At 45.4% G+C, this 288358-nt stretch overlaps 3 protein-coding genes and 1 non-coding gene across 7 annotated transcripts; 2 read left to right on the top strand and 2 right to left on the bottom strand.

The window, feature by feature from the left end:
• Positions 1-9872: 9872 nt before the first annotated feature.
• On the top strand, positions 9873-20745 carry ENPP5 (ectonucleotide pyrophosphatase/phosphodiesterase family member 5). Its single transcript, XM_026507322.4, has 4 exons — positions 9873-10357; positions 12674-13537; positions 15017-15193; positions 18374-20745. Exons 2-4 carry the CDS (start codon positions 12709-12711, stop codon positions 18799-18801), a joined length of 1434 nt encoding a protein of 477 aa, XP_026363107.2. The 5' UTR covers positions 9873-10357; positions 12674-12708; the 3' UTR covers positions 18802-20745.
• A 6737-nt stretch (positions 20746-27482) lies between these two features.
• ENPP4 (ectonucleotide pyrophosphatase/phosphodiesterase 4) lies at positions 27483-42424 on the bottom strand. Its single transcript, XM_026507323.4, has 4 exons — positions 42181-42424; positions 33642-34500; positions 32832-33002; positions 27483-30920 (listed from the first exon to the last, which is right to left on the bottom strand). The coding sequence occupies exons 2-4, from the start codon at positions 34465-34467 to the stop codon at positions 30556-30558; spliced, it is 1362 nt and encodes a 453-aa protein (XP_026363108.2). The 5' UTR covers positions 34468-34500; positions 42181-42424; the 3' UTR covers positions 27483-30555.
• Positions 42425-74824: 32400 nt separating this feature from the next.
• CLIC5 (chloride intracellular channel 5) lies at positions 74825-228388 on the top strand. 4 transcript variants are annotated; one of them, XM_026507325.4, is made up of 6 exons: positions 74825-75399; positions 179823-179932; positions 183221-183346; positions 191305-191411; positions 216676-216860; positions 223689-228388. In XM_026507325.4, exons 1-6 carry the CDS (start codon positions 74869-74871, stop codon positions 223854-223856), a joined length of 1227 nt encoding a protein of 408 aa, XP_026363110.4. In that variant the 5' UTR covers positions 74825-74868; the 3' UTR covers positions 223857-228388. The 4 variants fall into 4 exon arrangements, with proteins under 4 accessions (XP_026363110.4, XP_048075596.1, XP_026363111.1 ...); XM_048219639.2 differs by lacking the exon at positions 74825-75399 and adding an exon at positions 121791-121927; XM_026507326.4 differs by lacking the exon at positions 74825-75399 and adding an exon at positions 123992-124425.
• Positions 121121-121223, bottom strand: LOC113261383 (U6 spliceosomal RNA). Its single transcript, XR_003318366.2, has one exon. It is a non-coding gene; the product is annotated as a U6 spliceosomal RNA (small nuclear RNA).
• Positions 228389-288358: the final 59970 nt, after the last annotated feature.

Below are 288358 nucleotides of genomic sequence, written 5' to 3'. Positions count from 1 at the left end.
AATGGTAGCCAACAGGGTTTACGAGGCTATGGGGTAGCCACGGGTAGCAGTCAATATGATTTGCAGAAGGAAGTAAGAATGTAGGCCAGTCTGGTGAGTCAGTTAGGTGTAAATGGGTGAAAGAGTTTCTGCCGCCTTAGTTTTATAGCCCTGGCAAGTCACTTAGGCTCTCTACACCTCAGTTTGCTCATTTTGAAACTTGGGGGTATTTACTACCTTCATAGGGTAGAATACTTAATATTGTTAAGTTAAATTTTCTCTCTAAATTACCTATAGATTTGATGTAATCTTAATTACAATCTAGGCCAGCATTTCTGTAGAAATAGACAAGCTGCTCTTAAACTTCATACGAAACTCAAAGGAACTAGAAGAGCCAAAACAATCTTGAAAAAGAAGAACAATGTTTGAGGACTCATACTTCCTACATCAGGATTTATTAGAAAGCTCTGGTAGCCAAGTCAGTGTTGTATTGGCATAAGGATAGACAGATAGATCAATGGACCAGAATACAGCGTCGAGAAATAAGTATGTATATGGTAAATTGTTTTTGACAAAGGAACCAAAGAACTTCAAAGGCAAAGGGAATACTTTTCAACAAATGGTAGTGGAAGAAGTGGCTATCCACATGAAAAGAAAAGAAATACCAACTGGGATCCCTATTTTATATCATGCACCAAAATTAATTCTGGATGGTAGAAAGATCTGGAAATAGAAATTTGAGAACCTTGAAGTAGAGTTTAAAAGGAGAAAGCATCTGTCCTCGGGCTTGGATTCTCTCTGATTCTTAAACACATCAGGATTGATGTAGATTAGATTAGAGCCTGGCCTTTAGTTCTTCCCCATTCCTTATTGGCATACAGAGAAACCTAAATTTGAAGTCCAAAATTATCATGTGTCTAAGGAATACAATTGCTTCAAACTCCAAAAAGGACAGAAATCTTTAAGAGGTTCCATCTGAAGCAAAAATATTGATGAGGTGGGTCAAGAATTTTATGTAAACATGATGTGCTGTATGGTGACTAACATATCATAATAAAAAATAAAAAAAAGAATTTTGTGTAAACATGATAAATATTCTTAAAGAAATAAAACAATAATTTAGCAATATAAAAATAAGAATTCATTAAAAATGGAAATGTGTAAAGTATAATAGCTAAAAAAATTACACAAAAAATGGGACAAAGAACAGGATAGATACAGCTACAGGATGAATTAGTGAACTGGAAAATCAGACATGAAGGAAATCTCTCAGTAAGAAGAAGCATTAAATAATAGAAAACTGAAGAGCTAAACATACTCCACTCTGTCCCTATTATATGGTATCAAATCTCCCCCCTCAAGATAATCAGGGTCACTTATTCCCCTATTAATGTAACTCCCTTCTGATCCACTGGTATGAGAAGCCCAAAGTGGCCAGATGGTGACATAGCTTCAAATTTAGTAGAACCCTCAATTTGTCTGCTAGTCTAGACATATCCCCTCCTGGGAACTAAGACCTTTAACCTAGCAGCTCCTGAAGTTATGAAAATAGGAAGAACAAATTCCACAAATGGGTCACTGGCATCAAAGGCATAGGGACCACTCCTACTTCCACACCTTGGTTCCCAGACCTGTGAACCCTGTTGAGGATATAGCACCATGTATTGCCCTTATTTTAGGACGTAGACGCCGAAACAGAGGACTGAACTCTAACCCTCAAGGTGTGTTCCCTGAGAGGCCACTGTGCTGTTCAGCTGGGCCAGTCGCTTCTGGCTGATGGGATATATGGTGAAACCAGTGAATCCTGGGACCCCTGCTGCACCCCCTTTGCAGTAAAATTGGTCCCTCATCTGAGGAAAAGTTGCAGGATACCATGTTGATAGATGAGACATTCAGATGCCTTTCGATGGAGATATTGATCCGTAACTAGTGTAGATATAAAATCTGGTAAAGAGAAACTGCCGCTGTTTTCCTCATTTGAGGGCTCAGCACTGGTCTCTGGTATCGATGTTCACCAGTGGCTGGATAAATCTCGATGAGCCGAGGCCCATTTGATTAGACATCAAGGTTTTCAAACTCCTAATCTACCTTTTATTTCAATATGAAGTGACCATCTTTAACCCAATGTCATTTCAGTTTTAAAGATGGCTCCTCTCTGGTGACTACTCCAGTCCCCCTTGCTTACTGTCTTACACAGTGTCTGTGTGCTGGCTGTTGAAGAAGAGATTGTGAGAGCTCCCTGTCTCCATATCACCTGATAAGGGAGCTGAATTATTCAACTGGCCTGCAAAATACCAAATCCTCCTTTCATAGATGTAGACCTGGGCCCTGACACTCCTCCACTGTGCTCTACTTGCTTCAGATGCATACCATTGAAGACCTCCAGGCCGGGGAAGAAATCCAGAATCCCCAGCTCTGATGTGAAGACCACAGACCCCTTGTCAGCAAACACATGGGTGTGGTTCTTACAGAGCTAAGGTCTTGTCAGTGTGAAGACCAAGTCTGTCCCCAAAATATCTCTCTCATGTCCACACTTTGGCGTCTTACTGAGCTGAATTAATAGCCTGGTTCTGCCACTTACTAGTTGTGTGGCCTTAAATGTTACTCAGCATCCCCAAGATCCCCTCTCCTGAGCTGGCATTTGCCTTTCACAAGGCTGTGGTGTTATTTGACACAGTGCCTGGTATCTGGTTCCCACTAAATGACACATATTGTTATTATAATTTTAGTGATATTGTTATTTACCTCGTTTCATGCCCACTTGCCCTCCTGTGCAGGTGACAACTATTCCAGCTTTAGAACTATCCCACCATCCCCGTTTCTTCTATGCTCCTCCTGGTCCTGCATACAACTGCCTGGTGGACTTTGCTGTTTTTTTCCAAAAGGCTATAATACCCATTCTGGCAACTTTTAAAATGCCCCTCCTACTTTTCTCCGCCTCATACGCCATCTCCTTTTCTATTGACTTTATGATTAATAAAAATGTGCAAACAAACTTACAGCATATGACAATGAAGTCACTTCCACAAACGACCGGAAAGCATACATCCATTTCCGCTGACATGCTTATTTCTTCTGACTCACAAGGCTGTGATTTAATGACAGGTTCATATCCTAAAACTGGGGTGGCACTGAAAGAACATGACATGACAGCCTGTGCCACACAGTACGCTAGGAATAGGCCAATAGATGTCATCAAGAAAAAGCAAGAAATGGGGCGCCTGGGTGGCACAGCGGTTAAGCGTCTGCCTTCGGCTCAGGGCGTGATCCCGGCGTTCTGGGATCGAGCCCCACATCAGGCTCCTCTGCTATGAGCCTGCTTCTTTGTCTCCCACTCCCCCTGCTTGTGTTCCCTCTCTCGCTGGCTGTCTCTATCTCTGTCGAATAAATAAATAAAATCTTTTTAAAAAAAAAAAAGAAAAAGCAAGAAAAGTATATTGATCCTCAATGCATACTCAACAAAAAGCCAAAGTACTTTACATTTTTCAGTAGAAGAGTCCAAAGAATGGGTTAGCCTGAGCCATAGCGGGAGAACTGGCAATTCCTGCCAAATGAATGCATTAAAGAAGCAATGCTCATTTCAGTGTCAATTAAACCTTGACATTAGTTCAATGTCAGCGTGCTGGGCCCCTGGGCCACTTAGCATCACTGGTGATTCAAACATGATTTTCACTGCTTTGGTCATAACATGCCCTTCCGCAGAAACCTTCAACTGCCCCCCCCCCGTCCACAAGGACAACTCCAAACTCCTAGTTCAGTTTCCAAGGCCTTTTAGTATGGAGGTCTCTATTTGCTACCCCCGAATATACCTTGGACTTTCTCACCTCATGAGTTTGCTTACAGTCTTCCCTATTCCATCTATTCTGTTGAAATCCCGCCCATCTTTCAAGACCTCACTTGAATACTAGCTTCTCCACATCTACAACTGCCATGAAATCCCAATGACTTCTTCAGTCAGAGCTAATTTCTCAGTCCTATGTATTCCTGTATCACTTCTGTTTGTTCCTGTCTGGTAGAAATTATTATATTTTGCCCTGTGTTCAAATGTTTAAATATGTAGTTTTGGTTAAGTCACTCATTCCCACCGAACACAGAGAGTGGCCCTGAGAAGCAAACTCAGCAACGCTGGCAAAGGTGTTCAAAACATACATCAAAAATTATCAAGCACTGTACAAAGGTAAAAGAGTCTCATCATTCTATTCATGTCCTGTGAAGGAATATTTGGTTAATTCCATAGAATGATCATTCTTAGTGACATCACTTGGTTAAAGTTGGCCAAGGAGACCTTCTAGGACGGTTAACATTGAATTTTATACTGTACATGGGTGAATTTCATGTTATGTGGATTATAGCTCAATAAAGCTGTTATTTAGAAAATAATAGGTTAAATCCCTGTATAGATGGGTCAGCAAGTTTACTGTGCCCTGCTACCGTGAGCAGCAGAGCTCACTCTGACCAGCAAATCCAGACATGCACACATCTTTTGTTCTAAGCAAGAATAGATAAGTAAATCAACAAAAATCCATTCACGCTGGATGGATTCTCCAATGAAACGGGGTCCCCATTAGAGAGCAGAGAAGGAACGAGGCCAGCAGGTGGCTTATACCCAGGTGAGGTAGGGATGGAATCCTTTGCGAAATTAGTCAACAGATGACAACAGGTGTAAATGAATAAACATGAAAGTGACTTGAAGAGTAGCAAAGCTCTCAAGGATTTTATATGAGGATATTCATGAGATGTTGAGTTTTCTGATGAATCTCAACATTTACGATGAACTTTCTAGACCATAGGCTATTCCAAAAAGTGAGGCAAAAACATGAAGCACCTCCAGGAGCCAAATGTTCTCTTTTTCACCTATGACTTTATACCTTCTTTCCGTGGTCTGCTGCTTCCTGATGGCCAAAGAGCAGAGCTTGCCTTAAGCAAGTTATGAGAGATGTCAGCTTTGGAGCAGCTCCCCTTACTTTCTTTTTCTGTTTTTACCTTCCTCTAGGTGCTGGTCTATGTACTCATCTCTTAAAAGAAAACGCCCAACCTATGGATCCATTCCTCTCGGCCTTTCTCTCCAGCAAAATATGCTACTTTGAGTGGTTCAGAGAGACTTAGTCACACACATGTGGAAGTAAATGGCTAATAGAGGTGGATCTGACAGGTTCCCGGGAGAAAAGCCATAAGGCAAAGAGATGAATTTCCCATTATGACATTGGAGCCATGCAGGAAAGGGACAGGGAGAAGCCTCCCCTGATTTTCCCCACCTTGCACTCCAAGAAAAGCCATAGAGCTATGAAGCAATTGCTACCAGCTTTGCCTCTTGGTAAGTGTAATACTTGGGGCTCCCAGGGGGCTCAGTTGGTTAAGCACCTGCCTTCCGCTCAGGTCATGATCCCAGGGTCCTGGGATCCAGCCCATCCAGCTCCTGGCTCAGCGGGTAGTCTGCTCCTCCCTCACCCTCTGCCCTCCCCCTGCTTGTGTGCTCTCTCTCTCTCTCAAATAAATAAATAAAATCGTTTTTAAAAAAGTGTAATACTTATCAAAGTCCCAGTGTACCCTCAAGCATCATCATAGTTGCAAAGGATGTCTACATTTATATTTTAAATGTAATGATATGAAGCGTGGAAAAAAATGTCTTTTTGATCTGGGAGGAGGACAATATATTTTAGTCCCCCCCCCCCCGACACTCACAGTAAATTGGCACAGTTACAACACCCATGAGAAGTCAGTACTTTTCCAAGTAGATGGTGAGGTTACGCTTAGCGCTCTGAGGCTCCCTCTGGCTGTGCTGTTCATGAGGAACGGAGGGCGTGGCTGTGACGAAGCGTGCTCGGCCCACGCGCCACGAATACAGGTGCCGTTTGGTACTGAGAATGTGTCTTTCAAAATAGGCCTCCAACCAGAGACCAAAAGACAAGTGTCCCTCTGCCTGCACGAGTATATCCAAGACTGATGGAGTCATGGTATTCAGTCCTAGCCTAGAAAATAATCATTCTTTCTTTGCTGAGTAATTTCCAGACGTCACTCCATACGGTGAAAGGACGTGAAAACCAGCAGACCCAGGGCCCCAGGGGAGCCCTACACTTGCAAGTTCTGCTCTCCTGCAGACTGAGCTAATCGGCTCTGGGACGCACCAAAAAGTGACCAAGAGAAAGCAAACACCACTAGGGCTGATTCAGGAACTTTGGGGCAGGTGATCACAGATGAGGGCTTATTTTTTGCTGCTATTGTTTCTTGAGGTATAATTTACATATGGTAGAATGAAATATTTTCAGGTGTATCGTTCTCTGAATTTTGACAAACTTAGACGATCAGATAGCCACCATCACAATCAAAATTCCCTTATATCAGAAAGTTGCCTCGTATCCCCTTGTAGCCAATGCCCTCCCATCACCACCAACCTGATTGCTGTCCTTATCCTTTTGCCTTTTCTAGAATGTCATATAAATGCAATCAAACAGGAAATAGCCCGTTTGTATCTGGCTTCTTTGCCTTAACAAAATGCTTTGAGACTCATGCGTGTAATTCTGTGTAGTACTACATTCCTTCTTAGCGATGAACGAATTAATCTTATCGCATTATTCCACTTACGGATAGAGCACAATTTGTTTATTCACAGTTCAGGGACATTTGGGCTGTTTCTGGTTTTTAATGATTATGAATTAAGCTGCTACTAAAATTTCCTTATAAGTTTTGAGATGTCATCTTCTTCATTTCTCTTGTCTAAATGCCCACGAGTGGGATTCCTGGCTTACGGGATACATGAATACTTAACTTTATAAGACACTTCCAAACCGTTTTCCAAAGGGCCATATCATTCCCACCAGCAACATAGGATAGCTGCAATTCCTCGGCCTCATCGTCGTCAGCACGAGATATTGTCAATTTCCTTGATCTGCGCCACTTTCATAACTATTCATGAACTTTTGATCTAGGCTGAGCTATAAAATTAAACATTCTGAAAAAAAATTTAATTAAACATTCTGCTAGCTGCATGTACTGGGTCGAATATGTCTCCCCCAAATTTGCATTCACCGGGAACCTCAGAATGTGAATGTATTGGGAAACAGGCTCTTTGCAGATGCAATTCCATTTGTTTAGATGAGGTCCTCCTGGATTAAAGTGGGCCTTAATTCCGATGGCTGGTGTCATTATATGAGGCCATCTGGAGACACAGAGACCCACAGAGGAGACAACCACGTGGCCGTGGAGGCAGCAGATGGAGCTAACTGCAACAAGCCGAGGAACATCAGAAACCACGAGAAGCTGGAAGAGACAGGAAAGATTCTTGGAGCCTCTGGAGGGAGCGTGGCCTGGCCAACATCTTGACGTCAGACTTCTAGTCTCCGAAACCGTGAGAGAACGCAGTTCTGTCGTTGTCAGGCACCTAGTCTGTCACAGTTTGTTACAATCGCCCTACGAACATGATACACTATAGACACAGTTTATGAAATATAAGAATACAAAGAACTTTAGAAGGTTATATTTGGCATACATAAAGCTTTCTGAGGATAAAAATAAAGTAATTGTGTGAAAAAATAGTTTTAATAGGTACAAACATAGCATTAGCAGCCTAAATTACTAACAGCTATATACTACTTGGGCTAAGTCTTGAATAATCTATAATTCAACTTTTTACTCATCAGGCTGAACTTCTGTTAGTAAATCCAAATTAGTGAAGACCTACTTTTTATCAAGAATCAAGGTCAGTCCAGAACTGGAGTCCCAATGGTTCCTAACCTCTGGCTATTGAATATGCGAGACCCACATTTTGCAGACCGTTCTGTAAAGGATCGTGCGAGAGACTGTTTTAGTTTGGTATTTTTTGTGGTCTATTGTATTGCAACCTTACAGGCTTTTTTCTAATTGTAACATAATTTGTTCATTTCCCCTGCCACGGGACAGAGACGAGTTTTGAAAACAAAACTTCTGCAGCAGGACCAGTCTTGGCTATTTCATGAAGTACACGTCACATTTCAGTTTTCACACAAGCCTTTTCCAGCTCTCAAGGAAGAAAATAATCCAGCCCTCAAACGCCTATCAGACTCTCTTAGGTAGGCAGAGGGACCCCATTCCCACTCCAAAACCCATGAAAAAAGTTGATTCCCCCTGTACTCTGTTACTCAGAAACATATCACTAGCTCAATGATGATTCTATGAATACACTAACATAAAATAAAGGAATAGTCCGTCAATAAAAGTCAGTAACGGGTTGTGGTTTATGCCACCATAATTTGCTGAGTAGCTGTTACAATAGGACAGAAGTTGAGGCAACAGGGCAGGAGACCTGGTACAGATGTGTAAGCAGGAATTCAATGTTCTTACAATCAGTCCTCTATTTATACTATGAAAGCCTGATTTTTTTTCCGCATGAGTGACCTGAGATATACAACAAGCCTATCAGTCAAACACTACATGTCATTATAGGGAGATCTGGGAAAAGTCTCTGGCATTTGCTGAGCCCCTCCTGAGTCATTTTCCGTATCGTGTGCTGTGGGGGACAGTTGTATCAAGCTAACTTCACTGGGATAGCTGGGGAACACAGTCACGCATTCCATAAACAGTTTGCAGAGTAAGGCCGAGTGTCATCACCTGAACAGAGTCCAAAATTGTTCAGTGACCCAAATAAAAGTCTGGTTTTCACTCCCCCCTGCTCGCTAGTCAGCATGCACTGTTCTTGGAGTGTCTGGGAGAACACAGGGTTGGCCTATGGCGGGGGGGGGGGGGGGGGGCAAGGACTTATAATATTGGACCACCCCGTTCCAAGCTTGGGCAACTTCAAAGGACAGGGCTTAAGGAACTTGGAACAACCTGTCCAACTTCACTGTCACTGGGTCTGGCTAAACCCAGAAACCAGCCTCCCTAATCCCCACCCCACGTGGAGAGAACATAAACTCAAGTTACTACAAATAAAAGGCCACGGAAGAGTGCCCAGATGCCCTTTGGGATGGTACAAGGCAATCAGAAGGGAACCATTGGGGTAGGGGCTGTCCTTCCATAAGAAGTTGAGAGAAAGAGAAAAAACCATGACCAAAATGTTTGCCTTGTTTAAATTATCAGCAAGAATGTCTATTCATTTTACAGTTCCAATATATTAGGAGCTGGAGAGCAGTAGCTCCAGAGAGGAGCCAAAGCCACTCTGTTTTATGGGCTAATTAGATGTTGAAACTTAAATTGTGACAGCCAAGCACATATTTTTTTCCCTGGCAGGGTGGTCAGCATTAGGCCCGGGGACATGTAGATGGACACACCCTTCCAGGGAGCTCAAGGTCATTGTTACAATTTATGGTAAATATAGTTGAGATCTAATTGACAAACCGTGCACTTGCCCACACACAAACAGGGCCGCTAACAAAGCAGGTTTCCTGAGAGAGAAATGAGACCTGATGTTTGTAGCCTGACTGCATATTTAGAAGCAAAGCTAGAACCAAGTCTGCAGTCCAGATAGAAACCGTCAGAGTAGCTGGTCAGCCTCTACCCCCCGGGGGCAAATTAACCTACTCCTGAAACTGGCTTGGTTGATTTCGAGCAGTTTCAGGTAAACAGAGACATCCTCCTGCAAAAACCTGGCGCTTATGTTGCAAAAACCTGCAACACTGGGGCTGCAGAACTGACTGAATTAAACCCTTATTCTAAATGAGATTTTTTCTGAGGTAAAGCAGGTCACACCAGCTAATAAAGAGTTAAAACGCCATTGTCCCATCGACTTTCTGGGGTGTTCAAGTGTTCCTCAGAGCAAAGTCCAGGGTATGAAGTCACCAGTTTTTGATAAGAAAAAACAGAATAACAAAAAAACCTTGAGAGATCAGATAAAATAAAAGTACTTTTAACCAAAACAATGAGTGTTGACAAACCACGGGGGTAGCGCTTTATAATCTTCCTGCATCACCGACTACAACACAACCGGCCGGCAAGAAAACGCCACACCGCAGGAGGGTACGTGACCAGGCAGAGAGGGGGCCCCAGCGAGGACCCAGCAGCGGGCGTGTTCGCCTCCCCGACCCCTGGTGCCTCCCCGCGACCCTCCACTCCCGCAGGCTGCGCCCCCTCCACCCTCCAGACGCAGGCAACGCCCGCCCCCCGCGCCCGCTGATTGGCAGGCGGTGCAGCGACTCCTAGAGCCCGGCCTCGGTTTGGCAGGCCCAGCAGAGGGAACCGACCTACCCTAGCCAATAGGAGGCAAGAGGCGGGACCTGCGGCCGGGAGGCGGTGCTGGTCAGGTGCTCTGCGCCGAGGCTGCGTGCAGGTGAGCCGCTGCAAGTTCAAGGGGCGCTCCCCGCTTCTGCCACCTCCCGGCTTTTGCCCCCGGGTCTGCGTGAGGGAGCCCCTTCCTGACCCTCCGTCCTCTCGTCCCAAGCTCATGCGGACCGTCCGGATCGCTGCGAGGGTAAGAGTCCAGGGGAATGGGCTGCTTTGGTCCTGTGGTCCCCTCAGACCACCCCCCCCTTTCCTCCGCACACGCGCACAGCCCACGTGGGGGGCACCTGCCGGCCTCGGTGGGCGGGAGGTCTGCGAATTGCGAACGTGTTGAATGTCCCGACCCTTCCTAGTGACTAGGTTGGAATCCCAGGGGGGAAAGATGGGGCACTACGTCGTTCTCTCGACGTCTAGTCCCTCTAAACACACCGACTCCTTCACTTTGCATCTTCTCCGCGCTTCTTGGCTCCCCTTGCCTCTATTTCCAAGGCTGCCTGTGGGGAAGGATTGGAGGGGAGGAGAAACTGGAAAGCAGCCCGGTGAAATCTGGACCCAGAACTAGGGATTCCACTGCACTGTGCAGCAGTTTGTGCGTGGAAAAGAACGAAATCTGAGATTTCTTTCATCCCCACCCCCACCTCTCTGTTTATTCCTTTATGTCATCGATGTGATAATGTTCATTCTTCTTACAAACATTCCTGAGCTGTAGACAACACTTAGCCTTTGTTTATTTTCTTTTGTTCAGGAAAGCAGTTCTTTCCTGCTTACCACAGTTGCTGAATTAATTTACTTAGAGGAAAATCAAGTGTTTCATGTAGTTGATCTTTTTTAGCCTTAAATTATATTTGCTTCATAACAGCTTTCCTTGTGTTAGGAAGGTGAAGGAGGAGGGGAGAAGGGAGGGGAAACAGCATCCTCAGCCAGATGTTAGTAAATACAGTTGGAGTTCCTTATTGGAAATGATTTTTAAATGTTCCTTCCAGAATTGGAAACATTATTGCCATTTGAGAAATCGTTTTTAAATTTAATTTTTGAACTATTGTCTGGAGACCAATACCTAATGCAATTTCAGTTTACGGAATGTTCTAGGTATGGTGAAATCATAGTTAAAAATTACTGTATCTGAAAGCAAAGCAGGCGCGTCAAGCAGTTTTTATTTACCTATACCTGTAATATAGGAAGCGAGGCAAGACAGGATCTGTTTTTCAGGTTTAAAATATCTTCAGCATATTCAAATTAGCAAGGTGTCAAAAACCTGAATTGAGATTTCTTGGCACAAACGTGTGGATAGATCCAAGTTTTGGTGGGCTTACAAATACCTTCATGCAAGAATGGGTAGGAAAAGGAGAGAACCACAAGTCCTTGCTTGATTTGCAAGCCCAGGGAGAGCTCACAAAATTTACATATGGGTTGTTTATCCATATCGCCTTTTGTTAGCTTTTTGAATAGAATAAAAGCTTTTTAGACTTAAATGCAGATTTTAAAACAACCAACAACCTTGATCCAAAGGGAGTCTTTAATCCTGGCAAAGCGCCTTTTCCACACACACATCACTAAGATTAAATATTGACGACTTTTAGCTTTCAGAAAGTCAACACCAAATTTCAGAATTATGTTTCTGTTCATACAGAAACTGTTTTAGTTTAAAGAAGGCTCTGCTTTAATTATGAAATAAATGAATGCAGATTACATTTCACAAGTATATTTGAGTATCACAAATTTTATGTCACTTCAGAAAATCAAGTTCAGGGGCGCCTGGGTGGCTCAGTCCTTAAGTGTCTGCCTTTGGCTCGGGGCGTGATTCTGCCCTTCTGGGATCGAGCCCCACGTCAGGCTCCTCCGCTGGGAGCCTGCTTCTTCCTCTCCCACTCCCCCTGCTTGTGTTCCCTCTGTCGCTGCCTGTCTCTATCTCTGTCAAATAAATAAACAAAATCTTTAAAAAAAGAAAATCAAGTTCATCTATTTTCTCTTTTCTTGAGTGACATCCCTAAATTGTGATGAACAAAACATGAGGCCTTGGCTTTGAAAAACAGAAGTATATATGTGTTTTTTTCTAAAGCGTTGTTACTGGATTTGCTAATGGTACTTCCTTGTTTCTAGCTTCCTGTAGTTGGTCTAATCATAAGAAATACATTCATAGATACTAATTTGACTATATAAAGTTTACTGATCAGAAGTCAAAAGTCTGAGTCCCCTGCAGAAGTTTCTGAAAGTGTTTGTTTTTCTCAAAAGTAAATTATATCATATTTTAAAATGATACTTGGGGAGTGTACTTAATTACTTTGGGAAATGTTTTGATAAATTCTCGGAAAGTAACAGTTTCTAAAATGCAGCAGAACTTCTTAGCTTTATTACGCAGGTAGCCCCAGGTCTAGATGAAGCAACATGATTTTCCCAGGCTGTGATTCATGATATAACTGGGATTACTAAGTACTGTCACTGTCAGTTTTGGGTAAAGTATACCAAAAAAAATACTGCCATTAACTCGTGTGTGTTTTTTATACAGATTATTTTACACTGAACTGATCAAATACTTTGAAAATGACTTCAAAGCTCCTCTGGGTATCCTTCATACTCGCTGCATTAATACTCTCAATTACATTTTCTCTCCAGCCAGACCAGCAAAAGGTTCTACTAGTTTCATTTGATGGATTTCGTTGGGATTACTTATATAGAGTTCCAACACCCCATTTTCATTATGTTATGAAGTATGGTGTTCATGTGAAGCAAGTCACTAACGTTTTTATTACAAAGACCTACCCTAACCATTATACTTTGGTAACTGGCCTCTTCGCAGAGAATCATGGGATTGTTGCAAATGACATGTTTGATCCTATTCTGAATAAATCTTTCTCCTTGGATAACATGACTATTTATGATTCTGAGTTTTGGGAAGAAGCGACACCAATATGGATCACAAATCAGAGGGCTGAACATTCTAGTGGTGCGGCCATGTGGCCTGGAGCAGACGTAAGAATACATAATACCTTTCCTACTCACTACATGCCTTACAATGAGTCTGTTTCGTTTGAAGAGAGAGTGGCCAAAATTATTGAGTGGTTTACATCAAAAGACCCCATAAATCTCGGTCTTCTTTACTGGGAAGACCCTGATGATATGGGCCACCATTTGGGACCTGAGAGTCCGCTCATGGGGCCTGTCATTTCGGATGTTGACAACAAGTTGGGATATCTCATACAAATGCTGAAAAAGGCCAAGTTGTGGAACATTCTGAACCTCATCATCACAAGTGATCACGGAATGACCCAGTGTTCTGAGGAAAGGATAATAGAACTTGATCAGTATCTGGATAAAGACCACTATATCCTCATTGACCAGTCTCCAGTAGCGGCCATCTTGCCAAAAGAAGGTAAGTCTGACTGAGTGGTGACCTGGGGCTGGGGCTCGATGTGCCCAGTGTACGTGGGGAATTTTTGTTTCTGTGTCTTCAAAGTATGCTTGCCTGTGTCATGGTAATTTTCTAGGGTTTAATCCTTAGACTCCAAAAAAGGCAAAATCTCTTTTCTCAGCATGTAGTTTTTCACTTTTCCTGAGGATTTTGAAATTGATGTTCTCTCTATATTCATGGCAGATGGGTTTAACCATCTTGGAACCACCAAATATGATGAAAGCTACAGCCTCCTTTCTCAGAAAAATTGAGATGGAAAGAGACCTACAGAATTAGCATGCAACGACAGTGACTTTATGGAAGCCCTAAATTTAGCCTTCTGTGGATTCTTTTATAGGGCCTGCTTAATAGGGAAGCAGTGCAGTATAGGAAGGAGAAAGCATCCGTCAAGCTGAGGATTTATTTTTCCTGTCTGTAAATCGAGGAAGTCACAATACATTGATCTTCTTACGAACCTTTCCTCTCAGCCTCATACCAACCTTGTCACCTAAATGCTACTTCTGTTTTAGAGACAGGTGTTAGCCTCGCTCAGGGTTAGCCTCCCCAGGTCACAAAGGAAGTACGGAGCAAGACTCGGACTTAGGACTTCTATCTTATCACCCACTAGAGTTAATCTAGGTATCAAAGGAGAGAACAGATTTTGAAAAGCTGGATACCTCACACACGAGCCTTACAGCCCTCACAAGGGAATCAAGAGGATCCTACGAAACAGCGAATGTTAAAATACACGTGTGCACCTGCACACAAACGCTTTAACAAATTCAGTATCAACTAACAAGTCTTTTGTGGTTTGAGAAAATCCCAGTAACGCTTCAATTTTCCCTATAAAATTGGAATGTGTCCTGTGTTGGGGTGTTGGGAGGCAGGGAGGAAGCCCCAACAAATGGATTTGAAACACAAGAAAAGGATTAAAGACACTGCCCTTGAAGTTACAGGGCGTACTTTTGCCATACCTCCAGGGTATTCAAGAACTTTCTGTTGCACTAGCTGCCTTCCACCACCGGTCTGCCCTTTCTCAAGGGCTGCCTCGCCCTGTAGTCACGAGATCTCTGTGCTTGAAACTATCAGAACTTCGTTCTTTTTGTTTGGGTGGCCATTTTACTTAGTGCCCCCAGTCGGGAGGGGGTGTGTGTGTAGTTAAGTCTTTCCATTAGGGTAGAGATTTCTAGTTCTATGTAATGTGCTCTTAAATTCTGTAAAGTGAATTTACATGCAGCTGAAGATTAGTCATTTCTGTGTCCCCATCAAGATTGTTTTCCTCAAGGGGATGAGTCTTCAGGTAACTTCAAGTCTCCCTGTATTCTGTCCACTGGTGGTTTACCTCAGTCGGGGGTCAGCAAGGAAGAAGTAGTCATTGGCCTCTGTTGCCTGGGTGCTTTCCTTGATTGTGAACAGTGAGTGCCTGGTACTGAGTGCCTCTCCGTATCCTTCCTCTTTGAGGTAAATTTGATGAAGTCTATGAAGCCCTAGCTCATGCCCATCCTAATCTTACTGTTTACGAAAGAGAAGAGGTTCCAGAAAGATGGCATTACAAGTACAACCATCGCATCCAACCCATCATAGCCGTGGCTGACGAAGGGTGGCATATTGTACAGAACAAGTCGGATAACTTTCTGTGTGAGTATGCACCGGCCTTCCCGTTCTGTATCGTTGCTCGTTGGAGTGGAGGCTGTGGGTAACACGGCAGTGTATTTACCAGTCAGATAACCAGCTGGCGTCCTACATTAGTAGCAAATCCGAGATCCTTGGGACTTTAAAAAGAGGTAAGCCCCTAAACATTCCTTGCTCTGGAAGTCATCAGACCAAAGATAGGCAGAGTGACCCAGACTGCTAATGACAGCCATCATGTTCCTGGAGAAGAACCTAATTGGAAATTTACAAATTGAATGATTTTCTGCATAAGTTTTGTGTTCCGATTTCATAATAATGTAATCTCCCTTTTTATTTGCAGTTGTTAGCTTTCTAGTTTCCTTTGCCCTCTTGGCTCTACCAAATATAGGCCACCTTTGTTTTATACCTTGGAAACATTTCGGAAAAGAAGTGCATATGGCATGAAGGATCATATATCAAAATGTGTTTTTCTAATAGCTAGTGATACAATTGTGGAGATATTGCCACCGAATTAATCTTAAATGTACTGGAAATCCCATTTGAAATTCAGACATGCAAAATAAGGGGCTTTCTGTTACCCTTACTGTGTAATTTCCTCTTATATAGCTTCTAGCAGATTATTCAAATGGAAAAGCCATCCACAGGGTTTTACTCCTCTTCAGTGGGCCCGTCACGTGCATCTTTGCCCTTCAACTCCCCGCCCTCTCCCTGCTCTGCTTCGTGTTGCCAGGGACTGCCTGCTACTGACTAAATTTCCCAGGCTCCTTTGCCAACTGGTTTCTGCGTAGGTGTGGTCAGAATAATAGGAGACACTTGGAGGACTTTGGGAGGCAGGAGTTGGGAAGAAGCCAGGATATTGGTCCCGCACATTCTCTATCTTAGGCTGTGTGTCTAATGGTGACCTCATTTCCTCTGTGATCCCAGCTCCCTCCGGACAACTTCTCTCTCTACAGCCTCAGTGCCTACTGGGTAGCTCTGGCTTTTGAGCTCTGCTAACCACGTCTTCCCTTCTGTCCCTCTAGCCATCAGGGGCCAAGGGGCCATAGGAGGTTCCCACTGTTGCTACTGACTGGGTAACTTTGCCACCCCACAGGTGCTTCTCAGCTCTTAGCACTTTCATAGCAAGTCCCCCTATGAACGTCCCTCTGGTGGATGACCTTGCATGGGCTCTGCTTTCCTGGTGGACATAGATATTAACAGGACTACTGATCAGTTCCCGGGGAGTTGTTTCTCCTCTGTTACTTGGGTAGTGAAGGAACCACATTGTATCACAAGTACCCAGAAGGCTTTTTTCAGCCTTGATCCTTGATACAGTATCTAAGAGATGTACAGAAATGTCTCTGCAGGTAGGATTGGGTTCCTATCCTATTTATTGACGAAAGAGAAGCAGTTGCCTGACCATGGCATTTGTAGTACATATGGAGTCACAGCGGCAGATTTTGTAAAAAGGTGCGTTGTTTCTGGTTCTTAAAACAGGTTTTACACGCAGTAATGATCTGTAAGGCGATATTTACTCACACCAGGGGAGCTGTTTTAAGAAAGCTTTTAAAAATAATTTCTTTGGGGGCACCTGGGTGGCTCAGTCAGTTAAGCATCTGCCTTCGGCCCAGGTCATGATCCTGGGGTCCTGGGACCAAGTCCTGCTTGTCCCTCTGCCTCTGCCCCTCCCCGCACTGGTGTGTATGCACGTGTGGTCGCTCGCTCTCAGATAAATCTTAAAAATAATTTCTTTCAAAAAAATGTCTTTGGCCATGAGAACAATTGCTGCTTTTAGATGTTCAGATTCTTGTGTATCGTGCAGATAGCTCTTAGGGTAGAAGGGTTGCTCCAGAAAGGACTGCTGTCTCTGAGGACAGTTAAACGTACAGTTAACGTACATCGAAGGTGCTCTCCTGAAATTTTGGTGTGGTGAACTGCACTTTACCCAGGAGATCACTCACACCTGTTGTTGACAGCAAACCTTAACAAGGCTCCTGTTTATGTTATGTTATGTTCAACATGATTATTCAACAAATAGATATATGAAATAATGATTTCTTCAACAAATAATTATGGGCCCAGTACATTCTTTCTCAGCCTGAGTTCCACAAGAATGAAGTCCTAATGTCCAAAAGCAGTGGTTCTCAAAATATGTTCCCTGTAGGGCGCCTGGGCGGCTCAGTTGAGCGCCCAACTCGTTATCTCAGCTCAGGTCTTAATCGCAGGGTCGTGAGTTCGAGCCCCACATTGGGCTCCACACTCCACACATTTTTAAGCCTTCTTAAAAAATTACAATAATAAAGTAAAATGCAGTTTTTATTCCAAAGGAGTTTTCATGCTTGTTTTGTATCTCCTGATACATCAGAAGACTTCTAAAGCGTTCCCTGTATTTGTTTTTTTTGTTTTTTTTTAAGATTTTATTTATTTATTTGACAGAGAGAGACAGCCAGCGAGAGAGAACACAAGCAGGGGGAGTGGGAGAGGAAGAAGCAGGCTTCTAGCGGAGGAGCCTGATGTGGGGCTCGATCCCGGAACGCTGGGATCACGCCCTGAGCCAAAGGCAGATGCCTAACGACTGAGCCACCCAGGCGCCCCTGTTCCCTGTATTTGTAGCCACACAAGCACACAGTGCTAAATTCCATTTTGATCTGAACCACCAGTATCAAGATTTCACCCAAAAGTCCTGACCTGTATTTGTCGGTAGTGGTTTGTAGCTGCCCTTAGGGGTGTGATTTTTGTGGTGTCTTTTGTTTTCTTTATTAATTATGTTTCCCCTTTTGTTGGTAATGATGAGTTAATGTCTTTATGACTAAGAGCACCTCTATCCCTTTATTTTTACGACATAATTGGAACAAAATAGGTACCTAACAAGTACTTAACTGCATATTAGTTTACCGGCCACCAAAAAAAAAAAAAAATCACTTTCATTTTCCCCTGACTTTGGCTCAGCTTTGCTCCTTACCCTCCTCCTCTGCTGTTTCAGGTCGTTTCCGCCTGCAAGAAAGATTTGTCATCAATTTGACTTTCCATTTTCTAAAGCGAACGGTGCCGTTGACAACAGCAGAGATTGTTCCTAAAAGATTATTTTCTTCTAAAAGATCAGTTAGTTAACCTTTGCATTTAAGTTCAGAATTGGACGATACAACAGTTATTTTCATTTTAATGCCCTCCAGCGGGCTAACTTATTCCTTCCTGTGATCTTTCCAGTAGGCAACCACGGTTACGATAATGCGTTAGCAGACATGCATCCGATATTTTTAGCCCACGGTCCTGCCTTCAGAAGGAATTTCACGAAAGAAGCCATGAACTCCACAGATCTGTACCCACTGCTCTGCCACCTCCTCAACGTTACGGGCCTGCCACACAACGGATCGTTCAGGAACGTCCAGGATCTGCTCCGCCCGGCAACCCCAGGAGCTCTTCCTCCCACGCCGAGCCCTACGCTCCTGCACGGGAGCGTCCCGCCCGGAGAAGACGCGCGCGAGGAGTCCTATGCTTATTTCCTGGGGGTGGCTCTCGGCAGCATCTTGGTGATTGTCTTTTCTGTAATTTTCATCAAACATTTAATTCGCAGTCAGATACCTGCCTTACCAGCGATGCAGGCTGAAATCGCTCAGCCGTTATTACAAGCCTAATGCGACTTCGGAGCGGAGATGGGGTACTTATTTCAGTGTTGAAAGGTTTCAAGTTCTAGGAAACCCGTTTCAGACATGTGCACAGCTCATTAGGCAGTTACATACATAGACAGGCACACGTGCACACACACACAACACACGCATACCTACAAAGGACTGAAGTGGGGAAGTCTGATTCTGTTACTCTCCGGCTTAGGGGTAGATAAAATCCTGCTTTCTGTGGACCTGGCACATACAATGTCTATGTTTGGCAGCTTTGCGCTATGTAGAGCAACTTACCTATTGCACTTGAAATGACTCTCCTGATGGGTGCTTTTATACGAAATGCACTTTACTGATGATTATGTCTTATAATTTGGTTGAAAAAGATAATTTTTTTTTCTGCCCACATCATAGAATACTTGCTGTTCGAACTGAATGAAATTTCTAGTAATTCCTGAAAAATGTCAAAATCTTGACTCCTTAAACCAGGAGTGCAAAAAGAAAGTCAAAACTATTGGAAATGAAATAGAATTTTGGAGAGATGCATTCCCAACAGCAGGATGCGTCTGTGGGCATTCCTTCTCACACTTCTTTCTGAAAGACATGGGTTTTCATTTTACTTTTCTTAAAAAAAAAAGGTTCAAGTACTCAGATTCATTCTAAACATACCGTATGTGTCATGAAATTCATGATTGCTGTTTTCTGAGGAGTCCTTTTGCTCTGATTCTGTAATGATGAAGACAGCATGATATCTGCGTCCTTCCTATATAGTCCGGCACTGGCCTGCTGTGACCAGAAGCCATTGGAGACCATCCCAGCAATAAGCTTTTCTTCTTGTTCTCTAGTTATTTGCTTCTTTGAAAACTGAATCGCTACTAATCACATTAAAAATCACATAAGAGACGACAATGTTTTCTTTTTGGTAACAAGTAGTAAGAGAGAGCACGAGCCTCTGCAGATCCAGAGTTGTAAGAGAGCCCAAGCCGTGTTAGGTGAAACGTAGGCCGCTCGATCCGTGAGAAGGGCTCTGCAGAGCTAGGGAAGGAAAACGAGGTGGGACTGCGTCTGAGATGTTCTCACTGTCCCCAGAGCAGTGCTGACAGGTGCCTCGTGGCAGAAACCTGTGAAATAGCTCGTAGCAGGGACAGGTATTGAAAGGGGGAGCCGAGATCATAGCCTCGGTTCATGAAGTAGGGGGACACGCACCCACCAGGTGCTCGGGGTCAAAGATGAAGTCAGGTTCACAGACATCTGCCTGGTCACTCAGCTCCTCTCATGTCAACCACCGAAGCTGTGCTTCAACTCTGTGAAATAGGTTGGGGGGACTGATGGTCTACCTGTCGTTTCTTAGAGGAAAGAGAAAACCCTGGAAAGAACAGTCTTCCTTGAAAAACCAGTTTATAGACAGATGGCCCATAGATGATACTGTGATTTTGTGTATATTAATGCACAAACTGGCTAATGAATGGGCTAAATGGCACCGGTATCTAGAAAGAAAGGATAAAGCCGCTGTAAAGAACAAACGTAGTTTTACCTTCAAAAATATAGCTGAGCCCTAAAAGTGAACGGGTTATTTTCTAAATGATGATACTAGTAAAGGTTAGAACTTAAATCTCATTACAAAGCCTTTTAATCAAATAGAATGGAATTCCTGGACGTGGACTGACATGAAAAAGCTGAGAAGTTAGATGGTAGATGGCAAACTTGAGAAGTCTGAGCTCTGAATGAGACATTTTAGACTCCCGTTGGCTGGCTGTGTAGCTGTGAACTTAACCCGCATTATTGAGATGCTAGTATAATGACCGAAAGATGAAATTGGTTGATTTAAACGCATTACTGTTCGAATGCTGTCTGTACATTTAAGAATTGTTGCATTAAATTCATTTTAGAATTGCCTTAGTGGTAAGAGGAAAGCAAATGCTATAGCATCGGTGAAATCATTAAAATTCTGATCTGAATATTGGATTGCTGCATGGTTTCTTTTATTTACGTGTACTTTGTTTCCTGTAACATATCAGCAGGAGAGTTGACCTGAAGGAAAGTCGTCTTAAACTTTGCTGGGCCATCTCGTCGCTCACGATACCTTGAGAGCTTTTTGGCGTTTTATCTGCATGTGTGCACGGAACACAAATTAGCACAGAAATGAATTTTAGGCTAGCTAATCTTACTAATTGTGAGAATTTTTTTTAAGGTCAGAAGAATGGAGTCCCTCCCTCCCACCTGCCATTTTTGCTGAACGTCACCCATCAGCTGTTTTGTACAATCTGTTAATTGATTTGTCTTCACTGTACGTTTTGTGGAATTTCTTCTCCCTTTGCCACCCGACATTTAAATTTATACCTGCTTTCAAAATGCTCTCTGACGTCTTCAGGTAAAACTAGAATCCTGTTAACGTCAGTTTCCTTACAAGAGCCTATTATCCCTAGAAAATCTAATGGAGATACTAGCTCTTCGAGTTGGTAAGTTTCTGCAGCTGTTCATTAACTGAGGGGGACGGACTCGAGAATCCCCAGAGCCGGGAAGGATTTTAGGGACCGTTCAACCCCCTGAATTAACAAGGTCCCTTGACAGCTGTGGAACGACATGGGTGCCCATAGGAGTGCCAGCTGAAAGCAGGAGCCAGGGTCCCATCTGATGCTCACTGGGGACAGGGCTTCAACAGAATGAATGTTGAGGGGACACAACTCAGTCCTTGACAGGCAGGGGATGCAAAATAAAAACAAACTCCTGGAAAAGTGAGAAGCTGTACAAGAAAATGTATTCCTACTTGATAGCATTCCGCTGCCTGCCTTTAGGGTTGCTATGAAGAAGTCTTAAGCCAATTTATGTTCTCTCCCTCCCTTCCGCTCCTTCCTGCCCTCCTCCCCACCCCGCTCCGCTTTCATAACATTTGTTTTGAAGCCCTCAGTTCCCTGAAATTTTACAGTTGTTAAGATACTCCCCTTGTCACTCGAAGGCTTTTTTATTTGAAAGGCTCCTATCTCTTTCTCATTAAAGCCAATTTCCGTAGTGCGTCTTAGTTCATAATTTCCTCTCGTCCCATGTCTGTTTCCCCGTTTGGGCACTCGTGTGAGCTGGGCGTTGAGCCTCTGACTTGGTCGCTCGTTTATAATCTTTCCCCACCTTGCTGTTACACCCCTTGAGACACTTCATCTTCCAAGCCGTAGCCCTTTTGTTTTTTTTTTACACATTCAAAGTATTTTTTAGTTTTCCCAAGTTCTTGCTTGTTCTGCTTCTTCGTAATAATATATTATTTTAACTTCCTTGAGGTAAAATATACTCAAAAGTGGACAAAGAGTAAATGAGGCCAATTATTAGAAAGTGAATAAATCCATGTAACTGTCACTTTAGAGGAGAGAGAGAAAATACGACATGACCAGTACTCCAGAAAGATCCTCAGTTCTCTTCCCAATCACTCCCTCCTCCCTCCGGCTAAAGGGGACCCTGTCCCGACTTGGAACGCAATAGAATAGCTTCCCCTATTTTAAATGTTACTAATGATCAATATGACATACTTTTTTTTTTAAGGATTTCATTTATTTGTGAGAGAGCGCGCAAGAGTGCTGGGAAGGGGCAGAGGGAAAGGGAGAAGCAGACCCCCCCCTCCCCCGGAGAGGGGGCTCGATCCCAGGACCCTGAGATCATGACCCGAGCCCAAGGCAGACGATTAACCAACTGAGCCACCCAGGTGCCCCATGTTGGTCTTTCTCAATCCCACTCGATGCTATAATTTCCTGTGCAAAATTCTGCAGATATTTTGTTAGACTTATCCCGAGATATTTCACGCTTGTTGATCCCAGTATATATGATACAAGTTTTTTAAATTTTCATTTTCTGATGATATATAGAAATACACTTGATTTTTCTATATTGACCGTATATCTAGCAATTTCGGCAAGCTTCTAGTTTGTCTGAGTCCTTGGATTTTGTGTGTATGTAATCATGTCATGTGTGGATATGACGGTTGTATTATTTTTTTAATCTTCTATGATTCCTTTTTCGTGTGTTACCAAGTTGCTCGCACCTCCAGGGCAATGTTAAAGTGATGACAGTGGACAGCCTTGCCTCCTTCCCGATTTTAGAGAAAAACATGGCGCATTTCACCACTCAAGAGTATCAGCTGTAGCTTTACTCTATTATGATATCATGATCAGTATGATATTAGCGGTAGGCTTGTGGCACATGTATCAGCTTGAGGTTCTCTTCCAGATTTGGTGAGTTGGTGGTGGTTGTTTTTTAATAATAAATAGGTGTTGCATCTTGGCAAATGCTTTTTTTTTTTTTTAAGATTTTATTTATTTATTTGACACACAGAGAGAGAGGCAGCGAGAGAGGGAACACAAGCAAGGGCAGAGGGAGAGGGAGAAGCAGGCTTCCCGCTGAGCAGGGAGCCCGATGCGGGGCTGGATCCCAGAACGCTGGGATCATGACCTGAGCCCAAGGCAGACGCTTAACGACTGAGCCACCCGGGTGCCCTTGGCAAATGCTTTCTCCACATTTATTGACATGATCTTGTTTTCCTTATTGATATAGAGGATAACACTGATTTTCAAATATCAAACTAACGCTGCACTTCCGGGATAAATCCCACTTATGCGAATTATCCTTCTAAAATACTGCTAAACTCAATTACGTGTTTTGTTAAAGAATTTCTTTTCATAGAGATATCGTTCTGTGGTTTTCTTTAAACATCTTTGTCAGAGTTTGGTACCGCTGTCATACTGGCATCATACACCAGGTTGGACATTATGTTATTTTCTTCTCTATTTTCTGTAAGAGTTTGGCTGAAATCATTTCCTCCTTGAATGTGTGACATAACTAATCAGTGAAACCACCTGGACTTGCGAGCTTTCCCTGTGGGGACATTTCTGATGACAAATTAGTTTTTGTGATAGACATAAATAAGGCTATTAAGATTTTCTATTTGATTTTGTATCCATTTTGGTTAAGTTGTATTTTTCAAGGAATTTCATTTTACCTAAATTGTCAAACTTATTGGCATAATATTCTCTTGATGTCCTCTTGGTAAGTGTAGAATCTGTAATTGATGGCCCCTCTTTTATTACTGATCTTGCTAAATTTGTGTTATCTCCCTTTTTCTTTTCTTGATCTTGTTAGGGGTTTATCAATTTTATTAACACTTAACAATACCAAAATTTGGCTTTATTAATTTTTGTCTTTTTTATTTCATTGATTCTGATTTTATTTTTATTATTTCCTTTCTTTCACTCACTTTGGGTTATTTCCTTCATTTTACTAGCTTTCTAAAGTGGGAGCTTAAATCATTGATATTGAATCTTTCTTTCTCTCCAAGACAAGCATTCGAGGTTATAAATTTCCATCTAAACACTGCGTTAGCTGCATTCTACAGAATTTGGTCTGCCATTTAGAAGTGTATTGTTTAGGGGCGCCTGGGTGGCGCAGTTGTTAAGCGTCTGCCTTTGGCTCAGGGCGTGATCCCACTGGGATCCAGCCCCACCTCAGGCTTGTCCACTGAGAGCCTGTTTCTTCCTGTCCCACTCCCCCTGCTTGTGTTCCCTCTCTCGCTGGCTGTCTCTCTCTCTGTCAAATAAATAAATAAAATCTTAAAAAAAAAAAAGAGAAGTGTATTGTTTAATAGAGATATATCTGAGGCTTCTCTGGATCTTATTGTTATTGAATCTATTTTAATTCCATTGTGATCAGAAAACATACTTTGTAAGACTGCTATCTTTGGAGATTATTTATGAAACTTGTTTTATTGTCTTGCATACGATCTATCTTGGTGATAATTGTGTGTGTGCTCTTGCAAAGAATATGTCTTCTGAGGTGGGGTCTGTAATCTCCACACATCCTGTAAGTGAACGTGGTTGATATCACACTCGGGTCTTCCACGTCCTTAACTGATTTTTTTCTTGGTCTAGTTGTTGTATCAATTACTTACGAGAGGAGCGCTGAACTTGCCAATTATGTTGATAGAGTCTTTCTTGAGTTCTGTTACTTTTTGATTCATGAACTTTAAGCTCTGCTTTTAGGTATGAACACTTAGAGTTGTTGCCTTCTTGATACATTGGTCCTTTTATCATTGTGCAATGTCCTTCTCTCTCTCTGGAAATTCTTGTCTTGAAGACAGCTTTACTCCAGCCTTCTCAAGGTTAGTTTGCAAGGTATATCATTTTCCATTCTTTTACTTTCAATCTGCCTTTGTGTTTAAAGAATAAACTACCATCAGCTGGCTCTTGTTTTTTCATCCAATATGACAATCTCTGCCATTTAATCTGAACGTTATTTATACATTTAGTTATTGATATGGTTGATTTTCCATTTTGCTTCCCCCCCCTTATGCTATATTGGTCTACAGTTTCATTTTTGGGGTCTTTTATCAGGTTTGATATCCATGGTGTTGTCACCTCAAAAACCCACGTATTTTTTTCTAAAACATGTTTTATGAGGCAAAATGGAACATTGATAATCAAACCTAATGAAGAGGCACTAAAAAAGATTATTGGCTTTTGGCGTGTGGACCCTTGTACAATAGTTTATAATTTGCCCAATCTCTAATTCAGAAATTAGCCTTAGTTTCCTTTCTCTACTGAAATAAATTTTGTTCATTTTTTCCCTAGGAAATTATCCATTTCATCTGTATTTTCAAACTTATTTGTGCCAAACAGTAGAAAATAGGCTATTCAGATTTTTAAATATTTTCTTTTTTTACATTCCTGTTTTCTCTCCTTCCACACCTCCACCCCTTTTTTGATTATGTTGGCTTCCGGAATTTACGGATGCCATCAGGGGCTCCCTTTTGTACGCTTCCCCCTTCTGAATCGTGGTCTCTTGATCCCTCACTTTTGTGGTAATTTCTCAATGCCTTAGCACGGGTCTTTTATACTTTGTCCAGATTTTCTAGTCCTCAGCAAGAGGGTTGGTTTGAGTTCATGTGCCACCACTTTACTGAAAACAGAACATTTACTATTAAAAAAAAAAAAAGGCTTCACAAAAATTTTATGTAAGTATCTCCTCAGTGGAAAATTTGAACGATGTGTAAGTCAGTAGTACTGGGTCTGGGTCTGCGCAATAGGAACCATTTTCTAGATGTCTGTATAGTGGGGTTGTCTGGATTTGCTTTGGGGTTAAGTTCTTCTTTTTCTTTTTTTTTTTTAAAGATTTTATTTATTTATTCGACAGAGATAGAGACAGCCAGCGAGAGAGGGAACACAAGCAGGGGGAGTGGGAGAGGAAGAAGCAGGCTCACAGCAGAGGAGCCTGATGTGGGGCTCGATCCCATAACGCCGGGATCACGCCCTGAGCCGAAGGCAGACGCTTAACCGCTGTGTCACCCAGGCGCGCCTGCTTTGGGGTTAAGTTCTATTGATCCTTTCCACACCCCCGCCCCGTGAAAGTGAAGTAGGCAAGGTCCTGAGAAAAGCATGCGGATCGGGTCCCTGGCGATTCAGATCTTCACCACAGGAGGGCAGTGTGAACTGGAGACATCTATAAACCATCATTCTAGCACATCAATGGGGGAGCTCACTAGGTAGTTTATGGACAGGTTTCTGCAGTCAAGGAGGTAGAAGATACGTGGAAAAATAGAAGGCCTGCCTGGCAGTTTCATTCGATTTTTGGGTAAGACTCTGCCTTTGCCAGGTCACGTGGCCATGAGACATGAGTCACAGAACCGAGCAGTTTCAACACCAGCCACTACCTGCACACACACATCCATGAGGACATGGAACTAGATACACACGTATTATGACCAGCGTGTTTGTGGGGGATTTTTTGCCTTAATATCTATTTTTCTTGAAAAATATGAACTAAACCATTCAAGTAAAGGAGAAAATGTTTACAGAACAATGAAAAATGAAAATCCGAAGGGTTTATGCCAAAAAGGAAACCACTCCTCTGCAGCCTAACTCAACAGGACCCAACAGGCTCATTTGGATTCTCACAGGTTCTCTGAGGCAGAGAGAGAGAGAGAGAGAGAGAGACAGAGAGAGAGAGAGAGAGAGAGAGAGCGCACGCGCGTACTGGGGGAAGGGGGTCGGATTGTAAGGATACCCAAGTACGGGTACCAAGGAAGTGGGAGGTTGGGGCTAGAGGTGAAGCTAGCATCCAAACTTCAGAAGCAGTTGGCCTGGAAAAGGGCTCTGTATCCAAAGATCTCAGCAGCAAGAGTCAAACCATGAGCAGACGTAAGTAATTTGTTGGTATCAAGTTTTACCACTTCGGAGATGTTACAGAGCTCTCTTCAGAGTAAAGGAAGTACCTTTTGTTTTCTCCCATAGTTCCTAGCAGTGTTCACGGAGTATGAATACAGGAAATGCGTTGATCACACTGCTCTATTTTGTCGAATCTCTACTCGATTAGCACGGCTACTTACGAAACAGTTTAAATGCTATAATCCTCCCTCACCTCTAGAGTTTTGTAACCTGCTTTTTCAAACTTCTTCCCTTCTACTGTACACCAATGATAGTTCTGGAAGCTCTGCAAAATTTATCTTGGTCTTCTTTGTAATGATGTCCTCATGTTAAACTCTGTATTTATACAGTCTTAAAAAATTGGTTGTTTTATACTTGATACTGGTTTTTAAAAAATCTGTAATGAACGCCTACATGGATTTTTGCAGTATTATTGGGTCATGTCAACATCTATCACAGTAAGTATTTTTCAGGGTGACAAAAAAAAATAACATTACATTCTATATTTAATAATTACAGTAAAAGTGTTTTGGCAGATTTTATTCACATAAAATGTTTTAATCATAAGCAAAATCATTAACTCTGAATTCAGACAATATAGTCAAAATATATTTTAGTTCAACTTAAGGCACTACATACAGATTTCTTTAAAGCATACTCATGTGATTTTATTTACACACTATTTTAAGAAGTGACAATAAAATACATACTTTCCATCTTTGTCCTTCATTTATAACTTTGTGTATTCACAATGAAATAAACCCCTCCAAATAAAAGGAATTAAATGCCATCATCCTTAAAGCTTACCAGATACGGACAAGAAAGGGAGACACCCAAGAACAAGGCAAAGGCATTTTTAATCTTTTAATGTTCCGAGAATTTATCTTTAAATTCTTATACCAAGCTTAGTGACACAATAACACAAAACCTATACAGTACACAGCATTGAAATAATTTATATTAGAATTCTATTGCTATTTACCAGAAGAACTTGCACATTAATAACAGAACTGTCCTTTATAACTAAATGCACTTACTCTGAATTCACTCACTGAATTAACAAAAAACACTCAATAAGTTTTCCTATTACCTTTGACTATTGTTGTCATAAACTCAAATGTTTCCTGGAGCCAAATACTTTCTATCACCCAGAAAACATGTCAGGATATTAGCCAATTATTCAACAAAATACACACCAAAACCTTAAAGTGAAAGGCTGGCTTCACTAAAAGATTTTCTCAGTGTACTAGAGGAGTCGTTGGCTTTAACAGTGATAATTTTTTAAAAATACAAATGAATTAACATAAAATTCAAAATAATAACATATAAACATCTCTTTGATTAAATAAATACTGTTTTGTCCCATCAGCATATATACAAAAAAAATTTACAATTTTAATTAAAGTTAATATTTTGAGAATGGAATGAAAGACAAGACAAATAGGTAAATGTCTTGTTCAAAAGGTTAAGACATTGATGGGACATCCCTTCCTTTTCCATCCCATATGAAATCCACTCACAGGCTAGACGCTACGGATTTCTGAAACTCACAACCACCAAGCAAACCAATGCAATCACCAAAACAGCAAAACAGCACTGCAAGCACCGAGCTCTACTGAACCAGTATAAAATACCCTGCTACTATTTTAGGTACTTCAAAAAGTGTCCACTGTGTTATATGTGACTGTCCTTTTTTTTTTTTTTTAAATGGAAATTGAAACAGAAAGACATTTTTCTATTGTTTTGTTCAGAAAAACTATTAATCTCTAGGGTAACTTTTATGTGAGGAAAAAAGTGAAATATAATTTGTCAAAAAGCAAAACTAACCCTATTGGTTTTATCTCATTTATTTACTATGTTGTTATTAATACAGTCAACTTATGACCGATAGCATGAACTATTTATGCAGGCTGTAGAAATGCTTCTCAAGAACCCCCCAAAAAATAGGTACTGAATCCCCGGATCGCAAAATTAGCAGTGACTAAACAGGATGAATTATATGTTTGATGACTGGCACCGTTTTCTTTACCATCACAGATAATCAACATTTCACTGGGTTGCATATTTATTGTAGATAATTTTTTTTATCTGTAAAACAGTTACCTAGTTTATTTTATATTGTCAAAACCTCAAATATCACACTATTAATTGCTTGCCTCAGGTCTTGATGGATGGTTCCTGAACCCCATTTTTCCTTTAACAGATACAATCTAGTGTGTCACACCTCAGTTGCTGCATGTTACTTTTGATTACTAGAAAGTACCACCTGGCAAAGGTCAGATGGCACTTCTTCACAGCAAATCCTTAGCTCTGAACATGTATGTTTAAAAAAATCAGAGCACAGTAATTATTTCTGTGAACCAAACATTGGAGAAAAAGCAGAGGCAGCACTCAGGCTACGGAATGTTAACAGCACTTATATTCTGCCACTTAACATATGAAGAGTGGGAAAGATCAAAAGATATCAAATTCCATTTTAAATTTAACTACTCTATTGCCTAAAAAGTAAGGCATAATGTCCCAAAGGTAGATCTCAAAATCTCTCTTCCTCATTCTGACCCAATTGAAGCCAGATTCCTATTTGGGTCATAAATTTTTTTTATAGCACTTGGATACCTCTGGCTACAATAAACAACATGAGAAAGTAAAACACAGTAACAAAAACTAAGGAACTTTCTTCAGTTATGACTTTGAGTCATAAGAAAGTAAACAAATATGAAGTGCAAATATACCCTTTGGTGAGAGCCACGTTCCGTGGGAATGTGGAAGTCAGCCCACAGACCAGCCGCCTCTGACCTCCTCGGTCAGTCACAGGAAGTCTGCACACTCATATGCACAAACACACTCACACACACGAATAATTTACACATCGGCATTAAGCACAGATACAGAAAAGCAATTCTTTCCATTTTCTTAATTTCTTATTAGCAACAATCTTCAAAAGATATCTTTCCTGGCTTCAACAGTTTAGGAATCTTAACAAAGACACAATGGTGAAGACTCAAGCTTTGTATCACACAGTCTTTGTTGTATTTTTTATAATAGCTTTTCTTAAAATAATTTCTTCATATGCTAGCTCTGTTCTGCCTGGTTAACCGATTTTATTAACCATCACCTACGTCACAGGTTTACTTGGGATATAAACTCTAATAAAGTTATTAAATATAAAAATATAGAAAACTTTTCCTTCCTGTTACACAAAATCCACTAATTGCATAAAGATTTCTGTTGTTTCAGATATAAATATAAACATTTATTAGAAAAGCATGCCTACTAAATTTTGATATATTTTTATTTAAAAATGTGTCAATCTTCATTGGGAAAAAAAAAGGCAGAGGCAATATTTTTCTTAAAAAAAGTTTCTAGTTAGAGAAATAGTTGGTGTTCACTAATGATTGATTAGCAATTTTTACTACGGTCAGGGCTTTTTGTATTAGCTGATGCACCAAGACAAAGCACAAGGAAAACAAAGTAATTCTAGCATGCTTGGTCTAAGCTCTTTGTCTTTCAAGGTTTATTTTTTCATCGTTTATACACATTTCTTGAGGGTATCCTTGGTATCGTGACTAATCAGATGCTGTGTCAACTCCAGCACATGTTACTCAATTAAAGGATCGTCATCGTCTTCTTGCAGCTGGAGTCGGGAAAACGGACGGGGTACAGACAGTCTATTCTGCATGATTATAATGAGGCATGTTAGCGTGGTTAAGACCAAGAGCGCACCGATAACAATTCCAATGGCTTCCGGGAGATTAATGCACCACTGGTCAACTAACAAACACTTAGTATGCCCAAAGGTTCCATTGTTGGGATGTGGTTGTAATCCCAGGATGTGGCACATCATTGGATAAATATCCACACTGTTGATTGTGCTGTGTTTGTAGCCTTTGTGAAACGCTGGGCCGTGGGCAGCTAGAAACGGATGCATACTAGACAAAGAGTTATCATAACCATGGTCACCTACTGAAAAAAGAACAAAATTATGTTAGTTCCTAAAAGAACACTGATCTTTCTATTACAAAATAACTTGATTCTAGAGTAAATATACTGATTCTTGCCAGTGTAATTCCCATCCATTAAAATTCTGCATCAGTTGGACCAGACGGGGGCCAGAAAGAAAACTTTGTTTTTTCCAACTCAGCCATGTCCCCTATTTCACACATACACCCCTTTCCCAAGTGGTCATGACCCGAGGCTTTGAAACTATTTCTCAACCTGATGCACCTATCTTTCAGGGCCAGCCCCACTCATTTCACCCGTCAATTTCCAGCACTGTGCGCACGCAAACAGCACTAGTGCCTGGAGGAGAGCGGCCGGTCTGAGGGACCTGAATACCTGGGGAGAGCAAAGCTGAGTAAAACCAGCGAAAGGGTTGAAGAAGCGCATCTGCAGCCTTACCTGCATCACCTGCTCCTGTGATAAGAAGTAAGATTACGTATTATAGTCCTGGTTTATTGACAGTGAACGGACGCCTCGACCTCTGGAGGGCCAAGTGAGAATGTTACAGAAGGGCTTCCTGTATTCAATGTGAAGTCTAACCAGTTCACGAACCTCTGAAACTCCAAACTGAACTCACAGAAAAACATGACAGTCCCGGACAGAGCCCCAATACCAGATTCTCGGTTTTTAGCTCTATTTTGGCAAATATTCCCTTTTAGTGTATGCCTGTTGCACTGATAAGCTCCTGTTTTCATATGCAGTACAAGTGCCGAGTGGTGAGTATATCAGTTTGTGTTATATTATTCTTTAATTTCATGTCCGGAAATTCATAATAGAAATAATGAATGTGATCAACATAATAACAATTAATACTTTATATAGACTTTACGATTTCAATAATGTAAAAATACATGTATATGTACTAGAAAAAAGTTTAGAAGGGGGAAACTCCATACCTCTGTATTGGTATTTTCTCTTTTCTAAATTTTTCTGTTTTCTCAGTTTTCAACAGTGAGTATAAAAGTATGAAACATACAAATTCCATTAACCTTTAGTCTTATCCTTGTCTGAAGCCTCTGATTTGCTATATTGATCAGGGATCTGCACACTATAGCCCCTGGCCAAATTCAGCCCTCCACCTGTTTTTGTAAACAAAGTTTCATTTCAACAGCCTGCATCACTTTGTTTACATAATGTCCACTGCTGCTTTTCCACTACACAGGCAGAATTCAGTGATACAGAAACCAGCTGGCCAATAAAGCCTAACATATTTACTATCTGGCCTTTTACAGAAAAAGTGTTCTGACTCCTGCTACAGACTACAAAACCAGTTTTGTTTTGTTTTTTTAAAGTACTCAAATTGAATTTAACATATGGAGAAATAAGCTTCGGTTCAGGGGAGACCTGTAACTCCCCCCTCTATATCTCCTTGGCTTTAGGAGAGGTTTTGATACACCTCTTCTGCTTCTTGCCCAGTGTTCCAAACAGCTATTAACACTCAGGTAAATGATTTCATCACAGGGGAAAGACTCTGGGTTACTTAGACAATGTTTTTTAATACATAACATTTAAAAAACATTTGAACTATCAAATCTTTCCCCCTGTACTTTGTTTCTTTACTTCTCATTTTCTACAAATCAAGAGAACTTGAAAGTTACTGAAAGTTGAAAGTTACTTGAAAGTTACTGACAGTAACTGCAGTGTGAGTAAGAAAGTAAAACTACACCTTTGCCCTTAAGGTCACCCACCCTCCTCATCTACAGGTAAAACTGTGGTTATAAATTGCTACTGAATGAAAACCTGAGAATTATCCAGTCAAAAAGTGAACTGATTACACAGTGTTAATATCTCTAAATCAAAGTACCCTGTTAACAGAACAATGGCACAATGTATGATTTATCCCCAGAATACAACAGAAATATCCTAAATACTTACATTTTGGTAATGATTTATTTAAAACAATTGTCCACCCTTCATCAGCAACCAAAATAATAGGCTGAATTCGATCATTATGTTGGTAATGAAATCTGGCAGGAATATCTTCTTTGAGATAAACATTCACGTGAGGGTTACAGACTTTCAGTTTGTTATAAACCTCTGTTGTATCTGGAAGAAAAAGGAAATGGTAAAGGAAAAAAGTAATGACCGGCTGATAAAGAAAAAAAAATACTTCTAACTAGAATAACTGGAAATAAATCCTGAACAATGTCATCTATTAAATCACTTTTAATTCTTAAAAAACAAAGCGATAATTCTGTGACCTTATTGGACACACACACACACACACACACACACACACCCATCTTTCCAAGCATTCACATATCTCTTTTTTCATTTTGTGATTCTCTCTGGTGGACTTTTATACAAAAGGGGACATTTTCACATATAGCTTCCTAAGTAAATATAAACTAATTACATATTGCTGCTAATTATTAATTCTAAGATCAACAGATAAACAGTACATCTCACACAAAAATCCAAGATATTTTTTAAGGATAAAAATTTCCTGTTTCCATTAGTGTGAATTAAGAAATGTATCAAAAAGCAACGAAGTAATCTCATTGAACACGAACCTAAGGATAACTGCTTAAAGACTTGTCAATTAAGGGGAAAAACATATAATCCCGCTCCGAGTAAGAATATATGGCGCGGCACTACAAAAGGCAGGGCTGCATTCTTTTACAAAACCCTCCCTCCTCATTCAATTGCTCCCTTCAAATGTCCCTCAGCTAAAAGGTTACTTACTTATTTTGGGAAGTATAGCAGCAACTGGAGTCAAATCTATAAGAGTGTAGCTTGAACGATCAATGCAGAGATCCAAGTTTATCAGTCTGTCCTTAGAGCACTGGGTCATCCCATGATCACTTGTAATGATCACATTGAGATTTTCCCACAATCCTAGCACCTTGAGTTTGTGGACTAGCTCACCAATAAGGTTATCTACCTCTTTCAACACTCTGTACATGTTTTCTTTATCTTCGGGTCCATATTTGTGGCCACTTGCATCTGGTTCTTCCCAGTAGAGTGTTGCAAAGGTAACTGGTGGGTTCGAATTCATCAGCCACATGGTAATATTATTTAGTCTCTCCTCAAATGACACTGAAGAGCTATAATTCATAAAATAGGAAGGTGTGGTATTGTGAATGGGTACGTCAGTACCAGGCCACATAGCAGCGGCACTCGATCTGTTCTCCTGAAGCTGATTGGTCACCCAAATAGGTACTGCCTCATTCCACCAAAAAGGATCCTTGTCATCAAAGTCAGAAAAATGTTTCTTTGTGATTACATCATACATGGAATTAGCCACGATGCCATGGCTTTCTTCATACAAGCCTGTCACAATACTGTAGTGGTTTGGAAATGTTTTTGTGATAAAAACATTTTTAACATGCTCTACCAGGACTCCTTCTTTGATAAAATTCTGAAGATGAGGAAACTCATAGTTCTGTAGATAGTCAGCTCTGAAACCATCAAAGGACACCAGAAGTAACTTGGGTGGCAGGCTATGGGAAGAGTTACCTCTACAACCAGTTGTAAGTCCAGAAAATAAAAGTATTACTAATAACTTCATAATGAATGTGTTGAAGGAGAGCAATCAGGGTTCCTAAAATATAAAAACACAGTTCATAAGTGGTAGATTTGGATTAAGTTTCAGAAGTTTAGCCATTGGGAGAAAAGAAGCAAAATTTATCAACTTTTTATATACCAGTTTTATATCAACTTAGAATTAAGTAACATCATTTACTGAAAGATAACTGAATAAAGCTAAAATTGGGAAAAAAAAAAACCCGTCTTTACTTGTCCAATTTCCTATTTATACACATCCTGCCCATCCTTCATGCTCTGAAGGGGGTATGGGCCATTCTTATACTCCCCAGATATACTCCTGTTTGGTTGCCTGCTTTTCTGCAGTAGCAGAAATTACTCTAAAGACTTAATAAGAAGAGGGGTGCCTGGCTGGCTCTGTCAGTGTAGCAAGCAACTCTTGATCTCAGGGTGTAAGTTCGTGCCCACGTTGGGTATAGAGATTACTTAAAAATAAAATCTTTAAAAAAAACTTAATAAGAACAGATGAAGAAAGAAAAATGATCTTTTTGCACAAAAGAGAAATAATACCAAGCCTTCAGAGGCTCCAGAAAGGGAGATTATTTTTCTAGTTTAATGACTGGTAACTATGTTCCTTTCAAGCCACAGAAATAGGTGGTGGAAATTCTAGCATGCTGACTCACCACCAGCTCCTATTGAAGATACTGGCATGAAAAAGGGGAGTAAGAAATAAATACTACCTGAGAAAAAGAACCCACCTCAATCTATACATTCCCCGAATTTATAGGAGGTTGACAGAGCCAATAGGGACCTGGCTGCCACAGTGACTTCTGAAGAAATCCAACAGCTGTTGAAATGAACTTCACCATATCCTTTAAACTTCCTCTTTACTACCAAGGACATAATTATTCTACTTAATACCCCCGGCTCAGAGCTCTCTCTGATCATTCATTATGTATGTATGTATGTATGTATGTATTTATTTATTTTTGACAATCCACTAACAACAAAAACAGCTTTCCCATAATAAATCTCCCTGCCTTCAGTCTCTATCATCTTTGGTCCTGCAGAAAACAGGATAGGTGATTTAGGCAGCATGACTCCCTTCAGTTGGACAGGATATCTCTTCCAGTCTAACAGGAGAGAAGGAGCTAAAGCTAGGTAAGCTAACGGGTCTGAGAGCTGGAGATAAAGGGTTGCATTCTCTGTGCTGCAAAAGGTAGAGGCAATTACTGAGAGGGAGTGGGATGGTAAAAGGTTCGAGGGCTTGAGAAACGTAGAGAATGTCTGACATGGCCAACATGGAGAATGGGAGAGAGTGCAGGGCAACAGTAGGACGGGTGGTCCGAGCTGACAGCAGGTGTCATGAATTTTCAGTGACACTGTTGACTGGTTTTCTCTGCATTTCAGAGGCCCTGGCACGGGTCTGAACAGAATAAGCAGCTGATGGTGCCTGCACTCGAGACTGTGAGAAACTCAAGTGCAAGGAAGGAAGTTAAAGATCCCGACTGGGGAGTGGCTAAATCTGAACTGCAGCACCCGAGCTCACACTGATAAAGAGAGTGAGGCAGAGAAGCCTCTGGACTAGAGGTTCTGAGGGAAGCTGCAAGGATGTGAGGCTGCAGTCGGAGTGAGGTGAGGGAGCTCATTAGGTGAGCGCAGGAAGACCCCAGGTACGACCGCGGGGGCTGCACCTCGAGGTCCCAGGCCCAAGCAGCAGCGAGCTAACTGACGTGACGATTACGTTCGTGAGCCATTTACCGCGCGTTCTTTTCTTCTAACTGAATTACCTGAAGGCAGAGACTTTCCTTCCTTCAAACCCACCAGCTAGATGGTCTGTGTGCGCGTCATTCAACCACCTGCTGACTGAAGCTGGGACCGGCTCAGAACCAGGAATTTCAAAATGGGAAGACCAAGGGCACAGCATCTGGTCTGGGAGGGTCTCTGGGTCTGAGCAGTCTACCGTCTCAAGCTGCGACGGGCTGCCTTCGGGGTGGCCGCACGCCCCAGCCGTCGCCGAGGCCGTCCATGAGGCCCAAACGGGACGCAGCGACACCACCGCGTGAGCTCTCCACCGGGGAGAGGCGCGGGCTGTGCGGTACAGAGACACACGGTTCGGACGGCCTGGCCACGGCTCCGCAACGGCAGCTCTCGAGCATCGAGGCGGCGGCGGCCTCTGCTCGCTCGGTACCTGCCGCCCTCCTCCCTCAGTGGGTCACGCGACAACCGTACGCCGGCCGGCTCCAGCAGCCGAGAACGTGCGCGGGGCCATGTCTGCAGGAACGCCGGGACGGCGCGGCCGCGCTGTCGCTCTCACTACAGCCGACTTCCGGTGCACAAGTACCTGCTTCCGGCACGAGTGGCTGAGACGGCAAAGAGGGGGCACCGCAGCTAAAAGATATCACCGACCTAGTTTTTAAAAACTGTCTCTAGGTACTGCCCTGGCTCTTTCCCTCAGGAACCCGTCTACACTCCCACCAATTCCACTGCACAAACTATTCCGCGGGCAAGTCAAGGCGCATGTATGTCAAACTGAGCGCATTCTCCGCACCTCCACATCCTCCTCCTTTGCTTAGTTCCCCAGCCTGCGGAACAGCTTCCCGTTCTCACACCAGCGCTGCCCGGAGGAGCCCGTCCGTGCCAGCCTCGTCGACCCCACTTGCATAGCATCTACTACAGCACAGTAGGCAGAAAAATCGCCGACGGGAGCCTGTCGCACGTGCAGCGGCCCAGTCCCTACCCCTAGGAAACTCTGGCTCAGTCAGGCTGGAGTAGAAGCCAGAACGTGCATTTGGAACAGCTCCCCATTCTTTCCGTCTCTACTGCTGCCATACTTCTAAAAGCCCTTCAACAGGAGGCTTCTGTCTCTTAACTGACCGTCCCACCTCATTCACCTTCTCACCTAATACCTGCTCCCAACTTCACCTTCCTGGGTGTCGCTCTGTTCACAACACTCCTCTAAAAAACAATGCTCGAGGAGTCCCCCTGCCTATACAAACACTTCAGCCCGGCAGTCAGGCCCCTGCAGTATCCAGGCCCAACCCACAGGCACGTGACCGTGAAATAGTTACAGAAATCATTGCCAACCGGACTTTCCTTTTACCATATTTCACCATCACCGTCTGCCCAAATGTATTTCAAAGACGTGTAAGAGATAACAGGCATTTATCTGGGTGACCTATAGGTGACCTATAACAGCTCTTTAGTAATAGTCTGCACTCCCAAACATCCTGAAGTTACCTCCTGACATGAAGTCTCGCCCAAACACTCTTTTAAGTTATTATTTTTTTAATCACTCAATACATATCTAATATAACTAAGATAATACCACAAAAATGTATATATGTGCCATGTATCAGGGGATGAGGGCTTTACACTTTCCAAATCTGTCGTACTCACAATAGGGGCATAAATAATCAAAGCAATGAATCAGGCTGTCATCCTGAAAGAACAAAGACAAGGGTGAATGAACTCTGTTCTATAAAACCAAAACTCCTTTGTAATGCTGTGCTTGAGAGCCATACACCGTAAAGCCTTGTTTTTAACACTAAGCCCTTTGAGGAATTACTACAAATGGAATATCATAGTATGTCCAAACCTTTTTCAACAGAGTTATCTCTAAGAACAGCAGGGTGCCAAACCAATTCAACAAATGGCACCTGGACAGCTGGATATCCACACGCCAGAGAATGAATTTGGACCCCGAATCTCATACCATATACCAAAATTCACTACAAATGGCTCACGGACCAAAATTTAGAACTGAAACTAAAACTCTTAGAAGAAAATATAGGAGGAAATCTTCATGACCTTGAATTAGGCAAAGGCTTCTTAGGTACGGCACCAAAAGCACAAGTGACAAATAAATAGGACTTCATTGAGACTAAAAACTTTTGTGTTTTAAAGGATACCATGAAGAAAGAGAAAAGACAACCCACAGAATGCGAGAAAATATTTGCAAATCGTCTGATAAGTGATTCATAATTAGAATGTATAAAAACTTGTAAGAACGTAAAAAGTCAAACAATCCAATTAAAAAATGAGCAAAGGATCTGAAAAGACATTTCTCCAAAGATGTACAGGTGGCAAATAAGCACACGAAAAGATGTTCAACATCCTTAGGGAAATGCAAATCAAAACCACAATGAAATACCACTTCAGACCCACTAGGATGGAGAGAATCAAAAAGACTGACAACAGCAAGAGTAAGTAAGGATGTAAGGAAACTGGAACGTTTATACAGTGCTGGTGAGAATGTAAAATAGGAGAGCCACCTGGAAAACATTCTGGCAGTTCTTTAAAACTTTAAACACAGCCACCATATTATCAAGAAATTCAACTGCTAGGTGTATGTCCAAGAGAAATTAAAACAGATGCTCACACTACATAAAACCTGTACACAAATGTTCCCAGCAGCATTATTTTTAAGGGCCAAGAAGTGGAAATAACTCAAATGCCCATCCAGTGATGAAAAATGGACAAATATAATGTGGTCTATCCATACCATGGAATATTATTGGACAATAAAAAGGAATGAAGTGCTAACAGACACTACAAGTGGATAACCTTGACACATTATGCTAAGTGGAAGAAGACAATCACTGAAGATCTCTTACCGTATGACTCATTAGATGAAATGCCTAAGACAGGCAAGTCTATTAGAGACGGAAGTATACTGGTAGTGCTCGGGGAAAGGTTGGGGAGAAATGGGGAGTAAATTCCAATGGTATGAGATCTGTTTCCAAAGGTGATGAAAATGTTCTCATATTGACTGTGGTGATGGTTTCAGGGCTCCACAAAACTGTACACTTTAAATGAATGAACTGGATAGAGTGTGAATTATATCTCAATAAAACCATTATATTAACAACAACAAAAGAGGCATGAAACTGTAATCTTAAAAGCATCTGAAATGCCCTGCCAAAAAAACAGGAAACATCTTTGGTGTCTCATTTTATGCCCCAAAATTATGTGAAATTTGTACTCCATAATAGACTTGGGTATCTTTTTTTTTTTTTTAAGATTTTATTTATTTATTTGACAGAGATAGAGACAGCCAGCGAGAGAGGGAACACAAGCAGGGAGAGCGGGAGAGGAAGAAGCAGGCTCATAGCGGAGGAGCCTGATGTGGGGCTCGATCATAGAACGCTGGGATCACGCCCTGAGCCGAAGGCAGACGCTTAACCGCTGTGCCACCCAGGTGCCCCTAGACTTGGGTATCTTAACATGAAAATGTTATACCTTCCAAATGCAAAAGCAATAGCAAAACAAAAACCTGTGTCTGACCCTCTTGCAAAATACACTTAAATCAAAATCTCGCTTCCCTAAATCTTGAATGAAGACGATGCTCAAATACATGTGCTATTTATCCTGGGGTTCAGGAATGCGTTAGCACTCTTAGGATCCTTGTCCCCAGGCTTAGAAGCACAGACAGAGCAGAAAGATCACAGGCATTGATATCAGAATGATCCCAGAACTTAAACTCACATTCAGTCACTGGGCAATTGTGAGCAGATCTTACTTTTCCCAGACTTAGGTTTGGTGTTTGTGAAATGGGGATGCATACAGTCTTACAGAACAGGCCCTCAAATTTAGTCTCCTTTTATCCATTCTAGTTACAAAGCTGTTACGTTAGCAAAAAGTCTGTACTATGACAGGCAGAATACTACTATTGTGCAACCCTAAAATAATGAGAAATAATTTAGTCCAACCCCTTTTTACATATGCTAGAGCTGAAGTCCAGTGACTGGCCAAGCTTAGAAAGCAATTTAGTAGCTTTACTATGCACTTACTAATTCATGCCCCCAACAAGTTTACAAGTCTAGTAACAGCAAGTTAACAAGACTAGTAATAAACTCCAAATGATTACCAAAACTTTTCCTGCCAGATCATGTTCATTAGCAGTGCCTATATCTATGCCTACTGCATTCTGTTTCATTCTAACAGGGGGTGTTAATCAATAAACAAAATACCAGTGAAAAGTTCTCAAGTAGTTTTCAAGGAAGCAAAATCATAACTGTTACATGACCAAACTTTGAAAAAAATTCTGTAATTTTTCAAACAAACAAACAAAAAATAGCGGAGGGAAGAAGAAGAAGAAGAAGAAAAAAAAGCAGACTCATCTGGACTACACCCAAATATCCCAACAGCAACCAGAAGTAGTAGGTAGTCATCTTCAATTCAGGGGACAAAACATGCTCTACCTCGTCTGGGATGACTTTTTTACCTGGATGGAATGCATGTCAGGCAATTCCCACAGGCATTCTCAGCCCAAGTGAAGCTGGGAGCGAGCAGCAGTTACAGGAAATGGTGAAAGATATTTGTCACCATTAGCTCGCCATCTGCTTGGTAATACAAAAGCCCTCGTCTAAAGACTTCACAAATATTTATAATGAAACTTTTATACAGGGGCGCCTGGGTAGCACAGTCCTTTAAGCGTCTGCCTTCGGCTCAGGGCGTGATCCCAGCGTTCTGGGATCGAGCCCCACATCAGGCTCCTCCGCTATGAGCCTGCTTCTTCCTCTCCCACTCCCCCCGCTTGTGTTCCCTCTCTCGCTGGCTGTCTCTATCTCTGTCAAATAAATAAATAAAATCTTTAAAAAAAAATAAACTTTTATACAGCTTTAAAATAAAATAGCATTGTCTGTGGACATGGGAAACTGGTGATTTCCTCTAGATTACTATTTTCTTATTGTTCTAAGGGGGAAAAAAAACCTACTCTCTAGAAGACTTTCTCAGTCCTAAAAATTCTGGCATTCTAAATAATTCTCCCATTTTCGAGTGCACACAAAATTTTCTAGTATCTTCAAAACAGCTACACTATCTTACTTTCTACATAGTAAAATAACCCCTCACATACTTCTGGTGTTTTCATCAAAACTTCTCCCAAATTACATTTTGTAGCTAATCTAAAATACATAAAATATCTCCTCTTTGCTTTCAAATGAGCTTAATTTCCTTAAAACAGCCTGGAGGAAAAAAAGGAAGAAAGAGAAGAAAACCATGACATTAAAACGAGCAGCTGGCTTCTTACGACACTGAGCAAGTTTTCAGGCTTAGGTCCAGCAGATCACCTGGTGGTTAGGCAAAACCGCTCTGGAGTCAGACCTGGTATAAACCTGAATTTGCCTGTCACCAGCTGTACAATGTGGAACTCTCTTCACTTCTCAGAGCCTGAATTTCCTCATCTGTATAATGGGACGCTATTCTCTCACAGGGTTGCTATGCCTAGAAAAGGAAGCGTTGTTTGTCGAGGGCTTAACACGGTGTCCAGCCTATAAAAAGCACTTAAATGTTATCTTCGCTGTTTGGTTTTCTAGGAAATTAGTTCTTAAATTTGATTATGTAATTGTCATGAACTCTGATCTAATATTCAGACAGACGCAAACGCCCACCCCGCCGCCCGCCTCCCCTCGCTGTCTCCCCTGCCCACCTTCGCCCCTCCGCTGCTGTCAGCCCACCGGCCTTCCCACCCTTCGCAGCACGCCCCCCATCCCCAACCACCTGCCAACTGCTCTTCCCGCCCCCCCAACACCGCCCTCCGCCTCGCCCAGCCCAGCTCTCTCCCGGCGCCTCCGGGGCCCTTCGCGGACGACCCGCCAGCGCCCTAGGGGCTGGGGGAAGGGTGTGTGCGTGGGGGGGGGGTGTTTGTCACCACCTCTAGTGTCAAGGCCCCAGGCCACCGAGGAGGGGGTGGCATCTCCCTCCGGAAGGCCGGCACCGCGAGACTCACACTCACCCGCTGGCGCCGGCGCGCGGAACTCAGCACTGGCGGAACCCGGAGCTCGTGGGCCCTGGGGCGAGGCCGACCCTAAGGGACACGCGCGAGGCAGAGACCTTCCTGAGGCGCCTGCGCAACAGCGGGCGCCCCCGCCGCGGGTAACAGCCCCAACCTCCCCGCGAACCGTTTTGTCGGGGGCACTCTGGAGTGTGCGCAGCCGCCCGGCGCGCGACTGCGGAACCTGCCGCCAGCCGGCTGGGACCCGGCGGGCGGCGGAGGCTGAGACGTGTGCTCGGATTGGCTGCCGGAGCCGCGTTAAATGTAATTCCCTTTGCGATTGGTTAGAGTCAGGTACTACCGGGAGACAGCTGCTTCGGTGGGGTCGCATTGGACCTCGAGGAGGTCGGTTCCTATCTTCCACCACGCCCCTTTTCTGTCATCCTCGGGCTGGGTGCCCTTCACGGGTTCTGAAACCCAGCGAGTCCCAGAAAGGCCCCGGGCTATCACGAAGCCCAGTTCGCCCCCAGTTAATAGGCACCTGGCGACTTTGGTTATCCTTAGGAAAAACGACTTTGGCAGCACCAGGGCCCAGCACAGGTCTAGAGCGGCTTCTTCAGCTAGTTCCAGTGAATGGAGATAAATGCGATGTGATTCTGCCCAAAGTACATGTTTTACTGGAAAAGTGATCACCTTTACACCCAAAGCTGATTAGTAAGCAGTTTACAGGTAAAGTCACAAGAAACACAGAAACAATCCTTGCAGTAGAAAACCAGCTGGGAAATGGGCACGTCTTTTGACAGAGGCAGATGGGATTGTGCTCCTGCCTTTAATTGGAAGCTTAATGGAACAGAAGAATGTAACTCTAAACTTACTAGTAGAAAGAGAAATTAGCAAATGAAGTAGATTTATTTCTTAACGCTTGGGTGATTCAGGCATACTTGGTAAAAGTGGATGGTATCTTTTTTCTCTTTGTATTTGCAGTGCCAAATACAGAACCTGGAGTCGAAAAGGAACTTACTAAATGTTTATTGAATTTAATGGAACTTTTAAGGTGCTCTGGATTCATGCCTCCCCTCACTTTAAAATGCAAGCTCCAAGAGGATATTTTCTTTCATATTAAATACTAATAGCTCCAGCAGTTGCTTAAAAACATGCGACTAAATGAATTAAGAATATTAGTCATATTTTAATATTTTCAGGGGTTGAGGATTTACTGGATGTAAACCAGTACCAGGATTAGTAACCTGCAATAGTGGAGCTTGGAAAATCAAGTTCTATGGGGCACCTGGCTGGCTCAGTCGGTGGAGTGTGTGACTCTTGATCTTGCAGTTGTGTGTTTGAGCCCCACGTTGGGTAAAGAGATTACTTAAAAATTAAATCTTAAGAAAGAAAGAAAGAAAGAAAGAAAGAAAGAGAAAGAAAGAAAGAAATCAAGGTCTAAGGTCTGCATCTTGGGGGTGAGCTTAGAAGTATAGGCATGGCTGGGACTCCAGAGTCTGCAAGCAGCTGCAGAGACCGTTTGGGCCGGGTGTATTCTGTTGGTGATTAGTTTGTACCTTCACAAGTTAATCCAGTGGCAAACCTCAAGGATGGCCTGTGCATTGCTGAATGGGGCATCTCAGGTCTGTGGGTTGTCAGAGCCAGAAGGAGTGGCAGAGGCCATGTTATTCAGTCCCTAGAATCTGCCAGGCCTGAGTTTTAATACTCATTCCGTCCCTCGGTAGCACAGCGATCTGGGGCCAGTGTCTCTTACTTAGTTGAGCCTCCAATTCCTCATCTGCAAAACCAGCCCTCCTACAGTAGCAGCCTCTTCGGGTTATTGTCAAATAAATGAGACAAAGCAAGTCAAGTACTCAGTGCAATGTCTGACACATGGTAGGTGTCAGCGATCATTATCACTATGACCAGAAAAACGTTTCCCAACCTGAACGATGGTCAGCAGAAGTCGGAGTTCTGGGAGAATTTACGTAAGGTCCAATTTAGTGGAACTTAAATTTTCGGGGCTTTGAGGCACATGATTATGCATATCCTGTTCGTTCATTCATGAAGCGCTTGATTGCTTAAAGAGTAGACAAAAATCCACAAAGGTCAGATGTGGAGTGGAGACAGCAGCTGGATGGGCATAGGGGAGAAGGGCTCTCTTCATCCATGGCCACTGCCCATGTGGCTGGGTCAGATCAGGGAGTTCTATGCAGTCAAGTTTCCTTCTTATAAATAATGTGGTTGAGAATAGGGGGACAAAATGATTCATGAGGCTCTTTTAGCACCAACCTTCTGTTATCCTTCAAATATTTACCATTTCAACCACAACTGAAAACTTGTTTCAGATGGGCATAAATAATAAGGATATTTAAAATCTCATGAAATAGGAAGACCACAGGTAGGATAGGCTTTGGGACTGGTTGAATTAGCAGGTCAACAATGTCTCCATGTTGGGTTCTTTCTAACTCTCCGCTGGGCTATTAACAGACTTGGCTTCTAGTCGCTCTAGTGGTAAACATAACAATAGCAACAGGAACCATATGATTCATTTTTCACTTCCACTGAGCAACAGAAGTGACTTCTAGGTTTCTCTCTGTCTCAGAAGTCTCCAGCAACCTTCACTTACTTTGACTAGAATTGTGTCGTATGCCCAAATCTAAGCCAGCAAAGAATGTGGAATTACCAGGGGATCAGTTGGGTCCAGACCTTGAGCTGAGATCTTTCCCAAACTCTGCTTCTTTTCTCAGTGGGAATGAAGGGCGAATTAAGTGCAGGTAACTCCACCACAAAGCATGCTATAGAGTCATTGGAGGAATTTAACGATAATAAAACAAAACGTAACAGAATCATAAAGTCTTCCTCTCCATAGTGATTTTTAGACATGAATATTGTTTCATTTAGCTGGCAAAATGATAAAATTTATAATGTTCTTTCAGCTCAGCTTTTGAAAAAGAAATTTTATATAAATCTTAGAAATATGGAGAAAGTTTAAACCCATTTTGTGTTAGACTGAAATGAGCTAGGACCAATACTCTAAACTCATCGTTTACAAATGAATGTTGCACCTCAGAGAGAACTGACTTGGCTAAATTCACAAAAACTAATTACAAGTACAGTCTTTGCCCCCATAGCCAATGTCAGTTTTGGAAGCACTAAGTTTGAGGCAGTTTCTTCTCCCCCGGCCCCAATTTACTAGACTCAAGATTCTGCATTAGCATACAATACTTTAAAATTTTTATCCTGTTCTCTGGATCAAAGACATAGCTCTTTGTGTAGCTATTTCTTTTTTAAATTCCTAATAGGGATGCATAACTCATTGCTGAAAGGGATGGGTCAGACGTTAGAAGTTACAGAAAAAGAGTTTCAGAGGAAAAGCCACACCCTGCCCAAAGAAAAACAGTTCTTATCCACTGCTCAGTCTGATTAAATAACAAAACCGAAACTAGTGAATAGAATTTCAGATCACTAGAAGGGTATTTTAAGTTTCACTTTTTAATATATATTAGATGTTAATGTAAACACAGTACCAGTTTTATCTTTAATATAAGGGGAGTGGAAAGGACAGTGTGTGTGGGGGGGGAATCATCGTATTTCAGTGATTTGCAAAGTTTAACTAAAACTCTCCACCCACCCCATTTTCTGCAAGATTACATTTTAATAATCTCAATCAAGTAAGATTGTAAGCTATTTTTAAAAGCTCTTGTTAAACGTGATCCTGTACTATCCATAATGTACTGGTGTCAGACATGCCTCTCTCACTCTAAAGGAATTGTTTCAAGCATTTCATAAAGTGGTGCAAGAAACAGTATAAATTCTTTTGAGGCTTTCCTAGGTAGAAAGCAACATACTCAATTTTTTGAAAGATACAAAAATGAATAAGATTCAGTCCCTGCCTTCAAGGTAACTCTAATCTAGAAAGGTGGATGGAGAAGACATCTCTCTGTCGCTTTTGCCCACCCAGCATCCATTTCCTCTTCTTCTGGTGGTTTCTCCAGGAAACCAATTCCTTTTCAATTTTAATCTGTAGGAGTCATTTGGGGCTGACCACATCATGGAGGCCCAGGGTAACCAACTATCCCAGTTTGCCTTAAATTGAGGCATTTCCTGGGGTCGTGGGACTTCTAATGCTGAAACCAGAAGAGTCCCAGGCAAACTGGGATGAGTTTTACTCTGACCAAAGCCTGGCCTGTGAGAGCCAATTTCACTCCCTTGACCACAGGAATTGGTTTGGTGATGGGGACATGCCCCAGACGAGACCCAAGAGACTCAGTCCTGAAACTTTTGCTGAAACAATTGAGAAAGTGTCAGTCTTTCAGCCCCCGCTGCTAAATAGGTAAACTATAAGCCTGCCCCAGCTGCTGGTGATCGTTGTTGTTACTGCAGATGGAAAGTCTGTCTACCTGGGAATAAAGCCAACACAGAGAATGCAGAGTCAAGAGATGGAGCGTGATACGTGATGACTTTGGGCGCTCGGATCCAAGATTACCTGAAGCTCCATGGCTGGGCTTTTCCAGTCACGTGATTCAATACCTTTGCTTACGCCAGTTTTAATTGGGTTTCTATCGCTTACATCTGAAGGGGGGAGGGATAAGAGAAGCAAATATTTGCTTACATTACTGTCGGGTAAAGTAAATGTTATAAGGGAAGCCCAAAGAGGGAGAGGTGAAATCATGCAGAGCTTACATTCAGCTGCAGGAATCTGGACGTGGACGCTGGATGAGCTGGGTTTTGGTTGGTTCTCACAGGTTAGAGAACTCTCTCTCCTATGGCTACTGTAATGAATTACTACAAGTGTTTTATCTTATGGTTCTGGAAGTCAGAAGTCTAGAATAGGTTGGCAGGGCTTCGATCCTTCTGGAAACTCTTAGGGAGAATCCATTTCCTTGCCTTGTCCAGCTTCTCAAGGCCAAGTATATTCCTTGACTTGTGGCCCCATTCTATCTCTTCACAGCCAACAGTGTAGCATCTTCTGATCTGTCTCTCTGACTCTGACTCTTCTGTCCATTTTTTCCCTCGTAAGGAACCTTCTGATTACCATTAAGTTAGGCCCACCCAGGTAATCCAGGACAGTATCTCCCCATCTCAAGATCCTTACCTTAATCACACCTGCAAGGTTCCTTTTCCTATGAGGGTTAGGATGTTGACATCTTCAGGAAATTGTTAACATCTGGCTTTCGCTTTCCAAAATGTCCTGGTTTGGATGATGAAGGGTATGGTCACCCTACTTAAGTGCCATCATCCTCAATATCTATGGAATATTGCCAGGTAGGAGCTCTGTGTTAGGCCCTGGGAAAAACAACAGTGTTGGGTATCATCTAGTTCTAGAGTCCAAAGATGTTTGTAAAGTGATAAGGTAGCACAGAAACTAATTGGTCAAGCAGGCAGCAACAAAAATGCTAAGCAAGAGAAACAGAAGAAAATAAATGTTCTTCAGATAGTAAGAGCTATAGGAAGAGAGAGAACTCTGCAGCCTAGGTAAGCAGGTGGGATAGGCTGGTTGGCTGCTGGTCCTTCAGGTGCGGCCAGGCTTTTGGAGGTAGACAGGCAAGAGAGTACACTGAACCTAGACCACTTGTGTGTCAGTAGGGATGGAGGAAAATGTCATCGTCTGGTGCTTCATTTCCGTATTTCATTGCATACAAAAGACTGTGTTAAGAAGCCCTATAATTTGATGACAAATTGTAGCCAATCAGCTGTAAGGTACATTTTGATTTCAGAGGTGTTAAAATGTAGGGGGAAATGTATATATTTAAATCACTAAGATAATATCTCTTCTCAAATGTGAAGACTTTTGCTAAAGTGGTAATATCTCTGGACTTACATAAGTTTAATTACTGTACATCCTTTTATCGCTTGGTGTTTCTAGGCATTCGATCACTTTACAGCTTTTCTTCCAAGGATATTCAGATCTCTCTTGAACTATGGAACTACAAAACAATGTATATAGAATTTAATAAACATTCCTCTTAACAGTGTGATTTAAAGAATTCTCTTTACTCATACATAAATCCTCTCTAGGGCTCTGCTTGAAATTTCTAGAATTAGTATAACTCCTTAAGGATATTTAAGAAGCTGAATATTTTAGGGGCACCTGGGTGGCTCAGTTGTTGAGCGTCTGCCTTCAGCTCAGGGCGTGATCCCGGGGTCCTGGGATCAAGCCCCACATCAGGCTCCTCTGCTGGGAGCCTGCTTCTTCCTCTCCCACTCCCCCTGCCTATGTTCCCTCTCTCGCTGGCTGTCTCTCTCTCTGTCAAATAAATAAATAAAATCTTAAAAAAAAAAAAGAAGCTGAATATTTTAATTGGGTTAAGTCCAGATAGAGTAATATATTAGTTAACTAACACATTTGCATTTGTTAGTTTACCGTTTCCCAGTCTTGCCAAATCACAAAATCACCTGTGACTTTTGTTAAAAATGTCCTAAGTCCCTCCCCTGAAGACTTGGACCCAGTCAATCTTGTGTGGCATCTGAGAATTCTATTTTTCATAAATACTGGATGTCTCATGATGAGACATGTTTGGAAAATATTGGGTTAGGTAGTAGTTAGTAACCTGGTATCCTGCTGTGTTACACAGTGGAGTGCAGCTAACAGGACACCAAGGGGACCCTTGGATCTAGGAATAGGTTATTATGTGATACGTGGGGGCTTTCTGCACTAAATATAGAATAACTCAAATTGGCAAGGAGCAGTTTGAGGTCACTAAATGCTTATGGTGGGGGACGGAGGTCTAGGATAATAATTGAACTGGATGGTTTGGTGCTTCACAGCCTACAAAGTGCTTTTACATGAGGGTCTTATTTGGCTTTCACATCTAGCTAGTAAGCAAGCATGCCTTTTATACCCATGTTGTTTGTCAATCACAGAGGTTAAGGTGCTTGTCTGAGATTCTACGGGAATGTCAAAGCTAAGCTCTAATCCCTGATCTGACCCGGCCACGTGGGCAGTGGCCATGGATGAAGGGAGCCCTTCTCCCCTATGCCCATCCAGCTGCTGTCTCCACTCCACATCTGCCTTTGTGGATTTTTGTCTGCTCTTTAAGCAATCACGCACCTCATGAATGAACGAACAGAATATGCATAATCATGTGCCCCGAAGGCCAGAAAATTTAAGTTCCACTAAATTGGACCTTACATAAATTCCACCCAAACTCTGACTTCTGTTGACCATTGTTCAGGTTGGGGAACATTTTTCTGGTCACAGTGACAATAATCGTTAACACCTATCATGTGTCAGACATTGCACTGAGTACTTGACTTGCTTTGTCTCATTTATTTGACAATAGGCTGGTCCCCCAGGAGGGCTGGTTTTGCAGATGAGGAATTGGAGGTTCAACCAGATGAGAGACACTGGCCCCGGATCGCTGGGCTACTTCCTGAGTAGCAGAGTGAGTATTCAAACGCAAGTCTGGGGGCAACCTGGGTGGCTGAGTCGGTTAAGCATCTGCCTTTCACTCAGGTCATGATCCTGGGATCCTGGGATGCAGCCCTGCATTGGGATCCCTACTTAGTGGGGAGTTTGTTTCTCCCTCTCCCTCTGTTCCCCCATCCCACTCCTGTGTGTGTGCGTGCGCTCTCTCTCTCAAATAAATAAAGTCTTAAAAAAATAAAATAAAAACAAAACAAAACACAGGCCTGGCAGATTCTAGGGACTGAATTACATGGCTTCTGTCACTCCTTCCAGCTCAGACCACCCACAGATCTAGGATGCCCAATTCACCAATGCACAGGCCAGCCCCAAGGTTTGCAACTGGAATTAACTCATGAAGGTACAAACTAATCACCAACAGAATACACCCGGCCCAAACTGTCTCTGCAGCTGCTTGTAGACTCTGGGGTTTTGGTAGTGGCTTTACTCTAAAGCTCAGACCAACAGGGTCAGGGACCAGTTCTCTTAAATGCTGAGGCACACACTCTCATAAAACAATACAAGTATATCATAGAAGAAGATGAAAAAAAATAGCATGACTTTTTATAATTGTATCCAAGACTTCCAAGTTAATTTTAGATTTGCTTTGAACTGCGTTGGATTGTTTTAGGCTAATATCCATTCCCGAAGATACCTGCTCCCGTCTTCTTTGCCATGAGCAAAACTGGCTGGGCCTTTTCCCACTTCTGACCTGTCATGAATGCAATCTGGCTTACTTAACCTAAGGCATCTATCTGGGTCAGTTATGTAACTGGTTTTGTTAGACATATGTAAATATCTTTGCTCAGGGTACAGGAGCCCTGGGTATTGTGATGCTTTCTGACATCCATTAAAATTAAAAGAGATACTTGTGTCACTGGCATATTTTTCAGAGAGAAGCAGAAGGTTGCTTCTGTCTCCTAGAAGTCCCTTTTCCAGAAGGAGTGCAAAATTGGTTAATGTTGATTTAATTGTGTTAGCACTTCACGAAGGTAAAGTCATATGGACAAAATGGAAACTTAATAAATGTAATTCTTTACAGTAAAACTTGAAAGTTAAAAAAAAATGATCATTACAAAATTATAGGGCTAGATGGAAGCACCAGGTTTGGAGCGGCTCAGCTAGCCTGCCTGCCCAGCCTAGGCCAGGTCCTAACAGATCCTGCAGACACAGAAACAGATTAGGAAGCAGAAAATTGAGTAAAGCCAAATATTTGGTAAGAAGAGAAAGTCAGCTTCTGCACTCGGGTACCGCCTCAGTGAGTACTTCTGGCCCCTTCTCCAGGACCTGGTGGAGTCCTGACCTCTCATGGCTGTTTTAGATGATAGTGGTATCATTTCTGACTCCACCCAAAACACCCAGGCTGACCTCCCCAAGTGACACTCTGGGCTGGTTTCCAGCTGCCCTCCCAAGCTTCTCACCCACAGTCACGGATGCCCTCCAGGGTCAGCTGCTGTGGACCAGCCTCTAGGGATTCAGTGGAGTCACCAAGCTGCTCACTTGCCCAAGGCCCCTATCGGCTCATTTCCCCTCATAACTCATCCGCAGCACCCTGTTACTCTTGTGCCAATGAACTGTTCAGCTATCATCTAGATTGGCCAGGGCCACTTGGTAATTTCCAGAAAACTCCCCCAAAACTCATGAACCTCATATTACTGCCTCAGTGTCTCCCCTGGATGCAGCAGCTTCCCTCAGCTACTTACACGTAGTGCTTGGACCGTGCAGGACCTCCCAGAGATTATGGAAGTTGTCCCCCTGGATGAGTTTGCATGGGCCGCCATAACAGAGTGCTGCAGACTGGGTGGCTTAAACAACAGAAATGCATATGCTCACAATTCTGAAGCCTAAAGGTCCAAGATCAAGATGTCAGCTAGACTGGTTTTATCTGCGGGCCTCTGTCTTTGGTTTGTAGATGGCCATCTTCCCCCCCGCCCATGCATGTCTGCATCCCAATCTCTTTTTATCAGGACACAGTCAGCTTGGATTAGGGCCCAACCATATGACGTCATTTTACCTTAGTAACCTCTTTAAAGGCCCTCTCTCCAAAGGCAATCACATTCTGAGGTACTGGGAGTTAGGACTTCAACATAGGAACAGGGAGGCAGGGAGCCCAGTTCAGCCATAATACCACTTACTTAAAGATGGCGGGTCTACTTGCAGTTTGATTCACCTCCTTGCAGGGGTGCCCTGCCTGCTGGCCAGTGTCCTACAACTGCTTGCTCACATCACCCACCTTCCTGCTGACAGAAACCACCTAGCTGTCTGGGTAACTAGCCTTTGTGCTAAAGGAACCCCGGGTCTCCTAACACCACAACCTGACTCCCGACATCCCCTGCTGCCAAGTTGCCCCACCACTTGGTTCTTATCCCCTTCAGCAATACCTCAGGCCACCTCCTCCTCTCGCCGGGACCCTGCTACACCCACCTCCAGAACTCCCTGCTTCTTTCCCTGCCCTCTACACTCTGGTCCTCACTCAGCAGCCCGATGAAACTTTTTCAGTTAGAAAATCACTGCCCGTGGCTCGCCTGCCCACACAGCACAAATGGTCTCTCATCATATTCAGAGGTAATCCAGGCTCCCTACTGTTGCTGGTCAGGTCCCATGTCACCTGACCCCTGAATAGTTTCTGGACCTCAGTTCCCTCTAAGTCACTGCGTCATACACCTCATTCTTGACAAACTGGCCTCTCCACTTCTCAGAGACCTGGAGCTCCTGCGTGCCTTGGAACCCGTGCCCCGCTCCCACTGCTCCGGTCACCCTCCACACCAGCTTCCCACGGCCCCCTCCCAGGATTGGCTGCATCTCTGCTTCAACTGAAATTCTCTTGCTTAATATCATTTCTACGATGGTCAGTAATTTCAAATGTTTTGAAAACTGCAGTTTTGTAAAAACGTCAAGTGAGAGGGATAAAATGTATACTAATTAATGTTCTTTTCAGGAAGAACTATATTTAAGGTCCCCTAGGTTGGCAGGGTGGTTTCTTTTGTTTGTTTGTTTGTTTGTTTGTTTTTGTTTTTGTTTTTCTTTTTCCTCAAAGTCCCACAGGAAAGGGAATTATATACAATTTTTCAAAACCTGTGCTTTTGTTGAAAGATCTTAATTATGAGTTCTGTCAAAACTAGTTATGTGGCCACGGGCATGTTACTTAATCTTTTCAAGTCCCTTCTTAAAAGGGACTAAAAGGAACGTTTTCTATTTGCCATCCTCAAAAAGCTGTGTGATAGTCATATGGGACATGCTCAAATGAGAGAATACTTTGAGAAAGTATTGGGCAAGTCAAGGAGGAGAGACATTTTTTTCCCTCCTTGGTATATTTCCTGTGCTCTATGAACACGTGTCTCTCCACAAGGGGAGATATAGAACATTATTACTGATCCTTCACCTGGTATTCTTTGTTGGAGTTCGTCCCAACCCAGCCTTGTTTCTCCCTCCTTTGATTTTTACCTGTAGTTTATATCATGCCACCTTAAGTCCTTTCCAGAACAAGGTGACGTTACATATAAATACATTTTTTAAAAGCATGCATCCTTTGTATACTCGACTCATGCTTTACAAATTTCACTTAAAAATTCAACTGCACTTTGAGCTCTGTGATGTGTCTTTTATTAGTCCTTTCTTTTCAACCTGTAATTTGAAAATGGCTGCAGTCATTTTCAAAGAAGGATGCAGAAAATGTTAAAATGACCTGGGACGTGAGCTTCTCCTTCTATTACCTCACCCTTCACCCCCTGCGCACGCATTTTTTTTTCTTTTTGATTTCTCATTATGTGCAGAATGCACCTGCAATGCACCTAAAAATATTTCTTTCCTAAGAATATTTCTTCCCTAATGTAAGAGTGGCATATCATGGATGAAATGGTTATTTCTACGGTATTTAAGTTTATGAATGATCAAAGAAAGCCAAAAAAACCCTCAGAGATTTTTGAATTCGAACCTGCATTGTACATGTAAGAAGAAGATTTAATTACCTGTTTAGTTCTAAATAACAAATTTGAAACGCCTATTCCTTCCCTGAGGACATCATAAGGTGGTCGGGTTATACTGTGCTGCTTTGAACAGTCTTCGGAGGCACATTTGTACGTGCCTCTTGCGTATGTTAGAAACTATCCAAGTGGTGGAGCTGCCTTGTGAACTGAGTATTTCCATCTGAACAGATTCATGTGTCTGGATTTGTTCAGTTAGCAGGTTTGTACAGGACGCATGTCAAGCCAGGTTCGATTAGAGGAGCACGGAGATTTTTCCCTTTTACAAGATGCATTTCCACCCCCAAGTGTTTCTCTGGGACATTCTTTGTTCCCTGGTGGATTCGGTGGGAAAGGTTGGATGTCTCGATCCAAATCTTTTCATTCGATACATTATTGAGGGTCTCCTGTGTGCCTAAGTCTGTGCTAACCCAGGAAAGAAGAATAGTCAAGAGTCTGCTTCTGCAAGGCCCTTGTAACCTAGCTCTCCAGCACCCAGCCAACGCCTGAATGCTGGTGGTCAAATGCATCATCTTGATTCAGCATTTAAATAGGCTGTTTCCTGGTCTTAATGACCTGGTAGAGTGGCTTGGGTAAGAACGAAACTAAGTGGTTTCTCGTGTTTCAGTAATGGAGAAAAACGCAGACTCATCAAATGTGAACGCCGGAAAGTACCTTAGAAAGTATGTGAGTCCATCCCACCAGCTGTCAGGTGGGGAGGCTGAGGGCTGGAGCGGGCACGTTCAAGACCACAGCTGGCTACTGTCAGACCCGGGACGTCCGCCTGGGCTCCCATTGCACGTCCGGAGTCCTCCTCTCTTCCCTTCCTCATAAGTCCCTCTGCCTTTAGGCAATAGCTCAGTGCTCTGGGGCCATGGTGAAGTCCAGAGGGTGGTTGCTTGGGAGATTCCCGCCAATGTTAAGGCAGCCCGGGAAAGCATCGGGCAGATTTCCTTGTTTATTCACTGTCAGGGTTGTGTTCTTCAGCGTAAGGCAGAGTTCAGAGCGGCAGCGCTCTGCAGCTGCTCCTAGGCTGATAGCTCGCAGGGTCCTAGCGCATCACTCAGCGCGCATGGGAGGCGGGGCCAGGCGGGGCCAGGTAGGGAGAGACAGGTAAGGGGCTACGGGATCAGGCTCACAGAAATCCCAGACGTGCTGGGGTGTAACAAAACCAGGCCACCCTGCCCTGGGTGTCAGGGCTGGGGGTCTTTTTATGGCAGTCACCTTGTGACCAACAAAGAATAACCAGACCCCAAAGAAGAAGTAAGCCATTAAAGATGTGATCACGGGACGCCTGGGTGGCTCAGTGGGTTAAGCGTCTGCCTTTGGCTCGGGTCAATTCTTCGACTCCATGAGACAAGAACCTTGCTTTCCTGCTTCACGTGGACCACAGGATTCAGATGGATGGAGAAGAAGAATATGCCCAGCGACACTGGCGGTCAGCTGGCACTTTCTATGTGGCTGGGGCCCAGTGGTTATAGAGTGTGTGCACAGAAATATCTGGGAGGCTGCCAGCGACCTAAACTCCTTCCCCAGCTCTCACACAAGTGTTCTGGACTGGGCATCTCTGCCAGGCCTACCTAAGATGTCAACTGATGTGGCCAAGGTAGCTGGCGGCACCAACTTCTCTCCTGTTTTTATGACTTGCCATGTCTTCGGACGTAACTAGTTAACCGGACCCATTCACAATGGGAAGGGAGGTGCTAGAGAGATGAGTAGGGTTGCGCATGCAGGAGGAAGTTCATTCTTGCACACAGAGTGCTGTATCGGGGAGGTCTACTGTATACTCCCAGGCTCTACTCTTGGACTGGGATTCAAGCGAGACATGTTGAGAGCAAGGACAGGCCACCAGATTAAGAGGATCTGACTTGTGGGGCATGGTACCAAGAAAGTGACATATCATGGATCCACTGATCAGATCTAGGGTATAAAATAGGATTGGGCCCTAGAGACGCACTGTAAAAGCCAGGAACAAGGTTTGACTGAGAAGAAAAGCAAAGCTGATCTGATGCTGAGCGTTGGAGTGCTGGGGATGAGCTTATGACAACTCTCTCCATTAAGGCCAGCTTTGGTTCTAGAGATGAGAAAGGAGTTGTTCAAGGTCCATCTGTGGGAAAGGAAGGGATGAGAGATGGAAGACGAAGCAGGCCATGAGGTGATCGTAGACATCCTGTGCTTGAATGAAGTCTGTTCACACTTGTGCCCTCTGGCCTATTTCCATGGCCACCACTCTTGGCCAAACCCACATTGCTATCCCTCTACCTGGAATTGTCATCCTTATGGAAATTGTCATCCTTACAGGCCATCCTGACGGCCTAGCTTATGCCCTCGTATTTCTATAACATTCAACTGGAAAGAACTAGGAGTACAGGAGGCATATAGCCATCACTAGTCCATTGCAACCATTTTGACAATTGTTTTACTGGACAAGACGTACCAGGGATCTTGGTGGTCACCTCTGGCGAGGTGAGACTGAGAGTATGTGTCTTGAGGCAGGAGGTAGGGGAGCACAGAGAGATGCTTAAGAAGAATTTTCACATTACTCAACCATTAAAAAGAATGAACTCTTGCCATTTGCAATGACGTGGACAAAACTAGAGTGTATTATGCTAAGTGGAAGAAAAATACCATATGATTTCACTCATATGTAGAATTTAAGAAACAAAATATATGAACATAGGGAGAGAGAAGGAAAAATAAGATAAAAACAGAAAGGGAGGCAAACATAACAGACTCTTAACTCTAAGGAACAAACTGAGGGTTGCTGGAGGGGAGGGGTAGGGGAGGGGATAATTGGGTGATGAGAATGAAGGAGGGCACATGATGGAGTGAGCACTGGGTATTATATGCACCTGATGAATCACTGAACTGTACCCTGAAACTAATAATACACTATATGTCAACTGACTTGAATTTAAATTAAAAAGCAAAAATAAAGTATCAACTCTTAAATAATTTTCACTTTTTATTTTATATTCTTTTATGTTATTTGAATTTCTTATATTGTTTCTGTATTCGCGCATGTCTTATATAATTTAAAATAGAAAGTATATAAAATGACTTTTAAAAATTAGAATAAAATGGAGTTCATGAAGGGTACCAGTCTACTCGGGCCCCAATAAATGGATGCCAGTTAGCGACGTGGGCTGGAATACTGAGGAGGGGCTGGTCAGAGGAGAGGGCAGGTGTAAATCGATAGCGTGGGTGGGTAGAGTGGCTGCTGCAGCCCGAGTCAATGCCGATGGCATCACGGGCCAGCTCTGTCACCACCACGGTGCGAGCGGCCCTGGAGCAAAGTTGGGGAGCTGTATGACTTGGAGACAATCCCAGAACGTTTCCAAGTCTGTCGCTTCATCTTTAAAATGAGAGTCGGGGCAGTGATACCAGTCCCAGCTAACTCACGGGATTTGGGTTTGGTTTGGTGTTTTTCCTTGGTTTTGCTTCCCCCCGGCTACTTGATATTGCCACATATTGTAGCTGTGATCCAGTGACCAGATATTGAAACATGGCGAAGGGTCGAAGGCAGACGACATGACTGGATCCAGACTGGGATGAGTTAATAGATGGATACACGTTGTAATGATCTCCTTTTCTGACATCTCCGGAGAGCCAAAAACAGGACCTGGATACCCTCATTTGCAAGAAAAGAAAGCAAGTGACATTTTGTCAGAGGGGCAGAAGAGCGGTCTTGCCCTGTTTTTGATGGTCTTATGAATTTTAAATTCCCACAGGAAAGCACTGGAGACTTTTCCAGAGATGTAAATCTCTCCCTCTAGCCTCTCAGAAGTCTCCATGAGAATAATCTCCAAATGATCACTGCTCTGCTCACCATGTTAATGAGGAAATGTGCGTTGTAACCTTTCCCCCACCCTCTCCTCAGAGAGCTGGGGCACAGAGAAAGCCAGCCCAAAGGCCCATGTGGCCACACATCCGTTCAAAATTAAACACACAGGCAAGAGCACCCATCTGCCATTTTAAGCTGATTTTCCTGTAGAGCTAGTTTCATACTTTTCCCAAGTTTTGGACATGCATGGTCTTTGTGCAAATGCACACGTGGGTACCTACATAAAATAAGTAAGGTGGTCTAGAAATGTAGAAAAAAAAGAAAAATTCTTCCACAGCCCTACTGCTCACAGTTAATTGTTCATGACAGTTTCGTGTGTATGTACTTTTGAAAAGTCTATTTTCTTTTGCACTCATTTACATTATTTTCCGAATAGATACATCAGAAAGACCCGTAGCAAAACTATAGCTGTAGAGTTTTTACCCTCTCAGTGGACAGTGATAATGTCATAAAATCGTTATGTTCCCCTTTCCAGAACGCCCTGCTTCCCAGGGAAGCTGCCTTACCGGAACCTTTCTCTTATTCACAATCTGGGGACTGCCCTGCAGCTGAAAGGATTATTCTGCAGTGTCCCTGACAACTCGGTCTGGTCATTTTTCTGTCCTTCCTGTTTGCTGCAGGTCATACAACCTGAAGGTCAACAAGAGTTTTGACATTTGGGCAAGACTCCTCTCGGGAAGCATCTCACACGTTTGTGGTCCAGGGGGATACATTCCCCACCTTCCTGGAATTTACTGTGTCGATGTGATTGCTGCTGGCCTGAGGGTTTGTTTTTTTTTTAAGTCATTTTCTGTCCTTTTCTTAAATAAGAGAAACTCTGAAACCTGTAAGTTCTGCGAAATTTCTAATCCATCAGTTATGTACCTGCTGTGTGCCCCACTACTGCCACTACCACCCCCCTGGGCAGGCAGTCAGTGCTGGTTCCCCACACCTGGTCATCAGGCTCTGGAAACTTCTCGGGGCCAGCTCCCCGTGCTGGCACCAGGCCCTGCTCAGCAAACAAGGAACAATTAACACATTGTTCTCAATCTAGTTCACAGTGTAAAACCCTCTGGGCCAGGCACAAGCTCCCTCCACTCTCCTCGGGTACTTTGACTTTCTAATTGACTGGTGCTGACACCTGGCAGGGAAGAGAGGGAGGAGAGAAGGCGGGGCAGGAAGCTCTGGCTGTGCCTTGGTTCAGAAGCACCTTCCACGCCCCAACCAGGCAGGGAGCACCTTCCATGGCGGTCATCCTTGCAAAGGCCACCGTCCTTCCCCACATCCCATAGATAGAATAAGAGTGAGGAATGCCAATATCATTCTAATTTCTTCTTAAAAACAACAATGACTCCTTCGACGGTACCTTTAAATATTAGATATCTAATTTTTCCCCCAAACAAATGTTCTGTTGCGTGCCCAAATCACATGCTCAGCTTGCCTATAAGGTAATCCAGTTATGCCGACAGGACTGACACACATAAGAATTTGGGAAACTAGTACCATTTTCATAGATATCAGTTTCAATAATATTAAAACAATTCCACCTACGAGATTTTATTATTCCTGGGAATCCAAAACTGAAGTTTGTTCTATTTTAATGTGAACTCATTGACCTATCACACTTTGATACGTATCTCTAAGAGCTGGAAGCAAAAGACGCCCATAAAACTTAAGAACCTTTATTGTGAACAGCAGTGTTTCTGAGTAGAATTATATTTTCTTTGCAGTCCCTTTGAAGATTTTTTTAACTTAAAAAATTGAAGGTCTAGGTATGTGATAAAATATTAAAATAACCAGGAGAGCATTTAAAAAGTATAGATGCCCAGGCTTCCCTCCTCCCCACCCTCCTGTGTTGATTCAACTGTCCTACGGTGGCCCAGCATTGGGCTGTAAAAGCTTTAAAAGGTCCTCAGATGACTCTAATGTGAAGCCAGTTTGGGGAACAGTGTTCCACCCAGAAGCAGACGTGCCTACACCCCGTCGGACGGTTCAGCACTACTTAATACAATGACTGACTCATCCTTGGTTTCTGCCTGAAACCAATGAACAAATACAGCATTTTGGTTTCACCCCGCAGAACAAAACATGGATTAAATATAACAACACGTGCTGAAGTCTTAGATGTGCGCGTGGAATGGCGCGTAGAATTCTGTTGAATTTTCACCGTTGAGACATTCCACTCAGGTTCTCGAGAATCACGTAGAGCCTGGAGCGATGAAGCTCAGCTCTCCAGCTAGCTCTCCCGCTCTAATTGCCACACCAGGACACCTCACCTTGAGACATTTCAGCATATCATTACAGTTCAGAATTGGCTTAGGCTTCGTTTTCTTTTTAAAAACCATTTACAAACACTGCAATGTACGAATCTTAGGCATCCTGAGTTCTGACAAATGCATACACCTGTGTAACTCAAAATTCTACAACGTTCTACTCCTCCCTCCCAGAAAGTTCCCTAATAACCCTTCCTGCCTTACCCCTGTTCCCAGGCAACCAAAGTTCTGACTTGCTTTTTTTTAAAATTATGGATCTGTTTTGCTTTCTACAACTTTCTATAAAATGAAGAAGATCATAGGTAAGTAGTCTTTGGGTCTGGTTGTTTCACTCAATATAATGCATTTGAGATTCACCCCTATTTTCGTGTATCAGCTCATACCTTTTCATTAGGAGTCTCTGGCCCAACTTTGAACAAGAAAGCCTCACGGCAGGTGTGGCAGCAGCACGGAGCCAGGCTGGGCCACAACAGGTCTCTCTCTCGGATGAGTCACATGATTGAAGTCAGTGGCCCTGTCACGAAGTCACTCTGGCAGCTCAATGAGAGGACCATGTGACAAGGAATGGAGGCCTTATGCCAACAGCCATATAAGTGTGCCATCTTGAAAGCAGTTTCCGCAGCCCCAGGCAAGCCTTCAGATGATTGCAACCTCACGACAGAAGCTGAGCCAGTATCCCATGGCGTGGAAATCAGTGTCAGCTTTGCACAGTAGAGACATACCATAGTTTATTTACCCAGTTACCAGTGAATGGACACTTGGGGTATTTTGGGGTTTGGCTATTCTGAATAAAGCTCTTTTGAACATTCTCATACAGGTCTTTTTGTGGACATGTAAATATTTAGGAGAGGAGCTGCTAGATTATGGGGTAAGCTTATGTTAATTTTGTTAAAAAAAGAAAAAGGCGGGGCGCCTGGGTGGCACAGCGGTTAAGCGTCTGCCTTCGGCTCAGGGCATGATCCCGGCGTTACGGGATTGAGCCCCACATCAGGCTCCTCTGATGTGAGCCTGCTTCTTCCTCTCCCACTCCCCCTGCTTGTGTTCCCTCTCTCGCTGGCTGTCTCTATCTCATAAATAAATTTAAAAAATCTTAAAAAAAAAAAAAAGGCAGCCAGATCTTTCTCCAAGAAAGAAATAGTAGGTGTACTATTTCACATCCTCACACACATGATGGGGCTACTCGGACAGCCTCACCAACATCTGGCTTTGTCACATTGGTACAGCGTTACCTCATTATATTTGCATTTTGCACTTGCTTTTGACTTTTAATTTTCTACCAGGTGTGAGTTAGCACCTGTTGTGTGCAAAATATTACTCAAGGGGTAATAATGCTTTGTTACTCAAAGAGTACTGGTCCACCAACCGGTACTATTCATATTCTCTGGGAACTTGTTAGAAATGTAGAGTTTCAGGCCTATCCCGAAGTCTGCATTTTAACAAGACCCCAGATGGTTCTTATGCACATTCAAGTTTAAGAAGCACTGTTTTAGGGGATATGAAGAGCCATGAGATAAGGTTATTGTCTTCAAGAAATGGGGTAGGAGACAAAAGTTGGCAGGGAGGGACCCCATGGAAGGAAGGCTATTACAATGGTTAGAACGTGATGCTTGCACCAACAGACATGAAAACAAAGTCTGGAGAGATGGAAGAGGGTCTCGTCACTTATCTGGTCAGGAGTAATAGGATGGGAGGAGGACAATTTATGTGTTCTTTGCTGCATTGTGGGACACTTAACTTGGCAAAAAGCAGGCGTTAGATTGAGAGACATGGCAGGAGAAAGAGAGAACAGTTTTTGGACTAGAGTGATAGTCCAAATAAGAAAGAAAGATGGGAACCACGGGGACCTCATCATCCCCTATAACTGTGCATGTATAAGATTATATCTATCTATCTATCTACCTATCTATCTCTCTATATGGGCATATACAGATATGTTCATTCATTCATGGAGAGGTCTTATTTTAGTCTGAGACCTCAGGACATTAAACAAATAGGACAGAACTGTGTGCCAGGCTTATTAGCAGTGACAGCAGGTTTTCTGTAGTGATAGTACAGAAACCGCAAACATCAAGACACAGGACGCCAACAGTGCCACAAAATATTGGTATGGACATTGAGTACAAATACAATTTGATGGGGTCCTGGCTGGCTCAGTCAGAAGAGCATGAGGCTCTTGATCTTGGGATTGTGAGTTCAAGCCCCACATTGGGGGTAGAGATTACTTCAATAAATAAATAATCTAAATAAACCTCAAATATAATTTTATGTGTTTACATACAAACGTGTATACACATACACAAAACGGAACAATTCCCATTTTAGTACTTAGATAGATGCCACTCCATATTTTCTGCTTGGTTTGAACATTACGAGTGCTAGGAGCTAAGACTTGGAGTGAAGTTTTATAGGTAGTTAGTGACTTAGGTAATAAGATAAACCAGGGCAGGAATATAACACATTCAAAGCTAGTTCGTAGATTAACTCCAGGAAAAAAAAATTAAAGAGAAAAAAATTTGTAAAAGACTGAGAAGGATTTTTGTGATTGGAATTCTTAAAACTTGCTGTCCCCTTTGTTACTGTCTGTCTAACAAGTCTAAGAAGACATCATTTGAATTTAATAACAGTTTCCTCTGGGAAATAGAGTTACTATAAAGTAGAGTGTAGTGAAAAGAATTTGGGCTGGGATTCTAAGGGACTTGCATTGGGGTCTGGCTTCTCCGCTTACTGTCCGCCTCACCTTGGGCAAATTACTTTCTCTGAAATTCAGTTCCCTCGGGTGCAAAATAAAAAACCCAAATTGTCCTATAGGGTTGTCGTGAAGAGCAAATGTTCCTCAAAAACCCTTCCCCCCCTTTATTTAAAAATGTAAGACTCATTAAATGAACTGTTAAGAAATTTCTAAAAGGGGGCGGGAGTATTGACCCCTAACCTGACACATACAGACACAATATTTTAAAGATATGTTGAATAGGAGGCACCTTATTCTCAAAGCAAAATAACTGGGAAACGGGGAAAGCCATCAGACCCGGGATCTGTAAACAACTGTCACCAAGCTTTTCAGCCTGGAAGGAAACCGCCGGAAGGCGGCTCGGAGTCGGAGCTAAAGGCAGGGAACAGTGCCCCCTGGTGGACTACAAATGCAGAAAACAGACTTTCAAATCCTGCTGGTAATTTCTGAACTCGATCCTTTCTTGCATATTGTGTTCGCCCTTGGTAAAAATACGTTCTTTTTTATTGCATTATCTATCATTTTGGTTCAATTATAGCCATCTCATATTTTCCCTGATTTTGTAGACCTGCTTTTACAGGGCATAAATTTTAAACGTTTCATCATCACAGCAATTTTTAGCTCTGGAAGCTCAGTGCCACCTGTTAGGGGACCCTAAGTTTCTGAGCCCTAATCTCAGGGATATAGACACTCAGGGATATAGAAAACAGCCTGAGCCACAGATCTCATATCTGTAAAATGGATTTGATACTCCCCTGTCTTACGGTGTTGTTGGGCAAATCACGCAAAATAGTATCTGTAAATGTATTTTGAAGTTTGCAATTACTGAGAAATTCAAAATGTAATTATCACGATTTAAATCGGGGTTACTAAAAGAAATTAACTTCAAAAATTCATAGTAATAAATGCAACGTGGAGTAGAACTCAGTTGCATGAAGATACTAGCATGTCTTCATTACATATGTGACTCGTACATACTTTTTTTCCATCCAGGATGTCTTCATTCTGAGCTCTCAAACCGATGCGCCTTGGTGGTGGGAGAAGGATTGAAAACTAACACCGAACACACCTATATTATCTGCCATGCTCTGAGGTTTCACACATACTTTTTTATTTAAACTTTCCATCAAAGCATGGAGGAAGGTGTTGCTTCCACTTTCACAAACAAGGAAACCAGGGCTCAGAAAAGCTGAGTGGCAGAGTCAGCAATTGAACTCGAGTCTGTTTGGCACAGAAGATTCCTGTTCCCCGTGTTGTGTGTCGTTGAAACAACATGCAGTTCGTTCTGCCTTCATCTTCATGATTTTTCTTACGCAAGAAACCCCTCGGTAAACCTCAAGGTGTTCTTGTAGCTGTCTTCATCCCACAATTCCATAATTTCTCTTCTCTGATCTCCAGGTCTGCCCGCTCTGCACCCAAATGTAAGCCAAAATCAAACCAGAATTTCCATATGTGTGGATACATTGAGTATACTATCTGCAGATTGGGAAACATCGAGGGGAATCGTAGGCAGTCGTAAAACCCTTGCGGAACATTCAGTGAGCCCTGCCCTGCTGTGGGCATTACCTACTGTTGGCTGCAGGGACACAGGGTCCCAGCTTGAGAAGGGCACAGAGGCAAGAACAGGGAGAGTTTTCCATTTTATTGTCTGGGTGGTTGGGCCAATCACTCATTTAAACAAAACCCCTCCTTTGGCCTTTTAAAAAGTCATTTGGCTCAAAGATATCTTTGAATCTTTTAAAATCACAGGTTATATCAGTTAATATTTGAGTTTACTGTTTGAAAAATACTTTGCTGGTCATATATAAATATGCCTCCATTTCGTGTATATACACAATATAACATCGAATTTTAAGAAAGCAGAATACAAAGACAAACGTGATTCCAATGAAAACTATATACCAATGGGCAGAAAAGGAGTAAGAAACGTTAACGTGGTTATCTTTGGGTAGTGCAATTACAGATGATTTTTATTATCTTTTTTGATAATGAACATGAACTATATCTGTAATCCGAAAGAAATCTTCTTAATATAAAAATAAGTATATATTTGATGTCATAGCAGGGACCCAAGGAGCTTAAAATGACAGCGGTGTTTATATTTCAAGGTTAGTGTGTTTCTTGTGAAATAACTTGAGGACAATGACCTTGGGCAACCCTGTTTAGAAAATGCAAAACTCAAATATGAAAGGACAGCTTACCTGGGGCGTGTGTCCCCCACCCAGTGGAATTACAGGAGTCAAGTTGCATTTTCAAAACCCACAGCCCTTTCTCCATCTTTCGTGGATGGTTCAGGTAACAATTGGCGTTATGTTTGTTATACAGGGAAGTATATAATATGTAGAGGGCTTACTCAGAAGATTCCTGAGATGGATCACTTGGTTTTATAACACAGAACCAAACTTCCCAGATATGTTTGGAGAAAAAAAAAAATCCCTAAACACTAACACCCTGAAAAATTTCAGATCACAAAATAAAATCCCCAGAGATGGAAATAAATACTGGAGTAAGAAACGGGGTGAGAGGGCTCAATGGGGTCAAGCTGACCATGGCAGAAGGAAAGCACGTTCTCTTTGGGCAGGACCCAGGAACACTCTATTAAACTACTAAGTAAACTTAGTATTTCTGCAAGCTCCTTCAACACTCATGCAGTGTGATATTACCCTTGTCTGCAGAAGCTTGGCTAAGAGGATGCCCACCTCTCTTTCCCCTCTTTGAAGTCAGCTATCTAGGCACTTCAGTCTTTGAGCATCTGTGAGTTAACCTGCAGTGAGTTGCATTTCCCCCATATTGGAGGTTCCAGAGAAGTGACAGAGAGCTACTAAAGGGTCAGACAAGGAGGCTTTGTTCATGTTGGAAACAACAGAGGGAGGAAACTACGCACACTCTGAATAAGGAAGAAGGACAAAGGGACTGCTGGAGGGCATCCCAGAGTGTGGGGCTCTGGGCTTGGGTGTGAGTCCGGCCTGGGTAAGATGGCGGCGTCAGGGGCAGGGAGAGCATGAAGCAAGGATTGCCCTGCCTGAGGCATATAGTTTGAGGGCATATAGGTCATCTGCTTTCAAAAAAGGATGTTGTTTTTGGTACTCAGTTTCTTTATTAAATTATTTAAATAACTTCTTGTCCCTTCCCATTCATGTTAGATTATTTGAGTGAGGAAGATCCCATCTGTCTCACCCCCCCCAATATTTAATAGTCCTCTTTTTCCTATTTTCTTTACTCATATCCTCTAAGTAATGAAACATCATAAATGACTTCTACTGGGCTCTTCCGGATTGTATACTCTAAAGTAGCACTGAGGTGAGCAAAATGTAGTGATGAGTCAAGGTATGGATGACTGTTTACAACCTGGAAGGTAAGAAAGTTGGGGTTCATATGCAAGAAAGTGTGAAGAGGAAACTCTGGTGGGGTCTATGCCAGAATCACAACCATGAGGCACGAAATTCAGCGGGTTGGAACCTAGATGAAGGCTATGCATTCATCACTGGTTGGAAATGGCGTTTGGTGGAGCACCAAGGAGGAGAGAGTGCCAGGAGAGAGGCATATTACACTGACAGCAATGACTCAGCAGAACCACCAGAAGTTCTCAGGTGGCTTAGAAACGATAGCCTCCCTGTGCCCATATTGCAATGTGAATGTCATGCTGTGATGTGCCAGTAGACCGAGCTGCTCCGATAAACAATACCAGCTACTGAAAGTAGTTTTCGCCAAGCACCTGTCTCTGTCTTGAGCCTAGCTGGAGTTTAAATGGTTCTGGAATTGAACTTCTTTCTACATTACGTGTCTGCTCATCCCCAATATCATCCTATGGCATAAAATTCAGATTTCTGAGCCTGCCATTCCAGGGTGTCCACAGTCTAATCCAGTGCTGCCCATCGTCTCCAGTGTTTTTATAGTCTGCATGCTCCATCCAATCTGATTTATTCTGTATCATTGTGAATTCTCAACTCTGCAGCAACACCTCGTACCTTCCCCTCCCTTCTCCACTCCACGTATCCAAGTCTCATCTACCACCCAAGATACTCACTTTCCTGGGACTCTCACTCCCAGCCCAGGGTGACCTCACCCTCTTCTGAAATTCTACAGTCCCAGAGATCAGTCTCACTTACTTGTTACTACACATAATACCTCCTGTTGCCAGTTCACTCTTTCGCCGGTGCATTATATCTTACACCCAATTAGATTTTAAACTCTTAGGGCCATAGACTATATTTTGCAGCCCTTTGTAGTCTCAGATTTCCTGTCTTTAGATGGAGCCCCAATGTTTGCATATTCCTCTAAAAAAGACAAAAGAATTCATATTGTTATCCAAGGAATAAAGCTTAACAGTAGAAACAGTAGTAGTAGTAATCGTGCCAATTAAGAGCCACTCAGGCATTTCAATAAGCTTCTTACTGACATTATTTAAGTAAATCCTTCAATAACACATACTATTACTCACATTTTATATATGGGACAGCTGAGAATTAGTAGAGAAGACAAGAAGTGAGAAACAGATCTTTCCTAAAGAGTGAGAGTTAGATATTTACCATTAGCCATTCATTCCTTTGGCTTAGACTTTGTATTTTTTTGACATGAAAAAATTACTGAGAAGGTAAGCCCTGTAAGGCTTGTTGAAGAGTATGTGGCTCCTCGGAGGGCAAAAGCAGTGATGAGGGGATGGGTACAGTGAAGAGAAGAAGGCAGAAAAACAAGTGGCAGTAGTGGCATTTGAGATAAACATGCCCTTCTTAAAATAACTCATTTGCCTTTCCCTCTTTTCTTTCCTGCTCATCTGAGGTCAACCATTTGTGCTGACTTTCCTGAAACCCACCTGCTCACTCAGCTACTTCAGGCTAGAGGGTCATGTTTTTTTTTTTTTTTTTAAGATTTTATTTATTTATTTGACAGAGATAGGGACAGCCAGCGAGAGAGGGAACACAAGCAGGGGGAGTGGGAGAGGAAGAAGCAGGCTCATAGCGGAGGAGCCTGATGTGGGGCTCGATCCCACAATGCAGGGATCATGCCCTGAGCCGAAGGCAGATGCTTAACCGCTGTGCCACCCAGGCGCCCCTAGAGGGTTATGTTTTAAGTCACAGGTTTACTACATGCAGCAGGGCCCAATCAGTCATTCCAGGACCTGTTGTAGGATCTGACCTCAGTATCTCTTCCTATTTTAGGAGACTATGGTTTGATAGTTTTCAGAATTGGCTGGAACAAACTGCTATTAAACTCAACTGAGTACCGCTAGTGAACATCAAATATTGAGCTCTGCAGGAAATGTATACCTAGAAACTGTCCTCATCCCCTTCACTTCGACATGTTGAGCAGATTCCAAGCCCTTTTCAAACAGCCATTTCTGACATATCCTCATTTCCTCTTCCCCATCATCTGCAAACCACTGATAAGAACAACAGTGAGGAGGGAGAGCAAGGCAGGACAGCGCTCAAGGTTTGCTCGCCCAGCCTGCCGTGCCCTGGCCATGCCCACTTTCTCCGGGACCTGAGCCATTTCCATGCTGTAAAGATCAAACAATTCAGAGCTATAGCTTCTGTTTGGAGCCATGGCCACTGGCTCTTCAGCGTCCCCAAACATCTCATCAGGAAATTGCCACATCTGAACATGAATGCAACCAGGTGGAGAGTCTCATATCCATGAGGATTCTCTTCAGAGAGGGTACTGAAGACAGGAGGGTCTGAAAACATTCTTTAAAAGCCTATTTGAGAAGGAAGGTGAAGAGACCCGTCCCCCAAACCAAATGTAAGTGGAGTTAGTCTGAAAGATAATCTGTGGGAGAAGCTGGAAGAACTGATGGTCCATCTGAGAGTGGAGGAACGGAGAAAAGTGGGGGCGGGGTGGGGTAGGGGGTGGGTCAGTGAAATGCTGCCCCCTGACGTGACTGCTCACGTGACCCTAGAATCTCCATGAAATTTTTGGGTGTGAGTAAATTTTTTTTTTTATAGAAACTGATGGAAAGATGGCATTTTGCAACTGAGTAATACATAGATGGGCCTAGATTCAGAGAAAAGGATGAGGAAGGAAACTACGAATGTGGGAATTGAAGACCTATTTCCTCAAGTGTGTAAGGATTGGGGCATTCTTAGCTGATGCCTGGGTTATATAAACAGGTTTAACATACCCTGGAAGTTTTGTAATAACGCTGTTGATGGTTTCCTAGCAGCACTGCTGGTCAGGATGTTTCTGGCACGTTGGGCTTCATGCAAATTCCTTTGCTTGGCTTGTTCAGCCTGACAGTTGTATTCCAGGGAGGGAGTGATTTTAACTCTCATTACTTCATAACAGTAACCCGAGAAATTCCACTCCCAGAGGAGGAAATCGAAGACAGTTGTTAACCTGGGGCATTTCTTATCCTTCAGTTATGGAAGTGAGCCTTAAAATCTGTTGCTCAAATACCCATTAAAAGAACAATTAGAAATCCAGTAATCCTTTGTATGTTTTTAAGTTGACATAATCATATGGAAACATTTGGTATACTCTTTTATGCTGGCCTTTTTCACTCAACATACTGTCTCTGAGATACATCCATTTTGTTGTCTGTATCAGTGATTCATGTCTTTGGTATTGTTGAATTATATTCATTACATAAATACACCTCAGCTTGTCCATTCTCCTCTTTCTAGAAGTTTCCAGTGTTTTGGATTATGAATCCAATTTCTCTAAGCATTCTCCTACAAGCCTGTTATGATGATTTTCACATTAATTTTTTTTCTTGGATACATTTCTAAGACTTGCTGGAATTTTTAAGTCATAGGGCATGTGTATACATGTATATTTAATTTTATAATAAACTGCCAAACAATTTTACAAAGTAGTTGTACCGTTTTATGCTCTTACGATCAGTGTATGAGAATTCTGGTTGGTTCACATCCTCACTGCCACTGGGTATTGTTAGTCTTTTTAATTTTAGCTGTTCTCGTGGTATGAAGTGATCTTATTTAAGTGCATTTCCCTCATAGCTGATAGAGTTGATTTCTCTTTAATGACCTTATGTGACATTTGTGTGTTACTTTCTGGTGAAATTTCTATTCAAGTTTTTGATCATTTTTAGAGATAGAAATTGTGAGATAATATATTCAGTCTAAATGCATTGCAATTGCATTAAATGTCTAGAGACTACTCAAATTAAAGTTAAAGATTATCAGACTGAATAAAAATATAACTACCTAATGCTTATATATAAGGACACAAAAAAGTTGAAAATATAAGCTTGAGAAAATATATCCATAAATACGAACCAAAAGAAAACGGATATCAGAAAAAGATAAAAAAATATTACTAGAGATAAAGAGTGGCATTTTCTTTTTTTTTTCTTAAAGATTTTTATTTATTTATTTGACAGAGATAGAGACAGTCAGCGAGAGAGGGAACACAAGCAGGGGGAGTGGGAGAGGAAGAAGCAGGCTCATAGCGGAGGAGCCTGATGTGGGGCTCGATCCCAGAACGCTGGGATCACGCCCTGAGCCGAAGGCAGACGCTTAACCGCTGTGCCACCCAGGCGCCCCAAGAGTGGCATTTTCTATTGCAGAAACAGTCCATGTACCAAGATGACATAACATTTCTGAATCCTTGTGCACATAAAAGATAGCCTTAAAAACGTAAAACAAAAACCAAGAGAACCAAAATAAAAATTAAATTCTTTTGAACTGGATGATCATAAAACAAAACATATAAAATCTTGTGGGATGTAAAAAAGGCTGTATTTAGAGGAAAATTAATGGTCTTAAATGCACATATTAGGAAAGAAGAAAAGCTGAGCACCAATTTATCCATCACAATTGTCTTGGGGGTAAAAACAGCAAAGTAAAACCAAAAAGAGGGAAAGAAAGAAAATAACAGAGATAGAAGCAGAAATCAATGAAATTGCAAAGAAATGCACAATAGAGACTACTAATAAAGCCAAATGTTTTCTAAAAAAATAATGTTAGGAAGTTCTTAATGAGAACTGATCAATATAAAAAGAAAAGGCACAATTCACTGATATTGGGCTTAGAAGGGTGGGTATTTTATTGTCTCAGATCATGTAAACATCACATGAACATAATATGAGGATGTTATCTTAACTGATTCCTTATGTAGACTTTGCTAGTGTGAAGAGATGATGCTTCTTTTCTTAAGGAGGTATTCAAGCCAATTTGGCAAATTTTTTGTAGTAAAATAATACATTGGCATTTTAGTTGCTAATCTGATTTTTTTCTTTTTCAGTTTAGTTTGGAAATGTTTGAAAAACCCTTGTTTGAAAAACCCTTGGCAAACCAACCAAGTTGAGTCTTTGCACACGCAAAGCAGAAGACCAGACATTGGCCCCAAATTATTCCAGACAATGGGCAGGCCTGCCGTAGGCCCAGTTGGATCCTTTCTCTTGAATTTTAATGTGTAAATTTCCTCAGTCATATGTGCCTGTAAGATCATGTCTCATGTAGATTTAGGTCCAACACATAGCAGAATGAGTAGAATTGTGCCCGGTGGAAGCAACACAGGTGCAGAAGTGCAGGGGCAGGAAAGAGCACAGTGTGTTCCGGGAAGAGCAGCTTATGCAGCTGCAGAATAAAACATTTGGGGGAGGGGTGCGTGGGTGGCTCAGTCAGTTAAGCATCTGCCTTCAGCTCAGGTCATGATCTGGGGGTCCTGAGATTGAGTCCCGTGTCAGGCTCCCTGCTCAGCCAGGAGTCTTCTTCTCCCTTTCCTGCTCCCCCTGGCTGTGTTCTCTCTATCTCAAGTAAATAAATAAAATCTTAAAAAAAAAAAACAAAAAAACCATTTGGGGGAGTTCTGAGGGGAGAAGCTGGCAGGACAGATGGACTTGGTTCTGGCTGTGAAAGATCTTGAAAGAGACATTTTCCTGTAAATGCTTGGGACCCACTCAAGATTTCCAAACACGGGAGTGACGTAGGCAAACTTGTAGTTCAGAAAGGATGCAAGCTCATTCTTAGGACTTCTCGAACAAATGAATATTATGTGTCACATTTCCTTTCCTAGGTTTAAGTAACATATATATGAAGCCCTCAAAATATTTTTGACTGATTAACAGACCGACAGACTCTCTTTCATAAGTAAACAAGCCAACTTGCTGATACAAAGTGCTGTGGCAGGCCCAGGTCTTAGTTCTCTTCCTGCAGGAGTTTAAAAACAGTGAGGAGATAGTATTTATACACCTAATACAGAAACAAAAATGGACCAAGAGTAGAAGGACATGAATTCTAGAGACATCGCCTCCATTTTAGTTGTTTATAAAACAAATATTTAGGGGCACCTGGGTGGCTCAGTCGGTTCAGCCTCTGCCTTCAGCTCAGGTCACGATCCCAGGTCCTGGGATGGAGCTCGGGGTTGGGGGTCCATGATCAGCGGGGAGACTGCTTCTCCTTTTCCCTCTGCCTGCTGCTCCCCCTGCTTGTGCTCGCTCTCTCTCTCTGTCAAATAAATAAATAAATAAATAAATAAAATCTTAGAAAAACCCAAATATTTAATAAGCATCAATGATGTGTCAGATATCGGCTAAGTTTTAGGTATATACTGATCAGCTAAATAGTTATGGGCTTTGTTCTCATGGAACTTCTGTGTTCAGTGGAGGGTAAAATATCAAGCAATCACCACAATTTATTCAACAACCATGTACTGAGTATCTTATATATACCAGCCAGTGTTCTAGGTGCTTGAGGTGATGACGAAGAACCAGACGGAGATCTGTGCCCACGCAGGGTTTACATTCTAGTGCGAGAAGACAGAAAATAAACTCTCGACAAACGTAAGTAATGTATCACGTCTTACTAGGTGATAGGTATTATGGAAAAAGGAATTAAAAGTCAGGTAAAGGTTTTTAGTAATGAAGAGGGGCTGCAGATACGAGCTGGAATGGGTTGACATTTGAAACAGGACAGAGCGACCTCATTGGCAAGGGGACGTATAAGCAAAGACTTAGAAGAGTTTGGGAAATCGACTGTGTAGATGACACTCGGGGGAAGTGTATTTCAGGCGGAAGAAACAGCCAATGTAAAGATCCTAATACAAAGAGCATTCTGGAATGTTCCTGGCATAGCAATGGAGCCAGATCATTTGAAACACAGTAAGCTGAGGTGGGGGCGGGAGGGTGGTGGGGGTGGAAAGCAGGTGCAGGAGAGGTGGTGCAGATTTGGTAGGATCTTGTGAGTCATTGTAAAGACTTTGACTTTTATTGAGAGCAACGGGGAGCCATTACAGGAGCTTGAGCGGAGCGGACTGACATTTTAATAGGATGACGGGCTTCATATTACAACCTGTAACCAAAACATGATAGGTGTGCCCTGAGGTGGGAAATAGGGGGATCAGATTTATAAAAGATCTGTGTGGTATTAACCTAAGCTTAACCAGCTTCCACTGCCTGGCTGGGTCATGGTGGTGAGGACCCAGGAGCGTGCTGCGTACATATGCCCACGATGTAGATTGTTATTCCTCGGTAATAATGCAGAACGGTATGTAATCCAGTGCCAGATTATGAGTTACACCCCAGAAATGCTTCAGCAGTAAAAGCATGCATCCTCAAAAGAAGCAAGTCCTCCCCTAAAGGGGTGAACATGGGTCCTTAGGGGACCGAAAGCTTTTTCTTTTCCTACACGTAAAGCACAGATATACATACAGTACACAAAAGGATATGTAGTTTATCAGCAGTATTTTCATTTCATGGCAGAAAATATCTGAAAAGGATTCCTTGGGGGTGGGGTGAGAGGGGAGGCTTGTGTGATCAAGAATATAGGTTGGAAAACACTGACTTCAGGAGGGAGCCAGTAGCTGAGATCCCCGAGCTCGAGGTTAGGAAATCACCACTGATATCAGCTCTATCATTAACTCTGTGTGTGAACTCGGACCACTCACCTCCCCTAGAAAGGTTTCACGCTTGTTCCCAAAGTAAAATGAATGTTAGACTAAATGATGCTTTTAGGTTTTCTCTAGCGCTTAAATTATGAGGGGGATTTGAGCTGGGGCTCCACTGAGTTATACACGCCTATGGTGATGCATCAGGGATTTGGACCCATCAAACCTCACTTTTCAATGAAAGATAAAGGGCTAACATCAAGAGCCTTTAAAGTCTATCTCTAGCATCTTTGCACTTACCTATTCTTTGAGCCATCCCCGAAGCCAGAATTCTAGAAATTCTGCTCTAGTTTGCTCCAGGAGATTCCTGGATACAATGTTGGAGCTAAGGGGTCAAGGGAGTGTCGTTAATAAGACGTTCATCGAATGTTTTGTCCAGAGTTGCTTTGCTTCTTAAATTTTCACATGACTTCCAGACATTAAAGTCCCTTCATAATCTATCTGGGTTCTCAGTCAGAGATCCAGGCGCATGGTGTGAGGAAGGGAAACAAGACTTAGCAGAACAGAGCACTCGATTAAAAACAAAGAGCCTGTCTATTTGCGGCATCTGTAGGTGACATCAAACAGGTGGCCCCATGTATTCATGTAGCTCCTTCCTGCTTATCCCAGTTGCCCTGAGGGCCAATTGCACTAAGAAGACCTTTGAATAGTTTATTCTGTGCCCATTAGGGTTTAGTTTTTCTTCCTAGCCTTCCAAATACGGTTAGAAGTCTCTTGACAGCAGAGAATGTATCTTCTCACACATATGACTAGTGCTCAGTGTGGTGTCCTGTCCATAACAGAACCTTGGTGACGGTTTGCTGACTGTAATGATCACATGGATTAAAAGGGAAAATAAAACTCGGGGCGCCTGGGTGGCTCAGTTGGTTAAGCGTCTGCCTTTAGCTCAGGTCATGATCCCAGGGTCCTGGGATCAAGTCCCGCATCAGGCTCCTCCCTCTGCTCTTCTCCCTGCTTATATTCTCTCTGTCAAATAAATAAACTAAATCTTAAAAAGAAAATTCAAAGCCATAAATCTTTGAGTTCTTTCTTTTGGGTCGTCTGTACTGATGTGACTATAGACCAATGCATTTATCTCCTTTTCCTTCTGCCGTTTAATCACCTAGTGGTATTGCCAGATAAGAAATGCAAATGGAATTTATTACCTAACTGGAGCATGTACAACTCATATATCATAGGGTATTGATACTTGCAGAATTGTTTTAGGTAATGAATTCAGCTAGTCATAGATGAGTTACCATTGTGCAGAACAGTTCTCTCCCGAACTGCAGAGAATTCTTGAATGCTGTCAACCTCTTTGGAGGCAATTGGAAGAGGGAGCCCTCTTTAGTGACAAATGGCTAAATATTCAGAATTTCAATGTGTACCAGGAAGATAATTCAACCCCTTGCTAAATCAAAGAGTCTCAGAATTCCTGGCAATGAGGAAAACCCCAGCATTTGCTTGAAACTATGCTTAGGAGTGAAGGAGTTAACTGAGTGTGTAAGCTTTATCTTGTGTCCAATGGACTTGTGGTTTGCTGATGAAAGTCTCTGGTAAATGATTGTTAGAGACCTCTCATTGGTAGCTGTTGCTAGTCACTGTGTTTCAAAAGCTTGTTGATTGCTCTGCAAGGCGGTGCGGCATCCTTTATCCCTTTCTCAATTTCTGATTCATTCAGGTCCTCCTGCGAAAGATCTATCCAATCGATGAACATGAATGACGAAGAAAATAGCACCATCTATGACACAGTCCAGAAGGAACGGATGTATGAGCTTCCAGACCAGCCAGAAGAGGATGAAGGTCCTCTCTATGATAACATCCATGAAGGCCTGCGGGAAAACCATGTCTATGCCACTGAACTGGAAACCCATGACTATGACTCTGTGTCAGTGTATGTGGCTGGGGGTGAGGAGGAGAACTTGACCTCTTCCCAGCCAGAAGCAGCAGACTACCTCCTGCCTGATGAGGTATGCCCTGAGTCCCAGGATCTTCAACCAGCTGAGCGGCAGGAGGACAGGGACATCTCAGTGGAAGAGTTACACTCACCAACCCCGGACCGGAAGCCTGGCCCAGAGGAACCCCAGGAGGATGGAGGCATGATGGGGGAAGACCTGCTTTCCCCCCGAAACTTCACCATCCAGCAGAGCAGGACCTTCTTCACCAGCAATTCTGCTGCTAATGGTTTGGAAGAAAACGAACGAACTTCCACGGATCCTGAGATCAGCCTGTTTGTGAAGGTAAGGGCTGTCTCTGAAAGACACCCCTGCATGGGTGGACGGCCTAATTGGGGTCTTCTTTCGCTCTGCGTGTCCAGGGAAAGATGCAGGATGTCACGGTCCTTGGATCTCAAGACATATTCAAGAGTAGGGCTGGTTAATGAGTTAATGAGTATGAGGTTCACCTCATACTAAATGAGTTAAATGAGTCCGTTCCAGAGTTCCCTCAGAACTGCTCCAAGTATGAGAATTGGAAAGTGTATTTTAATTGTGTGTCTAATCATTGACTTTTATATACCATGGGCAAAGCATGTTTTTTTAGTTCACGTACAAGTGAGCAGAAAATGTGGCTCAAATCCTTACCTTTGTGACAGACATTGAGTATGTTTTCCTGTCTGGTTAGATTTCTTTTGTCAACTTGATTTTCAAAAATGAAACCGAGTCTTGAGAGAGGAAGTCAAGTCAGCAGTCAGCCAGGCACTGGGGGTTTCTTCTTAGCATTTCTAAGGTCACAGATACTTCAGATATAGGGTCAATAAACGTTACCTCTGTCACTGGGCCTGCCCTTTTAGTACCAATATAACTAAAATATCTGATGAAGTGAAGTGATTTCAGTGGTAGTAGTATTAGGACAATAATAGCCAATGTTAATGTTTAATAATTATGATATATAAACTCAGAACTTTGGTAATCTTTGTTTTAGACTGATATTGTGGTAAAGACTATTTATTACAATATTACCCAAACATAAAAAAGCATTTCAGGGTTAGACAAATCATTTTTATGAATCGAGAAGGAAGAACATTTTCCCCCAATATCCACTCCCTGACAATATTCAAATTTACACTTTTCTTAGTATGAAGGCGGAGTATTAGTAAATGCTGCTATTTCTTGCTAATAAAAATGAATCCTCAAAACCCTCAGTTCATGCTTGTTTCTCCCCTTTGTGGTTTCTAATAACTCCAGTAAAATAGACTTTATTTGCTCGTTTAATATATTATTACTTTTTTACTTTTCCCTAGTTGTTCCGTGTGTAAATTGCGTCTCCTCCATTCTACCACAAGGTCTGTAAAAAGCGCCTAGCTGGAGTGTCCGACTCATACTTAGGTACCCGTCAAAACTTGCATGGTATTATGTTGAGATGCTCTGGGGGGGAAAGGGGTATGGAAGACGGGGAGGGAACTTACTGTCAAGAAATGAGCAATGTGGTGCAAGAAACAGACTTGCACGTGGTTAATTTCGGGGAACTAGAGGCTCCAGCTGAGTGCTGTGGATATTCCCGGGGGGAGTGCTCAAGTGTGCAAGAAGGAATCAGGACAGGCTCCACTGAGGAGGTGACTAACGTTCGGACAGGTGCATTCAAGGAGCCTTCCAGCTTCTAAATCCACATCACTGTTATGTTAGTTTAAAAGAAACCAAAAAAACCAAAAATAAACCCCCCCCCAAGAAAACCCCCCACCTAGTGAGAACTTGTAGGTGTATTTTTCTCAGGACAGAACCATCCGTGCCACTGTTTACAACAGACAAGGTGGACCGCTGTCATTATGATCATCGTCGTCATTACGGACACATCAAGACGTTTGTAAATTTGGCAAAGTGTTGATTTCACCAAAAATTAGCCTGCCACTGGTGTTGAACCAAAGAGAAGTAGGAGGAAACAGAAGAATTGGCATCTCCCGCTGGTATTAGCAACAGGAAAAGCTGCTTGATAGGAATGTGCGGCTCTACGTTATTCAAGATCTGTGGTTCCTGAAAGCAAATACTGGCGTTAATGAACTCTTTAGGTTTACATTCTTTTTCATATAATTAACCAAGAGACCTCAGCTCCTGTGTGTGAACTCATTTTAAAGATATTCAGCAGCACTGAATATCTAAGAAGAGTGGTGCTCACAATCCCTGCATCCCAATCACCCACCATCCCCACTGTACTTCTTTACTCTTTGTTGAATGGAAATTATACGCGAAGGCGGGGGTGCGGGGGCTTGTCTGCTTGCATGGGGGTGGAAGGTCTGAGGGTCACCTGCTCAGGCTCCTTCCTCCCCCAGCGCTGGGGTGGGGGGATGGCAGAAGGCTGCAAGCCCTGCATTGGATGGGGCTCAGGTGTGCTTTAGGGCTCATCATCTCCCTAGCAGGGCTTGTTGCCATGGAGTCCTGGGGTGATTGTTCCCCTGAGCTGTTTCGGTGTAGACCACTTGGGATTCGTGGTAACCCATACTCCCTTATGCGCATTTTCAGCTGTTCTAGACAAGCCAGGAAAAATGTCACACAGGTTTGTCACTGTGTGTTCAACCAACATTTTACTGAGGCTCAAGCCATTTCAGGGTGTTGGGCGATTGCTTAATTACGATATATCATTTATTTATTCTTTCAACAGATCATTATTGTGCCAGGCCCTGGGTTTATAACAAAGTTCCGGGTCTCCCGACTTTGCACTGTAGTGGGAAAAGCAACTGACGGACAGATAAGTAAATACAAAATATGCCTGGGGGTGATGACGCCTTCAAGAAACATGAAACTGAGTGATGGGTGTGAACGTGTCCTGTTGCTGCCATAACAGATGACCACACACCTTAGTGCCTTGAAACAGCACAGATCTATTCCCTTGTAGTTCTGGGGATCAGAAATCTGAACTAAGTCTTATGGAGTTAAAACAAGGTGTGGACAAGGCTGTGTTCTTGCTGGAGGCTTGGGGGACGACCTGTTTCCTTGCCTCTTCCAGTTTCTAGAGGCTGTCCTCATTCCTGGCTCCTGGCCCACATCCTATCACCGTGGCTCTGCTGGCTTCTCTCCTCACCCTGCTTTCTTCTGATCCGACTCCTGTTGCGTCCTTCTGATAAGAAGACGTGATGAATTTGGGTCCACCGGGATAATACAGGATAATCTCCATTTTATGATCCTTAATTCAATCACATCTGCTAAGTCTCTGTTGCCACAGAAAGCAACATTCATGGGTTCTGGGAATCAAGACATGGACATACTTGGGAGCTCCCCGCACTGGGACAGAGTGACAGTGAGGAGGGGAGCGAGGAGGCAGCGTGGCTGGAGTGGGGGGAGCAGGGGAGGTAAGGTGGCAGCATGTGAGGCCAGAGAGGTAGAGGCGGGCACAGAGCATGTGGAGGAAGCTCTTTCACTTTTACTCGCAGTGATAAAGGGAGTCATCAAAGCTGGCTGCCATTTTTTTTTTTTAAGATTCAGTTATTTATTTTAGAGGGAGAGCGGTAGAGCATTGGGGGAAGGGGCAGAGGGAGAGAGAGAATCTCGAGCCAACTCTGCACTGAGCGCAAAGCCTCACTCAGGGCTTGATCCCCCAACCCTGAGACCATGACCTGAGCTGAAATCAAGAGTAGGCCGCTCAACTGACTGAGCCAGTCGGCGCCCCCTGGCTGCCTTTATGATGGCCGACTGCAGCAGAGAGCGAGTAGAAGCAGAGAGGACAGCTGGAGGCAGTTGAAAACCTAGGCAAGGTAAGGGTGGATGGGCCAGTGGTGACCACAGTGGAGGTGGTGAGGAATAGGACTGCAATGGCTTTGAGGAGCAAGCCGAAAGGTTCTCCTGATGTGATTTGTAAAGAAAGAGAAGAGCCAGGGTTGACTCTAGGGGTTTTGACCAGAGCTACTGAGTGAATGGTGATGTTATTCCCATTTCACCTCTGGACCTCTTCTCCAGGAATACATGAGCAAGAAAATGTGCTCACGCTCATACACTGTCTTTCCTCCCTCCTCCCTCCCTCTTCCCTTCCTTTCTTCCTTCCTTCTGGCCTTCCATCCATCCATCCATCCATCCATCCATCCACCCATCCATCCCTGCAACATTTACAACATGCTTACTACATGCCAGGTACCTCGTAAGAGAAGAACACCCACATCTTAACTCCAACTGTCTTGTAGGAGAGACAGAGAAGCACAATTCTTGAAGATAATAAAAGGGGAGAAATAACTGCTTCCAGGTAACTCACTGACAGCCAGTGAAAAAAAGGTACCAAGCGAGAGTTCCATATTATAGGAAGCCAAGAGGGGTGGTTGGTTCAGAATTTGCCACATAGGATTGTGAGAATTGTCTATATTTTCTGCTAAAACGGAGGGACCTGTACACATAATTGTGTTTGCATGTGCGCGTATAAGAGAGAGAGAGAGTGAGGGAGAGAGGGAGAGAGGAAAGCAGAAAGAGAGAGAATGAGAGAGACAGAGACAAAGTGGGGGAAAGAGAAAGGAAGAAAGAGAGAGATGTCTGTTATTTTGTTTAATGCAAAGAAAAAAAGGTATTCTGATGATGGTTATTACAAAGAAAAATGGGACAAACGAACACCACTGTCCTGCAGGTAATCTATGCCGCTGATGCTGGAGGCAGGAGATGTCGTGGAGCAGGTTTTGAAGTTGCATAGTTTGAAACCTGGCTTAACCAGTTACTTTCTGTTCAATTGTTTAGCTTCTCTGAGCCTCAGTTTCCTCATTGGTAAAATGGATTTTATAATAGTATGCTCCTCGTAGGATTGTTATGAAGATTAAGTAAGATAAGCCACTTAATTGCTTGGCATAGTATCTGACATATAATAAGCACTCAATATTTATGAGCTTAAATTATTATTTATTGTGATGAATCTGAATCACCCATAAAATAATAATTTTTATTTTAAGCACTGTGCCCTATAGTTAGTGGACATTTAAGGAATGTACCATTAGCTGATTCTAACAGGAACAGCGTGGAGAGACGGTATGCACAGGTTTAGAGAAGGTGATGACCTTGGAGACCTAGGAATGCAGTTTGCACAGCAAACTGGGGGTCTTAGATTTTATCCTGAAGGCAACTGAGAGTGACGTCAGGAGCAAAGCAATGTTTACGGTGATGGATAAGCAAATTAAATAGCGTTTCCATGCACTATGTGCAGACACGTAGCAAACTTCATTTCTTTTTGTTGGTTTGTTTTCTGTTTTGTTTTTGCAAGCTTCATTTCTAAAATTAGTTCAAGCATTTAGATGTAAATTCGTTGTGTAAAATGACTACCTATATATTTTTTGGTAATTTATTCAGTCGACGAACTATCTGGCTATGTCCAGGTATTTGGATTCTTGGCTACATACAGACAAATTTCAGGAGAAAGCTGGGCAGTGTGAAGCTGATTCGTATCTTAGCTGTATGTGCATCTAGTTTTGTTACATTTGGGCTGGACAGTATGCAGATTCAGCACAAAGTTTTTATTGATATTGTTTCAGCATAGTTTCCAGTTTAAAAAAATGTGTTTGTGTGTTCTGTCTCAGCTTGGCTGGACTACTTAAAGATTGTAGCTAGCCCTTAGATGTCTAGAAATGGCTGGAGCCCTGAGAGGTTCTTCCTAGTCCACGATCCCTGGTGTCACTAATAAGGCATGTCAAGTGTGTCCTTGGAAACACTGTGAGAAGAGACAAGTCTGAGCCCGTTGCATGTGTCCAATCGTGCTTTCATGGAACAAATGAAGTTTATACAAAAATGGAGCAATGAGCAGGAGTGAACAAAGATTTCTATTCTTCTCATAATTTCTTCCTAATGAGGGTGCTGGGAACATAATCAAATCCCAATTTTATTCAAAATCATTTTCTGGAGCTTATATGAATTAGTTGGCTTTGTGAGCCAATGCCATCGATCAAAGAGGTCACAGAATTCTAGTGCTATGACATGAAAATTAAAAACCAGAGAACTTCACAAACTTGCCCATGGCTGCCTGCAAATTAGTAGCAGGCTGGGACTTTGGCCTCTAAATCCAGGGTACTTTCCTTTATATTGGCATTCCTAGCCTGGGATGCTGGATGTTCATGGATACGCTTTGGGAGGTTCTGGAACATTCTAAAGGTCTATGCAAATTTTTTCTGTGGAAGATAATCTCAGAAGAGTTCACGAACCCTTAATGTTATTTATCATTGTGATGCGTTCCACTTGCCCTACCTATATCTTTTATGTCCATGTAGGGGGAGTAGAATGTGCTATGAATGGCCCAATTTATTCCTTTTCCTTCCTATGGAGCCGGTTGCTTGGTCTAAGCCTTTTCGTATCTCAAGAAACCTTGTGATGAGGGGCGCCTGGGTGGCACAGCAGTTAAGCGTCTGCCTTCTTCGGCTCAGGGCGTGATCCCGGCGTTATGGGATCGAGCCCTGCATCAGGCTCCTCCGCTATGAGCCTGCTTCTTCCTCTCCCACTCCCTCTGCTTGTGTTCCCTTTCTCACTGGCTATCTCTATCTCTGTCGAATAAATAAATTAAAAAAAAAAAAAGAAAGAAACCTTGTGATGAAACCCTCCCGAAAGAGTAACGAAGGAGCAGTACGTGAATCATTATGGGGATTATGTCAGCTCTGAAAATGAAGGCGATGTGATATTCTGACATAAATACCCATACTAGGATCCACCTGTTTTCTAGGGAAAATTTTGGACATTTTCCCCCAAGGACTGCAAGCTTCATGTCAATGTAGCCACAGCTACCTTGGTGGGCAGTATCACCACTTATACAAACTAAAACTTTTGAGTAACATAGGTTTCTACTTCTTCACTTCCCAATGGTCTAGTCAATTTCGCCTCCTGAATATTCTCTCCATCTTGGCCACCACTGGCCATTGTCATCTTGGCCACAGTTATTCAACTGGTCACTCTGCCTCTAGGCTAATCTCTCTCCCAGGAAACCCCCACATAGTCACCAGCATGGTCCATATAAAGAGCGCATCTGACCATGCCCTGTTTCTAGCCATGCAGTGCTCCCCACTGTCTCCAGGGAAAAGGCCAGAAGGAAGAGAATATATATGAAGGTCCTCGTGCTCCATCAGGCTTTCAGCCAAGACCTACCTTGTCAGCTGCTACTCCCCATTCACTCTTTGCCCCGAAAAGTGTTGACTTGTATTTTACTGCACTCTTCATGCCATTTAAAGACTGGGCTTTTGCTCAAACTTTCGCTCTTAATACTATCCCTTCTGGAGACAACTCACTGTCCTAGAGGTCATCTCTTGTAGTGGCGTCACCTGGCTCCTCCAGGCAGGGCTGGATGGAATCTCCCCTATTGCTGTTCATTGCTCTTACTTCAATGTATCAGTTTTCTAGAGTTCCCATAGCAAAGTACCTCAGACTGCATGGCCTAAACAACAGAAATGTATTTTCTCAACTAAGGTGTCGGCAGAGTTGATTTCTTCCAAGGCCTCTCTCCCTGGTTTATAGATGGTCATTTTCCTCCAGTGTCTTCACATGGTCCTTTCTCTGTGTGTGTCTGTGTCCTAATTTCCTCTTCTTATAAGGACAACCAGTCACATTGGACCAGGGCCCACCTAATGATCTAATTTTAACTTCATTACCTCATTAAGGACCTTATCTCCAAAGACAGTCACATTCTGAGGTACTAGGGATTAGGATTAAACAGATACATTTTGGGAGAACACAATTCAGCCCATAACACTGAATGTTACAATTACCTCTTTATGTCTGTATCTCTCTCTCTCTAGTGTGAACTCTTGCCTTTTATCTATTCTCATATACCCAATCCATGGCTACTTAAATAATGATTGAACGAAGGAAGGGAGGGAGGGAGGAGGGAATGAGCCACCGCCAGGGCTGCTCAGGGCAAGGCAACAGGAGGAAGACTGGTCCCGTGGCTTGCAACAGGGGGGCTTCAAGCCACCATATTAGTTTCATAGAGTCGCTGTGACAAATGACCATAAACTAGGGAGCTTAAAACAGTAGGAATTTATCCTCTTGCAACACTAGAGGCCAGAAGTCTGCAGTCAAGTGCTGGCGGAGTGACACTCCTTCTGCCAGCTCGAGGGGAGAGCTGTTCCTTGCTTGTCCCAGCCTCTGGTGGCTCAAGGCTTGTGCCTCCATCACTCCTGCCTCTGCGCCATCATCACATGGCCTTCTCTCCTGTGTCTACCTCTGTTTTCTCCTCTAAAGATTTTATTTATTTATTTATTTGAGAGAGAGAGCATGAGCGTGGGGAGGGGCAAAGGGAAGCCGACTCCGTGCTGAGCAGGGAGCCCACGTTGGGGAAGGTGCTAGATCCCAGGACCCTGAGACCATGACCTGAGCCAAAGGCAGACGCTTAACCGCCCCAGCCACCCAGGCGCCCCTCTCCTCTTCACTTGTAAAGACTTGTCAATGGATTTAGGACCCTTCCTAATCCAGGATGATCTCATCTCAGGATCCTTAATTTAATTAAAGCCATGAAGACTCTTTTTTCCAAATAATTTACAGGTTCTGGGAGGATCTATCTTTGGGGAGGGAGGCACTCTTCAACTCACGACAGCCCTGCAGGTAGCGATTAGTCGAGTCGAGGCATGGGAACATGGACAGCCGCTCCTGGGGTCCGTAGTTCCACCAAATGCAAGGGGTTCTGTGAGAAGTCTGTGGACTGTTTGTGCCCTCATCTCATTAGATCCCAGACATTGATGAGAATGCCTGGCACGTTCTTAACATCATTCTGAAGCTGGGCAGAAAGCCAATATTCTGAGTGCTTAATTTGATTTGTTGAGCTCTGAAGGAACATTAGAATCGAAGGACTTGAGGAGTCCCACAGCTGTCAGTGTTAAACAGTACAAGGAGCAGCCTGTGGTAACAATGTCACCACAGCTAATGCAATGTGTCCTTGCTCCTGGGCCTGCCTTTGTGTTTCTGCATCCATATAATTGACCAAACACTGCCTGTCAATAGACATAGAAGCCAAACCAAGCACATTAACCAGGAGAAGGTGAGTAGTGTCAACACTGGGGGAGAGAACACCAACTGACCGGGTGGGGGCTGCCGATCAGAATATTGGGGGAGGGGCACAGTGTTGGACTAGCAGACGACAGATCCTTTTCTGGGCTCTGATTTTTTAAAGATTTTATTTATTTATTTGAGAGAGAGAGAGAGAGAGAGAGACAGAGACAGAGCATGAGCTGGAGGAGGAGGAAGAGGGAGAGGGAGAAGCAGACTCCCCGCTGAGGAGAGAGCCCAGCTCTGGGCTCCACCATGACTCTGAGATCATGACCTGAACTGAAGGCAGACGCTTAACCGACTGAGCCACCCAGGTGCTCCTGGGCCCCCATTTTCTAAAGAGTAGCTCACCAGACTGTTAGATCCTTGAGGAAGGGACCACATTTTACTTACCTCTGCAGCACAGTGTCCCGTGGGCTGCTGGACTTGTCACAGGGGCTCCGTAAGTGTTGCTCAGAGTCCAGTGAACCCTCAGGTATCCTTCAGCCACCTAATGGAGTAAGGACCATCCCCTGGAACAAATTGGCCTATTGGATACTTAACTTCTCTGCTTTAAGCCCTGCCCCTTGTCAATGTGATCAAGTCCACCCTTGAGCATAACCAAGATCTTAGCCCTGCCCCAACAACCTAACGGCCTCTCTGGTCCCATCTCCCTCCACATCGTGCCTCATTCATTACGCCCCCAGATTGCCAAGCTCCCTGCAGAGTGGACGCTGCTCTGCCCCTCCTAGCTTGGCCCACGCTGACTCCTCTGTCTCTAGCATTTCCTCTCCTCTGTCAGCTGACCAACTTCTCCTCATCTTTCTGGACTCATTTCACCTGCGAAGCCATTTCTAAACCCCCAGGTGGTTCTATGCGAGATGCCCTTAGTGCTTACCTCCTTCTTAGCATGTGTCACCTAACATTTCAGTCATCCAAGTACGGCTGTTCCTCCCTGGTCTGAAAGCACCGCGGGGAAAGCATTCTGGCCACATCTTACTCCCCTGTGTAGGTATACCCGCTGTTAGCACGGAGCCCGGGCTCATAAATTTTGGTCAAATTGACTGAAACTGAGCACTTATGGGAAAAGCAGTTAAGTTCTTTTTTTTTGGAGAGAACACTTAGTTGTGTATTCTGAGAAATGTGGTCAGCATTAAAGCAAAGGCCCTTACGTCCCCGCATCCACTGATATTTGACTTTGAGGTGGGGGTGGGTGGCTGGTGAGTCCTGATGAGACGCCAGCTGATATAGGGGGAAGAAGCAATGGGGAAATTCATATTTACCGAATGTTTACTTTGAACCGGGCTCCGTGCTAAGTCAGCCTGCTCTCCTGGTATTATCTCCGTAATAAGGCTTAAGAGCTGGGTCCCCATCTGGATTCTGACACTGACTGTGCAATGTTAGGGAAGTCACATGTACTCTCTGGGGCTTAGATGTCTCACCTATAAAACAGATAGTTGTAGGAGGTAAGCCTGAGAACCCCCACTGGCTTCTAACCTGCTGTGCCTGGAACTTCATTCTACCCTGCAGGAAAACGACCTCCACCCCACAGGGACCCTCTCTTAGTCACAGTGTAAGTTTATATTATTGCTATGCTCTGAAGTAAATATTGAACATACTCTCAGGCAGCCCCGTGATTTTTAAAATAGGGGAAGGAGGAAATGATGAGTAACGAAGAGAGATGTTCACACATAGAAAGAGGATTTTGACTCAAATCATACCAAATAATAGCAGGTTTTGGAACTTTACTGACTTTTCTCCCCCTTTACATAGGCTTATTATTTGCATGGTTCAAAATTTGAAAGCTACAAAAGAGAGAGTCTCTCCTCCGTCATAACCCCTCAGATACCCCGTTTCCATTATGAAGCAGTTCATTCTCAAAATTTCACATATATGCTTGCTTCCTGAGATATTTTGCGACATTCCAGCGTATATATGTGTGTTCAATATTTAAAATTCTCTCCTTTTTTCCCCTCTTATTTAATACCTAACAATATTACCATATACCCTATTATGTATCATGCTTCTTTGGGGCAAATTTTATTGGGATATAATTTGCATACATCTAGCCATTTGAAACGTACCCTTCAGTCAGTTTTGACAAGCGTGTTCAATTGTGTAACAACCGCCACGATCGTGATGTAAGACATTTCCATCACCTCAAACAGTTCGGTCCTGTTCATTTGTCATCAGTCTCCTCCCAGCCACGCTCCGACTCCTGGAAACCACTGCTCCTCTTTCTAACACTATAGTTTTGCCTTTTAGAAAGTACGTACATGGAGTTAAACTCTGTAATCTTTTGTGTGCGGTTTCTTTCACTTAGCATTAAGCTTTCTAATTCATCCATGTTGGCATATCGACCAGCTGTTTGTTCCTTTTTATTACTAAGTAGTGTTCCGTGGTGTGAGGATACCACAACTTGTGCGTGCATTCGCCAGTTGATGGACACTTGGGTTCTGTCTCTGTTTGGGGCTATTATAACAAAGTGGCTATAAACACGCACATGTAAGCGTCTGCATTGATTATGTTTTCCTTTCTCTTGGGCAAATACTTAGGAGTGGAATTACTGGATCGTATGGTCAGTGGGTATTTCATCTTATCAAAAACTTTCAAATTATTTTCCAAGTGACTGCCAGAATTTGTATGAGACTTCTACTTGCTTTCTTTCCAGTACTTGGTATTTTCAATCTTTTCAGTTTTAGGCACACCGGGAAATGTATAACGGTGTTTCCTTGCAGCTTTAATTCACATTTAAAAAAACTTTAATCCGGGGCGCCTGGGTGGCACAGCGGTTAAGCGTCTGCCTTTGGCTCAGGGCGTGATCCCGGCGTCATGGGATCGAGCCCCACATCAGGCTCCTCGGCTATGAGCCTGCTTCTTCCTCTCCCACTCCCCCTGCTTGTGTTCCCTCTCTCGCTGGCTGTCTCTCTCTCTGTCAAATAAAAAAAAAATTTTTAATCCTAGTATAGTTAACATACAGTGTTATATTAGTGTCAAGGGTACAATATAGTGATTCAACACTTCCATACAGAAACCAGTGCTCATCACAACAAGTCCCCTGCTTAGTCCCCATCTCCTATTTCACCCATCCCCCACCCACCTCCCCTCTGGTAACTATCAGTTTGTTCTCCATCTATTACTTGGTTTGTTTCTCTCTCTCTTTTTTTTATCCTGTGTTTGTTTGTTTGTTTCTTACTTTCCACATATGTGTGGCTTATATCACTCAGCATTATACTCTCAGTCTTCACCCATCTTGGTGCAAATGGCAAGATCTCGTTTCTTGTTTATGACTGAGTAATATTCCATCATCTATATCCACCACCTCTTCTTCATCCATATTCATCAATCGATGGACCCTTCGGCTGCTTCCACAATTTGGCTATTGTAAATAATGCCACTCTAAACCTAAGAGTGCATGTATCCCTTTGAATTAGTGGTTTTGTATTTTTGGGGTAAATATCCAGTTGTGCAATTACTGGATTGCAAGCAGTTCTATTTTGAACTCTTTGAGGAACCTCCATACTGTGTTCCACAGTGACGGCATCAGTTTTCATTCTCACCAACAGTGCAAACTATTCCTTTTCTCCACATCTTCACCAACACCTGTTGTTTCTTGTGTTTTTGATTTTAGCTATTCTGACAGGTATGAGGTGATATCTCATTGTGGTTTTGATTGGCGTTTCCCTGATGATGAGTGATGTTGCGTTTTTATTATTTTAGTATCATGTCTTTTTATATTGAATTTTAAGAGTTCTTTAGATATTCACAATACAATTTCTTTATTAGATACAGTGTTTTACAAATAGTTTACAAGTCTGTGGCTTGACTTTTCATTTCCAGAATAGTGTCTTTTGAACACAGAAGTTTTTGATCTTGAAAAGTCCATTTTTCAATTTTTTTCTTCTATGATTTGTGCTTTTTGTGTCCTTTCTAAGACATGATTGTCTAACCCAAGGTCACAAAGATTTTCTCCTATATTCTCACGTCATCTGTAAAAAAGGACATCTTTATTTCTTCCTTTCCAGTCCATATTCTTTCTTTTACTCCTTCCTTCCTTGCTTTGTTCCCAGTCTGAGAAGGAAAACATTCAATCTTTCATCATTAAGGATGATGTTAACTGTATGCCTTTCACAGATGTCTTTATTTTTAAGATTTTATTTATTTATTTTAAAGATTTTATTTATTTATTTGAGAGAGAGAGCAGAAGGGGAGAGGGGCAGAGGGAGATGGAAAAACAGACTCCCCTGCTGATCAGGGAGCCTGACATGAGGCTTAATCCCAGGACCCTGAGATCATGACCTGAGCCAAAGGCAGATACTTAACCAACAGAGCCACCCAGGTACCCCTCACAGATGTCTGAAGTTCCCTTCTATTCCTAGTTCTTTAAAGAGTTTTTAAAGCATGACTGTGTATTGAATTTTGCCAAATGTGAGGTTATCATGTGGTTTTTCTTTTTTAAAAGATTTTATTTATTTTAGAGAGAGAGTGAGCGAGTGCATGTGAGTGAGAGCGTGCGAGTAGGGGGAAGCCAGAGGGAGAGGGAAAATCTCAATATGACTCCCTGCTGGGCACAAAGCCTGACACATCGTGGGGTTAGATCTCACAACCTGGAGACCATAACCCAAGCCAAAATCAAGAGTGGGTCGCCTAACCTACTGAGCCACCCAGGCACCTCTCATGTGATTCTTCTGTAATGTGAAATAAATTCATTGATTTTCAGGCATTAAACCAACCTTACATTTCTGGAATCAACCTCACTTCATGATTTATTATTATTGTTATAGATAGCTAGATTTGATTTAGTACAATTTTGTTAATTTTTTTGCCTCTGTGTTCATGAGAAATATTAGTCTGTAGTTTTCTTTCAATTTCTTTTTCTGGTTTTGTTATCAAGATAATGCAGGCCTTATAGAGTGAGTTGAGAATGTGTTTCCTCCTCTTCTGTTTTTGAGAGAGCTTTTGTAGAATTGGTACGATTTTTTTCCTTAATAGTTTTGTAGAATTTGCCAGTGGAGGCATCTTCACTAGAAGTTTCTTGGTAGGAAGGTTTTCCCCTCCCTTAAAATTCAGTGTATTTAATAGATATAGGGATATCCAGGGATAGCTTTCTTTGTGGACGAATTTGGTAATTCTCATCCCTCAAGTTATTTGTTGATTTAATCTAAGTGTTGAATTTTTTGCCAATTCTCTCCTTATCATATTCGTGTTTTCTTCTACCTTCTTAAACATATGGAGTCTACTCTTAATGACCTTTTAATGTCCTATAGTGACTTTTATGTTGTTTGATACTGGACTTTGTTGTGTTTCTTTAAAGCGTTGGGCCTCATTCTGAGTTGCAGTTAAGTTACTTGGAATGAGTTTGATCCTTCTGAAGCTTACTTGTAATCTTTGTGAGGGTGAGTCCAGAAAATCCCATCCTCAAAATGGTTTAGCTCCACTCCTGAAGCAACATCCTTCTGAGGACTCCATCTAATGTGTACAAGGAGGTCTTTCCACTCTGACTGCTGTGAACCAAACTACTACCCTTTCCTGTGTGAGATCCTGGGACTTTCTCCTATTCATTTCCAGTTCTTTCCGCACACTTGGTAGTTTCTCCCTCCCTCTCTCTTGCTCTGTCTTTCTCTCTACAGCTCCATCCCCTCTGGTATTTAGATCTGTGAATTCTAGTTGCACTCATGTTTCCATACCCCAAACTCTGTTGTCCCCTCAACGGAGAGACACCATCCAGCTCTATTTGGATTCGGTGCTGCCTCTCCCCAATGTCCAAAAATGTCTATCACTTTATAGAGTTGGTCTGCTTTACTAGTCATTTAAAGTAATGATCTGGTTGTTAAGTGTAAAGCTGGGTCCCTTTCCTCCTTTCTGGCCAGAAGTGGAGACTGTCCTAACTGACTTTAAGATTCCCACTTCTTTTGAGTTGCTTCTCCTTTCTTTCCAAACATTGGCCCCTTGAATTCAAGTTTGAATCACAGTTTGGAATGTAGTCATGAAGTCCAACCGGACTAAAATCTAATGATAATGACACTAAAGCGATTTTGTGGGAGACAACCATGGCAAATATTTTGGCCTCAGACAAGGGTTGTTTGCTGACCTTCCTCCTTTCCATTCTTTTTTAAAAGAGTACGTTGTCACTTGCAACATTTTGTACCTTTGAAGAGACAAGAAAATAGATGTCCCAGCTAATCATTTACTAGCACAAGCTGGAAGGCAGCGCCATCTTTTAGCCTCTTCCCATTCAAACTCTGGCGATTCCATGAGTTCCTCTGGAAAATCTTAGGAGTGGGCTCTACTACTCCTATGAGGGAATCCTATTTTCAAGCTACCTCCCAGTACCCAAGCCCCAAGTGTTGAGGATGAATTTGTGTGTGAACCATATTGTCTACATGGGAGAATGGGCTAACTGGCAGCTCTGCTCTCGGATGACACTCCCTCAAAAATATGAGATGGCCTCCCATGTGAATGAGGCCTGAAACCAAGTGTTCTGTGCAAGACAAAGATCTTGTGAGGACAAAGATTAGAAATCCGGGCTTTAAGCCATGCCTCACTTTTATGCTTGATAGCAGAGCCTTCCACATCCCTTCATGAGTCTGTGGGTCGACAGAAGTGGCCAGGCCTGTCACAAGCCATCGGCCTCCCATTATTGCCATGGCTTGGCACACAGCGGTAACATGGCAACAGCCAAAATAAATAAGAGAATGCATTGTTAAGGAAACCACTAACGTTCCGAGGTTTCGGTGATAACAATTGCATAGCAAATATGTGGGGTGGTGATGGGTAACTGACATAAGTGCCTCGTGTTGACTGCACTGAAGCCGTGTGTGTTTTCCCTCTGCAGAAGGAGTCTAGTCCTGTTCTGTGGTGGCAGGAAAGGAAGGTGCTGCGTAGATCGGCTTCTTCTATTTGCAGTAGCAACCCCCCATGAACTGGCTTGGCTGTTCTAGAACTGTGCTATTTGAAACAATGGTCATTAGCCACTTATGGCTATTTAAATTTAAATTAATTTACATGAAAAAATATCGGAGATTCAGTTCCTCAGTCATATAGCCACATTTCAAGGGCTCAACAGCCACTTGGGGCTAATGGCTACTGTATTGGAAAGTGCAGATATGGAATATTGTTACTACTGCAGAATGTTCTATAGGACGATTCTATCCTAGGGTGAGCTGGGTTCAGATCTGGCATGAACGTCAATCAGCTGTGTGGTCACAGGCCCTTCTCTGAACCTTTATTCCTTCCTCTGAAAAATAGCAGGGTGGGTGGCTGGCTTTAGTGAGACCGAAGAGTGGTCCTGCCCACAAAATAAAGAAATCACCGATGAAAATTATTCATATTAATAAATAGTACCTGTGCTACAAGTTCAGAGGAATCAATTGGTTTAAACCGGCAACTGTTTAGGCAAAGCCCTTCAGCTAATAATCAGCTCTTGTGAATCTCAGTAAAGCTGTCAGTATCCATCAGCCGAGCCCAGGTTCCCTGAGCGTCTCTCTGTGCAAATGCTATCCATCCAAGCGGCAGTAACTTTGAGGATCGAAGAAGCGGCCCCTTCAAACACCAGGGCCGAATGGAGCATTAATCCTGAAACCCAGACTCACAGATCAGGGTCCTTCTCCTTATTCAAACTAACCTGGCTGGTGACTAACATAATAAAAAAACATTAAAAAAGAAAAAAAAAAGATGTCGCTAATTGTACACTCATTGTAATTAAATGTAAATCTATATTTACATTAAAAATGTATTACATACTTGATTAAAAACAAACAAACAAACAAAGTAACCTGGGAAGTCGAAGCAGGGAAGGTTACCTGGGGTGGGGGGAGGGGTTTGTTTACTGAGAAAATGTGAGGGTGAAGGTTGAACAATTCCCTTTTGAGTGTGATATGTTCTTATTCTATGATAAAAGTTTAATAGCTGCAAGAAGGAACACAAGTCAATTGCCTACACCGTTCTATGCATCTCTTTCATCCCTTTCAAATCAAAGGTCAATTAATCTTTATTGAGCCTGCACTCTGTCCTTCACGTGCCGATACTGTGAGAGATAGAAAAGCCGTCTAAGATGGGCTTCTTTCTGTGAGACTGTGACCAGCTGGCTCAGGGAGAAGGATGAACACTCTGAAGCATTTAGAAGTTAATACAAGAGTTTCTAGAACATACGATGCACAGTACCAAATAAGCACTAAAGGCATTCAGAGATGAAAGAGGAGGGGCGCCTGGGTGGCTCAATTGGTTAAGCGTCTGCCTTCAGCTCAGGTCAGGATCCCGGGGTCCTGGGACTGAGTCCTGCATCAGGCTCCTGGCTCGGCGGGGAACCTGCTTTTCTCTCTCCCCCCATTTGTGCTTTCTCTCTCTCTCTCAAATAAATAAATCTTTAAAGGCGGGAAAAAAAAAACAGGGATAAAAGAGGATTGGATTGATCTGGGAAGGCTTCATGGAGGAAGCAGGTCTTAAACTTTGAAAGAAATGTGGGCACTGGGGTAGCAGGTAGGAATCAGTGTCTCTTCTGTTCCTGGCTTAGTGCCAGATGTTGGGGATTCAGTGGTGCATACCACAGGTACAGTCCCTGCTGCCATAGCATTAAAAAGACCAGTCTATCATTTTTCTCATTCTCCTCAGAGAACAAGACCTTAGGAAATGCAGAGGAACCTTGGGGAGACTTGCCCCATCCTTACCATCTCAGGACACAGCTCCTTTGGCAAAGCAGAATAATGACTGATCACATTTGAACAGCTACGAAACTCTGATACAATAAGGACGATGGCAGCCAGTAGACCAGTTAGCTGGTTAAGATGAACAGTCAACATTACATCACAGGTGAGAGGCCATGAGAGTCTGGACTAATACAAAGAACGATGAAAAACATGCAGTCAGTGAAAATTACTTAGGGGAGTAGAACATCTGAGACCGCGTACCTCCTTGGATGTAGAAGACCATGGGAAATGTGACACTACAGATTAAGGAGGAGGAAGTTTGGGTAAAGGGAGGTGTGTTCAACACTTTAATGTGTCCTGGCCTATATAGGTTGATGTGCCCCATAGGCATGCAGACATACGGGTGTAAAAGTAGAAAGAGGGACAAGATCAGCTGTTGAGATCTCACTGGCATGGAGAAATAACAGCTGTAGTAATTGGTGTAAAGAAGTTCGTACCAAGGGAGTAAAGACCCTAATAAAGTCAGTTTGCACATTGAGCACAGTAAACGATTAGCAACAGCTTCTCTGGGGGGAAAAGTCTCAATTTTTAGTATTTGCTGGTTTCTATAGTGCAAATATTCCCACCAAAGCCAATTTCAAGCTGCCAGTGTGGCATCACTGAACAGCGAGTTGGGAAGGGATGTGCACGGTTGGCTCTCGTAAGCTGGGACAACCCATTCCACACACAACTCACTGTCTAGGTTGTACCACACGCAAGGGTGCTTGGCTAAGGGAGGTAGGGCTGGCATCCAACCAAGTCTCCCCCGGAAACCAGGTGTCCGTAAGACTGCTTCTGCAGAAAGGGGGCACGCTGTTCTACTTCGTCTGCCTCGAGAGGCCATCTCTTTCTAACTCTGAACCCAGAATCCAAGAAAGCTAAGGCTAGAGGGTTGAGGAACACCAGTATTTTTGCAAAGGGGAAAGAAGATGCACCAAAATGAAACAACACAAGAAGAGTGGGCAGAGAAGGCTCAAATCCAAGCCTTTCTTCTTTCTAGCTGGATGGCCTCGGGCAAGTTACTTTCGACTCAGTTTCGCCATTTTTAAAAAATTGTGGGAAAAGGCACCTAACATAAAATTTAACTTCTTAACCATTTTTTAAGTGTATTGTTCAGTGGCATTAGCCACTGGTGGCTATAGCACCAACACCATATACCCACAGAATTCTTATCATCTTGCAAAACAGACACTCTATACCTGTTAAATAGTAACTCTCCATTCCCCTTTCCCCTAGCCCTTGTCAAGCACCATTCTGCTTCTCGACTCGATGAGTTAGGCTATTCGAGAGACCTCGTATAAGTAAAATTATACAGTAAGGTTCACCCTTTTTAAAATGAGAATAACAATATCTTCCTTGTGACGTGATTGTGAAGATTCCAACTAAACACAGAAAGCATTTCACGCACACCCAGAGAAGGCACTCATAGAGGATAGCTCTATTTTTTTTTTTCATGTTAAAGATGCTGGTTGGATTGTTATGGGCAACACACAGATTAGTAATATCAAGGACTTCAAGAACTTTCAACTCAGTAGGAAAGATTTCATGTTTACGAGTAACTTTATTCAGTCAGAAAGTGAAAAAAATCCTTCACAGAATAGGAAGAATTTCTTTGAAGGACTTAGTCCAGTGGAAATAGTGAAAGGGAGAGTCTGTGAAGAGGGACTGTACAAGCAAGGGTATTGTATCAGTCAGCTCGGGCTGCGTAACAAAATACCACAGACTGGGAGGTTTTACAACAGCCATTTATGTTCTCATAGTCCCGGAGCCTAGAAATCTAAGGACCAGGTGCAAGCATGGTAGGTCTGATGATAGCTTTCTTCATGGCTTATGCATGGCAGCCTTTTCTCTGTGTCCTCACAGAGAGAAGAGTGAGCTCTCTGGTATCTTTTCTTTTTTTTTTTTTTAAGATTTTATTTATTTATTCGAGAGGATAGAGACAGCCAGCGAGAGAGGGAACACAAGCAGGGGGAGTGGGAGAGGAAGAAGCAGGCTCATAGCAGAAGAGCCTGATGTGGGGCTCGATCCCATAACGCCAGGATCACGCCCTGAGCCGAAGGCAGACGCTTAACCGCTGTGCCACCCAGGCGCCCCTCTGGTATCTTTTCTTATAATGTAAGGACACTAGTCTTACTGGTGCAGGGTCGCACCTTATGACCTCCTTTAACCTCAACTGTTTCCTTATAGGCCCCATCTCTAAATATAACGACATTGGGACACAGGGCTTCAACAGATGAATTCTGAGAGGACACAAACATTCAGTCCATAACAGGCATGGAGGTGGGAAACTACCTTTATAGGGCACATTCTATGACAAAGTTTGGATGGAGCATCAGGGGGCTGAAGGTCAAGACATGGAGAAACAAAATGACACCTGGGGGAATGTGCTGGACTGCAAGAAGGCCTGGAATCGCAGTTAAGATTTATAAAGCTATTTTGTTTGCAGCAGGGAGTTTCCGAGGGTTTTGAACTAGGAAGTTGCAAGGTCAGAACTGTGTTTTGGGAAGATGATTTTGGCAGTGGGGAGTTTTAGGGCCGCTCCTGCCCCTATTATCTGGGAGCAGGGAAGGAAGTGTCAGCACTCGCAGATTAAATACCTAGCTCAGAATCTCCCAACCAGACCTTTCCAGTGGCTTTCCTGAATGCCAGTCTGTGTCCTGTTTGACTGGCAAGGAAGGAACATGTGGTTTGGGGCACAGGCCCTGGGTGACCCTTGTGAAAAATCAGCATGAGGCGTATCCTCCCTGGACCTCCCCCACCCAAGACTTTGCAAGCCTCAATCAACCCCAGCAAAACAGTCCCCCTTATCTCAGTGGAAGGTTTTGAATGGCCACTCTAGATCTCCTGACCAAAATAACTTGGCCCTTTTCTTGCTGACTGCTAAGTACACAGCACGGCTACCTGATCTCACCTTTCACGAAGGAGGGCTCTCGTTCTCGGAGTTGCCAATTGTCAAATCTCAATTAGACAGCCCTTCGGGGCAAGATTACAGAATGGAATGCCTCTCCCCCAGGGGAAAGTTCTCGTCAGCCTCTTGAGGCAATAGGTCCCGTCAACCACTGCGGACAAGCAACTAAAAATAGCCACAGTATAAAACCCCAGTCCCAGGAGCGTTGGAGGAAACAGTTGGCTGAGAAGAGAAGCAGAGGCTGCGCTCGAGCTTAGCCTGGTGTTTCTCAGCACTTCATCAGACATGATGTGTGCCCTCAACTCACTAATGCCGACCTCAGCAATTAAAGTGCGTTGACTGCGTGGGATCGAAGGCCCTTTTCTAATGATGCCAGGCTCGGAGATTATCTAGAGGAACTCCTCAGGTTATGAGTGAGAACAGTGAGCTCGTCCCCCACTCAGCGCCCCATCACTCTTCCAACTGCGTACTTTCCTCCTCTGATTTTTCACACACGTGGATGAACATGGCTCAGTTTCTCACCTGACTCCGTGCCAGCTGTCACCTCTTCACCATCCCAGCCAGCAGCACCCCCTGTTGCTCTGTTCCCTTATCCTCCTGTTTCCCTTGTACCCCTGGCCTTGCCCTTGACTGCTTTCCACAGCGCCACTAGCATGGCGGCCAGCTCCAGGGCCCGGGACTCTGCCTGTCTGGGGGCTGGCCCACGACGTGTGGGACTGAGTGTGGCAGGGTATCGGGCATGGCCCTGCTCTCTGTATCCTCTGACCTTTCTTTCCGTAACCCCAGTTCATTGGATAGTGTCACTTCTGGGTTTGGCCTCTGCCTGTTGTTATTTCTCTTGTATTATCTGTCTCTCTTTGTTTTTCTCTCTGTTCTGAAATATACTCTTTATTCTCCAGCTCTTCGATGACATTTTTCATTTTGGGCAGGTACATTCTTTCATCCTAATAACTCTCGTCTTATTTTCTAACTGTTCCTTTTCCAAAGCTTCCCACGCCACCTGATGAAGGTAGAGAGACAGAGGAGTTCAAATCCACCACCCTCACTTCAGGGTAAGAAAGAAGGGAGTCGATCTCCAAATGTTGGAGTGAGCAAGGCTTTACCCTGGTGCCGCCACACCCCCACCGGAAGCATGACCTCTCCTGCAGCTCCTCAGATGGCTTCCTGAGGAGAAGAACCTTCACTGAGAGCCTGGAGGTAAATGTCACCTCCAGCTGGGAGTGGCAATCGGCTGCCATCTTGTAGAGCTGTTCCAAGTGAGTCACTCCACTTGAACCCCACATTTTGCCTCCCACCCACTGGCCAAGTCCAAGCCCACAGCTTCTCCGGGGTCCTGGAAGGGAAGGAACATGGCCCCCACCTTCTCTGCAGTTACCTTGGAATTTACTCTGGGTCATAGCTTTCTCTGTCCTCTCTCATCAGTCAGTATGCTCCTAGCTGCCTTCCCTCCTCCAGAAATTTGTTTAAATCCCTTGTCTGTTGGTGACCCTGTCTCATTCTCTTATTCTTGGGAGATTATTCTTTTTCATGCTCCTGTATTGCTTTTCAGCAGGATCTCAAGAGGGCTTGTGGGCAGAAATCTGTCAATAATACTTCATGCACAAAGGGTTCTAAATATAAATATAATATAATTGATTTGACTGCAAGATTTTCTTTTTCTCAGGGAAATCTCATGATGCTAGTGTTTAATGAAGTACATTGTGGAAAATACTGGACTAATTTTCTGGTATCATGCTAGTCCTGGGACCTAAATGCGTGAGACGTTAGCAATGTGTGCTGAATATAAGAGTCCTCAAAGCCACCCCCACCCCACTCAGGGGACAGGCTTACTTCCTGGCCATGGTGCCGAGGCTCAGACAGTGAGGACAGCGGAGAGGACACGCAGGCTGAATTCATAGCTCCTGGGTGCCGTTAGGCAAATTCATGTATCTGAGTCCCAATTTCCAGATCTGTGACATAGAAATAATATCTACTCTTTCTACTTGGTAAGGCACTCACGAGTACCAAAAGAAAATATATGAAGCAACATTGTATAAAGTGTAAAACACTAAATAAATACAAAGAATTATTGTGGTGAAATTCAGTTACCATGTCACATGACTTGAGCATGAAAGGGAGAGACATCTGAGCGTTCTCTAAACATATCGGATGGCTGGTTACCTTGTCATCCTGCATTTATGGATGACTCCTGCCCCAGGGGGAGGAGCACTTAGAAAAAAAGGACAGTCACACTAACCCCTTAAGGGACTGGTTCCTAGAGCTAAATTAAGACTTTATCCCTACTTTGCAAGTGAAGAATCAGAGACTCAGAGACCTATAGGTCCCACAGGATCATGGAAGTCGTTCGATCCAACTTGCTTGTTTTAGAAACATAGGAACTATGACCCAGAGAGCTTAAATAATTCGCCCCCAATCATATTGATATAATGGCAGATCCAGAGCTAGCAAGCAGGTCTCTAAGGTCAACATAACTCAACCCAACAAACACTGACTGAGCCTCTAGCTTGGGTTTGCCGCTGCCCCTGAGGAAGCTCACGAGTGCTCCGAGGGGAGAGTAACAGCAAACACTAACTTGTGGAGAGTTAATAATTACAGAGTAACGTTGTTCGGGTAAGTGTTCTAGGAGTTCAGAGAAAGTCATTGTTGATCACTGACATAGAAACATTTTTGGTAGTTGGTACCTGCCGTTGTCCGAAATTCTACCCCTTCACCTCAAAGATTCCTTAGTGAGATTATAGATATTAATACACCCACACATATAGATATATATAATACATACACTTTTATTTTATATACATATATAAAATATATATACTTTTTCTTTTTATATACACATATAATATGTATGATTTGGGGAGGCTGTCACTTATTTCTTCTTTTTGGTTAGCTCTGGAATACTTTGAGCTATATAAGACGCATGTGGAAGAATCGTTGCCCGTGTCAAGGGCAGTTTCTTGACCTTAACAACTACGAGAGAAAAGGGGACCTACTAGCAGAGTGCTTTCTGCCTGAAAGATATTTGCTGCCACCGAAGCCAAAGTGTCTCAGAGCCCATCTTCCTTTCACGGCAAGGAAGTAGAAAACACCCATTTTGAAAACAGCCATTTTGGAAACACCCATTTTCCTGGCAACGATGTTTATTTACTATTGAAATATTATCCCTGTGTTTGGAAGGCTGATGCATCTATTAGTATTTTAATTTCTAAAGTTTACAGAGCAGCAAATTGGTTTGGCAACTGTGAGAAACCCTGTCCTCAGATGGAATGATTCAATCTTGGCAATTAGTGGGCACTGTCTCCCATTAGCAGGAGTAAGAAAACAATGTGGTGGAATAACTCAGGATGCCAAGTTTATTTTGTGTTTGGACAAATGGCATTTTGTCTTGGTTTCTATTTCTTAGAAGATCGGTTTTGTTTTGTTTTGTTTTAAGACAAGGAGGGGATGCCGGAGGGGCAGAGGGCTAGAGAGAATCTTAAGCAGGTTCCATGCCCAGCGCAGAGCCCGATGTGGGGCTGGATCCCAGGACCCTGAGGTCATGACCTGAGCCAAAACCAAGAGTTGGACGCTCAACCGACTGACCCACCCTGGTGCCCCAGAAGATCTTTTTAAAAAGTCTTACCTTTTTTATTTCGGTAGGAAAATTCGATGTAACCAGAACCAGGTCATGAGGCATTCAACTGTGTGAAGGCTGGGCAGACCTCTCTGGAGGACTCCATCCACAATGTGAGGACAGTTGTTTTCAGTTGAGCCGATTACCTTTGGTAGGTCTGCACAGGGCTGTGATCCCAGGGACTCAGGGACATCCTAGAGAGGCATCAAATCAAAAGGCAACTAAGTAGCTATTAGCTTGCTGACATCTTGTGGCTCAGAAATGGTTTGCGGTCGAGGCTCTGCATAGACGCTAGCCGTGGTAGGATCTCCCAAGACTGGGGGTTATTTCCAAAGCTTTATCCCGTAAAACACTGGTCCCTTGACACACTCCACAAAAACTGGATCGTACAGCTAAAGAAATTTGAGAAACATTACCTGCTACTTCCTCCTCTTACAGAACTGCGTGCACATTGGCCTCTGAAAGGAGCAGAGAAATCAGTCAAGAAAACTTGAACTTGTTTAAACCAGCATTTGCCAACATTTGGGAATAGTAACTATCACCTTCCACTCCGTGGAACCGATGTATCCTAAGCTTTCTGACTGAGGCTATTCACACGACACATCAAAAGCTAATTTGACAACAAAGAAGAGACAATTTTAGTCCATGTGGAATCGACAGTTTCGCCCCTGAGATGACTTAGCCAACCCAGTGTTTGTCAGTGGTTGAAGTTAGAGCTCCTGTTTCTTTCTTTCTTTTTTTTTTTTTTTAATTTTTATTTATTTGACAGAGAGAGAGACAGCCAGCGAGAGAGGGAACACAAGCAGGGGGAGTGGGAGAGGAAGAAGCAGGCTCATAGCCGAGGAGCCTGATGTGGGGCTCGATCCCATGACGCCGGGATCACGCCCTGAGCCGAAGGCAGACGCTTAACGACTGTACCACCCAGGCGCCCCAGAGCTCCTGTTTCTGTAACCAGCTTGATGGGTCTTGGCTGGGCCTGAAGGTTGTGTTGAAACCAGGACTCATACCTGTACCTGTTGGTTAAAGACCCAGAGATCTTTAACTGTGTGTTATTCTGCTTGATACGTAAGTGCATTTAAACTCCTCTTTAGGGCCGCCTGGGTGGCTCAGTAAGTTAAGCGTCTGACTTCGGCTCAGGTCATGATCTCAGGGTCCTGGGATCCAGCCCCTTGTAGTCAGGCTTCCTGCTCAGCGGGGTATCTGCTTCTTCCTCTCCTTCTGCCCCTTCCTCCCCGCCCTGCCCTTCCCCCGCCCCCCGCCCCCCGCTCATGCTCTCACTTGCTCTCTGTCAAATAAATACATTAAAATCTTTTAATAAATAAATAAATAAATTAATTAAACTCCTTTGAAGATAATTCAATAGTTGTGGGCTTTCATTGTCTCCTACACTACCCAACACCCCCTTTCTAGAAATGCAAAAAGAAAAGAGAGAGAAGGAGGAAGGAAGGGAAGGAGGGAGGCAGGGAAGAAGGGAGGAGTTAGTTCTTATAGAAGCATAAGTAAGATTTAGCCACAGGAATACTTTTGAGCATTTGTAATATTTGTTTCCTTATCGTTGTCTCAACTCCCTGGGAGAGGTTACCCTTGGACAGAGGTTTAAGACATCATTATTTCAAGGATGAGAAACGTGTATCTTCCCAGACTGGGGAAAGGATGGCAAGGTGACCGTGAATGAGGTGGTCCAGGGTTAGTCTCCAAAGATCACCCAGTGGAGTAGCCTGTAAGCTGCTCTTCTCAGCTGGCATTTGCAAAGCAAACTAGCATGAGGGTAACTGGCTTATCTTTACGGAATCTATCTTACCCTAGGGTTTCAGGGGTATTACTACAGGAGGCCTTAGGAAAGCCCGTTGGAACAGCAAGCTCCTTTGTTTTCCTCCCTTGCCTCTGAGCACTCTGGTTTTTAAATTCTCAAATTCGAATTCTCAGATTATGTATGCCCTTCACCAACTGAGAAGAGCTCATTTTCCCTGCTGTTGCCACGGTCTGGAGCACGAATTCCGATGGCTAGGCCACCGTGCTGGGACTGACTGCGCATTTCAGGCACTCTGCCCATTCTTCCCCCACCAGGCAAAGAACACCTGAGCAAGGAATTGGCTAAACTCTCCAGAGCTATCCCCACTGCCAGCCTGAACTCCTCTCCCAAGCAAGGCGGAAAGCCAGGGCGCTGACCTGCACTTGAGTTCTGGGAGATGGACGGGAAAACAGAGCTGGGGATGAGAATAGGTTGAGGCTGTACTGGGGGGGCCACAGCAGGTGGCAGCAAAGGTGGGATCGAGAAGGAGGAGGCAAAGAGTCTGGGAAGGAGATGGAAGCTGGATAGGGGGCCACGGAGTCCGCAGAGGGGCCATTTGAACTTGGGAGGATGGAGAGCAGGCAGAATATAAAAGTACTCTCAGGCCAAGGGTTAGGCGAGGAGCAGGGGCAGCTCTAGGTTTCTTGGGGCTGGAAGCTTATGCAATCAAGGAGCACTTGTTATATTCATAACAAAGTTATGAATTTAAAGTTAGACATGGAAGTGAGTATTCATCTGCAATCAAATCACCATCTGAAAAAAAGCTGTCAAATCCCACAAACATCAAAAACCCAGAAAACGAACTCACTGTTTTATTCATTAAGTGCCTACCACACATCTCCAATACTTTTTCTCCCTGCATTTTTGGGACTATGTACACTTTGATCGGTTCTCCATTTTATAACAATTTTATAATGTCCCCTTTTATAGGAGAGGAGAAAGATAATTCCTCCACTAAGACAACTGATCAACATTTGGTTTTTAGGGTTGATAGTTAATAGTTGATAGTGCAAAATGCAATTATTTATAGAACTACTATGGGTTGATGTATCACAAATACAAGGCCGATTTGGGATACTTGCCCTTAAAAATGGACAGTGTGTTTATTACTATATATGCTGCATTATTGAGTATATCCCTGCCAGAAGAGAACTTTTGGTTTGACTAAGCCTTGGTAAGAACTAAACCTACCGCTTGCGATTTTCCGTATCTGATAACTGGGAGAACTCTCTGCAGACCAGCTCCTGGCTCAATATATTTCAAACCTTGACTCTCCACCTTTACGTGCGTACATCCGGTGCACACATTTATAGTGCACTCTGACCTCTGACCCTGCGCCTTTAGGTCATGACCTGGGTAAGTCAGCACCATGGATGGCGAGAGTATTACCAGAAACCAGTCCTTCTTAAGGACGTCTAACGTAACATAACTATTACCATAACTATGACCAGAACCACACAAATATACCCCACTAAACCCAAACTAAAGAGATTCTTCAATTTCACTTCCACTTCGTGATGTCCCCAAAATCCTCATGGCCACTCCAACATAATACTAAAGAAAAGAGAACGGAGGCCAAGTTGCAATGGAAAGAGACACTGGTCTCAACCAATGGCTCCTTGAGTATTGTTCATGCAAAGCTTACAAAACCAAATGATTATGCGAATGCTATCATAGGTTCGTTTCTGAGCCCTGGAAGGAACCCATGCAAGGGAGGGGATCAAGGATTTTGAATCTTATTCATGTCACAATCAATCCTGCTTGGGTTAGTTCAGAGGGTTCCAAGCATCTTCCTATAGCCAACTGGGTATTTAGACACAGACGGGTCAGTCCTGATCTTTCAACAATCTTGCGCATGAAGACTGAGCCATCCTGGACTCCACACGTCCTCTGGGCGTGTGGTAAGAATAGCGCCAGGCCGTGCGATATCTCTCAGGAAAAAAACGCCTCTTGTGGGTCAGACTTCACTGCCACATGCCTCCATTTAAGGAAACCCCTGTTCACAGGTGGACATTGTAACTACTCTAAATGGACTCTGTTTCAGATGGCCTTTGTCAAAAGTCATCACGGGGTATACACCCAACTGGAAGTAAAGTTCAGTTTTCAGATGAGATGTGAGGTCTCTGAGGACCACACTGGTGGCCATACAGTCCTAAGTAAGGTGCCTACTTCCAGAACAGGAATACCAGGTATAATTTAAGTTTTGGAAGATATGAAAAATAAAAAAAACCTGCTTTAAAGAACACAGATAGAAAGGAGATATAACAAATTATTAACAAGGGTCACATTTGCATAGTCGTAAGTGTGTGCCATTTTTTTCTTCTGCAAATCTATTTTTATACTAGTTTCAATTCGTAGATACTAAATTTTTAAAAATTGGGTAGTTTTTTTTTTTTTTTTAAGGTTTTATTTATTTATTTGACAGAGAGAGAGACAGCCAGCAAGAGGGAACAAAGCAGGGGGAGAGGGAGAGGAAGAAGCAGGCTCCCAGCAGAGCAGGAAGCCGATGCGGGGCTTGATCCCAGGACCCTGGGATCACGCCCTGGGCCTAAGGCAGACGCTTAACGACTGAGCCACCCAGGTGCCCCGAGATACAGTTTTTTGTTTTGTTTTTTTTTTTTAAAGAAAATCACCTTGACTTTGAATAATAATTAAATACATGTTTATCTGGCTTACTGCTTGGATTCAGGTGGATTCAGGTGTCTGGTTTTAGAAACAGGGAACCATAGACCCAAGGGCGGTAAATAAGTTGAAGTGGACCATCTTGTTGCCCAGAGAGCCAGTGTTTTCTTGATGCCCAGTGTCGTGAAGGCTGAGCCCCTGGGTCCCCGACTCTGCGAGTGTTTCATGAAGTCATACTTGCTGTGAGTCAGTCCAGGGTGAGTCATGCTTCCCACATCTGCAGCGGAAGGAAGGGAAGGAAGCAAGAAAAATAATAATAACTTGGTTGTTATTGTATTAAATAAAGTGAATTTCAGTGTGTCAGGCCAGATACAAAATTATAGAAACCAATCTTTGTGAAAATGTAAAATACAGTATGTTGGATCAAGTGTTCTGTTTTCTTCATTTTTAAAAAACTGTCATTTTTTGACCAAAAAGAAAAAAGTTTATTCTCTGACCTCTTGGAACTGCCTATGAAAAAGGGGCAGCTAATTCCTCTGGCAAACGTTTTGGAAACTTGACACGGAGTCTTGGGAGTTGCATTAAAAATGCAAGAGGGCATTTTACTCTCAGAGGAGCGCGGGGGTGGAGGGGGCTGCGCCGTCAGTGCTCCAGGTCAGCAAATTAAGAATTATTTATTTATGGAAAGTGGGCTAGGTGTCAGCAGGGTTCTGGGGAAGCAGCGTGCCCAAGGATGAAGTGCTCAAAACCAGCAGATGAATCTCCCCAACCCTGATGATTTATGAGAGAGTTTTTGAATTCGGTTTTCATTGTCAGTGATTTTTCATGTTATTATTTGTTTATTTAAGAGCGCGAGAGAGGGAGAACACAAAAGCAGGGGGAGACAGAGAGGGAGAAGCAGGGTCCCCACCAAGCAGGGAGCCTGACATGGGACTTGATCCCAGGACCCCGGGATCATAACCTGAGCTGAAGGCAGACGCTCAACCGACAGAGCCACCCAGGCGCCTCTCGAGTTATATATTTTGAATTCAAGCTGCTGATCTCCCACTTTCTTTGGCTTCAAGAGGATAAAGTTTAGGTGGTACTTTCATTAATTGCACCGTAATCCTAGGAATCACTGGATATGCGTGTTTACACCTTTAGTAACTTTCTGGCCCCCCAAAGACAAACCATATAAGAAAAATAGTTAACATTTAATGAAAGAATCAAGTTCCCCAAAACACTCTCATTCAGGCTCACCCAAAGAAATCTAGACCCCTGACACTGACAAGGAGGTCTGTTCCCCCTACATGACGCAAAGGATCGATCACCAAGGCTCCATTTACGTTGTACCTGTGCCATGAAAGTTCATCATGATAAAGAAAGCAGAAGAATTCAGAACCACAGCATAAAATTTCCAAATTTATGTAAATTTCCGGGGAAGCTTCCTCTTGAACCCAGTGATAATGCAGGTAAAACTGTCTTCTAGAAGCCGCAGTTTCCCTGTACCTGCTTCCTGTCTCCCCTCTCTTGCCTTCTCTTCGCACTTTCTTCGAGCATTACTCTTGAAAAAGGGTCTGGCAAGTACAGTCGTGCCGAGGCATAAATATGGCTCGTGGTGGTGATTTTTATCGGGATATTTGCTATTTTTTAATTGGTCAAAAAGACTTCAACCAAAGCAAGGAATTCCTTTGGCATTTTGCAAGGAAAGACGCCCTAAGTGGTATTCCAGTGATGACAATTTACTGTACTCATGCCTGCTGTTGCATTTTGGCAACAAGCAATATAGACATCAAGCACGAATTCGTCCCCAGTATTTTAGTCGGGGATGCCTTTTCTCGCAGCTCTAACACAGGCAGGTCAAAACAGACAATGTGTCTTATTTAGCGTTGCCCACCCCCCTGCACCCAACAGAGGACAGTGCACACAGGAGCTGAGCCATCGCCCCATGAGGCTAGGCACTGAAGGATGGGCTGCCACTCCCTCCAGGCATGCAGTGACCGTTACGATGCCCTACGCAAGTTCTATACAGAGAGCTTCTCTGCCTTACCTTGGTGCCACGTGCCAACGGGTGAGGGAAGTGTCCTCAGGAGGTAAATGAAACACAGGGAAAGGGTATTTCTCTCTTCCCTCTCCATGGTTCAGGTATTATTCTTCTGACATTTCCTCGTTATGGATCCTAATCTCAGCCTCTTCCAAGGGCTGCCTCCAACTTAGAAGCACCTCTCCCATCTTGTCTTCCTAACTAGAACATGACGCTAAGACATTAGGAGTTTGCCTTATTTGATTGGGCAGCACAAAAGATAGAAAATTAGTCTGCCATTCCTCCACTACCACGTCTTTCTCTCTTTTAATTCATCTTGACCTCATTTTCTATAGTCACCAGTATTGGAGAACATGGCAGATAAGCAAATGAAGACCTTGGTCTATTTTTAGGGCCTAATTCCCTGCCTGCTCCATATGTGATCCTGGGCTATCTACTGAACACGCCTAATTCTCACTTTTCTCATGGTACATGCCTTACGAATGAGCCAAGGTCTATAAAGCACCTCGCACAGTACCTGGAATAGAGAAAGTACTTAAGACATGTAAGCCGTCATCATCGTCATCAATAATATCATCACCATCACATCCAGTAGCGACAACCAACTCTCTTGGTGCTAATAAGGCAGCTATCTGGTGTGGTTTATGGGTGGGCTGGTAGAGAGAGTCACAGGCCAGCAAATCCCTGTGAACCATACACTTCTCCATATGTCCTTCTGTGTTTTCCCTGATGAAAGAGCAGGTGGTAGAACAAAGCAGGTCTGGGTCTAAGGTCTGGACTCTAGCTTTGTCTGCCACCGATGAGTGATGGAGTGACCTTGACTAAGCTCCTTATCCCACCGGGCTTCTGCCTCCTCACCTGGCAAACAGGAACTTAGGCTTGATACCCTTATTCCCCTCAGGCCTGGACAGTTTGTGTTTCATTTACGATGTATTGACTTCACTTTTTTTCTTTCCATTTTCCCATTGAGAGGCCAAGGCAAAAGTGATAAGAAGCAAGAAAACAGCGCCCTCTAGGGTTTTCCAGAGGTGTGCCAGGGTTGATGATGTGAGCGGAAGAAAAACACCAGGGTGAGCATCTGGGGGCTCTGAATTTCCTGAGGCCTACAGTTACCTGCCCCACTTCTTAAGAGGACCTCACAACGTTGCTTCTATCTTGATGGGTTGAAATAACTTTGTTTTGAAAAATTACAAAACCCCAAAGGAAGAAAACCAGCAAAAACAAAGATAAAAACCCTTGAGAACACTTGAAGGTACAGAAACCCAAGTCAAGTAAGAAGCACTGAGAAAAGAATTAAGTCCAACTCAGAGAGATCAGCCATTATTTATTTCAAATGTAAGTTAAACGTATTTAATGAAGAAATATAACCTTTTGATGCTTGCATCGAGAGAGTTAAGACAGTGTTCGGAATATTTCAGCAAGGTAACCATTAGTATTTTATTAACGTAGCATTTAAAAACTGTAAAAATAAAGTTTGGGAGGGAAGTCCCTTTAAGTTTATATTTTTTGAGTTTATTATTATTCCTCCTAAAATGAGGCAAAAAACCAAAAAAAAAGGAACGTTGTGGTCCCCCAGACAACAGAGTCGCAGAATGTCACAAATCACCTGGTCTAAGGCTCCACTGTAGAGATGAAGAAGCTGATAACTCGATGCTTTCGTATTTAATTCAGAGCTCTTGATACTTTCTGGAAGGATACATAGAATAGTAAGAGCAATGCCAATATTCAAATAACAATAAACATGAACTCACTATGTACCACGCATCCCGCCATGTTTCACATGGAGCATCTCATTTAACCCTTGCGATAGCTCAAGGAGTTCATTACTATGGTGTTTTTCCCTTTTGCAGACAGAGAAACGGAAGCACAGAGGACTCACGCGATCGCCCTAAAATTTACAGCTTATCCATACTTGTGGACTTTTTATGTACAATCGCAAATCTATCCCACATTCAAATGCACTGATATATTCTCAGATAGATGGCACTAGGCTTTTCATGACCGCTGCGTTGAGTTTGGAACAAAAATTATTCTGGTTTTGAAAGCTCTTCCTTGACCATTGTGAGGACAAAATGAGTCACAGGGAGTTGGGAAGAGCACTCAGAGACGGGTGGTAAATGGGCCCCAAGGAAGGGATGGGAGGCAGCTTGCCTGGGAATTGGTCAGTTAGGTGCCAGCTCTTTGAAGTGAGGGATAGCTTGAGGTTCCAACATTAACTTTCATAGATGAAGGGTCCATTGAGCAAGTATACATGAAAGGAAGAAGCTGAATTCACACTGAGCCTTTACAGAACTTTATGCACATGGGCTTATATTTTCTTCTATTCTTTGGTAAAAGCACACGAATGCACACTTGACTACCCAAACACATAGTTTTGTGTTGTTCTAACACAATATTTTTCATATGCATTTTTCATATGCATAATGTTTCACTTTAAATAGTTACATGATATCATTCCATCATATTGACGTATCATGATTCACTTAGTCATTTCCCTATTGTTGAGGCTTTGGATTGTTCCCCGTTATAAATAGCATTGCTATACCATTTCCAGACCGTTTTTAATTTGGGGGATTTTTTTCTGATGTAAATCCCCAAGGGTTTAATTTCTGGGTCAAAGCGCATACTATATTGGATCTTGCTATACATTGCTAGTTTGCATTCCAGGAAAGCTAAAAAATAAATTACAAGTCCAACAGCATTGAATTTTTAGCATTCGGTTTTTCTGATTTATCCACCAAGAAATGTATTTATCATTTCAAGTTGTTTTGATCACACCACAACCATCACCCCTATCCTGACATCATGACCACTCCCAACATCATCACCTTTGCCAAGACAGCTAAAAGCAACACAATTACTATCATCAACTACCTTGACCATCAATACTCCCACCACCAACATCACCCACCCCCACTGTCACCATCATCTTCAAAATGTCACAACACTGTCACCAACATCACAATCACTTTCATCAACCAAACCACCACCCCATCTCTGTCATTTATTACCGTCACCGTCATCAAAGCCTCTAACTCAGAGGCTTATGGTCACTGGCTTAATCTTCTCAGTACAATTTGTCTTCTACCCACTAGTGATCTGCCTTTTGGTGAATTTGTAAACAAATACCAGCCCTTCCTGTGATTCTCCAGTTGGACGTTCCCTGTGCTTTCAGCCACGCAGCGATGGCCACGTTCCTAGTACACGGCCAGGATGGGCAAGAATTGTTCAGCAAAGCCAGGAAGCCCCTGATGTCTGCAAATGATCCATTCACTTATTTATTCATCCCTTTGTGCTTTCATCGATCTCTTACCGAACACAGTCCACGTGCCCACGCTCACACCTTTTTGCCCAATAACACAACTGAAGCAATCTTTTCTTTCAAGCTTGCCAACGATGTCATTCAGGGGATAAACTGTGACCAAAAGATTGTGTTTTTGATTTTTGAACCAAATCAAGTTTTCGATATCCATTTGCAAAAGAATTCCTTAACACTGTTGTGAATAGAGGAGGAAATAATTAATAGTTGCCAACCAGAACAAGTCATGACTTTCTTATGGAGGAATTTCTTGACTATTCATGAGGGAAGCAAAAGAGATAAAATGTAGCACCTGCAAAAAAGTATTAAGACCTTTGTAAGACATGCAAATATCAAATCATTATACTGTATACCTGAAACTAACGTAATGTTATATGTCAATTATATCTCAATCAAAAAAATTTTTTTAGGGGCGCCTGGGTGGCTCAGTCATTAAGTGTCTGCCTTCAGCTCAGGTCATGATCCCAGGGTCCTGGGATCGAGCCCCGCATTGGGCTCCCTGCTCAGTGGGATCCTGTTTCTTCGTCTCCCACTCCCCCAGCTTGTGTTCCCTCTCTCGCTGTCTCTCTCTCTCCGTCAAATAAATAAACAAAATCTTTAAAAAAAAATTTTTTTTAATGTTAAGAACTGAGGTTAAATAAGAGTTGATAAACTACGAATGGAAAATAATTCTTTTTTTTTTTTTGCATTTTTCCCCTGCTTGTTCTGGAGGGATCTTAAAATCAGTTTTTTCAGCTTTTACAGAATATACTATGGAGACCTCAATTATTGTCTTATGTGTAATTTGGTAGTAAGGAGATGGACAGAGAATTTGGAAGGCAGGAACTCCCAAGACTAAGACTTCCCGTGTTATTTTCAAAATAAGCTATCTCAACTGTTATACTACCAAACACATAAGGTTTATAAACCCTGGACCCTTGGGAATCCACTAATAAAATACTTGATATTCTTCAAAGCCACTGAATTTGTTCAACACCCATTTATTTGTACAACAAATGCTTCCTGAGAACGATTCTAGCACTGCGTGTGCTCCGGGAGTAAATGAAAAAAGTATAAAACGTTGTCCCTAACCTCAAAGATATGGCAGTGTGGTTGGGGAGACAAGATTTACAGATTGAAAGGAAAACTAATAATAGAGCACAGCTTAAGATGAAACAACAAGGATAAAAATAAATAAATTGCCAAAAGATAAATAAGTGCCAAATGAAACAATAAAAGTGACCCGGAGTTTCAAAAGGAATAAATCACTGTCGGCTGAAAGGGTCAGGACAGACTCTTGGCAAGGTAGGAGGACTTCAGCGTTGGAACACAAGGAGGACATGGGCGAGGCCACGAGTGGGGACGCGTTATTGCGGACCGACTCTGGCTATGACACAGCCACTGGGTGAGCCGGGGTCCCAGTCAAACAAAAGACTCTCAGAGGGACCCGACTAAGTATGCAAAATGACCAGTGACTTCTGCCCAAATGGCCGAAGCGAGAGGCTGGGGTGGATGGACACGGCGCGCAGGCCTGACGCAAGTCTCTCCTGGAGTTTTCAAAACACAATTCTGAGAGATTCAATATCCAGAGGCAAACAAACCCAAAGGATGGGAGAGCTGGAGGCATTGATAGGGGAGCTGAGGCAGTTCGGTCATGGAAGAGGAACGGAAGCATGGGACAATCGCCAGGTAGCTGTTAAATAACACACTCGTGTAAACAATACGTTCTGAAACCCATGGCTATACTTGTCCTTAGTCGAAGTGCCTTTTGCTTGAAGGAGAACATTTTCTGCTTCATTAGCTCTTTTTTCTTCTTCTAATATTAGTCAAAGACTTGGAAATTTCTGCTGTCTTTTGAGGCAAAGGTCGCAGCACAAAATAAAATAAGGAAAAGGAACTGGCTATTAGGAGCCAAGACACCTGAGTTCCTGGCCGGCGTTTGCCATTGATACTATTTGAAACTTGAGACTTGCCACTTACACTTTCTAGATCTGCATTTTTCCCCACAAGATGAAGGTAATATCGTCTACCTTATTTACTTTACGGGGTTATTTGGGATGGAGTACGATGACATGGGGGAAAATTAACATGTTGAACACCTGTTTTGAATCAAGTCCTTTCACATTCTTATGTATTGAATGCTGAAGACGATAGCTCACATTAAGTGCTAGTAGTTTGCTCAACACCACACAGCGATGGCGATCCCGTTCTCCAAAATTTAGTAGCCACTCTTGTCCTTTAACGCCCACAGGTCAGGTTGAGCCCATGGCCTCATGGCCTCCATCAGCTTGGGGCTCCTTTTGCTCTGAGAAGGTCTGAGACAGAAAGTTGGGAGTGCGGTCCTTGGGGTGGGATGTCAACCTGTGCCAAGCTCAGGGGTGTTGTCTAGTGAAGGCAGAAAACAGGGGTGGGTTTTGGAGGTGGGATGCATTGGGGAAAGCTGGGCAGCCATCACCCTTACACACTTAGACAGTGAGTTCCGGGTCTCAGCCAGAAGCGCCTGAGTCGGGATTACTCCCCAGCTCAGCGCTTTCTGGAGGGTAGGTCTGGCCTTCCATGGGGGGAAATAAGAAGACTCTCTAATGAGCAACACTCTCGGTTTGGGGGGCTCCTTAGAATCAGCCGAGCAGTTTACAAATAATGCCAGCGCCCAGGCTGTAGCCCAGACCAGCGATGGCAGAATCTTTGGTGGTGGCAGATGAGAATAACATTCTGATAGCCCCCAAATGCAGCCAAGTTTGAAAACCATTGATCCCACAGAATAGAGGAAGGGTCTCCCTAAGGGCAAATTTGAGCTTCTAGTATTTTAAGATCCAGACTCTTCTAGTAACGGGGAGAAGCTACTCCGGCATTATCTCAAATGGCATCTTTGGTTGGTTGGTGGATTTCTGTTCTAATAGCAAGTGGTGAGTAGGCGTCCTAGGATCCTGCCCTAGGTCTTCTGCAAACATGGCAATGTCGCCCTTAAAAAACTCATAACCCCTTGTATTGACATAGCATTTTATGGCCGTGTATTCTGCTTATTCTTCAAACTGCCTCTTCAGATGGCATTTAAGGACCAAACGATGTTTTTTTTTTTAAACCTTCAGTCTTATTAAATAGCTATCCTGGCCGTGATCAGTCTACCGGTTACAGTGACGGTCAGCACAGGAAGGGCAAAGTAGGAAAGACTCTTCCCAGATGGAGGTAAATCTATAGAGAAATGCGTCTACGGGTAGAAATTTCATTTGACGAAGTTGCTAGTCTCCTGCCTTTGGTATCTCTTCCTCCTCCTCTATTTGGGGTCTTTGTAGTGCTTTCAGAATCCAGACTTGAGTTTCCTGAGCTGATACTGTCAAGGACAACCAGGTGGGTCTTCCTGTGTGTGCAGAATAAAGGTAGGAAGGCTGCGGAGAGCCGCGAGAAAGTGTCCGGCCCCCAGACTCTCCTCTCTTCTTGCCCTGGGCGCCCATGGCGCTGAAGCTCCAGTGGCATAAGGATCCCGAAGGAGCTTATCAAAACTGTAGCTTTCCTGGCCCCGCCCTCGGATTCAGTGTTTGTGGGAAGGGCCCAGAGAGATGCCTTTTTAGAAGCTCCCCCTGATTCTGGTTCAGACTGTTCTAGGAAACTCCTGGGGGCGGGGGCCAGATGCTTTGGGAATGCGGGCCTTTGTGTTCCCAATTGCCTTCTCCTGTGATGCCCTTTTAAAATGCAGATATGACCCCAGCCTGAGTCACTATGTTCCTCTCTCTGGACAGATGGGAGGACAACAGCAGGAGGAGGGTCTCAGTATGTGTTTATTGAAGGGACAAGGGGAAAGTAAGATCTCCTAGTGTGAGAGTTTGGGTAATGGATGAGGATTTTGAATCCAGGGACACCGCTGAAGAGGAGGGAATTGGCTTCGCAAAGACAAACATGGCTGACTTCACAGAGGCCCAGGGAGCTCTAAGAGGGCTGCACACGGTCTAGCTGACTTGCCTGGGCCTTTCCCTACAACGGAATTAGAAAAGACGCTTCTTGTTTAAAAAAGAAAAATCGGACAATGTATAAAATAAAAGTTGTAAAAAGTAAAAATTGAAATGTTCTTCCTCCTAATCCCACTATTCTGAAATAACCATTATCTGTACTTTGTGCGTAACCTTCTAGACAACATATAATATAAAAATCATATCTATTTTACAAGAAATGACATAAGCTCATGCACTTTTCCATAATTGATTTTCTTTTTCAGTTAACAGTATATCCTGACATCTTTCCATGTCATTCCATATATGTTCTTTTTGTGATATCCTTCATTATATGGATGCGCCAAATGTACCCAATCAGTCTTCGGATGGACATTTCGTGCTCTTCTAGTTTTTTATTTCAAACAATGATGCAATAAACACCTTTGAACATACACCCTTTGTTTCCTTAAGAGTTTCCTATCAACGGGCCTGTTGAGTCTTCATAGACCCATCCATGTCCTCTAATTTGATAGATAACTGACCTCTGAAAGGTTGTACCAACGTACACTCCCTGCTAGTATTGTGTATTTACTCACAATTGTTTTCATGGGTCTTTACACATTTTTACCAGTTAAATAAGTGAGAAATCTTCCATTGGCGCAATTTGTTTTGTAGCTAAGTGGTATGCTTTTTCATGTTTTATTCATCCCTGTGATGCTGCAATGTAACTGTTTATACCTGTTACCTAGGAGTCAAGGCTCACTTCTGTGTATTCATGCAAATACTGTGTTTTCTTGTTTTCGCGATGGCCTCTGTTGATAAACAGCAAGTAGTCATGGGCTGCAGAGAGCAAATCCTGCGGAGAGGGGGAGGGGCAAGGGAGTAATCTTCCACTTAATCAAGATATCAGAAGCAGCAACTTATTAAAAAGCACTCCTGTCTATCCCATTCTCATAGTCCATAGTCTCTCATGTTTCATTCCTGATGGGTAGTAAGGAGGGCACGTATTGCATGGTGCACTGGGCGTTATACGCAACTAATGAATCATCGAACTTTACATTGGAAACCGGGGATGTACTGTATGGTGACTAACATAATATAATAAAAAATCATTTAAAAAAAAAGCACTCCTTACGTTATTTAGTGTGTAAACTTTAAGAATTGGAGCAATGGGTTCTATTATGCAAAGTACAGTGACGGGAATAAAACAAAATCTTAGTAAGTTATTTACCAAACGAATGAGCGAATGCAGGCAGATAGACAGATCTAGATACATACTACAGGCCTGGCTGTGTGCTGGGCACAAGGAAACACACATAAGAAACACCAGTCCTGCTTTCAAAAAGCTAGAAGATTTGTTGGGGTTGTGGGTGTGTAAAGTGATGATTACGATGCAAGAAGTGATTAATGGAGGGATAAGGAGATTGTCTTCTGTCCTTGAAGGTCTTAGTTCTAGGAGGCAACGGATTCATAAACAAATAATTTCGATGTGATAGCACAAGACTTTGCACAGGTGTTATGGAAGTGAGAGGGTTTTGTTTGTTTTTTGGAGGGGTTTTTTTGAGAGGGGAGGTGGTGGAAAGGGGGCAGAAGAGAATCTTAAGCAGGCTTCACGCCCAGTACCAAACCTGAGGGCTCAAACTCACAACCTTGAGATCATGACCTGAGAAGAAATCAAAAGTTGGAGGCTAAACCGAGAGCCACCCAGGTGGCCCAGGATGCAGCCTCCTTTTCTAAAGTGCATCACTGTGCTGTTGACCCATGGCCACCTTACAATGGCCCTGAGATCTTTTTTGGTCATATGGCCCATCTCTTGCCCATAACATTCTTTATTCTGTGCAGGTTCAAACGGTTGTGGATACAAATCTCCTGTTGCAAACATTAAAAAATCTAACTCGAGACAGTTTGAGCCAAAAAGGGCTTTTACTGACTATCGGGACAGGAAACTCTAGGGGTATCAATTTTTAGGTACCAAGAGATCTAGTCATTCAAACAATACATCAGAACTTGGGCTTCCTTTCTCTGTCTCTTAGCCCTTGTTTTCTCTCTGTTGGCTTTACTCTCAATTATACTCTGTCTCAGCGGTGGCAAGACAGTGCAAGCAGCTCCAGGACCATATTGTCGTTTCTCTGCAAACCCAGCAGAAGGAAAAATTATCTCTTGAGCACATTTCTGACAAAAACCCAAATCTGAGCAAAGTCTGATCTCTTTATCACATAATTTTGAGGATTCGTATTATATCTTCTATGAGTTACAAAGAAACAGCCTTAACTAACATTGCCACCTGGAGAAGATAATTACAGTTTTAAAAAATGATTCTCTGCCAACTAGATTGTAAATGAGAACGTCATGAACTCAGCACTAAGCAGCTCGCTCTGCAAGTCTATGACTTTTTTTGTTTAAAAAATGGAACATTGGGGGCGCCTGGGTGGCTCAGTCCTTAAGCATCTGTCTGCCTTCGGCTCAGGGCATGATCCCGGCATTCTGGGATCGAGCCCCACATCAGGCTTCTCCGCTGGGAGCCTGCTTCTTCCTCTCCCACTCCCCCTGCTTGTGTTCCCTCTCTCGCTGGCTGTCTCTCTCTCTGTCGAATAAATAAATAAAATCTTTTTTTTTAAAAAAAAGGGGGACATTGGCTCCAAGTTGATCATGTGTCCATTTTGAACAATCGCTGGGCTCAGAGGGATTCCCTGCTCCTGCCAGTCACCTGCCCACCCCTGAAGCTCGGCTGGAACCTAATGGAACAGGTGTAGATTCCAAGGAGAATTCAGGGGTCCTTTAACAAAAGGGCTAGTGGATTCTGGTTGTCAGTCATAACAACTCTTCTCTTTTCCTTTCAAAATTCTAATCTGTTTGGTCATGGGCATTTGCCCACTTTCTTCAACTCATTCTGTATTCTTGTCCCACCCATGGACAAGCTGACTCCCCCTCCCCAACATTCCTTATCTTGCTTCTCCCCCAGCCTGGGGTCCTCTTTAATACCATGCCTTTTTTTGAGTTATTAAAGGCTATCTCTGGTCAACTGGCAAGATGGGCCTGTTGTCCAAAAGAGAATTAGATGTGTGCATAAAAGTAGTATGGGTCAACAGTTTTGTTTTGTTTTTTGGAATTTTGTTACACATGTATTTATCTTGGATCCTGTCCCAGGCTTTTAAAAATATATTTGTGTAATAGTTGTATTTTAATGTGATCTTGCTGTGACTAAAGTATGAACTTTGCCGTTAAGTGAGACAATTACCAGAACAGTAAATCCTGCCAAAAATTCATGGTGCTGCAACTGAACATGACCTCAGATCACTTTTCTCTGGCCTCTTGTCTCCCATGGTTTTCCTTTCTGTAGGGGCTAGGTATTTGTTTATTTTTCCTGTGCCACATTTTGGTGCCTGTTTCTTTTTTCAGCTCTGTCTCTGATGTCTCTGAGGTTAAGCAGAGTGAAGGAGGATTCCAGAATCCCCAGATCCAGCCATTCCATATCTAAGATCAGTCATTCACTGACTCCAATTCAAGAAGCAATTGCTTCTATCATCATCCCAGCCTCCTCCTCCGAATGCGTTCTGCTTCTCACACCCCAGAAAGCAAGGAAGTTAATAAGACAGGCTTTCGCGGTGCAGAGACCTGGGTCAGAACACCAGCTACGTTGTTTATAATGATCTGTGTGATCTTGGCCAAGTTCCTTAACCTTCTTAAGTCTTTGCTTCCTCATTTGTGAAATGGGACTGATAGCACCTGTCGTTCGGGCTATTATAGAGATGAAGCAAGCTTAGACGCGATTCAGAGCTGCCGGCACATGGTGGGCTCTTGGTAAATGTTAACTCTTCTCATTCTTACATAACTCTTTCCCATGGTTTACTTCAAAATTAGAATCTTTATAAAAACCCCATACTGTAATGTCCATTTCACTGATGTCAGCCTTTGAGTAAAGTAAGGGCAGAATCCTTAGTTGGGGAGGACTCTGTGAGTAAAAGAACTGCCTGATACTCATTAATTCATTCCACTATCATTTTTTTCCAAAATGTACACTGTACTTGGATTATTAACAGTTTGTTTACAAGTGGTTTTTTTGGATGTTGTTGTTACAAGTCTATAGCAGGGAACCGTTGTGTTCTGAGGGCCATGCAAAAGAGACACGGAACTGGATTCCTGTCCTCAAGAAGCTTTTACTTTTGTGGAAAAGGCATAGGGCAATCCATGAAGTCATAATGCAGGAGCAAAGATTGCTCATCAGCAGGAGGCAAGAGGCACCATGTCTGTTCTCGGAAGGTTCTCGAATGAGCATGAGCAGTATGCCCCCAAAACACCGGTGGAGAGAATGTGTAATGAGTGAATCAGTGGATGAGTGACGGTTGTTGACAAGGACACTTGGCTTTAGTCCCATGTGCTCCCAGGCCCCTCCCTGGGAGACTGTAGGCAGACTGCTGTGGGAACCAAGATTACTTGTCATGTTCGGCATGTCCAAGGGCACTTTGGTTAATAAAGGAATAGACAGAGCTAGCAGCCCACACTAATCCTCCTCACGCCCAACCTGTGACTTCATGTGGGTGTAATCACTCCAGGACTCACCTCCCCTTGTCTACACCCACCCGGCCCTCCCACGGAGACACTGGTGTTTCTGCAGCTGTCATCAAACCCTGCTGGTCCCTTTAGCTTGAACCTCAAGCCCTTGGGATTTTCCGAGAGATCCTTTGTAAAGAATGTCAGAGAGGGACAATCTAATTCTCTTAGAAATAGCCGCTACCCTGGGCGGAGTGAGTGGGTTCAACTAAATATCATTAGGCACATAAAAGTGTGAGCTTGTAGCTAATGACGTGCTTAAACTCTGGTGCCGGGCAAGACATTTCTAAAAAAATAATCTTCCTAAAAGGATCATCGTCATTTGATAATAAATGTCCTTTTATCACATACACGCACACTCTCTCAGTCTAAATATGCTTATTTTGTTGTTTTATTTTTTTATTTCAGTGAAGGTTTGTTCTACTTTATTGATTGACTATAATTAGGAACACTAGGTCTCATGGAACAGAGACTTGTTTTATATATCTGAAGTCAATGGGAAGATGAGATCTGATACTAAGGATTTGAAACAAAGAATGTGTGGGAAGGGCATATAAAAATAAAATCCAGTGGCTTTACATTTTTTGGTTTAAGAATCTTGATCATTTGAAAAATTTGTATACAGAAAATTCTCATTTTGCATATAGGGTTCTGTATGTTTTCATGCATGCAGAAACCTCTATACCCACCACCACAAACAGGACACAGAAGAGTTCAATCACCTGAAAAAATTCCCTTCTGCTACACCTTTGTAGGTCCCCCCTCTCCCCGCCAGTCCCAACACCTGTCGGCCACTGATGTGCTCTCCGTCGCTGTAATTTTGCCTTCGCAGAATGTCACAGAAATGGAACCATTCCGTAGGCAATCTTTTGAGACTGGCTCCTTTCACTTAGAATAGTGCAGCTAAGATTCATCCTTGTTTGGTACGTGTTCATTCTTTTTTATCGCCAAGTGCTATATTGTTGTATGGATGGACCTCAATTCTCTTATTCCTTTAGCTAGTGAGGGACATTTCGGCTTCTAGTTTGTGTCAATGATGAATTATGCTGCTATGAACATCCATGTACAGGTTGTTGTGAGAACCCAAGTTTGCATTGCTCTAGGATAACTCCCGGAAGATGACAAGTGTGTCTTATGGTTAGTTTATATTGGACTTTATATGGAATTACCAAACTGTTTTGTCAGAATGACTGTATCGTCCTGCATTCTCACTGACCGTGTTCGGGAGTTCCAGCTGCTCTGCAGTCTTGCTACCACATGGGCTTATCGTGTGTGTATTATTCTCACCATTCTAATAGGTATATTGTGGTATCGTTTTATTTGTATTTCTCTCCTCAATGACGGTGTTGATCGTGTTTTCATGTGCTGATCTACTCCTGGCATGTCTCCTTTGGTGAAATGTCTGTTCAGATTCTTCTTGCTAATTTTTAATTGGATTGTTTGTTTTCTTATTTTTGAGCTGTGAAACTTCTTTACAAACTCTGGATACAAGTTCTTTATTTCCTCCTCTTCTTATTTCTGGAAGAGATTGTATAGAATTGGTAATATTTCTTTCTTAAAGGTTTGGTTGAATCTATTAAGGAAGACATCTAGGCTTGGGAGGGTTTTTTTTGGTGAGAGGAGGATTTCCAACTATGAATTCAATATCTTTAGTGGATGTGGGACTGTTCAAGTTATCTCTTCCTTCTTGAATGAGTTTTGTTAGTTTGTGTCTTTGAAGATTGGGTTAAGTCTCCAATGTGTATGCAGAGAGTTGCCTGTATCCTTTCTTTGTTAATCTTTTATGACTGTGAAGTTTATAGTGTTATCCCATCTTTCATATCTGATACTGATAATATACAGCTTCTCTCTTTTTTCTCTTCGCAAATCTAGCTAGAAGTTTATCAATTTTATTGATCTTTTACGAGAATTAGCTTTCAGTTTCATTGATTTTCGCCATTGTTTTATCTTGTTTCAGCTTCATTTTTTTTGTATTTATTATTTTATTCCTTCTTGCTTTAGGTTTTGCTGGTTTCTTAAGGTACAAGCTTAGATTTGAGACCTTGATTTCTTTTTAAACAGAACATTTCAAACATAAATTTCTTTCTACGACGACTTTGGCTGCATCCCACAAATTTTGATACATTGTATGCTCATTTACATTCAGGGTGGGAGATAGGCTAGCCCAGTGATGGGTATTAAGGAGGGCACGTATTGCATGGAGCACAGGGTGTTATACGCAAACAATGAATCATGAAACACTACATCAAAAACTAAGGTTGTACTGTATGGTGACTAACATAACATAATAAAAAATTTTAAAAATTTTCTAATTATCCTTGAGACTTCTTTATTGACCAATGAATTTCTTAAAGTGAATTGCTTAATTTCCAAATATTTAGAGGTTTTCCAGAAACATTCTTTATTGATGTAATTGATTCTATTATTGTCAGAGAACATATTTTGTATTGTTTCATTCTTTTTTTTTAATTTTTAAAAAGATTTTATTTATTTATTTGTCAGAGAGAGAGCAAGAGCAGGAGCAGGGGGAGCGGCAGGCAGAGGGAGAAGCAGACCCCCCGCTGAGCAAGGAGCCTGATGCTGGGCTTGATCCCAGGACCCTGAGATCATGACCTGAGCTGCAGGCGGATACTTATCCAACTGAGCCACCCAGGCATCCCTGTTTCATTCTTTTAAATATAGTGTTTGCTTTGTGACCCAGAGTATGGTTTATTTTGGTGAATATTCCATATGTACTTAAAAATAGTGTGTACTCTATTGTTATTTAGATGGGATATTCTATACAAGCTCATTAGGCCAAACTGGTTGATAGTTATTGTTTAGATCTTCTATATTCAGGGGCGCCTGGGTGGCACAGTGGTTGGGCGTCTGCCTTTGGCTCAGGGCGTGATCCCGGCGTTGTGGGATCGAGCCCCGCACCGGGCTCCTCTGCTGTGAGCCTGCTTCTTCCTCTCCCACTCCCCCTGCTTGTGTTCCCTCTCTCGCTAGCTGTCTCTATCTCTGTCAAATAAATAAATAAAATCTTAAAAAAAAAAAAAAAGATCTTCTATATTCATACTGATTTTTTGTTGTTGTCTGTTTGTGCTATCAATTACCAAGAGAAAAGTGTTGTAGTCTCCAACTACAATTGTGACTTGTCTCTTTCTACTTTCAGTTCTATCAGCTTTGCTTCATGTATTTTGAAGCTCTGGCATTAGGTATGTACACATTTAGAGTTGTCATATCTTTTTTTTTTTTTTAAGATTTTGTTTATTGATTTATTTTAGGAAGAGAGAGTGAGCCCAAGCAGGGAGAAGGCCAGAGAGGAAAATGTGCCATTTTATAATAAGTTTTGTGTTTACTCTCTTTTTTTCCTCTGTCAAATCCATTAGATTATTTGAAGATTTCTTCCCATTACATTTTAATTTGTCTATTGGCTTTTTACTGTATCTCTTTGTATGACTTTTCTAGTTGTTGCTTTCAGAGCGGTTACAACATACATATCTAACTTTTCTTAATCTGCTTAGAGTTCATAGTTTGCCATTTCAAGTGAAGTATAGAAAACTTACCACTATATAAATCCCTTGACCATCACCCTTTATGTCTTATCATTCAATCCGAATATATTGAAAACCCCATAAGACATGTTATAAGTTTGCTTTCAACAATCATACAAAAGTATGGCTGTTACACAGATTTGCATGTCTTTCACTGGAACCATGCCAATCTTCTCTGTATTGTTTCAATTTTAGTATATGTGCAGCCAAGGTGAGCACTGAAGATGTTTTTGAAGTCCTTTGCTGGTAAATATTTATCCAAAACTTGCACCAACTTTGTGAAACTATGATTATTAGAAGTACAGTCTGTGATCAAGGAGGTGTTTTTCTCTGGACAAAGCTGTAACTGACTGCGACCAATTATGATTTGACATTAAAGGGTACAAAATGAAAGCTTTTTATCCTGAACTAAAGCAGAATGTGGAATTAAAAACTAGAAATTATGCACAAAAATATTTTATCACCAAAGCTGACTTACTTTTGTTTGTTTTGCAACATGAATGTTTAGAATATCAAAACTACCAGTCGTCTGGAGGGGTGTTCAAAGGGAAGGTATTAGCTAGAAATTAAAAGAGAACTGGTCCATTTTCCAATAAGCAGTAGATCTTTGGAGAAGATGAAACAGAAGCCAACCTGGCGAGGTGTGGAATTAAGGAGAGTGGAGGTCATAGCGGACATTGTTTAGATCTTAGTCCAGAAAATGATCACACATGTAAAGCATCTTTCATCTAAAAATAAATAGCCCTCAGAGGCATAAGCATATAATTTTATTTACCTCTGCCACATTTGCTATTGCAAACACTGTCCAGAGTCCAGAGCAGGAAAGTGATGAGTCTGTGTGGCACGCGGTGAAGGTATCAGTCCCCCTCTGCGCCCTTGGCCTTCGCAGAGTATGCAGTCATTGGCTCAGAAGGTACCGTTGGGTAGGTGACTGTTTCTCTAAAGGCTTTGGTGATGTAAGCCCGAAACCAAGGAGGAAGAGAGGGCATTGAAACCTCCCCTTGGTTGAGCTGTGGTATACTGTGAGGGTTGCAAACTTGGGCCTGGTGACTGTTTCTTCAGTGAGAAGGAAGCATTTGTACTTGGACTTTATGGGGAAACAGCCTGCCATAAAGGGTGGTCAGGATACCTTGCCGTCTTCTCCACCTGACCAGTCAGGAAGGTTCAGCCGAAGTGCCTTCTGCTTCATGAGGCCTTTCCCTCTACCCGCTCTGCCTGTGGTGAATAATCTATCTACATGCTGATTGATAGAGCTCTTGTATCCGCCCCATTCATGTGACAGGCTTGTCTTCCTTCCATGGGACTGTTACCCGGAAATGGATCTTACTCTCCATCCAGACCAGGACGGTGTCTTTGTTTCTTCAAAGCGACTTACCCAGTGTACGCTAAGTTGGAGAGAGGCAGTTCGTAGAGTCGTTGAGAGCACAGGCTCAGTCTTTCTGTGTTCAAATCCCCCATTTTCTAGCTGGTTGTCTAGGGACAAGCTCCTTAAATACTTTGAACCTCTGTTTCCCCACCTTGAACACCGGGATAATAACACTATTTGTAAAGACTCAACAAGTGAAGATATACAGTGCTGAGCGGTTTTGTCTGGCATATAGTAAGTACTGTTCCCTATTTTTATTATTAAGTGATTACTTTTTTTCTTAACGCAGCAGTGACATACACACATATTCGTGAGCAAGGCCAACCAGAACGCAAACAGGGCTAGCAAAGGGAAGGCAGAGAAAACAAACAAAAATTGACCAGATTTCAGATGCAAAAGATTTAGTACCTATTTTTAAAAGAAATGAAAGGTGGGAATGCAAATTGGTACCACCACTCTGGAAAACCATCTGGCAGTGTTTATCCAAGAAGAACATTCTCATACTCTATGACTTCTAAATTCCACTTGTAAGTATATACCCAACAGAAAAGTGTCCATGCATCACCAAAGGATGCTTGATAGAATGCTCATAGCGGCAGTATCCATGGTAGTCGATAACTAAAAACTATGCACATGTCCATCAACTGAAAAATAGATACATAAACTGTGGCCATGAAAATGGATGATTTACCAACTACACAGAACGGAAGGGATCAATCTCACAAATGTCGGAGTAAGCAAACGAGCCAGACATCAAGGAGTGTCTATGCCGCCTCTACTGTAAGATTCCAGGCAAAACTAACCCGTGTTGTTACAAGTCAGGATAATGGTTACTCTGGGGGAAGAGGGGGTGGAAGGCGAGGGAAGGGAAGAGAGGAGAGACCAGGAAGTGCTTCCTAGCTAACATTGTATTTCTTCATCTGGTGCTCCAACTGGACTCTTAGGCGCATTTTCCCACACGTGTATCATACTTCACTGCAAAATAGAGAACGGAAATAAGAATAGGAAAGCAAGGAAAGGAAAGAAGAGAACAGAGAAAGAAAGGGAAGGAAAAGCAAGCCCAGAAGATGAGAAAGACAGGGGTCCTCAGCTCTGGCTGCACCTGACCAGGTTGGCTCACTCCTCTACCTTACACACCAGCCCTGCCCACCCCTATCCTGTGCCCTCCTCCATTTGCCCAGCAGGAGGATGGCTTGTACTGGGGGGAAGGGGGGGTCCTCTCCTTCTCTGCACCCCCCCAGCTCCTCCCCACTCTGAGCACTGCTAAGGCAGGGAAGGGGCTTTTGTGGTGCGTAATGCTGGTGGTGGAGTAACTTGGAAGAGCTAAAGCATCATTAATGAAACCTAAGACTTAAACCCATCTTTCCTCTCCTCTCCTCTCTTCCTCTTCTCCTGGACTCCCTCTCCCTCCCTTTACCTCTCCCATAAGGTCCCCCGGCCCCGGTGGCGGGGCCAGCCAGGCTCTGGCCCTCCTGGGCTCCGGGCGGGGCTGGGGCGGCGGCGCGGAGCGGGGACCGGGGCCAGGGCAGGGGCCGGCTCGCGGTGTGCCCCTCCCGCCCCGCCCCGCCCGGGCTGACCCCGCCCCGCGGCCTCGGGCTATTTTGGGCGCGTTGGCGGCGACGCGGGGATCGCTGACAAGCGCGGATCCTGTGACACCTCCCTGCAGCCAAGCACTTGTTGCTTGCTCCCAGGACCTGCTGCCATCCCTGAACCCACCTTTCCCCCTTGCCCCCTGTCCCCTCTGGCTTCCCTCCTTTGCATGTGATCTCTCCGGACACTGATCTCTCAGACACTGCCGTTCCTGGCTTGGGAAATAGATTAGAAAATAATAATAATAATAATAATAATAATAATAATAATAATAATAGTAGTAGTAAGCGCAGCTCTCAAGAAGGGCCCCGCAGAGCAGGAGCAGGAGCGCAGAGCGCTGGCCCGGGCGCCCCAGAGGTGGCACCTCCCCGGCCCGGGACCCTGGCCCCGGGCGCCGACGGCATGACGGACTCGGCGACAGCTAACGGGGACGACAGGGACCCCGAGATCGAACTCTTCGTGAAGGTAGGTCGGCGTCCGGGCGCCCGCCGCACCTGTCGCGCCTGCAGTCGGGCTCCCTGCGGCGCGAGCTCACGTGCCCGCGCGGACCGAGCTGGGACGCTGGACCCTCCCCAGGGAGGACAGTTCGGCCCTAGCGCTCCCTTGGGTGGCCTTTCTGCAAGCCAGACAACCTCGCTTGGAGTCAGGTGGAGTCAGGTGCAATGTGGGAGGTGGCCGTCTTCTTGGAGAGTTGGTAAACCAGCTACGGAACAGGCGGATCCGTCCAGAGCCGTGCCCGTGCGATTTTGGCTAGTCCTTAAGGGCATCTGGAGGTAGAAAGAGATGGCAGCAACGTGGCTGGACCCGTGGACCTTTCTTCTAGAACTGGGGGGCGGGGTGGGGGAAGCAAGAGACGGAAGGGAAGAAAAGGAAACCTTACCGATACAATTCTCTTTGGCAAAATAAAAATAGCATTTCTTCAAACGTCCTTTCTCTGGTTTGCTCAGAGCTACTTCAAAGAAAAGCAGAAAGAAACAAAGGTGTTTCTTGCTTTGTGACCCGCAAAGCAGAAAGCAAACCCTCCTTTAGCCCACATTACTGTTACTGTCATAATCATGATTCCACAGGGTAGTACTAGGAAATGCTAAAGGTTTGGCAATAGGGAAAACCCCGGTCAGCCTGGGGCAGAATGGGATGAAGGAGCACAGCGAACAAACTGAATGAAGCCGCCTTGCTCCCTGGGCAAAAGGATCTACCATCAAAACTGTTGCACTTTATTGCAACCTGTAGGAGGGAAAAGGATGGAGGCGGCAGGGGGGTGGGGAGGCGGCGTTTCCCGGTCCGCCGGTGGTGGGGTGTAAGAAAGAAACATTTGATCAGTCCTCGCCTCGCCTCGGCAGACTCACCGCAGAAGCCGGGAAACCTGAGGCGGCAGGAGAGTCGCCTCCTGGGCAGTGCAGAAAGCGTCGCCAGCACTTGGGGGAGGGGAGTCCGCCGGCTGCCGGAGCGCCAGGACTTTTCACAAATGAGGAAAATACCCTTCCAGGGCAGTTTCCCTGAAATGCACATGTCCTTGGTACCTTTCAGAGGTCTCCCGGTGGCATTTGAAAGGCATTGTGTATTCCCCGCCATGGGAACGATGTTATTTGGGGCAAATTACCCTGATTTCCAAGCTAATGAAACAGAGAGATTGTCACAAAAAAGTGTAAGATCTACATAAACCTTGATAACCACCTTTTGGTCTTTGGTATCTTTCAGATGCCTTAAGAAAAAAAAAAAAGCAAACCCATCAGGTTGTGACTTCCTTTACACTGGGTAAGTGGTCTGTCCCAGTTGACCCCGCCTACCACAAAGGTCTGTTACATTTTCTTCGCTAGGTGTTACCTTCCTTAGGTTTATTTTTCAAAATTATCCATAGAAATTACACCTGTCATTTAATGACATTTGCTTTGCTAAGCCTATTTCTCTCCCTTCAAAGGTGACCTCTGTTTCATTTGGTTTTTGGGACCCCTCTGGGCAAGATTGCCAGGTCCTTTGGCAGACCCAGGTAATGACAGAGGTCATGTCCTCCTCAAAGTTTGACAGCGTTGGACCAAGGGCCAGGAATGGGTGCCCTGAACCTTGGCGTCCAGGTCTGTAGCCTAGGGAATCAGCAGGGAGAGCTTTAACAAAGCAATGAGTCTCTCTGCTCTCCTTGAAGAAAGCTGTTCTAGGACTTTCTCAGATTTCCTGGGGGCAGGTAGTTTCATAGTGTCAAGTTCCTGAAAGCTATTTGAAACACAAATTGACTCTTTAGAGCCAAAGGGCCCTTTGCCCCACTACTAGGCACAGAGACCAATTCTGCCGGCACCTTTGGAACCTCATGTCCGCAGCTTGGAAGGTTTTCTCCATTTATGTAAAAAGCTCACTGCACAGCTCTCAGGGCCCCCAAAAGAATTCTAAAATGCCTGTGCTGTGATTTGTTCTGTCCCTAAAGGAAAGTGATCCATGAAAACCAGGCAGGCCTTCATGATTAGCTCAAAAACCAGATTGATGGTGGGACAAAAAATCAGATAGGAAAGCTCTTTTTTTTCTGTTTTTTGTTTTAGATTTTATTTATTTATTTATTTGTCAGAGAGAGAGAGAGAGAGAGAGCGAGCACAAGCAGGGGGAGCAGCCCGCAGAGCAGGCAGAGGGAGAAGCAGGCTCCCCACTGAGCAAGGAGCCTGATGTGGGACTGGATCCTCAGACCCTGGGATCATGACCTGAGCCAAAGGCAGATGCTTAACAGACTGAGCCATGCAGGCATCCCAGATAGGAAAGCTCTTGGTTTTTCCCCCCCTCTTTTATGAAATTCTGGGTTGTGGCTATCATTCATAGGGGCCAGCAAAGGCTGAAAATGATTGTGAAGTAAAGATCCTGCCCAGGTTATGCATGGGTTTATTTTAGGGAAACCAGGTCCTGATCTACAGAATCAGGGATTCCCAAAGGACATTTCTCTTGGCTACGTGATTCCCACGAGAAAGGCCTTCCTGTTGAAGGTGGCTGGGGCCTGAGGTGCCCCTTCTGCAGGGCAGGGTGGATTGGTTTCTAGGAAGCCTCTGGGGCAGGCGGGACCCCACCCAGAGTCCGATAGGTCATCTTCAACACTTCCTTGAAGGGATATCCTTTCCGCCCAGCCTGTATGCTGGGTGTGTCATTCAAAGCCTGGGGTCACCCACAGAGTTTCCAGGATGCACGGTTCTATCCTACATCAACTGATCATCATTATCTGTTAACTACTGCTGTTGCTGTTGGTAATAATAATAATAATAATAATAGGCAGCATTTTAGGATTTCTGGAACACATTCAAATACCTTACCTCGTTGGATGCCCTGCATCCCTGTTTATGAGCCTCGGTTCATTCATGTGAACAATGAAGGAAACAAATAAATGTGAGTCACAGGCAGCTTGTGAGAGTTCCTGCTGTGAGAACGTTCAGTGAGCCACAGTTTGCTCTCTGTGTCACAACCTAGGGAGGTAAGAAGGATGATTCCACCTGTTCCATGGTTGAACAATGCCTGTGCTCAGAAGCACACTGTAAATAACATTCAGATCCACTTCTCAGATGTTGCAGTTTGGACTCTGAATTTCTTTTTTTTTTTTTTTTAAGATTTTATTTATTTATTCGACAGAGATAGAGACAGCCAGCGAGAGAGGGAACACAAGCAGGGGGAGTGGGAGAGGAAGAAGCAGGCTCATAGCGGAGGAGCCTGATGTGGGGCTTGATCCCAGCCGGGATCACGCCCTGAGCCGAAGGCAGACGCTTAACCGCTGTGCCACCCAGGTGCCCCTGGACTCTGAATTTCTTACTCTTTCTTTTCCAAATACCATTTGTCAGGGCTTATACCTTCTTTGGCTGAGTTAGGCTCTCGAGTACCAGCCGAGGTGGCGATTCATTGATACCTCACCCATCCATTCTAATGTCATAGAATGCTGTCAAAGAGCCCTCTCTGCTCTGCACTCCTTCCAGGGGAACATTCTAGTAGTGACTTTTAGGAGATCTTCTCCCCCACGTTTTTAGTTTCTTCATCACCAGTACGAAAAGCTTGAGTAAGTCAGTAAGTCTGATCTAATGTTTCATAGATGTGCCATAGATGGGCAGAGGTTTAGAGACACGGGACATGAGTTCGAGTTTTGTCCCTGCTTCTGATTAGCTCATAACTGAAGAAATTACTTAACTTCTATGAGCTTCAATGGCCGCCTCTTGAAAACAAGAGGATGGTTATATGGTTATAAATAACCACAATTATATGATGGTGATCATATAATTTATGGCTCAGACCAAGACATTTGGTTGGAGAGTGAAAGCTATGAATAATTAGGCTGAGACACCAGAACTGTTCCGAGGCAAATCAGGATGTGTGGCCACCCCGCTTACGAGAATACTGTCACCACAGACTTGCTGTGACGATTCCACAGGATCAAACAAGGGAACGTACTTTGTAAATGAAAATTGGTATAAACACATAAGAGTAAAATAATGACATGAATTCCATGGCAGATTAATCTTTTCTGATCTGCAGGCCCCTGATTTGCCTTAGGGAACAAAAGCCTGGCTCCTTCCTCACTAGCAGGGCTATTTCAGAATAAATGAGATCATACACAGCTTGTACTTTGATCGTAAGGGGAAGACAACAGGTTAGAGAGTTGACGGTGGCAGCCGGTGTGGTTTACAGAAAGAAGAGTGAGGAAGTAAAAGCAAAACAGAAAGTGATTTGGAAAAACAAATACAGGATGTGCTGAGTAGGTTAGATCGAGACATTCCTCCCGTCGGTACTGACTCCTGGACGCCCAGCCCCATCCTTCGACCCAAGAAGTAGAACACCACCAAAATGGTTAGATCAGTTTGTTACAAATGTCTCTTGGTGCCAGGGGTGTGAATTTCAGTAGAAACCAGTGGTTCTGGACTTTGGCTACATATTCAAGTTGTTTGGGGGAGGTTTAAGAGCTCCTGATGGCTGCTACTCCCTGGTCAATTACAAGGAAATCTCTGCCGGGGGGAGGGAGAGGAACCCAGAATCTGTCTTCTCACCCCCACCTCCAGGTGACTCCAGGGTGCAGCTCTGGAAGAGAGCCACTGAGTCATGATCAGAGACAAGTCTGACTGCAGGCAGCTTCTGCCACGGCTGAAATAGGTAGCCTTACTAGAGGGGATTAATGTCGAGAATTTCTAACAGCTTCAGGGCATCACGATCAGGAGTGTTGTTGATTGGAGAGCTTGCACTCAATCTGTGCTCAGTTAACAGATGCTGACAGACTATAAAGCCCTATCCACAGGACTCCAGAACAATCCATGCATGGGGTCGGTCTAGTCAAATAACCATTAATTCAGCGTGGGGGAAATAAAACAGGAGTCCTGCTGATTGTCGATGGAAATGACTAGTTGTTTTGTTCATTGAGTGATCTGGAAGGCCCTGACAGGGGTGCAGAGCACAAGTCAAGTCATGGTGACCCATAGTATAGTCATCTGACTTCCAGAACAGACAAGATCAAATCTTGTGGCATTCCCTCTCAGATCCCTGCTGTCTGCTGGCTGCCTGGTCCCCTTGGACACCTCGCCTAAGCTCGGGAGCCCTAGGTTTTGCTGTTCCCTTCAGCACATTAAGCAACTGTTTTTCCCTTCCACTAGTCCAGGTTTGGGTCTGTGGGCAGGAACCAATACCCAAGTTCACCTGCCCTGCTCTGTCTGTGAGTGTGTCTTTTCCTGTTTGCCTCAGGTCCCGTGGCAGATGGTGGGAGTGAGTGCGGTGGGTCTGCAGATACTGAAGCCCGTTGTTAGTGCGCTCAGCTCCTGTCTCCCTGCCCGCTGATGTTGCTTCCCCCAGCCTGCCTTTCTCTACTTAGGGCCAAGACTCCATCCATTTAGACAGTCAGGTAAACATCTTTTCGTCTGGATTCCTTTTGCGTTGCCAGGCGCTGGGTCCCTATTAGTGGCGGCAGGAGGCGCAGCAGAGGAGTGCTGGCTTTGGGCACCGGGCTGTGGGTGTCCGGCTGGGTGGGCTAGAACAGGCTGCTCTGGCTCTCTGTGCCACCGTTTTCTTACCAGTGCTGGGCTGATGATGGTAGGACACATTTCGTGGCGTTGGTGTGAGCACTGAATAAGTTCTGTATGAATCTGGGGCAAAAATGTAGCTTCTACTGCAAACCTATTGCAGCCTAGTTAGTGAGAAGCCAAGCCCGTGACCTCCCCTGCCTTGGCGTGTCCAAGAAGTCAGACTCAGGCCTGTCTGCACCTGCCTTGTCGCTGGGGCAGGACACAGACCCCGGGAGCGGGAGCAGCGTGTAAATATCACTGGCTCTGATTGCCTGTGCCCGGTTGCTGCTTGGGAGCTGGAGGCCCCCAGAGGCCACTGTCTGGAGTGATGTGGTGGGCCTGGCCGCAGGGGGTGTGCAGATCCCTGACCAGTGTTCGGGCTCCTCTAGCTCCAGGGAGGTTGATTCCTCCTGTCAGTTGAGCTCTCACATAGCTTTGGGGACTGGACCAGGATGCATCAAACCACTGGGGGGCTGCACTGGCCCTGACCTTGCACCCCATGGAGATGTTGTTTCAGGGGCTTCATTCCCTTTCCTGTCACTGGGCTCTGGGCAGGGTTTCGCAAGCTCACCTGGAAGATGCCTATCACTTTAACCTGTAGATGAGAAAGAAAGCTCTAGAGTCTATGCCCTTTGATTCCAGGAGGACCCCTCCCTCCCAGCGACCTTCTAGCTCTGCCTAGCCATAGTTGCTCTTATAGAAAATATCATACACATGTGTTTACATGTATTGTCTAGCTGGTCTACGCAAATAACATAATAGACTCTCGATAGCTGGTATTTTTAAAAACTGTTGTCCAGGAGACATCCTCTTGGTCTTTGTCATCAGAGCTGGAGGGCTAGAAATAGTGAAGGAGCAAAGTGGGTAAGCACGGCTTTCCGGAAGATGTGGGTCAGTGATAAGAAGGTTCTCTCTACCCAGGGCATCCTAGCTCTGACTCTGCTTGTGTTCTGAGGGGTCAGCTCCAACTACTGGGGCCATTTGTCTGCCAGCTCCCCGATAAGAATCTACTTTGGAAACACATCGTAGTCAAGGGGTCTCTTAGTTCTGAGAGGTGAAATTCTTTGAGGATAAATAAGCCAGAGAGCCTGTCATCAGAAATTAAATGAATCCTTCCTAGGAAAAAGAAATGAAGTTTTAACTTCTAGAAGCACCCTGTAAAGCTCTGCTAGTGTGGGAAGATTCTTTGAATTACATTTGTTGTGGCAGTCGTGGGCAACAGTGGCTAGGCCAATGGTGCTCCTCTTCAGGGTGTGAAAAAGTCACAGGAAAAAACTTCTTTACATGGGCTTGTTTAGGCCCTTTCTCCAGATATTCATGTTTAGGAGGCTTTGGGGAAGGTCCGGGCATCTGTATCCTTATGAAGCTACCCTGGGTGATTCTGGGATTCATCAAAGACTGAGAACCACCAGCCCTGAGCGTGGGTAAATAGAGCTACCCAAATAGTGGGGCATCCAAAGGGCGCCATGAAGTTCAGCCCCTCCTAGAAGCATGCATTTCCTAGGGCGGATGAGGCTGAGGCAAGAAAGTTCTTAGCATGAATCATCCCGAACTGACCACAGGTAAACCAGAAAGGGGAGGAAAGGAATGCATTGGACCTTTCTTTCATAACTTGCTTTATTCCTTTGTGATATTGCACTGGGACATTGGAGTGACAAGTAATTTTAGAAGCTAGGCATGAAGGAGGTATTAGTAAGATAAAGAACTTTGAGCGTGAAGGGATTGAAAACAGTCAGTCAGTCAGTCAACCAAGCAACCAATTACCAACTATGTTTGTGAAGCCACCTGCTCTGTGCCGGGCTCTGCGGAAACTGAGGAGGGGGCCTGGAGAGCAAGGAGGGTAGGCTGCCCGCAGTCCATGAGCTTGCCACTAAGGGGTAAAACTTCAACCAAGCGTCAGTGCCTCATTGGTGACAGGAAATGAAATGAGGGGTGTAAGTGTGGGGACCAGTACGGCCTGAATGAGGTTTCCAAGCGTAGTCTGAAGGGAGGTAGGACCCGAGTTGTGGTTGGAAAAAATGATTAGGATTCAGAGAATGGCAACCATGTCAGTTTCAGCAACAGTATGAGGTGAGGCTGTTCAGGGCCCAGGGGGTATGCAAGGTTGGCTGGAGAGAATGGCATATGGAGGGTGCAGTTGGAAAGAAGATAGAGAAAAGAAAAAACAATAATGGAAAGGGTTGTGAATGGCAGGTAAGTGGTTTTTGCTCCCTCATAAGTACATGGGAAGCAACCAGGAGTTTCTACACAGGGTAGGGCCTTGACTTGGTCCCTGGTGGAAAGGCTCATATGCTTATTGCATGATGTGGTGGCAGATTCATGAACTCAGGGTAAGAAGCCCTGTACTCCAAGTCCAGCACTGCCTCATAATTGGGTGTGTGGCTGTCTTTAAGGCCAAATTTCCTTTTCCATAAAATGGAGTTAAAAAAAAATCATAACATGGTAGAATTCCTGCCTTGGAGAAAGCTCTTAGAAGTCATTTAGTCTCACCTCATCTTAGCAGATAAAATTCACAGTCGAACATTTTAGGATACATGCTGTATGGCTTTCAGGAAGAGAAGTTAGTTAAAACGTGAGCTGCTCTGTGTTTGCTGTTGCTCTCAGGCCTGTATTCGCCATGACCATGTCAGAAGGAGTCTTGAGGCAGACGCCATGACGAGGATTCTCCGGTGTTCCTTGTGAGGCGGCCATCATGGGCTCAAAGTAGGGCTGAAAGGAGGGGTATGCCGTGGAAGAGTGCAAAATAGGGCATAGGCCTTGAAAGAAAAGTGTGCAAATACGTGAGGGGCACCGAAGCTCAAGATTCAGTGGTATCGTGGTAAATTCAGCTCCCAAGAGACTGGTTTCCATCTTTGGGATGGTGACGCCATGGATGGGCTTGATCGTGATTGTCTAAGATGTTGTGAATGGACTGAGTGCAGACAAACTAATTGGGCTTGAGCTTTACAGCTCCGTTTAACCTGAAACCCTATGAATCTATGACAGAGCAGCGAGGACAGGAGCAGTTATTAATAAAAATAATCTTCTGGTGTTACAAGTGTTTTGTTTGAGGTGATGGCAGGTAAGTCAAGTGCCAATGTCCCCCAGAGTGCTGGAAAACCCACAGTCAGAATGACAGGAAGGCCGGGGCGCGGGGTGTGGGTTTGAAGTTCTGCTCAGAGCTGCAGGTGAAGGAATAAGTTCCAGGAGGAGGAGGGTCCCAGCCTGAAGGAGTAAGGAGATAAGGACTGTGCTCAGGAAATGCCCATTGGGGGGGGAGGAATGAGGCACAAGAGATTCTGGCAAAGCTGATGAAGAAGCAGAGACTGAGGGAAATAAATAGAATGCCCTGGATGAAGGGAACTGTGGGAACGATGGCTCAGAGGCAGGAGATAGCAGCGTGGCCCGGAAGGACTGAGTTCTGTGTGGCCGTGGCGAAGAAAGCGTGAAGAGAAGCGGGAAGGTGACAGGAATATGAGTTAGGGTAGGACCAGGAAGCCCTTCTGAGGGTAGGTTGAGAGACGTGGACGTGTATTTACAATGTTGAGGGTGCATATGGTACCACTGCTTCCAGGGCAAGTATATTTTAAGAGAGAGGCACACGCGTCATTATCTGAAGCTGGTGGGCTTGGCCCTGTCGCATCTGAGGAGATTTGAAACGGGAGGTCTTCTCAGTGTGTCTCGGGCCACCCGCGGGCTGTGTGTGTAGAAGTTCGGTGCTGGTTACTCTCCCCGCCGTATCAACCTCTACGGACCTGAAGACGGTGTGTTCCACTTCTGTTTATCATTATTCTCTGGCAAGGAGGAAAGCAGCAAGTATCAGGATGGAGAAACGACACAATAGATGAAGGAAGGATGTACAGTGAATGGCATCCAACGGGGAACCCATTACCTAGAATGAAGAGGAAGTGAAAACCATGTCCCAGTTACTATCTCTTAAAAATCCAGTTGGGGAGGTTGTCATGGCAACAGGTATAGTTTTCTTGATTCAGCTCAAGGCTCCTCTCTCCTCAATGCACGCCTCTGCTACGCATGCTGACAAGGAGCAGAGGCCCAGGGAGTACATACAGCACGTGGGCAGGGGAGGGGGGCTGCAGCCTCACCTGCTTTTTCTTCATTTTCTCATTTGGGTGCTGTAAGCATTTTGTAGTCACTTCATAAAATCTAGGATCCACAGTGTCATTTGCCTTAGAAACTGAAGGAGCCATTTGTCTGTGGTCATTGATCACAGATGCCTCAGATTTTCCCTTTGGGGATAGAGCTCTGGGCAGGGCCTGACCCCAGGACTCCGGGAGAGGGGAGCCATGCCGGCAGAGTTATGTGACCTCTCCTCAGTTGGGTACTTAAGGAGCGTCACAGAGATCTGATCTGTGTGGCAGGATATTGTAAGGGACAAATAAGATCAGAAACCCGAATCTCTTTTGTAAGCCAGATTTTTCGCTGTGGCATTTTGTTGGTCAGCGTGTGGCCACTGCGGAAACCACGGCCCATCAGCTTGTTCACCAACTAGCTCAGCGCAGGGTTGGGTGAATGGTTTTCTCTGCTCAGGCTTCTTCTGCTCTAGTCCTGCGCCCCCTAGGGCTGCCAGCTCCTCTGTGGGACTTGGGGTTTGCCCGCACATGGGGAGATGGAAGGTGGAGAATTATCTGGAAGGTTTGCGTGGTCTCTGATGGGAAGTGGCCAAATCATTGTCTCCTGCTTTCCATAGTCCAGAACTCAAGTATCACCTAGCTGTGTTCCCAGGAAGAGGGGAGCAGGCTGGTGAACGATGAATCATTCTCTACCATAGAAATGATTTATTTCCTTGTTTTTTACTGCCACGTCACCTCATCACCCCCTGTCATGGCATCCTGCCTGCAGCCTCTCTCTCCTCCTGTCCACCAGGTTTGATGCCATTAGCTTAATATTCCTCGAATACTTTATCACACTCTCTCCTCTACCTGCTAGGTCGAGTTCAATTGCTTTAGCCTGAAAGTGAAACACTCCAACCAGGCCAGCGTTCCCTTTCCTGACCTTTCCCCTGCACCCCAAAAATGGTTCCTTATGTGTCCTTACAGTTTCTGATGCATTGTTGAGTCTCTTCCTGATTTTATTCTCACTCTCAGCCCCTTGGAGGAAGAAAAAGATTTCATCTTTGTCACAGACAAGGTGCTTGCTGGGCTCTGTGTACTGTGCTGTTCGGCATAAGCAGAAGGAGAAACCTGGAGATCCTGACTGCAGAGCTGGGACGTCTCCACCAGAACAGGGTTCCTCAGCCCTTCATGGTCCTAAGAACTGCTGGGGACACGTTCCAGACTCCAGCACAAACTCATGAGTCGGAGTCTTCAGGGGATGGGGTCCCAGGCATCTGTAATTCACCAGTGCCCTGTGATCCAGGTGCATAGCCCGTTATGGGAACATCGCCCATAACATCACAAGGTCCCATGGGAATAGCCAGAACCCAGACGGTGGTGGGAATTTAAGGCCTCGTGACATGCAAACATGGGAGAGAAATTTGAGGGGGCAGTGAGCCTTCCAGCTGCTCTCAGGTCACCCCAATGATCATAGTATCTCAGTCACCTTAAATATTGGCCCATGCCTTTAGAATCCACTCCGTACCCTATGGCGTTACAAAAGCAGTCATCGACATGTTTCTGGTTTTTGGTTTTTTTCCCAGCTGCTGATCCCCATCCCCAGATCATAAGGTGCTTGAAATAGAAGATGTTGGGGAAGAGATTGGGAGGATGGCAGGGGTCCAAAGAGTGGGGGAGACAGAGGGAAACAGACTTGACTTTGAGGTCGAGAACCTCGCCCTCACCCTCCAGTCGTCTTGGGTGTACTGGCTCTCTCTGCATTTTTGGAAATCAGACAGTCAGTTTGGAAGGTGAGTCATAATAGCCGTGGCTGTGTGCTGGTCTGAATACCTTGCTTACCTTGGCTCCGTCCTGTTATTACTCCCAGTTTGCAGATAAGGAAGCTGCAACTCAGAGAAAGTGTGTCCCCTGCCCAAGGCCGCAGAGCTAGGACATGGTGGGACCGGCTGCAAACCCCACCCCTGGGCGTCAGGATCCATGCTCTCTCTATTGCCTCATTTCCCCCACCACCTTCCAGCTGTGTGAGGACAAAGTGTACTAAACCTAGAGTAGGATATGTAAGGCTTTGTTTTTCCTAAATTCTCTGTGGGTCACATGAACAATCCAAGATCAAGTCAGATCTCTACACTTAGGCGATTACCAGGTAAGGGCATTAGAGCCACCTAAAGACCCACCTGTTCTCAAGTGTCCTCTCTACTTCTCTGCCACGGTAGCATTGACCCCTTGGCTTAAGGCACGGCACCCAAAGGCCCTTTATCAAATATAGGTGTCACCCTGAATGGGCTACACATGCACGCTGGGTCACCAGATGCCACATTAGCTGGGATTACATTATCAGGTTAGGTGGCAGGAAGAAGAGGATGAGAAGGAAGGGCAGAGGGAAACCAGGAGTCTCTCTGTGTGCCCCGGACATCATGTGCTAGGTGTCTGTCAGGGCAAGGAGGGAATGGTGCCTGCTGTGTGATGCGGGGGTGGCTACCAGAGGCAGACTTTGTCCCCTTGCCAGTTCGTCCAAGATTTGGGCACCGGCCAAAGTGCCTTAGGATTCTAGGGTACGCTTTGAAACTCATCTTTGTAAGGCTGAAGCCCTTGACTTAAAAGAAACCTCGAGTGTATTCCAGTCAGCCTTTACTCCACTACTAAGAACCAGACTCATTTGCAGATAGATGGTAGAGTCCTACAATTAAAAAAAAAATTACAATATTCCAGGACACTATGAAGATAAAAAAATCATTAATCAAAAGAAAATGAACCATGTTATTTGTGGAATTCAGTGAATTTCCTGGAGTCTTTATGGGATTCCAGCAGCTTCCAAGCAGCGTACTATGGGAGATTGAGGCTCAGAGAGGTTAGGCTTTTATAATGCCACACAGCAGACTCAAGTCAGGGTGGAGAATAGAACTATTGGCTGCGGTTCATCACATGACAGCCCAGCCCCACTGATGTTAGGGCCTTTCTGAATCATCCTGAGACACACGACAGGGTCGAAGATGGCAAAGAGCAAAATTAAGAGGTACTATGAGTACCTCTTAATTCAGTATCCCTGCTGCCACAGTGTCATGGGGTAGGGAAATCTGGGGCTTGAAGGGTTCACTTTTTACTTGGGGTCCCACGGAAAGTGGTAGAGCTGGGACTCCAACCACATCTTTCAATGTGCATTAATAATTAAAAATAACAAAATTAAAGTCAAAGTTGCTTGAAATACCCTTTTCCATGTGGGAGCTGTGTATCAAGGTCGACCAGATGCCAGGCCATGGCTCTGCTAGGGAATGAGCTGCACAAGGCAGGCATAGTTAGGCCCGGCAGACCTTGCAGCCTGGGGATGGATGGGGCAGGGCACACTGCGCACGCAGGAGGACTGTGACCCAAGGGCAGGTACAAGACTATGGCAGCTCCAAGCAAGGGGGCCGGGTATCAGGAAGACACTAAGCAGCCTTTTACAACACATGCAGGGAAGGACTTGGGACTCAGTTCAGGGGTGGGACATGAGAGGAGAGTCCCAGCTAAGCTGAGACAGAGAAGGGAGAGGATGCTATTTACCTCTTCCCCTGACGGGCCTGCTGCTGGGGCAGCAGAAGGAAGGAGCAAGAGGTGAAGGGACCCCAGGTGCTCCACCCCGATCAAGACTGCAGGAGCTTCTCTTGACACCAGTGAGAACAATCTTGGAGGATCCCTTCTGGCCCGTCTCCCACTTTAGGTCACCTAAAAGGGCTATTTGAAGCTTATCTCAGCCTGATGCTCTTCAGAAAACATTTTTCTACCTGGGTGCCAAGAATTACACTATCAAGGGCGAGGCACCTTTCATTCCAGAGTAGGAGATAAATGGCCCTCGGTGGAAATGCCTGGCTGGCTAGCACTTTGGAGTGAAGGAGTACCTCCCAATGTGTAACCAGACATCTGTCAAGGAGGGGAAAAGAGGGGTTATTAGGTGCACCCAGTTGTGACGCAGGGAAAGGAGAGTCTGCAGGAGCTGCGGAAAGAGGCCATGGGATGGAAGATAAATGTCACTCTTGCCATGGCTCTGCTCTCTGGGCTTGGTGCTGATTTCCTTTAGTTGAAGCAAATAGGAACAGTAACCAACTGACAATGGTTACCTTGAAGTCACGGATGAGACAGTTCCTCTCCTCATGGCTGGCTGTTTCCTACAAGGGAGTTTGTGTGCCATCATCCTACTGCTAGGTCTAAAGACCACGTGTATTATGCATACTACATAGTATAAACATATGTTAAGTATATAGCGTTTGGCACACACTGTAGGCTCAAGTAATGCCATTGGTAAATAATACATACGTATCTGCATTGTTTCCATAGTCGCCAAATATTGGTTGAGTAACAGCAATACAGTGGCATTCAGGGAACTTGGTTTTTGCTTCTGCTTCCCAGCAGTCTCTTATTTTGAACTGGTTGTTTGGGTTTCTTCATCTTTAAACATGGGGATTGGATGAAATGCGAGCCGAGGTCCCTGTCGGCTTTGAAATGGGTTCTTTGATTTTACTGTGTACTGAGCACTGCGTGAGGCGCCGAGGGAGATTCCAGAAGGACTCGGTTCTCAAGCAGGTTACCGTCTACTTGGTCCAGGATCGTGGAGCTCCCATAACCTAGGTGGGGGCCAGCATACTGCTTCTGTTAAGGGTGACGCAGTGTTTTCGGCTTTGTGGTCCACACAGCGTCTGTCACAGTGACCCGGCCCCGCCGTTGTAGCATGAAGGCAGACGATGTGTAAAGGCGTGCTTTTTCTCACTTCCTCCATACTCGGGGAGGGGATCTGTCAAACAGTGCCCTTGATGTTTTTGCCTGGCCTGGCTCCTGCCATGCCACGCGCTGCTAACTCACCCTTGCTGCGTCTCCGGGCGGGGCTCAGACATCTGTGCGGGGACGTGGCCACCTGGCGGTATGGACGTACAACAGGGTCTCTGCCTAGGGATGTCACCACGTGAAAATGAGATGATGACCTCATCGCCAAGCCAGTTTTGCACACTGGAGGGAGAGAGGTAAGCGGTTCCAACGGGCAAGCCAGTCTGGGAGGCCTCAGACCGCTGCTCCAGAAGGTTGATTTCCTGAGAAAGGAGAATGTTGTCTTCTGGGGCAAACATTCCTAACAGTAAACACTTGGGGCACTTTATGCCCTTCACTCCCTTGTGCCCTTGACTGAGACACTTGGCCTCTCTGGGGAATTTTTCAACTATGACACAGATGGGACTGCATTCCTAGGCCTGCTGGATCCTGGCCTCAACTCAGATTGTGTAAATTCATGGAATCCACTTATTTCTGGCCATTGTTTACTTATTTGGATCAACGTTCACTAGCCAGTTGCATCGTGCCTGCGCGTCTGTGTGTGTGCATGCGTGCGTGTGTGGGTGTGTGCCTGAGTGTGAGCGTGTGTGCACCTCATTTCCTCATATTCAGGACTTCTTTCTCAGCAGTCTCAGATACTGCGATCTGGCAGAAAATTGGTTCTGTCCTATGCCAACGAGTCTTGATAAAGGGCACTTGGACTCATTATTCGTATGTTCACGTCTCGGAGAACACTTTCAGCTGATTTCAATGCCGACACGCAGAGCGAACATTTGTCCTTCTCCACTGTGGCCCTGCACGGTTCGAACACGCTCCTCGTGGGCCCTGCTTCTTCACAGCAGAGTCAGAAACGGGCTTTCTGGACCAATTCCTGTTCTGCTTTAATTAGCTAGCGTGTATTCTGTGGTTTGCAACAAAAAAATCCTTATCAGTATTTCCTCAGAAAAAATTGTACAATAGAATCTTCTCTGAAGTCTTACAGATCCTAGGACATCAATGATAAACGCTTAGAATGTCCTATTAGGATATTTAACACCGACTATTGATTTTATAACTCCAGCAAATTCTTTGGGGGTGATTCTAATAAAGGTTATTCCAAACGTAGATCCAGGGACGTGGAATTATCTGACTCACCGGGCCAGCCTGGGGGAGGCTGGGGTAAAGCCAATCACACGGATTTTGTTCTCCACCCTCCTCATCCCCTTGAGTGTCCCCAAAGTGCAGCCTTTTCACTGAGGGAAAACAAGTTGCAATAATCAAGGGCTTCCTTTGAGACCAAAGTGTGATAGTAATATTAACCAACATTTATTAAGTGTTTACTACGTGCTTTCTAATTGCTTTACGTTGCATAATAATACTATCACTAGTAGCCCTGTTGTGTAGACGAGGAAACTGAGGCAGCAGCGGTTAAGTGGCTTATCGAAGTCCCATAGCTCCTAAGTGTTCCTAACTTACCGACTCCCTGGAGCAGTGACCAGAGGCCAAGGCAGGCTGCGTCGTGTTTGGGGGTGAGGGACAGTGTTTCCTGACCACCTTCGGGCCTTTCTACGACCTCCTGCCTTCCCCTTCCTGCACTGGATGTCGTTCGGACTTGGGGCTGCTCACTACCCATATTCCAAGTTCATACAAACCGCTTAAAAAGGAAAGTGGCTGGACTCAGTGCACCTTTTCGGCCTGTGTGAGTGGACGGATGCATGTCAAGAGCAGACATGGCCGTGGCTGAGGGTCACGGGTAACCAGCAGCACCCTCAGGGAGGTGTGGGGTACTTCCTGCGGCTCCCAACATGGCCGCCTTCTTTCACTTGCCCAGATTCATCTGCTTCACTAGACATGGAGTTGGGGGATACAGGCCCAATGAGATACGAGTCACGCCACTCAGTAACAGGGACAGCATGTAAAACAGTCCCCCAATAGCCTTACCCTCAGCCTAGCGATTCCCCCCTCAGCCTGTCCTGAAGATGGGACCCCGGTGAGGACGTCTGCTGAGCATGAGCCCTGCTATCAGTCAGTCATGTGGAGAAGGAAGTAGACTTCCTGGGTCAATCCCGAGGGTGAGTGCTGAGGGCTGATTTTAAATTTTAAGTAGGAAAGGGGCTGATTTTAATTGAACAGACTGAAGAACTTCCTTGCACAGAGAGTTGTCAGACAGAGCAATGGATACCTTGAGAGAGGGGTGAACTACCCATGAAGGATGTATTTATTTATTTTAAGATTTATTTATTTATTAGAGGGAGGGAGAGAGAAAGAGTGTGAGCGCATGTGCATGAGTAGGGGGGAGGGGCAGAGGGAGAGAATATTCAAGGAGACTCTGCTGAGCACGGAGCCTGATGCAGGGATGGATCCCGGGACCCACAAGATCATGACCTGTGCTGAAACCGAGTCTGGCACTTAACCCCAGGCGCCCCTGAGGAATGTATTTAAACAGAGGCTGGATGACTCCCACAGGGCTTGGTGTAGAAAGAATCCGTGTATTTGGACATAACATGTAGCCTTGGGCACATAGTAGGTGTTCATTAAATAGTAGCAGTTGTTAGCAAATCTGTTCCCCCTCTAGTAGCCTGTTATTTTAATCTTCTTGTGGAAAGATTATTTCATGGCAAGCATGAAAGTGGTCAGTACCTATTACGTGAAGGGTGTCTTATGGTTAGAAATGGGTTAAAATGATGCTGTGCTTTTGAAGAGCTGGGGTTACTCAGAGGAGCAAGGGAGGGGCTACCTCTCCCCTGTCCTGGGGTTGCTGCGGCTCACACAGGAGTTGATGCGCTCAGACATTCTATCTGGTTTAAGTTACAACAAAACTGGGCTGTAAGGCATTTGAAGGCAGTTGTGCTAACCTTTACTTCCACATCCCCTGCGAGTCTTTGCAAGAGCTAACCACGGGTCACATCCTCGGGGAGTTTCTCAGAGATTGATCGTTTGTTTAATACGATCTTGCCAATCCTGGTGACCAGGTCTAGAAAGGGTTCAATACGCTGCTGGTTCTCTTTTGTCCCAAATGTGTTCTGTTCACTTACCTTGAAAGAGATCCGTGAACTTAAGAGTTTACAATGGCAGTGTAGAAATTAGATTTCAGGAAATTTCCTTTTATATACAATGAGATATTTTCTGCTCATGTGGCTTTTTGAAATCTCTCCCAACTCTGAAAATTGGGAAAGGAGGTCGTGCCCCGCGAGCTTAGACTGGCTAGAGTGCCCCAGCTTTCTAACCACCGGCGGCTATTTCCTGCAAGGATCACTGGGCCAGAGCTGCTCTCCTGGTTGGCCGTGACGGATGGCGAGCCTCTCCTGTGGGAGCTCAGAAAGCTCGGTCGGTCTCTTTCCCAGGAGCCAGTGGGCTCGCGTGGTGTGTTTGTGGGCGTGCACTCATGGGGGGGGGGGTGTGCGTGCATGTGCACGCGTGTGCACAGATACACGGAGAGATCATGCACTCTCCAGAGGAACGCCGTCTCCCCAAGGGGGTGAAATTGGCTCTTATGGGGTGAAAAAAATCTTACTGTTTTTTATAGAGAAAACACAAATACACGTATAGTGTATCTGTGGTATTCGATTTTCATGGGGGCGATGAGAGAACAAATGTCTGAAAAGGCTTCCTGGGGAGAAGATAATGAGAAGAGTTGAAAAACGCTGATACAGATTTAGGGCAGATACACTGACATACAAAAGCACCCATGCATTTGTGTCCCCGCACGTACACCACACACACATGCACGTGTCTCTATTGGACACACACACACACACACACACACATATGTAATGAACACTATGGTAGATTCGCCCCAGATTTGAATTGGTGACAGGGACAGGACTGAATTCCGTGTTCTTTGTGAAACTTTCTTTTCCTTTTTTTTTTTTTTAAAGATTTTATTTATTTATTTGATATATAGAGAGAGACAGCGAGAGAGGGAACACAAGCAGGGGGAGTGGGAGAGGAAGAAGCAGGCTCCCAGCGGAAGAGCCTGGTGTGGGGCTCGATCCCAGAACGCCGGGATGACGCCCTGAGCCGAAGGCAGACGCTTAATGACCGAGCCACCCAGGCGCCCCGAAACTTTCCTTTTTTAAAAAGATTTTATTATTTATTTGAGAAAGAGTGAACGGGAGAGAGCATAAGTGCACAGAGGGAGAGGGAGAACCAGACTCCCCAGTGAGCAGGGAGCCCGACGTGCGGCTTGACCCCAGAACCCTGGGATCATGACCTGAGCTGAAGGCAGACACTTAGTGGACTGAGCCCCCCAGATCCCCCTTTGTGAAAGGTTCTCCAACTAAAAGTCTCCCAGTGAAGGATTTACTTTCACTGTCATGGCCCTCATCAAAGATCTGATTTTCCATGAACTGCCCTTCTATTCTCTCTCTCTTTCTGTCTCTCTCTTTTCTTTTTAGAGAGAGAGAAAGAATGACGAGAGAGTGTGCACGTGCACAGGGGGCAGGGAGGGGAAGAGGGAGAGAGAGGGAGAATCTTAAGCGGGCTCCACGCTGAGCTCGGAGCCTGACACGGGGCTCGATCTCACGATCCTGAGATCATGACCTGAGCTGAAACCAAGAGTTGGATGCTTAACTGACTACGCTCCCCAGGTGCCCCTGCCATTCTCATTTTAACTTACAGACCCTTCAGTTTGCATTGTGCACAGATAATCCACGTTCGCAGTCGTTCTGTGGAAAGGCTGCCTGTTAGAAGTGAGCTGGATCCCAGATGCACTCCCCCAGACATCTGCCGAGGCCCTCCCCGTTGCGTGGCGTTGTAGGGTACCCCATGGGGGATGCATAGGTGGAGCGCTAGGCCCCTGGGTCTGGGGGCCCCAAGGCAGAGTCAGGGTTAGGGATGGAACTTAGAGGCATGAGCACCCCTCATGCCACTGAAGGATGGGAGGTGACCGAAATAGGACAGACAGGGGCGGGGCCTTGCCTCACATCCTTCGGAACTCCTGATCCAATTTTCTCCTCTCTCACTACCCTTTATCAACCTCAGCCTGATCTCCATCTTTCCTCTTGTTAATTATTTGTGCTGTGATCAGACCATGTTTTGGTTTAGAGTGCCTTGCAAACCTTTTTGGAAGTAGGTGGTATATATAAAATCCGTAACATAAAATTAAAGTCTAATTTTAAGAAGAAGTCTTGTTACGCATCTGTACAGCTAATACCTGTATTCGACCAGGCTGTCAAGAATCAGTGTTGAATTCCCTGCACTCCATCTCAGTGATCTCCTTTGCCATTATACCGACCCTCTGCTCACACTCACTCTTCTGGTTACTTCCATGATAGATTCCCGACCCTCCTCAGAAAGCACCCGGGGAGTTTCAAGAAATGCTAATGCCTGGTCCTCTGGACCAATTCAATCAGAGTCCCTGGGAGTGGGACCCAAATATCTGCGTGTCTTAAAACTCCCCTCGTGATTCTAATTGTAGCCGAACTGGGCATTACTTGTTTAATCCATTAGGTTCCCCCAAAGACTGCACATTAGAACCTTCCAGGGAACTTCTGAAAAAGACAAGCCCCTAGCCTCTACCAGGGAACTCAGGTGTGGAAAGAGAAATCTATATTTACTGTTGCCTTAATACCAGAATTTCACGTTGCAGCTTTTGGCTTCTGGACTTACCATTTTCTTTACTTGAAAAGTTCTCTCTTTCCTTTTCCTTTTCCCTTTTTAGAAACCAGCCCAGCATTTTGTTATTTTAAAGAAACCCCTTTCTGATTGACATGCACCCTCTCCTGCATCCCCGGGGGTCTTGAGCCCTCTGTCTCAGTACATAGAATACGGATTTGAAATATCGGTTTTGCGTATGATTAAAGTAAGTGTGATTTGGGCGCCTGGGCGGCTCAGTGGCATAAGTGACCGCCTTTGGCTCAGGTCATGATTCCAGGGTCCTGTGATCAATCCCTGCATCGGGATCCCTGCTCAGGGGAAAGCCTGCTTCTCTCTCTCCTGCTCCTGCTCCCTCTGCTTGTGCTCTCTCTATCTCTGTCAAATAAATAAATAAAATCTTAAAAAAAAAATAGGTGTGATTTTAGGCACACAAAGAAAAGCTCCCAAGTTTTTCCAAATAGTGCAGCTACCCCTTGGAAACTGAAATGGTTAATTCTGCTTTTGTGTGAGTGAACCGTCCAAGGTCAGATATGGGGTGGGATGGTAAGGGGGACAGGACTGGGGAAGGTGGGGTGAGGAGCGCACACACAGTGGTAAAACTGAATGTCCGTGAGCCCTCCCTGTCTGGTGAGCAACTACCTTGCGTCAGGCACAGGACGGGGAACGAAGGACATGTTCCCAGCCCACAGTGAGCTTGCTCCCTGTGAGGTGTATAGACCGTCAGCAATTTCTACACCTCCCTCACGGGCTCGTTGGGAGGATTGCATGACTTAATGTCTGCAAAGTGCTGACAATAGAGCCTGGCACGTAGTAAGTGCTCCGTAAACGTTTATTATTGTTTTTTTTTTAAAGATTTTATTTATGTATTTGACAGAGAGAGCGAGAGAGCACAAGCAGGGGGAACAGCAGAGGGAGAGGGAGAAGCAGACTCCCTGCTGAGCAGGGAGCCCAACTCGGGGCTCCATCCCAGGACCCCGGGATCGTGACCTGAGCCCAAGGCAGGTGCCTAACTGACTGAGCCACCCAGGTGCCCCAGATGTTGACTATTATTATTTGGCTTTGCACATGGCTGTGCTGCTCTCCTCACGTTCTCTGGCATTGGAAATTGTTTTCTTATTGAGTTATAATTGACACACAACATTCTGTTAGTTTCAAGTGTACGACATAATGATTCGATATTTGCATATATTGTGAATTGTTCACCACAATAAGTCTAGGTAACACCCATCACCATACATTGTTAGACTTTTTTTTTTCTTGTGATGAGAACTTTTACGACTTACTCTCTTGGCATTTCTCATTTAAAGCTTCTAGCCTTTATTCCTTCGACAAACACTTACCTTGGTATTTCATCTTATATCAACAAAGGTTCACGGAATGCTGTTAAGTATTCCATGTGGTGGCCGGGCTGGGCTCAGAAATGACAAGAATGAGTCAGGGTGTCTGCCTTTGATCGGACTGGAGGGGAAGGTACCACTTCCACGCATGCCCATCAGCTGGCCAGGAGCTGGAGCCGGGAGGAAGGCCCCCCGAGCCACTGCAAGGATTCAGAGGGGGAGCTGCCATTTCAAGCTGAGGGGTGGAGGAAGCCTACATAGATGCTGGGCATTTGAGGAGAAGCCTGGAAAGAGCAGGACTGGGAATGCAAATGGGCCACACTTTCTCTCTTTGCACCTAGCCCTGGACTTGGGCATCCCCTGTGCTGCCATTTCCTCCTTACCCCGTGAAGTAGGTCCTCTTAGAATTCCCACTTTAAGGATGGGACCACTGAGGCTTAGAAAGGTGGTCTCCAACTCCCAATATGTGAGTGAGAGGGGATATAGTGGGACAGAGAGCAATGGGGAGTGGCGAAGACATCCCAGGTGGAGGCAGCAGTGGAAAGTAAGACAGAGCATGAGAACTTAGGGTGTGGAGTGAGGGTGAGGAGTCTAGTGACAAACCCACTTTGGCCATGCCCAGAGGAGGACTAAGAATTAGACTGGGGAGGTTGGCTGTCCAGATGATAACCACATGACCTAACGTTTGGCACCCACTGTGGTGCTGGGGCAAGGTCTGGAGGCCCCCACCGAGCCTGCCATCAATCCATGAATGCTGGATGCTCGGGGAAATCCAGAAGGTCCCAGGAGGGGCGGCCAGGGTGGTGACGAGGTGCAAGAATTATTAATTAGTTGTTAAACTAAATGAGTTGAGTTATGATTATTGTTAATTATTATTGTTATGATCATAGCTGGTTTTGATTTTGAAACTTTTTGGGGGGAGCCGGTGGAATAGATGAAATCAAGAATATGAAATTAAAGATGAATTTTTAAAAAATTCCTTGAAAAACGTATAGCTTCTGTCTATATTTAGCTTTGAGCTACAGAGACCTAGGAACCAGTGCACCTGATACTCTCCTACGTGTGAGAGCGCTTGCTGCTTCCAGATGGGATTTGAAGCCTACCTTGAAGGGGCCAGAGATTGCCCCCTCACCCCCCCTTCAGTAGAAGAGCCACTGACGTTCTCTTTGATTTTAACTTTTAAAAAGCCTGTTTCCATGGTGATTACTTTGTTATTCTCACAACATCTTTCTGAGCTGAGGAAAACTCATATAATTATACCTTTTTTGCAGTTGTGGAAACTAAGACCCCTCCCCCCGCACACAGATGAAAATAAGAGATTAGCCCAACTTTACAGAGCGCTCAGCAAGCCAGAGCCCCAGAGCAGGTGGCCCTCGTGCAGCCTCACGGAGACCTGGCTGTGACCAGCGTGGCGAGGCTCAGGGGAGGGTCCAGCGCACTCCATGAGAGGTCTTCCCGGGCGCTGCTCAGAACAAGGACCAGATGTGTCTAGGGAAGCTTCTTTGTCTTTCCCTCCTTCCTACACCCACGAGTTCAACAGACGGGATAGAGGTAGACCCTGTCTTCCCTCCGTCCATCCCTATCTGTAGGAAATGACTTCCAGAAGCAGCGGTGTATTTGCTTCCCATCACTCTGTACGCTTGCTACGAATGTAATGGTTCAAAACCAGTGCATTTATTACCGCAGAGTTTCTATGGGTCCGGAGTCTGACATCAGTGTAGATGGGTTCTCTGTTCAGCATCCCCTCCGGAGCTCAGCGTCCTTTCCAAGCCCTCGTGGTTGTTGGCAGAAGTGGGACTGAGGCCCTGAGTCTGTGACGCCCTCACAGTTGCCAGCCTCAGGGCCCTCGACACGAGTACGTCACATCATAGCAGCTTGTGGCTGCTGCTTTTTTTTTCTTTTTTTAAAGATTTTATTTAATTGTTTGTCAGAGAGAGAGAGAGCACAGGCAGGGGGAGCAGCAGGCAGAGGGAAGGAATTGATACGGGCCCATTTCACGGTAAGGGAAGCTGAGGTTTGAGACCCAGTCCCTTTCTCAGGTTCCCACAGCTAGTAGGGGCAGAACTTGGTCTTGAATTCAGGTGTGTCTGATATCAAACCAGTCAACCCAAAGTCTATGTGCCGCTTCAGTGAGTTCGTGGACAGTTTTAAGTCCTCTGAGGACACCATTATATTGGGAACTCAAGTTTTACTCTGACCTTCCTGGATGCTTACCCATTTTCTATTTCTTCCCAAGCTTAGATCAAGAGCACATCTATGACCTTGGACTTGGCATCATTGGGTTTTCTGAGGGAGGAAGAACACTGCCACTACGTAATAGGGGTTTTTGCGTATACTCCCTTATAAGCCTTGAGCCGTGTGAATGTCATTATCCAAACTCTTGCTACGAGGAGACTCGGCGGCAGGCTCAGGGAGGGATATGTGACATTGTACTTGCTACACTTGTCGGGAGTCAGATGTTAAACCCACCGTCTTTCTATCACACTTCATTCCATCGGGCACCCGTGGGCCGAGCCAAATCATTTCCTAAGACAAAAAGGAAACAAAAATAAAAGTCAAGATGGTGGGTTTTTCGTTCCTTTGTTTGCTTTAGGCAAGGACTTGTTTCGCTGCCTCTTTAACGCACTGACCTGTTGCTGGAATGGAAACTAGTGACTTAAACATGAATGGAAACCACTTTAAAAAATAATAGGGCAAGGCTGGTTCCGTCTACAGGGAGACAGAGGATGAGGCTTTCTGGTTCCGTCTACAGGGAGACAGAGGATGAGGCTTTCAGAGGAGCGCAGAGAATCTATCTTGTTTGGCTTGATCTTTATAATACCTTCCCTTTGTCAAAACACACTGCGGGCTAAAGCGTATTTGTATAATTACATAGTCACATCGTCCTAACAACTCCGTTCGCGTGTCCCTACTTTACAGACAACGGAAAGTTTCAGGGAGAGACTCGGTGCCTTGCCCAAGGTCACACAGCGCATACGAGGAAGAACTGGGTCTGCCGCACAGGCTTTCGCACCACGCTCTCCATCTGTCCTCCCCTCTCATGAGCAAAGGTGGACGTATGCACGGGCATGTCACCGAGGCAAGCTTATGGATGAGAGATCACTCTGATCTTGGACCCACAGAGGTGACCCCTGAATTTAGTCATCCGTAGCTGTTGGTGAAACTCCTCAAACCACTAGCTCAGGGCTGGATCTTTACTGTCGTCTCCCAGCCTGGAGGGCGATGTGACTTGCCCTGCATGCTGCCCCTTGGGGGATTTTGGTACCTTTAATGGGATGCCTAGCTTTTTCGAACTCGTTTTTGGTGTACTTAAGTATTATGAAACAGAGCCAGGCAGAGAATGCTTGTAAAGACCGGGCTGGGCCTTTCCTATTTTCCCATTTAGATTACACTGTCCTGCCTGGTTGACATGTTTTCATGCTACCCGAGGCCATGAAAGCAGCCCCCAAGATCACGGGCACACAGTGATATTCGGCCCAGAAAGGTGGTGAATCTAGAGAACTACTTCTGTCGATCTTAATTTTAGTCTGGGGCTTTTCCTCAATGGTTTTTCCAAAATTTCAAAGCAGCCCTGACTCTTGCCGGCTAAAACGATTTCCTTTTTACAGAGGTAGTATCGGGAATTAGGATATTTACAGAACAATACCACCTTCAGTGGGATGCTGGGGCTACTTGCAGGAGAAGTTGGACGGGGGCTCTGAGGTCCCAGTGATGACAATCAGGAAAGGGGACATCGCTCATATGGAATGGCACCTGGAAACTGTCCCTAGGGACCGTGAGAATCTTCAGTTAGAGCAGATCATGCCATGTGTTCTGTCCTCCCCTCAACATTTTGACCAGAGTGAAACAAGATGCGAACGGACAGCAAGTACAGCCTGGAAGGGCAGACCAAGTCCCACAGGTCAGCTCCTCCAGGCTCCAGAGCAGTTCAGCCCATGTGGGCAAGAGATTCACGCTGCTGCCTGGGACGGGGAGAGCCTCGGCCCTCAGTACGGACCCACTGTACTCATAACCAGGGTCCCTTAGACTGAGATTAGCTTTCAGTTTTCTTTCCAGGACATTGCCCCCCTACCAGAGACTTTAGGAGCTCACCACATGTTCCTTTCTCCAGCGGAGACCACAGTTTGGCAGAAGAGAGAAAGCGTGGATGTCCACACTGACAAGTGTCTAACTCCAAAGGTCAGAAAAAGATGGTGCTGAATGTTGAGTTTGGAAAAAGAGCCACAACTGCTGGCCAGGGAGTTATCAAGAAAGACCTGGTAGAGTGAGACATGATGTGAATACATGTCTGGAGGAAGCAAACACTTGCAGAGCTTCCCACATACCGGCTGAGTTAATGGGGTCAGAGGCTTGGGTTCAGTCCACAGTACCACTCATGTTGCTATTCTCAGCATCTTCCGCTGGCTGCCGATGGAAGGGTATCAGGTCTCCGTTCCATGAGCAGCACGGGGGCCACACTGATTTCCAAGTGAGACACACCACCACTGATACAGAGGAATAGTTCATGGAAGATGACTCAGGTAAATGCTGTTCCGGAAACATGCACAAGAAATATGGCTCCAGGTCGTCTGTCCCTGAACAAGCCCTTTTATGGTGGGCGAGTCACAATTACTGTCTTGTTGTAATCTCAGCATTTCTGATGCTGTGAATGCTTAGGCTCCTGGCCGCCATACTTGTGGATTGTAGTGGAGATCGCATCCTTACCAGGTTCTCTACCCCATGAATGGGCAGATGGGAGATCTCAGCTCTAAAAATCAGGAAAGACCTCACGCTTCATCGAGCTCAATAATTTCTAAGTCTTTCCAAGGAATTTTTGTCATTTTTGTTAAACTAAATCATATATAGAATCTTACTATATGAGGAAAGATAGAAGAGGGGCTACTCTGGTCCACCTCCCTTACCCTAAGGTGGCCCTGAGGCACCTCTGAAGAACAATGGAGCTCCAGGGACCATGGTCCCCAAACCTCAGATCATGCCTGCCACTGCCCTGTAGTCTTGGGCAACGAAGTCCTCTCACCCAAATTAATGCCCAGAAGGGTTTTTACTTGCCGGAGGTCACATAGATGGGACTGGAACCTGGGTTTTCTCACTCCAGCCAGTGCTCCTTACCCTCTGGGTGGCAGTAAGTACCCTGACTTTCTGTTCCTTCAGACCTCCTGTCTTCCTCTGCTGCCTCACTGGTCAGCCGCATGCTCAGCAGCCAGAGGGCAAGGAACCCCGGAGAGTTTCCCCCGTGTCAGCCTCCCAGGGCGCGGGCTGGGTGGAACAGGTGGAGAGGGGCTCTGGAGGGACACACAGAAATGTCCAACGTAGCTGGTTAGGAAGTTCACTTCACTGTTTCACTTCCTGGTCAAACATTGTTTTGAGATGAGCTTGCTTTACAGAAAGGTACCTGGGAGGAAGTTTGGCAGGAGGTGAAACCTGCATATTTCCTGTTCTTCTGTACGACAACGGTACGGTGACTTTGAGATTCTCTGCTTCAGATTAATATGCGACACGAAGTCCTCGTGTTTCTGCTCTAGGTAGAATGGATGCTTTAGGATCTGCTTCCTGGGTGTCTCACTGGATCCAGCTCTCACCATGCCCTGCCCAAGTGACAGCCATACTGAACAAACCACTCAAGGTTCCCAGAGGGGCCAGACTCTCCGGGCTCCCAGTCCCTGCACATGCTTCTCTCTCTACCTTGGGGGTTCCTTTTCATCCTTTTTGCCTGGACTTAGCCCTTGGAAGCCTTTCCAGCCTCTTCCTCCCACCCGTTTTAGTTTAAGCCTCTTGGGTGTCCCTCCAACACGGTATGCATGGCTTTGTCACTGCTCCCATCCCATTGCCTTCTCAGAGCGTGTTGAATGTTCCGTGTCTGCCCTTGAGGCAGTCACAGGGTCAAGGATGGCGATTGTTGACCTTACCTCCCTGGTATGGAGCCCCTCCATGGATGCTTGTGGAGGGAAACAAGGATTTCCTGCCCATGGTCTGCTTGTCTTCGTAAACAAAGTATCATGGAAAACTCAATGAATTCTTGATGAGTGATTTTGATCAATAGCTGGGGCACTCACCTCATGATTTCTATTTTTCCTCTAAAGTCCATTCCTAGAACTTCATTTTGTGAGTAACCAGTTCCGGTGAAAGCAGCAAGCCCATGAAGGCCTGCCCCTGCCGTGAGTCACAGGAGGAGGCCTCCTGGGGACAGCCAAATAGCAGACGTCTGCCTGCGGTTTCACAGTTTACAGAGTCCATGTACTACATTTTCAGCTTGGACCTCAAAACAAAGCTGTGGACATGGGCACCGTTAGTGCAAATGTCATTATCCCCATTTCACTGACAGAAGAAACTCATGGCTCCCAAAGTCACATGTCTTGTCCCAAAGTCACGTGACTTGTCTCAAAGTCACACAGCCACTTACACTTACACATCAGTATGGGGCTGGGCCTTCCACTCTAGCACACCGAGTCTCAGAACAGCATGGGTAACACGAAAGAGCATTGGCATGGTCTAGCTGAAGACAGTAGATCACAGACCAGGTGGCCTGGAAAGTACTTAAGAATTAATACCGCTAACCCTCTCATCCGAACACAGGGAGCCAGTACACTGGTGGTTCCTCTGATGTTTTGTTTTTTGATGCCAAGTATCTTGTTAAATGTTAGGGGATGGGCAATTCAATCTTTGCCCTGGTTTCGCCTTTCCTTTACGGTCCCAGTCGGTGCTTTTCCACACTCTCTTAGAATATCTTCTCCAAGGACCCAGGTTCTATTCATCTCTGTGAGTTATTCATTCAAAAAACCAGTGTTTTGAGGGCCTATTATGTGCCAGGCATTATTCTAGGTGCTGGAGTGCAGCAGTGGAAAAAGTAGACATGATCCCTGCCTTCATGAGGCTTATATTCCAATGGATGAGATAGATAGGACGTAAATAAGTAATGTAATTTCAGATTATACATAGTGTTATTAAGGAAATAAGTAAGGGGCTATTTAGATAGAAGAGGGGAGTAAAAGACCTATCTTTCTGAGAAAAGCAGTGATTTTAGCCCCTAAGTAGGTACTAGGGAAATATTTGGTGGAAGAGTGTACATGTGCATAAGTTAAAATGAATGAGTGAATGAATGAATGGTTGTTTTTACTCTTTTTTTAAACCAGACATCCCCTCCCCCTGCCGCCACAATCTGCCCTGACCTACCTGTTGCTCCCTTGTACCGGCTGGTCCATACCTAACTCCATGTGACTCTTCATCACCCCTCCTCCCGATACACCTGGTACTCCCTGAGGTGGCCTGGTGTAGGGGAGCAGTATAGGCTGGAGCCGAGCTCTGCAGAATGCCACATTCACTGTTCCAGCAGGCGGTGATGACACCTGCCCATGACAGCGTGTGGTGTCAAGCCCTCCTCTTCCTGTGTTGATTTCACTTACCCAACCACAAGCCCCACTCAGGAGTGCAGGGACATTACTTTCAATGGCACTTTGCTGGCTCTGTGTGCATGACCGAACACACCTCTTCCCAGAGGGTGTGGACTTGTAGAGCTTTCCAGGAAGACGACTAACAAAGCCCTACCGAGCCATCCACCCCCACCCTTCTCTTCCTGCTCTGCCGCATGAACTTCTGATCTGGTGGGATCAGCCTGTGAAGAAGCAGCCCCTGGGTGGACGTCTGAGAACCTAATGGATTTATGGGGGAATTACCAGCTCTGAGTATATGCCATAGGGGTGCGCAGTTCCCATTTTATGACTGTTTCGTCTCCTTCCGTTTCCCTGAACATGCATGCTTTTCCCTGAACAGCCCATAAAATTAGGCAGCTAGCCTCAGTGGCTCATCTTGCCCTTGAATCATTTGTCACCTTTGACCAGGGCTTAGTCTGGGTCTGGATCTATGCTTGTCCTTTTCCGTTCTCCCAAACTCCAATTGCATGCCATTTAGATGGTCTCCCAGGGCGGAGATAAATGTCAGTCAGTACTAAAAGCTAATCATTGACTTCTTAAATGTCTCTTATTAAAACCACTCATCTCTGCAGTCGTGCAACCTGAGACGAGCAGAGTGGTCACCTTTATCTCTGTGTGCGAAATCTCTCGTGAGTTGCAGAGCTTTTATGTAGAGAGAGAGTCATGGGCTCATCCACCGAAAGAACTGGAAGAGCCTTACGGATGTACTAGCTCCACTCACGAGGAAGCTGAGCCTCAGGGAGAGGAAGGGGGGCGCTTACCCCAAGTCACCCCAACCGATAGGGCGGGCTGGGGCCAGCACAAAAGCCCCTACATGGTTTGTGGTCCAGGGGTTCCTTCACTGCTGGTTCCACAGCCACCTCTCTTGACATCAAAACTTTCTCCTTAAAGTCGGATCCTCTCTTGTTTCTCATTTCTCACGTCCGCTTTGCCTTTCCCAGTGTCCTGAGATCATAGCTTTGGAAGTATCCTGGGCTGCCCCCCATGTTCCATCAGATACCGTGTCTTCCTGCAGAGTGGTCTCCCCGGCAGATGCCCACCGAGGCTGAACAGAGATGGGGAAGGTGCAGGGTGGAGCTCCCACCCTGGTCCGACACCTGCAGGGACCGCAGCCGGGGGAAGCCCTCGCTGATGGAGCCTGCATCTTGACCGCTCACCCAGAAGGAGCACTGTGTACGTCGTGGTCTTTGGCAAACGGCGAATCAGATTTGCCCACTGCTTCAACTTCTCCCTGGTTATGAATCGTAAACCTTTGAGAAACAATGTCTGTTTTCCAGGTGTTTAGAGACGGCATTATTTAATTTGTCACATTAAATGTTTAACTTACCTGTGGGCTCCTAACAAGTTTCTAAAAAGGTCAGAGTGTGTAGAAATTTCAGAAATTACTTAGCACACGGAGTTTCTACTTGTATAAGAAGTAAAAGCACGTGATAGGAATTGCGATAAAATACAAAATGAAAGTAAGGACTCTGAACCCGTGATGAGAGTCAACAAGCAATTGCGAGTGTGCCTCAGATAGGATTTTGAGATTCTTGGAAGGCCAGGGGAGAAAGAGAAAACACAGTTAGTTCTAGAATACTCTTTGTGAGAGTGGAAGAAGCCATCTAATTTTGGAGAGGAAATAAAATTCCCCACCACTGAATTGCTTTGAAAAATAATGTTATTTGTTTTCTATTTATAAAAGTAATTCATGCTCTTTGTAGAAAATTGGGCACAGATGAGTCTAAGGATTGCTCCCATGATCCACCTCCCAAAGATAACTTCTGGTAGCATTTTGGTATCTTTCTTTCCAGTCTTTTGTCTGTTTTGTAATATTGGGATCATATAGCCTATGCATTTTGCAGTGTGTTCTATTCATAACAAGTTATCACTAGCATTTACTCTTTTTTTAATATGAGAGAGAGAGAGAGGGAGCGAGCACAAGCCAGGGAAGGGCAGAGGGAGAGGGAGAAGCAGACTGCCCTCTGAGCGTGGAGCCCGACATGGGGCTCGATCCCGGGACCCTGGGATCAAGACCTGAGCTGAAGTCAGATGCTTAACTGACTGAGCCACCTGGGTGTCCCTGACTAACATTTCCTCTTAAGGTTACGTAATCCTTTCACATGCGTCACTGGATTCTAAGATCATTTCTCACATGGTGCTTTGTGCGGAGCGTATAAGGGACACAGAGAAATATAAGGAACAATGTCTTCAACTTTTTTTTTTTAATAGCAAATGCAGTAGAAAACTTTGTATGATGATTTATTCTAGTGATCGTTGGTGAATGCTGAGGCCAGGACACTAAAAACTAATTCCGTGAGGTGATTCTCACAGATGCTAATCTTCAGCGGTAGGAGTGTTTCACTGGTGGCAGCCCAGCCTGATTCAAGACAAAGCAAAAGGTCAGAGGGTAGGTAGAGTGCCGGTAGCCCTTATCTGAACCTCCCTCATGTAGCTTTCCAGAGACACGCGCTGGATTCAAAGCTGCTTTCAGGTTTTGAGGAATTTATTTAGGTACTTGGGTCTTTAGGATAATAAATAATACCTCAGTGAGCTGGGAAAGAAAGCAATTTGTTCAGAAGGTCTCCCTTCCATTCAAAGGGTCACTTTGGACTGGAGAAAGGGAGGGTGTGTCCCTTCCCCTGACTCTCAAGTTTGGTTTCCAGTCAGTACATATAATACTTTACCTTTGTCCCTGGTCCATACAGCACTGTGAGGTATGAAGGGAAGGTTCTATCCTAATTTTATGAATAAGGAGACCAAGGCTCAGAGGAAGTGAATGACTCATCCAAGGTCATATTCCAGCGAAGGATGGAACCAGGGCTAGAATTTGGGTGGTCTAACCAGACCCAAGGTTCATCCCACTCTGCTGTGTGCTTTCTTCAGACCCCAGTGCTAGGCTCTTTGGGAAGGCCGACCCACACCCCTGTCATAATTCTCCTCTATCCCAGGCACCCGGTACAGAGGTTCTTAAAGTGTGGCTGCTAGACCAGAATCATCACCTACAAACTTGTTAGAAATACAAGTTCTTGGGCTCCATGTAGACCTGCCATGTTTGAACAAGTCTTCCAGATGGCTCCGAGGCATGCTAAAGTTTGAGAACCACCGTTGTAGACGTTTTCCATAGATACTGTTGAATGAATATGTCCTAGAATTCCCACAGACTTCCATGAACATATTTGAAATGTCGAAGAACTCCCATTTATGTTTTTATTTGAAACATTCCAGTGACTTCTCAGGAACCACTCCTTATTAACCAATTCCCAGTCAGAAGGGAGGATTTTATCACACCGTGACGAGGAGGCCCGACATGGCATTCCTGAACGTGGAAAGCATAGAGAGGAAAGAAGGCACCAGGGGGTGGAAACAGCAGCCCAGACGTAAGATCATAATATAAGGACTGTTAACTGAGCTGTCAGTTTGCACCCTTAAGTACTTTACAGGCACTATCTTATTAAAGCCTCACCACAACTAGAGGAGGTATGTACCACACTGCGTCCCCACTTTACAGATGAGCACAGCAAGGCCAGGAAACTTGCCCAGGATTACAAAGCTAGTAAGTGCGACAGCCTGGTAAGATCCCAAAGCCCAGGGGCTTACCTGCTCCTGTATTTTGCCTCTCATGCTCTGCGTCTTCCAGAGGCAAGCATGAGCACCGAGCAAGCTACAGGGAAAATGTTGAGTGGAGACTCAGTGGGTGTCCCTTGCCCCTAGAATAGCGCTTAGCGCATTGTTGATGCCTGATATTGGCGTAGAGAATGATGACGGGAACTATCTGCATGATAATTCTAATAGGAGTGGGTGGAAAATGCTTGCCAGGGAGGGTGGGATCTGAGTTGGCATTGGAAAACAGAGATGTAGGGAAAAGGCATTCCAGAAGAGACGAAGGGCGCAAAGGATAAGTGCAGCAAACGGAGCTTCAACAGATGTGGTGGGCTGGCCGTTGCCTCGGGGGCGTGGGGAGGGCGAGGAAGGGGTCCTGACAGGGAACTGTTGATAAAGCTGGAAAGAGAGGGTGGGAGCTTTGAGGGCAGCCCGAGGAGGTTGAAGTTTATTCTGTTACCGGTGAAAGGTTGTTGGAGGGTGGTCAGGATGGGCTCCAAAAGGCCAAAGAAATAGTTGAGGGTGTTCTAGCATATCTGTTTATTATTTTTAATTTTACATACGACAGAGGGAAGTTGGCTGGACTAGAGATCTGGAGGAGTTTACTGGGAGGGCAACAAGAAAATCATCTTTCCCTATTTTGATTCATAACTATTTGCATGCAGTCATTGTAACTGCAATATGCCTGTCACTAAAGCCTGCAGAGGCATTTGATAAGAATGAGGTTATATCGTTTACTGTAAGAAGCCTGATGTACTGTCCTAGCAAAGAGGGAGGCAAAATCCAAAAGACCATGGAGCCAAAAATGAAGACTGGAGAAGTTGCTGTGATCTCTCTTATTCCAGGGTAGAATGAAAGCAATTACCCAATCCATTTATTTAAAATAAATATTTATCACAAAAATTTATTATAGGTCCTCATAGAGCTTCAACAGGGCTTCTTTGCAAAAGACAAAGCCCTAAAAGGAAGTGATTTCCTCTTTTGATATGTGGGCAGTTTTGTTCGAACTACACTGCCATTCAGCAGTGAAAATCAGGCAAAAACGGCAAAAACAATAAGCACCTTGCAGGCCCACAGCACACATGAGACCCACCCCTAGAGAGAATGTTCAACAATACCCCTTTGTTATTGTTGTTATTTTCCTGACTAGCTGCCTGTTACCTGTTCTGGTTATTTTAGGAAAACACATAGGTCTGAGCCATTACGATGTCCATCCCCCATTTCAACAGAGTCTGGAGTGATTATTAATACTGAAAACCACTGGATTCGATCCAATGAAGGATACATTGTAGTGTTTTTAAATAGAAAAGGGATCACCCACTCCCTCCAGAATAATACATAAGAATCCAACGACTCATTCTTTTAAAATAGCTGTATACTATTCCATAATCTGGCCCCAGGGTTCTGTAATCAACCAGTTGGCTATTGGTGGACATATGTTTACAGTATTCTGCTTTTGAGTATCAAATATTAGTGATTATGAAAGGACACCTTATTTATAGAGTTTAGCTGACTTTATGTATGTTGGCATGTTGGTTGGCAAAGAAACCTTTTCTCTGCATTATATAGGCAGAAGCCGTGAGGCAGATAATGTTTCTGTTTATTTTTATTTTTTTTAAGAGTTAGCCGCAACATACTGGCTTTCTTATATTTTTGCAACTTTTTTTTTTAAAGATTAATTTACTTAAGATAGAAAGAGAGCAGGGGGGTGGGAAGGGACAGAGGGAGAGAGAGAAACTCAAGCAAACTCTGCACTAAGCCAGAGCCCAATGCAAGCCTCGATCGCATCACCCATAGATCAGACCTGAGCCAAAACGAAGAGCCGGAAGTTTTAACCGATGGCACCACCCAGGCCTCCGTATTTTTGCAACTTTCTATGCAAGTTTTCTATGCACTGGGGCTTGCAGGCCTGTAGCCAGCCAAGCCAGTGCATTGTACCATGATGGGCGCTGGAAGCGCGCAGTGTGGAGCCTTCAGGAAGCTCCATTCATTGACCACAACATGTCAGTTTCAGTAACTTAACCTCTCAGGCGAGGGTCCAACAGCTGACCGGTTCCACAGGTAGAGGCAGGTGACTTCAGGCCCCTTCAGGATGGGGACTGCACAGGGTGACTCCGTTCGATGCTTCTAGGCTCTGTGGGCTCCTCACGGACAAGCCACATCATGGAATTTCAATAAATAATGTAACCCCGGCTCCGGTTTCAGCCTCGGTGTTCACTTTCAGCACCAGGCTGCCATTGTTATTTGCAAGCAGGCCCCTCCTCTGCACGAGGTATGGAAATTTGGCTGAGATTCACTGACATTTTGAGAACATGGGAGGGCCAGATTACTGTGTGCAGGAGTAGAGATTTTTTTTTTTTTCTAAATAGGAGCAATGTGAAATCCAGATGTGCAAGGATGTACTTTTTAAAATAAAAAAGAAAACCTGGTTATCACTGACCTAACATGTTCGCCTTGTTGCCCTATGAGGCCCTTGTCTTCCAAAGGTGCTGAATACCAGCCTTCTCAAATACCAATAGGGGCAAATCACCTAGAGATCTTGTTAAAAATGCAGACCGTGATTCAGTAGGTCTGGGGTAGGGCCTGAGAATCTCTATTTCTACCAAGAATCTACATTCCCAAGGAATGCTGACATTGCTGGGCTGTGGACCTACATTGAGTAGCAAGGCTACAGACAACCTAGAATTTGCTCCTATCAAGAAAAGTTGTTTCCCTTAGGGCCACTGCTGGGAATTCTCAGGGAGAGATAAAACACTCTTTTTTTTTTTTTTAATTTTAATGTTTTTTTTTTTATCATATTATGTTAGTCACCATATAGTACATCCCTGGTTTCCGATGTAAAGTTTGATGATTCATTAGTTGCGTATAACACCCAGTGCACCATGCAATATGTGCCCTCCTTACTACCCATCACCAGTCTATCCCATTCCCCCACCCCCTCCCCTCTGAAGCCCTCAGTTTGTTTCTCAGAGTCCACAGTCTCTCATGCTTCATTCCCCCTTCTGATTACCCCCCTTTCTTTATCCCTTTCTTCCCCTACCGACCTTCCTAGTTCTTATGTTCCATAGATGAGAGAAATCATATGATAATTGTCTTTCTCTGCTTGACTTATTTCACTTAGCATTATCTCCTCCAGTGCCATCCATGTTGCAGCAAATGTTGAGAACTGGTAATATTCCATTGTATATATGGACCACAACTTCTTAATCCAGTCATCTGTTGAAGGGCATCTCGGTCCTTTAGCTGTTGTGGACAATGCTGCTATGAACATTGGGGTGCATATGGCCCTTCTCTTCACTACGTCTGTCTCTTTGGGGTAAATACCCAGTAGTGCAATGGCTGGGTCATAGGGTAGCTCAATTTTTAACTTTTTAAGGGAACTCCACACTGTTTTCCAGAGTGGCTGTACCAACTTGCATTCCCACCAACAATGTAGGAGGGATCCCCTTTCTCCACATCCTCTCCAGCGATTGTTGTTTCCTGCCTTGTCAATTTTTGCATTCTAACTGGCATAAGGTGGTATCTTAGTGTGGTTTTGATTTGAATTTCCCTGATGGCTAATGATTTTGAACATTTTTTCATGTGTCTGTTAGCCATTTGTATGTCATCATTGGAAAAGTGTCTGTTCATATCTTCTGCCCATTTTATGATTTGATTATTTGTTTCTCACGTATTGAGTTTGAGAAGTTCTTTGTAGATCTTGGATACCAGTCCTTTATCTGTAGTGTCATTTGCAAATATATTCTCCCATTCCGTGGGCTGCCTCTTAGTTCTTTTGACTGTTTCCTTGGCTGTGCAGAAGCTTTTTATCTTGATGAAGTCCCACAAGTTCATTTTATCTTTTGTTTCTCTTGCCTTTGGAGATGTGTCATGAAAAAGGTTGCTTTGGCCGATGTCGTGAGATGAAACTCTCTTATTTTATTTTATTTTTTAAGATTTATTTATTAGGGGGAGGGGCAGGAGGAGAGAGAGAATCTCAGGCCAACTCCGCACCGAGCATGGAGCCCCACGCTGGGCTCAGTCTTACGACCCTGCGGTCATGACCTGAGCAGAAACCGAGAGTCAGACGCTCAACGAACTGAGCCACCCAGGCGCCCTGGAGTGGGAAAGCACTCTTGATGGGACTTGGTTGAGGAATGGGTTTATGTTCGTTTCCTAAGACGTGGTGTGCTAGCTCTGATGTCAATCTACTGGCAAAGAAAGAAGGGACGTGGGCTGGCGGTGCTCCTGTTGGGCCACAGCCTTCCAGCGCGCGGACACGTGCGTTACCCCCATTTGAGCCTCACCGAGAATTTGGGAAGCACCTGGGCAGCTGTTGTCATTCCCAGTTACAGATGAGGGACAGAGCTTTGAGGCCAACGCAAGCATCTCTCTCTCCTCCACTGTCCCCCCTCCATGGGAGACAGGATTGAGAGAAGAAACGCCTCGCTTACAGTTAGTTACGTACTGCAGACCGAAGTCCCAGATGCTCAAATTTGTTTCGAAGGCCTCGTTTCTCTTCAACCCCAAGGTCTTTCCCTGAGGTGGTGGTATTTGCATGCAAACTACATTTTGAACAATTAGAATGAATATGTCTGGCCCTGAACTTATCACAAGACCCAGAAGAGAACAATAGGACAGGGTCTGTTTTATGACTTAGTAGAAAGAATCCCATTAAAAAAAGATCTGATAAGAGCTATTTGGGAGAACACAGGAGGAAATTAAGCTGCTCATTTTAGCTGTGTCCTCTTGCTTCTGCCTCTTCTGCGGTCTTCTGCTCTCTGTGGACAAGTGTCTGCAGAGTCCCATCTAAGGTTGGCATTATAGATAAGACATGTGATCCCCAAACGATGCTGATATTCCATCCCACTGATCTTAGTTGAGGCCTCAGAATTGTCTACATTATGCTTCTGGCATCCTCTTCAATACTTGAGAGATGAAATGCAAGTTGAATCGCCTTTGCCGTTCCTGAGCCTCCATCAAAAGATAATTTGAAGGGGACTCCTCCTAAACATTTGATAGAATTCGGAAATCCATCTGCTATTTTTGAAGGCCAATGCTTGGCATCACCCATTCTAAACATAGTCCAACCATAGTGGGATTTCTTCCTTACGTAGAGCTCGCAAGTGAAGCTATTGTGACTGGCTCATTGAGCTTAAAATGGTAGGCATGGTTGAGGGTTGGTCTAGAGGTCAGGACCATAGTAGGATTTTTTTTTAAAAGATTTTATGTACAAGAGCACAAGCAGAAGGAGCAGCAGGTAGAGGGAAAGGGAGAAGCAGTCTCCCTGCTGAGCAGAGAGCCCGATGTGGGGCTCAATCCCAGGACCCTGAGATCATGACCAGAGCCAAAGGCAGATGCTTAACCGGCTGAGCCACCCAGGCGCCCCCACAGTGCGATTTTTAACAACCACATGCAGCTACTTTATTTGGTGACTTCAAACTAACGGAGATACAAATGATATGCTTTGGTGACTGTTGGCATCATCTTACGTTACGTAAGTTTCTACTCCAAGTCTATGGATGGGGCAATTTCTGTTAGAGCTGGAAACACACTTTCATATCACGTGATATACCAAGTGGCTGATTTTGAGGGGTCCTTTCTGTGGATCCCAGTAATAGAATGCGGGAGCAAAAACAGGGTTTTTTGGTGCTTGTGAATTTCAGTAATCCAAGAGCCTCATGCTAAATTCTGAGACTGGCAGAAAGGACCCAGGGGGGGAGAAAAATTCTTGCACCTCACTTGTTTTGGAATCATTCGGGGGGAGTTTTGTATCCTTATAAAGGCCAATTTCAGTTTTTCCTCCGAGGCATGAAATGGAGAATTTATATGACCGTTCTTCATAAGCAAGGGCCATTTCCAACTTTTTTTGAGCCCAAGTAAGATTGCTGAGTGAGTGAGCCAAAGCAGAACTGGACATTATGCAGTCATCCCTTCACTTCGCAGGCGAGGAGGCAGAAGGCCACACTGAGGCGGTCACTTGCTCCAGGACACATTTATCTTGCAGGACATCCGGGGCCAGCACACACGTCTCCCAACTGCCGCTGGCCAGACAGAAAGCAGGGTGGGCGATCTGTCTTTTGTAACGGTAGAACTTGTGAAAGAAAATATTGTAGGTCTTGGAAAAATTCCCTCTCTGCATGGAAACACAAGACTTCATCTCTCAGGTTGGGGCTTCCTGGGTGATGGCCTGGACTGTTGTGTGTGGTATAATTACTGGGGTGAATTTATTTATTTTTTTTATGGGAGTACAATAAATAGAACATTTCCTGCCTTGGTCTGCCATTTGGAAAAGCTTTTCATTTCCCCTCTGGGCTTCGGGGATTACAAAAGACAGACTTCTTTTCAATTAGAGCTCAGGCTGAGCCTGAACGTAGGTAGGTACGACTCAGCCAGGAGCGAGCTCAGAGTGATTTCTTTTTCAAGGCAGAGAAGATGAAATGGGGTCTCCTTGACACCAAACCTGGCTCAGCTTCTGTGTCTGTAGCCGTGAGGTTGTTTTGAAAAAGCGGAAGATAACAATCATCCAGGACTCCAGTCTTCACGGGACATTCTGTAGGATCTGGAAAGGAATTCGCTGGGTGGTCTTGTGGATAGGAGGCACCGGCTGATGGGAACCTTTCTTTTCTTTTTTTTTTTTTAATTAAAGATTTTATTTATTTATTTGACAGAGATAGAGACAGCCAGCGAGAGAGGGAACACAAGCAGGGGGAGTGGGAGAGGAAGAAGCAGGCTCATAGCGGAGGAGCCTGATGTGGGACTCGATCCCATAACGCCGGGATCATGCCCTGAGCCGAAGGCAGACGCTTAACCGCTGTGCCACCCAGGCGCCCCTGATGGGAACCTTTCTGTATTGCTCGGTGGCACGGAAGACTTTTTCCAGACTGTGTCTTTTAGTGTAGTGGTGGGGGGCAGTGTGCGGGAGGAAGGAGGGACAGGCCCAGAGGGCAGAGTCACAGCGAAGTCAACTGATGTGTTGAAGGCTTGCTCTCCGCCAGGCTCTGGGCTCCCATGACACCAGTGTGATCTCTCTGGATCCTTCTAGTCATCCCCTGAGGGAGAAGCAGCGTGTGGAAGTGGGGTTTAGCCATACAGCTTCTCCCCTACACTCCCCCTGCGGGCTCAGGCCCTTCGTCAGGAGTCTGGCTTCTTGTCTTTACCCTGAGTGAATCCCGCACATTAAAGTGGAATAAACCTTAGTTAGATTCTGTATCCTACAATAATCAGAATTTTCCCTCCTCCAACTTCAGTATTTTACTCTTTTAAGAGAGTCAAATGACAGGTAAGCCAGGGCTAGCAGGAACCCCCTCTAGAGATGGATTTTTGGCAGGATTCAGTGCTCCCAGCTCCTGTGATTATGTCTGAAGTACTTACGCTGATGATTTTGACTGAGATTTCAACAGTCTCCACTCTCCTGCTAACTCCACCCCACAGGTGACAAGTCACGCGCGCTTTCTAGACCTCGGTCGGCCTCATCTGAGAAACGAAGGTGTTGGACGTGGCTTGAGGGATCTGGGTTGGATTGAGGGTGGGGCAGCCTTCCAACAGGAAAGCGTCTGCAATGGCTTTCTGAGCTATCTTGCTGAGAACACTCTGGAAAGGTGTTAAAGGAAAATCCTGGGAAGGCAAACCCTTGAAGGAGCCTGTAAAGGCTGCGGCCCCAGAGTGAAACCTGCCTGCCTTTCAGGGTGGAGGGCCAGCCCGCAAGCTCCGTCCCCTCAGCGAACGTTCACGGAGCCCGAGTCAGGAGCCAGCGTGGTTCTGGGATCTGGGGGTCGTGCTGGCTCACAGGATCTCTATTCAGCCAGTAGAATTCTGAGCTGCAGGGAGAAGATTCACTGATATGTGCTTTTTCCGAGCCACATTTTGGCCCTATTTTAGAGTGTCTTTCAAGATCATCTTTTTTAATTTATACACTTTATAAATAATAAAACTAAGGCTCAGGGAAGGGGGGGAAATTACTTACACAAGATCACACAGTTATTTGAGCCCGAAGTAGGTCTGGAACACAGGACTTCTAATCCTCTGCTTTCTATTACACTCCCCTCTTTTGATTAAAGGGCTACCCAGGGAACTCAGTTCGCCCAGACATCCTCCATACACTCTGGCTAGGGGCTTGCCGCAAGCTACTAGTCCACATTCATAGCACTCGTATCAAAGGCAAAGTTAAACATTCCTGTAGTCTCCCACCCCCAGATTAATTAAAAAGGAATGTGTTTTGTTTTTAAGTCTTGCCTTTCCCCACTAGCCTTGAAGTAATTTTAAATAGAGTATTTTAAATGGAAATTAAAGCAGCCCTGTGACAAGAAGTGCTTCCTTTGGACCGGGCACCCATTATAGAACCCTTGTAAGTTGCAGAGGTTAAGAATTGACTGGACCTCACATAGGATTTAATATGGAAAAGCCCATGTGTCTGGTTTCCAGACTCCTGTTGGAAGTTGGGAGGCTACTGTGACCATTCTTCCTTCTCTCCCCGTTCCTCAGTCCCCCGGCAGATGCCTGAAACCCTACCACTAAAGCTCTATCCCTTCTGCTTATACCTGGTCCACAATCAATGCCAAACAATTAAGCAGAATTCATCCCTAAATTCGAATGCTTTCAGAGTTGGCTTTGAGAAATGGAAGTGGGGAAGACGCCATGTTGGCCAAGGGGGGCCAAAGGGGTCAGGGACCAGTGAAGGCAGGAAAAGCAGACCCAGGGGACATAGGGACTCCCAGAGGACAGGCTTCTTGACTGCTTTGTAGCCTTGCCTGTGATTGAGCCAGCTCAATCCTAGACTGGAGGAAGAAAGGAAGCCCTGGTGGTTTTCCCTGATACAGCACGAAGGACAAGACTACCTGCTTACGGTGCCCTACACACCCCACACTGTGTAATCAAGCCTCCAGACCTGTGCCTCTGTAGTCACTTCTGCTCCCATGTCCTCACCCACCGTTATGCTTGAATGAATCCTCTTGCCTTTAGACTCATATCATGAGTCTACCCCGAAGACCTTCCCTGAGCTCTTCGTGTCCCCACTCTACCCATGCTCTGTCATTACTCCACCTCACTTAGGACCTGGACATCATCTCCTTGTCTTTTGGTGCCTCTGTGTGGGCCAGCTTTTCAAGGAGAGGGACTGGTTCTCATTTGTCTGCGAACCCACAGGCTCTGCACTGAGCAGGCGATCAGCGAAGATGCTTGTCCGGCTGCGTGGACCCACCTTGCACAAGGTGACCGCATATGGTTCAGGATGGGGCTAAAGCCTCCTAGAGCTCCACACAGCCAGGAAAGCTGAACTAGGACTTGATGGGGTCCCTCCTGTAGAAGAGGCGGAATGTCTAGCCATTGCTGGCTAGAGGACAGGGCCTGGGAAGAGAAAATATGGTTGAGCGTGTAGGACCATGTGACAGAGCTTGGGCCTGGTCCCAGTGCTGTCTGTCACCCTCAGGGAGGACCCACCTGCAGAGGTCATGAGCAATCTTATGTGGAAGTGCAACCACGGACATGAGTTGGCAAGTGAGGCTCCTGGCATTGTGGCTACATTGACTTGACTTCTCCAGACATCTTCCATCCAGAATATGCTGTCCATTCCTGGAACAGCTCGAAATGGTGCCGTTCTTTCAGAGCCTATGCAAGGACTCATGGCGGGGGGCACTGATAGAAGTGGGATGGGAGAAGGCAGGCTGTGATCTGAAGGCGTCTCCAGGACAGGAGTACCAGGAAGTAGGGAACAAAACAAGTAAGGAGTGCACCTGAGATTTCCCCGAGACTCTGATTCTGTGTGTTTGGGGTGGGCCTGGGGACCTCTTTTGTCAGTTTTCTTGCTTAATACATCCCTTAGGTGATTCTATTTTATATCCCTAACCGTGAGCACCTCTCGGTCGGAGGTGGCCAGGCCGGGTCGAACGTTGGACACCATTTGAAAATTTTGAGGGGGAAAAAAAAAGAGGTCTGAATCCTACCCCAGATTAATTAAATCAGAATATCTGAGAGCAGGCCCTGGGCATGGCATTTTTAGATGAGTATTAGACTTCTCAAGTTCTATAAACCCACTTTGCCGACATATTATAAAATCTTAATTTTGAAAAAAAATTTTCCCGAGGGTTCCAGATTGAAGTGAACTTATGTAATAAATCTCATGACTCAGATTTGATGTTAGTGGCATAAGCTTTTCATCTATCCTATTTGGGAGTTTGGGGTAGATGAGAGTGACTGAGCCCAACTGAGAGGCAGGATGGCAGATTTCATGATTTCTCCAAAGTCTTTCCAGACCAGCTGGTGGCGTTACGAGGCTGTGTTCCAAACTGCACATTCAGACAAAGAAAGGGGAAGGCGGGACGGGTAGTAATCAAGGGATCTCTGCTATCACAGGATCCCAAACGCCAGCGTTTGTGGCAGAAGCAGAGCTCAATGTCAAGATACCCGTGTCTGATACGAAGATCATAGGAGTTGCAGCTTCATTCCGTGAATGGAGGGGAAATGGATTCACGGGCAAAAGCTGGAACTAGTTTCTCTAGGATCTCGAATAAAAAGAAAAAAGAGTTCAGGGAAGGAAAGCACCACTTTTGACAGTGGCTTACTTAAGTGGAAAACATGTTTCCTCCATTAGGATTGGTATTCTCTGGGGCAGGCTTAAGTGAGACCCATGTGGGAAGGAGTTCTGTTTATTTGAGGCTGTACATGTGTGTTGCTCTTTGGTTTCCTAGGCCTGGTATATTTCTTTGCTTTTCTTTTTTTTAAAGATTTTATTTATTTATTCGACAGAGAGAGAGACAGCCAGCGATAGAGGGAACACAAGCAGGGGGAGTGGGAGAGGAAGAAGCAGGCTCACCGCGGAGGAGCCTGATGTGGGGCTCGATCCCAGAACGCCGGGATCACGCCCTGAGCCGAAGGCAGACGCCCAACCGCTGTGCTACCCAGGCGCCCCAGGCCTGGTATATTTCTGATGTGGGAGAATTCCAGCTTTTAGCCTTCCTCATTCAAGCACTGAGAGCCATGGTCAAGTCCAAAAGAACAGCATGATGATCCCATAAATATTTGTAGCAGAGGTTCCCGGATAATGAGAAGACACACAGGCTTCCACTGGGCTTCAGTAGAAGATCAGCAGGAACCTGCCACAACCTGACCCTCACCTTCCTCCATCTACCTTCCTTGAGTTCTTGTCTTTGGCAACTGAACCACTTGAAAACAGTGCTTGAAGAACGTAGCTCGGCACAGAAACTCCATGACCTTATAGAGAGCAGACATGCTTACGCCTCTGATTGTACCCACAGCTCACCCAACACGCATCCCTTTCCCTGTCTCCCCCGTGGTCAGTGTGACACTGCCCTCATTTAGGGACACTTTTCTAGGCAGCAGGCAGCGACCGTCGTTCCCCCTGTGTTTGCTTTCTCTACCGAATGGATTGCTTCGCACACAAGGTATCGTGGCATTTTTGTGCCGTCAAAGAGAGGCCTGCTGACTCTTTAGCGAGGCGTAGCATTTCACAAACAGGGATGTTTAGTTAGCTCTTCCGAGATGTTTGTCTTCAACGGTCATAAGGACTACAGCTGTAAGTTTATAAAGTGAACGTCTTGGGTTTCATACCTAGTACCATTCAGTTGTAGATCAGCCCCGTGAGGTAAATATTTCTGCCCCCAATTCGCAGGTAAAGAACGTGAGGTTAAGCGTGTGTGTGTGTGTTACCTGCTGGGTAACGAACGTGGTGGCTTTCAATGACGAAGACATTGAAACTGCAGTTTGGCCAGGGCTTCGTGGGGATGACTCATCTGACTTCACTAGGCGTCATTTGGGGCAGCTCGAAGGCGGGGGCCGGCATCGTCCGAACTGGCACTCGTTCCCGTGTCTGGTGGGTGATGCCACCTGTCCGCCGAGCACTCAGCTAGAACCGTCGGCTGAAGCACCGCACAAAGCCTCTTGCCGTGCTGTGAGGTCCTCATGACAGGTATCCCAGAGGAAGACAGAGCGTGCGGGCCCAGTCTCTATCACTTGTTATGACCTGGTCTCAGAAGGCACACCTTCGACATTCTACTGCTCACCTACGCAGCCATAAAGGCCCAGCCGATTTCAAGAGGAAGGCAGCTATGGACTCCGCCTCTGGAGCGTGTGTGGACCTGGAAATGGTCCTGGAGCCACTTTGGGAGATAAAACCTGCCACCTACAGCAGCTCGACTTCAGGGCTGGAATCTGAACCCACGTCTGCCTGACTCTGCACCGTGCCCTTTATACGGTACTGCAGGGCTCTGGGAAGTCAAGGACACAAGCCTGTCTCTAGTGCAATGGGATTTAGTTGTTAAATATTATACTTGGGGCCAGCCGATCAGGAAGAGCCTAAGAGGTTTGGGTGTTGGGGCCTCCCGGGGCTTGGCGCAGGTGGGTGAGAGGAGAGTCACCCTGCCTCCCGAAGCACCGTGGAGGAACGTGAAGGACGGTACCAGGACCGTCAGACTTCTATTTCTTGAATGTCTCTTGCGTTCCTGGGGTTTCATAAAATAAAATACATACATATATAAATAAAACAAATCACCAAGACGCACTCAGGCTAATGGAAGACTTCCTAACTATCTTATTAGAAAGGGAGATTGTTTGGAGTTAAAAATATTAATGACAAAGAATACTCTCTGACTTCTACTAATAAGGAAATCGCAGGTGTGTAAGAACTGGCAAACTATTCGATTGAAATGAGGCAAAGTCTAGAATGAGGTAGAAGGGAATAAGAGCGCCTGGGAGATGGAACTCACCCGGAAACATGGAGACAAGCAAGTCCTGTAGCGTTTCCACATGTTCTCTTTTCTTCTTTCTTCCTCTTTCCTTTTCCTTCTTCTCCTGTTTTAAGCTCAGGGCCTGAATAGCATGTTCTCGATCTAAGAGCCAGCATTACTGCTGACTTAGGGAGGAGAATCACGTTCTTGGGAGTAGAGGAGTGCTCCTGAGGGTATCAAGCACGGAGGGGGAGAGCGGCTCGCTGAGGGGGCAAAGGTCAGAAAGAGGAGGCTGTCGGCCAGAGAACATGAGGGTCAAATGTGGGGCCAACAGCAACAGCAGAGCATTAAGCCAAGTGTGGGCCCTTCTGAGCCCCTGGGCCTTGTGGATCCACATAGATGATGGGCCCGTGAAACCAGCCCAGCAGAGAGGAGGCACCCAGGGACAGGGAGGCTGCAGAAACCCGAGTTTTAAGAAGAAAGGATAATCGAAAGTTCTCACTACAAGAGAAAAGTCAAGTAGGAGTGAGTTACAAAGAAAGGAAAAAAAAAGAGAAGAATTGCTTAGGCCCAGAAAGTGATTGAAAGAGAATCGTTTTAAAAGAGGGCGTGAAATAGAAGTGTTCCTGGCAAGAGGTTTAAAAGAGACCCATTCATTTATTCAAACAGTGTGGGTACGCAAGAAGAGAAATAAGCCATGTAGGAGTGGAAAGAAGGGCTGGGAGAAGAGGCATTGGTGTGGGGTGGGAAAGGGCAGCTCTTCCTGAGAGTGTGTGGAGGAACAGGAGGAGAATACAGACTCGGTGTGGATTGACATAAAGCGCAGGGGAGGCTGAAGGACGCTCCCCAGAGGCCTCAAGCACAGCCATATATATTATGCAACACAGCAAACTGCAGGTGTCCTTGGGCCCCAAGCCACTATCAGTCCAGAGCAGTAACTCCTCAGGGTCGGAGGCACCCCTGGACCCTGCTCTCTTAGTCAGACACTGAACAGAGCAGCCTTCTGGGCATGGCACCCACAGGTGCCTTTGGGAGGGGATGTTTACATAACTATACGGAGCTGTTTATAAAACCATCTCGTGAGCTAAGGTGTTGATGACAGACACTGCATTGGTGGGTTACCTGGCTCAGCTAACACTTTTACGTTTACCTAGCATGATGTTTAATTTTTTGTGTCAACTTGGCTGGGCTGCGGTGCTCAGATATTTAGTCAAACATTGTTCTAGATAGTTCTGTGCTACAGGTATTTTTTTGGATGAGACTAACATTTATTTATTTTTTTTTAAAGATTTTTTTAAAAAAATTATTTATTTGACAGAGAGAGACAGCCAGCGAGAGAGGGAACACAAGCAGGGGGAGTGGGAGAGGAAGAAGCAGGCTCCCAGCAGAACCGGGAGCCTGATGAGGGGCTCGATCCCAGAATGCCGGGATCACGCCCTGAGCCGAAGGCAGGCGCTTAACGACTGAGCCACCCAGGCGCCCCTGGATGAGACTAACATTTAAGTTAGTTGAGTAAAGCAGATTACCTTCTGTAATGTGTGTGGGCCTCATTCAATTTGTTGAATGCCATACTAGAAAGACTGACTTCCCTGTGAAGAAGAGGGAATTCTACCAGCAGACTGCCTTTGGACTTGACCTGCAGCTTTTCCCTGGGTCTCCAACCTGATGACCTATGCCATCAGGTTATGGACTTGCCAAGCCTCTACAGTCATGTGAGCCAATACCCTAAAATAATTATCTCTCTCTATCTATCCACATACCCCCCTCCCCACACACACATCCTATTGGTTCTTTTTTTTTTTTAATTTATTAGAGAGAGAGAGTGAATGAGAGAGCATGAGTGGGGGGAGAGGTAGAGAGAGAGGAGGAAGCAGACTCCCCGCTGAGCCAGGAGCCTAATGCGGGGCTTGATCCCAGCACCCTGGGATCATGACCTAAACCGAAGGCAGATGCTTAACTGACTGAGCCACCTAGACAAACCACCAAGTCCTATCCCTGCTAACAGAAGGCTTACCAACCAAATTGTTACAGACCGTTTAGTATTTAAAAAATAGTCATAATAAGGAATACTCACAAGGAAAAAAATGGGCAGCTCCATCCAAATATTGTCATTATAAAGAAAAATTCTTTTTCGTGTAATGGGAATCAGTTTCGTGCTCTATAGATGAGTCATTTTATATCCAAAGAAAGTTCTCTTCATGGCCTTTGTCACCTTCACTCTTTCCCAGAAGATAACAAGCAGCCTAGCATGGCAGAAAGCTACAAATCCGAAATCAGCAATTCTACCCCTGATTCTGTCATGTGACCAGGCTGTGCAGCCATAAACAAGTTGTTTAACTTTTCTGGGCTTGTTTTCTGACCAATAAAATGAAACAGCTAGACCATATCTTCCCCTGAGTTCAGTCCTAGCTCCATTATTACAGAATTTTTATTTCTAAACTCTAAAAAAAATTGCCTAATCACTTGAGTCTTTGGGAATAAAAACTTTGGGGATAGGCCAAAGCAACAAAAAGTTGAATGTGTCATAAATGAACTTTCTAGAGAGAATTAGAATTGGAATTTCTGTCTTCTAGTACTTCACCTAGAACTTATCCTTGCTAGGTTGTTCAATGAATCAAACAGGGACACCTGGGTGGCTCAGTTGGTTAAGTGTGTGCCTTCGGCTCAGATCATGATCTCAGGGTCCTGGGATTGAGTCCCACATTGGGCTCCTTGCTCAGCAGGGAGCCTGCTTCTGTGTGTGTGTGCGTGTGTGTGTGTGTGTCTGTCTGTCTGTCTGTCAAATAAATGAATAAAATCTTAAAAAAAATAAATGAATCAAATAAAAAGCCTAAAGATCTTGCATTTTGAAATATCAGACATTTAAACATCTGTAGTACTCTGGGCCCAATCCAGAGAGAGAAACCACACAGTGAAACAAGGGAAGTTTAACATAAAGTATTAACCACGATAGAAGAGTAACCATAACATATATGAGAATTCTGGAGCTGTAGGAGAGTGGCTAATGAAGGGGTTCAACTCTCATTGGAGAAGTTATGGCCCCCCCCAGCAAAAAAACAGAGAAGCTCACTGGTTTGGCCAGGCCCGAGCTGGTCTGGTGTTGTTTGGGCAAGCCATAGGCTACTGTCCAGAGCTCAGGTGGGGCACAGGCGGTCAGCAATGGTGTCATAGCCATAAGTGGGAACCAGGTGTTAGCGGGAGCTGAAGGCCTTCAGGCCCCATGAAGCTTGCAAAGTAAGCATCACATATATGACATCCCGATCAGAGACATGCTGTGTGCAGGCTACATGGGAGCTTTGGCTGCGTGTCAAGAGGGCTACAGAATGGTTATCACCAGCCTCTGGCTGCAAGGTGCCAGAGGGATCACCTTCTGGGCTGTGGCTGGGGCAGTCTCTGCTGGATGTCTTCACACCTACAGGGCTGACCCTCCACCCACACCAGAGACAGCAGAAGAGCCTCTTCCTCCTGCAGGCTCCTTCTAGTGCTCTCTCCTGAGAAAGACACCTCGCTCACTGTAGAAATGCTGAAAGGAGTTTCCCCCGCTGTTCTCACAGAACGTTTCCTACAGCATGCGTTCGGAGCTGAGGGACATTGATAAATGACACATATCTGTCATCTGACCATTTCCCGCTATTCCTTCTTGGTTCCTCTCTGAAAAATTCTTCCCTCTTCCAGACCTTGGTCCCCGCAAATGACATTTGGACAATGAATCAGCTTCTTCTTGTCTGGAGGCAAAGCTCTATGTACCTGGTCCTTTCGTGGAGTGTCTTAAACCAGCAGTTCTCAAATGTCGTTCATGACCTCTTGGGGTCTCCAAGACCCTTTCTGGGATTCTGGGAGGTCACAACTATTTTCGAAAGAATATAATTTCTTCCTGGGGTTGAAATTTCATGAGTAAGGCTTCTGGTGTTTTAGCACAAATCCAGGCAGTGGTACAAACAGGACCAGGAGTCGCGTGCGTGCAGAAAAAAAAAGAAGCCAGTCTCGCTGATGAATGTCCTTGATGAAACAGTAAAAAGTATATAATGGAATAAAATCTCAACCCTTGGGTACATGTCTTTTAAACATTCTGGCTGATGAAATGCGAAATGCATGTAAAGCTGCTGGGCTGCATTCCGAAGTGCAGCGGTGGTCGGTGGTAGGAGGAAGAGCTCTTGCTGGCTTGAGTGGTGATCCGAGCCAGCCGCTTCTCTCACGGAGCGGGGTTTTTACTTGAAAGAGCAAGTGGCAGACAAACTATGGCTTTTCAGGCTTGGTATTTGCCGGGCATTTTCTGGAAAATCCATGCAATGAGCTTGTCATCTCAAAGCTAACAACGGACAGTATTTATTGTCTATGATCAAATACAAGCTTTCAAGAGAAAATTAGAATATTGGGAAACAGATACCTGCCCCCATGCACTTGACAGCGTCTCTTTGACTTCTCTGATGAGCTTAGTGGTGATATTACTGAATGAAATATTTTGACATTGTAGACATGTATCAGCATTTGGGAGATCAGCATAACTCAGTGAAATGCTGTTTTCCAAATGACGAATTTGTGATGTTAAAAAATCCTTCCTGGGTGGATGATCCATTCATAGTGTGAGATAGATGAATGGGTTTTAGTGGAACAGAAGAACTTGGCTGATAGGGTTTCAAATTCCACCTACCAACTAGGTTTTAAGAAACTACCACTTGAGTTTCGGTATGGTATTAAAGAAAAATGCCCACGATTATCTGAAAAAGCTATTAAATTACTCCTCCCTTTTCCAACTACGTATCTGAGTGAGGCCGGATTTTCTTTTTATACTTCAACCAAAAAGCAAAAGATTGAATGCAGAAAGAAGGCAGCTTTTATTAAGTCAGACATTAAAGATTTCGCAAAAATACAAAACAATGCCACTCTTCTCACTCAATTTTTTTAAAGAATGTACTTCCTTTATATTAGAGTATTATTTTTGTTAACATACAATATGTTTATCATCGCTATTGTTATATTTAAATGAATACGTAAATAAAGATTTAAAATATTTGTTAGCTTTCATTTATAATACAGTAAATACAAAAAGCTCTTTGGGATTCTCAACGATCTTTAAAAAAGTACATAGAATTCTGAGACCAAAATATTTGAGGATTGCTGTCTTAAGTAAATCGCCATTAGTCTCTTGAATTCACAAAATTGTAGGAATTTATAAGCGCAGTGGTGGAGGCCAAGAGAGAAAGGTGACTTCATTTCTCAAGGTCACACAGTGAATTGGAGGCAGAGATGGGTCGAGACCCATGAACTGCAGCTATCGTGTGTTATACAACCCAAACTTCTTCCCCGGGACACTCTTCAGAGTGCCAACGTCATGGTTTTGAGATACTCAAGCCATAGATAGGGAGCGATATCATTCTCCCCTCACCACGCATCCGCTCAAACAGCAACGGGTACCAACTAAGATTCAGGCCCCTGTGCTTGGTGCTGCTGAGGGCAAAGTACGTAACACATGGCCCGTGTGTGTGTGTGTGTGGGGGGGGGGGTAACCAAGCTCACCATTTAGAGGGAGAGACTACATGAAAGGCAATATCTCATAGCATACGATACGACTATCATGTAATGTATATTCATACAACCTATATAATTCTAGTATGCTATTACTATCATATGCAATATTATATATTATATAAGCTTTATTATGTCTATAGCATACAATACGGTAGAGTACAAGTTCTAGTGAGAACATTTACTATATCTAGGAAAGGGGAAGTACTTTGGGGTCACAGTTGGCTGGCAATTTTGTCCATGGGCGTTAAGGCCCGTGGCAAAGCAGAACGGTGAACTTGGGAAGTCTGCCAATCAACTGTATACTGTGCTCCTTCTGACACTTCCTGGCTTGTGTTTGTTTCCGAGGGCTGTCATAGCAAATCACCATAAACTTGGGTGGTTTTTCACACACACAGAAGTTTATTCTGGAAGCGAGAATTTGGACACTAAGGTGTCAGCAAGGCCATGCTCTCTCCAGAGGCTCTAGGGAAGGCTTCTCTTCCTCATCTCTTCTAGTTTCTGGTGTTTCTGGCGATCCTTGGTGTTCCTTGCCTTGTAGATACAGGACTCCAATTTCTACCTCTGTCTTCACACGAGCTTCTCTCTTGCAGGTCTGTGTCCAAATTGTTCTCTTCTTATGAGGACATCAGTCATATTTAGGGCCTACCCTAATCCAATATGACCTCATCTTAACTTGATTACATCTGCAGAGACCCAAATAAGGTCACACTTACGGGTTCTGGAAAGACATGAATTCATGTGTGTGGGAGGCATTATTTAACCTGGAACACTGCTTGTGTGCCTACCCTCAGCCCTCATTGTCCACAGCCTCTTCTCCATCCCTCACATTTTCCCTCACACTTTTCAGGGCCTGAGGTCCCGTTGAGCCTCACCTGGCCATTCTCTGTTGGTGTTCTGAGGGGTTGCCACAAGCTCCCTTCATTTGACCCATGAGTTTAACTAAGGGCTTCTCTGGGCCACATAACTGGTGAGTTGTGAAGGAGAAAAGAAAGAAGCTGAACAACTCAACAGTAAAAAAACCCAACAAAACGAATACCTCATTAAAAAATGGGCTAAGGACTTGAATAGACATTTCTCCAAAGGAGACGTAAGTAGCCAACAGGTATATGAAAGAATCTCAGTGTCACTCATCAGGGAAGTGCAGATCAAAACCACAACGAGGGGCACCTGGGTAGTGCAGTCGTTAAGCGTCTGCCTTCCGCTCAGGGCGTGATCTCAGCGTTCTGGGATCGAGCCCCACATCCGGCTCCTCCGCTATGAGCCTGCTTCTTCCTCTCCCACTCCCCCTGCTTGTGTTCCCTCTCTCGCTGGCTGTCTCTGTCAAATAAATAAAAATAAAATCTTAAAAAAAAAAAAAACTACAACGAGATGTCACCTCACACCTGTCAGGATGGCCGTCATCAAAAACCCCATGTCAAAGCATTGCTGGGGGTGCGGAGAAGTCGGGACCTGTGTGCCCTGTTGGTGGGAACGCAATCAGAGTAGCTACTGTGGAGAACAGTATGGAGCTTCCACGAAAACCTAAAGACAGAACCTACCCTGTGATCCAGCAATCTCACTTCTGGGTATTTACCCCAAATAACTGAAATCAGGATCTTGAAGAGATATTGACACTTCCCCCTTCAGTGCAGCTCTGTTCGCAACAGCCAAGAGGTGGGAGAAGCCACAGTGTCCACGGACAGATGAATGGAGAAGGGGACTCACTGTGGTGTCTACGCACAGTGGAGTACTCCTCAGCCTTAACATGGAAGGAAATCCTGAAGATGCCCGCCATGGAAGACCCTCGAGGACATGATGCTAGATGAGTTCTGTCAATCACAGGAGGACAGTGCACGATTTCATTCATATGAGGTCACTCACATTGTCAGCCTCACAGAATCGAAGAGTGGAACAGTGGTGGTCGGGGCTGGGGGGGTGGGGGAGCGAGGAGCTGCTCTTCAGTGGGAATAATATTTCAAGTAAACCAGGTGAATCAGCTCCAGGGCTCTGCGGCCCCACGCCCTGCCTGTAGTCAACAGTAATGTATTGTCCACTCAGGATGTCTTTGGGGGGCGATCTCATGTGACATGTTCCTACCACAAGAAAGGAGAAGAAAAGGGAAAAGAGGGGAAAGAAAAGAGAAAAGAGGGGGGAAAAAAGAAGGAAAAAGAAAGAGGAAGCTGAGAATCTTTACATGTTATTTCTACGGGTCCTTGGGCAATGTTTGTTTTTACTGGGTAGCGTCATAATTTGCGACAGAGCATAGTTTCCTGGGCCTAGCATGGTTTACGGCAACAGGGAACGTGTGGGGAGCCGTGAAAGCCAGCATCCTCTGCACCTCTCGCACAGCTGGCTGCACAGGACGGAAGGGCGGGATATGTGCCTACAGTCCCAGCACTGTCACCTTCGGTTCTGCCACCCGGGGCCACCAGGTTGCCTGTGTGGGCCTTTAGGTCAGACTCCAGCTGTGGCAGCAGGAGCACTCCATCGGGAGTCAGATCACCTGGGTTCAATCCAGGGACCCTTAGGCCACTTATCTCCTCTCTCTCTGCCTCGGTTTCTGCATCTTGCAACAGGGTGATAATATCTCACTACATAGGCTTCTCGAGAGGAGTAAATGAGTTAATATATGTGAAGCATTTTGAACAGTGCCTGACAATGTAGACATTAATTGTTATTATTATATGAATTTTCTTTTTCTTTTTTTCCGAAGATTTGATTATTCATTTGACAGAGATAGAGACAGCCAGCGAGAGAGGGAACACAAGCAGGGGGAGTGGGAGAGGAAGAAGCAGGCTTCCAGCAGAGGAGCCTGATGTGGGGCTCGATCCCATAACGCCGGGATCACGCCCTGAGCCGAAGGCGGACGCTTAACGACTGAGCCACCCAGGCGCCCCTATTATATGAATTTTCTGTCCAGCTAATATGAATTCCAATATTTTACTAGTTCCTCCTTCAATTCCCTTATCATTGCCCCCCGCTACCCCACCAGAGATAAAATCCGTGACAGTATGTGGCTGTGGCTTTTGGTTCTGTTTTTTTATTCTTTCCTTGTCACTTTTAATGGACCCTGGGGAACGGTTCCTTTGTCAGGATGTCTTAAAGGACCAGGAACCAGGTGCCTGTGGAGCGAGTGCTTCTTGGAAAGGTCTTAGGGAGCTGACATCATAAACTCCAGCGAGCACCAAGCTATTATTAAATTAATCGTCGCCTGTCTGAGTGCGGCTTTATCGGTAACTTTAGCTCTGTGGGTAGGTGTGACGCCCACAATGCGGCCTCCCACCTTTCAGCTTTTGTATAACCAGGCCCAGGGTGTCCCAGCTACTCAGGAGTGGGTCTGTTTCCAGCACCGAGGAAAAGCGAGACCTGAATAAGGATGGGGCTTTTGGCGTAGCTAAGAGAGAGGTAAAATAACTGTAATTTCATAGCAATTACCTACAACCAACACCCGCCGAAGGCGCCAGTTTTCCGTGATAAACCTGAGCCTCTGCTGGGAGCAATTTGCAAGGTAGAAATAAGCACGCGATTAGGCTCTCCCGTATGAAAGCAGCCATCGGCCCGCCCCATCCAAATGCCGCAGCAGAGCAAACCTCAAGGGGAAAATACCGTGCTGGGTTTTGGGAGTGCATTTTTTTTCCTCCTTCTTTAAAAAAAAATGGTAATAAGCTTCCATTCCAGGATGTCGTTTGGGTTGTTCGCAGCTTTGCCAAGAAGCCCGGGGGCCTTCACCCCCCTGGCCCTCCCTGTCCGCTGGAGGAATTTACTCCAGCCACCTGATGGGGCCCCAGTTTCCAGGGGAGCCACCAGCAAACTAGGCTGAATGTGTGATTTCTCCCTCTAAGTAGCATGTCGGGGGCCCACACGCCACTCCGTGGAAATGAATGGTACACAGATCAGTTTCCCAACCCTTTTGTTGGTTCATGTGTTTGCTGAAAATGAGTTCCTTATAAAATTCATGTCTCTGCAGCCCACTTAGAAGTAAAGCCAGACTTGCCCTTCAGATAATTAAAACACACACACACACACACACAAGAACAAACACAAAAAGCCATGCTATTCTGAGACTGGTCCTGAGAAAGGGAAATCTAGTGAGAAGTATGCAAGCACTCAATAAGGCTATCTGTTATTGTCATATACGCGTTCCTGCCTTACCCGCCAGCCACCCCCACAGAAGGCCACAAGCTTCTTGACTAAATGCATTTTGGAATCCCCTGTGTAATTTTCTCTAGTGCCTTGTACATAATTGAGAGTGAATTTGCATTTATCGAGTCAAAGGATAGTTTAACAAATGATGGCTTATTGACACTGAGGTCAAGTACCTGTCAGAATTAAGGGGGCTACTGATTAAAATCTTGAGTCCGCCGTCTAGATATAGAGAGATGTTGTCGAAGTCTGAGGTATTCGTACTCATGATACATCATGGAGCAAGGACCAAAGGGTAGAATAGAGTAACTAGAGAGGAACATAGTTTGGCTAGGCATAGCCAAAGAAAAGCATTTCTAATTGTTAGAACTACCCTCAGAATGGACTGCTTCAAGACATGTAAATTACTGGTGCCTGGAGATATTTAAGCATAAACTAAAGGATTACTTGGGGGTAAGGAAGTTGGTGGTCCGGCATCATTTATGTTAGACTGTGTGATGGCGATGGTCTCCCTTTACCCCGAGATTCGAGGGTCCTATGGTTTCGGAAGGTTATGACTACGTAATCGCCATGCTGGGAACTCAAATTCAGTCCAGCACCTGTGTATGGAGTGCATACCGTGTGCCAGGCATTGCCCTGCATAGACATAAGGAAGACGACAAAAAGACAGGGCAAGTGCCTTTGAAGTTAGTCTGGGTCGTGACTTTAGTCAGTCCTCCGTTGGGCATGTGTTCCTTCTTGACAATATGCAAATGCTGATGTAGGACACCGCTTCTCTTCCTTCTAGGCTGGAATCGATGGGGAAAGCATTGGCAACTGTCCCTTCTCTCAGCGTCTCTTTATGATCCTCTGGCTGAAAGGCGTTGTGTTCAATGTCACCACTGTGGATCTGAAAAGGTAAATAAACGATGCTGTACTAAGGAGGGATGTATTTGGCTGCACGGACAGAGAACTTTCTATGAGGGAGGGCGAAAGCCTGCCCACGGCTTCCAGCAACCTCCTGCTCTCACCTCATGGCCAGACTGTGTCCCAGAGCCCATCCCCGCTTAAAAGAGAGGCACCTGGGACTGAGCATTTCTCCACCCAGATTAACGAGGTCTGATTAGCAAGAAAGAGGGAAGGAGTGGCTATTGGATATGCAACTGAGAGCGGCCCAGAGGTGGACATACATGTCTTCAAATCCAGGAGTCAGCCGTTCTGGAGGTACTAGCGCCCCATCCTGGGGGACCCTAGCAGGACTTCAGGTGTAGGGGCTGAATTTCCAGGGCGTTGGCATCCAACCATTTCCCCTGCGTTGCTCTCATTTTTAGAATTCCTTCTAGATTAGAGGCTGGGATGGAGAGTTGTTCCTGTGGTTTTAATGGTTGTTAAAAATACCAGCCATCATTCGCTATCAAGAGCCACTCATTTCAGGCTCCTATCCTGCTTCCTGTCTCCAGCCTGTCCTTTCAATGCTAGCTCAAGGCTCGCTCCCTGAGCCCCTATCATCTGCCTGTAGCTTCTTCCCTGGTGAGTTTAGCATATTCTCCATGTTGCCTTTATGTAAATTATTCTATGCCCAGGACCCTACCGTCTAGAAATCTCTAGAGAGATTTCCACTTGGGTATTCTATTATCACTTTAAATTCCAGACATCAAAAGTCCTATCTGTCGTTTCTCCTTTGAGTTGGGCTCCCCTCCTGAATTCCTGGGTTCTTCCATTTTCTAAGCACTGGAGAATTTCTAAGCACTCCCTTCTCTTGCCACCTCCCTTGTCAACCAGTCGCCAAAGGCAGGGCACTGCCCCGCTGTGCTGTGGCCCACCTCTGAGCCCTCTCACCTGTTCCCAAAGCCCACACCGGGTTCGGGTCCCACTGAGGCCAGCTGACTATCTCTTCGTTCGTCTAGCTGGACGTCTTCCTCCCGGGTCCTCTCTCTCCCTGATCTAGCCTTTATACTATCCTAAGTTTATTCTTCCTAGAATGGTCCTTTAATCCTGTGGCTCCTGCACTCAGAAAACCTTCTGATATTTCCCATTGCCTGTGGACTAAACCTATCTGTAGCTCTTTGTCGGATCTTCAGCTTTCCCAGCATTGTCTCCCAACACTTCTCGCCCTGACCTGGCCACCTCTGTCAGGCTGGACTACCTCTCACCGCACCCCGTTTTCCTGCCGGCACCTGGCTAGGAGGCTTCCTCTGCCTCACAGACGCGCTCTGGCCTTCCAGAATGGACAGACCCTGCCCAGCCCCCAGGCGCAGCTTCAGCCGCCCACGGCTGGATTGTCACCTGCAGGAGTGCACTTGTATGTTTGGCTGGGGATCAGGATGGGGAAGGAAGCCACCTCAGCATTCCTCAGATGCTTATATTGCTCTTTTGTACCTGTTATCCTACCCTCCCGACGCCCGCTGAGGCAGGCCAGCCAATATCCCAACTGCAGTTCAATAGATAAGGTAACTTTCTTACTGCAATCAATCAAATCAATCAATCAATCAATCAGTCATTTCAAAAAAGGATAGAAAAGGAAAAGAAAGAAAACATATCTATAATAAAGAGTTAAGGACTTTCTAAAATGTATGATACTGTGACGTTTAGCAATTTCTAAGAATATTCATTTCTTATCCTGGCACCACCATGTGTCGGCTGAGTGACCTTGAACGAGGTCTTTCGTTTTTCTGAGCCTCTGTTTCCTCGTCTGCACGATGGGGAGACAAGCAGGGCCTAGTTTGCAGAGGAACTGTGAGGATGTCGTGAGGCAGGCCATTTACATTCGGGGCTGTGCCTGGCTCACAGCAGGCACATCACACGCTGACTATTGTTAGCATCGTCCCTTCCCTCATGGAGCTGGCGATGCAGTCCGGGAAAGAGGACTGCTAGAGATGACATAGTCCATAAATTAGACCTGGCTGTATGGATTTAAATATGAACTGCATGATTTCAACCATAAATGCTGGAGAGGGTCCACAGAGAGGTCCGCAGCTGACCAGCATCCCACTGGCCAAGTCCACTGGGGCAGCAACCACGGTAAGCAGTAACCCCCCCTAGCCCCCCACCCCAGCCATGCCAGACTCCAGAGACCATTGTTCTCTTGAGTCACGGGGAAAAAAATAACTTCTGTGTCTTTAAGCCACAGAGAGGTAATGGCTGAAAAATAAAATGAGTATAGATTTCCCCGCCCAGCTGAGAATGCAAGCATTTCTGCCTTGTGTCAGCTCTGAAAAACAGGAGGAGAAGGTAAAGAATGTCCTCTTATTGTCCAAAGGAGGGACACACACCAAGTAAACAAAGGGACCCAGTAGATGAGATCTTAAAACGACTCTCAGTCCCGGCTGTCTCAGGAGTTTTAAGTACCACACGTGTGTTTGGGGAGCGATCTGGGAGTAGCACCGTAATTGAAATTCTTCCCTTCTCCTCCCCAGCTGATGATGCCAGGAATTTGTTTCATTACAGACTCCTCTTCCCCTTGTTTACTTTTCTTCGGTTGCTCCATCCAGTGTTTCCCGCTCCCGACTCCCACAAGTGTTGCGTTGTCTGCAAGAGCATTTGGGGTGAATCTGATGTTCCAGCCGGGAGCCGGGATGTGTGCTTTGCTGTTCCTCCTCTTCCTTACTGTTTCCTTTGGCACTGGCACTGCCTCTGCCCTGCCCCCCATCCACCAGCTTTCCCTCTCTCACTGGGCTCCGCCTCTGCTTTTACATTTCCATCGGCTGGTGGAAACTGGGAAGCACGCTCCTGGGCCTGACTGGGACTGTGGCGACCACGAGGCCACTCTCTCTTCTCTTGTGAATACTCTTCGTAAAAATGTATGATTGAATTCATTGATTTTTAAAGTTTGGCATCCTGGCGAGTGCATTTTTGTTAAGCTAAGTGGTGAAGAACCTTTTGAAAGCAAAGCCCAACCTCTGCCCTGGGTATGAAGATCTCGGTGCTCATTTAGACAGCCACCTGCCATCGCTCTGCTCTTTCACTAGGACTCAACGCCTTCATCTTGACTTATTCTAATGACTTCCATAGGACAGACTTCCTGGGTCACACCACATCCCTTGAGAACTTTTTCCAACCTCCCATGCTCTACGCGCCCCCACCATAAGTCCGTTTTGTGCACAGGCATGCTGGACAGCCCAGGGAGTCTCATTTACAAGCTGCGGGGTCCCCCGAAGTTGAGGTGCCCTGGGGTAATCCACCTCCTGAATCTTGATCTCTCTACAGAAAGCCGGCCGACCTGCACAACCTTGCCCCTGGCACCCACCCACCCTTCCTGACCTTCAACGGAGATGTGAAGACGGACGTCAATAAGATCGAAGAATTCCTGGAGGAGACTTTGGCTCCTGAGAAGTAATGAGCGGCTTATTTCTGAAGCTAATGGCGGGGGTGGGTCTGTGTTGGAATTAGAGAAGCACAGTGTTAGCTTCCAGGAGCTATTATCAGTCCAGAGCGTAGGACCCTCTTCTCAAGCCCAGAGACCTGCCAATCTCGAAACTGTCCCACCAAGTCCAACCCCAAGAGTGGATACCCCTATGAATAGAATATGCCTCCGCAGCAGAATGCCGGGAAGGGTGCCACCCCTCCATCCCCCTATATGAGTCCTCCCCAGTTCACTCGCCTGAAAGACCCCTAAATGAGGGCAAAGGCTTCTCCATTTTAGAACGAGAGCTGGAAAGCTGACAAAATGAGAGTAAGCCAGGAGAGAGGTAACCCCATGACTTAAAACCACACCCAAGTATAAACAGGAGTCGCAAATCTGACCAGGTCTGGTCGAAGCACATGATTAAAGATGAAAAGACTGACTCCTCTTCTAAAGTGGACCCTGGAGGGTTTAGGGGTGGGGAAGAGACCAGAGGGCTGTAGGCTCTTGGGTAGACCAACTGCTCCTGATGGAAAACGGGAGTAAAGGGAAGGAAGGTGAATTCTGAAAGTTACTGGAAACTAGACTTGTTCCTTATACTCTACTGTAATCAGGGATGAAAACAACGCACTGTTTCATCTTAACTCGAAAAAGATTTCATACAGGTAAGGCTCACACAGACTCCTTCCTGTAGGACAGCCACTGGAAAGTTTGAAGCAAAATTGTTCAGAGCCAGTTTTCGGGCTTACTTCGGGGGGTGGGAAGATGAGGAGCGCAGAGGATGGAAAAGCTGGAGGTAGAGAAATCAATTAGCAGGAGCCACCTGGTGACGGTCCACAGAAGACAGGCCAGGTGGCTGAGCTAAGGCAGTGACAGTGAACTGGGGGCAGACAGGTAAGAAGAACTCAGTATCTACTTAGCATGTAAAATCAGTGGGATTGGACCCCTGGAAACCATGATCTTGCAGTTATTTTGAAGTTGTGTTTATTTATCAATACGTCTATAGCCCTCACCAAGTGCCCTAGGAGATCGATGTTACCTAGCCTCATTTTACAGCTGGGGAAATTGAGGCGTCAAGAGGTTGAGTCACTTGCTCAAGGTGACACATCTAACAAGTAACTATTAAATTAAAACTCCCAGTCATGTTCTTTTTTTTTTTTAAATGTAGCATTTTTTTTTAAGATTTTATTTATTTATTTGACAGAGATAGAGACAGCCAGAGAGAGAGGGAACACAAGCAGGGGGAGTGGGAGACGAAGAAGCAGGCTCATAGCGGAGGAGCCTGATGTGGGGCTCGATCTCATAACACCGGGATCACGCCCTGAGCCGAAGGCAGACGCTTAACCGCTGTGCCACCCAGGCGCCCCTCCCAGTCATGTTCTGATTAAACTTTAACATTTATACATTCCTCCCAAAAAGTATTCTCTGTCATCTACCATAGGACAGTTTATTTTCACACTGAGAGTGGAAAGCTGCCTCGAGCCCATTGGTAGCAGCTGGGTGTAGACTTTAAATGAGTGTGTTGATTAAATCAGCCGTAACTTCCACCTCAGGCACCACCAGAAGCCACAGCATCTCCAAACAGGACACCAGCCAGCCACTTTGCTGAAAGGTCCTGAGAGGGCTCCAGGGCCATCCACTGTCCTGGGACTCAGCCTCGTTGCTCGTGCTGTTTTGAAATCCCACACTAGAAAATAAATGCTTTTGCAATAACTGAACAGTTTAGACCGTGCATGGGGGCCCCAGAAGGGAATGTCCAGGGCGAAGCTACTTTCCTTTGAGAAGTAATACTCATGCTCAGGAGTGACCACTTCTGTCTAGGCCAGTGGGGAATGCGACACGGGAGCAGTGGGGAGCAGGTTGTCCCACCGGGTCCTTTGCCAGGCCAGTAGATGGAGATTTGCCAGGCTGGGCTGAGCCCCCCGGCCTGAGGCCTGCTCTCCTGGTTCTGCCAGCAGTGTGCTGTGACCCCTCCAATGTTCCTTCTCTGCTCTCAGCCTCCATCCCCCCCCCCCTGTGTAAAAGGATGACCGAGAGCCCCTGCTATTCTTCATGCCCACTTTAGCCAGGCTCCCTTCTCCTGGACCGGCTGTGCTTTTCTCAGATTGTTTCTCTTCTTCAGGGTCTCCAGTCCTATATCCACAGTGGGACCAAGGGGGCTCGTGAGACCCCCAGAGTTATGTGCACCCAGTGCACGTGTACATTCTTTCGGTGGAGGACCTTCATCAGATTCATCACCATTTCCTCAGATTTCAAAACATTGCCATGATCCAAGTAGAGCTACCCAATGTCGGACACGGACACGGACACGCCCTCCTCTCTTCCCCGTCCCCGCGCGTGTGCACATTACCTGTCCTGGGTTCTGCTTCCTCGGGTCCACGTCCTTTTCTGGACTGCAGTTGTGTGAGGGTGGTTTTCCTCCATGCATTCCTAACGTGGCAGTGATGCAAGAATCCACCACACCCAAGTAACAGAACCTCAAACCTGTTCAAGTGCATGTCTCGAGAAGGCCACCAAGATGGCGGCCCCAGTGATGAGACCGGCAACCCTCCCGAGCACCCAGGAGTGCCCTTTAGATGACTTTGTATGGGTCATACTGGGGCAGAGGCCACAGTTACCTTCCAGTAAATGCCCCCAAGCCAGTGCCTCAGTCCCACAAAGGGAGACCTGCTGTTCTGCCCACAACAAGCCACCAGCCCCGGCAGGCTGCCCAGTGATTCGAGCAGCGAGGCCCCTGGGGCCCGAAGCGGAGGCCCCTGGAGGAGTGCAGCTTGACCTTCTGATTCTCTAGGGGGCAGCAAAACCCCCAGAACTGTTCCCTGAATGCTGTTCTGCCATGTGTTTCTCATCACACCACTGTTTGTAAAAGCTGCCAGAAAGCCAAGAAATTGTGGTAGTCTTTTTCCCCTTAGCTTTATTTTTTAAAGGAAAAAACCACATGTAAACACTCCAACCTTTTTTTTTTTTTTTTTTTTGAATCACATTTGGTCCCACGAAGCATTTGGTGTCAAAAGAAATTCAGGAAGTCTCAAGCAGTTTCTTAATGAGACTAACTTCCATTTCTTTCCTAAGACTGGCCCCGGTAACACTCAGCAGGGAAGCAGTGGGATCAGCATTGAGATTACTGTCGAGGCATGCTGGGCCTCACCCTTCACCTCCACAGAGTGGCCAGAGTTCAGAGGATCCAGAGCTGAGAGGCAGGAGACCAAACTCTAGCCACCTCCCCATCGTGTTTGCTGGATGGCCTTGGCCAGCCTCTCTCCCATTTCCTCATGAGGGCGTGGAACTGTGTAGTCCCATAGACGCCTTTCTGCAGAAGCTCTATGATCCCATGAAGGTCTCAAAGCACTTTTCTTTCCAGAGCTGGTTATTATTTAAAATACCCCTCGTGCATAGATGCTGCGAGAAGAAGTCAGGAGGTCAAACTGCTACTATATCACGGCTCGGCAAGTAGTCAGTCAACTCACAAGTCCGAACTGAGTACAAACGGGGTCCAGAACGTTGCCAGAGTCGGAAGACACCTTGAATTCATTATTTTGAGAAGTGTTTATAAATATCTCACAATAGAAAAAAACAAGAATGCTTCTTCTCACCCTCCGGGAAGTAGAGAAGCAGCCTTGGTACCAAGGAAAGGATTGCATGGTGGCTGAGAAGATGGCCTTTGGGGTCAGAATGGCTTGGGTTCTAATCCATACCATGAGGCTGTGCGACACAAATTCGGCACAGAATCTCAGAAGCTTAACAGAATACAGTTTATTCCTCACTCTGGTAAAATCTAAGTGGGCAGTATAGCCCTCTTCCCTATTGTAGTCTTTGGAATATGTGACAATCCTCCCCCCCCCCCACACCCCCAAGGCTCCTTCAGCACAGAAAAAGTAAGAAGGTTCATGCCAAATGTTTTTAAGGGCCAGGGCTTTGAGTGCTTACATCATGTCCCCTCTCATCCTATTGGCCAGAATCCAGTCACATGACCCCAGTGTAACTGAGAGACAGAAGCTGGGAAATGCAGAGAAGCCCACGGCTATTTAATCTTGAATTCTCACATCTGTAACATAATGAGAGTAATGTCGATCCCGTGGGACCGCCATAGAAGGTAATACTACCTAGCCTGGGGCCGGACATCGAGTAAAAGCTCGTGAAGCGGCATCTTGGAGCATTAGAAAGAGAAGTCACTGCCTTCTTTGTGACTGTCTTCCAGACGCAATCATAAGGCCCTTCGCCTTAAAACCGCAGACCCCAAGGGATGTCTCTTAATGACTGAGCCAGACCCTGTCTACCTCCAAGGATCGTCTGCTTCATTAGCAGAGGCAAGACAAGCAAGCACATAGCCAAGGATCAGAAGAGTCGGAAGCATTAACCTGCTTTTCAAGTGAGGGTTTGGTGAGATGAGGGAGAGAATAAAGGAATAAAGGGAGAGAACTTTCCAGCGCGTTAGAACAAGGAGGGTCAACACTCAAGCTCCTAGGGGAGCCCCTAGCATCGGCAAAGGCCCCTCCATCAGGGCAGGAGAATTGTCTCTCTTTCTCCAGTGTATCCTCAACCCCAGGAACAGGACCTGGCCGTGGTGGATGCTTAATGCACGCTGGTTTTATTGTAGGGGCCCCTTTCGTTCAGTGGCATGGTGGCCTGTGGCTAGTTAGTGAGAAGTCGTGGGGGCCCTAAGCCAGTCAGAGCACTTCCATCTGCACACACACACACACACACACATATACACATATATAATATATATAATAATATACATACACATAATAATACACATATATTTATATATAATAATATGATTGTTATATAATGATTAACAATACGTCTATATCTATATAACATATAGATTTATTTCTCCTATTTACAAAAAAAATTTTTTTTATGAGGGGCCAACTGTTTTGCATCCCAGAATGAAGCTTAAGTGCATGTCTAAGATGAATGCATTTGAAATAGGATATCTTAAAAATAGAACGGTGAGAAATTGTCATCAGAGCAGGAGTCAGCAAACTTCTCTGTAAGGGGCTAGATAGTAAGTCTTTTTGGCTTTGGGGGCCATAGAGCCTGTGTCACAAGTCTGCCGCCGTAGAGCAGAACAGCCGTATGCAACACGCAAAGGAATGGAAGTGGCTGTGCTCTAACGCCATGACTGAATACTGAAATCGGAAATTCACATTATTTTCACAGGTCACAAAATACTACCCTCCTTTTGATTTTTTTTCCAGTCATTTAAAAACGTTAAAAAACTATTCTTAGCTCATGAGAGGTGTAGAAACAGATATTGAGCTGAACTTGGCCCATGGGCTGTAGTTCACTAACTCCTGAGTTAGAAAAATTCACCATCTCTTTGATTGTCATAAGACCACATCACAGTCTCAGTTCAAAGATGTTTCCATGAATGAAACACTATTTCTTAGCTTTCTAGAGAAACAGAATGTACTCTGTAGCCCACTTATTTGCATATACAAAATCTGGTGTATATATGGAGCGAACACTAGTGCCCTTAACATCTCAGTATAGTAGCCTCTTCAAGTCTAGTTACTGAAATCCGTGAGTTTAATATTTGGATACACATTTCCCACAATGACAAATTTCAAATGGAACATTAAGCTGTACAATAAAGTCTCAGGAAATCATAGTGCTTAGAAAACAGGCCAGCACTAGCCTGTGGTTTCCCTGAACACATGGTCCTTTGCTGTCCATCTTAGATTTGCTTCTGTCTCCTCATGTTGGGCCCACACTGATGGTGAAGGAACGGTCAGATTATTGCAAGTCTGGTCAAATGATGGCATAAAGCAAAACAAAACAACAAACCCAAACAAGTAGTCTACTGAAAATGCATTTCCTAAGCCCTTCTCTTTTTACCTTATCAAGCAAAAACAAAGAGCACTTGGTATTTATTACAAATAATTAAAGGCAATCAGTTCTGAGAGCCTGCCACACTATGTGCGAAGGCCAAAATAGGGAAGGATGATCTTAAATTGCCAGGGTCTTGGATTACCTAGTATCTTGCAGGAAACTTGCCTGGTGCCCCCAAGGACAGACAGATCAATCTGGTAATTCCCAGTATACACAGGAAGACCTGTGTGCCGAGCCTGTGAGCGCGCCCTCTGCAGGCGGATGGAGAGAGTGCATTCATGGTGCTCCTCTGTGTGGAGGGAGAGTTTTGGGGCTTTAAAGGTAAAAAGCAGAGTCCAGGAGAGGCCACAGGACACTGAACTGGAGAGCTGGGCTTCCAGAGTGAAGCTGCCTGGGTTGGAGTCCTGGCTTTGCCACCTAGCCATGTGACCTTAGGCAAATTGCTTAACTTCTCTGGGCCTCCTTTTTCTCACGTGGGAAATGAGCCTGGTCACAGTACCAATAGAATTGTGAAGAATAAATGATGGATACACGTAAAGGGGCTAGAACAGTGCCTGGCACATAACAGGCACTCAATACAAGTTAGCTTTTGCAGATATCAGAGAGATGGTGTGATGGAACAGGAAGAATGCTGCTCTAGGGGACTGGCCGTGTTCTCAGGGTCCCCCAACGATTTATTATCCGTGGGTCCATGAGGAGCCATTTTATCCCTCTGGCCTCTAGCTGTCTTCCCTGTAAAGCGAGGACCAGAATGCCTTCTGTATCTGCCTATTGGCAGAGGGCTGGACCCCATGACTTTCTGAGGACGCTTCTGATGGCAATATCTAAAATTAAACGGTCACCTAGCATGGCCCAAGAGTGGACAGTCCTAGCTAGCTAATGGGCCAATTGAAGAGCAGCGAGAGAGAGAGAGAGAGAGAGAGAGAGAGAGGAGGGAGGGAGGGGAGAGGAAGGGAGGGAGGGAGGAAGGAAGGAAAGAAGGAAGGAAGGGGAAGGGGGAAAGAGAAAGGGAGAAGGGGGAAGGGGAAGTGGGGAAAGGGAAGGAAAGGAAAGGAAAGGAAAGAAAGAATACAACAAATAATTTTTAAAGAATTTTTGGTTCACGTTATTTGCAACATTAAAGGAAGTTTTAAAATTATTTTGCTTTTTAACACAAAGCATTCAAACAGTAGGCAGTAGAAAACTATTCACCCAGAGATCACAAAGGTCCACATACTTGATAATGATGACAAATAAGCAACTGTCCCTCATCTCATTCCACGCCTACCTGGCCACGCCCATAAAATGTTCGTGAAATAACATTTCTAGAAAATTTGATGATGCTAAGGGAATTCCCACACAAGCAACCTTACCTCGCTCAGTTTTAGAGACAATAGAAACTAGTCCTAACTTTGGTCTGCCTCTTAGATTCTTCTGGCTTCAAATGAAAGACTGTGCCAAGGCGAGAGGCTGGATCATTGCAAATCTAGCTCCATGCCTGGAAATAAAGTAATCAGACACACTCGTCCTGCTGGTAGAGCCTGGTAGATTCCACTCTTACTGCACACAAATAAGGGGTGTGTGTGTGAAGAATATTTCAGAAGAGGACCCACAGGTACCCTTTCTTTTGAGAAATGGCTTTAAAGCCTCGGTGGCAAGGTGCCTACTATCTCCTGGCTTCCAGAATTAGCTCTGTACAGTTAGGATTATCATCACAGGCCTGGCCCTGGATAGTTATTTTAATATGGGTTGGGGAAATGTCAGGGACCCCACCCGATGTAGAGGCAAGCTCCTCCGGAATTTTGATTAGCCCTCTCTTTGGTGCAGCACTGTTCGGTGATCTCAGACGCGACTCAGGCCCTCTGAGGGGGTCTCCCAGTTCCCTGCCCACAGTTTGTACCCCCCGCCCCCACGCAGCTCTCTTCACCTCACTGACCTCTGTTTCCTCTGTCAGTGAACTGGGACAGAGAGTGCCCACCCTCCCTATAGGTTGGGTGTAAGATCCCCCCCCACCAAAGATTTATAGATCAAACTCGAAAGGGGCATGTTGTTCCTTGTGTTGGGCATACACTCTCCCTTAAAGGAGCTCCAAGTTCTCACTGATTCTAGAACACCGTGCCTTCCATTTCAGGTACCCCAAATTGGCTGCGAAACACCGGGAATCCAACACGGCAGGCATCGACATCTTCTCCAAGTTCTCCGCCTATATCAAAAACACAAAGCAGCAGAACAATGCCGGTGAGTGGCCCCCTTCCACCCAGAGCTCTTGGCAGTAGTGCCTGCTCCCAGGACATCTCAGGTACTCGGGTCCTGGAAGCGCCTGGAACCAGCGCTGTTCACTGTTCGCCCACACCCGTGCTTCCCATGACACGGGGAAGGGGGTGTGAGAGAAAAGGCCAGTGGGCCTTTGTGCTGACTTTGGAGGGAGGGAGGCACTTTGTGTTCTGAGCCTGCCTTACCGCACAGTGTAATGGTCTGCACAGAAGTTTCCTGCCTCCGCCATACCGCTGGCCATTTGTCCCAAATTCACAACCCTGCCTGGGTTCTCGGGCGGCCCTGACCGGAACCACATATTCCAGTTTCCTTCCGGTCCCTGCGTGCCTTCTCAAGGGGTCATACAGAGGTCAAGGTGGGACAGCACGAGCCTGGTCACCCCCCTGGTGAATGCTGCAGGCGGAGCCCGGCCCTCTGCTTCCTCCCCCTACTGCAAATGCAGAGGATACTGAAGAAGCCACGTCTCCAAACCTGGCTCATCCTCCATCTGGCCTTGGCTACAGAGCCCAAGACCAGTTCTCCCGTGAGGCCATCTTGGAGTGGTCTTGGCGCCTCATTTAAGCTCCTAGCACTTTAAGTACCTCATTTGGTCTTTCCTTTAAGAATCAGACAAAGCAATTTGAATAGAACCATCAAATTGAATAAGTGTAATACTTGAAGAACTGTGTTAGGCCCTGGGAGGAAAATGAAGAAGGATGAGCAAGTTTGCTTGCCTCCCAGTGGGAGAAAGAGACAGCCTTGCAGGCAGGAGCCTGGAGCCCAGCACAGAGCTAACCAGAGCAAGGGTGTCGCGAATCTGTGAATAAATGTGCGAATGAATGACCAACAGGTGAATACACAATGGACCCACACACGGTGGGATAGGCGCTCTAGGAGCTCAGAGGAGAAAGGCATATTTTTGGACAAGGTGACCAGGAAGGGCAGCCATCATGAAGCCAAAGGGACGACATTTTGGCAGGACCGGGGTTGGTGCCTTGGAAAGTAAGTATTTTGGTAACAGTTACTGGGAAGCTGGATTGTAACAGGCACAGAGTAGATTCTGCAATAACCAGAAAAAGACCCTTCCCCACTCTTGAAGACCCAGCCAGTACAGGAGAGGAAAGGCTTAAATTGGCAAAAAGGCGATTAGCAAGAAAAGAGATCAATGATGGCTTCACCAAGGGCGTCTGAGGAGCTGATTAGCTGTCTTGTGAAAGGGGTAGCGATATCCGCCAGAGGTGTTCAGAGCAGGAAGCGTTTACTTCAGGGCCTTTGAGAAAGCTGGGGTTTCAACTGGGTCATGAAGGTTAAGGGGGAGTCAGTTGGCTTCGAATAAAGGGAGGAGGTCGTTGCGGGGGGGTTCGAGTGGCAGAGACTGAGGAGAGTGCCCAGAGCCTGTGCGCAAGCCTGGCAGGCTGGGTTTTATCCTGTGGGCCGTGGCAGCCATTAGAGGTGTGTGAGGAGGCACCAGAAGGAGACTGGCCTTCAGGGACAAGAAGAAGAAGGGATGTGGAGAGATTTTAAATGGGTTCAGTGCTCCTGCTTCGTTGCTGTCTGGACCTTGGTGGGTGGAGGAGGGTCCCCCACAAAGCCATGTCCCCCTGGGACTTGAGAGTGAGGCCTTATCTGGAAATAGGGTCTTTGCAGGTGTAATTAATTAAGGGTCTCGGGATGAGATCATCCTGGATTTAGTGTGGTCCCTAAATCCCCCCACTGGTGTCCTTGTAAGAGGCGAGAGGGCACATGGAGACCGCGGGAGAGGTTCATGTGAGGGTGGGACAGAGATTGGGGTGCGATGACCAGATTGGAGGGCCGCCAGAAGCCGAAAGGGGCAAGGAAGGGCTCCCCCGTAGAGCCTCAGGAGGGAGCGTGGCCCTGCTGACACCTTGATTTTGGCCTTCTGGCCTCTAAAACCGGGAGAACAGAAATCTGTTCTCTGCGAGCCACGCAGTTTGTGGTGCTGTGTGGCGGTGGGGCTGGGACACTGAGGCAGCCCCTCATGGCCGCGTGCCCAAAGGCGTTCAGCTCTGGTTTGTGGATCCCACATCCAAGGCCCTTTCCTCTCAGCCACAAATACCTTCCTTCAGACTTGTCAAAGCACCCTCAGAAGGATTATCTCATCGGAGCCTTCCAGGGTTTTCAAGTTACAAATGGTATTTACGTCGTATCCATATTTACAGTTCTCCTATCCCCAACCCCAAAGCAGCAGTTTCCACTGAACGTCCCATATCGGTTTCTTATAAACTCAGTGCTCTCCAGTTTCCATTGTTTCCACTTCTTCTCTTTCCCCCTGTTTCTCTCTGGGATGGGTTCTGCCCTTGTGACTCCTTCTCCCCTGAACTCATCTGAGCCCCGGCCTTTCTGCTGTCCCAGAGAGCCTATCCCCATCACGGTCCTTGGCCCGGCTGTTCTTGTGTCCTGCCTTTAACTGGACTCCGTGCATTTGTTCCTTCCCTGTAACCATAGGCTGCCCCCCCCCCCCCGCCACAGCCCTCCTCCTTCACCATTCCATCCCCCCACTCTTACCCCCCAGTTCTGGTTGCTAAGTCCAGAAGTTCTTAGGCTCTGCGAGCCAGAAACCAAGACAGAGAGTGGCACCGTGGCCCACCCCACGCGGCCGCTTGCCCCCGGGACGGTCCACACCCTGCTATGCTCCGTGCCAGCTCTGTAGCAGGCAGCCCCTCCTGACAGCGGCAGCAAGAGACCCCAGGCTTCCTTTGACACCCCTTCTTACACTACTTTCCCGTTTCTCTCTCTGGATCTTCAGCTCTACATCTATTTCTTCAGTGTCCCTTCTTCAGATTGTCCCTTTTGCGTCTTCAGCTTTCTTTTCTCCTGAAAAGAGCCCTCCCTCTCTCCCACCTTGCCACCTAATGCCTCCCAGACCCCATATACACACCGGCCATGGCGGTGTGTGCCTTTCCTGCCCTCTTGACATCAAAGTGTGAAAAAAACCAACGCGGTGACATGGTCCTGCCTGGGGGGTCGTCTCTCCACTCCCGTGGCGGATACAGGGGCTGCCATTCCAAATGTCCCTGTTTCACAAAACCTCAGAAGTCCCAGCTACTGAGGCCCAGCCCCCATCCAGGGGAGCCATCCACAGCCGGCACACAAGAGAACTGTCCGTGAGTTTGTACAGTCGGCCGTTCGTTTATTCATTCAGCAAGCACAGGTTGCACGGAGTGGCTGCAAGTCTAAGCTAATGTTTAAAGGGCATTTCTTGGGTACCAGGCTCTGTGCTAGATTCCAGAGTGGTCAAGACAAATGAGACCAAGTCGTTGCCCTCAATGAGCTGACTGGGGGGCTGAAAAACACATAAACAGGTGATTACTGGCCTGGGCTGGAACTCCACAGCTGCTATGTCTAGCGCACAGCTTTACTGGAGAGACTTCTCTGAGCCTCTGTTTCTGCATCTGTAAAACATACTTGGTAAGACTTTCAATTTCTTCATCTGCCAAAGAAGGCAATTAATAGCAGAGCCAGGCTCGTAATGCGGATTCACTGACTATAAGTCAGTGCCTACAAATCCTGACATGTGGGAAATGTTCATTTACTGTTAACTCTGATTATAGTTGTGACTGACAAAATGAGACAAGCATGAATATTGGAATCAGAAACTACCGCTTTAGCTCCAGCCAGCACTTCCAAATCTCCCACTCCTGTCTTCTCACTTCTACCTGGTTGACTCTGTTTCCCATTTTCTTGGTGCCTTTTTCTCCTCTCCAGAGGATACAGGGGAGAGGGTCCGTGGCCTGGCCCTGCCTGTCACACCTTCAGGATTGTTGCATGCGACCCTGAAGTCAGGGTTTTGTGCTCTGGTTTGGTGTCTATCCCTGTACCGCCTCCTCCCCCTGTAACGGCCCCATCCGGGTCCCCTCGGTCTGCTGAGAGTGGATCCCACCTCCATGCCCCGCCACACCCCCTCCTCAAACTTGCTCTTCACTTCACTTAAAGATAGCATGGACTTGCTCATGAGATTCTCTCTCTCCCTCCCCCTGCTCACACGCTCTCTAAATAAATAAATAAATAAATAAATAAATAAATAAATAAGTAAATGTCTCAAAACCCCATATTTAATAAGATGCTATCAGTAAGACGTGACACGGGCTACTTTCTTGTTACTTGGGATCCCCCACTACCACCCTGGCTCGCGGGCGACACAAGGACTTTGTTTCTGGACGGGCTGCATTCCGCATAGCTCAGAGACTGGCAAGTGTGTGGTGGTTCGACTTGCAGACTCTGAAATCCACTGCCTGGGTTCAGACCCCAGCTTCCCTCTCTTCTTGCTGGCCTTGGGACACCGGGCAAGTTACATCAACTCTCAGTGTGCCTCCATTTCTTCATCTGTGAAGTGGGGGCAGTAACTGTCCATACCTCATAGGTGTGCCGGGAACAGTGCCACCGCGGGGTTCAACTGTCAGCTGTTGTCCTGTGCTGTTACCCAGGGGCAAACAGGTACACCTCTGCGGAGAGGTCTGCGACAAAAGTGTAGTTTGAGGGGGTATATATATATATATGATACAGTCCGTGAGTGAGAAGAAGGGGGCACTAGGGACAGCAGGAAGCATCACGTACACTTACGGGAGGGCAGCGAGAGAAAGTCAGGGAGGAAGGTTAAGAAGGCTTGGCCAGGGGGTCTAGGAGAAAGCTGAGAAGGGCGGAAGACAGGGAAGATCCTCAAGATGGGAAGGAAAGGGGTTTTTTGTTTGTTTGTTTCAAGAGTGATCTGTGGTACAAAATGCCATGCAGAGGATCATGGGAGGCTTCGTGCTGTGCACAGCTCCCTAGAAGCGTCCTCGGGCGTCCTTCTCTGACTGCATCCCCCTCGCCTGCAGCAGCCCCTTACTCCGATCCTACACAGCAGGGGGCGTCCAGGCTGGCTCAGAAGCAGGGCCCTTCTCCCTTGGCAGGAAGGGGGCAGGTGGGCTCAGGAGGAGACCACTCGGAGTGGGATCAAGAGCCCACCTGGAGGGAGTGCTCGTGGCCCTGAGAAAGGACATCTGTGAGTGTGGAGGGAGCAGCCCTGGGTGTAGACGTGGCTGTAGGAGTCGCTGCTCTGAGCCCCTGCACAGTACTTTTTCAGTCTAGCAAGGACAAGCAGCTTCATTTGTTCCGTAGTGAAGGTTTGCCGCAGAAGGAACAGGGGAGGGCGCCAGCTTGGTCCATCGCCTTCAGGGCATCTGGTAACACAGCTGGCAGTAAGCAGCGGTCAGCTCCGTCCCCACCCCAGTCCCGGGTCTGTCCTGCTGCTTGGCTGAGAGGCAGAGTCCAACGGTGGCCTGGCCTCCACCTTCAGCGGCACCTGGGCCTCCAGCTCTCACATCACGTCCTCCCTCTCTCTCTGCAAGTATCACCGTCTGGCCCTGCTGCTCTCATCCTCCTCCGAGATGCCATCGAGGCACATAGAGCCCCCGGGACGCGAGACCCGGCAGCGGCCCGGACTCGGCAGCTCTGGCTCTCCTGGCTCCCGAGCCCCACCCTTGCTCCAGCTCTCTGCCACCGGGACATCACTGCTCCTCTGCTCTGTCCCTTCGCTTGACGGCTGGCTTCCACCCCCTCCTTAAACATGTCTTCCTCACTCCGTCTTCTCGAAGAGGACCTGGGCTTTTCTCTGTGAATATCCATCTTACATTGTGCATTTCTAACCCTCAAAATGCCATTTGAACAGACTCTAAAAATCTCTGCTAAACCCCTTGGCTTTCAAGAAATTCATTTGAGCTACTTACCCTAATCTGGCTGTAAAATACTATATTTTACTTTATTTTTCACAATCTCTCTTTTTCCTTGTGCTTCAATCCTCCTATTAAGTCTATAGATTTCTTTCAGTTTCTGAACATATTGCATTTCTGGGTGATTAACAAAGGGGGCGAATGTGCATCCTTAGGTCTCTGTTACTCACTATTTTTAAAGTCCCTTTTACGTTTCTTCCAGCCCCATCACGTTTCCCCAGATACAGTTAATATTCCTGCCCAGTATCTTCACCGTGTTGTTGTCGGCTGGTGTATTCTTATGTACTTCTCCCATTTCCTTTTTGCTTGGAGAGGGAGTGGTCATATATATGCATGTAGACTAGGGCAAAAATCCTGTATTTCTCCTGTTCCGTTCACACTGGCACCTGCCATCGCCGTCCTCGTGCGCATGCCTGCTTCCGCGGGACTCGCTTTCCCTATCTTCTGCAAGGTGTGTAAAAAGCCCCACCCTCGGTCTCTCTTATCTCATCCATACATCATGTGAAGTTTTATGGCTTTCCCCAGCCACTTCACACACATACATGTCAGGCTGCTGGTACCCCATATTTCTGAGCTGAATAATTTTTCCCCCAATTCGGATGATTTCAGTCTTTCGAGGCTTCCTAGGAATCCCCTCTTCTCTTCCTCCTTCGAGTGTAGCGTTCTCTTGTATTTTTGTCACTGTGGTCTTCTGTCTGATGGGCCTTTTTATTTGCAAATGTAGCCTCACTCCACTTGCTCCAGAAAGACTTGATCACCGCTCGCAGGGACACATAATTCAGGGCAACGCAGCATACGCGAGAACGAGGTGCGAAAGGAAAGCAGGGTGGAACCCTGAAACAGAACTCAGGGTGCGCTAAAACCGCCAAAGCCGCCCCCAGCGCCCCGATGCCAGACACAGACGCAGACCACAATTTGGGCACTAAACCTTCGAGCACATAGAGCCCAAAGGGACCCCGTGGTCAGCTACAGTTTGGTTCTTCCCGTAGACAAAAACATACCAACCTCCCAGAAGAGGAACCAATGTTACCAATCTGGGGGCTCGAGTCCTGGCATGGAGGACTGCGATTTTCGTTTGCTTTGGCCTTTGCCTCGTGTGATTTCCTTGCCCTTTGTCTGTAGACTGTGGGCAGCTGACTTCACGCTCCTGTGAATTCTGTCCTCTTTCCCCTGCAGGTGCCGCTTCGCCCTGCCCCTCCCCCCACCCTGCTGGTCTTGACCTGTGCCCTCTTTCCCCCTGAAATGCATTTTCTTCTTTTTTTCTTTCCATGTATCTTAAGGGCCCTGAGAGCCCCCTGCAGCTTCGGGCCTATGTCACCAACTTCCCTGCTGCTTTTTGTCATTTCCAAGACTCAGATCAGCCCGCCCACACCTGTCCGTTTTTGTCATCAGGCTCCTGTATGTACTGCGTTTGCAAAGATGTGTCCCTTTCCACTTACGGAAGACACTGCGCTATATCCTAACCATACCCTTCCTGAAGTATTTGTCCTAATAAAATACTTCTACCTTCCTAAATAAAGTCCTGAAAGCCTTCCTTGGTTCCCCAAGCTGTGCTGGACACAGTGCCATGTGTTCAGAGCAAAGCCCCACGCCAGAGACTGAGTCGTCTCTCTCGCTTTTGCCCTTCATTATCTGGAAGTGTTGGGGCCATGTTTTCCAAACTGAAGATCAGATGTCTAACAAATTGCCTTCATTGAAAATAATCCAATTATAAGAAATTGGTACTGTCCCAGAAAATCCAGGACACATGTCCCCAAATGAAAAGCACCTGGTTGGGGCTTAGCCCTCTGCTCCCCCTTCTCCCCAACGCAAATCCAAACCCGGCCGGCTGCCCCCACAGAGGGAAGGAGAGTATATCACGGCTCCTACCACCTCCTGCCCAGATCCTTCGCTGAAGCACATGCTCGTTAGTTACAAAGGTCTCTGAGCAGTCCTGACTGTGTTTACAAATAAGGGCCAGGGTTTCCTCCTTCCTGAGAGTGGCTTCACTGCCTGAGACCTGGAAGCAAGCAGTGGGCTCTCTGGGCTTATTCTGAGAAAACTGGCGATCACAGCCACGTATCAGGAAGAGGACTCTTGCAGGGTTCTAGAAACCTTGGCAAGCTCACCTTGTCTTTGGGATGATCATTCCCACTTGATGGAAATGTGACTGAAGGATGACACTGCACGTAGTATCACAATCTCAGTTGCTCCCATCCTGCCTCTCTCTCTTCCCTTCATCTCCCCCCAGAGCCTCACGAATGGTAGCATGACCAAGCCAGATGCAGCTGCTTTCCTTGATCCTTTCTCTGGTCAGGCCTGAATCTTCAAATTCTGCTGTCTTCTCGCTTCTAAAAGGTTCTCCCTGCAACAGGCCCTGCTCCTGGCTGATGCTGATGGGAAAAGAATCTCTCTGTAACCCTGACAATATTTTTTCCCCTGCCACATCCCCAGTGGTTTGTGTCCACACAAGTTCATTCCTGCCCTTCCACCTTGCAGCCTGCCTGCCTGGCTGACCACACCAGCACACCGGCTCTTCCGGCAGCCTGCTCTGTGCTCACCTCCCTGACCCAGTGGCCAAGTACCTGCTTCCTAGCGATATTCCTCACTCCCTTCTAATAAAATCTGTGATCAGACAAGGCCATCTCCATTTGCTGTATGGAAATCGAGGCTCATGCGCTTCATCCCAATATCAAGAAGTTTACAGTTAAATCTGTACAATGGGCTGCCAACAAAAGAAGTGAGTGTCCCATCACTGAGAGGGCACAGAAAGAGGCTGGACCCTTGGAGGTAGGAACTGCCTGATCTAAGGTGTCATCTATTGTAAGACCGCATTTTAATTACCAGTAAGGAACAAATATGTTTTCAAATGAACAAACTCCTTTCATTTAAACTATTACATTTTGATCGTAAGAAACAGTCTGATTTCAGAGATGTCAAGTGTAGAAAAATGAAACATGATAGGTAGATAATTCCCATAAACTTTCCTAAATGGAACATTCTGTAACTTGCTAGAGGCTCTGCCACGGAGCACCAGATCCTCCTTACGCTTGACCTTGAGGGACGCCTTTGGAAAGGAAGTGAATTGTGGGCAGCATTACTTCCCGATCCCTCTAGGCTGTCTGTCCTAAGTCCATACTCACTGCAGTGTCAGCTGTGCCCCTGTCTCTCGTGCCTAGAAACACGTAGCACCTGTCTCTAAGGTTAGGGATTGGCAAACGTTTATTTTTTTTTTTAAGATTTTATTTATTTATTTGAAAAAGAGTGCTAGCACGAGCAGGGGGAGGGGCAGAGGGAGAGGGACAAGTGGACTCCCGGATGAGCAGCGCAGAACCCAATGAGGGCTGGATGGGGGGGGGCTCGATCCCAGGACTCTGTGATCATGACCTGAGCCTAAGGCAGATGCTTAATCGATTAAGTCACCCAGGCACCCCTCCCCCCAAACGTTTTCTGAGAAGCGTCCGATGATAGATATTACAGACTTTCAGGCGACAGAGGCTGTCCCAGCTGCTTAGCTCTGGGCCATAGACAACATGCAAACAGGTGGGCGTGGCTGTGTTCTACAGCTCCACTACAGACACCTGACATTTGAATTTCTCATCATTTCCAGGGGTCATGAAATCTTCTTCTGAATTTTTCCAACCCTCCCCAAATGTAAAAACCATTCTTAGCTTGAGGGCAGTGCAAAACGATGCAGTGGGCTGTATTTGGCCCTTGGGCTATGATTTGCTGACCTCTGTCTCAGGCAGTCTCAGACTACAGTAGCAAGTTCTCTTAATTTCTATACCTCTCAGCCTCCTCCTCTATACTAGGGAGATTATAACTGTTCTTTCTTGTAGCCTTGTCTTGTTAACGAAATGAATTAATGCAATAAGCCCTGAGGACAGTTCCTGGCACACCGTAGGCACCAATATGGGATAGCTATTGCTGCTTTGCTGCTCCTAATTTCACAAATCCTCCCCCAAATTCCCTGGTGTCCGCCCTGGGGTCTGGGTGGCCAGGCTCTCACCGTAATGCAGCAGCATGTGCTGCCCTCTTCTGGCGGCTGGAGGAATCAGCGCCAGAGGGGGCCGATCATGTTTAGCCTGGAGAGGCCTGTGGGTTTTCAAGCATCCTTTGCATAGGAAAACCCAGTTATACCGGCGCTTTGCCTGGGGGTTCAAGAAGAGGCCAGGTCTCCCCTGGGGACTCGAAGCCATCTTCCATTATCTGTTCCCCACACCCAGGGTGGGGCATGCCCAGCAGGCCCGATGGATCCTCGGGAGAGGCCCTGGGCTACTTGCTAACCCACTAGCGTCCCTCGTCCCTCGTGGCTTCTCTCGCCCTTCCCTCCTCCCCTTCCACCACCTCCAGTCTTTGCTTTCACGAACTTCCTTGACCTAAAATAGGAAAGCGTTTGAAAGGATTCAAAGCGGCCAGGGAGGGCTGTTGGCCCAGAAGCAGCAAGCCCCTTACTATCAAAGGCCCTGTGCTTTCTCCCAAAGTGTCCCGAAAGCCAACTGCTGTTGGGGGTGAGGGTGGGGAGGTGCGAGGTGGAGCGTTTTTCCAGATTGCCCAGGATGTGGCGAGCCACGTTTAGAAGAGAGTGTATATTTATTATTCCAAGCCACTTCAATCACGAGGTGATTATTTCCTCCTCCTCTTCCTCCCTCCCAGCCCAGCCCTCAGCCCCAGGTCCTGGTGGTGGGCCCAGTCTGGAGGCCACGGCCTTTCCAGGGGGCTGGGCAAGGCCCGCCTCTCGTTCAGCCTCACGTGCTGAAGGAGAGCTAAGGTGATATGAAAAGGTAGGAATGTGAGTTATAATGACTCCGCTGAGACACAGAAGCCAGCGAGGTGGCAGTGGGGTTCCAGGTCTGTGCTGTCAGAAACACCGACCTGGGTCCCAACTCAGGACAACTGGTTCCCTGCACAGAGTCCTCAGCCCGGGCTGTTATCATGGTGGAGGCTCCTGGGTGGTCCCCGGACCACCACAGTGGTGAGGATAACGAGGTGACTGTCTTGCCACTTCCTCATAAAGCAGCCATTGCTGTCTCGTTTCAGAAACGCCTCTGGTCATAAAGGAACCCTTCAGGCTGCCTTCCTTGGCCACCCCTGCGTGCAAATAGCCAACTCAGGATATTTTGTTTGTTTGTTTGTTGGGTTAACGTTTTGCTTTGATTAGCATTCTTACAAGGAAAAACAAATAACCTAGGCTTGGTGGGACCCACCTCCGAGCCTTGGCGAGACCTGCATCAATGTGCCCCCTCCCAGGCGGCGGGCCCTTGAGGCTGGGAGCAAGCGGGAGGGGAAGGGCTGAGTATTTCCTTCTGGCACCTCCCAGGAGTCGCCCAGGGGATTCCTCCAGAGGGTCTTTGATTTGGTTCATTATTGAGGCGGATGCTGGCAATTTCTAATTTAACAAATTTTGCTTCTGAACCGAATCTTTGGAGGGCGGTTGGTGGTAGCATGGCACGTTGACGGGGGCAGGGGGGAGGGGATGGGGGGGAAGGTCCTGCGTGGGTGGGCGCATTCATTAGTGCAAGGAGCCGGTCGGTGTGAGCTGTGTGGGCTCCCCGGCTGGAGTAGAGCGGAGACCACCAACACCATTCCATGTGGTGGAATTTCCCGCCGTCTGACCAGAACGAGTTCGCCTGGCCTGGGCTGGCCTCAGATCAAGGCCTGGGGAATAAAGGAACATTAAATGACTAATTTGAACACTAGTTAAATGCTCTTTCACCTCTGGCTACCGTTACCTCATCCTGTGCAACCGACACCTCTTGTCTTTGTGCAGTCTACACGTGGGAGCTGAGTACGTTTTTCTCTCTCTCTCTCCACACACACACGCGTGCACACACACACACACAGAGCTCTCGTGTGTTGTGATATTTCTAGGTACTATAGCAGAGGCCATTAAATACTTCCTTAAATAAATGGCATGTATCCGTTCATCTGAACACACGCGCTTGCACGCGGAGCTGCGTTAGTGACGAGACACAACGTGGGTCTCACAGCGTCACTATTAAGCATGATGGTGTTTAGACCACAGAAGTGCAGTCATGTGTGCGTGAGTGTGTCTACACTTCATCGTGTGTGTGCGGGTTGGGACTATTGTAGTTGGTGACACGATGTCTGCCCTTAGAACCTCTCATCTGTGATTAGCACACAGCTCTGAGGGAAAATTCTCTCTTCTCTGTTGACTCTCGGTGGAGAGTGGCTCTGGGCAAATTAGCATGTAGCATGGGTTTCCCCGTTTTGGGGAATGACAAGATATGAAATCCAGGTGGTGTCTGGAATCTTCTATCGAAACTTCAGACACCTCAATTATAAACTCTCCTTGTCAAATTCGTCACTGTCTCGTCCAGGCAGGATGGTCCACGTTCTCTCCATGTCGCACAGGAGAAGTTGAGGCGTGGAACGATTGTTCGGAAGACGTGAGGAAGCCATGATGGGTCACAGGACAAACCAGGCATTTCTCAGCTTTTGAACTCTTTTGCTACAGACTAAGTTATGCCAAAACATAGGAATTGATTTTTGCAATCACCAAATCAGGAAATGTAGTCTGACAAAGGATTTCTCCCCCTTATTTCTGCTTTTACTCTCATGAAAGCTTTACAAAGCATAAAAACAAAAACATGTATAGATATTATTTTTTGTTTATTTGATATATAATGAATCACCTTTTTCAGAGAAAAATAACACAAATAAAATTATACTGTTTCAAAAAGAAAAAAAAAAACCATAGGAATTGAAACCAGGGGCTAAATCCAGTCTGGTATTCTGAATTTATCAGCTACTTAGGGTAATTTGTTGGCGGAAAAAAAGTTGCTGCACAGAACTTTGACTTTAAAACTCCTAACCTTCTTTAAAAATCTGTGCTAGAGCTCTCTTTCTGGAGGGGCCCCCAGGCCACTTCAAGCCCATTCATGAGTTTAGCCTGAGTAGCCCCATTAGCTAAAGGGACACAGGCGTAGGACTTCCATGTGCCAAGAAGCACTTCATCTTGTTTGCCATGTTATTCAGATCATTTTCTAACTTGAATGCGCATTTGCGTCTCCCAGGGTTTTGTTAAAATGCAGATATCCATGCCTTGGGTCCGGGTGGGGCCTGAGGGCTCCCAGATGCTGCTGATAAAGGGGGGAGCTTTGGGAAGTAGGGTTCTGGGTGTCAGTCTCCATGAGGGCACTCTCAAGAGCCCAGCTCCGCCTGTGGCCCAGAGCAGTACACAGGAAACGTTTGTGAACGGAATCAGTGAACCGTCCCCCACACGCTTCACGACGTGCGTATCCGTCTGCTCATTTACCTAAGAGATGGTTGATACCCCGGCCTGTCCTCATCGGTGTTAAGGCCATTTCCTCCATCTGCTTCCTGTTCCAGCCTCTCCTTAAAGCCTGTCCCACATCACCTGCCCTCCACTCTCTTGACCACGTTTGAAACTTCCCAGGCTGCACCTTGTTATGTTCTATGACTAGAACTGTCTCTCAGCTGAGAACATATAATGCTTTCATAACTTCTGTTATATTAAATGGAGCCTCATGGTGGGAAAAAAAAAAAAAGAGGAAGTACCACATTTAAAACCAGTCAATAAGAACAATCTGAACAACTCCCTCGCGAGGACTGTCAGTGTGCAGCAGTAGTGCTGTTTGCTTCAGTGGTATTTATCTTGTCATCCTTATTTTTATAACGTACATTCAAGGAACATTATACTTGGTGTTAAAGGTGCCATTTCACCAAGAGTCAGAAGAGAAAACACAGAAGACTAAATTCTGTGTTCTTCCAGCCAGAAGTCAGAGGTCAGATTATTTTTCTAGAAACCCCTGTTCGAAGGAGTATTTAATGATCTGGGTCCTAGTAAGAAATATGGTTCTCTGTGTCTTGGTCCAGAACCCCTTTCATTCCTGAATATTCTAGAGAAGGGGGTCGAATCACATGATTCCTTTGGATTGAGCTCTGACTCTGATGATTTCATGTCCATTGATGCTTGCAATGACAATTACCCACGTTTTGCTTCTGTTTGGGGGTCCTCAAAGGCAGGTTTCATTCAACACTTTGCCCATGACTGACCCTGGCCTCAGTCTCACCTGTGTCACCTGGCAGAGAGGTGCAGGTTGCTGACGACCTATACTGGTTTGGCTCCGATGAACTGCCAGGAGGCCATGCCAGGCCAAGCAGATGACTTCCCTTCATCCATCCCCGAGAGACCAGATGCTATCGTTACACAAGAAAGGGAACCATTATAGGCCTTTTAATGAGATAAAGCCAGTTGCATAAACATATAGAGACATATAGTGTTACATTTTAGGGGCCCTCACCTTTCCTCAAACCCCACTGAATAGCTCATTCTCTCGACAAATACTTATTCAGTACCAGGCACTGTGCAAGGTGCTAGAATAATAATGTAATAAAGAAATATTGACAATATCTATGTGAATTGGCAAAGGTTATGTTTGGCTGCATATCATAGGAACCTGATCACAGACGCCAAAGCAAATATTGATTTTATATTACTTAGCACAAACTTATTCAGCATTTTACTATGTGCCCTGCCCTGCCCTAAGCACTCCTTATAAATGTTTACTTCTTAATAGGAGTTTGCTTTTCTCACATAACAAGTCCAGAGAGTAGAGAGGTCCAGGCACTTACAGCTGCTCAACGAGGTCATGGGTCTAGCCCCTTAGAGCACGAATCCTCTGTCTTTACTGTGGGACTTTCATCCTCATGTCACAAGATAGATAGATACTCCACTTGAAGACATTGCATCTGAGTTCCAGGCAAGGGCAGCTGGGTCTGTCTTTTCTCTCCCGGAAGCCCACCCATACATTTCCACTTATATCTCCTCGGTCATAACTTGGTCATTTGGTCTTCTCTAAGAAAAGTCTGGGAAGATAAGTATTTTTAACTGGGCACATGACCACTCTGAGGAAATCTGGGTTCTTTCAGTAACAAAGAAGGTGAGAGTGAATATTTGCATATAACTCACTTTCAGCTTAAGGTGATTAAAAAAAAAAAACACAGGGGCGCCTGGGTGGCACAGCGGTTAAGCGTCTGCCTTCGGCCCAGGGCGTGATCCCGGCGTTCTGAGATCCAGCCCCACATCGGGCTCCTCCGCTAGGAGCCTGCTTCTTCCTCTCCCACTCCCCCTGCTTGTGTTCCCTCTCTCACTGGCTGTCTCTATCTCTGTCAAATAAATAAATCTTAAAAAAACACACACACACACACAAAACTACAGTGAAAATATCTTCTCCAGCCATGCCAAAAAAAGACCTAGTATTTCACATTCTCCCTTGGGGTTGACGAACTCTGAATCATTACCCCACCTAGATTTTAGGAAATAGAAGTATAATGGTTGAGCCTCTGACCCTTGGTTTCGGCTGAGGTCATGATCTCAGGGTCCTGGGATGGAGCCCGTGGTAAGGGAGACTGCTTGAGATTCTCTCCCTCTGCCCCTCCCCCTGCTTGCTCCCTCTTTGTCTTTCTCAAATAAATGAATCTTGAAAAAAAAAGAAATAGAAGTATAAAATTGTACACTTAATCTGCAACACTCGGACTTCAAACTTTAGAAGATGCAAGCTGTGCAATTCAGACACCCCCGAGGATAGCTTCTCCCCCGAGACTGTAATCCGTGTGGAGGCAAGTGCGGGCACCCTGGGGGCTGCTCTGAGCAAGGGGCATGGAGGGTGTAATTGTGGCGTGTCTGGGGAATTCTGCCAAAGTATCCCTCGCCCCCGCCCCTGTGGAACTTACCCTCTAAGGCTGCCCCGTTGCATGATGAGGACGAACAAGGCTTGCTCGGGTGGGACTGTGGTTACGACAGCAGAGTCAGAGTGAAAGGACCAGCTGAATACTCCAGAAAACACTACTTAACTCATCTGGGGTGACTTCCTCAGGGTAGAGGACAAGTCAAGCCCAATATTTATCAAGCAGGTTTTTTTCTTGCAACTCTAAGAACTTACTCGCTTTTTCGTATGTTCTGTTTTTTTCTACATCAATCAGCATCCCACCTTGCACATAAGAACCGCTCACTGCATGAAGGACATATTTCTAAGCCTCCTGCAGGCGTCACTCGTGGCAGCCCTATGAGGCGTGCTTTATGATGGTCTCCATTTCACAGAGGAGGAAACTGAGGCACAGAGGTTAAGCAGCCCGCCCAAGCAAGTAGGTGGCCGAGCCAGGATCCCCACATGGGCAGCTAGGCCCCTAGTCTGTGCACCTGACCTGTATACATGATACATTTAAATAATCCATTATTTAAAAGGCATGTGCTGAGTTTTTAAACAAGAGTAGGCAGGTCATTTAGGAAACCGTGATCCCATCAGTCCATAAACCATGGAACAACTGCCATGTGCGTTGCCCAAATATACTACAGAATCCCAGCTTCATTTGGGGGTACCTGACTCAGCATCCATCGGAAGTGAGGGGCACTGAACCTGGCCCACCCACCGAGGGCGCTGGAGAGAGACGCGTTAACAAAGGACAGAATGGGCAGCCGTGGGGAATGTTTACAGGATAGTCACGGGGTGATGGGAAATGGTAATTATTTAAATTTAGAGTTATGGTGGCGGTGTTCTACATTTGTTAATGGCTCTTATATGAAAGATGTGGGCATTTGAGGATGAACGGGACAAAATGTGGCGAAATCACTTCAGCCTGAGTGTTTGGAGGGAGGGAGTGTTGAGAAAGAAAGTCTCTAGGTCCAAACGCTGGACAGAGGACCCAGAAAGTATCTGCCTTGACTAGTTCATTCCGAGTGTTGGAACATGAGGACTGAGCCTAACCTATGGCCTGATACTTAAAAATAACCTGTTACAAAGTAACCATAAAAATCTCACAGTTTTCAGCCTGATTCAGTCTGCGACATAAACTACAACCAGCATTAATAGCTCCAGTCAGCATTTATGTTGTTCTTTCTATTAGCACAATGGTTTTTACAACCATTTATGAGTTTCTGGAAAGCCTAATAGAAAACACACATACATGTTATACACTTTGGCTCTGGAAGATGCAGTTTTCGTTGGGCAAGGACAGGCCAGGAGGGGTCGCCACCGCCCCGCGGCTGAAGTCTGGGCAGGGCTCCCTAACCCGGGGAACGCATTCTCTGCGGTTGCCCCAGCGAGCTCACACCCTCCCGGGCCAGTTTCTGCCGCTTCCTCTTTCCACTGGCTGGCTCCAGTCAGAGTCAGTCTTTCTCTGTCTCTCTCTCTCTTCCTGTTGGTTAGTTATCATTGGGGGCGCTTATAGGGTACAGGGTATGTATACAAAAGGAAACCTAAATTTGAAGACATAGGTGATCATCTTTCTTCTCAGATTCACTGTGGCCTTTAGATTTAGAAAATTATCGGTATCTGGAAGTGTCTATATTAGGCATACCTCCCTTCATACTTCAAAAATTATGTATCTTGTGGAAAGGCATGCCAAGGTTGTCTTAAAGTCTTTACCATGCTGGTGTGTTAAACACAGCCAAATGATTGCCAAAGACTTGCCTTAAAAAAAAAAAAAAATATATATATATATATATATATATACATACATACATATTTTGTATATGTATGTGTTTTTATATGTATGTACATATATGTATATATGTGTATATACATATATGGTATGTATAACATAAGTATATATTTACATATATATATATATATATATATATATATATATATATATAGTTTATTTGTTGTTGGGATTCATACTTCTCAACATGGGGCAAATATCAGATTGATTTGTGTTGATTCTTCACGATGATCCCCTATAGAGCATGGGGAAGAAGCTACGTAGAAGATCTGTCTCTTCTCCAAGGAAAAAATCCCTGACTACCTTAGAAATATCTCAAAGAAATATATACCCATTCACTTGATGAATCTCTCCACCAAAGGGGGGTTAGGGGGCTTCCAACAGTGTTGTACATTCCAGTCCGCCGTAGTTGTAAGACCTGAATCCTGCCTTGGGACTAAATAATCCTTTGCTGACCTCTTACTGGAAAGAACCCATGGTAGTTTGTCATTTAATTCACCCTCCCATTCAAGGCTGAAATCTTTTCTAGAACAAACAAATAATACCCATGGCAGCAGGAGCTACAGACTCCTCTCAAGCTCAGCTGACGCTGCAAGAGGGAACGGTAGGGAATCTGTTGGAGTTGCCATTGCATTTTGCTTTCTCATAAACCACTGTTTGTCTTCCCACCTTTCCTGTTTTCGCCAGTGCCTAGAAACGGAGGCCTGGGAATGGCTTCCCACATGGGAGCCCCTGGGTCTTTCACAGCTAGAGCCCATTTGACAACATCCGCCTCTCTGGCTGTGAGGCCAAGTCTCGTGTTCTTTGTCTCATGCCAAAGGTGGACATGAATTCTCCAAACTCTCAGACCAAGAAAGTTTGACACACTCTCGAAGCCTGGAGAGAGCAACGCCAAATCCAAAGGAGATGATTCTAGGCAACTTGAGATGGTGGCGGACCTGTTGGAAATGCAGGGGTGCGCTCCACGCTCCGAGCTGTCCAGGAGTCCCCTTGCACCTGGGAAGCTCCTGAATGTTCAGAGAAGCTTCACTTCAGACACCTGGCTTCAGCCTCTCCTTCCCTCACATCCTCTTATGAACTGAAGTTCTACAGCTGTGATCGTCATAGCTCATTTTTATTAAGTCCCTCTATGCACCAGAGTGTGTAGAAGATGCCTTAACAGCAACCCGTGAACAATCAAAACCAGGGCAGGACTCGAACTCAGATCTCTTGAAAAGCAGAGCGGGTGTGCCCCTCTGTGGCTGTGTCTATGATCACAAGCCCTCTCGGGGAAGCCTAGTGCGGGCTTACATGACACCCCCACCGGGGATCTCTGTCCCCTTCCTGTTGATACCCGTGATGTGTTAACATACCCAGAGGGTCCAGGCACAGGAGAGCAGGGCCCCCCACACCTGAAACAAAGCTTCGTTTCCATCTTCTACCACCCCGCTGCCATTTCTGCCTCTGTGGTTGAAGGGCTGGACATAGATAATGCTTTGAGAGACAAAAGGACCATGTGGACCAGCTACCCCTTACCTGCCGTGTGTTCCAGAAGGGTAGGAGGGTATGAACGCCAGTTCCCAACTGCTTATATTATCATTCATACTTACGAGGCTCAACTCTAGCTGGGCTACATTTTCTCTCTTTCAGGACTTTTGCAACAGAGAAAAGCCACGTGACTCCAATTCCCTAAACTTGAAAGATGAATGTAGCTCTGGACGGAAGGTTTCTTATGGGGGAGGGAATTACACTGCCCAGCACAAAGCCAAATGCGCCATCCCCTTCCCCACCCCCACTTTAGAACATCTTTGTCTCTCCTTAAAATTGTCCTCTTTATGGCAACAGTTACATTCCTGCCCACCTGACCTGCACGTCCTCTTCTCCCCGCGCATAACTCCCCTGAGCCTCACTGCTGATCCAGCCTCTTCCTCTGCCCTGGATCTTTGGCCCTTGGGCATCGTGTAAAGCAATATAACCTCTCTGTTTCTGAAGAAAGGCTTCTTCCTCCAGAAAGGTTAGAGAGAGATGATATTACATTCTTACTATTTGATTTTTTTCTTGCTCCCCTCACATTATCATTCATATTTAAAACTATCAAATGTCAACAAGGTGTAGCCATCTTTGTATTTTCTCTCCAGGAATATGGTGAGGGCCAGAGAAATCTCCTTTGTGGCCTCTCTCAAACCACAGCTATGCTTTTTTTGTTATATTGACATGATCTCAAAAGAGATGAAAAGAAAAAACTTCATGCCGTCCTCCAGGTATTTCTCAATATCTAGGTATTTCTTTCTTCACAGGAAAAACTCAAATGAATTTCTCTCTTTTCACCAAGGCGTTCTGCTCTCACACAGACAATGTGACAGCATTGGCCTTGAGTAGAGGCAAAGTTAGTATTTGTTGCTGAGAAATGATATGAAGGGTCCTGGTAGGCTCCCTTCTCAGAGAGAACTCCTTCTAGACCCAATGATGGTCACTGAGAGCACCAAGAATTCCAGCTAAGTTTGTTTCCCAGGGCTTCAGAGGGGAGGGGGTGGGGGAATGAGATAGGCCGGTGACGGGTATTAAGGAGGGCACGTACTGCATGGTGCACTGGGTGTTAAAGGCAAGTAATGAATCATGGAACTTTACATCAAAAACTAGGGATGTACTGTATGGTGACTAACATAACATAATAAAAGATTATTATAAAAAATAAAAAAATAAAATAAAAAATAATTTAAAAAAAAAAGAATTGCAGCTAAAATCAAGCCATCAATAGAAGAACACAAATATTTTATCAGATTAGCTGGAAGGTAAGGCATGAGGAGTGGTGTCCTAATAGCCACACTCTTGGTAGGTAAATAAGGGCTTGTGAGAAAGGTCTACTGCATGAAAGGAAGATGGAAGGCTCCCAAAGAGCCGTGGGGTCAGTCCTTGGCACCCACAGATGGCTTTGCAGAGTAAGAGAAATTTAAGTTTTGGAATCCAACAGTCCTGTTTTTAAAGCCTGGTTTTGCTCCTTCCTTGGATAATAGGGCTAATATTTTGAAAATACTTTCCTCTTTTTCTTTCTTGAGTACATGATTCTAATCTGTCTTGAGCATCCATGGGCCTCATGAAAGATAAGAATTCTATAGAAGGAATGCTAAGAAAGAAAAAAACCGCATTCACTATTTAGCTGCTGATTCAAGATAGCATTTTCAAGTCTGTAGTCTTACAAGCCAAGCTATTGTCTTAAAATGCTCTGAATTCTTATCTCTCTCAGTTTTAGCACATCAAGTACCACGCCTAGAGGACTCGGCTACTAGAGAAGAAATAGCCCTTAGTTTCTGCAGTGGGCCAGGGAGGCTTGCTGTTCTGTGGCTGATGAACTATTTGACCTAGGAAAATGTAAAGGAAAGCATACCCTTTCTTGGCCCAGGGGATCTGGGGATGAAGAAGAGACAGGTAGAAGGGTCGGGGAACCAGAAATGCGTCTGGGAAGCCCCATGTGGCACTTTGCTTCAGTATCCTTCCAGGGCTTTGGAGGGAGCTGAATAGCCTACCTCTGACCACCATCCTAGGGTCAAAATCCTCGTGCTTACTCTGGAAGGAGGTGGAGGTTTTGCTGAGAAGAGGTAACTGAGAAGAGACACAAGATCTGTGGAAGCTTCCCAAAGCCTTCCACTCGCTAGATCCCAGGACCCTTATCCCCCCAGGGCCACGAGGTCACAGCAATTCCCCCTTCCCCATTTACTCAGTGAAAAGAGCAGAGGAGATGGAGACTTTCTGAGAAACTGAGCATTTTTATGCTAAAGAGACTGAGAATTCTCTAGAGGAACTATTTATTACATCAGACTAGGTTGTAATCCAGAACAGACTAAAATAAAGTTGTCATTCTCCCATTACCGGGGGGTTAGGGCTCGTAAAGAAGACACCAGCGGCAAAAAACCAAGCAAGGTACAATTTCAGTGTGCATCCCGGAAACAGTTGCCTTGCGCATGCGTGTGTGCCTTGGGAAAGTCTAAGACTCAATTTCTTTATCTGTTAAATGGGCATGAATAATAATTCCCATCTCAATAGCTTCACTGTGTGTTTAAATGACAGGTTGTGTAAACATCCCCAGTCTACTTCAGAAATTCAGTTAGTGTCTTTTTTGCTGGTGCTCGGTCAGAGCCATGTGAGAGGCACAGCGGGATGGAGGGTCCTTGGCCCGGGGCCAGCTCCCAATAGCCACGATTGTCTTCTCCATGGGAGAGTTGAACAGATGCCCGTCCAGGCTGCAGCTGGTGGTCAGAGGTGGCCCCCTGGTTTTTACCTCTCTGCAAGTTCACATGCCAGCAAAGAAACACACGTGAGGAGCTTAGGGTACAGGGCCCTGGGCCCACAGAGCTGCTCCTGTCCTTTCAAAGAGCACCTTTGACCTCCGTTCCGCTCTACGTGAATTCAGAGCCCCAAAGAGTCTGCGTGGCTGCTTGCTGATACCCTTGCAGCACAAAGCATGCCAGCAAAGCAGGGTCGAGCCGTGCTGCTTGCAAGAGCTTGTTGGAGGCTGAGCGAGAGTCTTGGCTCCCTGGTCCTCATTCAGCCTCCATGCCCTGGTAAGAGTATATTATTTTCTTAGCTCAAATTGCCGTTTCCAAGTCATTATTTCTCTACGACGAGAAAACAATATTGGTTCTTATGTAATATCAACCTCAATGAATCTGGAAGTGATCATGGAATGGGTGGATTTTTTTTCCTCCTTAAAAAGGAGAAAAATAAATTTGAGATTGTTTGCATATGGCTGAGAATATTTATGAACTAGTCCCCTTGTTTCCTCATCACATATTTTACCCAGTGCATTTGCGTGTGGTACAGAATAAATCTTTACGGGAAGGGCGGATGGAGAGGGGCAGAAAGCAGTAAAAGGATGGGGGAGCCGTCAAGTGTCTGAGCTGTTATTGGTCCTGGGTCTCAGGGTCCCCTGGCCTCAGGGTTGCTGTGGTCTGAGGGTTACCCCATCCTGCTACTCAGAGGAAGTCTTCGGGAGGGAGGGTTTCAGATGCGAACACTGACGGGATTAACAGCTCCTTGTCACTCTGGTTTCTTTCACATCCCCCTCACTCTTAGCCCAGCAGAAAGTTCAACACCAGTGGTTTCGTGACCTGGGTGTTGTCGGCCAAGAGAGATAATTAAAATCTGTGGATGCCTGATCGAGCCAGGGTCAGAGGAGTAAGTTGGCAGGTAGGAGGGAAAAGAACTGGCCCAGAATGTCTTGGTGCTGCGTCTGTTAGTCGAGAAGAATGGCCATGTGTTAGCACAGACGTGTTGTGTCTCTTTCCCTCCCGGCCATGTCTCTCATACAGCGAGTCACCAAGAAGGACCCCGATGGAGCATAAGGGACAGGGCTGAGTCTGTAAGTTACATCAGGATGGGACACAAAGCTCTGGGCTGTTGATTGTCTTATCTGGGGACGGGGCCTCGGAACTGGAGCTTCTGAGCACATCTCATTCTCTGCCGCACCTCGGATGTTTGAGGAATGTAACTGATGGAAAGTATGGGGTCGGGGACAGAGAGCAGACAGCTGTCACATTCGGTCCTGCACTAGCAAGAGTCATCATAGAGATGTCCTCGCATGGGGCAGGCATGGTATGAGGCATTTGTCCCCGCATAATCTGAGTCAGGCCTCACCATGGTTTTAGGAAGATTAGGGATCTTCATCTCACAGTTGAGATGAGAAAACTGAAACTCAGTGGGCGTTGAGGAACTTGCCCAAGGTCACACTTCTTTGTAAGTTCCAGGATCAGGGATGTTCCCAGGATTTGTGGGGTCTGAAGCTGATAGAATAAATACAAATGAGGAATTTTAAAAAATCAAGTTCAAGGCTTTGGAAGGGCCCCATGGGATGAAGGGAACCGAAGCTCAAATCTGAGCAGGGTCATAGTAAATCCATGCTGGGCAGGGTCGAAATTTAAACACAGGCTTAGCTCCAGGCCACGTGGCCCCTACCCTGCTGCCTCACCTCCTCTTCTCTCTACAGTGATTACCACCAACGGCCCCCTTCACATTCCTGATCAGAAATACACAGACTCGAACTATGACATTGACGCCCAGAGGACATCCTCAGCACATGCCCCCTTGTGATGTCACATGGATGTCGCAGCTACGGTGTAAGGCGACAGCCATGCCCGCAGCCACACTTCATCCTTCCACCCCAAGGGCTCATGGACACATAGTTGAGATGTATACAAAACTGTCCTCCCAAGGATCTCCAGTTGCTCTTCCAGGCCTCTTTTACCAAATGTCATGATCTTTCCCACACCGGGGAATTTGCCTACACATTCACGCAGTGGCCTTTTCGGGTCCCCAGCGGGCATTTTGGAATTACAATCTGCAACGTTTCATTTCCCTTCATCCCTCTCTGTCCCTTGAATTGATAAACTGTGGGTCCGATTCCAACAGGCACTCTATTTGATTTTTCCTTTCTCCATTATAATGAAGATTTTGTCATAATCGCCATAACGGAAAGGGGTAGAGGGATTTAAGGAAGCAAACAAACCCAATATAGATCACAAGTGCTTCGGCGGAGGGGGGGTGGGGAGCATAATAACTATTGTTCGGTACCCACCCTCTGCTATTGTCCTTGAATAGGCTTGCAATCCCATCCTAGTCTAGACAATTACTAAGGGGAATACAAGCATTTTTCCCAGCCCTGCTCACTCTCTTCTCCCAAACTGGAAACACAAAGCAGATGATGAAGTCCAAGTTCAAATGCCACACCAGGGAGAAGGAAATATTGAGAAACTACATCCAACCTCCAGTCTGTTTTCAAACATTCCAGTAAGCGTTCAATTGATTTATCTTGGGCTGGTGTTGTTTCATTGTCTCAAACAAAGGCCTTCTATGAAAAGACAAACTTGGGTTATGGGAGGAGTGGCTAGCAGAAGGCACATTTGGGAAAAAGTAAATAAGGGTCCAGTCCTCTGGGCTCTTGCCCCGGGGGCAGCATCCCTCTTTCATCGGCCAGAATTCACATCAGGACTGAATCCTCTTACCTCGGGGTCACACTCTACACCAGAGTCTGGGAAAAACAGCCTTGGGGATGGGGTGATGACACAGGTGCGGTGGCTGGGGACCCGACCAGCCATCTCCTTCACCCCTGTCCTCGGAGCTTGGGTGGCCAGTGTTCTGAGCCTTGAATCGACTGTGAGATTCTCAATGGATTGGTTCCGAGTGATAGTGGATTTTAGCTGTTGTTCTTCTGAATATTTTGTTCTAATCTTGTGTCCAAATGAATTATTGGATAGGAAATTGTTGGGGCAAGACTGTCATAGTCTTCTGCCACATTGCTGTCCTTTGGATGTTCATTCTCTGAGCTGTGTCCATGACAGGTTTCCATGCAGTTGCGTCGGTACGTTTCTGGTGGAACCCTCTGCCTGGTGCACCGGCCCTTCCATTTTGGACATCTCCGATTTTGAGAACAGCCTTCTCTAGATTAAACTGAAGTATTGCCCTTCTGGTATCCGTCAGTCCTGTAGGGGCAACACCAAGCAGGGTGGTGTACTTTGCTATCTCGTGTCTTCCTGGAAGCCTTGTCCCCTCCCCTTCTCAGGTTGGGTCAGGTGGTGCTCCCAAGGTTAATGCTTCCACAAAGTCTGGTGCATATCTCTGTCCTAGGATTTCTAAGCAGTTATTTACTTAATTCAGAGCCCTTTCTTTCCACAAAATTATTATGTGGCTTAATTGTGGAATATTGGCAAAATATAAAGAAGCAAAATAGAAAATGAAAGTTGGCTATTATTGTATCTACTGGAGATAAGCACTCTAAAAACTTTGATATATATCCTAATGGTTGCAATTCTATATTTGTGTGTGTGTGTGTGTGTGTGTGTGTGTGTGTGTGTTTTAAGGATTAACTAGTGTTTATTGTGTGGTCAAGGTTTGCTTTTTCAGACCACTTAACACTTGTCTTCTGTGTTGTATTAATGGCTTCCAGGTATTCTGTAGTGTGTGGGAGATGGCAGTGTGACGGGGGGCACAGAAGTCAGGATAGGCTACTTTACTCTGAAGACCACTGGTTGTTTCCAGTAGCAGGAAGGTTGACTAAAGATTCGTCTTCTGCTGTTTCATTCCAGCCCTTGAGAGAGGCCTGACCAGAGCACTGAAGAAACTGGATGACTACCTGAACAACCCTCTTCCAGAGGAGATCGATGCCAACACTTGCGGGGACGAAGACAAGAGGTCCCGGCGCAAATTCCTAGATGGGGACGAGCTGACCCTGGCCGACTGCAACCTGTTGCCCAAACTCCATGTGGTCAAGGTAAGACAGCTCTATCTGCAGGTTGCTCGCCATATCCAACTCCATCATAGGCCAGCCTCACCTGCCAGGATGTGTCCAGGACAGTGCCACCTGTTGGTCCGGAGCCTGGGCTCTGAAGTCACAGGAATAGGAACCCAAAGTCAGCCTCCACTGCTTGCTGGCTGTATAGACTCTCTGAGCTTCAGTAAAACAGGAATATATTACTTACTTCTACTCTTATTTTTACTTCTTGGCTGGGTGAGTAAATATGGCGCAACGGTGCCTGGCGTATTGTAAAGGCTCAACACATAGTAGCTGCTGTTGTTATAACATGTGGTTACATATACATATATGTGTGTATGCATACATTTATATATATATATGAGAGAGAGAGCGTCTTCCTTGCCTGTGCCTCACAGGTTTTCACTGGCCACATCCCCACATCCCTATGTAGTTGCTTCATCTGCAACCTTCTCATTCCCTTTAGTAGCTTGCTAGAGCAGGCGTGTATCCTCTTCCTCATCTATCAGTTGAAGAGCTGGAGGCTGCAAGAAGTGACATCATTTTCTTGCCATGGTTGTCCTCACTGATCAACATCCACATGCAGTGTAATCCTGTCCTATAAGAATTCTAGGATCCGAGAGTTGGAAAGAAGGGAATTCCAAGGTCATCCCAAACTATCTTCCACCCCCCACTGGACCACTTTCCATGTGTCTATGACAGGCTTCCATGCAGCTGTCCCTGCACACTTCTGATGATGAAGAGCTCCCTGTCTAATGAGTCAGCCCTATCATTTTGGAAGACTCTGATCATTTAAACATCCTTCTTTTGGGGGGGGAGGGGCAGAAGGAGAGCGAGAGAGAATCTTAAGCAGTCTCCATGCCCAGCACAGAGCCCGATGTGGGGCCCTATCTCACAACCCTGAGATCATGACTTGAGCCTAAATCAAGAGTTAGAAGCTTAACTGACTGAGCTGCCCAGGCTCCCCTAAAAACCCCCTTCCTTATGTTGGGCCCAAACAGCCTCCCTGCTCCCCTTTGTTCTCTGGAGCAGTATGGAACCGGGCTGCTCTGTTTCACCTCATTTGAAGACAATAGTTGTGTGCCCTGATGTTCTTTCTCTAAACTAATGCTTCTTCTTACATCCTTTCCTGGCCCTCACCAGCCTAGAGAAACACACAGTGGGGCCATATTGCTAGACTGTTCTCTACTTTTATACACATTTATATCATATGTCTCAGCCAGACAATAAGCTCTGTGGGGTAGTGGCTTCTCCAAGCATGATGGTGGGTAAGTGGTGGCCCTTTCATAAATACTCATTGATTGACCATTGATCACCTCGCTTGTGTCTTTATCATACCATTTTCCTTCTGCCCTTCACTAAGAAGAATCAGATTCAATCATTGATCAGCTGGCTCTCTGCCTATTGTTTTCCAGCTGAAGTCCTCAGCTAGAAATGTGGGCTTCCCTCCAATCAGAGCACAACCAGCTTGAACTGAAATCTGAGCTGCGTAAGCACCGGTGTTCCCACGGGGACTTGGTCAGAGCCAGAGACTGGGTGGGAATCCCGCATGCCATTGCTGATGGGCCGGGAAAATGCCGTCTATTAATATGAAGACACTTTGGGTTCGGGGCCAAGCCAATGGTTACTTGTAAGTCCAGCCAAGCTACATGTCTTTGAAGTTATTAATTACTGCAGGTCCCACCACACCCCGGGAAACATCTTTTATTCTCTTTTCCTGAGGAACAAGTGGCACCATGGGGGATGATATGATTCCAGTTCAGTCACACGTGATGTAATGGAAAGACCCCCATTCAGAAAGTCACGAGACCCACGTCCTAGTCCTGTATCTACCACCCACTAACAGCATGAGCTGGGGCAAGTCATTGACTCTTTCTGGAATTCATTTTTCTCATGCCTCAATGAAGAGATATTCCTTCTTGCCTCTTTCTTCTCTCTTCCTTTACTCCTTCTTTCTTCTGTCTTACCCAAACGTATATTGCCACCCACTCAAGAATTTCCTGTCTAATAAGGTAAACGAATGGACCCCCCCAGGCCCTGTGCTTCATCCTGCCAGTCCTCCAGTTCCTCCCAGCCCCAAACAACGATGTTCCGCCCGTGTCCTTGGACGGAGTTCAGTGAGCTGTTCACTTGGAGAAGCTGGGGATCAGAGGGAGGACAGCCTTCGAGGGGACAAAGGCTGGGCCTCGCCTTCTGTCTCCTTGGATTTCTGCTGATCCAGCTTATCAGATCCCAGAGACCTGGCAAAGCCCCGTCATGCAGAAAGAGTGAAGGAGGAGCCAAGTCAGGCCTCCAGTTTGGCTCCTGATGCCAAAACCTAATCTGGGCTGTGGGAGCTAACTGTTTTCATATGAAAGAGCAAATTCAGACCATGAGCATGGAAGTTCCTGTGAACATCAGAGCCCCGGGTGCGCATCCTCGCCCGTGCGCTCTCGCGCTCTCTCCCTCTCCTGCCTGGCTCTCGTCCAGGTTCCTCTTCATTCTCCCTGAGAGCCTGGTTTGAACTCTCGCTGTCTGGCTCCCTTCGAGTCCTCATCTCCTCAAGGCAAGCCAACATGTGAGGAAAGACCCAGCAATGTGGCCAAGGCTCAGGGCTTGCGGATCCGGGCAGGGAGGGGCACAGAGGGCCTTCTGGAGCGGGCCCTGGGACCCCTGCCTGGCACAGTGACCTGCTTCAGCCCCTGCAGCGAATAAGAAAGGAGACATAAGCACAAGTATATATCCATAAGTTGCCCTTCTGCTGTTTTAAATCTCATACCACATCCTTTATTTTATTTTATTTTATTTTATTTTATTTTATTTTATTTTTTTGAAGATTTATTTATTTATTTGACACACAGAGAGAGACAGAGACAGCCAGCGAGAGAGGGAACACAAGCAGGGGGAGTGGGAGAGGAAGAAGCAGGCTCCCAGCCGAGGAGCCTGATGTGGGGCTCGATCCCAGGACCCTGGGATCATGCCCTGAGCTGAAGGCGGATGCTTAATGACTGAGCCACCCAGGCACCCCAATAGCGCATCCTTTAAAAATGAAAACAACTCCCAGCATGGAGAGACTCGAGGCCACTCCATCTGTCGGTTTGTGACCCACCGCTCCTGTACCGACTTGCCCCTTAGTCAGGGCAGCTTCTTTTCAAAGCCTCCTGGGCAAACCCAAGGGACCCTCACCGTGCAGTGAACAGGGGGAGGTCAAGGAGAACTGGCAATGGGTGCTGGCCCCAGCGTTTGCTTTCACCTTTGCTTCTTAGTCATACCGAAGCTGGGCAGAACATCATGGGGATGGCTTCTTTGGTGACCACCCCAAGCCAGTTCTATTAACCGAGAGCATTTAATAGAAAGAGCAGTGAGTACTGAAGAACTAGGAAGGCAAAATGTACCATGAGGTGCCACCTTCCTGAGGCAGGGGAGGCAAACAGAAGAGGTCGCAAGGATCTAAACTTGGAAACTTAGATGAAGGGCCCCCGCAGAGCCGAACTTGGACCTCTGAGGTGGGGCACTGCTGAGCTGCGACTGGGGTCTGAGTTGAAGGGATGGCCCAGGGCTCTGGCCCCCAACCCCTGCAGTGGGGTCACTGTTGTGCGTTGGCCTCTCTCAGCCAGGGTGAGGACACTGGTTCCACCAGTGATGGCAAAACAAGAAAACTGGACTCAGCTGCCCTCGCGGGAGCAAAGGAGCGTCTGATGGGAACAGGATGCCCAGGCCAGAAAGGAGTGGCCCTTCTCCCTCCTCCAGCCTTGCTGACTCTCTCTCTAGCGCCCCCTCTTGGCAGATCCTAACAGGGAGCCACTGGCGGAACAGGTGTGATTTGCAGACTCCAGGCCCCAGCGACCAAACGTCCCAGCGTCCCAGCGCCCCAAAGAAACAAACACAAGGATGATTTGGAGATAAGCAACAATAGCTGGGTAACTGACACACAAGGGATTCTGAATACAGCCCTTCCTTTCTTATTTGCATATGGCTGGGTGGCCATGTGGAGAGAAGGGAAGGACTGTCATGGGAATACCAGGCCCAGCAGAAGGAACAGAGTCAATGATATTGTAATAGCGTCCTATGGTGACAGATGGGAGCTTCCCTGCTGGTGAGCAGGGCAGAGCATACAGACTTGTCCATACAGAGCATATGGACTACGGGGTGCACCTGAAACGAATGTGACATTGTGTGTCAATTACACTCGAAAGAAAAAGAAAAGCAAGGACTATGATAAACATTAGTGATTACTCAAAAGATATCGGTTGAATTAATTCATTTCCTGTGCCACACTGTGTAACCCATTTTTGCTCTAATGGCCTCAGTTGGCTCACTGCTAAGGATCTTCAGTCTCCACAATTAAGTGAGTTTCTTACATTTGACTCTAGATGCACTTTGATTTAAGATACCCGAAGATAGTAAAGATGCAATACAGCTGTTTATTGAATCCTTACTTATTGAACTTCTCTTTGCCTTACTTTCCTCATCTGTAAAATGGGAATATAATACACTCTTCCTTATAGAGTTATTTAGGGGTTTAAGATGCTTGCATGTGCTTAAAACAGCCTGGAGCAGAGCACATAGTAAACACATGCTCGCTAGTGCCGCTACTCTTATAAACTGTGTTATTGAGAGGCGCCTGGGTGGCCCAGTCAGTGAAGCATCTGCCTTCAGCTCAGGTCATGATCCCAAGGTCCTGGGATCGAACCCCGCATTGTCACTGGGGCCTCCCTGCTCAGTGGGGAGCCTGCTCCCCCCACCCTTGTACTTTCGCTCTCTCTTAAATAAATAACATCTTTTTAAAAAAATCTTAACGTTATTATCAGGCAGCATAGAAATGAAGAAGATGGGGTTCCTGTCCTTATACTGCTCACAAGCTAGGGAAGAGCTAGGATACTGAAGCAGGAACTGAAATTTGGAATAGAACAGGGCTTACTATTGTAACAGAACTTCCAAACCGATGCAGGAGAAGGGAAGGGGAAAATGCATGCTCCTTGGGAATGTGGTCACACTGATGAGGCTGAGTTTTTCATGCAATAGGTCAGCGCTGTGTTCACTCAGCACAGCTTTCCAGGGAACCCTGAACATCACTGGCACCAAAATGAAGATGAAAGCCCAGAGTAGTTGAACTCGGGGATTCTCTGAGGGGGAAGATCCCAGGGCCCGCAGCCTGAAGACCTCTCTAAAAAGAAAGCAAGGGAAGGAGTCAGAAGTCAGTGCCTTAGGAGAGAGACTACTCTTTGCTATTCCCACTCCGGCTCCAAAGAGCTAGAAGCAAGACCAGCTAATGTGCGGAGCCCAGCGTGCTGTATCAATAAAGGGGCCCCTGTTAAAAAGTACTCAGAATTTCCAGATGGTGACAGCAGAGCATTGAACCAAAAGCAAGCCCTTCTGAGTTTGAGGCCCCATGTCACTACACAGGTCACCCCCTCTGCATGCAAATGGGCAAACGATGGGCCTCAGTGAATTATCATAGGAGATAATGTTTCTTGAGCACTCAGTATAAGCCAGCCACTCCTCTAAGCATTTTATGTGTATTAACGAATCTGTTACTCCAAGGTAGGTCCTATTATTACCTTCACTTTAGAGATAAAGAAATTGGGCCTCAGGGAGGCTAAGTCACTAGTCCAAGGTCACACAGCTGTTATGTAGTGCAGTAAAATTGATGATCCAGTTAGCGGGGATCCAGAGCCCATGGTCTTAACACTATGTTACTGTTTCAGTACAAACAGCCCCTCCCCCGAACACCCGTCCACAGCCCCCACAGGTGGCAAACTCCGAAGAGAATAGAAATCACGATTTGTTCACTCCCACATCATACCTGGAGCCTGCATGTACATTCCAACATCTAACTTACTTTTTATGCTTTTTGTTCTCCCCTATAAATAAGGGTGTTTATGTAAAAAAAGTGGATGAGGGGAAAAGATTTATAATTCTATCAGTCAGACATAACCACTGGTAATATATTGGTATATATACTTCCAGTCACTGCACATATTTCTCCAAATGCATTCTACTGCACTTTTTAAAAATTTTAATTTATTTATTAATTTGTTTGCACTGCACTTGAAACTTAACAATCTTTTTTTTTCTTTTAAGATTTTATTTATTGATTTGAGATAGAGAGAAAGAATAAGAGAGAGCATGAGCAGGGGACAGAAGGGGAAGCAGACTCCCCACAGAGCAGGAAACCCGATGTGGGACTTGATCCCAGGACTCTGGGATCATGACCTGAGCCAAAGGCAGATGCTTAACGGACGGAGCCACCCAGGCACCCACTTAATGATCTAGAAGAGTTTTCCAGATGCCTGGGACTTCCTCTGCAGCATCATTTCTAAAGGCTCTCCAGTCTGGCACTGTATGATAATGCATTTATCCATGTACCTATTGCTGGACATTTCTTTCCCTGCCATTTTTTTTACTATTGCATTTTTTACTCTTCGTCCGTGATCACACATAGGCAGCTAAATCTCTGTGATGATTTCCTAAGGAAAAAATCCCTCGTAGCAGAATGCCTAGGTCAAAGGGCAAAAAATATATATATTACGAAATAAATAAGTGTAGAGAGGATGGAAAGAAGGCAGCACCCCCACCTTGCAAGACGAACATTTTGCCGCCGGCCCACCGTGCTGCGCGCAGGGTCTCCCCCACCCTGCACGCACGCGGGGTCTCCCCCACCCTGCACGCACGCGGGGTCTCCCCCACCCTGCACGCACGCGGGGTCTCCCCCACCCTGCACGCACGCGGGGTCTCCCCCACCCTGCACGCACGCGGGGTCTCCCCCACCCTGCACGCACGCGGGGTCCCTCCCGATGGTTTGTCTCGTGCCTTCACGCCATCTCTGTGCTGCCGTCTGTGTTGTAGATCGTGGCCAAGAAGTACCGCAACTACGATTTCCCGGCCGAGATGACGGGCCTGTGGCGGTACCTGAAGAACGCGTACGCCCGGGACGAGTTCACCAACACCTGCGCGGCCGACAAGGAGATCGAGTCGGCCTACGCCGACGTCGCCAAGCGCCTCAGCCGGTCCTGAGCTGGGCCACCTTGCCCCACCGCTGGCAGCAGAAGGACTCGGCTTCTCCCAAAGGAACCCCGGCCTCACAGACTCCCCTTCCGCGTTTTGTCGCTGGCCTCCTGGGACTCCAGCCTGCCGTGTCTTACGGAGGTCCGAGCCCACCCCATCTGATCACGCCGGCATCTGCAAGCAGAAATGTAGAAATGTCAAGCTCTCAGCCTTTGGGCCCGGTCTGGGTTTCAGTGTGTGTCTGGGGTCAGGGCTGGACAACCCACCCAGGGGACTGTCCCTGGCCCCTCCGCCAACATCAGAATCAATGCTCAGCTGCGTTAGGAACATGCAGCACCGTGTCCCCTTCTCCCCTCCTCTTGGTTGGTAGCAGCCAAGGACAGATGCCATGGTAGTTCTTACTAGAAAGACAGTCTCTGCGTTTGCGGGAGTGAATGGAGGACAGGCAGGCTGTGGATTTGCCAGTTGGCACCCACACCTTCAGTCCCTCTCTGCTTTCTGATGCTCTGGTCACACCGGGCACTGAAGACCAGACTGGAAAACCATTTCAGACCGTCTCTTTTGGCTGCAGTGTTGAGAAGGTCACGATGCTCTTGTGTATCTGGCTGACACCAACCTCTGGTTCTAAACTGTCCAGGCCTTTTGAGGGAGGGAAACTGGCATGCAGTCGCAAATCAGGGGACTGGGAAGGGGAGGAGGAGCAGTGTCGATGCCAAAAGACCCACGGGGTCTACCAGCCATGGGGGTTGCTTGCTTCGGGGTAGTTTTGTTGGAGATGACATGCCTGGGTTTGATTGTTTGACCCACAAGTGAATTTTGGTCTGTGAGAAAGCAGTTGGGAGGTGGGGGGTGGGGGAGGAGGGGTTGGAGATAAAGAAGTTCTTTATGAGGCCCGATGTTCCCTGGGAATCTTTCACACAGGTCTTCTCTCTCATGATCTCACTAAATCTCGAACTGCTGATGTCAACCTTAGAGCAAAACCCCAAGAATTGGCCAAAACTGACTTTCCAGTTTCTTCAAGTTGTTCTGGAATGCGGGTCTGCCAGCCAGGTGGGGGTTCTGGCTAATCTGGCTGCAGCCTCTGGTGGGTGAGAGATGGCAAGATCATGGAACACCTTAGGAAGAAAGTCCATGGGCCTTTCTGACTGGGAAACCGTGTGGTTTGGGCTTGAAGTAAAGTAGATGCCCTATCTGGGTTAATTTTCCTGCCATCTCACTCACCTGCCAGATGAAGAAGGAACGTTTTTTAGCTAATATTTCACTCCTTAGTCGTTTTCCTTGAGTTTCACCTCCTTCAAAGCTCACCTGGCTCAAGCCTGGGGACCTATGCAGAGGAAACTAAGAAAAATGAGCTAATCGTCAGCCCTCTGCCCTAGTGATGCCCTGTGAGAAAAGCCACCCTCCATAGACGGTCCCCTTCAGCAGGCCTCCCATCCGGGCTGCCCGCGGGTAGAGTGAAGCTCCCATGTGCCAGAAAGCCTGGGACCCGGCTCATTGTTCAGGAAGGTCAGGGCAGCACGGTCCTTTCCATAGAAACATTGGCATATGCTCACCCCAGCAACCCCCAGACGGACCTGCCTCCAGGGATCTCTGAAGAAATCACATGGCCCACTGATCTGAGTAGAGGGGAGGAAGCAGGAGCCCCTTGAGCCCGCTGAGGAAGACGAGATTTCTCAGTAGGACGTTTTATTAGCCTGAGAGCTTTGCAAGGGCAGGAGGCGTTGATTCATTCCCACCCCTAAAGGAAGCTTCCCAGGGACTCCCTGGGAACTTAGCTCCCAGACATGTTTAAAAAGGAGCATGGTGAGGAAACAGTTCTTTTTACTGTAGGGAAAAGCCCCGAACTGGCCTCTTGGGAGATGAAGTCTTGAATGATCCCAGAGGACTTTTAATTAGTGTAAATCCTGCTGTCCTCAGAAACCCTTCCCTGGGTTTAGCAACACAGGAACGATGACCTAAGAGGCAGTTTACTTTCCAGAGACCCACAGTGGTGCTTTTCTAGAAGCGCTTCGGTGTAGCACAGCCAGCAGGACAGAGAAAACAGGCCCCCAGGTGGCCCAGCTCCCGGCTAGGGCTTGTCTGGTATTAATGACTGATCTGAGAGTCAGAAGTCAGCCATTGGCAAGTCTTTAAAAACAGTCTTTAAAAACAAAGAAGCCAAACTGAATCAACATTGTTGTTTTTAGATGTTCCTTCTGTGGTTGACTTAGTTTTACATAAATAACGATATTAAGGCACCAGTGGGGGGGGGCAGTTACACGATCAATTATAACCATTGAAAATAGGGGATGGAGTTACAGATGGAAAGCACTTCTGAGTACTTAATTCAGGAATATCTTTTTATTTCAATAGATTATTACATAATACATCTGACTTTTGATTGAGAGCTTTAATGTCTTATGACCAGATTAAGCAGAATATTTTTAAATAATAATAATATTACCTTCTGATTATTTTTTCCAAAAGAGATTTTTCTCCAGATCCTTCAGCCTCCCTGGGCTTTGGCCACAACCCTGTCACATACACAGCAAATCATCTTCAAGTATCAGTATCATGAGGTCCTTAGGAGTCTCCAGAATCAACTCAGGGAGTACTGAAGGTTTGCAGTTTGGACTCCAGAGTTTTAAGACAGGACGTCACCCTATCATTGGTCTTGAATGAATCCTGATCCCTTGAAAAGCTTTTCAGTGGCATTTGAAAGGGTTTGGATTGAGATCCTATTTTATTTTGGATTTATTTTTCTCCTTTGACTTTCAGGTCACTATTTTATTTTATTTTTGTGGGATAGCATAGTGGGAGGCTGAGGCAGAAAGAAGACTCAAACTCAGAATAACTGTGTTGAATTTACCCATCTATCAGGTTGGCCCAGAGAGAAGGTATTGGGTAAGATTTTAATAACCTTAAATGATGAGCTGGATAATAAAAGCTTGAGTGTTCTAGAGCATGGTTCAGTCTATTGTGTGTCTTTGTCTCCTGGTAAAGAAAGTCAAACGCCTGACTACTCAGAATCACAGGCTTTGAAAAGCCAAACACACTTATTTGGCCACACCACCTCAGACTGGTTCCAGCTTCCCAGGAAATGCCAGTGTCCTGTGTTCACATCTCCTGCTGGTGCGGCCAGCAAGGATCTTGGTCTTTTCATTAGAAAAAGGCTTCACCAAGAATGAAGTTTCCTTCAGAATGCCCACTGGCCATTCTGCACAAAGACAACACCAAGCATCTTCGCATTGTTGCAGGATGAATCGAGCCTGGAAGACCTTGAAGACCTAAGAATCCCAGGAATCAGGAAGGCCTAGACAAATAGAATTAAAAGAGCGGCAGAGTCAGGAAGGTACAGGTCTGTCTAGTAAGAGTTTTCCATCGTGAGAAACCAGTGAAGAGTCTGCCTAAAATTAAACTGGTCTAGAGGCAGCAGGAATCCAGTAGGTATTTCCGTGACCCACTGCTATTCCCAGCGGCCAGGAGCCATTTATGTAACAGAGTGAATCAAGGTGCCGTTGTCTCTCTCCTTGGAAAGATGAAGTATCAACTTATTATTAAAACTAAGTTCAGTGATTCCTAAGGGATCACTTCCTTATTTTTTCACATGCCATTAAAAAGAATCGTAAGCGTTCGAGAGAGAAACGGGCATGTGAAGCATCCTAGTTCTAAAGTTAGGAGAACAGACATCACATCTTTGGCCTTGGAGCCTTTTCTGCAAACAAGACCCATTTTCTTCTATCCAGTGCTTTTCAGCATTCAAACGCTGTCTACCTTTGCCAGTATTCTTCTCCTGGCTTAGTTTCAGGATGCTTTCCTTTCATCATGAGGTATGATCCAAAGTGTGTACCATTTTATTTAATGTTACTTGAGAAATTAGATCCAATGCTCCCCTCACCAACCAAAAATGAAATGAAAGATTGCCTCATTATAGGGATGGGCTAATCTCTCTTTCTATAAAACCAGTCTGGTTGGTTTTTTCTTTTTTTTCTGTTTTTGTTTTTCTTTGAAAAACATAGTTTAAGGGATCCAATTATCTGAGATATTTTATGCATAGTTAGAAATTTCACAATAATGATTATGCATATACTTAAAATATAAAATATCCAGCTGATGTTTGAAATTTGTCTAACTTTCCTGACCTCGTGTTTGTCCCATTCTAAAAGCTGGGGGTCAACTAATTTAGCAAAAGATGCCTAGCTTTTGTAAAAGAACAAACATTACATTTTATAAACACACTCCAAATGATGGTTACTTGATTTCCTCAAGACCTTTAACTGTGGTAACAAAATAGCAGGACTTGCTTTCAAGCCTTAATAAATATAAGTTGCCTTTTAATGAAGATATTGCTGAATGTTTTCTTCATGAATCTGAACCAGTTATAAATTTGTTTTCCAGTCTTGATGGGTAATGACTGATTCCAATAAAGTTGGTTTATTTCAACTATTACAAAAGTAATCATCAGACTGCTTATTTGAGATGGGGATTTCCTATGTTGTTTTAAATGACAAATGTGGACTACCTTTTTTTTTCCAAATAAAAGTTATTCTGTTTTCCCATTATAGAAGAGAATATGTTCATTATTCTTAAAAATCAAAAGCAAGTACAAAGAAAAAGAAGAAGAAGAAAAGGAAAAGCAAGAAGTTTGTGACCCAGTCATCCAAAAATCAATTTTTGTTTTAGCAGGGCTGAATTCTATCATAGAACATGGGCTGGGTTAAAAAAAAATACTGATGTTCCTTCCTGGTTCTCACTTCAATTTCTTATCTGTATCATTATACCTGGGGGTAAGCCAATAGTGACAGTCCAGGTATGGTTTAAGAAGTACTTTAAAATACTGGTCTACCTGCACCCAAAGCTCTCTCTTTGCCCACAATGGCCTGGCCCTATCAGTGTTCCTGGCCTAAATTCCCACCCCTAGAACACCACTGACTCTAGATCAAGGCCTTCAGAGCCTTCAGTAAGTTTTACCTGAAGCCAACATTGATACCTGATGAAGCCCTCTATGAGCATTCACAGATCCCTAGGTCATCCGAGCTCTGTCAGAACAGCTTCTTCTCACCTCGGAAGGGACGAAACACCTGATTCAGGGAACAAATCCTGCTGGGAGAGGTGGCCTGGAGCTCAGAACATGGTGTCGATGGTCTCCCTCCATCCCGACCACCCTGTGTTCCTCTGGCAGGGCTCTGATTGGGTCAGGGGTCTTCCTCCCCACCCCTTCCCATCCCCATCCTCACAGGACTCAGGTAAACGTTGTTCCCACCCCAGTTCCAAGGGGTGAACCCTGAATGGTCTGAGTCTGTCCTCCTGACTGTGGCTGGTTTTGGAGTGGGGTCTTGACCAAGTTCTACCCAGTATTGGGAGAAGAGATTTGTTTGGGAACTTCTGAGAAAGATCTTGTTCTGAAGAAGTGGCTCCTTAAGTCACTGCCTCTGACTGTGGGTTTGAGGCCTGGAAATGCTGCCACTCTTGGAGACCAGGAGGGCCAAGCGTCCGGCAATGCCCTGCAAAAGGCGCCAAGAGTGGGGAGAGTCCATCTCCTGATGGAACCATGGAGCTGCTCAGTCAGCCCACTGTGATCCTGGCTCCAACTCTGCATGTCCTATTCCGTAATCCATCCTGGGTTGTTTGAGGGGGTTGGTTGGTTTGTTATTACGAGCCGTCGAAGGCATTTGAAGTGGTGGATGAGCCAAGTTTGTTGTCACTATTGCTGTTGTTGTTTTTAATAGCCGGTTCGGTCATCAGAGTGCTCAGGCGGGACGTGTTCCATGTTTCCATTGTTCGCTCTGCAGGCTGACCAAGGGCTGGGAGCACGGGAGACTTCATCTCTCTATAGCTTGGTTTCCTTAATCATGCTGTGATGAAACCAAGGGGTGCGTGAGTGGCCGTGCCTCTGTCTGGCATTGAAATGGAGTCCTGTTCCAGAAAACCTGCCAAGAAGTGAACTTGGAAATTAGAGTGTCTCATTATACTTACAAGTGATGTGAGCTGTGTCTCTTCCATTTTTATGTCTAGTAGCTAACGTCCCCAGAATTCCCAGTAAGTTTTACCTTATGGGAAAATGCCTGGGGTATCAGACTCGGGGAAGCTCAGGGTGGAAAACAGGAGATCGGACTTCTAATCCTAAATCCATCATTACGTTATTACATGAACTTGAGTAAAGCCCCGTTTCCCCAACAGGGTTACTAAGGCCCCTTGTCTGGGATGATGAATTCCCTGATGAAGAGTGCTTACAGGTGATAAAGGGTTATAAAGGGAAATGACCTTTCAGCCAATTGGAACCGTCAGTCTGTTGGAAGGTCTCACTGTGGTCCTTTGTAATGGAAAGAAGCAACATAGGTATTAGAAACTGGTGGGTTTTTTTTTTCTTTTAAAGTAAACTTCAGTCTATCTTGGAATCAATTCACATCTATGTCAGTTTCCTGTCTTTTTAGTCTCCTTTCAATGACATCAACACCTATGTGCAATGAAAATGACCTTGGGACCCTGCAAGTAGGTTCATTAAGCTGCAGTTGTAAACTGCAGAAAATAAAGCAGATCAAATTTTGGAAAAATTGTCAATAAAAAGTATGGAAATTCAAAAAAAGTTTGAGCTTAACCTCCCTTTAACTAGACTATTTTGATGCCCAGAAACTTCTTATCTCTAAACATATAGAGGACTCAGAGTCTAGACCACACGAGGTCCAGGATACAAATACTGTAACGGGGGCCAGCATAGCACCCACCCATGGAGCTGCACTTGGCTGTGTGTCTGGAATTGTGCCTGTATATTAGTTATTCCTCACCACCCTTTCTTTCCCCAATTAAATACCAAGCTCCTTTAAGTGATGGAGTGTAGATTATCCAATTTGTGTACCACGCCTCGCCTTGTCTAGCACTCAGCAAATGTTATGTGCTGAAAAATAGTTATTAGTGGTTGACTGGGGGATCACGAGACAGTATTCTAGGCTTCTGGGTTCACCTCGTATCTCATTCATCACCTGCCTGCCGTCCCTGACACCCACTGCTCCAGAATTCTGGAAATGGAGTGATAACAGTGAGTCAAGGAGAGACACAGCCATCCATGGACTTTGAACAAAGGGTCCTTCTAAGCAGTCTATACAGCGTTTCTTTGTCTGTCTGAAAAGATGAAAAGCTGCCTGATGCTTATTGGACTGCACGGTTGTGATGAGGTAGCAATTTAGCTGGTTTCCCAAGTTGGCCACAAAATTCTGTGTAGGTTGGGTGTTCTGTTTAGAAAGGGACTGGAAGCTTTGAGGTGAGGGTGACTCTGGATACTATCATTCTGGAACTATCTGGCTAAATATGAGTTAAACAAATACATCTTTTTTTTCTGAATATATGTTCATTAGAGAAAATTTAGAAAATGCAGAGAAGTGAAAGAGAAGAAATATACAAGAACTCAGCTGTAAGCCTTCTGCCCAGAGATGACCACCTTTAATGTGTAAATCATTCTCTTCTCAGACTTTTCTAGTGAGATAGAAATATCAACATGAGTAATTTTTTTTTTTAACAAAAAGAGAGCTGTGATTGAGAACTGAAACCAATGAACTTTTCTGTCTCTATGATAAACAGTTATGGCTAAAGCACTTTTCCCTTTGCTCTGGAATAATACTGGGACTAGACACAAATCGTAACAAACTGGTTACTTGCTTACTTACTAGGACCAGCATGGTGCTCAATAATATTTACTTTAAGACCTTCCCTTGCTGTGCCCACCAATCCAAAGTTTTAGGTCCAAAAGTGCCCCATCCCAACCTGTTCCCTGCCTGGTGAGACCCACCTTATAAACACTGGGCTTTCGCTCTAAAACCCTGTAAATGTCCCTCCCTGACTCCCTTCTTCTGAATTACTACTAAGACTCTATCAAAGAGGTGTTCTTTTTTTATTGAAATCAATCTAATAAATGTATGTTTTTAAAATCAAGGTTTTCTGGTGATTTTTCTCATTTGTTTTGTTTTGGTCATTGTCAACTAACACTCTGCATACTATTTTTCAATTTTGTTTTTCTTTTTTTTTTTACTCGTATATCATGAACATCTTTCCGTGTCTTTTTCATCTCCTGCATCATTCCTATGTATCGTAATCCATTAAACCAGCTGCCTATTATTTGGTCTTTAGGATATTTCTAAGTTCTTGCTCATAGTTAATATTATAATGAAGTTCCAAGAAGCTAGGTTCTTCATTACCTCTATTTTCCCCTTCTGGAGGTGAAATTGCTAAATTAAAAGACATGTGTATTTTAAGGCACCTAAAAGGTATTACTAGATTTGCCTCCAGATTGTTCCAAACTCACTCTCATATCAGAAAAATGCGAATGCTTATTTTCTTACATCATTGCCAGCATTGGGTTTCATCATTTTTCTTTTCTTCCCAATTTGAGAAGTGAAATATTCCTGATGGTTATCTGTTTATCTTGTTGAGGATCTCTCCTAAGTGCACAATTCCACTTTCTCGACTGTCTTTGGTTTTCTCTCTCAGAAGGGAGTGTGCTAGTTTCCTCCTCTGCAATTTAGCTACTCCATCTCCAGGAAGCGGCCACATCTTGCAAGGAGTTGAGTATAAACTGGTTCTTGTCGCATTTGTTGCTGCCCTTTGGACTCCTTGGTGGAGATATATACATATATATATATATGTATATTAAACATACGTATTTAATATATATAATACATATGTTTAATATATGTATATATTAAACATACATATTTAATAAATATACCATACATATTAATTAGATATAATTAATAATATAATAATTAATATATATTAATAAATATATATATTTAAAGATTGATTTGTTTATTTTAGAGAAAGAGAGAGAGAATGTAGGGAGAAGAGGCAGAAGAGAGGGTAAGAGAGTGAAACTCAAGCAGACTCCCCGCTGAGTGCGGAGCCCAAAGCAGGACTTGATCCCATGACTCTGAAACCACGACCTGAGGGAAAGCCAAGAGTTGGACACTTAACTGACTGCAACACCCATGCACCCAAGGACACTTGATATATGCAAATTCCTTTTTAAAGTAAAACATGAGAAAATTTAAAAAGAAAAAGAAAATCCTTACTTTTGGCAACGTAAGGATTGCCACCCTAGATGAAACACAGTTTATACCCGGCCGGGATAGCCTCAAAGGTGTTAGGAACATTATGGGAAGCTGTGTATGTATTTTTGTGAGAGAGGCATGGGTCCACTCTGACTTATAGTTTTGGAAACGTTAGCATTGGACTTGTGAAGGCTATTTTCTGCCAGAAATTCATTGAACTTTTGGCCTTCAGAGTAAGGTCAGGCCTGTCCTTAAGGAAGTTGAGTGTGGATAAAGTGAAGAGAGAGATAAATGGTGAGTTGGGAGGCCCTGCCATGGGATTTATGAAAGTGTGATTGTAAAGTGATGCCAGAAAACCTGAACTCCCAAGTTCTGTATTTCTGGGGTGATGGTCTCCAGAATACTATGGCTTCTAAAGTAACACCCAAGAGAGAGGTGGATCTTCAGTTTTAAGTTCTAGATTAATTAATGGGGAAAAGAGACTTTTATTCACCTGGAACCAAAGGACTTTTGGAAAAATGGTTGTCTTCATTCTTTCCTGTTGCCCCCACCCCATCCTCATGCCTCACACAACCCCTTGAGCACCATCTCTTGTCACAGTGCCAGGGATTCTCAAAGAGATTCTCAAAAAATCAAACCAAGATGGCGCTAATTTTCTGGCTCTTGATTTATCAAGATGCCATATAACCTGAAAACAAATGTTGAAGAAAGGTGATGAATGTAAAAGATCATGAGACTCTAACTGAACCATTGCACAATTAAGACCACAACAGGGCCAAGTTCAACAACCAAGAGAGACATGGAGCCCAAAAGCTATCATGTGGTTATTTAATTCTAGAAAGGGGAACTATATGAGGGTGTTGAGGGGGGTAATGAAAGGAGCAGTTAAAATGTAAATTGGCCACTAGAGACTATTTTAAAATGCTTTTTGGAGTACCTTGCAAGGGGCTCCAAAGTCAATAATAAAATATTCTATAAAAGCATCAAGGCAGAAAGCCAACTAGATAATCAGTGAGACCACTTGACCCAGAGCTACACTGAGAGATAAAATGGAGAGGTAGTTGTTTTTCTTCTTAACTCTCTAAAAATAAAGAAAGACTACAAGGACATCTTCACTTCCCCTTTTGAAACACATTCTCATAAATATGGACTTGAGCACAAATAGGACTGGGAGCAAAAGATGGCAACGAGAGGCATCCTGAGGGGGAAGCCACTGGGTAAAATTTATGTCTAAAAAGTGGGAATAAACTTCCCCAAGAGGGGCTGTAAAATGCCCCATATAGGTAAGAATACAGCCCCAATTGCATCCACAGAATATTGGTTCTCTGAGATACCAGCCCACGGCTACTACAGCCAAACAGCCAGCCAAATGCTGGGCTCCTCTAGAACAGTGCTAGACACTGCACACGAAGCTTCGTAATTCCTAGTGCAAAATCAGGGTGTGGTCATTCCTCTCTGCTGTTTCGATGGACATATCCCAAGGAATATTAATGGCGGCAGTAGTCACCATGTTGAATGCCTATCTTTGTGCCCTCCCGTGCTAAATAGTATGTATTGCAACTACCTCAAATTCTTACAGTATTCCCATAATGTATCCCATTTTTTTATTTACAGAAAGGGAATTTGAGGCCCACAGCCGTTAAGCAAGTAGCTAATGTTCACAAGCCAGCAGGAGTTAGGATTTCAACCCAAAAGGCCAACAGCAGGTATTAGAGGTGAGAAAGATGAACTGAAACAAAAAATAGTCTTCCTCAGTCTGAAAGGCAGAGCTGTAATATGATCGAAGCCAAAGTAACCAAAAGCTTTGTGACCCGATCACCAGGTAAAAGTGTGAACCAGGTACACATAGTATGGGAATCCTTGGAACATCTAAAATCAGAAACACAAATTCTTAACAATGTTTCTTGGAGACTGTTGTGTGTAAGGACTTCCTCAGTTATTTGTTTTATAGGTTTACAATTTTCATTGTATGGATGTGTGTTTATTCATTGATGTATTTGTAAATATTTTTGAATTGGAAAAAAACATGCACAGTAAAAGTAAAGTCATGCAGTTCAAGAGGCATTACAATGAGAAGTAGGTGACCTTCCTATTGCAAATATGCTCACCCGCGTCCCAGAGGACACCACTGTTAACAATTTCTTGTATTAGCTTCCAGAAATTTTCAATGCACACACACACACACACACACACACACACACACACACATTACATTGCACAGCGTGTTCTTTTTTGGAAGAGTATAGCATATGTGCGTGCATATACATGCATCAGATTTATTTTATCAAGAAATGGGAGCTTGATTTTTTATCCTGCATTTTTTTAACTAAATATATCTTAAAGAGCTTCCTATATTGATATATTTCACATTTCCCATAACATCTGCATAGTGTTTCACAGTATGAGTGTAACTTAATTAACTTAACTAGTCTACATTGCATAGACAATAAGGTCATTTCCAATCTTTTGCCATTGAAATAATGCTGCCGCCAAGATTCCTGGGGTATTTTTGAACATACATGAGAAAACACTTAGAGGATAAGTTTCTGGTGGTATGATTAGCAGATCCCAGGGATATGCACTTAATTAATTTATTCTTATTTTCATTTGTATTGTAAATAGCAAATGCATTTGTGTGGTTCAACACTTAGAGCAGTGTAGCAAAATAAATATTGGAAAATCTCACCACCCCATCCCTCATCGTTATACTTCCTTCATCATCTGTAAGTAAAGATTTTTATTAGTTTCTTGTGCATCCTTCCAGACTGTTCTTTATTCAGTTGCAAGAAAATGCAAATATACATTCTTATCCCCTCCATTCTTACCCCAAGAGCACATGCTGCATACATTGTCCTGTATCTTACATTTTTTACTCAATGTTCCCTCTAGATCTTTCCATATAAGCACATTAGGCTTATCTTCATTTCTTTTACTGCTGCATACTATTCCATAGTGTAGATATTCCATAACTTAATCAATCCCCTCTTGATGGGCACCAAAATTATTTCTAAATTTTTGCTACTGCAAACAATGCTGAAATGAACATATATGCACATACCTCATTTTACATTCATGTCACTAAATATAGAAACTTGCATAAAGTGTGTTATCAGTGGGTAAAAAAAACAAGGGAGGGGTGCCTGGGTGGCTCGGGTGGTTAAGTGATGGACTCTTGATTTCAGTTTAGATCATGACCTTCAGGGTTTTTGAGATTGAGTCGCACATTGGACTCCGCCCTGGGTGTGGAGGCTGCTTAAGATTATCTCTCTCCCTCTGCCCCTCCCCCTTCTCCTGCTCTCTCTATAAATAGATAAATAAATACATACATAAATACATACATAAACAAATACACAAATAAGGGAAAACAGAATTACATATCTGTGTTGGCTGGCAAGTTTTTTTTTTTTAAGATTATTTATTTATTTGAGAAGGAGAGAGCACAGAGGTAGAGGGAATGGGAGAAGCAGGCTCCCCTCTGAGCAGGGAGCCAATGTGGGGCTCGATCCCAGGACCCCGAGATCATGACCTGAGCCAAAGGCGGATGCTTAACCGACTGAGCCACCCAGGTGCCCCTGGCTGACAAGTTTTTGACAATTCCTTGAAAGGATAAACAAAAAACTAATAATAATGTTCCTTGCCTGGAAGGATGGGAACTGAATGGAAGGGAACAAGGTAGGAAAGAGATTTTTCTCTGTACACCTTTTAATATGTTTTATTATTTAAGTCAGGTGAACATGTTATAGTGCTGTATTCTGTCCCTATTTTGTAAAGTATGCAATATTATCAAAATCTATTTATGACAGGTTCTGATGAACTTATGGGGTGATTTTTTTTAAAAAGGCCATTCAGGGCATCCATGGGCTCTTGAAACAAAGTTACAAATGTCCATACGCTTCTCTTCCAAACTCATTCTTTCCGTGTTCCTTCTGGCTGTGGCACAACCCTCAGTATCATTTTTCGTGATTTTCGTCCCCGGTTTGTTAATTTAATATTTCCAGCATTATCATTTTCCTGAGACCCTAAGAATATTAGAAATGCCAGCTAACAGATCCTTCTTACAAAATTAAATTAAGAAACGTAATTGATAGAAAATGCCCATATGACACACAGATCCAGCATTGGGTGAAGAAACAACACACGGCTGTGGAGAATCCCCAGCAGCCTGGGTTTGCCAAGCCCAGGTGAGGGCCCACGGGCAAGATGGAGCCACACTCTGTCTTGAGCTTCAAGCCCCATGGGTCCCCCGGGGCTGAACCCTCTGGAGCCACTCTCACTTCAGTCCGCTTCTCTGAACCACTACTTCTGGGGACACCCAGCAATGTCACCCACCACCACCCACCCCTTGGAGCTTCTGGGAATCTTAGGACCACATACTATATTTAGGCGAGGCCTTATTAGTTCATCTTTGACCACAACCTTCAACAAGTCATGCTATAATCAACAGGAGGTACTGGGGGATTTCTATTCATTAATCAGTGAATCATTTTCCTCCCTCCTGCCAATATTTTTTACTCCTCTGTCCTAAAGACTTCCTGTCACAAGTAGGTCCTTCCCCTCAGGCTTAGAACTATCTTCTAAATTTGTATTATAATTTTATTACGTGTGAGTTTATTATACATTATATTACACATTACAGATCATCTCTCTTTAGAATTAGAGCAAAATATTGAAAAGCCTTTACCTCTTTTAGGGGGTGAACCCAAAGTTGAAGTGACAATGGGTCCAAAACTCCACAGCATTCCAACTACTCATGGGAAACGTATCAGTTGAAACTTTGCTTTTTCATCTATCCGTGTGTTATGGGTTGAATTATGTCCCCCCAAAAGATATGTTGGAGTCCTGACCCCCAGTACTTGTGAATTTAACCTTATTTGGAAATAGGGCCTTTGCAGATGTAATCAGGTTAAGATGAGGTCCTACCAGATTAGGGTGGGCCCTAAATCCAACATGATGAAAATTTGAACACGGATAGACACCGAAGGAACTGGGCTATGTGAAGACGGAAGCAGAGCCTGGAGATTATGTTGCTTTAGCTGGAGCCACCAGTGAAAGAGACAAGGAAGGATTCTTTTCTAGAGGTGTTGGAAAAGCATGGCCATACCGACCCTTTCATTGCGGACTTCTGGTCTCCAGGACCAGGAGAGAGAGATTTCTGTTGTTTTAAGCCACCTAGGATATGGTACTTTATTATGGAAGCCCTAGAAACTAGTATACTGTGTATTTGTTCATTTCTAAAAATATCCTGCGTGTGCCCCTTCTTGATATGTTTCCACAATATTCCCACCCCAAATTGGACTGTCGCTCAAGCATCTTCAGAGAGCCTGTCTGCTGCATCAAAGATGGGATTTCCGCATTACACACCCTGAAATCTGAGACAAAGATGTCTCTTCCTGCCACCTCCCTGGCATTCCCTGTAAGCATTGAATAGCCTCCGTACTGAAGGTGATGTCCCGAGAATGCTCAGGAGATCAGAGGTCTGGCTCCATATCATCACTTTGCACATAATCCCACATCCAAAGGGCTTCCCAATGGTCTTGCCCTGGGTCCAGGCATTTGGAACACGTCTTTCTTTGCTTACCGCCACCTCACTGTGCAAGGAGGCACCCACCAGCTTTGTCCACCCCAAATGCCTTTGAACCCTGCAGTGACGAGAAAAAGGCAGAAAAGGCCATTTTCAAAGCCGTTTGCCTGAAGAGCACCTGGAAGACTTATTTGGCAGGTTCTCCCTTCAGATTTCCTTTCAGGTGATCACGGATTTGGCAGTGGGACACTTGGCTAATCCTCAAAGAACACGAATCAAAACACCCCATTCTCCTGCCTCATAATTATGTTATCCAGTTACTCCCCTCGAGCCGGTGATAAAAGGAAATCTAGTGAGTGGGTGCTCGACAGGTGGCCTTAAAAGGTTTAAATTGCCACTTGAAGCTGGGCTGATGAAAGGGGTCTGTGCAGGTGTGACTTACACGGACAAGGACGGGGTGGGGGCAGCCCAGAGCACACCCAGGGGTGGAGGGTTCGGCAAGTATCTTGCCTGGGGTTCACTTTCCATTACTGACTCAGATGCAGAGGCAGGAGCCTGGACAGCATCAGGACTGTGGGCTGCACCTGGGAGAGGTGTTGAGGATTTGACTTGCCCATGCTGTGAGAAGACCAAGCCATTTCAGGAGCTCCTCTGAAGAGACCCATGCAAGCCCCTGTGGTAGTCAGGTTAAGAGGCTGAATCCATTGGGAGCCAATCTTCCAGATTCTATCCTGGCCAATTGATCCCACTCTTTAGCATTCATCTTCAATTATGTCCCCCTGTTTCATCCCATGAAAATCTATGAAAGGAGTTCCTGTGCCATATTGGTTACTTTCAATGGGGAGCTCTGCTTCCTCACAACGCTCGTGTTTTCAGTATATTTTTAGAATTTTGAGGGCCTCCCATTCCACTTGGGCCATCTCCACATTTGAAGATTCTTGACATGGCGTCATATTTACCTTTCTCAGACCCTATTGAATATATCTTCCTGAAAGTCTACTGTAGACATCCTAAAAACATGGTGTTCCCTTAGCTTTGAAGAGCTCTAGAATGAGAGGATCCCTTTCTCCCTGGGTTTCTATGACTTCCTTTCATCAGCCTTGTTTTTGTTTGAAATTAGATTCAGAGGAGGCAACCGGAGAGTTACAGGCCCTCCCATCTTTTCATCTTTCCTCTGTCAGATCTGTATACACAACGGGGAAGCATTTTCCATACGCTTCCACTTTGAGGGACTGACCAGACCCCACCCTCTCCATCAGACCTACTTCTTTGGGGGAAAAAAAGTGATTTTCTGTTGACATCATTGGTGCAACATGACTAAAATATTTAGAGGAGGCTAACACTTGAGTTAGATAGTAGGGCAGGGGTGGAATGGGGAGTCTCTCAATTAGATTTCTCAACTGAATTGTCTTCTTTTTCTTAACTCTTAATGAAAAAGTTGGAATTAGTGAAAACTTATTTCATGAGATACACAGCACTTTTCATGTACTTTTGACACTTGTCACATTTTGGGTAGTTACAGATCATTATCAGCCTCTGAAGTTCAGTTTTTAATTCCATTCCTCATACAACAAGCCGTAGTTATTAAGCATTGGGATTCTCTTATATTACAAAAGGCTGTAACCAATAACTGCTAAATTGCAGCACTTCGTGAAATAAAAGATTCATTTCTCATCCGGGTCCCAGCCCAGCTGCAGTGACTGAATCCTGAGTGGTGTCATGCCTGCTGCGTTTGCCTTTGCCAGACACTGGACTTCTCAGCCTCCCTTGTGCTAGGCTGGTCATGTGACCAAGTTCTAGCCAATGGGAGAGAAGGTGAGTCTTTGGGGCTGCCTAGAGTCTCCTTCCATAATAAAAGAAAAGCATTTTTTTCCCAATTGCCTTCTTCTTCAGAACCGTGTTAGGGATTTGGTGTTAGCATGTGAGATTTTTTTGCTTGGATAATTTCAGTTCTACGCTGTCTCCTGCCTCCAGTCCCTCTTCTTCCCTTCTTGCCTTTACATTGTGACCAAGTCATCTTACAGAAACACCTGACTGATCATATCACTTCTCTTTGCAAAAAAGCCTATTCCCTTGCCTCAAAGATACCTGCAAATGCCTATGCTTAAGGATAAGGCGGATCATCTGCCAGAAATATGCCTGGTTCTGTGACAGCATCTGTTGATGTGAGGCAACAAGCATGTGGAGGAAAAGCCAACGTGGTGAAGAATGGCCAACGAGAGGGATAGAAGGAGCACAGGCCCCTGGAGGCATCACCGTGCTACTGAGCCAGTCCTAGACCCGCTCATTATGGACCTCTAGACTCCTTATTATAGAAGATAATTAAGTTTTCTCTTTTGTTGTTGTTACTTGCTGAGTTGGACCCTTCATGGTCTGTTCCCAACCTAACTAGTCGGCCTTCATCACCATGTATCTCGCCCTCCAGCTACTACAAGCTATGTAAGCATTCACCTGCCTTTTTCCCCCTCTCTATTTATGTTCTTTTTCCTGCCTAGAATGCTCTCCTTCTGCTCCTGTTTCAGGCACCTGGATATTCATCCCTCTTCTTCGAGATCCAGTCTTGATGGCTCCTCCTGCAGGGAGCCATCACTGCTTTCCTCCAGGCATGCTTCATTTCCTCAAGGCCCTTTCTTTCTACCTCCAATGACAATAGACAAGCCATGTATACATTTTCCTGTGACAATTTGGTAACATTTTGTCTTCTCCACCATAGGAGCCACTTGAGGTCAGGGGCAGTGTTTTACTTATTTCTGAGCTCCTGGCACCCAGCACAGTATGCTGCATTTATTATACCATATGCAGTTATGATAAAATTATACTATATCTGTTAAACTCTATTTATTAAGTACACTATGCCCCTGTGCCAGGAGCCCATCACACTATGAGCACGGCTCACGCCCCTTCTCTCAGACTTTCTTCTCCCCATGCACCACAGCTCCACATTGTCTCATGAATTCCTGGAATGTTGGAGTTGGAATAGACTTGCAGTTTTCCTAAGGTTTATTACAGGGCTAGCTGTATTGAGTGGAAGAAAGGATTCCAGGAACACGTGTATTTGGGAAACACCGAGTTAAACAAAATTTAAACACGTCCTTCACGGTACAACTTCTCAGAGCCCATAATAAGCTAATATGTGTTGGGAGTCTCTGAGAAAGGAATATGGCGATGTCTCTCAATGCCCCACCCCCCCACTGTGGAACCCTCTTCTCCCAAAGCATTCCCACGGACTCTGTTCTATGGGACACACACTGGGATGCTCCAATCTGCTACAAGCCCCTCATTCTACAGGTGGGAGCAATGAGGCTGCCTGGCCCCCCACTCAGTCTCTCCATCCCACTCTATGGCTCCATCTTGCTCTTCTCCACCACTTTCTGGCCACACCACTAATTTAGCACTTTGCATGGTTGGTCATGTATTCACTTATGTCTAGAACTAAATTATAACTTTCTGAAAGGGAGAGGCCATTTCAACACTGTTCTGATCCCCTCGCTGCGCAGTCAGGCGTGTGGTCAGTATATGCTTACTGAAGAATGAATGGAGAAAGAATGAACGAGAGAGGTAAAAGTTTATCTGTGTTTTGAAAAGTAATCATATATCTCCTTGGGGCCCAGACTAGATGCACCATTATCACATGTACCCCTAAAAAGGGAAATGCTTTCTATGACTTCATCATAATGCTTTCTCATCATCGATTATAAGGAATACCCTAATTTCAGGGGTGTTAAAACAAAAACAAATGTGTATTTTAAAATTCATGAAATACAGCAGAGACATTTACTCAAAGCAAAACTCTGCTCTACAGATAACTTCATCCTACTAGAAACTCATTTCAAAATTACCCAAAGCCTCAGAGTGGGAAGGGAGTGGGAAGGAGAAAAGGGCTGGAGTCACAGGGGTGACGAAGAACAACTAAGGGAATTCTGCCAGGGCCAAAGTTGTGAGTGCCTTGAGGTTTGCAAGGGCGGTGGCCATTGCTGTTGGGCGGGCTCCAGATGAAACCCAACAGGCAGGGCACACAAATGGCATCAATTAATCTGAGATTGGTAATGACATGTTTGTTTTGGATTGAAGGAATGCCATTGTGGCTTCAATGCAGTGGTTGGGTTGTTGTGGATGGAGGGTGGGGAAATGCGTGTCCTGGACGTAGACATGTTATGGCCCTTGAAACCCATCCAAGAGGGTTCCGGGGTGCTTTTGGTAGTTGGGAGTCTCTGGGCGACAGCATTTTCTCAAAGAACTTCAAAGTAAGGTAGCAATTGGTCTCTCTGAACCTGTGAACCAGAGGCTAACACTCACACACCAAGGTCCACAGGGTAGGGCTCCAGAGTGGATCTGTACATCTTCACATCTTTTTTTCTTCCTTTCTTTTTTTTTTGTAAGGAAGATTTCTTTCTCTGTGTAAACACTGGGGCCAGGGGAAGTCGTTTTCCCTCTGCCAAAACCCAGTCCAAATTCACGTGTTCGACATTTCAAACCAGAGCCCATGCCCTCGGTGGTCAGGCTGGTTTTCCTTTGGCCAAATACAACCTTCTGCACTGGGAGAGGGTGACCTGGGGTAGAAGGGCACTCCTGGGGCTTATTAAAAAAGGGCACCAAAGTCTCCTGGGGGGGGGGGGGGAGAAAATAGCTCTTTCCAGAAAGATTTTTCATGATTATGTGCAAATGAATCTGAAACACATGGATCAAATTTCCCTGAAATTACACACAGTTTTAAAAGTTAAGGGGGGAAAGGGAATGGCTTTTCTGGTAACCCCAAAACATCTGAAGAAGAAATACACACACTCGTGCACATAAAGATAAACCAAATCACGGTCTCTGAGGCCTCCTGTAAATGCAGGATCCAGCGGAACTTGTCCTTCCTCGGTGGGTAAAGCTGAAGCCTTCCCTTTCGTCCGCTAACGGGGAGATTCTGTGGCTGGGAGCCCTTCTCCCGCAGAGACGCCCTGCAAGTCTGATGGGGGAGGCAGAGCAGCCGGGGAAAAGCTTATTTTCTATCAGTTAAGCCTCTCCATTACTTACCTTTACCTTTATGAATGCTGTTAAGATTTGAGCCTTAACGTACATAACTTTAAATCAGTAATATCCCTCATGGTTCCATGATTTGTTGGCTTCATATGTAACCTCTTGGCCCATTCAATTGGCTCCAACTCAAATCCTGTTGTTCCTTTGCTTTCAGCTTTCTTTTTGTAGGGAAGGGGCATGGAGTGGAGGAGGTTAGCAGGCAGAAGAAATGAGAAGCTAGCAAAGGAAGAAAAGAGGAATTCCTTCTACTGAAATTTCTAAATGTGGAACTCATTGTCTGTACTGGCTTTGAGGCAGAAAAAAAAATAAGAGCTTAAATATTTGTTGAAGTCTGGATTTCTCCCTGCACCCGTCCCCCCCATTCCCTCTTATAAAATTAAAGCTGAAGCTAGCAGTTCACGTCTAGCTCTTGAAATGTCACCAGCAACACTGCTATTATTCTGATTTTCTGGGCAACGCCCGTTGGTTCCCTGCTGTAGCTCAATTAAGCTATAGCTCTGCTTCCCTCGGACCTGGCCTGACAGCTGCATTGAATTTGGGTTCATTGGGTGATTTATCGGGCCTGCTGATGTATAGCCGCGTGATTTAGGAGTGCAAAAAACCCTGGAATGCACCAAAAAGCAATACATGCATTATTATTAATAATAATAATAAAGATAAATGTCAGCCCCCAGGGACTCTGGTGGCCCTTGCCACTCCATTTAACATTTTAACGGTGGCATGTGGCCCCTTCGTGGCACTTGGTTCTGTCTGGTGCCTTCGAGGAGGCTAAGGAAAGGTTATTTGTCAAATGCTAGGTCAGTGGGGGGGGGGGGAGAGGGGGTTTGTGTAAAGCTCTAGGTCAGACGAGCCCAGCTGCATTCTTGTCCCTGTCATTGAACGAGCTGAACTTTGTCACATTATTAAGCTGTCAGCAACGCCAGGGCGTTGTTTAGATTTCTGGTGGGAACTCCTCACACATGCTCCAGGGCTCCGTGGGGATTTTATCAACACCATTGTAAAACAGGCACAAATGAGCTGTGCTGGAATTGCCCTGGGAAGACTGGGCTCACTTGGCCTCATCAGGCAGGAATGGAAATACCAGAGTCAGGTCCTCGTGCCACCCACAGACACCCTCCCCGGTGCCCTCCGCCAACACCCACCGCACAGCAGGTCCCTCTGCTCTGCCGTGTCACTCCTCCCTGTGTGGCTGGCCGAAGGTCCTGCCTTGGCCTTGGCCACACGACATGCCAAGAAGCTCGAATGCAGATTCATGCAGAGCTGAAGTGGACCCCAGTGGGGCTGTGGTTGAAGTCCAAGTTCAGCCCTTTGGCTTCCCCTGTGATCCCTCGTGCTCCCCACAGTCCAGTTCCTCCCTCACCGCCTGGGACTCAAATGTTCTCCTGTTGTTAGTCTTCCAGGCTAGGAGCTGGGAAAGCTCCAGATACAAATTACAGAAGTTGAACTGTCAAGAATTATGGGGTGCACTGTCTCCGTAAAGAAGGTCTGCATTTAAAGGGGACTAGAATCAAGAGCCGGGCTTCAAATTTTAGCTATCAACAGCAGACTCCAGCCGGGGAAGGGATTTGGGGCTGGGGGTTTCCAGCAGCCCTCGTATCACACCACTGCACGTAGCTTCCACTTTGTGTCCCTGCAGAGCTGTCTCCAAATAATGGATATAGGGTGTCAGGAGAGGGGCATGGGCAAAAAATGAGTGATAATGGGACACCTGCAATGTAGCTCCAGAATCCCTCAGGTCTTTGAAAATAAAGCTAAGAAGGGGGGGTTCCCAGCACGGCATAAAGCCCACCCTACAGGACAGTCCTGAACACGTTGGATCTCTTCGAACATCAGGCTAGCCTTGAGCAGTGTGAGAAGAAAAAGCACCGACAACTCTGTTCCCTATTTGCTTTTGACCATGGGCCACAGCCATCTGTACGGTGGATAGAAAAGTAGACTGATGTGGGACCCAGCAGATGACACAAGTAATGATTCTGAGCATACTCCTGAATGTAAGAGGTCACGCTGCCACTCCGTTTTCTAGGGAAAGCGGAATCCAGGCCTGGGTGCTCTTGGGCATTGCTGGCTGTTTCGGCCCTGGCCTGCAGCTGCTCCGGGTTCTAGGGCTGGCGGGGTCACCAACTGGCCGTGTGAGCTCGAGAAACACACTCGACGAGTAAGGAAGGTGCGCTGGTGATTCAGTCCTCCTCTGACTGCTATGGATTCGTTTGCAACTTGCATGATCAAAAGCAGAGCGAAGGAGTCTGAGCCACTGTTCAGGATCCAGGGGCTGCGAGGGGCTGAAACAATGTAGGCAGTGACACTTACACAATTGAGCGACCGACACCTAAGTAAAAACACATGGTCCCTTCCCCTCCCCATTCCAGTGTGGGTGGTCCCTGCAGGGAAGTGGAAAAGATCGGGTACCTGCTCGGAGGATTTTTCCACATAAGAAGAGTCCCAGACCTTTCTCCAGACCTCCCACTGCCGACAGTTTGGTCCATCACCCTGCAAAGAGCTCCTGGGGGACGCAAAGCTTCTCCCAACAAGGCTCCTTCTTACTACCGTGGGGAGCTGGCTAACGACCTCATGAAATCAGGTCCATCCAGGCCTTCGGATGGGTGCTCTGGGCCCGTCCGGTGGGAGCCACAGACCTCTCCCGAGGCACGCGAGGCATTATAGCTTCTCCTCCTTCAGAGTTTGCGGCTGTGAATACTGTTAATAACAATCACAGATGCTACTGCATTTGTTAACAAGAAAGGCCCGCAGAAGGGAAATGAGCACCCTTGGGCATGAGACGCCAGGGCACTGGGACAGGCCACCAGCATGCCGTGGCCCAGACTTGGGATTTTAGATTGAGAAAACCTGAACTTCCCAGTTCAGCCATCATGCAATCCTCAGCAAGCCACTTCCGTTTCCTGTCCCACCTCCTGAAGTGTAGACTGGGAAGAATGATGATTCCACCTGCCCTGCCTTCCCGAGAGCTCTGCTGACTCAGAAACATTAAGTGGAGCTTTTAACAATACTTATCTCCCAGGAGGATGAAATGAAAGAATACACCGAAAGTTCTTGATACGGAGGCAGGCTTGCAGTAGGAGCTTAATAATTATTTGCTCTCATGATCACTGTCTGCCTATCTACCTTCTAGAGGTGGCCAGTGCTGGATGCTGAGCTGGATGGTGTGAAAATATGATTTTGTTTAATCCTCACAACTTGAGGGAGGTGATGGTATTTTGCAAATTTTACAGATGGGGAAACAGAGGCTGGAGGGGATAGTTTCTCCAGCTCCCAAGTTGGTGCTTTTTCATTCCTAGTGCAATGAAATAATGTGTGCAGAAGCACAATGCTGTCGATAACTCTTACTGGTATTATTTCACTAAAGACCCTGGCTTCCTGGTATAATCTCGATCGGTTAGGATACGTTTGGCCACCTGCAACAGGATCTTCAGCTATCAGCTCTCAGTGGCCCAGGTGAGAAAAGCATTACAGCATCTGACATATACTCAAGAATGGAGGGAGGTGGTTCTAGGATCAGTTCAGTAGCTCTGGGAACACCTAATACTCAGAACACCAAGGAGCTGGATCAGCACTGCCATGGTTCTCTGCCTTTCCCCTCATTGTTGCAAGATGGCTGCCAGCGGCCAAACGTGATGTCTTTCCACCACAGCATCCCAATGAGGAAGACAAGGAGAGGTCAGAAAAGCTTATTCTTATGCATCTCCCTATTTTATTTTATTTTATTTTATTTTATTTTATTTTATAAGATTTTATTTATTTGTCAGAGCGAGAGAGAGGCAGGCAGAGAGAGAAGCAGGCTCCCCACTGAGCAAGGAGCCCAATGAGGGATTTGATCCCAGGACCCTGGGATCATGACCCGAGCCAAAGTCAAATGCTTAACCAGCTGAGCCACCCAAGCATCCCTCCCTTTTTTATTTTAAGGAAAAAAATTTTTCCAGAGGCCTCTAGCAGAGTTCTACTTACGTTTTATTGGCTAAATTGAGCCACATGCCTTTCTGAGGCCAGTCACTGGCAAAGGGGAAGAGAGAAGCTACAACTGAATGAGAACAATCGTATCCATCCCCTGGGACTGCCGAAAGAAAACTGGAATTCTGCTTAGCAAGGGGAAGGGACAAAGGTTCCTGTGTACTCCACAGTTCCTCTATGGAGTATTCAGGCCCCCACCCTATAACCTGCTTCCCTTCCGCAGCCCTGCATTTCACTGCTCTCCCATTGGGCCCTGCTCTGGGCAGCAGGTCTCCCCTTTACTTGACCTGTACGACACGCTCAGGCCTCCTTCCACGGTTCTTCTCTGGTGTTCCCTCAGTTTACAACTGCTTTCTCCCATACCTTCTGCCAGTGACAATCCTATTCCACAATAGGATAATCATAGCTCAAATTCATCCCCAGTAAGTGCAGTCCACACTAATACCGCCATTTTGTAAACTCACGAACACTTACCGTGTGAAAGAGGTGGTGTAACATGGCAGCTGAAAGCATGGACTGCAGCCACTCTGAAAGTATTTGATTCCTGCCCACAATAGCCACTAGGTTTATGACCTTGGGTATGTCACCTGGTCTTCCTAGGCCTCAGTGTCCTCATCTGTAAAATGAGATAATAGCGATACTTACCTCGTAGGATTACTTTAAGAGCTTAGAGTGTTCGTGTAGAATGACTTTAGTGTCTGATGCGTAGTAAATGCCATTTGTGTGCTCTTATTTTATTATTAAACTACCCTTTCATTACTTAGATCCTAGATTACAGGACTAACAGAGGCTTATCTAGATCAGTCAATCATATGCCAGTTATGGAAACTGAGGTCTAGACAGTTGAAAACTGACCTTTTCAAGGTCACAAGGATGATCTAATACTGTTGGCAGGTCATTAAAACACGGACATTTTGATGTCAAGGGTGCTCTTTTGCGAAACTTTGGGAAATGTGTCTGAGCCTCTGGATCAGAATTTCTCAAGGGACTTCACTACGACCATTAGAATCCCATGGGAGCACATTAAAAATTAGGATTCCTAGACCTCACTTGAGACTCCCTGAATCAGTTTCCCTATCTGTAAGCCTCAAATCTGCTTTCCACTTCCACCCACTTCCCAGGTGATTCATGAAAGAAAATGGATCAGTTCCCACTGCTGGAGGGGTTGGCATTTCCTTTGGGCATAAGGCACAAGGCCTAGGACAGGGAGAAGCACGCCTCTAAGGATCAAGGCAGCCCTCAGGGGGCCATGAAGTTCGACTTAGGCGGGGAGGCACAAGGGAAGAATCTCTTGACTGCAGGTCAGCCACTGTCAGTCAGAACCATATAGGATTTTAGAGCCTGGGAAGTTTGGCCAATGCTATGAGTTTTCTTGAAGGGTTCATGCTGAGGGGGGAGGCAAAATGGGAAGGTCAACTCCCCAAGACCCGCCTATCACTCTCAATCTTGGGCATTTTTCCCAGGGCTGATTTCATTTAAAATGTCACTGGGGATGTGTGACAAGTTGGAAGACAAATGGGATAAAACACCCCTATATTAGTTTTCTGTTGCTGCATAACAGGTTACCACAAATTTAGCAGCTAAAACACAGCACACATTCATTATCTCACAGCTCCTGTAGGTCAGGAGTGGGAGCAGAGCTCGGCTGGATCCCCTGCTTCAGAATCTCTCCCAAGGCTACAGTCAAGGTGTCCTTTGGAGCTGAGGTCTAATCTAAAAGTTCCACCAGGGAAGAATCTGCCTCTGAGCCTATGTGGTTGTTGGCAGCATTCAGTTCCTTACGAGTTGCTGGATTGAGGATCTCAGGTCCTCGTTGGCTATTAGCCAAAGGCTGCTCTCACTTCCTGGACATATGGGCCTCTCCAACATGGCGACGTATTTCATCAAAGCCAGCAAAGGTGACTGCTACCATAAGGGAAGTGACAGTCTTTTGTAACCTAGTCATAGAAGTCGAGCCTGGTCACATAACCTAATCAATGTGGCCATATTCTATTGGCCAGAAGCAAGTTACTCAGGAGAAGGGGCTTATACAAGGCCGTGAATATTAGGAGGTGGGGATCACTGGGAACTTTTATATTAAAAATTTTCTCTGTCAACAGAAATAATTAAAACCATTGAACAGAACACAGAAAGTGCAAATATGTCATATGGGTAGGATATATAGATATATATTAATCCATATATATCATCTCTCAAGTTATTATATTAGCTAGACGTGAGATGTTATTTATTCGTGAAATATTTATTCATGAAATATTACTGATGACTGGCTAGAGGTAGGTGTTTCCAGGCTTACTAGATGAATAAAACAGAAGACTGACCTCAAGAGGATTTTAATCCAAAAGGAGAGAGAAATTATTATAATACCTGCTGTTAAATTCCCATTGCCAAAATCCTCACTCTGAAAACACCTATAGAAGTGAGAGCACAGGATCTCCTAAGAGCTCCTATTAAGTGCAAATATATTATCCCAGGAGGGAGGACCCAAGTGATATATTTCAGCAAGATTTGGCTGATGGTCACGGAACAGTTTTAAGTAGAAACACAAAGTTGAACATGGTGGCGGACTAGTGGTGGTGACCCTGTCCAGCCTTGGAAGGCTCTAGAGGGGCCCCTCCATGACTGGGGAAGAGACTGTGGCAGAAAGTGCCAGAAAGGCAGAGGCAGGCAATACCAAAGAGACATTCTTCACCAATAATTCTGTTGGGGCTGGACTCTAGTTCCAGCCAACAAAAAGTTAGCAAAGAAAGGTGTGTGATAAAATATGGACCCCTTTAGCCACATCTCCCACATCTCAGTGTTGTTAATGCAAACGGAAGTGTAAAAAGGGGGGTCATTAATTGATTTTATGCATCCAGTAAGTATTTACTGAATGCTTTTGCTGTGCAAAGCATGAGGGCTCTGTCTCTGCTCCCGGGTAGCTTGTTATGACCACAAGCAAGATAACTCCACGCCCCCCCTCATAATCCACGGGGAGAATCACTCCACAGCTCACATGGGAACGCTGCCAAGCAGGATAAAATATGGCTCCAATCCTCCTTGCATGAAGCATTCTGTGAGAGAACAATGAGAGAAGCCAGCCTGACATTTATAAAGTGGGAGCCTCAGGTGCAAAGCACTGCTTGGAAAGAGAGCAAAAAGAGAGAGGCCGAGGTTTGGAACTAACATTTGATAACAATGCTGAAGGGACTGTTTTTCTGAAGGATTTTAATGTGTTCCCCGAACTCTAATTGGTGTGGGAGAAACTGGGACATAGAGATGAACAAACCACCTATTTGAAAGGAGGCTTGATGTTTGCTTCCCAGCGCCAGGCCGGCAGCAGGAGGCCAGGCTCACTCTGGGCCAGGGGATGAAAGGCATAGGTCTCTAGCTGAGACTTCCGAACAGAGTCAACTGCTTTGTGATCTCCAAAAGTCACAGTTGGAGCAAAAGGGGAGAGGATGTTTGCCCTGAGCTCCCTAGTTCTTGTTCTATTTTAAGTACCTACGTTGCTTTATTAACGCTATGACTTATCTAGCCCACATCTGAACATTGTTTAGCATTGCTAATCCTGGTCCCTTAAATTCTCGACAGCTCATGGCAACTCCACATGCAAAGGAAGACTGCCCAAACCAGTACCTTTGACCGAAATCGGCCTCCTAACCCCTGGGCCGCGGTCCTTGGGTGCAAAGGCTCTTGAAATTCAGCCCATGCTGTGGAGCCAACATGGTGGAATTCTTCAAGATGGAGTCTGTGCCTCTGGCATTCAGAGTCTCATGAGAATGGCATAGAATGTGCATCCCACCCCAAGGGCTCTGGATGGAAGAATTTGAAACTTCAACAGAGTTTAGAAACCTCGAGACGCTAATCACAATGCAAAACTCAGGACTGAATGAGGTGAGAAGCTGTTTTTCTATGACGGGAAGAACAGGATATCTCTCTTGGGATGAATGTGGTCCCACCTTACAGAGATGCTGAGTGACAAACGGGGGCAGGTGGGGGCTGGGAGATAGACACGACCTGGTTGTGGGTCTTTTCCTGAGATCGTGAGCATGATTTTCCTTTCTTTTTAGTTTCTCTTCCTGCTTTTAGTACTTGTGATCTTTACACTGTCAGAGGATAAAGACGTACATAGCGCGTGACTTCACTGTGTTGAGTTTATGCGAGGTTATGATTTGTTTTATTTCACATTTCTAATATTTACCTCCACCCAGTGATTTTTCTTCTGGAACATGAGGGCACCCCATTAAGAACTGTCAGAGTTGCATGCTGTGATGCATGAGTAATTGGGGGCGGGAGAGGGCTAGGATGGAGAGAAGATACACACCTACTTCAAGCCTCCCCTGCTATCTGGATGTTCCTAGAAAATGAGCAATCTTGGATTTCAGAATAAGAAGTGACTAGGGATCCTCTGCTGTAATCTCCTCATCTCGGAAACCATAGGCAAATTTGCCCAGGTCACAACAAACAAGGTACCCACTAAGACACATGCCAGGTACGCCCGCCTCTAAGCCTAGATTCCTTCCCCAAAATGGGCGGCCCCTGGGAAGCTCTGAAACTAACCCCATGGAGAGATTCAAGCATCAACCGGCTCTTACACACACACACACACACACACACGCACACACACACGCATTGTACATACACAGAAATGAACAGTATGAATCTCAATGGAAGGAAATGTGAATATTTAGAAGGCAGAAAATATATTTTAGTTCATGGAGCAGAACTGATCTGGAAATAATCTGGTTTCGATATGCCTCTAGTGTAACCCTTCGACTATAAGACCCCTGCAGAATTCACTATCTCTAATTTCTTTTGTTGCAATTTTCCAATAAAATCTGGCAGTGGCCCAAGTTCTCAGAGGACTAATAAGGATAAGAATGTCCCTGATTTTCCTTCAAAATGAGAAATCATTTCAACGTGAGGAGTCCAGCCACAACTGGCACAATCCCCACGGGTCTCTGGATTTCAGGAAGGGGACCGGGCCTCTCTCTGGCCATCCCTACAGCCTCCCAGACTTATAATTATGTAGTCAGCAGCCCAGAATTGTGGCCTACTTAGTTTTCTCTAAAAGCACTTAAGGACAGTTTAATGAAAGGAAAGCAGCAGAGAAAGGGAAAAATGCTTTTTTTAGGAACAGAACAAAGTATCATGTTTTCTTCTCTCTCTCTCTCCTTTTTCCCTTTTTGCAATATTTCTCCTCAGAGAAAATTATAGTCTTTAAAGCCAGCAATGTGCTCTGTATGTTTTGCTTATTACAGTGGTTAAAACGAGAACCATGGGTGATGGAGTATCATTATAACATTCTTGATACCCCTGATATATTTGTGCAAACATAGTTGTGGGCAATGCATGCACGGTGATGAGCCCGTGTTGTCTGGAGAAGTCGCTCCTTGTCTTTGTTTATTTCTCTGGAATCCATAGTTTGTATTTCTTTTTACAGTTTTGGCCCTACCAAACTCCATTTTTTCTCAAACGTATCTTCTTTTCCACTCCCTCAAGCGCCAAACAATTCTCAAAGGAAATGGTTCAAGTTCGAAATTGAGTAAAATGGGGGCTGTACGCACAATGTGGGATTGATTTCTAGTTGTTACCACCTCGTGCTGTTCAGTTTGTATCTGTGTCCTTCTCTATTTTTCGTGTTCTGTCAGGAGACTTCTAGGAAGAGGGCCCCCTTTCCCATATAGAGGGCCCAAGACCAAAAAACAAAACAAAACAAAAAACCCAAAAAACAAAATCACAACACCATTCTAGGACAATGCTGCATGTCCCTGACCCAAATGCTGCTGGAACACAAAGGAATAACACCCTTCTCCATTCCATTTCCTCCTCTAAAAATGCTTTCAATGCACAGAAAAGAAAGACATGAGCCATTAATAAGGCAAGACAGAGCAAGGGCCACAGGAGTTCAGAGGAGAAAGGGCCCTCTGAAAGAGAATTCTAGAAGGTTCTCTGGAGCATCTGGGCCCTGAAAGATGGTGGGGGCCCCAGAGAAGCAGAAAGAAGTGAGAAAAACTTGCAGGGAGAAGGAGCAGTAAACTGGAAAGGCAGGTCAGGAAAGCCGCCATGTTCTTTGGGTCCGTTTCACACTGGGAGGCCTGTTTTCGGACTCTCCCTAAGGAAGCTTTCTAAATAGGCATTACTTTTATTCTATACTGACTATCTTCCCCACTGTGTTGGCTTCTGGGGCTAATAATGCAGATTTTATGAGTCTGAGCCCTCTTCTTAAAATTTTGTTTCTACTTGGTCATTGGATTCTAACTGTGTGGGGACACCGACACTTCAGGAATCTGACAGAAGTTGGGGGCTGTCTCCCCAGAAAAATTGACATAAACATGAAATTATGCTTGTAACTTTAGGGGATCCCTGAAGCCTCTTCATGAAATGCAAGTTAAAACGCCCTGACTGAACCATCCCTGAGGGATAGATTGATCGTTACGCATTCCAGTAGCCCAATTCCCGGAACACAGCAGTTGGTCAATAAAGGCTGAGTGAACTGTATAAGAATGAATTCTGTGTCTCCCTTACTTTTCGGCCCCTGGAGACTTCCATCAGTCTGCCCTCCTTGGGCGACAGACTCAAGTGACCTGCTGATCCAGGTGCTTTTGTAGAAGACTCTCATAGACCTGCTTACTGTGGCTTTTCCCCATCCTGGTATCCAAGAACTTGTTCTTTCCTTGAATCCATCTTCTATATTTGCCCATTTTGCATCTTATCTCCTAGGGTTGGACTCTGGCATCTCAGACAGTGGTCAACCAGTTAAAGAATTCATGCCAGCATGCTAAAGGAAGAGCAATACGGAAGCCTCTCATTCCTCGCATTTCTGTTCCACGGAGACCCTATGTTCTTCATGCTTGTTTCTGGAGGCAGCACCTCAGTCTTATTTTCTGATCCCAAGGTGTCTCCAATGAGAGGAATTGAAGCCTAGTAGAATGGGATGTGTGTCCTGGGAAATTGGAGATGTTCTACGGCAAAGGGAAGTTGGCAGCACCCCTCTGGTCAAACTCCATGTTAAGAAAGAGTACCCCAAATTTGGAAATGACACAAAAGATTACCCAGTTCCCTTTCGGAGTTATACTAAAGCGTGTCTCACAAGTCTTCCTAAGGGCCATCTGATTTGCCCCTGAAGACATTGCCTTTTTGACTTATTGCTTAATATTAAGAGTCCAGCCGTTGTAAAGTTAGATGTTAATTCACAGAAGGTGGATACGTCACATACAATTTTTATCTGATAGAAATGCAAGCACTGTCTGCCTAGTAGAAAACATAACTTCAAAGGTTTTATTGTCCTGTAGAACATTAACTGATGTTGTGGTTAAAGTTTCTGTCTTCAGTGATCTTTCTTGCTGACTGTATATACTACGGTCTCTTTTATTCTCTTTGAGACTAATTTTAGCCTCTTGCAGTTTTCCTGGTTGAGGTCAATGAATCCTTGACTCGTGCTCGCTCCACAGTTGTACGGGAATTATGACTCTCATTTTTTGGGAGCTATCAGCTACGTCTCAGCTATGGGCAGAGGTCAGTGTCAGAGGCGTGTCAAGCCCAGAGTCCTAGAGTGGCACTTCTCAGATGCCGGTATACACGCGAATCATCTGGGGATCTTGTTAAAATGAAGATTTCTGATTCGGTAAAATGCTGGGATAGGGCAGTTCTCACGAGCCCTCAGCTAAAGCTGACTCTGCTGGTCTCTGGACAGCATGTTAGTGAGTCTGTAGGATACAAACGGTCTTCAGGGAAGACTGAAAGAATCTGTGAACTCGTGTCCCCCGCTCCCATATGGGCAGGGGAACCACTCCAAGAGATAGTCCAGACTACCAAAGAACTGGGCTTGGTGGGGAGTTTCTGGGAACTTTGGGGGAGGTTGAAGTGTGTGTCGAGGGGTGTGGGTAGGAGGGTGGGGCAACATAAAGGAAATGAAGTGATTCATGCTCAACTGTGATTGCATGAGAGAAACCCAATCTCCCCACTGCAAAGGGGAACATCCAACTCAGAACGCCCTCTCCAAGCAACACAGCCTCCACCCTCTCCTGACAGGACCCACCCAGAATGTTCCTCAGGGAACCCTCCGGAGCTGTCAAACACACGGGCGGTTCTTAGACTTCATGTTTTCTATGGCAGTTGGGCTGTTTGCACCTCCTTTGGGAAGAGGAGAGGTGGGTCCCTTTTGTTTTCTGTGGGCACATTTCAATACTTTGGTGGCCTGACTCTGTTCTGCTGCGTGCTTGCTTATATCATGGTGCACTAGTATTTTTAATCCTTCACATTTCTTGGAAACGCACAGACCTCGGAGACTCCAAGAAACACACAGTTGGCTTAGTTCACTCCTATCCAGGGGCCTCTACCGAAAAGAAGAGACGTGTATTCCCAGGGACGATGGAGAGCTGGGGTCTGCTTGTGGACTGGACAGCACTGAGATGGGAAGGAAAAAGGGGACAAGTGACAGAGAGAGGAAAGGAGGGAGGGGGTGGAAAGAAGAAAGGAAGGCAGATGGGAAGAGGTGGGATTGTCCATGAAAGGGCTGTCCTTTTTTTCTGAGACGATGCTCTGCCTTTTTGGAGGGGGTGTTAAATGTTTTCATTGAGATGATATTGGTTGTAGATGACTGATGTTTTGTTCTTGTTTTTGTTTTTCTATGACCTCATTCAGTAAAATAAAAAGTTAGCAATCCCATGTTAGTTAGTCCTCCAGTTGTTCTCCTCTGGAAAGCCACGACCCCTAGAACCACTTATCCTGGGTTCTCAGGCCTGCATCCCTCCTCCAGCAGTCCACAGCACCAGGACACCCAGGACTGGCGGTGTGGGGGCAGGTAACTTCCTCCAGGACGTGGGGGAGTCCCTCTCCCCGTGCCCTCACCAGTCTGCTCAGAGGGAAGCAACACCTGACAGAACGGGTAACAGAGTATCTTCTGGCAGTGAATTAACACCAATTTAGAGACTAGGAATGAGTTGGAGTCTGAAGATCTGGGAGCGAGTCTCCGTTCTGCCACTTGAAAACTGCGTGAACTTTTGCAAGTGGGAGAGTCTTTTTGAAGCTGAAAAATCTTTCAGAGTTGCCAAGAGAATAAAATCAGTAACATATACGAAGAGCTCTATAAAATGTAATATGAAAGAGCTGTGAAAATATAATCTATTGTTACACAATCCCTCCCTCCCTCCCTCCTACCAAATTTCCTACACATGAAACACTGTTGGGTGGATAGCTAAGATCTCTGGCTCGCTTGTGCCCACCTTTGGTGTGGGGACGGTTACATGATCTCAGACACAAGTCGTCTGATTTTTTCAGTTATTTATTAGATTTAATTGATCTGGGTTCTGTCAGGGCATCAAGAGCTAGCCAGGTAATTGATGTATCGGAAGTCAGTAACCACTGTCACAGAAGTTGAGGTACAGAAAAGATATCTAACCTAATTAGGTAAGTTACAGCTTATCAAATGCCCTGACGTAATAATCTCATTTGACTGAAAGAAGAACTGAGTATTACCGCTCCCAATCACACATGAAAAAATAGAGATTCTAGAGATTAATTACTGCCTAAATCCACACATCAGAGTGGAAGGATAGGATGCTAACCTCATTTAGGCTAACTCGGAAGCTCTGCTCTTTACCCTTCACAACCCCATGCTATTGGAGAACCAACACTGAATCCCAACTCATTCACCATGGGGGAAATTCTTTGGATAAAGTACCAAGGGTCAGACTATGCCAACTTTACTACCTAGAGAAAGTGCAGCTTTGGACCCATCCTATCTCCTAGGTCCTATACAGTTCCTAGAAGAAATATAACATCTCCTCAAATAATTTCCAGGGAAGCAATTGTAAACAAAACCCAAACCAAAGACTTTACATTTGTAAAAATTATAATCACTAACTTTCTCTAATGAACTAACTCACCATGGGCCAAGACTTGCTCTTCATGCCAAAACTGAAATAAAATGGTGTCATTTATTGTTCTTGGTAGGGTTGGTAAATGGAACTGTTCATACCTGAAGGGTTAAATAAAATATTTTTATGCTATCTATGTTGAACATTAGCTAGCCCCCTGGACGGACATTGGACATTATCCCTTCAGTGTGCATGAGACGTAATATATGCATCTGTTACTGATGTTAAACATCTAATTGGGTGAGTGGAAATGTAATATAATAAAGACATGTATATATGAGGAAAACTGAAGTCCAAAATGCCTTAAATTACAACATGATGCCTTCCACTTTATTTAATCAAGTCCTTTCTTATAACTGAGTTAAAATGAGAGGGAAGAGAAGAGAGAGAGGGAAAGTAATACTAAAATTTATTCCTAATTTTAACTCTGAAGTATACAATAATCATAGTGATTTGGTGAAATAGTTTGACGTTTCCAAAGCAAAAAAAAAAAAAAAAAAAAAAAAAAGAATAGTTTTTGTGTTTTTCCTGTCAGGCCTCTCTTCAAAAAGATAAATACAGAAACCTTACCTTAATCATCCTAATATTCCAACCCAGGAAAATTAAGACGTTGGTAATGGCAGCATGTAGGCTGTCGAAATAGACATCAGACCCACGGTGGCGGATCTAAATGACAAGGGTCAGCACCAGAAGGATTACTGGAGCTCCCAAAAACTTACAGACAAAATAGATTCGATTGACCAAGGGTTTCAGTTACATCCAGTGAGGTGACCCAAGTCAGATGAAAAGAGCCAAGGGTCTGCTTCTATATGTTAAGTTATGTTTGACTTAAAAATGGGAGAAGAAGGCAGCAAATAAAATCTGCTTATTAAAAGTCCTTGATCTTGTCCATCTCACAAGGCATCTCTTTCTTCCTTCAAATCCCTCCTGCCCCACAGACACCAAAAGATGGCAGCATTCAAAAGATGGTGGAAGTGACTCTGCCCCACAGAGCAGCCATGCAAGACACAGCCCCTCCTTGAAGGCATCCCTGTCTTCAATACAGCAAACTACCAGCTCAAGGGAGATGGGCTAGAACAGGGGTCAACAACCACGCCTGTTTTCTAAATACAATTGTGTGGGAACATGGCCATGCTCTTTACGCAATGTCTAAGCTTGCTATGACCCTACAAGGCAGAGTTGACTAGCTACAACTGAGACCACAGGGCCCACAAAGGGTAAAATATTTACTTTCTTATCCTTCGTAGACAAAGTTTGCCAAAACTTGTACTAGAAAGAGCACCAGCCACAGAGCACCAAGATTGGCATTTCATAAACTTCAAAGTTCTGGTTCTCAACCCTCTAGTAAACCCAGTGCAGAGGGGGAAAGACATATTCCTGTCAGTAATTCCATCTTAACTCCTGTAGTGGAGACGCTCCCGGTACACACACACACACACACACACACACACACACACACACAGGTGAGAAAAAGATTTTCCATGAAGCTAGTGAAATTTAAACTTCAGGATCTCTTACTTGCACAAGGCCTTGGAAGGAGCTGCAGTCATGTGTTCCATGGTTCTATGATTTTGCAATGTTTGCACAAAGAAGATGTAGAGACCATTGTCCCTTTCCATTCCAGTTTTCCCCCATTGGTCTTCTCCATGTGTTGGATGGTGCTAGAAGGGATGTGGGACTTTTGTGAAACCAATTAAACACAAGTTGAGTTGGGGAGCTGGGGATGTATCTAGCTTGAGTTTAGTGGGACATAGGCAGAGATAGACAGACAGAAGCTACCACGGCCATTCCTCTTTGTGGTTAAGTGATTGCCAGTCGTCTCAAGGTGAATGATGTGCAGGAATAGTCCTACCACCCACTGCACTGACCCACCAGCGCCATGACACAAGGTCAGGCATAGCCATCCTAGCGCTATGTGAGAGTGTCCGATGGCACCCATCACTGAAAGTGTGTGGTGTGGGGGAGAAAATGCTTTGAAATGTGTGAAGCCAGAAACTAGTCTACGGAAAATCCTGTCCAGTCTTACATTTCATATATGACAGAAACTTGACAGATCTTCCCAAACCTGATAACAGTCTTAAAATGTTGAATGACACTATTCATCACAAGGGCTGATGCTGAAGAAAACTTTTCTATCAATAATAAAAATTGTTTTCCATCAATCACACTAAAGAAGAGGTCAAATAATCTATTTCTTTTGATAGACAATTATATAGTGACACTGCATTTATTTAAAAAGATCAAAAAGTATGCAGCCAGCAAATGTGGGAAACCAGGTAACAGAGTGTGTCCAACTATTAATTAATACAAATACCATGTTGTTTTCTGGATTTTGTGATGTTCATGGTCAGCTTTTTAAAATTAGCAATGTCCTGTGGTTTTATTTTTATTTTAAAAGCATGCTGTATCCTTTTTTCATAAGTAGGGCCCCCCAAAATCATATAAGTCTTAGGCCCGTAACACCTGGGCTACTTACGTACTTGCACACACTCGTGTATTACTAAAAAACAAATTTTCTTTTCTTTTTTAATGCTGGTGATCATTACCCACTACACTGATGCCATAGCCTACTAATGGAGAAAGACTTGCAGTTGAAGAACCCCCTTAAAAATCCATACAAAGGTGGGGCGCGTGGGTGGCTCAGTCAGTTAAGCGTCCAGCTCTTGGTCTTGGCTCAGGTCTTGAACTCACGACCGTGAGTTCCATACAAAGGAATTATTCTTGTAAGTGACTCCATTACTGCACAGAGCACATCACATTCCAAGCTACCTAGCTGCGACGGGCCGGAGATGGAAAGAACATACATTTCAGAGCTCAGTTGACCTGAATATGATTCCTGACAGCACCTTTTTTGCCTGGTGTATTCTTAAACCTAATATTTGACTTTCCCATGCCTCAGTTTCTGTATCTGTCAAACAGGGTAAATGATACCAACTTCACTGGGTCGTTGAGAGGGTGGAATGAAGGACCCTGGGTTAACGGCAGAGCCCAGAACCTGATCTCCAGCAGGCCTTCTATGCTGGCGGTTCCGGCCCTTCACCATCGCATCCCCTGCGAGCCCCCAGCAGCTCCCGAGCAGAGAACACAGCTGGCAAAGAGACACTCGGAGGAAAGCCTCTGTAATTAATGTCATATTCACTCAATTTCAGGTCTAGACAATATTTTTCTAAAACAATTGCTTCCAAGGGCCAGTAATAAAAACAGAACAATGTCAATCATCAGAACTCAGAAAGGGGCGGATAAATACTGCCTGACGGGTCCATTCTAACTTTGATCCGAAATTCTGCATTCCTCCGGGGGACTTGCAGTAAATGATTTCCACACTTCTCCACGGCTGTTGGTCCTTGCCGTGCATGGCCCTGAGACTCAGGAACAAAAGACAGGAATTCGGGGAGAGGATGGCTTTGAGACGGTCCTTGAGGGGATCCAGAAGGCTCAGTGACTAGGGTAGCAGGTCAATTGCCCTCCAGAGATCTCTGTCTGAGACACAAGGTGAGACAGGTACCCTGAAAACTATGGGCAGCCACAAATCTCTGACCTAGACATTTCCCCAACCAGCGTCCTGGGATCTGAAATCCCCATACATCTGCTACTTAGGGTTGACGGCAGGAGCAGCTGTCTGTGTCCTGGAGTGGCAGAGGAGAAGGTGAAAGGGGATTATAATTTTCCCCGGTATTGTGCCTGCTGGAGAGAGCTCTATTCTTCCCCACCCTGATTCTTCCTCACTAGTCAGAAGCAGGAACTCTGGAAGGTGCCAGCCACAGCCACCCAAGAGTCATGATTTTGAGAGGTGACGTTTTGGTGGAATTCTCTGCAAATGGTGCCCCTGAAAATGGGCAAAGCTCTAGTCCAGGTGCTGGTCATTTAAATCTGTCCAGAAAAGTTTCTTCACATCTCCTTCCATGGAAAGAGAGGCGGAGACTAGAAACAGAGAGAGATGGAGAGGCTGGCAGGAGGAAGAAGAGAGAAAGATCCAGAGGGAGACACAATGAGGACGCTGGTCTTTGTTACAGTGCAAGAGAATAAACCAACACTCTTTGGTAAATCGAATTCAGCAAAGAGGAGAGCAGATGTTCCCATGAACACAGGGCACAGCAGGGCACAGACCACCCAGCGCTCAGACTCCTTCACCAGATCTGGCATTTTGTCACCAGAGGGAGTCCTCTCAGGCAACAGGGGCCCTGGGGGTCATTCGGGTCTATGCCACCACCTTAGATTCCCATATTTGAATGAGGACAAGCCTTTATGATCCGAAAGGAAAATGTGCATTCTCTTTCCCCTCCTTCGTCCCATGCTGGTTCCGTAGTTAGTGAGATTTAGGATGATGCGACACAGCAAGAAGGAGCAGTAACCCAAAGTGACATGTCAGCTTTCGGGCAGACTCGCTCACCAGGCATCGCACAACCCATGTGAAAGTTCCCCTCCACCCTCCAAAAACAGGGGCTCCCCCTGCAGTTTCTCCAATCCCGTCAAAACTCCCCGTCTCCCATAGGAGTATTCTCAGCTGAGTACAAAGGGGGAATCTGATTCAACTAAATCTTACTCAGGTGTAAATGACTGACGAGCTTTCTCTACCCTTCCAGGAGCATTTATATTGTATAAGAACCTGAAACAAAAACAAACAACAAATGGCGATGAATCTCTAATTGTTAGGGTTCCAGGTAGGATGGTAAAGGGGAAGGAAGAATTTCAGCGAGAGCGGGGGCCTTCATGGAAGGGTGGGCTTGTCTCCCAGTGTCGCATGAGTCACGTCATGGGGACAAGAGCTTACTCTATCTAGGGCTAAAGCTGTTTCTGTGTCTAGGAAGTCACCCTTCTCCTTAGATTAGAAACCTGACACCCTGCTTTCTGCCAGAGCACCTAACAGGAGAGTCAAGTGATTCAAGGCAGGGGTTCTCAAAGTGTGAGCCCCAGGGCAGCAGCATGAGTCTCACGTGGGAACACATGAAAAATGCAAATTCTTAGGTCCCTCCCTAGACCTACTGATGCAGAAACTCAGGGAGTGGGACCCAAAGAGCCCTCCAGGTAATGCTGATGTAACTCAAGATTGAGAACTACCTGACAGAGAGCATGGGGAGCTAGGAGCCTCCCCTTTCCTCCAGCCAGCTTGGAAACTGGAGCAACTCATTTAACTTGTGTGAACCTCAGTTTCCCCAAATATAAAATATATGAGATTAATCAGTGTCCTATAGAAAACTGGTTTAATCCAATGCTCTGTGAAAAGATCTTAGAGCCAGATCATTCTGGGAAATCCCTTCTCGCATTAGCCTATCAGAGACGAAAAATTCAACCACAGATCAAGAAGCTATTTCACTGACTTTAACCGTGCTTGGGAAACATGTTTGAGTCTGGATTTTCTTTCTGGGTCACATCCACTAACACCTGGAACAGGGAGGGTTTAGGTGGTCACTGGGGTCTCTTTCAACCTGTAACATCCCTTGGGCCCACCTCGTGCTGTCCCTGGGAGGCTGGCTCTGTCCTCTCTGGCCCCTGTGTCCTGCAGCCCACGTAAAGTCAGTCCAAGGAGCAAACGCTCACCCTACACAGGGCTGTGCCCCGTACCAGAGTTCGTCTGTATTAGGATTGTTGTGCATTCACTGATTCTGTTAGCGTCACCTACGACCTTCCCCTTCTCTGCCACTTAGAGAAAAAATCACAAGACACAGAGAACATTAAACAGCTTTGAGGGCAAGAGGGGAGGTGTGTGGAGACCAGCAGAAGAGGTGAGGAAGATGGCCTGGGAGGAGGGGCCTGGGAGGGGGGGCGGTGCAGAGTGAAGCTTCTACAGAGTATAAGGGCCTCAGGCAGGAGGAAGCTGATGACGGTCCCCCGCCATCTGCAAGACTGTCCATATCACTTCATAGCTTCTCATTTCTTGACTCCCCATCTTAGAGGGCAGAGAAAGTGAGTCATGGCATGGAACACCCTTATCTCTGAAAGCGAGCCATGCCAATGATGATTACTAACTAATAATCATTAGAATGTTCTGCAACTTACAGAGCATTTCTGCATAGATTCTTCCTTAATCTTGGCAACAACAAAGCTGTGAAGTAGGAATTACTTTAATCTCCATTGTACAGATAAGAAAACTGAGGCTCACTTGGGATTTTTTTTTTTTTTTTACATCACGGTCTAATAGTCTATAACTAGGAGTAACTGGAGTAGTTACTGGGCTCTTCTACCACCCACATGAGAGTGGTCTCCAAGGGCACATGGTCTGCTCTTCTAAATCAGTTTCCATCCAGAAGCCCTCACTGGTTTGTGTAATGTTGAATTAACCTCACGCCAGCCCACGGTAGCCCTGACAACAGACAGGAGGAGTGTAATGGTTAAGAACATAATTCTAGAATCAATTGCTTGGGATCGAACCCCAACTTCTCAGACTATGTATGCAATTTGGGGTTTTGTGGGACTTCTGGTGGAGCACAGTGCCTGGTATAGTAAGCATTCTGTGAGTATTGGCTACACTTCGATCACTGTTGAGAAGACAGATCTCGGCTGAAGTCAGACATGGGAGGCACTAAAGGTATGGAAAGTCACTGATCATGCCAAGACCAAGGACTGAAGACTGTGGTTGGCATCTTCACTCTGCCATTTAACTCCAGGTGACCTTGAGCAAAAATTAAATAATTGTTTTTCTCTTCTGTTTGTGGGAGTTTGTAAGGCTTGAAGTCAAGCCTTTCCATACAAGGCTGTGTGAAGGTTAGACAGGCCAGGCCTGACCTCTTGTAGCGGACGCTGTGGCCTGCCTACTGAAACCGCCACTCACCCAACTTCTGGATAACATAGCCTCAACTTCGTTCTGGCATCTACCTCTTCCTCTCGGAGGTATACTTGAGGGAAGGTGCTCTGATTGGCCTACGCTTGTAAGGTGGTTCCATTCCTGGTGGGACTGGTGGAAGTCAGGGCATGTAACGTAATTCTGACCATAGGAAAGTGAGGCAAGATGCTCTGGGGGCTTGAGGGGAAAGGATTCCTTGATTTTAAAAAGAGACATAAGGAAGAAATGGTATCTTCTCTGCCCAGATGTGGCCACATCTGGATATGATGGTCCTACTGCTGCAGGTGTCTTGCTACCATAAGGGGACACACTTGCATGTAAGACCAGCTCTCTGAGGATGGCAGAGGAGTGGGATTGAAGCATCTGGGTCTTTGATAAGGTCACCGAGCCTCTTAACAATCCGAAGATGCTCCATCTCTGAAATCGCTGTGTGAAATAACAAACGTATTATTTGCTTAAGGCAGTAAGATCAGGGTACTGCCCTGCTTGCCCTGGAGGGTACCTCGTATTCCCCAGGTGACGGAGCCCGTAAAGTACAGTTTTATGCATCTACGGAGCCGTTATTTGTAGTGAAAGCTCCAAATTCTCTGCATAACTAGGAGAATAATAACACAGTTCCCAGAAATGCCCCAGTGGGTTGTCGCTCTCGGATGACAAGGCCTAGGTTGGCGACAAGGAATAGAATCATGGTGCAAAACCGAGTCTAACTGAACTTCATACTTTAGTCCCCTTGAATGATGCTCAGAACTGTGCCTCCCCTAGGTTTTCCCTGTTCAACAAGTGATAAGCTTCCTAAAGAAAATAACATATAATAAAAGAGCAGTCGTGCCCTTTCACCAAATCCTTGTGGACTTTCCTTTGTCATCCAGATTTCCAAAGCTTCCATCCACTGCATGTCGGAACACGGGCAAACCAACTGTGGGAAATAATCTGCAAGTCCCAAGTCCACGCTTCTATTTTATTTTAAGTGAAATGGAGAGACGCTGGCGGCACCAATGTTCCATTTTCTAAATAGAATGCTTTATTTGGCCAGGCCAGATATGACCTAATGACAGAGATTTAATTGCATCTGAAAGGAAGACAAATTAAAATATAAGTAGTAAAATTGCATATTCTTACTAAACAGAACATGTGACAGGATTTCTTTTTCTTCTAATAGCTGTTCATTCTCTCTCTGACTATTCTCTCTCGTTTGATGACAAATGGCAAATGCCTTCAAAATTGTTTAAAATGCTGTGGAATTGTATTTGTTTTAAATTTTGTATTGGGCAGGCAGGCAACAGTTCCTGGTAAAGAAGCAGGATAATGTCAGAGACAATGTCTTGATGGGACTTACAGCTCTCAGTAATGACAAAGCCCGCATTCGTTCCTGGCGCCTAGGAAGGGCTCAACAAGTTTTTTTTTTTTTTTAAAGATTTTATTTATTTATTCGACAGAGATAGAGACAGCCAGCGAGAGAGGGAACACAAGCAGGGGGAGTGGGAGAGGAAGAAGCAGGCTCATAGCAGAGGAGCCTGATGTGGGGCTCGATCCCAGGACGCTGGGATCACGCCCTGAGCTGAAGGCAGACGCTTAACCGCTGTGCCACCCAGGCGCCCCTCAACAAGTACGTTTTAAAGAACGGAAGCATGATATCCCGTTTATTCTAAGCAGAAGACCCTGAGCATCATCTTAAGGCGGCAGCTTAAGATTACAGCAACAGGTTTGAGATATAAATTGTAATAAATTATTAGAGCAAATGTTATATTCATTGGAACACCTACGCTTTTTCAAAAATAGATGGCAATAATCATTGATGTCCATGATGAACCACTGGGATTCACAACCTTGAAGCACCTTAAAAGGAAGCATTATTACAAAGAGCATGAAATTTGGAGTCCACCAAACTGGGTTCCTGTTCCTGGAGTAGTTGCATAACCACAGGCAAGAGATTCAACCTCTATTCCGTAGCTTCTTTCTTGACCTAATTGATGATGACTGTCATGCCTATCTTGCAATGCGGTTGTGAGGACTAAGATGATGAGTGAAAAGTACTCACTAAGGTGTCTGGCATATTAATCCTTGTCAGAATTACCCAAAATATAATGAATGAGGATGAATGAATGAATGAATGAATGAATGAATGAATGAGTGAGCTATGTAGGTGTTAGCTTTCAAACCCAATCTATAATACTATAGCCAAGTTCTATATGACCAGTTCATGGATGATACATACGGGAACTCACCTAACCAGATTCTTTGATTAGCCAAGGTATGCCTCTATTCCTGTGCTCACCTTATCATTTCATAATCATTTGTTTGCAAATTTCTCCATAGCTAGAAAGTAAAGGTCAAGCAGGCATGAATGATATTCATCTTTTCTTCTCCAATATTCAGCTCAGCATTGGCACATGGTAAGCACAAGTGAGCAAATAAAGAATTTTGCCTTGGGCTAGACCTATTTTCTGTAAAATATGACATGATTGACAGAGAATCCATTGGAAAGTCAAGATGAAGCCACTACAGAGAGCCCTCTATGAAGGCTAAAAACTATAGGCTCCCATTGCCGGCCATGCTGCCAGCTGAAAACCACATCGTGTGGCAATTTACATTGTGTTCTTCTAACATCAAGAGATTCAAGACAGCCTGGCTCCTGCCATCTTACGAACAATTCTGCCTCCACACACTGGCTACTGTTCTCTCTATTGAATTGCAACTTTTTTTTCCCTGGGTATCGATAAACAGCTGCAGAGTCAAATTAGTACTGTTTACTGTCAAATTAAGATGGAAACCGATCCTTTCTGTGCTTTGTTTATAGTGCCTGTACTGCTTGTCCCAAACCTCCCGAGTCACTAAATGCGAACGGACTGCTTCTGACGGCGGATGCTGCCCCAGATCAAACAGAAGGCAGATTTTGTTTGTCTTCTAAAATAAACTATCTTTTCAGGTTCACGGGCTCGGAATAACAGCTATCATATTTCGTCAGCTGTTTTTTATTCCTTTGCTAATTTTACAGCTCAGTCTTTGAGAAGGAGGGCTCCGTCTTTGTTCCATTCCTATGGTGCTGGTTCAGTGCCAGGGGAACAGAATATTCATAGAAATTGAGGAAGCTGAGAGAGAGAGGGGGAGAGAGAGGGAGAGGAGAGTGTCTTAGTGATTTGGATGCATGGATAAAAGTGTTCTGAAAACTTATCATGAAATAAACAGTGTTTATTGTCAAAACCTAAATGCTGTAGCAACCTCTAAATAATAGAGTTTTTAAAACCTTGGTCCTATTACTTAACAATTATTTTGCTTTCAGGCCCTTCACTGCAGCATGTTCAATAAGCAAACCTTCTACATATTCTTCTAAGTTCTTTTCTTATGTTGAACTAGATTGTGCCACTTAGAGATCATCTGAAGATTGATATCCCATTGATTGAATCCACCATGTTTTAAAACCAGCCAAATGCATTGTTCTGCTTACACTCTTCTGTCTTGTTCGTCAGCCTGTTACGAGGAAGAATCTTGCAACTTGCCTCGCTGAAATCCAGACATGCTACTTCTGTTGCCTTTTCTGGGTGAGTCAGGCAACCGTCACAACAAAGGGAATGATGCTGTGCTCCCAAGAGGAGTTCTTAAGGAACCGCTGCTAGCTCCTGGAGATTCTTTATCTCATGCCCACAAACCAAGTTCTCAATTGCTTGATCTCGAATATCACCCAAGAACCCCATCATGTTGATGGCTCTGCAGTGAGTAAAACCTATCTTCTTACCCATTTGGAAAATAGGACCAATCATTGGCCAAATTTGTGTGCCGTTCATTTCACAAAAAGTTATTTTACATACACTGTATAATTTAACCTCCATGATGATTTTATAAGGAAAGTACCATACCCCACTTTGTAAATAAACCATCACATAGGGAAGCGAAAGTTCTGGAACAGGAGTCGAAACCTGTTTGCCTTCCCTAGTCTGGACCCTCCTGCCATCACGCTTTGTCTTCCCTTCCTTGGGATTCAAAGCCTCAGACCTGGCTTCTAAGTTATGTCTAACGTGATCCCACTCTCGCATTTCAAATTTCTACTCTCCTCTGATGGGAAGCTCTAGCCATACTGGGCTACACCCTGAACCTAAACATGTCTATACGATCCTGTTTCCATGCGCATGACATTCCCCAGTCCTCATCATGTAGCCAGGTTCTGGTTAAAATATCACAGCTTGTGCAAATCCTTCTCACATGAGACCCACGTGTAATCCCTCTTGCACACCCGTAGAGAAGCACACCCAGAACTGTTGCAATAGCTGGTCAGGCATTTGGCAGTGAACAGAAAGGGCACCTTGCTGGGAGAGCCCTGAGCTTTGCAATCTTGAAAGCCAGTGAGCTCGAGACCCCAGCCAAGGAAAACACTTCGAGAGCCCTTGGGGGCTGGGGCAGACCTTCTAGAACAGCGGGCTGGGCAGACGCGTGGCATCAAATACTTCACATCACCTTCCTTCTCTCACTGGCGCTATACCCAGGGATGCAAATCCTTCCACACTTTTAGTGCTCCCCTGGCAGAGTGACCATCTTCTCCCGCCAAAACCAAGTGGGGGGCGGGGAACTACGGCTGGATCCCTTGCTGTTAAGACGCTGTGCCGGGAATCCCCTCAGTCTGTGAGAAGCTGGGACTTCTTGTCCAATCCGCCATTCATTCCATCATTCCTCCATGGGAAAATCTGAAACCTTCCCCTTGGAAAACACTAAAGAGAATAAAAATGAATAAGAAATGGTCCCTAACCCCAGAGTTTATAATTTGGTGTGAGCGGTAACCTCAAAGATCAGAAAACAAGACAGCAGGACATAAGGGTCTTGTCAAGCGCACAGAAAACAAAACAGAACAGAACACCACTCAGCGTTCAAAAGAAGGGGAAATCTTCCCCCTGGTTTTAGAGAAAAGCTGGAAATCAAAGAATTGGAAGGATTTGGGGAATAAAGGCCAATGTGAAGGTGGGAGTTGCAAGATGAGTGCAGGCAGTGGCGAGCGGGCCCAGGCTACAGCACACATTCCGTGCAGATCATGGGAACTGGTCAAAGTAAGACCGAAGACGCCTGTGAACACCAAGCTAATGAGTTTGTATGCTTTGTGTTCTTCTGGAAGGTTGGTGGAGAGCCATGAAAAGTTTGCACGATTTTAGAAAGGTTACTCTGTTCTGCTATGTGAAATGGAAGGCTGTGGGAAGAACCACATAGGCCTCTTGCTCTAACGTCATCACATTTGGAAATCCTTAGGAATATTCTCTGCCTTCTCACTTCTTGTTCACCTACACTCACCACAAATTACAAGGAAACCTGGAGTGGAGGACCAACATTTTTTTTTTATGTATATATTTTTAAAGAATATATCTGTGTTAGTTCTACTTACGAAAAACAAATGGCTATGGTTGAGTCAGACAGGCTCCTAAAGTGTAGGAGGAACTTCCAGTTGAGGAACTGGATCTGATATGGCACAGAGTTCCTTGTCATCATCACCATCATTGTCATCACCGCCATCATTGTCATCACCACCATCATTGTCATCACTGCCATGAACAGCTGCTGAGCACAAACTCTCCACCAGGTTCTTGCTATGGACTCATTTAACGTTTATAACACTATGAGCTAGAGAAAAATGGTTGACCTTTACACATGATCCACACACCAATTTTGCTTCTAGAGTCTCTTTGGTGCATGCATAGTCCAGGCCCAGGATAGAATTTCCAGCCTGCATCTGGGGAATCCACTCAGGGCTCAAGCTGGGTATAATCGGGAGTTCTGGTTTGGTTTTATCTTTGGACCCGCTCAATATTCAGCTCTGGATATCTTTCTTTTGTTCTTCAAATATTTCTTGAGCAACTTCAATGTGCCTAGTACTTGGGTGAATTAGACAGACGTGTTTCCTCCGCTCACGGATGATTTTTATTTGGAATGCCAGAAGGTAGAAACCTCCACCCTTGACTCATGATATCAAGGAAACTTGGGTCTAAGACGTGGCTCAGATGCTAATTGTTCTGGGACCTTGGCCAAACCTCCAAGCTTCCCTGAGCCCCAGTTTCCTTGTGTTTAGAAAGACGGGATTCACCTGGAGGGGCTCAGCTCTTCATTAGTCTATGATTTCCAGAGTTTCAAAAAGTGAAGTTGTGCTGTGGTCACATAGCGTCCCATCTCCCCATCTCAGCCCTTCTGCTCTCCGGGGCTGAACAGTTCAGGTGTCCGTGGACTAAACTCGCCACATTGCAAGCCCTTCTGCATCGAAGCTAATTGGAGCCACGATCATCTAGGCACACGCTAGGTCCAGCCCTGCTCTTTGCTCAGCGCCACTCTGAATCGAACTTGCTCCATTTTAACTTGACAACGTTGCTGTGTTTATTTTACCTGGTAAGTGAATCATTTGCCTTATAAAAAGCTCATTTCGGAGATGAAGTGGGATCCAGGAAAGGGCAATGCCAGTCATTGTTCCTGACCTTCTCCGTTAGTTGAAGTAGACTCAAGGAGAGGTGATGCTATCCCCCGAGGCAGACACAAGACATATGGGGATGAATAGAGTTGCTATTCTCCTTTCATCGGAAGACCCTGCCAATGGAGTTATGCTGGGTTCTTCATAAAGGGGAACTCAGGAACTCAATCTGAGTATCATTATGTAGACCCCACAAAGTCTCTTTGAATGTAGGACTCTGTTGACCTAGAGTGTGCTGATAAATTGGAAACAGGATTAAGTAGAGTAGTTACAAATCACAAAGCATTAGGGCTGTCCCTCATTTTCACCCTCCTCTCCTTCCAAATGGGCATGCCACTTCTTTGTTCAATGGCGTTTGGCAGCTGCCAACCTAAAGCCATTTTGATTTTTCCTATTCATCTGTGGTTTCAGCCGTGCATTAGAGGCCTATCTTTTTCCTTTTCCCCCCAAATAAAAATATTCATAAAGGGAACCAAGAAGTTGATGGGAAGACTGGGATTCTTTCATGAGGAAGCAGGCGGGGAAAGCATGAAATACACAAAGAAGTTGTTTAACACCATGGGCCGGCCATTACGTCCTCTGAGCCTCAGGACGTGAGGTCGATGGCTGCTTCCAGAGAGCTAGAGGGACTTTAGCAAGATACTATACAGAAAACGCATAACACCCTTTCCCTCACATATTTACTTATTCAACCAAAGGTTAGCGAGCACCCACTCTGTTCCACAGAGGACAACTCTTAACTCCCTCAAAACCAGAGAACGTAGACTTAGCTACCAATCCTATTAAAACACAGAAGAATTTGTTTCAGAAACTCAGTGTTTACTAATAACTCCATTTGAGTTAACTTTTTCTCTATCTTGCCCCTTTTCCCCCAGCCCAAACTTGACTGTGGAGAAAAGCCTCTGCCCAATTCAACTCCCTTCTCCCTAATCTTCTCTGGAATCCAGGAAATCAGACTGGGAAGTGGTGTCTGGAGAAAAGACAGCCTTGAGAAACAATGGATGACCTTTGATAGATTGGGTGGCCAGTAAGAACAGGAAGGGTAAAATTCATTCAATCCCACAAAGGTCTAGTAAGTGTCTATTAGTGACTCACTGCTGTGTGATGTGGGAGCTGGGAGAGAGTTCGAGTCCCTGGTCCACAACTGCTTGACTCCCTGACACTGGCCAACTCCATTGCTTCGCTGGACCTCCTCTTCTGTTACGGGGGCCTGGAATAGAGGGTCGCGCGTGGCTCTTCCAGCGCTAACGGTTTATAATGCTGATCAGCACAGGGAAAGAAACTGAAAACTTGTTCCTGCAAAAATGGAGCCTCTTTGCCCTTTCTGTTCTTTATTTCACCACAATTACTTAAACTATTTAAAACATATTTCCATGTTGAAGTCTAATTGTGGAATTTTCTTTTCTTCTTTTCTTTTTTGTTGTTGTTGCCTTTGAATCCAACTTGTTTTGTTCATTTCCTTGGGTGGAAACTTTTAGTGCTGAGTGCATTTTTATGAAAGTCTTTAAAAGAGAGAGTTAGATACAGTTTCTCTGCCTTCAAATGGAAGTTCCCTGAAATTTACAGGGCAAGGAAAAAAAAAGTATCTAGTCACTTCGAATCTAGGTCAAACCGAATTTTAATATCCAAAGAATGTAATCAGAAAGCTGGAGTCTATATTACTGTTTTAAGATACCAGATTTGGCAAGTGTTCTATTTTGTTATGAAGGACTCTACCCATCTCAAGGCTAATGCGGTACATATTAGCATCCGAGACCTCAGGAAATCTCATTTTGGTTTAAATTTAACTCTATCTATCCTAGAGTTTTTAGATAAAGGAATATCTGCTTCAGATGTAGTCTCATGGATCATATCAGAATTTATTTCTCTAGCTTAGTGTGATTCAAGAGTTATCAAATAGTTCAACACGTTGCAAAAGTAAACATAATAACATCTCATTAATTTAGACCTCGCTAATTTAGAGTTTATGCACCCCGAGGGTACAAAGGCAAATCTAAGCAATTGTGTGACGGAAGTGACAGTTAAGGAATTTCAGCGTTCTTACGAAGACATTGTTTTAAGTGCATTAAAAAAAATCTGCATCGAAAAAAAAAAGATGCTAAATACAAATGATTCTAAATTAATCTCCAAAGCTGTCCCAATGGCCCCTCTCTGCACAATATATTTTTAGCCATGATTGGTGACACTGTTTTTAAGAGAAGTTCATTTTTTTTTTAAGATTTTATTTATTTATTCGACAGGATAGAGACAGCCAGCGAGAGAGGGAACACAAGCAGGGGGAGTGGGAGAGGAAGAAGCAGGCTCATAGCGAAGGAGCCTCATGTGGGGCTTGATCCCAGAACGCCGGGATCACGCCCTGAGCCGAAGGCAGATGCTTAACCGCTGTGCCACCAGGCGCCCCGAGAGCAGTTCATTTTTAAACATTGCACAGTTCCAGCCTTTTCCTTTTTGGCTGCACTTGCCCCACCACTTAATAGAAGTTAATCCTATTGCTGCTATAGGATACACCGCATCGGAAAACGTGACGTGCTTGATCACGGTGTGAAATTGGCTTTCTGTGATTCACCCCGGGGTGACGATGAAAGCAGCCGTGGGGACAAGAATAGTTGAGGTGAGTCTGGGGAAATGTAGAAGGAAAGCTCATCGTCAAAGAATGAATGCGATCATCTTATCTGGGGGCAAGGAGGACCCAGACAGGCAAAAGCAAACTGATATGCTGAGGTCCCTTAGTTTAACAAGAAGGAAAGCAAGGCTTAGAAAGCATGGCTCTTTGCTCTCGCTTCAGGCTTTTTTACTACCCTGCTCTTTACTCTCTGAAAGCAGCTCCCCTCCCTGCAAGGTCCTCCTGCCCGTCTACAAATGGTCCTATGCTGACCCAGTGCCTTAACCTCAAGCGGCCGCAGGATCCCTTGTTTAAGGTACACTGGGAGCCGGCCTACAAAATTGTTCAATTTCCCCCCAAACCAAGTCCTTAGCCTCTAGGACTTGCTTTTGTTCCAAAGCATCTGACTCAGTGTTAGTCCCATATAGACACAATTATCGGGTTGAGGGGGGTGCGGAGAGGGGATATATATTTATCTTGCCACATTATTTAGACTGACCCTTCTGCCCATTTCCACCTCCTGCTCCTCGGTAAACCAAGGGTAAGTGGGTATTTTAGGGAAAATGTACTGGGAGATCACCAGAGCAACCTGAATTTTCTTCCAGCGGAGCTGAGAGCCACAGGCCACAGTAACCTGACTCTTGAAATGTTCACCACTGATCTTGGCAGCTGTTTTCTTTCTGGTTTGTGATTTTCAATAAGATCCCAAACAACCAAAGCGGGGGGGTGGGTGGTGGTGGAAGAACAGGCAAAGAGAGAAAAATCCCTAACCTTCCAAAACCAGCCATTTATCATAGTCATTCACACAGCGACCTCAAGGGAGGTCACCGCTGCTTAAGAGTTGGCCCCGGTGCTGTGGTGAGCACCAAAAGGCCTTTTTGGCCTCACAAACCAATTAGCCAATGATCATATCCACTTCCTTGCTCCTTCCTGAATTTCTTAAACATGTGTTTCTTGGAATCCACCTCTTTTGCCACATAGACCCAAGTGACAAATCATCGCCCCCGACGATGCGGTGCTGTCTAGCAGGTCACTGGCTTGGGTTGCAGCTGCTGGAGCGACAAGCCAGGCTACCAAATTTGGTATTAAAAAAAAAAAGAGAGAGAGAGAGAGAGAGAAAGAAAGAAAAAAGAAAAACAAAGGAAAAAAGGAAACTCTTTGCATTGGCTAAGTAGTATATTCCAAAGTGCGGGGATGGCCCTCATCGCTCTGCAGAATGTTCCGAGATCTGTTACAGTGAAGCAGAGGCTTGGTGAAACAGAGGGTGTGACATCGGGGCAGGCTGGCCAGCAACCGGGGAAGCAGTAGCTTGATGAAGTTTCTGCAGTCCACACACTGGTCCTCAGCCCTGTGGGCCCACCATTTAGACTTTCCCTATACGTACCCAGAAATGAAAGATCAGTGCCCTAACCAAACACATAGGGGGCTGATGTATAAACCAGAGGCTAGCCTATTAAGTAACAATGAGGCTGACCCTCTTCTGGAGCTGTCATGCTCTTTTGCCTCCCATGCCTGTCTGGAATGCTCTTCCCCAGACACCCGGGAAACCATCTTAAGAATCTGAAAGAGGCTAGTCACAGTGCATTGACTCAACAATTGCAGGAAGATGGCCTTGAAGAAACTGCCAACCCCCCCAAAACATCCCTCTTCCCTGAATGGACCTGGATGACCCCTGTGCGTTTCTGTCCTTCTACCATTCCAAGCTGTCCCTGGCGTTCTCATTCTTTCTGGAAGTTTCTGGAGCCTCTAAGTGGTGGAGGCAGTGTTTGAAGCCATGTTGGTCTCTCTCCCCAGCCCGTGTCCTCAGTCATGTCAAAGGAGTCCTTGGTATCTTCCAATATTCTGGATTTCCTCCCTTTCTTCAGGGATTTATTTTTTTAACTGAGAAAGGGAAAGGTAGGGCTTTCACTAACCCCGGCAGGGGATAGAGGGTCTATACACACTCGGAGGTGACAAGAGGCTGACTAACCACAGCTGTTGAGAGGACAGAGAATCCTGAGAACCAGCTTTTTTTTTTTTCCCCAGCTAACACAACAACAAAAATAACAACAGCAAAAGTCCACTTTAAAGGTGCTAATCTTTCTAAAATACTTCCACTGATTGTCTGCCTTAGTTCTAACATCTAATAAGCATAGTTGAGCTTTTAGGTTATTGACTATGGTGACCAGAGACCATTATAGCTGTAGTTGGTATAAAAGATTGTACTGAAGCTTGGTTGTTTTTTCCCATCCCCTCTCCTTAACGCAGACCTGTTTTCTAATGATTTCTTCTCAACGCTGAGCTGAGATAGCAAAAGCTCTAGTTCTGCAAAGATGAGTAATGAAGCTCTTTTAATTAGAAATTGGCAAGCACAATGATTCATAGCACATGATAATTTGTAGCTTGGGGGACTGTGGCAATCATGGAACCTAGTCACCTCATTCTACAAATGAGGAAATGAAGGCCAAGAGAGAAGTGAGCTGGGAGGAATCAGTAGCAGTCATTACCACATCTTCTACCCACAAATAAAATGCTCTTTCCACCGAGTGGGACCAAAGTAGACACGCAACCAGAAAAGCTGTCACGCTGACGGGGAAGAAGGACACGGGGATGTCCTCATACCTTTCTAGGTCTGTGTTAAGACCTTAAATACAAATACCACTGACTCAAAAAGTCGTGGAGACATCTTTCCCTCACCCCTCACGAACCCTGGTCTTGTAGACTCAGGCAATGGGTAATGTTTCTGGGCCTCTCTTTCCAGATGTCAAACGGGATTTTTGTTTAGTAATAGAGCCTTGTCTACCCTGAGCACATCTTGAGACTCTCTGGGGAGAAAACGGACAGCAAAGGAAGGAGGTTGGGGCCTGCAGGAGGGGAAGACTGCCGAACAAAGGCAAGTAGAAACTGGTTTTGGAGTCTCGACTGAGGCTGGGCCGGTCATCATAGCTAAGAAAACGGATGAAGAGTAAGAAGATCTGAGGAGAAAAAGTCTGGAAAGACCCCAGATACCTAGAAAGACACCTTCTAATGGCTCCCATGGCTGAATCTGACAGGGCAAAGGCTTCTCTCCCCACCTCACCCCAGCACTGCAGACATTCAGACAAGAAGGGGGCAGAGGTCCAAACACTCTCACTCCATGGCTAGGACAGATGCTGATTACGTGGGGCCTGAAGCCAATACCATTCCACTCAGGCTAATACAATTAGAAATAGCCTGAAGCTAATTACAATTACATTTAAGGGAAAAAAAAGTATGTTACAAATAATGAATTCTACTGCAATTATGTGTTACAAATGTGAATTTTTATTTAGAATGAGAAAAGACACCACCAGATATTACAAAAGTTTTAAAAAGCCATCAAATACCAAAATATTACAAAATCCAAAAAGATGCCCGTGGTATTTTTATCAATTAACTTTCAGACACGGCCCCCATACCACTGGGGGTTTTTTTCCTATGTTTTTGTTCACATTTCTTTTTGATACATCGCTTCTGTAAATGATAATGAGGCACTATTTTTTATATATGGGGAGGAAAGGCAATTCAGTCTTTCCGCCAGCACAATTGATCAAAATTTGGTTTTTGGTATTTGGGGTTAATAGTTTTGATTAGGCCTTGGTGAGATGCCTAAATCGTCCACTTACAGTTCTGGGCACGTAATGTGGAGAAGAACTTTCCAGAGCATCGCTTCTGGCTCCAACATCAGGATCTTGCTTCTCCTCTGCTGTCTCCTATGACCAGTGCCAGTGACGTAGGACACAGACATGATGAGAGATGACGCCGAGCCTGCATCTTTGTGCCGTGACGTGAGGCAAGTGTACCCCTTGGGTGGTAGGAGAATCCAGCCATTCCTATATCAGGAGGGTTTGGTAATCTCACCATGCATGGAAATGGCGACAAACCACACTAATCTACCCCAAGGAAACTGAACTCATATACCCCCCACCTAATTGCCCTTTATCCAGATCCCCCAAGATGCCCACGGCCCCTCCAATGTCACCTCCTAGGAAGGGAGGTGCTGGAGGAAAGAAGGGGGGAGAAAAACCAGCAGTTAACTGACTGCCTTAAAATAGCTTACTTTTGCCAATGTTAGGAAGACATATGAGCACTGGGGCCTCTACCATGCAAATCAGGGAGGGAGGTCCTGAAACCTAAGCCCTCATCAGCTTCATAGTAAATCCAGGCTTTAAATCTGGAAATGCCAGACCTGTTGATAAAACTCAGTACACCCTTCACCTCCCCCAGTAGGCTGGCTCACCTGATGTCTGGACTGAGGACCTGGTCTTCTTAAGTCTGTAGCCGGGATGGTCAGGGGGAGGGGGTCCCAGATAATCCTTAAAACGAATCCATATGTGGCTGGATTTGCCTGATGAGTGGGGAGGTGGGGGAGGAGCCAAGACCAGCAAACGTCTATATTCAGGGCTTGATTCGCATCGTGGGAGAAGAAGAGTAAAAAGCAGCCTGCTGTGTAGTGTGGGGAGCAAAGAGGGGGACAGAGGACAGCATGGAGTCACACGTGTGCGCACGCACACACGTGCGTGCGTGTGCGCACGCACACATGACCATCAGTCCCAAACATGTGTCTGGGCCCTGTGGCTGCCCTGTGAAGCTGCAGGAGAGGATTTCTAAAGGACCTGGGAAGTCACAGGGCACTCCTATCATCACCTGATCAAGCCCCAGATGATGGAATGTGAGACCCAGAGTAGGACAGCGGCCCTCTCACGTCTAAGCGGAACACAGCATGACCCCGGCACCGCGAGGACCGGCTGCCCTCAGAGGAGATGGCCTCAATATGGTGGCCAGTGTTTCTGTGGCGGGTGCAGGCAGCAGGCCGAGGCAGCTCAGAGGGCCATGCACAGAGAGGACATTGTCGTGAGGGCCTCCGGGGGAAAGGAGGGAAGGAGAGGATGCCACGTGGTGACCGCTGCCTATACTCCCAGGATTCCCAAACGGACGGGGCAGGGCTCTGCAGAGAGCTAAGGCCTGCTTGAGCAGGTGGGGGCCAAACCCAGCGAGGAGGGCACTGTTGTCACCGAGCCCTTTGAGATTGGAGATCCATTTCCTAGACATTGGCGTCTCCGCGGGCTTTGTAAGAACCCCATCGAAGCGCTATCAGTGATCTGATTTTGAAGGTTGAGGAAGCATATGGAGACCTTCCCCGGGCCCATCAGTTGAAGGGGAAAGGGTCCAATTAGAATATGGTTCTAGGTATTTATCCCTTTGCTCGTCTAGTACGAGCCAGGCACTGTTGTGGGGTAAAATAGAGAGTTCCAGCTGAGAGGCTGCCAAGGGAACTGGCAAGCAGTGAGTCAGGAATTGCTGCATCTCATGGGAGCTGGTGTGCATACCGAGGCAGGGGGGAGATGAAGGTTCTGGGCACGGGAGCCAAACTGACCTGGGTTGAAACTCACAGCCACCCTTTCCCAGCCGTGAAAACTTAAGCTACTTGATCTCCCTGAGCCTCTGGTGTTGCGGTCCCCATCTGTGCAACGGGAACAATATCAGGGCTCGCGTCCAGGGTACCGGGAGAGGACTAAAATGTAGATTCCACAGAAGTGTTCAGCACGGCTCCTGGCACGCGGGGAAGGTGTGGTGAGTGTGAGCTCTTCATAGCCCATTGGGATTCTTACACCCTCATTGTCCCCGTTCAGAAGTCGTACTGCCGCCCGGATCTGGGAGCCAGACCCGGGTGCATGGGGTGGCGGGAAAGAGAGCACAGACTTCCACAGGCAGCAGCAGGACGCCGTGCTGTGCAGTGGCCTCAGTCACACCGGAGCACGGGGACAGCAGCTGGGGGGACCTGGCACCCTGCTCCGCTTCAGCAGACAAGGGAGCAGACGAACGCCACTAGGAGACAGACAGCTGCACACACGAGCACACAGATGACACCTTCTGGAGACTTGGAGGAAAACTAGACAAGGAGGCGTTTGCAGGGTGGCTGAGGCTCCCATAGTCACAGGTGGGGCCAGAGCTGGAGAAGGGAGCTTTGCTGAATTGTGTTTCTCCTCCCAGGCTGGGGGTTAAGGAAACGGGGGCTGGAACAGGGCCCACTTCTTCTTATTAGGCCCTTGTAGGGAGGAGGAACTGATGGGGTCCTGAAGGATGAATAGGAGTTTTCCAGGGAGGACACTGGTTTCGGGAGCCACTGAAGTCCTGTATGGGAAGAAATGGAAATGAAGCTGGAATGTTAGTTGAAGCCAAATTGTGGAGAGCCTCCTATGCACGGAATGATCTAAGACACCAAGATATGATTGGTGCCCGTTAAGAAATGTTCCTTTATGCCCAAGTTGCTCTGCTTTATCTTAAATGCATTGTCAGAAGGGAAACAAGAAACTGTGACTTGTGTGTGACCTCTTTGCCTCTTGTTTTTGATGAGAAGGCAGACTCGGGGAGATGAACACCCCTTGTTGAAGCACAGATCCTGGGGTTCCCCTCACTCATGAAGCCCCTACCCAGCAGGCTTACTCCTCAGCCCTCCCACCTCCTCGCTTCCCCAGACGGCATCATGCTCCTTGCTTCCCCACCTTGCCTCATGCCCTGGCCACATCCAAGATACCCCCCTTTGCCTGTCCTCCTCTTCCCTGCTGGCCCTCCCGATCCGGACCACTTGCCACCTCTTCCACTGGTCTCCCCTAATGAGGCCAGTCCTTATCCCAAAGAACAAGGACAGTCCCCTGTGCTGAGCCCGCACCAGCCAGACACTAAGAGCGCTGTAGCCAGGAGAGCACGCTTTCCCCCAGAAGTGGGACATGCCTGCCACATGCCCGGGGACCAGCCGGGAGCAGGGAGGCCACAGTGCGGGGGACAGTGTATCACGCTGTCACAGGGACCCTGGGAGGAGGCAGTCCTGTCCATTACAGAGGAGATCACTGTGGCTCAGCCAGCTAGAACATCTTCTCCAAGGCCCTACAACTAGAACCCGGGGGAGGGAGCTTTCGATGTGGGTCAGTGTGGCGCACCCTCTCTAGCACTGCGACCCAGGGTCACCTCCTTCAGTGTCTGCAGTGACACTGTGTGCAACCTTAAGGGCCTACGATGTCTTCTTATTGTTCGGTGTGTGTTGGACTTAGCTCCATAACTGAGATCATTGAAGGAAGGGCCCAGCCTTTAGTGTGATGATTTCCCCACCGCACCTGGTACCACGCTGAGCCCCAAATATTTGGGGAGTGAGGCAAGGCAGGCCTTATCTGGCTCGCCCAGCGCCTGTCTGGCTTCTTTACCCATAAATTCAGCAGCAGAGGGAGGCCAGCGGGGCTCCTGGATACTGAGATGCCTCCAGGCTGCCCAGCTTGTCTCTGGTCCCCACCACCTGCTAATCCTCCTACTGGCCTTCCAGCTCTGTAGGAGGGCTCACTAATCCCTTTGATATCCAGAATCTTCTAAAAGTGCTATTTAATCAGGCCACGTATTTCAAAGATACCGTGGCATTCCTTTTTTTAATCTTTCAAAGTATGAATAGCAAATAAACCACTGGTCCGGTGTCAGGCATTGTTCTAAAATTCGGGTTCTCAGGCAGCCTAGGGATCACCTGGGAACATGTTAGAAACGCAAACTAAAGGGACAGCCTAAGGTGGGGCCCAGTGATCTGTGTTTTAACAAGCCCTCCAGGGGTTCTGAGCACATAAATTTGAAAACCGCTGTCCTAGGGCTTTTCACGTATAGAGTAACTCACTGAATTCCCCTTCCAACCCTGAGATAAGTTCTACTGTTAACTCCACTTTAGAGCTGGGGGAATGGGGGTACAGAGAGGTTAGGTAGCCTGCTCAGAGTCACACAGCAAGTGAGGTTGGTGCTTCCAATCCCTCACTGGGGGAGAGGCTTGACCTCAGGGAGTTTGGGAAACTCGTGCTGGCATCTGTCTTCCCACTAAGAAAAATGTCCATAGGCAAGAGGCTGGTGGGCAAAAGACAGGGTTCATCAGACTGTGGTGGGCCAGGGATGTGCCCATTTTCCTGGAGGTCACATGGACCTGGGAATAGTTGCTGGGCCCCCGGGCAGCGAAGAACAATAGGAGCAAGTATTTCTGAAGGTACTTGTAGAAAAACACAAAGCACTTTGAAAATCAGGCTCTGCCAAGTCCTAATGATTCCATACTGCGTTTCCCTCAGGGCCTGACAGGGATTTTCCAGCTGACACTTCCAGAAGTCCAAGGATGAGGAGCTCAGTAGAACATGGCCGCAGCCTCTGGCCATGGAAGGATGGCAACTATCTTGGACCAGGGGCCTAATTTGTCCCATAACTGGGGGATCATTTTATCTTCAGGGAAATGGCTGAGAGGGCAAAAGAGCGTCCGGGAAACACCCACCCTCCCCCGCCGACCCGCTCCAGGCTCTTCTGCCCAGCTGGGATTCTCCATCTGGGGTCCTGGGAGACAGCTGCGGACGGCCACCATGAAATGGTAGCACATTCCTGTGGCGGATACCATGCAATTTTCTTTCAAAGTATGCTTAAAGATTTTACTAGGGAGAGGAGAAGAGACAGGGAGATAAACAGATGAAAACAGACAGAAAGAATAAAGATACGAAACTGAATGCAATAAACCACACAGAGCTGGTAGAAAGATCTTTCATCTTTCGTCTCTGCCCGGCCATCTCACGGCCTCTGGGGAATGGGGATTCACAGTCCCAGAGAAGCCACACTGGGCCGGGCGCTCTCCACGTGGCACTTCGCTCCATCCTCACACACCCACCAAGCCCTATTTATTGTACCCACTTTGCAGAAGATGTAAAAGACAAAACGAGGTTTCAGGCTTCCTTGTGCTTATCACCAACCCAACACTTTCTGCTACATATGTGAGCTGAGTCTTGGCTCTTTTGCCTGCAGAATGAGTCTCCAGCTATACGTATGATTGGTACTTGAAAATAAATTACTAAGTGCTTCTGTCACTCTTCCTCTCACCCCTGGGCTTTTTTCTCTATTCTCATCTCATGGACACATGCACTTGTCAAGGTGGTCCCGATGGGAATATTCATTTATCTATAAGGACACGAGAGGCAGCCCTTAAGATGCAAGGTTTGGTTCTCTTTCCCCACCGAACTACCCACTTGTAACAACCCACCGTACCTGAACCAGAAGGCCTCATGGCTTTTCACTGAAGACATACTTATCAGTTTCGCAAGTTTCAAAATAAATGCGGAAGCTCAAAGTGGTAGCTTGGACCTACTGTAGTATCTCTACTCCCTCCCACATCTCATTGAAATAACGTAACTAAATGCCAAAGAATAAATCCGTAACAAACATGAAAGGATCCCAGCAGCGATCTAGGATATTTCACAAATGCCTAGAACACAAAGAAGATGAGATCCTACTCATGGATACAGCTGAGTAGAATAATCCACACCCCAAAACCCGTACAGGAAGAGAGCTAGCTTGGGGAAGGAGACACCCTACCCAGCAAAGCCCCGGAGAGACTCCCAAATCAGAGCTGCAGCTGCAAAGAGTAAGGGTGGGCTACTGACTCACTATGTATTTGTTATTATTATTATTTATTATTTATTTTTTGGAGAAGGGAGGGGAGGGGCAGAGGGAGAAAGAGAACCTTAAGTAGATTCCACGTCCAGCATGCAGCGCGATGCAGGGCTCCATCTCAGACCCTGAGATCATGACCTGAGCCGAAATTAAGAGTCAGACGTTTAACCGACTGAGCCTCCCAGGCGCCCCTGGAGTCACTATTTAAAGGCCTTTCTGAGTTTTACTGACCCAATCCTCCTCCATAGACAACAACTGGCTGTGATGTCATTTGCTTGTATTTAAAAAAAAAAAAAAAGTCTGTTTGGTCTTAGCTTCTGGAACGTTCTCTCCCCAAGGTCCCCTTGTTAAGTGATGGAGATTCAGTCATACTCCTTGGTTCGGCAGTATCCAATATTTTCATAATCGCAGTATTTTATTTGCTGTGTATCACTTTTCAGGTTTCCAAACCAACCTACAGACGCAACTTGGAAGACCTAGAACATACACTCTAAACACCTTGAACAGGTCAAGTGGATACTAGCGTTCAGAGAAGGACGTGGGGAAGGTGGGGAGGGGAAGGACGCGCGGGTGTGCTCCTGGCTCGTGTTACAGTCTTCCGTGGAACAAACAGCAAGCAAGTGCCTTCCTGTGTCAGGCCGGTCCCGGGCCCTGGGAGGCAGCAAGGAGCCGAAGGGACAGACATCCTCACCCCTGCTGCTCTTCTCTTCTGGGGGCAAGACACTAGGTACTGCCTACAAGTTGGTGAATCGCGAAACAAAGATCTAAGTATATCATTGAAAACTATGAAAGTAACCATGAGATTATGAAGCTAACAGTCTCATGTACAAAAATACAGAGAAAAGGACAGAGAGGGTAAATGTGCTAAAATCCCTGTCGTAGCAGAGAGGGAACGGATGCGGTGTAAGCCAGCTCCAGACCCAGCTGCAGAAGGGAATTACCTAAGCGTCTGGTAGGAATCACCGGAAACTAAATACTGACAGTGTCAGGGAGTGACTTACAGCCGGGGACGCCCGCCCACAGCTGCGGCCGGAGAAACGGACCCACGCTCCGTAGGCCTTGGTCGTTCTGTCGGGGGGAGCATGCTTCCGATGACGGGCAAGTAAGTAGATATTACACATAAATGACTAACATGATCAAAAACAACTTGGCAAACCCTGGGAGAGATGTCAGGTAGGTATTCTCACTCCGTTTTATGTGTGAAGACGCAGAAGCCAGCCTGCACCTGAACTTGTTTTCGGAAACCAGGCCTCCTGACCCCGGGCTACAAATCCCCCCACGTCCCTGAGCCTCCTGTCTTCAGAGGCCGACAGACTGGGGTTGGGATTCTTGATTTCTTGATTCAGTGCAAGCTACTCTGGGCTGCTCACTGCTCAACTTTGAAAATAGGGAGACTGACCACTGCCCCATGGGCTGTGGAAGGAGGGTTCTCTCAAAACTCTCAGCTTCCTTTCTTTACATTTCTTTTTTAACCCATCCAACATTTGGAGCATTAATACCATTCGTCAATCACGTTTTCTTCTTATTTTATGTGATTTAGCACTAATTCTGACTAAAGGAATCCGGCAATTCATTCTAATGGGCAGGCGTGGCCCTATCAGAGGGTCTGCTGTGGGTGGGGAGGTAGAGAATGTCACATTTATTTTTTTTTAATATTTTATTTATTCATTTGAGACAGAGAGATACAGAGAGAGAGAACACGAACAGGGGGAGAGGTGGAGGGAGAGGGAGAAGCAGACTCCCCGCTGAGCAGGAAGCCGGACTCAGGACTGGATCCCAGGACCCGGAGATCATGACCTGAGCTGAAGGTCACGTTTAAAGCATTTGAGAAACATGTGGTGCCGCAGACACATCCAACCAGTGCTCCACGTGGGTGAGCTAAGGGGCACATGGTATGAGGGCAGATGGGGCAGACTTTCTCCTTTATCTCCCCAAATATCCCTGTCTCACTCCCCACACTCAGGCGACACCTTCTGAATCAGTCTTTTGGACCTTGAAGAATTTCGGATTTCTCTGGTCCCCTGTGAAAGTGTCCCGGGCCACAACCCCCTAAAAGGAGGGGCTGTCCAGCTAGAGTACAGTCTCTTGGGACAGACTGCCTGGGAGGGGTCTGGGAAAGGATGGAACAGCATATGAGAGCGCACAGGATCAAGCGCTTCCAATGGGCTAGGTAGATACTGTGTTAATACTTCACAGACATCATTAGCTCATTTGATCTTCACAACAACCCTGTGAAGATGTCACTATTATTATTTCCATTCTACAGATGGAGAAACTGAGGCACAGAGAGGCTGAGTGTCATACCCGAGCCGCACAGCTGTCTGACAGAGCCAGGAGCAGAGCCCAGGCAGCTTGACTCCAATGCTGTGCTCTGCACCATCACACTAGAAACACAGTCCCCACCTGTAACACACACACACACACACACGTGCGCACGCACACACACACACACACACACACACACACACACACACACACACCCTGGGAGGACTTTCAGGGAACTTCCGCTTCGAAGAACCGTGAGTTGCCAACTTCTGCCTTTTAGAGCCCGGGAGACACCGAGAACACGTTTGTTGTACGTCCAAGTGCTTAAGCTGACACTAACTTCGTAGATTTACTCTCCTTCACTCCAGAGCCCAGAACTGGAACTGAAGGGCGGGCCTCCCCGGAGACACACAGTAGTTCAACCTGAGCAGTGTAAGAAGACAAAGGACCGCCGTAGCTGGTAATGAGCTCCCTGTCAGTGGAAGGGGACAGCTCAGGCAGCCCCGGGCCAGGGATGATCCGTGCCCTGGGGACAAGGTTGGCAGAGCCTTGAGAAGAGAATCTCTCAATCTTCCAATCTGGGAAGAGAATCAAAGCCTCTTCCAGTCACAGCGGTCAGTTCAGACCTGCTTCTCCAGACCTGCCGTCACAAAGCAGTGCACTGAACCCATGGCAGGTGCGTGAACCGTAAGACCTGACCCGGCCTCTGACGAGTTCACAATGTGATCCTCAGATTTCCTAATAGCATCTTTGAGAGTTTCCGGGAGGAATTTAATAAAGGACAGTGAGTGTTCATTCCTTTCCCCTCCCAAGGCTGAGTGCATTCTGACCTGCCCATTCACTCTTTCTGTTCTCTGTCTGCTTCCGGAGCGTGCTATGGGGATTCAGGCATATATATATATATATATATATACGTATATATATATATACGTATATATATATATACGTATAATATGTTCTATGTCTTTGCCTCATCAGAGGAAGTGCTCTGTGTTACTGTAAATAATAATTTGGAGGTCAGTGAAGGCTGTTAAATGTCCCTGATGCTTTTCTCACTTCCTTCCAGACTCTCGTAATTACTACTACTCTGAACCCAGAGGGCAGAGACGCATATTTCTCTGTCCAGGAAATGACAACAGTGTGGTACCCTCTTCTCAGTGAAGGCCTGTGTGTCTGTGGATCGGATCTGTCCTGAACCCATATCAGAGTCATTCATGTCCCTGCATGGAAATAGCCAAACTCAGCAACTGACAGCCCAAAAGAGCTAAGGCTACGGCTCATGGCCCTGGGTTCTAGATGGTTCTACCACCATCTGTGTGACCTCAGACCAGTCATGGGAGCTCCTGGGCTTCTGTTTCTTTGTCTGCAAAGCTGAGAACACAATACTTTCCTTGACTAAAAAATATCATTGCTATAAGAATTCATTATTTCATATTACATTTAAATATTTATGGGCCATCAGTCAGGGTCAGGTACTATTGTAGTCCCGGGGGAAGGTGGGGGTGGGGCAGTCATAAAGGAAACAGGTGAAAGTCTCTTGCTCCCCAGAGATCCACTGGGGGAAGCAGACACATAAGTGAGTAAAACTAAATAGAGTAAACTAAAAATTTCTAATGGTGATTTCTCGGCAAAAAGTAAAGCATGAAGGAGAATGGGGAGTGCTGGAGAGAGATCAAGGAGGGCATCTTTAAGGGGCTGCTATTGAGACTTACACCCAAAGGATGTAAAGAAGCAATCCCAGAGCACATTTGGGGGAAGAGCATTCCAGGTGGTGGGAAGGGCAAGTGCAAAGGCCCTGAGGCAAAGGTGAGTCTGCACATTCAAAACTAGCATAGGTCAGAGCAATGGAGGGGATGAGGGTGAGGGTACGGTAACTCTGAGGACCTAGGGAAGTGAGACCAGATGGGCTAGGACCCTGTAAGGCCTTTGACTTGACCCTGAGTAGGATGGAAGCCACGGGAAGGTTTTCAGCAGAGGTATGGCATAATCTGGCTTGAGTCTGAAAACCAATCTCTCCTGCCGCCGTGTTTAGAAAAGAGAACTAAATGGAATAATACTTCCTGAGATGTTTTGCAGAGCGTGAAGTACAACATGGACATGAGTACAGTAAAACGCTCAGCCCCAGGGGCGCCTGCGTGGCTCAGTCCGTTAAGCGTCTGCCTTCAGCTCAGGTCATGATCTCAGGGTCCTGGGATCAAGCCCCCAGTGTGTGTGGGGGGGGTGTCCCTGCTCAGCGGGGAGTCTGCTTGTCCCTCTCCCTCTGCCCCTCCCTATGCTCGTGTTCTCTCTCTCTCAAAAATAAATAAATAAATAAATAAATAAATAAATAAATAAATAAATAAAATCTTAAAAATGAACCCAAAAAACAAAACAAAAAATTCAGCCCCCTTAGAGCCTCCCGGGAACAAGTTGTTCTGGAGACCCGGTGCGGATTTAATATGACCACACATTTACTGCCATATTCCCCATGGAGAGGCGAAGTTCATGTCCCTCCCCTTGCCTTTGTTGGTTCTGCAACTCCTTATCAAGTAAGATACAGTGGCAGGGAAGCTGGGCCTGGTCCAAGGCCAGCTTTTTGAAGGACTGGTAGTGGAGGGCGAGGAACAGGGCTCCACCACCCAGGCCCCAGACCCTGCTCTTTTACCAGCTTATTTGAGCACAATTCTCTGTAGTGACCCGTATGTCCCTACTGAGGCCAGGAAGCCCAGGCAACCCACTCCCATGAGAGGTCGAAGCGCAGGGCAAATGCTTTGTTTGGCTCCACCAGTTACTGGCTGTAGGGTACTGGGCGAGCTGCGGGGGCCCTCCGAGCCTAACTTGGTCAAGATTGTAAGTCCCATTGTCCAGGTTTGTCAGGAAACATAAATAAGATGACCCATGCTGAGTACCTAATACGGTGTCTGGCACTCATTTTGGGGTGCCCTATTTCAGACTTAGCCCTAACACAGTGTATGAGGCTCCCTCCATGGCTGGATCAAAGTCTTTCTTTTCCCTGTAACTTTACCTACTTGATGGGAATGTTCCAGCTCTAGATCCTTCCTTCTGGGGATAGGATGGCAAAGGCAGGAGACTGTCCAGGAAAGGAACCTACTAAGGTGTGTATAGTTCATGGCAGGGACTGTGGAGGGAGCCCTGTTGGAAGAGAATCCAAGTTTGCTGAGTCCTGCTTCTGGAACCCTCTGCTGGGCAAGGACTTCCCTGGGGATGGGGAAGAAGAGTGGTCTGCCAGAGTGAATGCTTAAAGGAGGGGCACAACCCTAGAGGCCGGCAATGAGATGAAATGCCTCCCACCCCACGCCTCCCCCTTCAGTTCCCTGAGGACCGTGAGGCCCCCACTACTTATTTTGGAGAGAATTTTAGTCAGTGCTCAAAGGAAAGAGGAAAAAAAAAAAAAAGAAGAAGAAAGAAAGAAAAGAAAGCCAGTAAATCAACAGCAGATTTTTCTTCCCATCAGTTGGTTTAAAGTACGGGGCCAACGTCAACCGATCTAGAATTTCTAAGTTGTAAATAAAAAATTGAATGGTAAGATTTTTATCTTCACCGCCTCATGAAAGCCACTATTCAGAGTCCTGGTTTATCACACTCTTCACGTAG

This window comes from Ursus arctos, unplaced genomic scaffold (genome assembly GCF_023065955.2).
Source record: "Ursus arctos isolate Adak ecotype North America unplaced genomic scaffold, UrsArc2.0 scaffold_29, whole genome shotgun sequence".
NCBI lineage: Eukaryota > Metazoa > Chordata > Mammalia > Carnivora > Ursidae > Ursus > Ursus arctos.
This window is presented reverse-complemented; position numbering and strand designations above follow the sequence as displayed.

Bases quoted from the DNA above. Each gene is read 5' to 3' on its own strand.
- ENPP4 (XM_026507323.4), bottom strand. From the start codon at position 34,467: ATGAAGTTATTAGTAATACTTTTATTTTCTGGACTTACAACTGGTTGT. The intron at 33,003-33,641 runs GTAAGTAACCTT...TTTTTCTTCCAG, and splicing joins TGCTATACTTCCCAAAATAA to ATACAACAGAGGTTTATAAC. The intron at 30,921-32,831 runs GTAAGTATTTAG...TTCTTTTTTCAG, and splicing joins AAATAAATCATTACCAAAAT to TAGGTGACCATGGTTATGAT.
- ENPP5 (XM_026507322.4), top strand. From the start codon at position 12,709: ATGACTTCAAAGCTCCTCTGGGTATCCTTCATACTCGCTGCATTAATA. The intron at 13,538-15,016 runs GTAAGTCTGACT...TTCCTCTTTGAG, and splicing joins GGCCATCTTGCCAAAAGAAG to GTAAATTTGATGAAGTCTAT. The intron at 15,194-18,373 runs GTGAGTATGCAC...TGATCTTTCCAG, and splicing joins CAAGTCGGATAACTTTCTGT to TAGGCAACCACGGTTACGAT.
- CLIC5 (XM_026507325.4), top strand. From the start codon at position 74,869: ATGAACATGAATGACGAAGAAAATAGCACCATCTATGACACAGTCCAG. The intron at 75,400-179,822 runs GTAAGGGCTGTC...TCTTCCTTCTAG, and splicing joins AGATCAGCCTGTTTGTGAAG to GCTGGAATCGATGGGGAAAG. The intron at 191,412-216,675 runs GTGAGTGGCCCC...GTTTCATTCCAG, and splicing joins AAAGCAGCAGAACAATGCCG to CCCTTGAGAGAGGCCTGACC.